Raw genomic sequence first — 286647 nt, forward strand, 5'->3', positions numbered from 1 at the left:
TACAATTTGACTTCATTAAGTGTTTGCATCAAAATCTTTTTCAGATTTTTCGTTTGGTTTTTTTCGTTTGATTTTTCACGTATCAAAATCAAACCCGGCTTATTCTCACACGCACATAAATGCACACATATGAATTTACACACACACACACACACACACACACACACACACACACACACACACACACACACACTTATGCTCATTCACATCTTGACTCATTGCATTTTTTCCCCCTTTGTTTTCTTGTTGTTTATAATGTATTGTTATTATAAATCATATCTTGTAAAATTGCTTTTTCAACAGTATTTCATGTCATATGTATTTTCTTTTTGTATTCGTTATAGTATTGTGATTTTTTGTTTAAATATTATATAGGTGGAGGCTTCAAATAAGCCCAGTGGGCTTTCTGCCTCTTCCTGCACTGTAATATCATTTATCAATTATTATTATTATATTCCTTTATTGATCCCCAAGTGTTGCAGCAGCTCAACTACACAGACACAGACAATAAATACACATACTATACAACTACACAGACAATAAATACACATACTATACAACTACACAGACAATAAATACACATACTATACAACTACACAGACAATAAATACACATACTATACAACTACACAGACAATAAATACACATACTATACAACTACACAGACAATAAATACACATACTATACAACTACACAGACAATAAATACACATACTATACAACTACACAGACAATAAATACACATACTATACAACTACACAGACACAGACAATAAATACACATACTATACAACAAAATAAAGATAGAGATAGATCAATGTTATGGTTTTTATATTTTTCAATTGTGCAAATAAACTAAACTAAACTAAAGTACTCATTTTGCACAGTAGCCCATTTCAGAATAATGCACATTTTAAATGGATCGTGATTATTGATGCATTGATGTTTATGCTACACTACTTTAATATTACAGCAGGTACATGTAATGCATAGTAAGGATTCACGAGCAAAGAAATAGTTTTAAATAGTGTGTGCATTGACAACTAGACAACTCTCGTGTTGTAATGTTTGGGTATATACTTTGTTAGGTGGCTCATGAATATATATTTTTTAATCTATTCAGATCTTGTATTGGCCCTGCGTCAACATGTAGTTACATGTTTCAGTTTATATTACATGGTGCATCTGTTTTTTCAGATGTGTGTTTCATTGAAGCATCCACCACTGCTTGATATTCAGCAAACTTGTGCATTAATAGTATTCCAGCACATGTATGCTGTTGTGTGACTGTTGGGAGATGGGAGGGAGGTAATAGCGCCCCTAGCCAATTAATCTGCCACTGGTCTTTCAAAACTGTCAACACTTGTCGTCAATTGAGAGGTTTTGCTTGACATGACTAATGTATTCGCATCAATCAAAGATGTGAAAATGTTATTTCATGTCCTGCTGTAGCGAAGTTTGTTAAGGGGAATTATAACAGTGTTGGGAAATGCATCAACATACCCAGACCATCTGAGATTCATTTCTTCCAAGGTTGTTCTCTGCTGACTGAATAACTTTGTTTCTGAGAGAGGCAAATTATTACATTGTTCACTATAAAAGTTTGACCTTCTACTTGATTTGCTGTACACAGAAACAGAATCTTTCAAATTAGATTATTTTTATTAACTTTCTTTTATAAAAAAAAAAAAGGAAGGTCACCAAAAATGCCTAACAAAAATGCTGAAAATGAGTTACATTTGTAAAGAAGTGTGTTATATGACAATATTTTATGAAACTTAATGCAGGTAACACTGGGGTGCAGTGAAGCCTTTTAAAAGAATAACATTATTACAGCAATTTATTTTCATCGTTGCAGAGATGAAATATTGTTGCTGCTTATCTATTGGTTGTTTTCAGGGGAATCAACTCTAAAGTACAAGTAGGGTGTAGATTTAATAATCAGCATTGATTGTTGAATTTATTTTGTTAAAACAATTGCTAAACAGCAAGGTCAGCGCCTATCTTCTTTTGACTCTTCACACATAATGTGCAGGAGTGGGCCTTTAACATTACTTTTGAAATAGAAAATGAGTCTTGTTACAAATCATTAATATACTTTAAATTAAATATGTCTGGGTTCATGAAGTCAGTTTTAACCCCCCCCCATGTGGATATACATGTACATTTTTATTCCTGTTCTATCTTTATTTTGTTGTATAGTATGTGTATTTATTGTCTGTGTAGTTGTATAGTATGTGTATTTATTGTCTGTGTAGTTGTATAGTATGTGTATTTATTGTCTGTGTAGTTGTATAGTATGTGTATTTATTGTCTGTGTAGTTGTATAGTATGTGTATTTATTGTCTGTGTAGTTGTATAGTATGTGTATTTATTGTCTGTGTAGTTGTATAGTATGTGTATTTATTGTCTGTGTAGTTGTATAGTATGTGTATTTATTGTCTGTGTAGTTGAATAGTATGTGTATTTATTGTCTGTGTAGTTGTATAGTATGTGTATTTATTGTCTGTGTAGTTGTATAGTATGTGTATTTATTGTCTGTGTAGTTGTATAGTATGTGTATTTATTGTCTGTGTAGTTGTATAGTATGTGTATTTATTGTCTGTGTAGTTGTATAGTATGTGTATTTATTGTCTGTGTAGTTGTATAGTATGTGTATTTATTGTCTGTGTAGTTGTATAGTATGTGTATTTATTGTCTGTGTAGTTGTATAGTATGTGTATTTATTGTCTGTGTCTGTGTAGTTGAGCTGCTGCAACACTTGAATTTCCCATGGGGATCAATAAAGGAATAATAATAATAATAATAATAATAATTAATATAACTTAAATTAGGATTTTTCCAGTAGACTAATCATGGAGATAGAGTGTGAACTAGTCTATATATGGTTTACCAGAGAGATATTTTATATTATTCTGTTAATTTAATGAAGTTTACTCCAAAAATCAAACAACTATTACTACAGTACAATCAGTCATCTTTTTACAACCAAGAGGAACATGTGAATGAACTATTCCCTCCTAATGCTAGGTTCATGTGATTGTGTTGTTTTTTTCTTTGAGGATAAATCCCTTCATGAAGTCGTGCTCTGGGTTTGAACATGCTTCTTTCAGTACCATGAAGTCTATTTCGTGCATTGGAGCTGTACCATCGGTGGACGCCGTCATAGGTCCACAGTAAAACCTGACATGGATCTCTCATTGAAGAGAGGACTGGATCCACTGCCTCGGTGGTTTATTCATTCATCCACGGTGTGCGAGGGGCGTCGCTACTCATTTTGGAGCAGGTCGGGTCTTGCATGCGGGTTTGTGATGTCTGTAATGCATGTGGAGACAATGAGGAAGTCAGTACCGGTATTTATTTTTATTTTGTTCATTTCAGATAACAACATGGTTGTGATTGTTAAGACTGAAAAATTGTGTCACCTTACTTTTTAAACTCAACAAAATGTACTGTGTGGAGTTTCCCTTATCGCTTTGCTTTATAATCCGTTTTTAATACTTAAAAGTGCTATTCTGAGCATGAGATAATGAGAATAAATATTCCAGCATTAAAATGAAATCACCTGGTGAATAGGGCTGTCATGATCTTCTCTATATCAAGAAAGATCAATTCATTTTAAAATATATAAAGAAATGTTTAAAATTTTAAAATCTTCCCCCCCAAAAAAAACCCGCATTTCAAAGCCGAGTTCTGCTATGTATTCATTTCAATATAGCACGTTTGAAGCTTAATTACTGGTAAATACTTTGTGCAAAGACCTAAGTAATGTGTGACAGGAACGAATATGCTCTATTTGAGGCATAATTTATGTCGTGAAATACATTTGTTTTATAAGGTCATAAAACTGAGATCCTGTGCTGTAAAGTATACTTGCATGTTGTTGTGGTAAGGTGAGTGGTTAAGCAAGTGTAAGAAACAAAATAAACCTCCCCTAGATGTAAAATGAACTAACTGTCTGTTTTTGTTTATCACTTAATTTATTGTAAAACTGCAGTTTTGGGGATTTTGGGGGGGTTAGCACCATCACTTTCACTCTGGTTAGGTCCTTTCAGTGTTTACGTGCTGCCCTCTGTTGCTACAAAGGTGGCATTGCAGCTGTATTACAGTTGGGAGCAAATGTCAAATACCACTGAAACATCAAGTCCAAGCTGTGCTATAGAGGCAACAAAGGCAAATACCTATTTCAGGTGACAAACGGTCAATTATCATTTAAAGGTGATGTAGCAAAAGTTGTGGCACTCTCTCATATGTACTTTAATTTATACAACTTAGAGCAAGTCATTTGTGATTTTGTTCCTTTTCTCTCTCTCAAACAAAAAATAAAAACAACACATGAAAAGACAAATATTCCATCTGATTCAGAGATTATAAACAGATGTGGTTTCATTTTTTTATGAACACTTGAAATCACAAAACATCTAAAAAATAGCAGTTAAAATTGTATATCTTGATGGTCCTTCAATAATAATCCCTTTAAAACATAACATAATGGTAAATACTTCAACAAGCAGGCACACAAACTTTTTTATTTGTGAGGAATACTTAAGGAATACCTAAGGCTCTCAAGTGTTGCTTCCCAGATGGGATTGCCTTTTCCCCTCAGTGCTCGATAAATGCAAAGAGACAAAAGTCCTTAGAAAGTAGGACAATGATTACAAAATTAAATAACACCACCTGGGTTGAGCTTAATTTACAGAAACGGTTTGAGTGGACGAAGCTTGATTACGAAACTACAAAAATGGTTGCGTCACCATTGATAAACAATTAAGGAGAGAGTTTCATTTGAAGAGGATTAGGACGATGTGGAAATAAATGACTTCTGACATTAAGATCAGAATCTTGAGGTCTTCACATGTGGCCTTAATCCTCTTCTTTTAAAAAAGAGACATCCAGCACGCATCAATGCCCCCCTGAATCACGCTCCACATACTGCTGGTCGGTTTGGTGCATATAAAGCACATGATTCAGTATTAAACACGTGTAAGATACAGTACATGTAAGAAGTGTGCAGAGAAGAAGGTTGGTAGGGATTTGCATAAAAAGAGGTTTGAGTATACTTTGGCTGTGGTTGTACTTAAGTTAAGCCTAGAGTTTTGTATTAAGGATACAGTTCTTTTCTGCACGGGGATCAGGTACTTGCTCCCTCTCTGCCTCTTTTTTCTCTTCAAACACCCCAAGTAAATCCCAGGACTGAGGAATTAGTTTGTGACAGAAGCCTCGATCCACCAGCCAGGACACTGAAATAATACATATCACACAGGAGAGCATGGCGAGGGTCCTGAAGGGGAAGTACTGTACGATAACTCCGTCCTCCACCCTCCAGCCGGGGTACAGGAGGAGAGGAGGGATCCCGAGCAGCTGCTCCCCGCTCAGCCCACGCAGCAGCAGTCCTACTACGTAGCCGCTGATTGCACCGTAGATATTAGCACAGCGTAAGTGCAGTACGCATACGAGCTGCGGGAGGACCACGCAGTAGAGGAGGTCCCCGCTTACCAGCCAGAGAGCGAACACGCTGTCACCACCAAAGGCCAGGCCTGATCCAGCCAGGCCCACCAGCAGCACGCTAACACGGATCACCCGCTGCAGCTCCAGCTCCGAGGCCTGAAAGGACAGAGAGGAAAGGAACAATAAAAATGCAGTTATTTGGCATTGTGCTCAACCAAACACACACACAAACATACTCGCACACACACACAGACACACACAAACACACACACACTCGCACACACCTGCTTCCTCAAAGTCGTCTTGTATATGTTTTGTGTAAACATGGATGCTGAGGACAGCAGCACAGAGTCCATGGAGGACATAACTGCTGCCGCCACAGCACCAATGCCTAACACTGACAACCAGGTGGGTGTGAGGTAGTGCAGGGCCAGCGGCAGGATCTTCCCTGCCTCCCCTCGTTCAAAAGGAGGGGGTAGACCATACGCTGTCTGGTTCCAGTCTTAGAGAACAGGAGAGGAAGAGAGAGGAGCAGACATAGAGGTAGAGAAAGAGACAGTCAGGGGTCGAGAGGAAAAGAATAATGGCAGGGGAAAAAGCTTTTAAGGTTATGGTGATGGCATCAAAATAAAAATAAGCACTGGGGAGAAGGAGGCAAAATATTTAAAAAGCAGCCAAAAGTCCCCACATAATTAGTAAGATGTGCTGATCATAACCAGGATTTTTCTGCACAAGTCATCCCATGCAGTTTACCATGGTGGTGGGGACCTAACTGAACATGTCATCTGATGTACTATATATATGAATGCTCTGTGTGTGTTCTGTGTGTGCTCAGCCGAGTGTTAACATTCATGTATACCTGCAGAGGCAGCCACTGCTCCAATGACAACTGAGGGGATTCCCATAATAAAAACTGTCCCAGCAGCAGCAAAGCAGGTGACCTGAGCCTGAGCAGAGGAGGCAGCAGAGAGGATCCTCTGGTACAGAGCTTGATAGGCCAGTCCCCCTAAAGCCTAAAACATGCATGCACAAAAACCACAAGCTTTGTTAGTGAACACATGGATGGATGGATGATTGTGGCCCTATATTGTATTTTGTTTATTTAGCACTACAGGATTTAATAGATAACAGTAAGAACAGAGGAGCCGCTACAATGGCTCAGTGTATCTTGAACAATTTCAATTGGCCTTTTATTACCTTGACATTTTGGCATGTCACAGTAGGAAAAGCGCTCACATTGTCTAAGACACTTCAAAATGTCTGGTGTTACCTTGTAATCTGATTAGAGCTGTAATTTATCAGCGAACACACAAACACATCAGACAAATGTGCTTGGGTCATGACAGGTCAAATAAATACCTGACAGAAAACATTGATATTCTGAGACATTTGGGTAAATTCAGAACAAATTATTGGGAACATCTCCAGTTATGAATTACAGGGTTTCAGGGATGTTTTGGAAGCCAATAATAGAGATACAGTTGGATTGGGACACAGCTATAGACTGTGTGAAATATTGACGTAGTCTCCATGTCGTCACCCGTAGCTTTCTGAAGAGCAGTTGTGAAGCTGAAAGTGCTACGCTCCGGCCTTCAACATCTTGCCAGCGACGACACCTTCTAACACTTAAAAATGGGCAAAGAGGTGGATTCAGCAAAGCAGACAGCACCTTGTATAGCACCCAACTGTCACTCAAAGTAGCCATACTCTCAATAATGCCTAAACTATTAAGAGGTCGCCAGAGGTCGGCAGCCTGTCGCAGCAGCTCTCTACCAACTTTGCTACTTTTGTATTTTTTCTACTATTTTTATTCGTTGTTTTTTTGGTAATTGTATGTTCCCGCTTCAGCGTTTTAGTTGTAGCGTTTTTTCCCCTTTCTCTGCACACAATTGGAACTTTTTATCATGTTTTTTTCCCTCGCTAACAAAGTGGATGAACTGTCAGCATTGGTGAGCAACCAGCGGGCCTACAGGGAGTGTAGTCTGCTCGGCTTCACAGAGACATGGCTGCACGGGAAGATACCGGACAGTCTGCTCGAACTAGCCGGCTTCTCGCTAGTTCGGGCGGACAGAGGGAAACAGAGCGGTAAGAAGAGAGGAGGAGGTCTTGCTGTCTTTGTTAACTCTAAATGGTGTAATCCCGGCCATGTCACTGTGAAGGAGTGTATCTGCACTCCCGACATTGAGCTCCTGGCGGTGGGTTTGAGACCCTACTATCTACCGCGGGAGTACTCTCACGCCATTGTTGTTATTGTTTACATCCCACCATCAGCTGCAGCGAGGAGCACGAGTGACGTCATCCACTCTGTTACAGCGGGGCTTCAGACTAAACATCCCACTTTAACCACGTCTCCCTCTCTCCTGCCCTGACCAACTTCAAACAATATGTCAATGTTGCAACGAGAGAGAACAAGATCCTGGACCTCTTTTACGTGAATGTAAAGGGGGCCTACAGCTCCTCTGCCCCCTCCCCCCCCTTGGTGAATCTGACCATAACCTGATTCAACTTGTGGCCACCTACAAGCCACTGGCTATGCAACAGGCGGCCAGCACAAGGACTGTGAAGGTTTGGTCGGAGGACGCCGAGGAGACCCTCCAGGAGTGTTTTCTGGTCACAAACTGGGAACTGTTCCAGGAGGACTACGGGGAGGACATCGAGGGCCTCTCTCGTTGCATCACAGACTACATACACTTCTGTGAGGACACCATTGTGCCAACAAAGAAGGTCCGCTGCTACCAAAACAACAAGCCGTGGATCAACAAAGAGATGAAGGACCTTCTCAACAGGAAGAAGAGGGCCTTCATGGCTAAGGACAGAGGGGAACTTCGGGCTGTTCAGAAGGAGCTGAAGAGAAAGCTGAGAGAGGCTAAGAACAGCTACAGGGAGAAGATCGAGGCTAAGATGGGACAGAACAACACTAAAGAGGTGTGGAATGGGATGAAAATGATGACAGGCTGCAGTCTGCCTTCATCTGGAGTACAGGGTGACCTAGCACTCGCATCGGAGCTCAACCTATTCTTCAATAGGTTCGACACTACCCCCACCCCGGTGTGCTCAGACAGTGAGGCTAGGTCTCCACCTAACACCTCTTCCCCCATTCACACCTCTGCCACCTCCCCCTCTCTCAGCAGACTGTTAGGACCAGAGGATGCCCCCCCCCTCACCCACTAGCCCTCTTCAGACCAACATCTCCAGACCAGTGGACCAGGACAGCCCATCACTCCCCCCATCCCCCCCTACAACTGTTCACCCACGGCCAGGAGCTCACAGCTCCCTTCAAACCCCCTCACCACCCAGCCCCACCTTCACCACCATCCAGGTACAGCATCAGCTCTCCAGGCTTCAGATAAGCAAAGCCAGTGGACCCGATGACATCAGCCCTAGGTTGCTGAAAGTGTGTGCTGGACAGCTGGCAGCTCCTCTCAGGCACCTCTTCAATCTCTCTCTGAGGTTGAAGAAGGTGCCCACAATCTGGAAGACGTCCTGCATTGTCCCGGTGCCGAAGAAGAGTCGTCCCAGCGGTCTTAATGACTACAGACCTGTGGCCCTGACATCACACGTCATGAAGACCCTGGAGAGACTGGAGAGGACCCAGCTTACAGCTTTCCTGGACCCACTACAGTTTGCCTATCTGCCACACATCGGGGTGGAGGACTCCATCATCTACCTGACACACAAGGCCCTCTCTCACCTGGAGAAGCAGGGAAGCACTGTGAGAGTCATGTTGCATGTTGCAATAATAGTTAAAATAGTTTTTTCTGTCTGTAAATATAATATTTCAGTTATATTTTTTTTTTCTTGTTTTTTTTTTTATCTTGTCTTTCTTCTACTATGTCTCTTGTGTGCACTTTGCTCTATGCTGCTGTAAGCCTGCAAATTTCCCCACTGCGGGACTAATAAAGGATTATCTTATCTTATCTTATGTTCTTTGACTTCTCCAGTGCTTTCAACACCATCCAGCCCTCCCTACTGAGAGAGAAGCTGCTGGAGATGAACCTGCACCCCGACACCACTTCCTGGATCACAGACTACCTCACAGGTCGGTCACAGTACGTCAGGGTGGATGGCTGTGTCTCTGAGTCTGTGATCAGCAACACCGGCGCACCCCAAGGAACTGTACTGGCACCGTTCCTCTTCACTCTTTTCCGATGACTCCTCCATCGTTGGATGTATCACCAGGGACAACGAGGAGGAGTACAGAGGACTGATTGAGAGCTTCATCGCATGGTGCAGCAACAACCACCTGAAGCTCAACATCAGCAAGACCAAGGAGCTTGTGGTGGACTACCAGAGGAACAGAAGCCCCCCTGTCCCTGTTTTCATTCAGGGAGGGGAAGTGGAGAGGGTTGAGTCCTACAAGTACCTTGGGGTGCAGATCAACAATAAACTGGACTGGACACACAACACTGACGCCCTCTACAGGAAAGGACAGAGCAGGCTGTTCTTCCTGAGGAGGCTGAGGTCCTTCAATGTGTGCAATAAACTGCTCAAGGCATTCTACCAGTCTGTGGTAGCCAGTGCCCTCTTCTTCTACCAGTCTGTGGTAGCCAGCGCCCTCTTCTTCGCTGTAGCGTGCTGGGGTGGTGGCATCAGGACTGGAGATGCCAACAAGCTCAACAAGCTGGTGAGGAAAGCCAGCTCTGTGGTGGGTCTGGAGCTGGACAGTCTGGAGTCAGTGGGTGAGAGGAGGATGAAGGCCAAACTCGGAGCCATCCTGGACAATCCCTCTCACCCTCTCCATGAGGAACTGTGGCAGCTGGGCAGCTCTTTCAGCCATCGGCGCTTCAGAAGCTCATTTGTGCCCACTGCCATCAGACTGTATAACAACAGCGGAGACCACAGTCTGTCAACATGCTGACCAGGCCCCCCCCCATGTGGATATACTGTACATTTTTATATTTATTTTTATTCTTATTTCTTGTTTTTATTTTTATTCTATTTTTATTTTATTGTATAATATGTGTATTTATTATCTGTTTCTATGTAGTTGAGCAGCTGCAACACCCCCATGGGGATCAATAAAGGAAATAAAATAATAATAATAATAATAATAATAATAATAATAATAATAATAATAATAATAATAATAATAATAATAATAATAATTTAAGCCTTAATGTAATTTAAAGGGTAATTTATTCTTACAATTCACACCCCTACAGTTGGGAACAAAACCTTTTTGGTACTGGGCTGTAAACATATTTATTTCTGCTGTAAAGTTGAGTCATTTTAACATGGGGGTCTATGGGGATTGAGTCACCTTTTAAAGAATATTCTGTTGTTGCATGTGTGCACTGATACATCTATAGATTAGTTATTTCAATCCTTTGACTCCATTGCAATCACATGCAGTGAAACAATATAAAATTCCAAATCTAACCAATAACAGCATCTCATCCGCCCATTTTCCTGCATCTTCCAGCTTCAACTCGCCGAGCCACGAGTTTCCAATTGTTTGGTTGAGGTGGATTGTATGGGAGATGTCAGTAACTGCAGGACTGAGTATCAAAAAAGGGATACAGAGCCACTGAAACAGAAAGAAACAGCTGTTATAGATAACTGGTGACAAGTCAGCTTTTGAATTACCTACATTTCTTAACATTCATCATCTTAAATGCATTCCCTCTGAACCCTAAAACCTGGCGTCAACTTCCCAAACTACACCATTTATCAAAGCCGGAAGCTGTAAAGACAGACATGAATGTCAGATTTTTATCATTATGTGTGAAGAAAGGTACTGAACACGGAGAGGAGAGGACCAGAGGTTGTAAAAAAGTAAATAGTTCAATATGCATAGCACAAGGAGCCCCTTTCTTTCCAGCGTTGTTAAAATGTGTGGGCGGTGTAGATTCCACTGTTTTTCAATTTTTGTAAAATAAATTATCAAAGAAATTCAACTTCTTTTTTGTTTTTTTAAATGATTGTCATGTACTGCTAAAAAGACACATTTCTGTATCTCTACTTCTAGCAATGATTGTGCTGTTTCCATAGACTTATGTAAACTGCTTGGGGTTCGGAGGGTTGAGTCCCATTATTTCTGTTGCCTTCCTTCCATCCTCCTCGCACTCTCTTCTTAGTCATTTCTGTCTCTCGCTTATTTATGGCATTCCTTCTGTATTTCTCAGTTTCTCACCAGGCTGACAAAGAGGAAGGAAAGCTGGATGATATCTGTATATGCCACAGAGTAGAGACCACCTAATAATGTGTAGATGATGGAGACAGCTGCCGAGATAACAATGGAGATGGCAGACGACAGCCCAAGAATTATGCTCATCGTTCCGCCTGGAAGTAATACAGAACATTAAATCAGAGATGGTATACGAATATGCACTGTGATGGAATCTGCCAGAAACATAGCGTTAAGTTTGCACAAAGTGTTACTTACCCAGAGCAGCAAGGATGCAGGCAACCCACAAAATATCACTGATCAAAGCAGGAATCAGTAGTGTTACAGTAAACATGTTGCCATAGCGATGCTGAAAGGGATCCAACATGGTCACGTAGCGCTTTGACCTCATAGGTTTTGCAAAAAACAATCCTCCTTAAGAAGTAGAGAGTCAACAAAACAAAAACAAAAAACGTTGAAGTTAAATATAACTTGAAATCCTTTTTTTTTCATTAAAAATATTAATATCAATTAGTCAATTGGTCATTTGAAATAAACAATAGAGAAACATCAGCAACAAATGATTAATCATTTAAGACCTCTTTTCAGCTAGACCTGCCAAAAATCCTTAAAATGTGAATATTTTCTAGTTTTCTCACTCTTTCTAATTTTAGATGTCGTCATGGCCTCTGAAAACTCTCTTTTTTCACTACTTGCTGACATTTTATAGTCAATAAAGAAAGAAATTCCCCTTTTCTTTTTGCCAATAAGGTATGGGCTGAAATGTCTTCAGATCCTTCAATGCTGCATGGACAACACAGTGGCTCAGTTGTTTGTGCACCTCACAGCAAGAAAGTCGTGGGTTTGGATCTAACTGGATGTAAAATGCCTCTGTACAAATCCTCCCTTTGTTGGGGGGGGGTGTTCCTCCCACAGTCCACGAACAAGCAGGTTAGATGAAGTGGACATTTTTTAAATTGTCTGTTGGTGTGAATATGTCCGTGTGAATGTCTGCCTGTCGGCCCAGATAGACCAGCAATCTGCTGTAGGGTGTATGGAAGAGCCTTGGTGGGAAAAATAATGCTGTTGCATAATATAATCTGCTAGGTGCATTTGGGCTGTTAGCACCATATGAGTATCGATAAGTACAACGTGTGCCCTTGGCTAGAACAACTTAAAGTCTGTGTCCATGATTTATGAAGTTATATTATCTGCTGCTTCACAGTTTCAGTAGCAAACCCAAACAAATACAAACCCTTGCACATGTACCATAGCATGTATCTCTTTTACATGGCTAATAATGACAATGTAAGGAAAGTAATTCAATAAAAGAACACTTTGGCGCAATTCATACAGCCATTGTTTGACGTAAAACCTTTTGTTTATTTGAGTGCAACAACAGCCAGAAAAATCTGCATGTCCTTAAGCAATGAAAGGATTGTCATGGATTATCACTTATTTGCTTGGCAGACTCCGGGTCTACCCTGAGTTTAGTCCATAACAAAGAAATGAAGATGAGCAGGTTCAGAGTTTAAAAAGATTGATTACATTATCTGATACTTGAGTGTGTGAGGTGAAAAGAAATACAACCTTTGGGTGCTGCTACTTAGCCAAAACAAGATAACAACCTTGTTAAAATGTTTTGGGGACAATAAGTTAGTACAATGGCCATAACTTCTTCTTCTGCTGTGTGTTATCATACAGAGGCTTCATTTGTTTCGGCTACTTACCCAAAACAAAATTGATAAAATATGCAGGAGGCCCGAAAGCCCAGATGAGACCTCGAGAAGGAGAATAAACAGCCTCAGCAGTTCCCATAATGTAACCTCCTCCAACCCATGTTGCTGAAATAAAAGCAAACAAAATAGTCAAGTTAAGACTGTAGCACAGTGAAAGGGGCATAGAGCACACACAATAAGTACATCAAGTACTAATAATTAAAAGGTCTACCTGTCATGGTGAAAACCCCGACCAGGACATTGATGTTGCGGCCACCAACAATGGCCACTTCGCTCTTAGCGCCAGCACATGTCTTCTCCACTTTCTTGGATTTCCGAGATGCCCAGATCCCAATTCCCAGGATGACAATATAAAAAACCATCAGGGCCACGAGTCCAGGGACATTCACTGCCATGATTGTCTTGAACATATAAAACAAAATAAGAACACGTAAGTAAACAGCAATGTTGTTAGTTTAACTACGGTCAACAATGTGTCAACTGTCAGTGAATTTAGATACATTTTGAACTGAATGTTGTACTGCTGATTTAAGTAATTAAACAAGCCCATCATTAAGCCCAGCATGACAAGACTGATGAAAGCGTAATGTGACTCATTTTCAAAACGCATGTACAGTCGCATAGCTGCTACCTGGGAGTGACTGAGAACCATGGCATTACCTAAATAACCACATCTGAACAAGTCATATCAAGGCTGTGAAAAAGGCTCACAAAGGGTTGCAGGGTGGCCCAAGAGAAAGTAGTGCACACATCCTCTGCTGCGATGCATTGTAACAATGCCTAGGAATATCTGAAAGCAGAAAGTGCACCTGTCTTTAACTAATTTAAAAGGATAAACTCTGCCATTTTTTCCCCACAAACCATACAGTATAAGACCACAACAAGCAAATAGCTGATTAAAAGAGGGTATCACCCAGCTCCACATAGATAAAACAAGCATGTGCCTGGGGCGAGGCTATCATTGAGGACCTTTATGTTGTGTTCCTTTCCTGGAAAAATGATCCAGTATTTTTCCACTGGGATTCAGTTGTTCTCCACCAGAATTGTTTTCCCAGCAGGGCTTTGAGATAGTATGTAGACCTTCGTGTTTGGCAGAGAGTTATTTCAAGGGCTTTCCTTTTAAATTCCGGTCCGCAATTTTCAAGTAAATTCACACTGAAAGCTTTCTGGAGAGAGCTATGTAATTTAGGAGGAGTTATTTCAGTTTCATTTTTAGTTGTTTCCTTGAAATCATTTCCTGTTAAAGAACTTCCACAGTTAAATAGAGCTGGCAGAGAATATAGTTGAGCAATTAACCAAGATAGCTGGTTCTTACCCCCACACAGCATCCCCCACTGTTTAATGGATAAGCAAAGTAGTGTAGTTTGGCAGTAATGTCTTCTCTGCATTTGAGTTTTTTTAATTACAGACGATTTTTTTTTACAGACATTGTTCTTCCTGGTTGCCAGAAGCAGGTCATCTCGACTCTGATAATAAACTGTATGCACGTGTCAACGTAGACTGACTGATAACGTCAGTTGCATAATGTTATTGTATGTAGGTATTGGTTTGTCATTGTAAAATGTGCTTCAGATATACTGTAGTAGCAAAATCAATACCAATCTTCCTCATGAAATCAGTGTAATCATTTATTAATTTAAGTTAATAGATAATAGAAGATAAACCTTTATTAGTCCAATAGCGGGGATACAAATTATTATCCAGATTTTTTTACTAAGTCACTTGGTGAGTTGTATTTTCTCAAATGTTGACCATAAGCTGCATCAAGTGAATCTAAATATTGTAAAACTACTCGTAAAAAAAAAAAGAAGCACATCAGTGGGCTGTATTTTAAAAGTATAATTTAATTAAGTAAAATAGCAATACCACAATGAAAACAATACAAGTAAAAGTCCACACACCATTATGCAGGCATACTTGTCTCTTCGAGGTGGTTCAAATGTTGAATAATACTGTTGTATTTCTATGTAAGCAGCAGAGGAGGAGCTGTTTTACCAAATTGAGGTAGTTTCATTTACAGCGACATATTATAGTCTATAAGCTAATCATGTGTTTTTGTCAGTAACAATTGCAATGCAACTATATTTGTCAAATACATTGTATGTGATTGGAGATAAAAGTACAGAATGTCCCTGTGAAATGTAACATTGTAGGTATAAGGTATGATACCATCCACCGTTACTTTAGGAAACACTGATAACGTCCAGATACCTCTATAGCCGACACATGAAGCCTTTACTGATCATCTGCATTTATAACAACTATCATACATGGGGTTGGGTTTTTTTCTGGATGTAATATATGTGTTACATTAACGTTAGCATGATAAATCGTTTTTATCTCATAAATAAATGCCTTTGTATTACATTACCGATTTTAAAGGACAGATCAGACGCCACGGAGATGTACATCATCATCATCACCATCATCATCATCATGTAGTGATTCATTATCATGAGTATATGAATGAATATTGGTTGTATCAAACATAAACAGGTGCATATATATATATATATATATGCGTTTATTCTCATTCTCAGGCTTAGAATAAGAACGCATACTGGATACTAGGTCCCGGTAACGTTAGTACACATTTACCATCCACTAGCTTTGCTAATACCGTTTCACCTCACAGAAATTGCAAATGAATGTTTGAATGAATCAAACATTGAAATTATAAAAATGAATGTGTTTTTTTTTTTTTTTTTTTTTTTTTATATATATAAATAATGAATGCATATAGCCCTTCATTCCCATGCGGTGACTACATTGTAACGTTACCTGTGCGTGGTGCCGGTGTCCTATCTGCTGCCTGGAGTGAGGAGAGCCTCGGCCGGTCAGTGTTGCAACGCCGTCTCCATCTGAAACGTGATACCTGCGGTGCGACGCGTTCAGCGCTCACAGGACGTCAAATGACGTTTGGAATTTGATTGTAGCGGTGTATTGGATGTGTTATATCACACTGTTACCGGTTGCAACGGGGTCTCCTTTTAAATACTGTTTAAATGACATCCACATCGAAAGGGTAAACGTGACAGAATAGGTCTGAGGCTGTCGTGAAAGGTTGCGGTCGAGCGAAACAGCTGGTTCGAAATCGTTGCAGATCCGTATGGACAAAACGTGTTTGTCTTGAACGCACCCCCGGATGATAGGCCGTAATAAACGAGAGCGTTATCTATGGTTGAGAATGCCTCCTGATTTTTCTAATTATTTGTTAACCTGTGAAAGACCAAACGTGGTTTTTTCATCACCACATGATGTATTTTGTCTGGCTTTAACCCCACACCGCTGATCAGAAACCTGATGCCAGAAAGGTGACACTCTCTGCACAGCTCTTATTGTGCAGGTGAATGGAGTAAAGATTACAGTTGCTCCACTGTAATGTGAGGTCAAGTGCAATGGGATCATAAGCAGGACAAATCAAATATGTTTTTGGTCGTGATGTGCAGGGTGTTTCTTTCCTATTTTACTTTTGTGATCAAACCCCAAAATTGTGTTCATGTGACATGAACTGCAGCACAATTAGAGAACTTAACTATATTATGACCCTTTTTAGAGTGCTTTTAACACACTAAAAAGGTTGAAAGGGCTGCATTAAGTCAGCTGATGAGTAATGTTTAAAACCCTTTTTTAATTGCTCTTTTCATCCTGACAGAGCCAGTACTCCATCCCCTAATCTCATCTATATCCGCAATAAAATCCATTCCATGGAAATTACAAATGCAAGTGAAATTGAACCAAATCATATCACAGTCTGTTTCTTATGCTCCTGTCCAACCAAAACAGTAGAAGTGTTGTTTGAAGAAACATATCAAGTGATTCTTTCTACAAAGCCTCCCGTCGGCTTGACTGGCTAATGTGTATCGCATGACCTTAATGTGCTGGTTGGAGTTCATCTTGGAATGTCTTTGTACACGAAGAAAAAAATAAATCAGTGACCCAAAGATAACAAAACAACCTTTATTTATTTAGGGTCAGGGTTTATAAACCCTAAGTTTTTACGCGTAGTTTATGATGTGGTATCTATCTGCCGTATTTCTACTTGTTACTGCATTTGAGTGAATTGTGTTACTGTCGATTTAGACATCAGGGTTTGCCTGCGTGAGCTCCTTGTTGTTGGCCGCTGACTGTGGGTGGTTGAGAATGACGGACCCTTTCCCTAAAGAGTCAGAGGTGCACAGGATCCAGTGGTTGTTGTCCTGCTCGGCTTTGTGTGAGTCCAGGAAAGTGTGAGCCGTCAGCTCATACTCTTTGTCATATGTGGTCCTGCAGAGACACAACTGTTACATACAGAACAACAGCTGGCATGCAGGCATTGTGACATGACCTTTAGCTGCCATATTGAAGGTCCTCATCTTTTGAGTAGCTGTGAAAAGCCGACTGCAGCTTGACCTAATCTACATTGTGTATTTCTGGACAGGACTGATTATTTTTATTAATATATATCACATATTTTGTTTGGGTTAAGAAAGCTGATTCGTCTCGAGCTACAACTGACTGGGACACAGTGAGAGTTTTCATGTCACTGTAAAAACAAAAGTCCTATCAGGCTGTTTGCTTATGCCTACAGTTAGCTGACTTGCATCAACATTGCAGTTTTCTTGCTCTGGTATCTCCTTTTTCAATCTCACATATTTGGATATTTTTTGGACCAATTCTTCAGTGGACCTCCAAATTGACATCAGACATCAAATTGAAAGCCTTTCTATTGCCTTTAATACGGCAACATAAGGTTTAAGGGTTACTTTTAGAATGAAAATAGAAAATACCAAAGGACATGATGACCCAGAACCGCAAGAGCCTGGTTTGTCTTGCAGTGTATTATCAGCACGCTCACATCAGCCTGTAAAGAAAATAAACATTCTCATTGCTACAGAGGGGCAGAAAAGGTACAGTTCAGCTACATATTTAACAGAACACCAAGCACTGATGTTCCAACAGGTGTAATAGTTAACCATGAAGAAATCATTAAATACTTACTGGGACAGGCTGACCTTCATATTCAAGCCTCTCCTGGGGGTCAAAGTGGACAATCTTCCACCATGATAGAAAGGAACCGCCGTCATCCAAGTTTACTTCTTGTAGCCGGGACATCTTGGCACACTTTAAATGACGTCATAATAATAATAATAATAATAATAATAATAATAATAATATGTGACTGACTATAGCAGAAAACCCAGTGAAAATTACAAACATAACTCTGAGCTTTATGCATGTGAGATTTTCGCAGCTCAGCATTGTTAAACTTTTTAACACAGATGGTTGATTGTCTTCAATTAATAATTCATGTTAAAAATTGACTTACCTTTTGAAAACTTTGCAGGTCACTTGTCAGGTAAAGCTGTTGAGAGAAAGGAAGAGAAATGTGGAAACAAAGACAGTTAGTTAGTCTGGTTTCTTTTTCTAGACAGACAGACAGACATGCGTACTTTGAAGTATTGATAGGCACAATTTGTCGTCACATTTGTTGTCCAAAAATCACTATGTAATAGAATTGAACTGAATTTAAATGACCACTCTACAGTAGCAAAAAAAAGAGAACACATGTTCAATAAACTTAATCATTAAAACATAGCCTCCAAGCCCGACAGAGATAACCTTGATCCACAATAACAGGGTTCATAATCAGGGTTATTTTCTTAAACTTTAAAAAGCTCCCTTCAGGGCGACAGAGGATGTTACACAACTGTTTTCACTGGCTGCAAAATCACTGGGATGCCTCTTTAATATAGCAGCCAGTCTTTGTGTAAAATACTTAATTACATATGTGTGTGTGCGTGTGTTAGATCACTTACACCCCCGGCAAAGCCACTTGTTGTTTTAAGAGCAAAACTTTGCTCATAACGCAGAGTCGACCCTTCCGGACTGCCATCGACACTGTAGTCACACAAACAGCATTACAGGTTTACATCTGGGAGTGTTATTGCCATGCGTGTTGAGGTGTTTGTTACTTTTAAGTGTGTCTGTGCGTTTACCTGGTAATGATGAAGGCGGTGCGCAGGCAGGCCTGAATACCTCTTCCTGCACTGACTCCACATGGGGCTTGAATACAAGGCGAAGGAATCTTCTTCAAACCGTTAATGTCTGCGTTAATGCTCACTGCACTGCACTCCCTCTTTTCTCCTCCCATGTTCACCAGCATCACGACATTCCCAAAGTGCAAGTTTCCATCTGTTGTCACAGTGAGATTCACCTACACACACACACACACATGAACAAAGAGCATTGTTATTGTCATCTCCATCATCATAGTGATAATATGGTTATTTATTGTGTTCTTAATTAACTTAAATTCTTTTTACCGGGCTTAAAATGTTCTGTTTGAGGAAGTCTACTTTCTGGGCAAAAAGCTCACCCCTCTCTTTTTTCTCCAGATATTCTTTCTTTGCATCCTGGAAAAACATCAACATATACAATGTTTAATTTTTCCATATGTTCCCACGACCCCGTCCCTGCTGGTTTTACACTGGGAGCAAAAACATCACATATCTTCATTTACTAACGTGGAGCACAAACATCCAGACTCCCTGCTCATATACTTTAACAAGACAAACCTCAGCAAAGAACTTCCAAAATACAGACTGCATATCAAGTGTCCCACCAGGGATAAAAACACTCTGGACCACTGCTACACTACATTTAAGGACACATATCGCTCTGTTCCCTGAGCAGCTTTGGCACTCCATGATCACTGACCGGTTCATCTTCTCCTGACTTACAGTCAGGAACTAAAATCTGCTAAGCCCCTGGGAAAGCCCGTGAAGAGATGGACAAACGTGGAAAAGCTAGAGTTACAGGCCTGCCTTGACTGCAAAGATTGCAGTGTTTTTGAAGCTGCAGCTACAGAACTGGATGAATTCACTGTGATATTTTACATCAGTTTTGTGAGGACATGTATGTGGCCTGACTAAAACCTTCTGCACATACAATAACAATAAACGCTGGTTTACGGTTAAACCCAGAGAGCGTCGTCAGTCCAAGGAAGAGGCCTACAGTAGTGGAGACAGACTACTGTACAGCCAGGCCAAGAACACACTGACAAAGGCCATCAGTGTGGAAAAGAGTAGCTACTCCAAAAAGTTTCAAAAACTGGTTTTCAGCAAACGACCCTACTTTGGTGTGGAAAAGCCTGAAAGGACTAACTACAAAAGACCATCCCCCCACACTCTAGAATCCCATCAACTGGCCAATTAACTGGCGGTGTTACATTACATTACATTACAGTCATTTAGCAGACGCTTTTATCCAAAGCGACTTACAGGAAGTGTATTCAACATAGGTATTCAAGAGAACTACTAGTCACCAGAAGTCATAAGTGCATCTCCTTTCTTAAACAAGCATCTTAAAGCATAAGCCAGAGCAAAAGTATAGTGCAGAGGCAAATTACTACGAAAACAATAATTGCAACAGACTAATACGGATATAATAAGTGCTACAAACTACTACGAATAGGATAAGTGCAGTAAACGAATACGAATTCAATAAGTGCAGCGAACTGATACGAATACAGTAAGTGCTACGAGGAAGGCTCAGGGTAGTACTTCTTGAAGAGGTGAGTTTTCAGCCTGCGCCTAAAGATGGGCAGCGACTCTGCTGTTCTGACGTCGGTGGGGAGTTCATTCCACCACTGAGGGGCCAGGACAGAAAAAAGCTGTGACCGGGTGGATCGGCCGCAGGGACTGGTGTTATATTGCAGCCCTTCGGCCGCTCTGACTACAACATCGAACAACCCTCTCACCCCTCTCCACTGACCTCCCACCAGCATTCAGGATCTGTGACGAGGATGTGTCAGCTCTTTCACAGACAAAAAGATAAGAAAAGCACAAGACCAAGACGGCTTATCTCCCTCCTGTTTTATAGTCTGTGCTGACCAGCAGGCCCCTAATCTTCAGAAAGATCTACACCAGATCACTGGAAGCTATGTGAAGTCCCCTCCTGCTTCAAATGCTCCACAATCATCCAGGTCCTTAAGAAAAACCTCCATCACAGGATTAAAGAACTACATGTCCAGAAAGCCTTTGAGAGACTGGTGTTGACCAACCTAAAGGACATCACAGGACCCCTGCTGGACCCCCTGCAGTTTGCCTACCAAGCAGATGATGCATTTAAACGAGACTGCACTACATCCTGCAGCACATTGACTTCACGCAGGGATCCTGTTTGTGGATCCTTTAACACTATCTGCTTCAAACTCACCCAGCTCACTGTCCCATCCTATTCACCTATCAGTGGATCACAAACTCGCCAACGGACCGGCAGCAGTTGAGGCAGGAGAAAAATTACATCCATCAACTGGAGCATCAGCACTGTGCTCGCCTTACTGCTCTTCTCCCTCTACACCAAAGATTTCATGTCAGGAGACTTGACTTTTAAACTCCTGAAATTTGCAGACAACGCGTTCAACGGTCATGGGCCATCAGCCTGCAAGCAGATGGTGACGAGTCTGCATGGTTTGCATATAAATGGTAGGTGGAACAGCTGGCCCTATGGTGTGGTCAGAACAACCTGGAGCTGGACGCCCGTAACACTGTGGGGATGACAGCGGACTTCATTGTAGGAGACCCCCTACAATGCCCCCCCCCCATCATCATTCTGAACAACATTGTTTGGCCACAAGGGACCCAACCAACAGCCTACGGGGGACCAACAGTGGGTGAATGATGCTGCAACTCCCATTGTCTGCACCCCCTGTAGATTGCCCCTCCTCCTCCACCCCCTTTCCCACAACACTCAGCTCCCTTCCACCCTCCTCATACACTGCACTCCAATGACCAGCACCCCACCCCTCTCCTACAACCTACAGCACACAGCCCCCACCCTCCAACTTCCGTCCTTCACAACAAACAAAGTGATAAAACAATTGAAGAAAATCAAGGCGAGAAAGGCCTTGGGTCCAGATAGCAACAGCTTCCACAGCTGTGGAAAACATCCTGCGTGGTACCAGTGCCAAAGACCCCGCGACCCAAGGACCTCAACAGCTACAGGCCGGTGTCGCTAACATCCCACCTGATGAAGACGCTGGAGAGGCTGGTCCTTGTACATCTCGGCCCCCTGGTGAGCTCATCTATGGACCTGCTACACAGATGCTTTTCTCACCTGTAAAAGGCTGGAAGCACTGTGAGAATCATGTTCTTCGATTTCTCACTGCATGGATCCTGGACTACCTCATACGGGAGTGTGAGTCCGACCTGGTGTCCTACAGCACGGGGGCCCCACAAGGAACCGTTCTGGCTCCATTCCTCTTACACCTCGGACTTCAAATACAACTCTGCTTACTGCCACCTGCAAAAGTTCCCTGACGACTCTGCAATCGTCGGCCTCATTTTGGCCGGTGATGACAGGGAATAGAGAGAACTGAACCAGGACTTTATAGTGGGGTGCCAGCGGAGCCGTCTCCAGATCAACTCAGGGAAAACAAAAGAGCTGGTGGTGGACTTTGTTTGCACCATCCTCTCTGCTGCTGTAATCCTGCAAAAATGTCCCCACTGTGGGACTAATAAAAGGATAGTCTTATCTTATCTTCTCTCTTAAAGCCTTAACGTTTCTGGGTTACACCAACCTCCAGGATCTCAAGTGGACTTCCAACATAGACACCAGCAGGAAGAAGGCAGAGAGTGCACTTCATGCGCCAGCTCAGGAAGTTTAACATTAAATTAAATTAAATTACAGCCACTTAGCAGACACTTTTATCCAAAGTGACTTACAATCAGTAGCTCAAAGCTTATATTACATATCATTACATATCATTCACCCATTGATGACAGGGCTACCATGCAAGGTGCCACCTGCCCATCAGACTCTAACTAACATCCATACAACATCCAACCCCAACTTGGGGTTAAGTGTCTTGCCCAAGGACACAGTGACATGGACTGCCGAAGCCGGGTATCGAACCACCGATGCTCTGATTGGAGAACTACCCTGCTCTCCACTGCGCCACGGCCGCCCCAGCATGCATCCATAGGTTGATGTACGTTGATGGACATGACTCAACCGTGGGATGCACATCCATCCCTGTGTGGTTTGGATCAGCCACCTTCAGGAACAGACAGTCACGACTGCAGAGAAAATCATTGGTACCAGCCTGCCCTCCATTCAGCACTTGTGCTCCTCCAGAATCAGGAAACAGACAGGAATCACCACGGACCCATCTCACTGTGGACACAACCTGTTTCAACTTCTCACCTCAGGAGGGCGCTACAGACCCTGTACGCCGAAAACAACCAGACACAAGAACATTTCACTCCTGCAGGCCCTCACTCTGATGAACACCTGATATCAGACATACACTGGCAAAAACCCTCTAACAGCAAAATATACACTGCCACTATTTTAGATTTTAATTTACCAGGTTCAATACATAATCAGTTTTTGTAATATGTACATTTCATCCGTCACTGTCAATATAAATACAGTATATAGTCACCTTTACATGTACATTCTGTACAAAATCATCCAGTCTATGTATGTCCATTCAGTATTTATTTATTTTCTGTAATGTCTACAAGTAACATTACACTTGACTTGCAGATGTTTTATTTAATCTGTTACTGTTGGTCATTGGTCCTTTTGCATACATTGACATAGTATTTATATTTATACCTATTATTTCACTACATCTGTACATAAAAGCTCTGTCTATTATATACATTTATCAGCCCGGCTTTATTGTCTTAGATTATCAATGAAGAGTTGTAACAAGCCAATACAAATGTATATGATACTGTCAGGCAATTATGAATGATAATATGAAAAGGGGGAAGTGGATCGTTAAAGGGATATTTATATTATTATTGTATCATTATTAGGTCAAGTCAAACCCCTTATAATGGCAATATATATATATATATATATATGTCTGTCCTCCTCTTATATATATATATATATATATATATATATATATATATATATATATATATATATATATATAATATATATATATATATATATGTCCTCCTCTTATATATATATATATATATATATCTGTCCTCCTCTTATATATATATATATATATATATATATATATATATATATATATATATATATATATATATATATGTCCTCTTATATATATATATATATATATATATATATATATATATATATATATATATATATATATATATATATATCTGTCCTCCTCTTATATATATATATATATATATATATATATATATATATATATATATATATATATATATATATATATATATATATATATATATATATATATATATATATATATATATATTATATTATAATCAAGCCCCCAAATAGTATACAAACCTCTTCTAAGCGCAGGTCCTCATTCCAGTTTCCGATCCTCACATTGGTGCGATACGTTCTCATATGAGCCATTCTGGAAATAATCCTGATTACTATGTGTGTAATAATAATAATAATATATTATTATTATAACACGTTAACCTGCTTTTGCTGTTCGTCCTGATAAACGCAGCATGGTTTGTATGGTGGTTTCTATGGTTACTGAGGACGCGTTATCTTCAACCAGTTCTCGTTTATTATCGCGAGAGGGCGTGCTGGTTCAGCATATCCGGTTTTCAGGGGAAAAATACTGAAATGTAAAGATTTGAAACATTACACAAACAGTAACTCACAGTTTTTTGAAAAAACAACAACATTTCCTTCAAACATGTGGGATTAAATGTCATCATCATAGTTTTTTTTTTTTTTTTTGTAAATATTATATTTCAGTTATTGTGTTTTTCTACTGTTTTTATTGCTTATTTATAATACTTTTTTTTTTTTATCTTGTCTTTCTTTACTATGTCTCTTGTGTGCACTTTAACTCTATGCTGGGATTAACTAATAAAGGATTATCTTATCTTATCTTATCATTGTCCCTATAATCATGCCTATCCTCAACAACATACAAAAATACAAACATTAAAGGAGGCTTCCTCTATTTAATAAGGAGTAGAAATAAGTTGTTAAATATTCTGAATTCAATATATTCCCAAACCATGCAGCAAATCAGTTTATGTATGTATAATCTTTCACAGTTCCTTTGGAAATAACATATTCTGCTAAAGTAAATACTCTTTTTTGTATATGCAATTAGATTCAAACAGCTGCAACCTGGACTGAATGAGTTCCAATCAGTCTTGCTGTCCATTTTCCTCTTTTCTCTGTTTCTGTCTGTCTGTACACATCAGTGGCCGTTGGCCCTGCCTCTGGCTCCAGAGCCATTTATGTGACTCAATTTGTGGTTTCTTTCCTTCGGTGAGTCACTGTCATCCTCCTCTTCATCACTCCTGTCGTCACCTTCCAGCTACATGATGAAGATGAGCCAGAGACAAAGGTTTAAAGGCCTATAGATTCATAAATTCCCTTCAGATAAATGAATATATTCATAGAAACACCGGTAAACACACCTTGCTGAAGATAAACTTGTAAGCCATTCGTGATATGAGAACAGCCCAGTAGAGGTGGAGTATCTGAAGAACCAACAACATCACATTGAAGAAGTAGTAGCCAAAGAAGGGAGCAAATTCCTCCAGTGGGTACACCCATGTACAGTGGATCAGCCTGTAGAAGTTGTGCAGCATAATGATTTCAACACATCACTCCAAGTTCGTCATCATGTATCATCCTTCCATTTCCCACACTTACCAGAACGGAAAAATGACAAGTCTTGTCAGTATAAAGAGAACTGTAAACACCACAAACATGGCATTAGCAGTCTGGTGCCACTTGGCATAGTTGAATACCTTTGCACCCTGTGAGATAAAAAGAGGGAAGTCATGTTCACTTTTTGGTTTAAAAGGAACAGTTTATAGTCTGTCATAAAGTTGCTACAAGCATGTTTGATAGTGATTTTTTTTTGCAAAAACTGCAAAACATTATTTAAAGTCATGTAGTATTGCTTTTACAGCTATTAATAGTGACGGCGCCTTGAAATTTCCCGTTTAAAATACAAATTAAACAGTTATAAGCACACGTCTGTCAACCTCAACCCGCTTTAGTCATCTCAATTGTGATACATATTGTTACCTGTTGAACTGATTGGTTTTTTTTTACTTTTGAGCTGCTAGCACGAAAAAAAGATGATGTCAAGAAATGTATGGTGGGGCACGGCAACCGCCTTCCAGATAACTGCTGTACAAAGTCTAATCAATGTTCATGCAGCATGGAGGGGCAGTATTTTCAATGATGATGTTTAAAACAGCACTGACCTCAAGCAGTATGTCAGCAGAGTCATGAACTGCCATCACAAGGGTTCCAATACGAATGTAGTTTGAAATCCAAGAGAAACTCAGAAGAGTCAGTGTTGCTATGTGATGAATCACCTGCTCTTTAAAGTCCTACACAAACACAGCAGTGTGCATGTGACACATGGACATCCAGAATGTATTGCATCTTTAAAACATTAAATGGAAATACAGGTTTGGTTTGTGTGCAGTGCTTCACTTTGATTTTAAACACACATCAGCATACTCACCTTCCGTTTCACATCAAATGTGAGGCTGAGGAGCAGAGAAAGGTAGAAGCCCATTTCCAAGAGGTAATAAAAGTACTGAGATGGCAGCATGGACTGCATGGACACACAGCACACACACTTAGATGTTTGCATACTGTAATATTGAACAAGCCATCCTGATAGCGTTGGCAAAAAACACCTACCTGTTTAGGGAAGCCTGCCCAAACCTCCTTCAGATTATAAAGCCAAGGTTTCTACAGCCAACAAAGATAAGATAAGATAAAATAAGATAATCCTTTATTAGTCCCGCAGCGGGGAAATTTGCAGGCTTACAACAGCATAGAGTAAAGTGCACACAAGAGACATAGTAGAAGAAGACAAGCTAAAAAAAATAAAAAATAAAAAAATAAAAAAAAATAAAAAATAAAACAAGTATTATAAATAAGCAATAAAAAAAAACAGTAGAAAAAACAACAATAACTGAAATATTATATTTACAGACAGAGAAAAAAAACAACAACTATTTCAACTATTTTTAACTTTTTTAACTATTATTGAACTATTAAAAATACAGAGATAAATAAATGTGAGGTAGGGGATAGCCTTGAAAAAGGGTAAACGTTATCTAACGAGCTCATGCATGTTTGTCTGCCATGTCAACTTCCAGTGTGTGAGAATAACCCTGAAGCGCGAAGAGAGATGAGATAAGAAGAGAGACAAGGTTACCAGACTGCAAATTAAAATGAAATCAGAGTGGTACACCCACATAGATAGACAGAAAGGCAAAATAAAGAGAGAGAACTGTCCCAAAGCAGGAAAGCAAACAATTTTTGCAATGGAAAAAATTTACTGACAAAAGAGACAAATCCTGTAATAGAAAAAATAGTTATAAAACATACACACAAGCCAAAGCTACTTACATCATAGAGAGCTAGGACTCCGTAGACAAATGCAAACAAATAAAACACACATCTCCAACTGTTGACAGACAAGAACGATACGATATGTTACATATTTACACATAGACACTTGTTCTCACGTCAGTGCACAATCAAACACAAACCTGGCCTCGCAGAACCTCTTGCGAAGCCCTGGGCGCTCCTGGTTTCTCCTTCTTTTGAACCAGACTTGAACTCTCCTCTCCGACCAGCTGGTCTTTTTACACAGAGACCTCACATCAACCTGAGACACAAGGGAGACAGTCCAGTTTTTTGCAGTCTTTTCCACCCTAGGATGCACATTCATTTAAGTTATACACCAGCATTAAATTTGACTCTCTGATGACGTTTGTTTCCTCACCAAGAGAACAACTTTGTTCTTGTTAATACCACACAAAATCATGAACCAAAAATCTTATATACAATATGTGTGACTGTTGATTATGATTGCTGCTTGTGAACAACAAAGCACCTATGCTTTTAAGTGAAACGCCCCTTTTAATATACCTGCGATGGAGCCCGTGCTTGTCTGCAGAAGTAGTTTTCTAGGATGGAGTTTGGCTCTGGTGTCAGACGTACACTGTCCCTGACTCCCCAAACATTAGCCAGTGGTTTTGCCAGGTACCTGCAACAGCACACAAGCAACATCACAGTAAATGTGTGTCTGTGTATCATCCTGTATCGTCTGGCCTTTAGAGATCCATATGTAGCATTGCTTCACTCAGCTTGTGCAACATAATCCCAGTATTCTGAAACCAGAGGATTGCACATTCTCGCCTTTCAAACAGGTATCTGACGAGGAGCAGGCCGAGGGCGCAGGGCAGAGCAGCGTGAAGTTGAGAGGCTTTAGCGTAGACACGACCTTCACTGTCCTCCAGATCAGACCAGGAGACGTTAGCTGGCAGCCACAGACGCTCCCACCACAGCCAATCACTGACAGTCTGCAACATGCTGCTGGAAAACACAGAATACAGTCTATAAATACTTTACATTTTACAACCATGATCAATATATTGTTCAGGTTTTAAAATCACATTTTCTTAAATGTGATATAATGAAAATAAGCGCTGTCCACTTGTTTCTAAGAGAGAATATGAGTTCACTGAAATTTCACACAAACACGTGAAGCTGTCATACCTTGTGTACACTTTTTTCATCTGCCTTCAAAAATGACTGATTTGCCGACAAGAAAGACTGGATTATATAAAGCATAAAAACAATGTCAGCTGGCCAAAACAGTGTGTGTTCATGTTAACTCTGTAGCAGCCAAATCAGTCATAAAAAAAAAAGAAGAGGCTGGTTAGCAGAGTAAGCTACTGTAGGTATCTGCTCCCAAGGATTCACAGCTATATATGCACCACTTTTTATGTCTTGAATCTACAGTCCAATTTTCAGCTGTGGCCACCACTGGTTTATTTCAGTATACTTACTCTGAGTACATGCAGTCACAAAGGAAGTGAGTAATGTGGAGATGCAGTACAATAGATATCAAAGGGCAAGGAAGATAAAGAAGGGTGAGGAGCAATTCAAAGGAGGTTAGATGATTAGATTAGATGATAAGTAAAGTCCTTTCTCTGGACTCTGCCCATTACAAAGTGTAGATAAAAACACATTATTTGAACAGTTAGAAAACTACCTTCAAAATGTGAAATTAAGGTCATAAGTAATTCTATTTAAATCCTGTGATGCCCTGACTTACTCACTGGGATGCAGTATTACTCATATAAATGTGTCCCTGAACCTCAATGTTAGTTAATAGGTCAGCATCAGAAAATGAGCACACATACCTGCAGGCAGTTTTGTCTTGACAAGTACCAACCGAAGAGAGGGAAGCTGAGGAAGATGGTGGACACAGAGTGTGTGTGACAAAGTCCATTTAAGTAAAATATAGTGTGAACTCCAAACCTAAACTGAAAATCTCCAGTTTAATACTCACAAAGTGATTGAATATTCAGTCCTTTTGTAGCATGTTTACATAATACATCCATTAATGTATGCACATGCCCATGTACACACACTGAAACACACACTCACCTTCAGTATGCCCACTGTGAGACGTACAGGGACCCGCCTGTGTGAAGCCAGTTACTTATACAGTTCATGTACTGCACTTCATGTAATCCACCTCAGATAACAGCCCTAAATAGATCCTATATGTTCACTCTTTCAGCTGGTGTGGAGCCATTCTTCAAAGAAGGCAAATATTAACTCATGAGCTAGTGCTTCCTTTAATCTGTACAATGCACCTCATGGTGTGAGAGGCGACAGGCTCTCACACATGCGTGTGGTCGCTCACCTGGATAGAAACAATGGGATCTTCCCTCCCACTCTGTCTGCTCTTGTGATCACACCCTTGAAGTTGCAGCAAGTCCTTCAAAGTGAAGTTGGCTCATTGCTGGAATCCCCTTACTTGCCCTTGTAGCATTTGAGTGTTTTTAGTTGTTAAATGTTAAGCTGCAGCAGTCTTTTAAGTGTGGGATGGTTTTCGTACCCTCACCAGCAAGGATTCTCTTGGAATGCTGGAAAAGCCCCCACAAAGGCCCCATTCAGTGGTAGGTTAGGGGAGGAGGAGCCAGTGCAGGTTAGGAGAGAGGAGAAAAGGGTACTTTCACACACAAAGAGAGAGAGTGAAACACCACTCTGTATAAATAGCTGCCTGGGACAAACATATCCATGAAAAACTATTTCCCTGTTCCGATTTTATGGGGAAATAATTCTGATTAATTACAATTTGTTATTGTTTTTCATATATTTTGCAAGAGAACACTGAAAATGAAAGAGGGATACAAAAGTAAAGCAACCCATCACTGAATATCCATATCAAAATACAGCACACTGAATCATTTTCTCAAAGTTTCACTTTACACCAGTGGGGGGCAACAGAGACAAAATAATAGACTAGTCATCATCTCCACATTAATATTTACTAGCGGCGTTGTGAATGGTGTGTTGCTGTTAGTCTTGTATTAACACCTTTGTTCAGCTTGCCATCTCTAAAAAATAAATTATGTCAATTGGCATCTCTTATATTCTCTGAATATGGGTCAATTCTTCACATAAACTCCAAAAAATATAATACTTCCAATTTCCACTTTGCTGATAGTAGTCAAAGCCGATTTGGTTAATAATTAATTAATAATTCTATAATGCAACATGAAAATCCATGACCTTGAGATTTGAGAGAGTAAAGCAGATATCAAAAATATGTTTGTATTTTATTATAGTTTTACATTTTTTATATATCAAAACATCTAATAATAAACAGTAGATCTACAAGCATAAGTGTTGATACTAGCTGTGCTGTATATATTTCCTTTTTCCTCTGGTCTACAAGGCAGCACTGCTGCATGTGTCAGTCTGATTAACAGAGGAGCAGTGGCTATTAAGCTGTGAGAAACAAACCATAAAAAAAATAATAACAGCCAAACAAAAACAAAACTGGATAAGTGGTTGTAGTTCAAGTGGTATTGTTTTCCGATCATTGCAGGGAGAGTTTCAGAGCAGTCTTTCTCTGAATTGTCAAGTAGTCACCTTGTCAGGGTCAGCCCTAAACCACTGAGAGGTGTAAACATCTCCATTAAGATTAAGAGGATAAAAAGGACTTTCAGTGTGACAAAGGGGGATGGTCCCTCTTCAGACCCCAGGTATTACGTATGCAAGTACGGAGGACAGACGGAGTTCTCCAGGCACAGACGGGAGAAGCTAATCTGGATAGTCCTCCCCCTCCCTCTGCCAACCTTTGTCCCTTTCCCTTGTCTTCCAGCCCTCCTCGTACTGCGTGTTGCGTTTCAGTTCACTGGGGGAAGGGGGGATGACGTCCCCCAGCTTTGTAAAGCTGGTGGAGTGGCTGGGCTTGGTGGAGTGCTCCTCAGGACCAGGGGCTCTGTGTCGGGGAGGCAGGGTGGAGCACCGGGCTTTGCCCCCGGAGCGTGGCTGCTGAGGCGGAGGGCCTTTCAGCGCGAATAGTTCACTGGGGGATTTCGGCTGTAGGGCTGTTGGGTCCTGTGTGGGATGTGGAGATGAAGGTGACACAGGTGTGTGTGGGGGAGATAACGGGGTGGATGAGGCTGACGATGAAGAGCCCAGAGGAACCAGGGGAATAAGTGTGGCCTCCTGCTGGAACCATGTGAGGCTGGTGGAGTGGCTGGGCCTGGTGGAGTGCTCCTCAGAATCAGGGGCTCTGTGTCGGGGAGGAAGGGTGGAGCACCGGGTTTTGCCCCTGGAGCGTGGCTGCTGAGGCGGAGGGCCTTTCAGCGCGAATAGTTCACTAGTGGCTTTGGGCTGTTGGGCTGATGGGGACTGTGTGGGATGCAGAGATGATGGTGAAACAGGTGTGTGTGGGGACGAGAACGAGCGGGATGAGGCTGACAATGAAGAGCCCAGAGGAACCAGGGGAGTAAGTGTGGCCACCTGCTGGAACCTCGTGAGGCTGGTGGAGTGGCTGGGCCGCGGCAGGCTGTAGCAAGCCTCCGCCCCTTTGTGGCGGGAAGGCAGGGTGGAACAGCGGGCCTTTCCCCTTGAGCCTTGCTCTCTGGGAGGAGGAGCAATTAGTGAGAAGAGCCTAGTGTTACGATCAGATGTCATCTCTGCCCTGGAGCCCTTCAGACTCTGGGATGAGCCTGTTTTAGATGATGGATGTGAAAGAGGCTCCTGGTCTTTCTGGTATTCCCGTTTGGACTCTGAGCGGGGAAACTCTGTGGCTGTATCTGTGGGTGTGCTCGATGGGTGTTCTTCATCTACGGGAGAAGAAAGGGAAGAAGAAGAAAAGTGAATCACAAGACACAAACAAGACAAAAAAAAAGTAGACGACATATAAGGTTTTCTCCTCTCACCTAACAGGCCCATCTCCATCATGAAGTAATCCAGATCGACAGTAAAATCCTCCTCCTCATCGGCTTTATCACAAACTTCCTTTTCTTCTTCTTCCCTTTGATTTACTTCCTCTTTTTCTTCTCCTCCCTCTTGCTCATTATCTCCCTTTCCATCCTCTTTATTTACTTCTCCATCTTGTCCCTTTTCTCTGCCTTCTACCTCTCCACCCTTATCTTCTCCCTCTCCTCCTCGCTCTTCTTGTCTATTTTCTTCAACTTCTTCGAATGACTTCCCCGCCTCTGGATCAATGTCACTGCTCCTCATCGGTTCCTCCAGATCGACCTCAACCCTTTCCTCCTCCACTTCTTGCTCCTCAACTTCTTCGGCTGGTGCCTCCACCACAATGTCTATGTTGGCGTCGAAGCAGCGGATTGAGCGTTTTGGGGAGTTAGATTTGGCACGTGCTTCTTGGTCTTGATTTAGCAGAAACTCCATCAGCATCATGTTCTCTTTCTTCAGCTGTTCCCGCAGAGATCGCGGTACGTCTGGTATCATCCAGGCCACCAACATGCTGAGGAACATGGCGAGGTTCTGAAGGGAAAAGAAACATTTTTCTTGCAACGTACAAGTACAACCTTCCTGTAAGTCGCTTTGGATAAAAGCGTCTGCTAAATGACTGTAATGTAATGTAATGTAATGTAAAGTACAATGAAAGAGTATGCTTGGAGTGAATGCTGGTCTTGTTACATACTAAGCCCTCTTTTTTATTATAGGAAGCTTTTTTCTAGGTTTAATAGGTTTAATTAGCTACTGAGTCAACAGTCTTTACGATCTGCCAATCTACAGGGATGTTGCGTGCTGCTGGCACTTGGTATCAGGGTGTGAATGACCTTATTAAGTTGATCGGATAGACTAATTCAGTCATGGCATGCTTCAGGCTAGTGCTTTAGCAATCCCTTACCTCCTGTTACCTAACATAAAAATAATGTCGCTGAGTTGCACACATTGAGCTATACTGATTTTGAATTTGGGAAAAAAAAATGTTTATAATATTATGTCTGTGCCAGCAATAAAGACAAGGCAATGGTGAAAAATGAGTGAATATAGAAAAAAGGCCTTTGCTATAGGGTGCACACATATCTAATGGGTGCAATGGTGTGCATGGATTTTAGAGGGAAAGACTTGGAGATCATAGACCACTTTTGAGAAAGACATTGACATAAACACAATTGTAAATGTTATATTCATACCTGGAAGAATATGACAAAGGCCAATTTTGCAGCCAGGACTGACCAGTACTGTTTAGAGAAGGTGTAGGCATATGGGTCCCAAGGTGGGTCTCTGTAGTCCTTATACCTGAAAAACAATTTGCAAGGAGAATTCTAGCCTTACATGAATTAACAAGAGAAAAATATCATAATTCCTAGAGAGAATTGCCTCTTTAAAATCCCTGCATAAACACTTAATTTTACACTTTCAGAAAATTCCAGCAAGTTAAGGATTTAGGTAAAGTAAGAGTTAAGTCACCGGGCTCAGGTATTTAAAGGAAAAATCCAAGGAATGTCAGGGTTAAAAGAGTCACACTGACCTGCACATAGAGACTCCGGTGATGAGGGTGGTGGTGGGCGCACTGCCCGGTGAGAAGTTGCTGACATTAAAGTAGGACAGTGAGTGCTCTGTGTAGCCATTCATGGTGCCATTCACACTGTACATGTACTGGTAAACCATGCGTGGAACAAACTCTGACGTGAAGGAGATGACAAACGCCTGAGAAGACAAACAGGGAGTGGAAATGACAACACTGTATTATGATACATCATCTTGTGCCAGTAACTGCTGGCACATTAACTAGTCATCAGCTATTTACTACTTCTACTTTAGAGGCTAAAACTCCATTCATATCAATATGTTTTAATCAATAGTATTATCTAACTACAACAACTACATTTTTGAATTATCTCCACAGTAAAAACAGTTTTACACAACAGGAAACAGCTCACAGCATCAGCCAGACGACATTGTACCCAGAATTATTGAGGCAGACAGAGACATAGACTTAAAGGTACCCTGTGAGATATTTGACCACTAGTAGCGCTACAGTAATGCGCCGGTATTGTTTTCATCTTGTGATTATGTGTGTTTGTAATCATGGTGTAATGTGGTCCTGGAGAGCCAGTGAATGCATCACACCTACAAGATGCAGTCACGTATCTGAGCAGATGTGCAGATAAATTCTAAATGAATGTTGAGTTTAAATTTAGGCTTGGTGCCCATTGCAAGTGCACTGGAAGTAAGGGGGTGGAAAGTCAGGAAGGGGCCATAGACCTTTTTCACAGCAGACATTTTGTGTCATAGTGTCATTAATGTTATTAAATACACCTGTGCCATTCCTCCTATGACAAGTCAAAATGTCTGCTCTATAAGGGTATATATCCCTCCACCTTACGCCCCTGGCGCGATCCCATCGCAAGTTGGTTCTAGTAATGAGTAGTCCCCTTTTTGTGATGTGATTCACATTCCTGACACTGGTTTTCTGCTACTGCAGTGATAGACAGGTGGCCCAGGTAATGTGTAAAGTAGTGTAGCAATGCACCAACAAAGACAGAGGAGAAGAACACTGCAAGGTAGAAAACATGAATGTATATTCATTTTAGCAAAGTATTAAAAAAATTGCTTTGGAAAGGTTTTAAGTGGAAGGAAATGCATTTAAGGTGGTTGTTAGACCTCAATGATACACATAATGTGGGTTTGTGAGAAACAGAGAATGTATACATAATTACATTTGTTTACACGAAAACACATAATGAGGGTCTACTGCCAGCTTAAAAAGTAACTGTGTCGCAAAGAAAATAAATTTAAAAAAAAACATATTGATGTTAAACAATAATAAAAGTACTTTTGTTCCAGGTCTCACAAAGATATGGCAACAGAAAACACTTTTCTCTTTTAACATTGAACTCACAGAGATGATTCAAGGAGTAAATTTAGTAGGACACTCTCTGCCAGAGGTCAAAGGTTAGGGGCACAGTAAACATATACTCACTAACTCACACACACACACACACACACACTTACATTGGTAATGACAGAGAACTTGCTGATTCCACAGAGAATGTTGTACCAAATTCCTGGAGAAAGCCAGTGCATGAAAAGAGACAGAGAGGGAAAGGAAGGTGTTTGTGTGTGTATTTGTGTAGAAGTGAAAGTGACAAACAGACATGGAGACAAAAAGAGACAAAAACGGAGGAGCAGAGTGGAGTAAAGGAAGAGAAAGTGATTAAAAGTTCCAGGATGACTTGATTCACATTCACACAGAGACTGTCAGAGTGGAGGAGCTCTCATGTGTCATCTGTACCTATGTCTTTACACCTCACAGCATCAGGCCGTCGGATCTCAGTCACAAATTTTGCAGCATCGAGTCGAATCTCAATGACGTTGTTGAGCAGAGCGAACGCTGGCGCCAGCGGGAAGGAGGCAACGAACAGGGACACGAACCCATACTGGATAACTGTAAATGTTAATTCACACACATAGTTAAATAATCATATCATGTGATTGCAGCAGTGGGTGACTCAGTGAATAAAAGACTGAGCAAAAGACAAAAAGGGACTCACTCATCTCCATGTACTCTGGGGTCACGCCTTCAAAGGGTTCAAGAGCCAAATCTTTGTCAAATTGTTGCTTTGGTCTCTTCTCTTCTCTATCATTCTCCTCATTTTCTGCGGCTCTTTTCTTTACTTTTTCTTCCTGTATTGTTCTGTACATCTTTTTCAGCTTACTGCAAAACAATAAAAAATAAACAGAGGATGGAGTCAGAACAAAGGCTGGAAATCTGGTAAATGTTTTGTGAGAAGTGTTTGTTTGTAGAAGTAAACAATATCCTTATGTATATACATACGGTATGAGAACCTCAAACACATTGTTTTGGATGAGCTGCTTCCCGAGCATGATCATGCTGAGCTGGATGCACAACTCAATGAGGCAGCCTGGCGGAGCGCACTGTGGAGAAAAAACACACATACTCAAGTCATGGGTGCAAATTTTCCAAGCATACACATAAAACAATAACCACTAATATTCGTTACTGAGCACACCTCTTCCATGCGGTAGTCTCCAAAGACGTAAACATAATCGCCAGGCCGTCCACTAAACCTGAATGAAGAGAAAGGAACAAGTCACATCTTAAAGAGTAAAGAAAGACAATGGAGATAAGTGAGACTTCAAAAAAGAGACACACACCTGCCCTTGAAGAAGGCCACATAGAAAATGGGTGCAAAGGCGTTCATGGACTTGAGGAAGAACGATTTAAAGATCAACTTCTCTTCAAACTCTTCCTTTGTCTTTGGAAGTTCTATCGGGAAGCAAACACAACAAACGTAAACACATAATGTTAAGCAGGTCTGCTCATAATAGTAAGTTACAATCACAGTGAGTGACTTTCAATCAAACTTGTGCTTCTTAAATCAGTAAAATGACCTTTCATGCTACTGAACTCCACCAAGATGTTGCCACATTCTGCCTAAAATAAATTCTATATACCCAGTTCAGTCAGCCACACAGCGATCGCTCCATAGACCTCCTCCAACACCAGAACCACCAGCATGTTAAGGATGATGCCTGTGGTGGTGACAGTCATCCTCACGCTGGCCTTGGCTTCAGGATCAGGGTTCATGGACCAAACGCTTAACATGCAGATGCGGTAAACTGCCACCCCAACCACCGCTGAGAAGGTTACGAAGATCTGAACACACAAGATTAAAAAGTAAGATGAAGATTATTTGCTTTTCTTTAATGACAATTCTCTATGATGATAGTGTGTTTTTATTAATTAGTTTGTATAAATATTGTATAATATATTTTTTTCTTCTATGTATCTATTTTATCATGATAAATGTTATATCTTTTAGTATTTTTTTCCTCAATTTTATGTGTTTTATTGGTTTTTAATGTCTAGAATAAAGTTAATTGTTTCCCACAATAAAATAAATGTTGCTAGTTGTAATTTAGTGTCACTACTGTTGACACTAGATTTATTAGAAATTAATGAATACATTATGGGAAACAGTGTGGAAATTATGCAGATAAATAGACAATTATGAAGGCAACAGAAGGGACTTGTATCTTCATAAAACATGACAGAATGTAGTGGGATGTGAAAGCATTACAAGAGTTTAAATGCATTACCAGGAGTAGTAAGGTGGACACATTGATGAGATAACCTGACAGGTGATCCTCAATGTCCAGGGACTCTGGTTCTGGCTGTCAGGAAAAACATGCATATTACTTGTGCACACAGAAAAAATCACACACACACAATGGCATATTACTTAATGCATGTGTAGTATGTGATGTGCAGTGATGCTGAGCACATGTTCTGCACACATGTTATATTTTCTGTCAGGCAGGTGCATGTTTGCCATCGGAAAGGAGAGAAATTCCCTCCCCTTCTTCCTCTCCCTCCATCAGTAATCTAGGCTAATCTCAGGAAGGTAAGCAGCTTTGGACTCAACCACCCAATGCAGGTGTAGGGGTTTATTTTTTGTGCAACAACATAAACTCATAAAGACAGAGGTAGTATGCAATAACTCGTAATAAAATGTAGACGGGCTGTAAAATTGGAAATATAGATTGAGTTGTTTATCTTCACTGAGTGTAATATAATTGAAAATTTGAGATCTGCAATTGCATTCACTAGCAAATGTAAATCACTTCAGAGTAACAGCCCCTCTCAAACTAGTAACTCTGTCCACATAATGTCCTATCCCAGCTGCAGTAATACCTGCGAGGCCAGCATCTGGTCTCTTTCTCCATCCACACCATCCTCAGTTTGATTCAACTGCAACAGAGTGAGAAACAATTGTCAGTAAAAACCTGTCAATTTCAACCATTTTTGGGTCACAAGTCATACAATTGTATCTGAAACACAGAAAAACACACACTCAGATAAAATACCTTCTTCTTAGACTTTGCCTTTATTTTAGCTTTCTTTTCCTGCAGAACTTCTTCATATTCAGGCCTCAGCTCCTCCTGTAGCACACACATGCACATGTTAAAAACAAATGCACATGTTAAGCGATCACATCCAGCACAAAAGAAATCCTTTATATCACAACCTCACAGTATGGTGGCTCCAGTCACCAGTTAAAGCTACACATTTTACTGCAAAAACATCAATCTATAGTTAAAAACTCGCTCAACACAGCTATATTCTCTGACATTTTTTATGGCCATTGCATGACATTTGCAGTTTTAGGTTCGGGATGGATTCAAGTTTTTTTCAGGGACTTTAACTTGAAGACTGAGCAGACTGAGTTTGATTGCTTTTTCTGTCCAAACTCATAAAAAGTTATTGTTTACAGTTTCCTCATTAGAGGACACTATTCACAACAGTTAAGAGTGAACAGGGTCTCCTCATGGACAGCTCAGGATATGCCTTTCAAATAAAAGCTTGAACCCCACCAAATCAATTTGCAGTATAAAGATACATGTAAACTGTGAAACTACATAATAGTTGCACGCAAACTGTATTTTTATTTTTAAAAAATACAGATTTGTTTGAAAAAGAAAAATAGCCAATACATTCTGGGAATTTCTAAAATAAATGCAAATATAATACAGCTTCTTAAACCAGATTGTGGGTACTTTAATAGGTATAGAAACTTGCGCACCTGGACTCGCTCCTTCATGCAGCAGAGACAGAAAAACATAAAACAGAGACACACAGAGAGAGAGAGAGAGTTTATGTTGTGACCCTGCCGTGTCATCAGCTAGTGTACTGCTTTAAGACCAATCCCATTACAGCCCCTTACAGGGAAATGAGTTAATGCATTGGTGGCCATGCGTATTTGTGTATGTGTGGGTAAGGGGGAGGGCACTGTTCTGACACTAATGATAATCTGCAAGGCAAAACAAAACTGTTGTCACGATTGACCCGGGCCTTGAGGTTAACACTCTTAGCCTGACTGACTTGGCACTTTAACAAGTAGAAAGGTAGACACAAAGATTCATACTCATAATGACAAAGCAAGTGAAGGCTCTGACTGCGTCTGGTCCAAATGAATCTGTGTTTATTGCTCATTAAAGTATTCTTGAATCTATTTTGGTACCTCCTCATCCTCCAAGCTTGTCAGGTCCCACATATGTTTCAGACACATCTGTCTCCTTTTCCAGTGTTCAAGGAAACAGGCAGCTACAAGACGACACAGAAAAGGAATATTAACATATTCAGAAAATCATAAAACAAGAGAATGCAGAAATATACTAGAATTCATACAAACATGAGCCACCTCAAAGTTGACCTTAAGTAAATGTACATGCAGGATAGCAGCATGATGTTGATATTTAAATACCTTTAAATACAGCGATTAGACCCAATGATTCTCATAGTGTCCAATCAACACTAATACTCTCACTGTCCCTCCTCCCGTCAGTGTCTAGGAGCTTGTTTACTCAATTAAACCTGCCGCAACATGATCAGGAGCGTGTATTAGGACGTTTAGTTACCCCACAGGGACATGAAAATGGCGAAGAGGACAGTGACTCCATTGTCGAAGAGGTATGACGCTCGGGCCAGTGAGCACACCGTACTTAGACGCCAGTAGTCACACACTCCATCACAAAGTGGACACATGGTGATGTTCAGGTTCTCGTTACACGTCTCCTGGCTGAACAACACAAAGAAGATAATATAAAAATATGTGTATTGACAATACAATGTACTTTTGATAAGCATACACAAGTATGAAGAGTGTTTTATCTGCTTACCTTGGCACATTGTCATCCACAGTGAATATGCCGTACAGGAAGACGATGATGCCCAGTACAGACGGAGGGATGAGTAGCTGAGTGTAAACACCCAGCCAGGCAAAATACAACCCAATCTGCTCTCCAAAGTACTTCCTGTTAAAATAAAGTCTTTGTATCAACAAGCTGTCTGGGTTTTCAGGTTTACAGATGTATATTTTTGCCCCTCTAGCCACAGGGCAGACGGCCTAATTCTGGTCCACAGCGGTAAACGGTGTCTTCACGGCTATAGGCCAGATTATCCCAGTGAAGTCTAATGCCAACAGGATGTTAAAACGTTCCCATTATAAAACCTCGCCAAAATAGTGGCTAATATGTAGATCATTATCTCAGGCCAAAGTGTCAACTTTACACATGAGAAATTATGATGGGGATAACTACTTTTCATTTTAATAACCATATAGCCTTTTCTCGATCACTATCATTGGGATGGTCTTTTTGTTATTTAATTTAAATAAGAATAAACACATAATTAAAAAAAAAATAAACACCACAGGCAAAAAATGCACAGCATCATCTCTGCAGTGTTCATAACATTATTCAACCAAAATCAGCACAATCTTTATATGTTTAGCCCCACTCAATCGTCAGTATATATGCTAACTGCAACACTTTTTAGGAGCTTTAATGAACATTGCAGTCTGAAGCTCTAGCTAGACTTTTATTCACATGTTTGCTTGGTACCTGATCAGGTCCACAGGCTGGTATTTATGCATGACTCCATAGTTAGCCCACTCTTCATGAAGGAGCTGAAGGACATCAGAGCCCATGACACGAGAGAAAAACCCAGATTAATGACAGTTAATAATCAAACATGTCTGATGTTTTTGTGAGGGAGGTCTGAAGCTCAACAGTGATGCCAGAGATTTGAATCTGAAACCACCACATACTAATGAGATAATGTGTGCCGAATGTTGATGGCCTTTTATGCAAGATCAAAACAAGCTCATCATCAGTTGTCATGGCCAAATCAGGACAAAAATCTGGCTTTTAATAGTGTCGACTGTTAAAAGTGACCAGCATCATCTACAATGATTCCACTAATATTAACAGCAGGGTAGTTTGAAAACACTTTGTCAAAGACCCATTAGAGGCCACTCATCTCACCTGTCTGTCATTTCGCTGATCTCTCCGTCCTCTCCTTGTGAACGACCCCTAAAGAAAAAAAAAAGTTACCACCTATTTATAAAGAGATACATAGTATGCCTTTTTTTTTTATCATAATCAAAATTGCAGCCGGTTGGGAACAGTATTTTTCTTTTAAGATTGTCCAGATTCTCTCCTTTTTTCCCCATTTGTATAAACGTCCAAACTGCATATATATTGACTAACCTGTCCTGTATGACACAACAAAGTCCTCTATGAACCATGGATGTAGCACACACAAATATATGTTCACATTGCCCAGTGAAGGTGTTACTTCTGTTATACTCACATCATGCAGAGGGAAGGCAGAGTCGTAGACACCCCGAGCCAATAATGAGTTGATGCCTTATGACACAAAGGGGAAATGCCACACAGTGTCATGGACACGATCAGTTTTGTAACTCATAGCATATGAAAACAAGCAGCATGAAATCTGACTGACATAATCACAGCACAGTAAAAGTTAGACCTCACCAGTGGTTTGGCATGTTTGTCTGCAGGAAATACGTGAAATAATCTCAGCGACCTAGACACAAACAAAGCAACAAATTGTGGGTGAGCTCAAATACATACAGAAAATATTCCTCTTAATGTAAAATTAAAAGATATTTGTTTCTTGACTCACTATTCTGCTGCGTGTTGCATTATCAAATACAGATTCTGTTGACTTGATGTCGTACCTGCAATAAAATGACAATAACCGTTCAACATTAACAATACTTCTTTTCACCATATTTATGGATTGTGGTGGAATCACTGTAAAATCTTTTACATTTGCCAATTAAAATTGATTTTTGTTTGTGTGTTTATTAATTAAAATAGTTTGTTCAACCTAAATAAGCTACTACTACTACAGTAAGAATTCAATTTACGAGAAAGCTCCACCATGTTATGATGAACGCACACGGCCTGCAGGTGATTTAGATATCAGGGTGTTAACTAAATCACTGAGCATGACTGAGCTGAAAGGCGCGTGTGTGTCCCAAGCCAATGGCGACTCCTAAAGTGGGTTATTTTTTTGATACCATTCCACTACATCTGTGCATGTGAGCATGATCATCCAGGAACTCACAGGTGGAGTTTGTCTCTGATAAAAGGATGTTTGAGGGTTTTGAAGTGGACGTGTGTCTGTGAGTCTCTGTGGATGTCAAAGTCGGGGACGTCTGGTTGAAACGGTATGTTGACTTTGCCCATTATGGAATCCCATATTCCAGCAATGCCCATCCGTTTCCGCAATTCACACTTCTGCTCAATGAAAACAAACACAGATTAATTATCTGTTCTATCAATATTCATGTAATGTTCTACAGCTTTCTGACATACAATTTGTCTTTAAATTGGATTGTGATATGCACCCAAATTAATCTAATGTGAATATTGAAAAATATTGTATTAAAAAAAATATTAAAGACCAGGGTGTGTAAATGACTGTTTACCTTTTTCACAGCAACTTTGATCTTCTGCAGCTCTGCTTCTCGGCTGAGTATTGGCCATGGGATGTGCAGCCGAATAAACCCTAGGCCAGTTGCCTTCTGCAAATAAACACACACATTAATTTGATATTAATATGATATTTGAACATCAACCACTGTGTACATGTCAAAATAAATTTGTAATACAGGCCGATATGGACAGATAAACTGTGTATCTGTCTTCTTCACTGCCTTTGCATGTAATTGCTCACGCTATTTTCCTGAGGCAGCCAGATGAGCCTTTCCTGAACCTGTAAGTATTTTACTTTGTGTTGTAATGAACCTGTTTGGTATGGCATCCCATTATTTCAAGCCCAGCAGCTCCCAATCCTCAAGAGAATTGAAAATGACCTCAGATAATGTAGGGATAAATACCTGAAAGCCTCCATAATGTAGCCAGTTATCAATTTTGACCATGTGAACAGTAACTAGCTTCTTTTTGACCACTGCATTACAAGCCTCCCATTGCAATTACTGTAATAACCTTAGTGCAAGGCAGATACAATTGCACAGGTTAAAAGAAATCCTGCTACAACTCTAATGTCTAGTGTCTAATATGGTGGTAGCATTCAAATCTTAATCTGCACTTCTGTCAAACTACTCTAATTCTGATCAGAAATGATCAAGATTATTATTTTAAATATGAGGAATATTATTTCCACAGTTTCGATGTAAAGTGAGACAATACAAAATAAACTGCACCTTTATGAGGAAATCTTGGTTAAACTCCCTCATATTTTAGCCCACACAAACGACACAACTATGCATTTACATATCAACCGCACTAAATATTCTAATGTTTCCTTCAATGTTTGGTTCCCAAAACATTTGACCATTCGCAGACACACATACTGATACAGTACACGGTGCACAGTGAGTGCCCCCTTCGACCCATTCAATCAAAACCAAACCTACCAATCTCCCCTAATGTGCATTCGTGTGTCAGCACACACACTTCTGAGTATTGGATCACTCTCTAATAAGGCCGAATAATCTCACCTTTGGCTTCACACTTACGGTCAGAGTTCTTAATCCTCAAACAAAGCAGCAGCTGATTTAACGCACAACCAGATACACACATATGCAAACACACACACACACACACACACACACACACAAACATGCATGTATGCACTCATTTAGAATACAATAAAACAAACACACACCTGCACATGACAGAAGACGTGCAACTCATTAATATCTTTTGAGCAATTACTACTGTATCATCCAATAATATACCACTGATAATAAATAAGTTCTCCCTTTAATTAGGGTCAAGGCATGTCCCCCAAGGGAGAGTTTTGGCAGCCGTTCAATCACAGGATTTGTGGTCACAAAACTTAAGGACGGCTCTGTCCCATAACTGTCTATAGGAGTGTAAAGCAGATGAAAAAGTAATCATGGTGAAAGCAGATATTCACCTCTTTATCACGCTCTAGCTGTAGTCCAGCATCCAGTAAACCCGCCTCAAACTCCTCCCTCATTATAGCCTTTTCCTCCTCCGACAGCTTTGATTCCTCCACATCTCCTGCAGGTGCACCTGCCTCCCCAGACTCTGCTTCCGTGTCCAATCGGCCCAACATCGGAAATGGTATACTCCCATTGGATGCAATGGAAAGGCGTGCCTTGGACGCCCCCCTTTTTTTGTATTTGTAGCAAAGGACGTAGTCCACTTTTCTCTTGCCGTCAGCAAAAAAGAGCCCAGGGCCTAGATCGATGCCAGACTCCTACACAAAGACACAAAAGCAGACACAGGTAATTCATTCGGTCAGTGATGTGGGTTACAAGTAGAGAATTTAGGGAGTAATGTAAAAGCAATGCGATTAGATAATGTAGATAATGTGTGTCAGCTCAGGGAGGGGAAACCTGAGCGGACATATTGCAGCAGGATGTTAAAGCTTCAGGATGTGAGGAGACCGTACCGGAGGAGGGGGCTCGTCATTGTCAGGGGGGGTGATAAGGCCTCCGTTGGCAGCATCCAGCCCAAGCCCGGACAGCGATCGGGCCAATGACACAAGCTTCACTGAGTGAAAGGAGGACGACTCACTCATTTCTGTGGTGACAGGCATAAGCTCTTTTCCGTTTCATCACTGTTGGTGAACGAAAAGAAAAACAAAGAGTTCAGTCTTCAGAAGTTGAGATGACCTGGCAGTTTTGGCTGCTAAAGGGGATACAAGTTCCATTAACTGAAAAAACATTTCTCCCAGTAATATCATAATATTAGAGCACATTGGTCCTCAATGTTTTTTCTGAGCCTTTAAAATGAAGCCATGTCTTAGTGCATCCATCATCACTGATTGTATATCTACCAATTGTAAGAAGGGTGAATTCCTTCATTCGTTTAAAAATGCCAAATGTAAAATTATCCAAAAAGTCGCAAGGAATAAAGCAAAAGTCTGGAAAAATAAACAGAATTCCTGAATTTCTTGTTAATATGGAAGCCCATAAATGCCAGTTGGTAAACAACTGTTCAATTCATTCCCCTTTTTTTCTTATTACTAAGCCTTTTTTCTTCCCACAACTATGAGCTATTGGCTCATAAATAGGTTTTCTAGTGGCAGAAATGTTCTTCCATTTGTTTGAACCACAATTTTATCCGATACGATGCAAACGTTTTTTGAATGAACAGATTTTCTTTCATTTTGAAGCGTTGATAATGGCCTGTGGCAGTTATTTATCTCTAGATATGTGAAGCCAGCAAAACACATTACACCTCGATCAATTTTACGTATTTTTCTTTCAAATTTGTGTTTGAAATATCCCACACAGTAGTGGTTGTTTTAGACTGACAGAGCGAGCCAAAGTTAAGCTGTCTCATCTCTTTTTCACCCAATTGATGATGTAGGCTTAGATTAAGCTCACAGTTCAATCCAAGCGGCACAGTTTACAATCTGTTGGGGTAATTTGGTCACTGGGCTCATTCTTTGGAGATAAAGGAGGAAGTGTTTTGAGGAATCCGAGCAGATAAGTCTCACACTAACAGAAGCACAAGCAGATCCAAAGGCTTCATTATACCGATATAAAATGTGGAACAAGTGTTTTAAGTGCAAATAACATAGCTAATATTCCTAAAATGTGCAATCAATTTTCTCAATTGTTCCTAAAGCTCAGAAAACCCCCAAAATGATAAGAATATTGTTACCAGTATTCATAGTTTTGATGATTTTAAGTAAATAACAATGAACCCTGATGGGTTGATGCCCCTACCTGTGTCTTTTCTGCCCATGCATGTGACAACAAAACTTAAACATGTTTCTAAAGCCATTTAATTAATGTGAGAGAGCATTATGAATTTTTTGATAAATCTTAAGCCTTTTGAAGTCCTTCAAAGGATGCGTCTGTTGCTTAACTCCACGTCAAAATTGCTTACTTACAAATTAGACAGAACTTTTACATTTTTGTGTTCATCTCATGTTTGTCACAAGATGAATGTATCAGTGACACTGACATTGTTACTATTGTTTCAGATTTCAAACCTCTCACCTGTGACTGTTAATGCTCTTTGAAATTAAAATCATGGATTTATAACAAGTAATGGAAATGTATCCTGCCATGTTTGAATTACCATATTAATGTACATAGTGGGGTCATTCTTATCACACACTTTGTCACTTAAGTTTTCAGGCAGTAAGAAGTGAGAGCTGCACATTTAGTATTTGAAAGAAGAAAAATAAGATACCTAAATCTTATTTTGACACATGTACCAGATACGTTTTTAACCCTGAGGTAAACGAGCTTTACAGATTTGATCATTTTGTGTTATTGTGGGTAGAAGAAAAAGGGGATTGCATGCAAAAGTGGGCCCACAACTGTTTCAAACTACATGTTCTAGCCGCCGGAGACAGCAGGGAAAGCAATGAGATAATGCACGAACAGTTAACCACATAAGCATATAGAGAGCTTCAACCGTCAATCCCCTTATATGCACACAGATACACACAAATAATCCCAGTTTACGTGTTGTGTTGTTGATGTTGTGCTTGTTGATGTTATGTGTTGACAACACAGAGCTGAGATGGAAATGGAGAATATGTCTCTCAGAGTTCAGCCGGTCAAACTTTTGGCTTGTAACCTTCATAAAACAAATGTATGTCGTCTTGCGATCCATCATCACATGTCATTGTGGATATCATTTGTGAGCAATTAAACCAAATATTGATATTTCCTCATTAGACCGATTGATTTGACTGATTACAGGCCTGTGGAGGTGAAAGTATTAATTATTTCACAAAAACACCTGAGAAAATGAACTAAAATGTCACATTCTGTTCACAGACAATTATATTAATTTTTTATTTTATTTATTATCATCATTATTATTCATTATACTGATACGGGAAGTGTGTAAATGCTGCTGTGGTTGTTTTTTGGAGAAACATAGAGGAGTCTGAGTTTGTTTATGTCACAGGCTGTTCTGCTGTCAGCCACATGCTCCATGTGTGGTGCGTCACTTACCTTATTAGTCATGATACCTTTTCCCCAATGGCTGATTATTTTCTTGCAGCTTCTAAGAATGTGTACACTGCTCATGCTAATCAATATGCATGCACACTTTGCAGGCACATTAACTTAGCATCTCTACCAGAACATAAGTGATAGATTGCATTTCTTATTCTTACTATTCACTCTTCTCATTTGCATTTTTTTGCGTTTTTTTGAGTTTGCATGGAAAGATAGTTTGTAATTTAACTCTGCCAAAATGTCTCTTTTGCAAAGGTCCAATATAACAAAGATCATATTGTTTTTTTGTTTTTTTTTTAAACTTAGATTTCTTACCTAATACTATTTGTATTTATTTCATGGCCCAACATGTTTTTGTTATTTTTCCATATGTCCTTCCTCTGGAGAAGGCACAGGGAGGAATGCACAAATGCATCCGAGTTTGCGTCTCCGGCTTAAAGGCCTAAAGCCCTCTGACAGCTCAGCAGCGGAGGGTGTCAGCTGCACCCTCACACCAACCCTAACGGGGCAGAGGGCACCAGGGGAGCGGTCTAATACCCCCTGTCCTGGAATACAGCCGATTACACGGTGCTAATTTTAACAGCTGCTTGCTTTCTAATGCCTTAACAGGAAACATAGACATCAAACAAAGGCCAAACCAAATGGGCTTTGCTGCAAACTTTCACTTTACTTCAGTCTGTAAATTTCATTTTTTATACAAAACATCACAATAACACAGCGTGCATTTGACTAATTCATTTCCATTTTGACTAACTCATCCTCCAGCAGTTGTTGGGATCAATATGCATCTAATTAAAACGCTCAATGACGCAACAGTTGTCTGCAAAGATGGTCAGATGACAAAACAACCTCAGCACCCCTGCAGTGAGACTTACATTCTTAAAGCAGCAGTTCAGGTGAAGCTTTGTTCATTGAGTAAGCCTACTGTACACACAAATCAAATGAACTGTGCAAAGAAAACGCGCTCAGGAGTGACTCTGTAAAAGTGATGAGTGTCACTGTTTTACATCACACCTCACATGGAAGGAAAGTGGGAAAAAGTGAACTCACCAGTGCTCAGTGGAGGATCAGTGCTTCGCAATGGAGATGGATAATAAGACGAAGTGCACAGCCTGGCTGAGATGGTGGACAATCCGGGCGCGCTCCCGATACCCATGGCTTAACAGGCGCGCACACAGCTCGGCTAATTCCCTGATCGTTTCATACGGGAGGGAAAGAGGAGGTGATGCATGTTATCGTTGATTAGACGACAGTTACAGACTGTGCTGGTGAACTTTTTTATTTTTGTTGTCACCTGAAAGATTAAAACTTTATCATGGTTATTAGTATATTGTGTAATTTGCAACACAGCTCCACCCAACAGCAACCTGAGGAGATGTCTAATGAAATAACCTCAGAGCACGATGTTGAAAAGTGGTGCCAGGATTGGATAAGCATATATTTGGACACACAATACTGTCTTTGTCTTTTGGCAAGATGCTAGGGGAAGTTTGCATCTGAGAGTGTTGATTCGTAAACATTCCCAGTGTGTGTGTGTGTGTGTGTGTGTGTGTGTGTGTGTGTGTGTGTGTGTGTGTAAGCCAGAGAGGAAGAAAGCTTACTAGTGGCCAGACTTGAAAGTAAACCTCGCCTACCAGTTGCCAATCTCAGAGGACCCAAAACAATATATAAATGCAAAAATAGGCTTGTTATCTCACATAGAGGCAACATTCATTACTTCATTGATTGATTGTTTGATATATATATATAAAACAATGGATGTTCTCAAAGCATTTAAGAATCAAAATCACTAAAAGAAAAGACAGACACAAAATGAGTGCTTACAGAAACTGTCAGGTTTGTTTTATTGTTATTTGTGTATAAGGGTACATTTTACTTGGATACACACATACCCTCTGGATTTATAATCTGTCTCTCTCTCTCTCTCCCTTACTCTAGGTGCAGTGTTTGGACAGACAGTCGCATGCGGTGACAGACAGGACAGTCTGCTGGCTACGGGTGCCGTTGGCACACAGGATGGGAACACTGAGCGGCTCCGTCTCCACGGCAGCACAGCACACACACTCCTGCTCCACAGCAGCACTCTCCAGGGAGAACATGGACTTACTGCGACATTTGCCCTGATAGACAGATGGAAAGATGGACGGATGGACAGCACCACAGGGAGGGACAGAGAGGGTGGGATGGAGAAGGACACTGTTACAGTAGGATTTCATTGAACTTAACGGGCTAATCCTGGGGGGTTGGTGTATGTGTGTGTGTGTGTGTGTGTGTGTGTGTGTGTGTGTGTGTGTGTGTGTGTGTGTGTGTGTGTGTGTGTGTGTGTGTGTGTGTAATCTGTTACCTCACAATAGTGCAATTCTATCTGGTGCTCTGATTGGCAGTCATCCACTTTGATGTAGTTAAGCGTTCCTACTGTCCTCCGACACTCTGGCTCCGTACCTTCATACATGCACACACACATATTAAAATCAGAACGTCCTGATTTTTTCAAAATAGCTTACCAGTCCTGCAGAAGCCACAGCTCTACTTACACATCTCACAGCAGGTTTTTTCAATCTTGCTGATTTTCCCCTAAAAACAAACAGGAGAGAAAAAATGTAATACAATTAGAGATGTTCAGGAGTGGAAACACTGGGAGATGGAGATGCAGGTAAGTTATTGAGGCAGTCGTACCCCCTGGTTCAGGCAAGTTTGACGGTCAAAAGGAGGGCAGGTGGTCACTCGGGTTTGAAGGACAAGATCCCCTTTACCGTTTACACCACAGGTATAAAGGTTGCAACCGTCCTCCTTAGTGGTGTTCACCTGGAGGGAGAGAGGCACACACGCATCAGCATTCATGTATGCTGCTGAGAAGCTGGTCCTTTTTAAAATTGACTTAAGTAAACAAATAAAATCAAAATTATATATTTGTGATATAGACGAACTTTGTTGATCCAAGGAACAAGTATAGTACAGCATGGAACAACATAGTACAGTAGTTGTATAAAATAGTAGACTACAGTACAGTACAGTCTGGTGCTATCTGGAAAAAGTCTGTATAAAAATATATAAATATCAAAAGCATCATCATTATTTTCAAGTTTCTCTTCAACAGCAAATTAGTCTGTAAGGGCATTGATGTGTCTGCATAAGAAAGGCCTCGTTTTTTCTGCTAAGAACCCACCTGCACACTGATCAGTTCCCCGTCTGGCCTTTGCATGAAACAGGCAGTGGGAACACATCGGCCACAGCAAGCATCTTCCTCCTTCTGCAGAGTGTATCCCTGAAAACATTGTGGTTAGTATTGCCTGTTAGCTCATATGGGAAGACATCAGAAGGACATTGATTTAAATACAAAGACAAATGTGTCTGGACCCTTTTGTGAAAATAAGTAACTCACTATTTACCTCTGTAAGCAGAGTGAATCATGAAAAACGATGTGGCACCAAGTTAATGATGAGTAGGGAGGGAATGTAGTCAGAAGATTAGGAAATCTTTGATGAAAATGAGGAACGTTTGGATCTGTTGGTTAGTCATGATGATGATTATGATGATGATGATGACAAATGATATTGGTGATGGTAAAATATAATGATTGGGATGATGGTTACCATCGGGCAGGTGGGACAGCTGAATCTCCTGCAGGACAGTCTGTATTTCTTCACGGCACCGTCTTCCACGATACAGTCACAGTTTGTGCACACGTCCACCATCAGCCTCTCGCCTGCCTGCACAAACACACACAGGTTGAGCATTGAAGGATCTATTCAAAATGTTCTCATACAAAAGAAGAGTGTTTCCTGTCTGCACAACTCACTCCTATCACAGTGTTGTTGAGGACACAGACATCCATAGGAGCTGAGGAGAGAAAAGTACAAATAATTATAATGCTTTTTAGTAAGCACAGCATTAGACCCCCGGCTTTGTTAGGTCAGGTGAGGATAAGTAGCTCCAGGATGACACTAATGCGAGAGAGTCATCTGCTGGACAGACACTGCGACTGCATCTCAGTAGTTTATGATATGGTGCCTGCTAGTTCAAGGACACTCTCCTAACTCATAACGCCGCCCTGCTGGGAAACAAATGGTGGGTCTGCTTATTTTGTCGTGTATAATTGTGTATGGATGTGTGTTTACCGCAGTGGCAGCTGGGGCAGCAATCCCGGGTGTCGCAGCGTAGCTCTGTTCCCAGCGGGCAGGATGGGGTGTCCATAACAGAGCAGCTGACGTTTGTTTCAGAGATGAACACCTCGTCTTTCACTTTCATACACTGATGTAACACACATTTTTGACGAGGAGACTGCCACACCTCTCCCACCTATTAAAAGAAACACAGGGATTAGATTAAAATCCAATAAGAGAAAGGAGAAAGCGCTTCACTGATATAAATACACAGCCAGAAATATATTGCCTAAGCTGAGTGATTGTTATTGTTATTTAAACATGACATTAAGCTTTATATGGAGGATTTGTTGCATATATTATTCAGGCATGTATTATTTCTCTGCACATACGCGTCTGAGGTTTTGCCCAAACAGTGAGTCCCCTCTCATCTCTCCCTTTGACTCCACACAGCTGGTCACTGTGCACTTCCCACAGCACTCTCCTTCTGATGGAGTGTACATGGAGCCCTGAAATATATCATAAATATATATGGATTGACAGGTAATATAAGCATAATGCAAATGTGTGCATTTGGTGTGTGTGTCTCACCTGAGGGCAGGTTCGATCACACACAGGCGGCGTACACTGAGCGATGTGCAGTGATGTGTCTTTGTCCTGCAGCTGGGTGCATCTGCACTTCTGGCATGCTTCCTCCCATTGACTCCCCACTGGGTGAACCACGCCACCAACCACACACACCTGGAAAGAAATATAAATAATGACAGCAGGATTGTTTAAACAGTAAAAGCCCTTAAATGAAAACAGATGCATTTAAACAAACACACACTCCTCACACACCTTGTCTGGCAGGCAGGTGGTTTCTGTGCAGCCGCAGTCGTTGGTAGATGAGGATGTGATGAACCCAGCCGGGCAGGTGTGACTGGAGTTATGGCAGTTGCACACACATTCAAACACGTCGCAGCACTTTGTGTTTTTAACTGACAGTTGGCGGTGTGCGGCACAAACGGGGGGAGCTTTTTGAGCGCACTCTCCCTTTTTGCAGACTGAGAGGGGGAAAAAGAGATGAAGAGAAACACGTAAAAGAGATCACATAGATGAGTGCTCTGTTTCATGTCTGTATGTGTGCCAGAGAAAAGCAGAGCTCAAACATCACAGAGAATGCGTTAATGGCGTACCGCACTCGTGTATAGGTTGACATTCCCCAGGGTTTTTCAGAACCACAGCCTGCCCGTCCTCACAGCGGGGCACTTCCGGCAAGTCACAAGTCACCAGATCACACACTGAAAAGTCACAAAGTGAGACAGTCTGTTGAATTTGGGTGAGATATAAACTGTAATTGCCTGATAAATATGGAACACATTACATCAGTTTATTTTGTTGAATTGTTGATGTGTGAGCCATTTATTCTCGGGTTCAGCAGCAACCTTCCAATATCTCTTAGTGATGAGAGTACTTTAATACTGAGCTGTAAATAGAAACGTTGTAATTATGCCACATAGTGTTTTTTTTTTACATACCACACTCGTACTCTGGGCAGCACTTAGACTCTCTCTTCTCTCTCAGGATCTCACAGGGTCCACATACTGGAGCTGCACACACAAAAAGACAATTCATTATTAAAAGTGTTATATCGAAACACACAATGCAACACTAATATATCGTTTTTTTTTATGTATGAGCATAAGCAGCAGTAGCAGAGTGGGTGCTTGCCTTTGACGTCATTGCAGGGCCGGGCAGTGCAGTTGATGCGTTGTTGGTCCAAACACATGCAAATCAAACATTGGTTCTCATCTGGTACCCAGCTCTGCGTGTACTGTTCGAACAAATCAAAGCATGTTCAATTTGATTGATGTCCTACAAACAAACACTAGAGGGCGCTCACAGCACACTTTACTAGTGAACACCTCAACGGTTGCCCCATCCAGTTCTATCAGCATGTGTTTCTGTAACTGGGAAGATGATTTACATTTTGCATCCCTCCCTCACACATTCAGTTATATTTGTCTTCTCATGCGTCTCACCATATATGTACGTCCATGATGGTCCACACACTGACTGCATGCTTCTGGTGATACACACTGTCCGTGGTGCAAAACTGTCCCTCCAGTACAGAAACAGCCCTCTGTAGGTGTGTCCATACAGGATGATTCTTTACCCTTGGCAACCGACCAGTCGCCTGGCAACGTCTGTATGTTACCACAGTCCTCTACACAACCTGTCCGACATGCATCATACACCATGGAGCTGGGGCATTGTAATGCTGTAACACACAGATCAGGCTAAAGTGAAGATTCATGCTCAGACTGGGTGTTAAACTGCATCTGCTGAATTGATACATACACACATATTAAAAAACTAACTTACGGCAGAGGTGGGGGCTCCTCCAGTCCACACACACATCTCTCTGTCTACAGAGGCGGGCGTAGGCAGAAATCAGCTCGCAAACATCTGACTCCTCACATGCCTGTTCCTCACACTTTGCAAGGAACACCTGGACGGGAATATGAGCATGGCACTGCTCAAACACCTCCGAACGTAGGGCCTGACATCCCATCGCTGCTCCAGACACACACTGTGCTCTCCGCTTTGGCAGACACACACCGTCATCCACAGCCACGGTCCAGTCTGAGATGAAGCCTGTCTGGTCAGCGGTTGAGCTGCCATTGCGTAAAGATAGGACGTTCAACTTCTCCTCCCCACAGGCACCTGGAAGAAAGATACAAAGAGAGAGAACTGTGGTCTGAATAAGGAGTTACAGTCGCGATAGAAGCAAATAAATAAAGCAAAACAGGGCTGACTTATTTTACACTTGAATAAATGGATTTTTAGATTTTGTTACCACAGAGTCCGGCGGTGTCTCCAGTGGTGGCGGAGCTGAGCAGTGTGATGGTAAACTCGTTGCTCTGGGGAGTGAAAGTCAGGACGTAGCCTTGGTCCGACTTGAGCTGCAGCATCACTCCTCCATAACGTACCAGCTCTAGGCCAGCAAACCGCCACGGCAGAGAAAGTTCCTCCCTGTCAATCACTGCCTGCTCAAACAAACACATGGCCAGTAAATAACCATTCATAGACCCACGTATAATGATCAATTTTAGTATGACGGCATTCTGACCACAGCTTACCGTCATATCATCCTTCAGCATCAGTTTATGCCCTCCATGGATCACCTCCATGGCTTTCATGCAGACCTGGTTGTAATTCGCTGAGTCCTGACAAGGCCCGCTGTGGAGTTTGACCTCTGACCCTTCACTGATGCCTCTGCTGACAGTGAGAAGTGTATAGGAGCACGCACCCTCCCCATCCAGCCTAAGTGCCAAGCCATCAAACCTCACCACGTGATTGGTGGAGCTGCCCATACACATGCCTGTCAACACACACACACCAGGCAGGAGGAAGAGAGTGATTGTACAGGAGTCACGTGATCCGTTAACAGTCAGTATAAATAGACTGGAATGCAAGTCTCCAGCACTCATTGTTAACAGCCCACGTGGGAAATGATGTGCACTTTATATAGACGGGTTAAATGCAATGCTAGAAACTTCAGAAAGCTATTTTGATCCTTTAGATGTACGTACAAGGGCATTCCCAGTGGCAGCCACAGGTCTCCTGGACTCTGACAGGTGGCATGTTGTTGCTGCAGGCCGGCGGCTCCAGTCTGTCACAGCTGACTTTGTGGTTTTGTACTGTCACTGCCCCACTGGGGTGGCACAGGAGAGAGTGGCAGCCGTCCTCCAGCAGCCATGACTCACCAGGCTGAATCACAAGAACAGACAATTCATAACAAGAAATGCTGTAAAAGGTCGCTGCACGGCTCTAATTTGTATTCAACCTTTGCAGACATTACTCACCTTCCTCTCATTTCCATCATCATCAACACACAGTCCTGGTGGACCAGCTGAGAACCAAAGTAAATAACCAATTACCCTTATTATGATAAATTATCACCTGCATTATAATGCATTACTATTAAAACTATACAAAAGAACAGGTTTATTAATTAATTATTTTTACTATGAGAAAAGAGTAACTGTATGTGTGTGTGTGTGTGTGTGTGTGTGTGTGTGTGTGTGTGTGTGTGTGTGTGTGTGTGTGTGTGTGTGTGTGTGTGTGTGTGTGTGTCTTTAAGCACCTCTGCAGATTCTCTCTGTGTAACCGTGGTCTAGAGTCAGCAACATCAGCAATTGATCCATGCTGTCCAAGTGCAGAGTGTTGTCTTGGTTGCCATGGTGACCGATTATGCCAATCTCACTCCTGTCATAGCCTGGCCCCACCCCGATGGGGAACACTGACACACCTGAGCAAAGAGACTGTTATCAGTGAAACTACACCAAATCTGTGACAAAGGAAGTGTGACGATGGAAACATGCCAACTGAATTTTGAACTGAGGTATCGCATGTTAATTTTGTCAATGGTGACTTGATCACCTGCTGCCAGTGCCTCGCTAGCTGCTTCTTTGACATCATCAGCAGATTTGTCCGTCACCAGCATCACCACGGCCTTAGCTACACCGACTCTTCCACCGCTGGCTGGCGAGATGGCCGTCTGCACAGCGAATCGCAGTGCTGAGCCTGCAGAGAGACGAAGAGCAGTGAGCTTGTGTGTGTCTGCTTTAATATGTGTGTGCACATACTAGTTGACGTATCCACTACCTAGCGCTGGGGCAGCGGCGGTCCTGCTTGGTATTCTCCCCACCAGGTTCAGGAGGTTGGATTTGCTCTGTTCATCCTTCCAGGTGAGCTCTGCTGTGTTGGTGTCTCCATACTGAACCACACTCACCTGAGTGCCGTTCAGCCCTGCACACATGAACAACTTAAATTACTGAAGCCATGCAGGGAAGGGAGATCTAGAATCTGGTTACTCCAATAAGCATTAGTATATATGTACCAGCCACGTTATACACTTGATAGCCCCAATTCTGTGTCTTGGTGCACAACTAACTTAATTAATGACTAGAAATCTCTTATTCAAAACAATTATCCAAATTGCTGTTAAACCACTTATGATCTGACTAATAATAGTGGCAAAAATTACAGCTCCCCCTTCTTATTATTATTATTTTGAAATATAATTGTACAAGACCCATAACAATACTACACATCAGTGAGTTGCCGTTCACAACAGGACATTTATGGGCTGGGTCACACTTACCCATGTCGGCATTATTGATGAAAGCTTTCACAAATGTCTTCATGTCCTCAAACTGCCGTCCAGCCTTCAACAGGAACAGCACATCCACAGGCTTCTTACACGGCACTGTGCAGAGATATAATCACAAATGAGTACAGACTTAGGACTCCTTGTGGACTGAGTGAGTATTATATGAGTGTGTCGTTTGTACCTGAGGGTGGCAGGGTGGCGAGTGTTGGGACGACCAGGGGTGGCAGCGTAGGAGAGCGGGGCCTGACTGTGATTTGTGTGATATTCACTACACGGTGTACCAGGGTTGTCAGACTGTTGTAGTCGTCAACCATCAGTGGCCGTTGAGGTGAGCTGAATGGTAGTAAGTCAAACTCTCGTATTTTTGATCCGACACCAATGGGGTACACTTGTGTGTGGGTGCTCGTAGACGGTGGGCGGGTCACTATGTCAGTTGGTGGATTTTCTGTCACAAGGAAGACCAGCTGAGGAGGGGTCGGGCCAGGTGAAGGCTGGACTGTAACCATTTCTTGAAAAGTTGTAGTGATAGCTGCTCCTGTGTTCGTCTTACTTCCACCCCTCCAGCGAATCTCCCTCAGTCGCTGCATCAGCAGGGTCTTCTGCCGCCTCAACTCCCACCGACGGATCTCCACAGTGACCGTTTCCGAGTACTGTATCACATTGATTCGTATGAACTCCTCCTCCTCCGTCAGCTTTGAGATAACTTCCTCCAGAAAGAGGAGCGACTTATTGAAGTTTGCCTCACCAACTGCATCGGAGCCTTCCAGGATGAACGTCACATCTGTGACAGGAGAGATGGAAGGCGGCGATGTGGTGATGGGAGACAGGTCAGAGGGGGCGGCGGGCGTAGGAGCGTTGGGGAGGTATTGTGTGGGGTTGGGCTCCAGACGAGGAGCCAGGGTTGTAGTGGTCGTGGTTTGCCGAGCTTTACCCGCAGTGGGCATTGGAGGTTTGGCCACCTCAGGCTCCAGCCCCAAGGTGCAGAGGTAATCTGTCAGCCCTAACAGATGTTCAGGCAGCTCACCTGTGCTGCTAAGCACATAGGCCCTGTTTTCTGGGTTGACCTTGGTGATGTCATTAATCTGCCCCATGTTTACCCCGGGACCCAGTGCCACTGTCAGGGTGGTGATGGCTTTCCTGCGGAGCATCTTGACCATTCCACGGACGGGGCGAGGGTTGGCACTAGCAGTTAAGATGATGGCAACACGGCCAGCATGGTCACGCTTGTTCTTGTCGTAGATGTTGATAACCAGGTACTTGACAGCCTCATCCAAGAAGGCCGCATCTCCTCCCGTGTAATGCAGCTCACGCACAGTCTTCTTAAACAGCCACTTCTGAACCTGCATGCATAAAGGAGAGAGAAAAACAGGTAGATCAAGCAAATAATTAAGTATTTTTCCACAGAATTCTTAGTGTAGCATTGCATGTTTTTGTGTAAGAATATAGACTTTTGCTGTGTCACACATGTACAACCAATGTTAATCTACCTGCAGGTCATAAGTTTTGACTCCAGAGTGGTAGAGCAGCACCGTGGCTCGAGTGTGAGCTGAGCCCATGCGGAATCGCTCAACCACTCCCAGAATAAACTCTTTGGTTGCCTGGAATTCATCTTCACTCAGGGCTTCTGAACCATCCAGTAGGAATGCCAGATCCATAGCGCGGTCACACGTTCCCTCGGGCATCAAGGTGGTGAAGGGCAGGGTTGTGAAGGTGGCATAGGCAGGTGTTGGTGTGGGAGTGGTGAACAAGGCGGAGGAGGCACAAGCTTCACAGCTCAGTGTGTTGTTGTAACAGTGACTACAGAAAAGAAAAATAAAGCATCTTATAATGTGCAAAGCATTATTGACCAATCCAAAATATGCAGACTTGTTACTGAGTGCAGAATTACCATATCTTGCAGTGCTCTGGGTTTTCGTGGTTCAGGATGACCTTGTTGCCATGGGAAATTCTCTGACCATCGTGGATACACACCTGACACTGGGAGGGATCTACACAACGCATGGCCACCTCATCCAGTAGCTGGCCTAAAAAAAACAAAAGCTGAGGTTTAAACTGGCCTTTATTATTTGCATATTGTACATTCATACATACATATATATACCGCATTTGGATTTTGCATGCTCAAATGTCCAGTGAGTATTATAGGCACCTGGGGGGCAGTAGGCATGGCAACCTTCCACACAGGAGAGCGAACAATGGAGGGGATCTGGGTGCTGGCAGGTGATCGGACAGGCAGGACCACAAGCGTTATATCTCCACTGGCATAGCTCCTCCCCTATACCTGGGATCCTCGGGTTCAGTTCCTCACAGCTCATGGCTAAGGAAACCAAAGTTAAATAATAGACTGTTTTATTTACCACGCGACAAAACCTTGCCTCTGTTTTTTACCAATCCTAACTACATAAAACGCTTCCTTCAAGATAAACAGGATATGTGACCTGCATAATAAAGTATTCAGAAATGCAGAAAAACAAGTTAATTTTCTCAACTATACCATAAAGAGTAGATTTTTTTATAACATAACTTCTGATATGAGAGTATAGATATAGTTTATCAAGTGAAAAACAAGAACATGATGTAAGAACTAAAAACCTAAAAGAAAGTCAGGGTAGCTTTAAAAGTGTTAAGTCTTGTTGATAACACTAAAGGTGTCATGTGGGAGAAGTGGCGGTTCAGTGATTGTGGTATATTATTCAATGTTTTAAAAAAAGGAGAAGAGCTGCATGGTAGATGACTTGTGTTTCAGACAGAATACTTATTATCATTATTATCTTACTTTATTTATTTATTTCTAGCCACTTGATTTTGAAAGCTTGAAATACATTGTTAACTTGGTCGAGTAGCTATGAAGTATTTTCCTGACAAGAAAGTATATTTCTGCCAGAAAATGACATAATGAATTTCTAAATGTTGATGGGGAAACAGAGAAATTCTTCACACTCACGGCAAAGCTCATTGGATCTCCAGCTGATGGATACGCCCCTCTCTGAACAGGCCTGAGCGTAGGCCGCGATGACATCACAGAAACACGCACAGTCGCCCACCGATGGACAAGAGCATGCTGCCTCCACACACATCTCTACATATGGCTCTGCATCCACCTGGAGACACACAGGAAAATGTTAAGAGAGGACCAAGCACATGAACCTAACAATGCATGTGGTGTCAAGGGATATCTGTTGTGTCTGTAATTACACTCACCTGGTTGTTGCATTCTCTAAAGAGAGGACCAGTGATCACACGACACGACTGTTCCACTGTTACCAGCTTGACAATGTTTTCGCTGCAAGGAGCAGGTATCTATACACAAAAGAACACACACAAATATAGTGTGACAGTATCCACATATTATTCTATACTAGAAATTCAATAGTTAGTAATATAAGAATCAAACTACAGTTTTTGTATATATTGGAAGTTCAAATACAAAGCTATTTTCAAGAGTGAAATTTACATTTTAAGGTTGATTTCAAATCTTCCAGGCAGCTATTGGCTTTTAGTCACTATGTTACTAGACCAAACATGTTCCTAAATGCTCCAGATCTGGACCATGTATGGAACATTATTGTATACAGCCAAGTCTACTTATTACAGTTTAAGAGTTTGCCCTAACTTTTACTGAAACCAAAGCTAGAGAGGAAAGGTGCTACTTTGTAATTTGAGCGAACCGACCCTTTAATCTAAGACCAGACTTTACCTCTGTTACATCTGCACAGCTGGGAATAACCTTCCAGGAGTTCCCAAAGTGTGAAGAGTCCACCTCGAGCTGGTTGTTACTGCTCACCAAGTCGTTGTTGACGTTCCCATCAAAGTTACCACACAGACCGCACACCCGGCCCTACACACAATAAAATGTATGCAACAAAAATAATATGTTTAAAATAAAATAATAATAAATAAAACAAACAAGGTGCAGCCAGTCAAAAGTGATGTTATAATACATAAGTACCCTGTATGAGGCTGAGATGTGAACCAGGAGGCGAGTTCCTTTGTCCCAGCTGAGGGAAATGTGTTTCCCCAGCAGCACGGTGTAAAGCTGACTAGATTTAACAATCTCCACCTGTGAGCTCTGCAGAACCGGCCTCTTCATCTTCACCTATGAGAGAGAAAGATGCCAACCATGGATGTATATACTCACAGGTCAAGTCTGTCAAGTTTGGTTGCAAGACTCAGATTGAGTGAGTAAAGCAGAATATGATGTAATGAATGTGTCAGACCTCTGGCATCTGAACGTTGGTAGTGTCTGATCAAGTTTGCTGATTTACAAATAGCAATTATTATATGGTTTATATTCAAATGTTATGCAAACAGCACCATGCTATTTTTGTTCTTGCATTAGAGTGATAAAAAATATTCCACATTAACACTTACCAATTTTTTTAATGAATATGCTTATTGCTCACAAGTGACTAATTATATAGCTAGTTCCAGTTGTGCACATGCTCATACTATGCATGTACAGTACATACTCATACTTAAATCATATACATAGCGTTTCATGAAATACTACTACAGAGCTATAAAAACAGGCAGGTTTAATAGTCTCACTGTTGAGAAAATACTTTGTTATTTATCTGAGATTAAAGACAAAGTCCATTTTGTGCTTTATTGTTTACTATATAGTGATTTAAGGGCTACATTTTTTTCCTGGTGATTCCTTTTGGTTGTATGATAATAAAAAAAACTTGAGTTTAGTTTTAGGAAGGAAACCTTTATTGTTGGCAGTGTTATGTTATATGTAAGAAGTTATGCTCAACGTTTTTTTTGTTCATATGGACTGGCCATTTTTTATGCATGACACACTGAATAACATAACCAACTGCTTGTTTGTGTTTGTGTTGTGTGTGTGTGTGTGTGTGTGTGTGTGTGTGTGTGTGTGTGTGTGTGTGTGTGTGTGTGTGTGTGTGTGTGTGTGTGTGTGTGTGTGTGTGTGTGTGTGTTACCTCTCCATGTTGCATTACAATCAACCCTCCCTCGAAGAAGACTGTGATCGCTTTTGCACAGTGATGTCCCACAATTCCACAGGCCTCATTCTCCACCAGCACTCTGAATGAACCCTCTTCTCCATTACACATATCCTATTGAAAGTAAAGGTAGAAAAAACGTAGGGAAAAGATAGAGAGATGAAATTAAAGCGATGCATGTTGTGTGTTTCTGTTTGACACCAGTGTGCTGTGCAATCCACCCTCTGTCTCTTACCTGGACCAGGACATATTGGCAGAGGCCGGGGAACGAGTATTTGAAGCCGTCGAAAGTGATGTAATGCCCCTCCCCCACAGTGCGGCACACACCATCGCACGCCTTTTCTGTGCAGTGCCACTTCCTGTTCTCACACATACTGTAAACGAGAAAGAAAGTTTAGCAGACATATTGCAGGTATTCCCCTTCATAACCAAGTATGCAAACAATACTTTTACCAGGTGTTGCAGTCCACAGAGATCGTTTGTCCTGATGCATATGGCCTGTTGTTATGGTAACAGGGACACTGTTCCGGTGCAATGCAGTCTCTCCGGTGACGTACCTGAAATCAATCCGCTTATCAATCAGCAAATTCTATTTTATATGTTTGGTGCTTTATCTACAGCAAACACACACACACACACACACACACACACACACACACACACACACACACACACACACACACACACACACACACACACACACACACACACACACACACACACACACACACAAAGATAAGAAACCACCTACTGTGCCAGGTGGACAGAGGCAGCCCGGGATGCAGGTGAGGCTGACACAGGGCAGATCCAGATTCTGGCAGGTTCTAGCACATTCAAGCCCTTTTTCTCCTCCATCACACTCTGTACGGACGAGTGGAGGAGGGCACTGTGCTGACCGACGGTCTGCATTCACAAAAACAAACACACCAATATGTAGATGGCTTTCATGAAGTTGGTGATCAGTTCTTAAAATGCAAAATGTATTAGAAACTCAGAAAAGATAATAAAGGTGTTTATCTTTAATTGCCGCGTAAAACCACCTGATCTTTAGGGTGATCAGACCACAGATATGCTCTACTGACACAGCTGTTTACTGCATACATGTCAGAAAAGTCTCAGGTTCAAGATAAATGGTCAAATGAAAGATACCATATGGATAATGGATTATGCAAATTACGAAACACAAGGACATTCAATAGAGTGTCTGTAAAATATTTAAACTGTACCTCTGGATGGTGCCAGGTCATCATCATAGAAGAGGTCAGACAGTAAAGTACTCATCTCCGGGGAGCTACAGCGCATGGAGCCATTCTCACAGTAGCTACACACAAGCACATAAGCGAAACACACAAAAAGTGAAGGTGTATCTATGAAACACAATATCAATTAGCATAGTGTCTGAATACACACATGCACGGTCACTGACCAGATGCTGTTGTGATCCGCGTAGACATCACTAGGCTGGTAAAGCTGTCCATCGTGCAGGCAGGTGCACAGATCCGCTGTCACACACTCTCCGGAGTCGCTCAGGTACTTTCCAGCAGGACAGAAACAGCCCTCCTCACACACTCTCTCCCCCTGACATCCGTCCTCACCGCCGGACAGAGCACGGCACGTCCGGTCACACACACTCCCACAGGCCTCATACACTTGGCCTCCAGTGCACTCAAGTTCTGACAAAAACAAATCAGGGTTAGGGATCTAGTCTCGTCTTTTTTTTTCATCTGTCAGAAATAGTGTACCAACTTTTTCCATCCCTGGAATTATGATGGATATTTGTTGTTTGTAATGACTGTTGTTGTACTCTTGATGATACAAATATTCAAGTAGACATATTCAGATGTTGCTCAACAATGCTGCTTTCCGTCTGAAAATGTAATGAAATGTTTGTATGTTGAAATGTGTAATGTTTATATGTTTACTAGTATGTGCATGTGAATGATCAGCAGTACATTAATCAAAGAGTTACCACAGAGTGAGGGAGACCTCCAGTTGAGCAGCACTCCTCTGGCAGTGCAGGCAGCCGCGTAGGCAGACAGAGCCAAGCAGAGGCACTCCTCACCGTCCACACACGCACACACATCGTAACGGCAAAACCGCTGGAACGGACCCGGGTTCACCAGATAGTGGCACGCACTGAACACGTCTGACATCATCACCGCACAGGCCTCTTCTGCAAAACGCACTGAACGGTGCAGGAGGGAGTATATATTTATTTATATATATATATATATATATATTGTTTTTTTTTTTGTCTTGTGGGGATGTGTGAATCTATAGGGGTGAGTATACCTCTTTTGGGGTTTATGGCACACGGATCACTCTCATGTTTGTGGGTTATTTCACATTGTGGGTCTCCGTTGATCCTCCATGCTTGGCCGAACGCCTGAGGACCCGCCTCAACCAGACCAGATCCAGACAAGAAGTCGTCTCCTTGGTTACCATTAAAGTTACCACAGAGACCGCACGTCTGCCCTGCCCATCGTGGTCCCAGCTGGGGATGTGGACACAATTCAGTAAAGTTGTTGGCTTAATTTTCACAGAAGTCTCATTACCCCCATAAAAGTCTTTATCCATTAGAATTTTTTCTACCTTTAAAAGCACACGGCCTCGCCCATCCCAGTCCAGACGAAAGTCATCTCCAAACTTCACATGCACATTAGACTGCACAGATCTCTGGATATGCAGACGACCTGTAAAATTATACAAACAATCAAGATTGTGTTGATTTAAACAATTTAAATAATAAACAGTCATACCAATATGTAATATTTGTGTGCTTATAATAATGATCACAAAATTCTTAATAAATCAGATTGACAAAGATGGATTCATCTTTACTTGATGTTTATATGCTGGTGTTGACTGGATGGCTTCAGGATGATTTTTTTGTATATTTGAGCTTATGTTCTGTCCTCTTCAGAATATAATAGATTGAAGTACAATATTTCCAGTACTTTCTCTTATATACTTCAGGCTTTATTTTAAATATAATATCATATAGAGTAAAATATGCTTTAACGGATTATAAAAAATGTTGATCTTATCCACTATTCTGCCAAAGTGGCATACCATGATGCATTGGGGTCTGGATGTCCATGCTGTTGACAGAGACAACTCCTCCGTGCTTCAGCTTCACTGTCATGTCCTCCAGAGCGGACAGGCTGAGCGTCACTGAGCGTGTGCACACAGCATCCTGATCATCTCCACACTGAAACACAAAACCAACAGCCAATATGCTGTAGATGACTCAGAAGCTAGAGGCAGGAAAATGTTTTAAAAAAAGAAATCCCCCAAAAAACCATTACCTGTACGTTCTCAATAATGACAGAAAACTCATTATCTGTGCAGTCCTTTGCCAGCAGATACTGACAGTGACCAGTGAAAGTGAAGAACTTGTTGTCGAAGGTCTTGAAGTGAGACTGGCCAACCACCAAGCAGTCACCTTTATACAGAAAACAAATACATCACACAAGAAATTAGCAACCAGGGACTTTATTTGAAGTTGGATGTGTAAGTCAGTGCACTGACTTCTACTGTACGTCTCTCTCACCAGGGCAGCCTTGATTGGTGCATTCCCAGGAACCGTGACGGCAAACACTGCAGCAAAGAGGCAGTTTAGTGGAGAAGTGTTGTACTATTTTCATATAGCAGTATTTCTGTGTATTTCTACATGTTTCTGCATGCACATAGCTCCCTCACCAGGTGTTGCAGTCCTGAGAGATGGTGGATCCTGGAGGGAAATGTCGTCCCATGTGCACGCAGGAACACTGAGATACCTCTACACAGCGGTTACCGTCCAACACCTTACCCACTGAGAAACAAACACACACCGTGTTACAACTGACTATCAGAGAGACAGACAGTGAAAGAGGGAGGTATAGTGAGTGGGAGGTTACCAGGGCATGTACAGCCATCCACACACTCTTCCTTGCAGACCTCCTGGATGTTGAGACTGTGGCAGGTTGTAGAGCAGGACTTGGTGCATTCACTGTACTGCATCCCAATTGGACACTTGGGGACTGAACACACAAACACACCATGTAGCTTATTAATGGGACTTGATAGCTTGCAATTACCTTCTTTGTGAGTGACAAACTTACAGCACTGGCTCTCCTCCAACCAGCCATGAAGGAGTATCCCGTGGGCGTGGCACGTGCGAGCGTACTCCAACAGGAATGGACAGTAACAGTCCTCTCCCTCCCTCTGGTCACAGTGGCACGCCTCCTCCTGACACATCAATTGGAACGCTTCGGGAGAGACCAGGTGGGCACAGTGCAGGAACACACTAGATGTCTGCAACACACTGCAGCTCGACAAAATCTACAAAAACACACGCAAAGTTAGTATCGAGGGAAAGATGTGGTTAAACAAAGGGGAAAACGGTTCTTTATTCTTTAAAAGTTGTTTGTGACTGAAAAGATTAGTATTCTCATCTTGTCATGCACGAGCTGTCATGTCTTGTCAGCTCATGTAAATAAGGGTAATGGGTTCTAGAAATTACATGTGATGAGTAGGTTTTAAGATGGCTACTTGTATCATCATGATGGAAACAAGATTTTGATAATTTAAAGAACATAAAATAAGGTTAAAAGAAAGTTTAAAGTCAGTAAGTACCAGTTGAAAATTATAGAAGAACATACTCTGATATATCAATGAAGATATCTTCATATTGATAACCGACAGAGAACCATTTTCCTTCAGTGATGGGACCTTTACTGGTTTCATCACACGTGGGTGTTCCTGATGTACAAAATGTTCTTGCTAAAACTGGCTGTTTTTTTCATTTTTCATATCAGACCACCCACAACGACAACAGTATACATGTTACAGAACTGCTCTCATACCTGTCAGATCAGCTAGCTAACCAGCTGTTCCTTTCTAATGAAACTTGTTTATACTGTAAATGGAAGTCTATTTGAACCACACACAAGTTGTGAATGATACAAATAAAGCTTCAAATAGTAAATCAATATTGTAAGACACAAGACTTGCATAGTCGCAATCAGAGATTCTAAGTCAAAACTCTGTAACAAATTATGAGATTTTGGGGGGAATTTTATGCCTTTATAAGATAGAAGAAAGAGGAGAGATAACGGGAAAGAGATGGGTAATGAGATGAAACAGAGGAGCAAACCAAGGTCATTGTGGTCCGAAGTTGGCATCTTTAACCCAGGGTGCCACATGAGATTTTGATAGGTCAAAATGTACCTTTTCTAAGTTAAAATTAGCCAACAACAGCACAATTTCAATAACTCCTCCATAATACCAGATCATTTTTACACACTACAGTACTGTAAAAAGTCAAAATAATTGTACAGCTGATGGTTTTTAACACAGAAAAAATAACACCCTTTGAATGCCAAATGCTTTTACATCAAAGGTTCATATGCCTTAATGTGTCTCAAAATGTATTTGTGCTGCCTCTTTGAATACAAGGTTTTATTTTCTGAAGAGGTATTTCTGTTCATTTTTAGGTTGTTTGCAGACACGTAAAATGTAATCACATATTTACAGGTGTCCTAACTCATGTATGTATGCACATGTTTATGTGTGTGAATTGTCCTCTCACCGCTGAACTCTTTCTTGTGCTGTTACAGGACTGGCTGGGACTTGAGACACGTCGACATGACTGATCAGCTCCCTTCACTTCCCACGAATTTGCAAAATCATAACTGTTCTCTGTTAGGAATCCTGAAAACACACACATACATAAAGGAGTTGACATATTTCTCCTTAATCTCATCCTACCACTACTGTTCCTCCTGCTTTCCTTTAACTTGTTATCTTTTCCTGTACTGAGCTGATAGTCTTCCTGTTGCTGAGTGCTGGTGACTCAAATCATTTCCTTGATTCCAGTAATAATGAACTTTCCTCACATATCCTACATACGCACGCAGTTACAAACCTTTGATGTTACCCGACTTGCTCGCATTATCTTACCCTCTTGAGCGGTATATTCATCAGCTGACACAGAGTTGAAGTTGCCACAGAGGCCACAGGTTAGGTTGGTATGGTGTTTGGTCAGTGTCAAGGCGATGTTGCCTGCATTATCAATGATAACACTGAAGCCAAACTCCTCACTCCACATCTTATAAAAGCCGAGCTCCGAGCCAACGAACACAGCATGAGAGGCAAAGGGCACAGATAGTCTGCAAAAAAAAGAGACACACCACAAGCTTTTCCATTATCAAATGATGGGATGATTTTCTACTGCAATAATTCAATACCATAACACACAATTTATGATTTTTTTTAAATAATCTGTTACTCAACATTTTTTCTCCTTGTGAGAGACGTCCGTCGAGGGATAGGTGCAGTTCAAAGGCATCTCCCAGAAACAGAGTGACTCCAGTTCTTTTGCCATTGACAAAGTCACCTGCGGATTGAAAACACATTTATTTTATTATCATAAAAATTATGATTTTCAGATATTTGACAAAGCAATTTCAAATGTCAGTACAAGTATATACACTGTTTTAGTATACACATTCCAGTGAGAATCAAACTAATAGCAGAGGCACTGCACAAGCCACTGAGCTGCACTGGATGCATATCAGATGCCATTTGAGGTCGATTCTGTTTGTTTCTTTATTGAGTGTCTGAGTGTTACTCACCCAGCAGTGTGAAGGAGCGATGGCGGCAGTCTCCTGCCAGCAGGTAGCTGCAGTCTCCAGGAAACTCATATAAAACCCCATCAAAAGTGTGAATGTGTTGACGTCCAAACAGACTGCATCTCCCTGTCATACCTGCCACGCAAGCTGAACACACAGAAAAAAAACTTATATGCAGCCGACTGTAGAAGTAGGGCAAGAGGGGATCTTCACATATTAATATTCTATAAGATATTTGATTGCAAAGACAGAAAAAAATGTGGACATCTTCTGACGTCTGCTCACCTGTCAGATGCAGAAGAACCCAAATTTCTCGCAAATACCTCCTCATACACACCTGAAACACATAAATATGCTCCCCATTATCATTACTGCCACCTGTACCAGCATCATCATATCACTAAATATCACATATTCTGTGTCTTATGCATGAATGCAAAAAAAAAGTTTCTTTAGTTGGCTATACTCCAGTTAGTCCTACCTCCATGGCTCTAGTTAATCCACACAGTTGCAGAGGAAAACCAAACACAATGCCAAATCAGAGAATCCAAATGTGCACTTTTGGAACCAACACAGTCAAGACATACTGATGCAGTTTGACGTACTAAACTGAGAAGTTGGTCAGAAGCTCAACAACCCTGGAATCTATTTTATAGCAAAGAACTTGACCCCGCCCAGCTGCTATTGGCTTTCCTTTAAGACCCATCCCCTTAGCCAGGTTATGTCAAAAAGAGCAGACTATCACTCTGTCCAGAGCTCAGTGCCTGCAGACTGACACCATCAAACACACTCAGCAGGACAATACCAGGATATGCCCACTGATCGTCTGGCTGAGTGATTAGGTCACACATACGCATCTGTGTCGGCGCCAACCCAAACAATTCTGGTGGAAAACACACTCACTGGAGATATCGCACGCAATAACACTGCTGTGGCGGTGCACAAACACATGACTAAGCTGCGACAAAATAAAAAACACGTTAACACACACACACACACACACACACACACACACACACACACACACACACACACACACACTGGGAACACACACACTGGGAATGTTTACGAATCAACACTCTCAGATGCAAACTTCCCCTAGCATCTTGCCAAAAGACAAAGACAGTATTGTGTGTCCAAATATATGCTTATCCAATCCTGGCACCACTTTTCAATATCGTGCTCTGAGGTTATTTCATTAGACATCTCCTCAGGTTGCTGTTGGGTGGAGCTGTGTTGCAAATCACACAACTCAATATACTAATAACCATGATAAAGTTTTAATCTTTCAGGTGACAACAAAAATAAAAAGTTCACCAGCACAGTCTGTAACTGTCCACTTAGTCCTGAAGGTCTAATCAGGCTCCAGTGAAAACAACTGTGGGGTTGGGCCTTTGGTTTGTATGTGCTTTAGGAAAAAAAGCACAGGTGTTACTAAAAAACATTAACACTGGCTCTGTTTTATTCTAGTGTCCCAATAATCCATGCCAGTTTGACAGTGAGTCAACATGCACAGTACCAGAACCCTAAAAACTAAAGAGGCTACGTGGAATTCAACTGCATTTATTATCCTACTGTGACATGTCACAGTATCTTCCATGATTGATCTGATAATTGTTATGTTCCCCAAATCTATGTGCTTTATTGTTAATTGTTGAACCTCTGTGTTGCTGCTGTTCTTGACCAGGTCTTCCTTGTAAAATAGATATTTGTTCTCAGTGGGACAAACCTGGTTAGATAAAGGCTAACAAAAAATAAAAAAGCCCTGTAGACCTTTGAAACTGATGAAACTAATTCGGTTAACAGTGGGTCCGTACCATTAATTGTCTCAGTATGCCATGCCATTGAAGCAGCAGGCACAATACCAGAACCCTGGAACTAGCTGACTTATTGAAATACAGTTGTTTTTATTGTTATTATCAATTACACCTGTGTTTTTCCTGCTATGACATGCTTAACCACCCATCCTCAACCTGTGCACAGGATTAATCATCCAGAATAACAAAAAACACCTGTGTGCGCAGAAATGTTAAAAATAATAATCAATGGTTGTGATCCAGTAATTAATACTTATGGGTTTCTTACTTTCTAAATAGTCTGCAGTTACAAGTGTTAGCAATTCAATATATTAATAAAGGGTCCTTACTTTTTCTAGGCGTTAAGTGGTGAAAGGATGGTTCATTCTCGTGAAAGTCTTATTAATTACTGAGTATTGATAACTAATCTATAAACCATTAGTAGAGCATTTAGACCTATTATTAAGCATTAATAAAGCCATTAGTTACAATTTATAAATATTGTATGAATTAATGGTAGTGCCTAATGTCTTTGAACTGTCTGTGGATGTGAAATGTGAAGCAGCAGGAATAGTTAGAAGGATTGAAGCAGACAACAAAACAAACATGCACACAATACAAATACCATGAAGATGATACTGCAAAAAAGTCAAACTGATGACTTGAATAATAGTTAGGTTGATCACTTTGTGTTTGTTTGTGGTCAACAACGTGTTCAAGAAATTTAGAAAAGCCTCTGTAACATTGACATATGTAGACTGTAGTTTGTAATATACATGGTATTTGTATTTATATTTGTAATATCTATATATATAGTAACTTATAATATACATGTATAGGTATTTATAATGTAATATAAATTGTTTTTATAATGTAATATAAATTATTTATATATATATATATATATATATATATATAATTGTATACAATTATATATATAATTGTTTACAATATTTGTGTGTGATTATATTGACTATTTATAAATATACGTAGATATATATGCGTAGATATATATATATACACACAATTATTCTGTATTCTGTATTCATATTTGTATGCATTATTATAGCTTGCATTATACTGACATGTTGGTGACATCTATCCAAGCTAAATTGATCTATTAAGGGGTAGGACTAGATAAGTTTTTTTACTTCCTCCTACCCCCTTTCGAGCATGTAGAAAGTTTTTTTTTAAATTTTACTTCTTTTGTGTGTTCTTTTGTTGTCTCTTTTATTTTTTATTTCATCTATTAATAATCAATTGATAATCATTAATTGATTAATAATCATGTTTTTTATTGCTTGCATGTTCGAAATAAAGACAATCAATCAATTCATTCATGTACATTCAATCCATGAACGCATCTTTCTTATTCTGGGAGAATTACGTCATCGCACAGCCATGGCTGCTGCAGGAATGTGTGGTCAAACAGCCACCGCAGGATGCTGCTCGGGGTATTGTTGTGTGCAGGAAGGGAACACACTGAGCACAGACTATAGGTTCCCCATCAGAGCCTCAGGCTACCATTTTAAAATGAAGTAATATGTACATTTCATTTGGAAGATAGTACTAGTGTAATAAGTATACAGCTTGTTTATTCCAATTTAGTGTAGCAGATGTTATTACAAGCCCCTCTATTCGAATATGATGGATATTACAGTGAGACAAATACCATAAAAATGCTATAATATGTCAACATTGTTACATCACTGAAAAGTCCCACACAAAGATCCTGCAGGAATACTACAGGTAAAACGAAATTTTTTTTTTTTTTTTTAATTTAGCAAACGGAGGACAAACTGTTCAACAAATACATTTATATATATATATATAAAAAAAAAAAAAAGATATAAAAAGCTACAGCAGGCTTTGGCTTTGCTGTGTGTGTGTGTGTGTGTGTGTGTGTGTGTGTGTGTGTGTGTGTGTGTGGGCGGACCACTACAGGCGCGCACGGCACGGCACGGCACGGCGCGCGTCTGCAAATAACCTCGTTCTGCATACTGACTGTTATTTAGAAGGTCTTCTATTCTAACGCAGGTCTGAATCAGGCGACACCAGCAGAAGTGAGATCCACAGCACAGGCACCACCATGGCTGCACTGTCGGGAGGAGAGATGTGCATCAAATACCTGATGTTTGCCTTCAACCTGGTATTCTGGGTGAGTTTAAAGCGAGGAAATGTAGTGTTCTCATAGAAACATGTGCATTCTGCCTGTATTTCATGCTTGTGTGTGTGTGTGTGTGTGTAAGCAGGTTACTATATAATGAATGAAATGGTATGGCGTCCCAGATGCAGAATCCTAAGTGTCCTGGTTTGCTTATCACAGTTGGAGATATTATGGGGTGCCCTAAGCATTCATTTTTTCCACCAAACACCAAAGTGTCCCAATCCGCAAGGAGACCGACCGAGCCGGCTGGAGGAATAATCCCCGGTGGCCAAGTGACCCAGTTCGGCCGAGCAGACTTCACTTTGCATTTTAATAATTGCAATGCAAGGGGGGGAGGGGGGTGCTTTATTGTGGTGGAGAATGTGACTGTTATAATTATAATTAAGACTGTGTGTGTGTGTGTGTGTGTGTGTGTGTGTGTGTGTGTGTGTGTGTGTGTGTGTGTGTGTGTGTGTGTGTGTGTGAATGAATCCTGGATGTCCCGTACAGGCTATTTGTGTCCTTCTAAGCCTGCAGGGTGTGTCTTGCTGTGACCGTTTGTTTGTGATCTCTGTATGTGTGTGTGTGTGTGTGTGTGTGTGTGGTTTCAGATGGATGCTTTGGCCTTTAATGAACGTTTATCATTTTTGCAGCTATAGATAGAGCCAAGGATAACTATTCATTACAGGCCAGACAGGGATTTCCCAATAGAAAGAGAGAGAGAGAGAGAGAGAGAGAGAGAGAGAGAGAGAGAGAGAGAGAGAATTATCCAGGCAACACAACCAGAAAGATTAAAAAATGATAGAAACTGACAATTTGTAAAATAATAATACATTACATTACATTACATTACAGTCATTTAGCAGACGCTTTTATCCAAAGCGACTTACAGGAAGTGTATTCAACATAGGTATTCAAGAGAACTACTAGTCACCAGAAGTCATAAGTGCATCTCCTTTCTTAAACAAGCATCTTAAAGCATAAACCAGAGCAAAAGTATAGTGCAGAGGCAATTACTACGAAAACAATAATTGCAACAGACTAATCCGAATATAGTAAGTGCTACAAACTACTACGAATAGGATAAGTGCAGTAAACAAATACAAATTCAATAAGTGCAGCAACTAATACGAGTAATAACAATAGTAAACTGCAGTGTCAGTGTAGTGTACTTCTTGTCCGTCATTGACAGTCCATGAAAAGCCTGCTCAAACATCACTCCCACATACATAAATGCAAATGTTTCACATCTGTGGAAGATATTGAGCAGGAAGTGAAGCTGTGACACTGTTCATTACCCTGCTCATTGAGCCACAAATCACTTAACACAGATATCTGATCTCATCTCTGTCAGGACACTTCTGTTGTGTCCAGGCACAGCTTTGTGTCAGTGCATCAAGAGCTGGGTTCAAATACCTCGCTTTCAATAAAAGCAGCTTCTGGGAGTAGGTGTGGGAAGTAGTTATATTTCCGAGCAGTCTATTAGCCACACGCAGCTCAGACACCAGAGCAGTAAATATGCTGCTAGGCCGGTACTTAAAAAAGGTTTTATGTCAACGTGCCTCAACAGAGCCCTCTGTGCTGCTACCTCCCAGATCATGAAAACCTGTATGCCCGCACAACCTGCACAAATGCAGTAGTTAAAGACACAAACTGTACATGGACATGTCACAAAAGAGGGGAAGAAAAACTGGCAATAGCTCATATCACATGCAACTCTCTTGACACTCCTAGCTTTTGAAGGCGTGGTAATGAAAAATGCTTTCTCTGTCCACCACCTTTTTCAGCTGACATCTTTATGCTTCACTTCCTCTCTGGGAAGAAGTTACTTATTACCTACTCGTAGTGGTGCATTGTCTAGACGGAATCAGCATGACTTTCGCTGGGGGAATAAAGTGTGTGAAATATCTCATGTTTGCCTTCAACTTTGTCTTCTGGGTAGGTGTGCTTTTCTTTTTATTATTGTGTCTTAATGTGCTGTGTGCCAGTGCGTGTGAGAGAACGAGGGAGAGAGAGAGGCGGAGAAGCTTCCAATTGTACACTCGCCCTTTTGTGGTTTGCTCTAATCTGCCATTTTGTTCATACAATGGAACATAAAAAAGATTATACAAAAGAAAGTATAAACTGTGAAAAAGCTCAAAAGACCAGTAGAATATACACATAAACATGCACAGCTACTGAATAAAACAGACTGTCATCTTTCAGGTGGGCTTTCACAGTTAAATATTCACTGACTGTCTGTGCTGACGAGCCCTGTAAGTAAGTGCCTGTGTATGAACATAACACAATGTGGCACCAGAGTAAAACACAGACTCGTATGCATTTCTGTTGATAAATTCACATGTGACTATGTGTCAATATTAAATACATATGCTGATGAATAAGGGAACCTGTGAACATTAAAAAGGCAAAAGGACTTTGTTTTTTTTGTGATACTGGTGTTGTTTTCGAGGTAAACACATGCTACAGCATTCCATGAACCCCATCAATGTGTTTTAATACCACTAATCAATGTCTGATGGTGAGGAGTTACAAATGTCTGTCTCCTGACCTTTCCATATGATATCCATGAGATGCAACATTTCAATCTTAACAAATTTTTACGTCTGTACATGATTACCAATGTATGTTCTATTGATATACAGTCGTATATAAGTATGTAAGTATAGAAAGAGTCTTTGGTGATTGGGCGTTGTCTTTAAACGATCACTTTCATCTGATGTGTAGCATCATGAAGCCAGAATAAGAATTCACCTCAGTGGACACAACCTTCTGGTGGTGGTGAAGAGTTATATATGACACGAGGACGGCAGAAACCTCTTCCTGGACTGAAAACCGAAACTGAAAAAAAGCGTGAGACCTGGAGAAGATTTTTCAGATCGGGCATGTCAGTGCAAATATAAAATGAAATCTGGGAGCAGCTAATGAAAAAAACGTTTTAAAATTCATACAGCAACAAGATAATTGTTATACGGTGTGGGAAAATCATAATTTTTCAAAACATACATAAACATGGAGAGGGCTTACTTCCTGTCCGAACATGTATTGATCTTTAGTCTCACTGTTACACTGTTAGTACGATTAATCCTGCTTCTGGTAGTACATTGCACAGTGCATTTAGTGAGCTTAGAACTACAGTTCCGTATGATAAAATCTAAATGTTTTTCTGTTTCAGCTTGCAGGCACTGCGGTCTTTGCTATAGGCCTGTGGCTAAGATTAGACCCAAAGACCAAAGGCCTGTTTGAAGGAGAAGACTCTCCATATGTGTTTTACACAGGTAAGCTGCTCTCAGTCCTTGAGCTGGAACATTACGCATTATCATTTAAGCAAATGTAAAAGCACAGCTTGGGATTATTTGAGCTCTGCAAAACACACAATGTGCATTTATGTATCTTTTATATTCTATTTGTTTGTGTAGGTGTATATATCCTGATTGGAGCTGGAGCACTGATGATGGTGGTGGGCTTTCTGGGATGTTGTGGGGCCATCCAGGAGTCCCCCTGTATGCTGGGACTGGTTCGTACCGCTTTTTTATTCTCCACTTAATTTTTGACTTCACTAACGTTTTTCTCCCTTTCTTAGTTTTCTTTTTGTAGTTATCTCACTCCGCTGCACATAAACTTGTTATCTAACTTAAGCAAGTGTGGACTGTGGACTGTGGACTGTGGCTTGCTAAGAAATATGAGCTACATTCATCAGTTTACTCAACGGTATCAAGGCCAGAGAAGAGTCTCTGGATTTCTTACATTTGTTCCCTTCCTCCCTCCCGTCTTGTCTGGCCCTAATCTTCTTGCACTAAATCTCTCAGGAGGAGGAGCCTATGTAAATTGCGTTCAGCTACACTCAAATGGCCTTACTTGTTCAGACATGCACGCAAAAGACATGCACACTGGTATGCATGGAAGCACACATTCACACAATCAGCTGAGTTTAATTCTCTCTGTCCGTTTTGCAGTTCTTCTTCTTCCTTCTCATCATATTTGCCATTGAGGTTGCGGCTGGAATCTGGGGATTTTCCAACCAAAGCAAGGTAACGTACATGTTTAAACTACATTACATATTTAAAGAAGTACATTTGAGGCAGTACAATAAGAAAAAAAGCCCCATGTAGGCAAAAAGAAAACAAGCCACAAACTAAAATAACTCACAAAATGAAGGGTACAGCAATGCAAAACAAAGTGAGTTATTTAAATAAAATGATTGTTCCCTTCTTGCTGCTGTGTTGCAGGTGGTGAATGACATCACAACGTTCTACATGCAGACCTACAATAACTTCAAAACGACAGGAGATGAGCGATTTAAAGAAACTCTGCGGGTGATTCAAACCGGGGTGAGCATCGTCCGCTTCGTTATAATTCAGATCAGGCCTACCAGTACCTCTAAGGCTCACTAATGAACATGTTCAATCTTACTTGTTTAATTTGTGCACAATCAGTTAGGTAAAAAAAATATTTGGTGTGAGCTGTAACTGGTACAGCAACCTCAATGTGACAACAACACTTTGGAATATTCCTTTAAAACACCAAGCATTAGAGATTTGTGTTTTTCTTTTTGCTTTCTTGTTCTGATGATATGACTTTGTGTATTTTTACAGCTGAACTGTTGCGGGCCAACTGGTACTATAGTAGATGCTGCCAAAGACACCTGTCCCCGGGGAGAGCCACTTGAGGTGCTCATTACTAAGGTACAACCACCCTCAATGTCTGTATAGATCGGATGCAAACACAGCCAAGTACTTCCGTCATGAGCTAAAGAAATAAAAACAATCAAAACGCAAGATCATCTAACAGATGTCACACATGCTTTAGCTGAGAGCTGGAGATATAACCGTTTGTCAAATTCATAGTGATGGTCTGACGTGTGTCAGTAGTTTATTTGTCTTTCTTTTACAGACTAATTCCCTCAATTTCCTTGCAGTGTTACTATGGCAACAGTGTTTAACTGGAGCCTTTATGCTCTCAAGCTGTATGTGCCATACCACAAGTCGTGTTTCAGCATAGGTTTAGAGAAAGCTGAAATGAATTGTGCTTGTGTCTTGCAGAGCTGCCCTGACGCCATTGATGAGGTGTTTGACTCCAAACTACACATCATAGGAGGAGTGGGCATCACCATCGGTGTTGTTATGGTAAGTGTGTGATTAATTGTAACTCATCTGATGTCAGTGTCTGCTACCCCGGAGATTGAACACAAATAATCAAACACAAATGCAAGTAATGTACGTCTCCCTCTCTTTTATAGGTGTTTGGGATGATCTTTAGCATGCTCCTGTGCTGCGCCATCAGGAAGTCTCGGGAGGTGGTGTGACTCCCACCATCGGATCCCAGAGTCTTTATTAATGTTGCATGATGTCATTCGAGTCACATGACTCCCCACTGCCAATAGAAACACTGCTTGTTCAAAGGAACTAGGCTGGGTGCAGATATTTAAGATTATTACATAATCCATCAGTTATATCTGTGCTGCTGACACTTAAGCCCACCGTGTGATGTGGTTATTAGGCCCAACTATAGAATGGGTGTCATCTGTTCTTCAGTGGCAATGTAGTGCAGAAATGTGTCATTTTGTGGTCATTTGACTGAAATTAGTGTTTGTGAACTGCTAATTATCTAAACAAAGATCATATTATTGTATACTGATCACACTTATATTGCTATCACTTGGGGTCACCTACTGGACTGGAGAGTCATGGATCAGGGCCCTGATGAAGGCACCCACTACCACTTCAGCACAATACAGCAGCAGCCAATGAAATTATTTTTCTTACAACATCAAAGTCAAACCATGGTGACTAGTAGCCAATTCAAAGCCGAGCTGTGAACTGCGGTGACCGAGTACCATCATAGTTCCTTCATTGTTACATTTCATTTGTTCCCTTTTTTACTCTTTACCCTTTTACTAAAACGCCTTTAATTTTTGTCATGTTTTGTAAATGTCTTCTTTTTTCATTTGTAAAAGATTCATACACTTAGGTGGTTGTATAGTACGTGTGGTTTGATATGTGGTTTGTATTTTATAATGTTCTTTTTATTTTACAGAGATTGGGTTGATTTATACCATATGCACTATGTTTCACAGAGACAAATAAACCAAAATTTACTGAGGCGGCTCTGAGGGTATTATATTATGGCAAGGAAAATCACTCACTTGCACGCACACACACACACTCACAGTGAAAGACCCAAATTACCTGTCATAATACATTAACAAATTTTCTCTGATCGGCATTTAGCTTTGTAGGTTATAGCGGGCATGTAAGGGACAGAAGGGCGTAGTGGCCTTGATAAGACTGAAAACAACATCCAGGTCCTTTTCTTGTGTGCACAGTGGGAAAAAAAACATTCTGAAAACTCACCCAAGCTTTCCCCTCTTTGATATTTGCGACCATCAAGTGTGACTCATTTAGTTTGATCTAAATCACAAACCAAGCCAAGAACAGTCTTTGTGTCTGACTCATGCCACGATTAAATTGCTGGAAATCTGTGTTCAAAACTACGTGCACACTGATTACAGTAAACAGTGCATTATTATGTATGATAGTTAATCTAGCCATTTTTAATGACTCACTATTTCACCAAAAAAGAGGTGAGAATAGAGTTAGAGTTCCTCTGATTATAGCACAAGGAAGTACACTTTGATTTGGTTGTTGACAGCCGGGTGTTTCCCTTTCAGACACCCCACCCCCACTACAGAGATAACGCTGATTATAGAAAGGAGTGTGTATATACACGTGAGACGATGCCTCCACGTTGTTCTGTGTGTATGCCTTTTATGTAACCGTATGTGTAGGCCAGCGGAAGAGGGCAGGAATCTGAGATAAGAAAGAGAGATGTGGTGAATAAAAAGGAACACTAATGAGAACTCAAGAGGAAAGAGGCCAACATCCATATTTACTCACTCACACTACTTCACATTAACACAGTAGATAAAAACTAAATTATTTGAAAACAACGGCACATTCTGTCCTGTACAAAGATCAACATTAATTTGTTTGATGTTTTCTTTTTTACTGTTAGTTTGCTGATAGCCAAACCTATCCTTGATTCAGGACACGTTGGTACAGAAGCACCATGAAATTTGATTAGCCAAGTGCTGCCATGAAATACAGTTTACTATCTCAGTGGAAGTATAAACTTGCATTACAAATATATTGTAGTAAGGCAAAAAAAAAAAACACGGTGGCCATACAAAAATACAGCTGTTGCAATATGTTCAAAGTTTTTCCTCATACTTTAGAATGATACCTGAGTATTGAGAGAAAATATGTTTATAGCTTTCAACTTTGGACATAATACAATCTCAGTCTTCAGCCTCATCCTCTGTGCCCTCCCAGGAAATGTTTTGAAGTCTGTGTGACTGAGTGTGTGTGTGCAGCACAGTGTCCACACGGAGAATACTTGAGACACACTGCAGCACGGCCAAAAGTACCTGGTATTTACAGGAGACAGATTCAAGGCCTGAGTCCGACATAAAAACCTTTGGTGACACCTGATCTTCTCCACAACAGAGCTTAGTTAGTTTACCCTCTTTCGGAGGACATTCACTTTCACCCCCAACCTGTACGAGGACTGAGTTGTGTTCTTGTTTGTATGAGAGGTTGGAAGGGTGCGAATGATTTTGAATGAAACTCAGAAGTCTGGTTTGAGTCTGTAGGAACCGTCGTGGACTGTGGGAGTAAATCTGTCGGGGCACTGTCAGTAAAGCTTTTGCCAATAGCTGGGAAACAGCAGGGACACCCATAATTGTGTCATCAGAAATTGAGCAATTGCTGCCATGTTGAAGGAGGGCATGGTTTAAGAGAAACTCAAATGTCCCACCAGCAGGTATAACACAGCCTGGCTCCAACACACACTGCTTGAAGGGAGTTGCATTGGGGAACTGATTGTCTGTATGTAAAGAAGTGCTATTGTTTGATTGCAAGGTCCTCTTTGATGCGGTAGTTGCAGTGATACCCATGGGCTCCCACGTTGAAAGTAGCATGCGGATAGCATCTCGAAGTGCACAAGCATACTGGTCAGTTTGCCCTTCCCCAAGGCCACAAATGACCAGACTACAGGGTTTGACCGTGACCCTTTCCTCTGCATCATGGAAAGCTAAATGGACATACCTGTGGAAGAGATAAAAAAAAACAAAGAGTTAAATTTTAACTTCCATAAATCAAAGCCCTATACAAGCATGTGTAATCCATAATATTCATTGTATCAAATGTGTGACTTTGCTTATACACACTGGATGAGAGAGAAAGAGAGACATGTTTTCATACCTATGGGCTCCCAGCAGTATTGGTCTGCAAAAGGTCAGTGTAGCAACATGCTCTGGTTCAATCATCCAGCAGTCTCTGACAGGTGTGGCCCCACTTAGCCTAGCAAAGAGAGACAGCTCATCTTCACTGACACACTCCACAATGGACATCTCTGCCTGTGCAGCTAAAGCCAGGACAGCAGCAGACTGTTTCGCTGCAGACAGGAGCACAGAGACACCCAAACTCTGCAGGCTCGCAATGACACTCTCCAGTGACCTTTCAGCCCAGGCGCTAAACTGCACAATATTTCTCTGCTTCCCTTGCTCTCCACAGCCCAGCTCCAGCACTTCTCCTGCACTGAGCAATTTTGGCTGCAGGTACCCAGTGAAAACGACAGCTTTAATTGGTTGCTGGTCAGTCTGAGGGCAGAGCACGGCAAAGTCCCTGTGAATGACTTGCCCCTTTATCAAACGTGAACAACTAATAGGGAAGCCTGACACAGGTGTATGCAAGGCGGCAAAGTTGTCGTTTACAAAGTGAAGTGATGAGGAAGGTGAGTCATTTTCAGACTTCCAGTGAGTGAGCAGTTCACATGTGAGGCTGCTCATTAAGTCACAGTGGGTGCGACCCAGACGTGAATGAAAGAAGGATGCCAGCAGATTTTGAACAGAGTGATTGTTTGAGTGCGCTGGTGATTGTGTTTTTGCAGTAAAATCTTCCCATGAAAGACAGCTTCCATACGGGACCACTCTTATGGCAATGAGATCATCCAGCTCCTCCAATGCAAATGCCAGCATTTTGTCAGCCAAGTGCCTGGCAGTGGCAGCCTCTGCAGCTGCCTTGGAGTTATAGGTGTGAGAGACAGTAGGCTCCTTGCAGGCTGTTGTATAAATGATCCGTAGTAATGAAGCCATCAGTAGGATAAAGGTCTTGGACCCATCACCTGTTACAGTGCTGTGTTTCAAAACACACTCCACCACCATCCTGAAATGAAAAACACACACAATTACATCACTAGACAAAATGACCCTCGACAAAGACTTTAAAAGTGAAAGAGTAGTGTGTGTTACCTGGCCAGTGGATGCTCCAGTCGAAGTGCAGTGAGAATGCGAGTCCCACTGCGGCTCAACATTGCCTGTCCCGTGTCTCTTGTGAACAGCACTTGTCCTCCTTCTGGGCCAAAACTGCGGCGGACAACAGACTCCAACACACACACAGTCTGCAGAACATGTTCCAGCTGAAGACGCTCCACCCGCTGCATCCCCACACCCTGGAAGGCACACATGCTGAGGATAGGTTTCAACTGTCAATTGCAAAATAGACATTACATTACAGTCATTTTCAACGCTTTTTGCGACTTAAATCAGTAGTATATTACATATCATTCACCCATTCACACACTGAAAGGCTACCAGCAAGGTGCCACCATCAGACTTTAACATTCAGCAACATCCAGTCCACAGTGGCAAGCCTTCGGGAGCAACTTGGGGTTAAGTATCTTGCCCAAGGACACATCGCGACCCTCTGATTGGAGAACTACCTTGCTCTCCACTCGCCAATTATTTTAACCCAGTATTTTTAATCTAAAAAAAAGAACACTTTTCTTTTAATTTAGCATCAGAGGCAGTATTCAGATAGAACATTTTGGCTCATTTTTAAAATCCATTGAGGGGAACATACCAGAGGTATACAAATATTATTGGGTCAAAATGCTTCTAGTGGGCACTAAAGGATAAACACAAACATGTATAGCACAGTTGTACTCTTTTCTTACATCACATGTTCTCTGATAATGAATGTCCAACTTTGTTAAGACAGCCTGGCTTTAAACTGCAGTTCACATAATAAGTATGCATTACTCATAATAAATTATGAATTACAAAAAAAAACTATTTCTACTGATATCTGTTCACAATATAACATACAGCCACTGTACACAACCTAAACAGTGATTTATCATTTTATCATAATGTCATATATTATTCAGTGAAAAACTTTATGTACACTGTAACCACACATACAATACAAGCCTTAAGTCACCTAGATAACGATAGCATGTTAGCTGTACAGAGACGGTGAACGGTCTTATGTTATCACACAACCCTAAACGTGACTTAAAAGCACAACTTTATATCTACCAGACGAACAAAAACAACAATGTTCTTCTGCAGAAGGTGGTGCTTTAGTCTGAGAGAACCTACCGTCAGCCACGAAGGAACGCTTTGGTTGTATCCTAGAGACGAGACTTCTTCTGTGGTTTCTTAAGTAGATCAAACATGACTATTGCCACCTAGCGTTCGGAGGTATGACTTGTTTTAGCAAGCAAGATCAGTGTTGCAAACTGATTTAAACAATACATAACAGTGTTCATATTACATACAGTATCAGTCAAAAGCTTGGACACAGCTTCTCATTCAAGTACTTTGTAGAATCTAAAATATAAAACATATTCTGGTTTGTTGAGCATTTGTTTGTTTACCACATAATTCCATATGTGTTCCTTCATAGTTTGGATGTCTTCAATATTAATCTACAATGTAGAAAAAAAAAAAATAAAAATAAAGAAAATGAATGAGAAGGTGTGTCCAAACTTTTGACTGGTACTGTACACTATGTAATATGTACAATATTGAAGACATCCAAACTATGAAGGAACACATATGGAATTATGTGGTAAATAAACAAATGCTCAACAAACCAGAATATGTTTTATATTTTAGATTCTTCAGAGTAGTTGAATGAGAAGGTGTGTCCAAACTTTTGACTGGTACTGTACACTATGTACATTTTACACTTATTTTACACTTTATATACCATTTTGAATGTTTACTTGAACAAGTTGTCTGTTTACATCATAAGGCCTTTCAATATCTGATATCATGGCTTTATAGGGCTGATTATGGTGGTGCTATGTGTAGACAAACATGTAAGAACATTTGCAGCATGACAAGAGAGCATATCACATGAAGGAGACACCTAAACTATAGAATGACTGATGGCGAATTCCATTTGGCCGGTAACGTTTTTTCGGATTCTATTTAGTAAATTAGGAACTCTTGTTTGCAGACATCTTTACTTTAATACTATAACTATAATTATTCTGTCTGTATTCAGATTTTTTGGATTTTTCTTTTTCTTACTTACTTATTTAAAATACTTGTTTGTTTTTTCTACTATGTACCTTGTTTGCACTATATCTATGCTGCTGTAATCCTGTAAATTTCCCCGCTGCGGGACTAATAAAGGATTATTTTATCTTATCTTATCTTTAGTTGTGTTCAAAGCTAATAACCAAGACACCATATATTTAATCACATCTATAAATGTTTCAAATTGTGTGTCTGTATATGTGATTACCGTTTTGACTGACTGAACTGACTTGTTTGATGATGTTTATACGTAATTTGCTCAGGCCTCCCTTGTAAAAGAGATCCTATTTCTTAATGGGACTTTCTTAAAAATAAACTGAGCTTCATTTTCTTCAAACATAAATGTGCTGCGCCCAAAACGTCAACTCTTCATGTCAAATAGATTCGAACATGAGCTTGAGTTAGCTGGCCTCCAGACTGTGTCGCAAGACAAAATAGCACACTTTAAGGACTGATAAACAAAATTTAGCGAAAATGTTTGTCATAAGCAAATAAATACAGTGTACATTTTAAAAGTCACGACAGAGGTTATGGCGAGCTCCCACTCCCCTGCCCATCCCCCTTCCCCCTCTCTTTCCATCTGTCTCATCCCTCCTTCTGTACAGTATTTCTGTGCATCCCTTGTACCTCAAGGTGAACGGGGTGGGGTCGGAACTTGATCTCTGTGTTGTTGCAGAAACCACATCCTTACTTTCTAAATCAGGCAACATCATCTATACATAGACAATATGAGACAGTTCTGCAGCTACTGCCAGATGTACAGATGCACACAGAGCTGTCCGCTCTGAATGTAAATGTCCTCTATTGCTGAACTCTCACTATGCTAACGAGCTTTTAAAAAGCCATGTCACTACATTAATGAATATGCATCAGTGGCCCAGTGGGGGTGACCTGTAGGGATGGGACGGAGGTCACAAGAGGTGGGGAGTCAGAAATAAGCACCCATACTCCCATGAGACCTTAATTGACAGAAAAAATCACATTCACAAGGAACACATAACACAAATACACCGAGGGAAGCAACACAAGATGACCGAGCTGCTGCTGCTCCACCTATCCCAACCCTGTCTTGTCCCATCCTCCCTCTCTCTTGCTCCACCTTCCGTACACCTGCACTCTTCTTCTTGATTCCTAAGGATTGGTGATAGAAAACTCTTCCCTACCTCTCTGTTTTCCACCGCCTCTCCTGCCCTCTCTGGTCCTGTCATCTTTTATCCTCCTCCTCCACCTCTCTGTAGAGAAAAGGAGTACCTGTGAGTCTGGACTGCGTGGACGACTAAATACAGGTATGTCTCTGGGTTCTTTTGTTCTTTCTCTTTGTTTCATCAATGCAAAGTGCTTAAGATTTATTTCTCTCTCGATTGTGCTGAGTCAAATAACTGTGAATAAACCCATGAACGCAGAGAAATAATATTTATCAGGTCTGTGCAGGTCATAATGATGTTTACGGGATATAACAACAAAATCATCATTGGGTAATTTATTAGTGTTTAACTCAAATATTTGTTATTTTCTTTCGCTACTACTGAAAGATTCACTTCTTTTGAAGGTTGACAAAATGTCCAATGTCAAGCTAAAAACAGGACACTCTAAATTTGTATTATTTAAGGTAAAGAGCTGCAATGTTGAAGTGACACTATACGTCATATACTGTATTGAATTTGCAACCTTTTTAGATCAGGTGTAGAAAGAGTTTAAGCTGCATTAACAACTGACCATTAGGGGACCATATGGTGCGGATGAGTCATTCATTATATGGTGCGGATAAGCAAACATGAGAGAAAGACGCACATTTTGACAATTTAAATATTTCTGTTTCATACTGGCACATGGAAATATTAAAACTGAATTATTCATTATAATTACACTTTCACGTTCAAGTTTTGTTGGATGTACCTTGAATTTTCTACCGAAGTTATTAATGAATCAGTGGTGGCTTCTGTCTTATCAGAGAAAAAGCAGACATAAACTGAGATCAGTGTCCGATCACAACTGCTGACTCAACCCCAGATACTCAATACCTGTGAAGTCTGCAGAATAGGAAATAACATATCAAAACATTTTCACTTCAAGTCATGTCTTGGCAGTGGGACTTTTCTTTCATATTCTGAGCATGACCTTGGGCCATGATTCTCACCCCTGGCAGCTCACTGTGGAACAGCAGCAGTCCACGCGTGACGCTTCCACCTTACTTGTCCCCTTTCTCGCCTCCGTCACTCTCCCCGCCATGTCAGCAGGTTTGGTGGAGACAGCTGCTTGCATATCCTGTGTTCAAGTGCCAGGGCAGCAGAAACAGGAGAAGTCATTTGACACTGATGTTCATACAGTGTGTATAAGCAGATTATTCCTACAAATATGGCCGATCAATAGCATTTATGGAAACTCTGCTCGCTCTGGTGTGTGTGTGTGTGTGTGTGTGTGTGTGTGTGTGTGTGTGTGTGTGTGTGTGTGTGTGTGTGTGTGTGTGTGTGTGTGTGTGTGTGTGTGTGTTTGTGTATTTATGTGGTCTGTTTGAATGGATAAGTAAATCTATCTTTTTGCACATCTGGTGGGGATTCACAGGTTTTCCTATTTCTGCTTTGTTGAAGTGTAATGTGTACATGTATTGCACAAGTTGCTATTTCAAAGCTGAGACAATATTTTTCTGTTTCTCCATTTCTCCACCAGTTTAATTCCAGATCTGTTGTCACTCCTCAAATAATGACTGGGAACCGTAGAGCTGCCCCGGCCTCACCAGGCACCCCAGCTATCCCAACCCACTTGCCAAATACAACAACAACCACTCCAGGCCAAACCCAATCTGGCGGCCACAGTCACAACAAGTTCATGAATGAACTGCCCAGCAAACACAGTGAGTTAGACATCTAATTCATTATCAAGTCAGGTATAACATAATATATATAATCATGTCAGTGAACTGTTAGGATACGGCTATGAAACATTGCAATTTGAAATATATTTGTGTCAAATATCCATCACCTAAGTCAGATGTAATACTGGAGTTTTTTGGTAAAGCATGTGAGGCATAAAAGTGTTATTTCATACTACGTGGAAATTTGGTCTTTTTTAAAGAATATAGATAAAATCATTATCTGCGTTCCTGTTACCATTGGAGGATTGAGCTCAGACAGCTAAAATAATTGGATGGCAAATTATCCTCAGGAAGTAAAAGGTGCAGATAGTGTCTTGTGTTCAGGAATGTGTGACTGAATAAGGAAGGGTCACACTAGATATTAAAGGTCAGACAGGCATTTACTCAAATGACACAGATATACATGTTGATTGAAGTGCATTATCTGTTTCTCTTGTCTGGAAGTTATTCCTTTTCATAAGTTCAGACGTGCCGGAGTTGTATATGCATACTGCTGGTAATGCTATGTGCATGTATAACGGAGAAAAAAAACTGCAAGTCATCAAAAATGTCATCTTGTATTTTATGTCAGTCTATATTACAGTCATATATTGCTTCAGTAATGCTTAAGAACACCACGGCAAAAAATATGACTTCAAAAGTACAAGAATATTGGTGTTTCTGATTATCTTCTACTCTCTTTATGTTTTATTATCCTGTCTGTGTTTTCAGACTGTGTGAGAAAAGCAGTTTTATCTTGAGGTGACACTTAAGAGTAACATTTTAAACACCTTATTCAAGTAGCTGTCTAAAATAGTATGTAAATCAGGTATGTATCATCATCTATGTGTGTGTGTTTTATGTGGATTTGCAGTGCCATCATGGGCCGTTGCTGCCTTATGCATCGTGAGTTTGTGCGTGGTGCTGTCGTGTGCTGTGTGTGTGTGGAAGAAGTGCTTGAAAAAGAAGGACAAGGACAAAGAAAAGGACAAGAAAAAGGGGAAAGACAAGAGCAATGGAGGCTTTGACACTGAAATGGATGGAGGTTACAGCGAGGTAAGATACACGCACACACAGAGACACAATGTCTCCCCCTGCAGATGTATTGTCCTTGCAATGTATCACAGTCCCGACACCTGGGTCACCTAGGACTAGTAAAACTGTCAGTGTGTGTTAGGACTAATGGATGTTTTGCACATTGCTCATATTGTAGTAAAGGTTGATGTCTGGGGAGAATTATTATTGGTGTCTTCAAGGATGCAGGTCACATTTAAACACACATTTGAACACAAAATTGGCCTGTTCACTTCAAACAATAAATTTACTTTATATGGTACCTTTATCTTTGTTTAATTGCCTCTAGCTGTGTAATGCTATACTGCAAGCTGTGAGACAGAAGGTCTTCATTGATTACCTGTAAAGCTATATTTTTTACCTGCATGTGAGTGTCTCTGTGTGTGTGCAGCCGCTGAAAGATGAAGATAACAAAAAAACAGAGTTGTCAGAAAATGAGCCCAAGGATGAGGAGAAGCTGGGCAGGCTACATTTCACATTAGACTACAACTTTACAGATAATATGGTGAGATGCTGCTTTTCACTATGATGTGTTCTTGCCCACAATATGTCAACTCTAAAATGTTACCATTCTAATACTTCTTCCGTCTCTGTCGATTAGCCAGATTCTCATCTCTTGTCAATAATTTCCTTTGCTTTCACATTCCAGCTGATGGTCGGCATCTTGCAGGCTGCTGAACTTCCTGCAATGGATGTGGGCGGTAGTTCTGACCCCTACGTTAAAGTCTATTTGCTCCCGGACAAAAAGAAAAAGTTTGAAACCAAAGTTCATAGGAAGACTCTTGAACCAAACTTCAATGAGACTTTCACATTTAAGGTAAATTGATAAATAAAAAGTTAATTATTAATCCTTACTGATTGGGTTCACAATCAGCACATAGTACATATGTTTCAAGTTGTTGTCTTTGACGTGTGTTCTGTAGGTACCATACACTGAGCTGGGCGGGAAGACACTGGTGATGACTGTGTACGACTTTGACCGTTTCTCAAAACACGATGCCATTGGAGATGTGAAGATACCGATGAACGGTGTGGACTTCAGCCAGTCTCTGCAGGAGTGGAGGGATCTGCAGAAGGCAGAGAAGGAGGAGGTGGGATCACGCAGTGAGAGAGGGAGGGTTGAACTTGAAACAAGGATGAACAAAGTTGCATACGATAAAAGAATCTTGCTTTTAGATTTTACGAAATTGTTATTCAGTGAGAAACATTCTTTTTTAAACCGGGTCTCCTTTGATACAATTATGTATTTCTTTGTGTTTGAGAAAAAGGTTTTTGATGTTTTGTCTCCTTGGCTTGAGTAATATCACATGCTTTCCCCATTTGTTATTTATACTTACTTATGATTCTAAGCAATTCTAAACAAAATACTCAATTATTTTTCCTCTGTATTAGAGTGAGCGGCTTGGAGACATATGTTTGTCCTTGAGGTATGTGCCTACTGCAGGGAAGCTGACGGTGGTGATTTTAGAAGCCAAAAACCTGAAGAAAATGGATGTGGGTGGATTATCAGGTGAGTCAAGCAGCAAAAAAAGTATTTACATTTGATTTAAGTTTAAGCTCCATGTCAGGCAATTAATGTGCTGGAGTTTTTTAGTAAAGACAGGTTCAGTGCCACAGTAAAGTAAAGTTTTTTAAAAATCATTTAAAACTCTCCAAGTAATAGGAAATATACACAATATGTCTTTGTTATTTTTTATAATATGACTATATGCTATTCTAGATAAATAGATTTGTTATCTCTGGTTGAGCATTTAGGCCTTAGAACTGCTTTTCAGTGGTGTGCCAAGAAGCAGTTTCTTATTCATGGAAACTGTCAGGAGCTACTACCGTTGTGTTTCACTGATGGAGTTACAGCAACAGTTCCAGGCTGAGAATCTGTTGCTCTGACGTGAAACCTCTCTGTTCTCTCCGTCAGACCCTTATGCGAAGATCCACTTAATGCAGAATGGGAAGAGACTCAAGAAAAAGAAAACAACGATTAAGAAGAACACTTTAAATCCTTACTACAACGAGTCGTTCAGCTTTGAAGTGGCATGTGAACAGATAGAGGTACGTTTATTTCTACATACACCCAAATGCAATTCATCACGAATGTCATTAATTTTCTTTGTGTGTGTGTATCTGTATTTTTGTTTATAGAAGGTACAAATAGCAGTGACTGTGTTGGACTATGATAAGATTGGGAAGAATGATGCCATCGGGAAAGTGCTGCTGGGCATTAACGGCACTGGGACTGAGCAGCGCCATTGGGAAGACATGCTGGCAAACCCTCGTAGGCCAATAGCCCAATGGCATGGCCTCAAACCAGAGGATGAAATCAATGCTCTTATTTCTAAGAAATGAAGCTGTGAACCTGGTTTGGTGGGCTATGAAATTGCAGCATTTACCTCAACTACTTCCAAATGATGTTCCTTACTCTCCCTTAATTCCCCTAGAAACCCTTTAAGCTTCTTAACTCAGTAATCTAACCAATAATACCCTGTTTCACCCTTGAGACTATGCAAGTCACTCTTAAGGAATTGAAACCTTCTTCCTTCAGTAACCTCCTTGTCCTGCTTAAACCTAAACTGCTACAAAGTGTTTTAAACTAAGATGTATAACTATGTACAGTGCTATTAAAACTAAATGCGATTTTTTACATTTTGAGTGTCTTTCTTCTGTTCTGTGCTGACATCAGCCACACCTGATTTGCAACATAATTAAATAACTGTTGACTTTTGCTAGTTAAATAAGGGGTTGTTATCAGTTCCCTTGATATCAATGTATGTAGTTTAGATTTTCATTTTATCCCCTAGCAACATCTCAAAAACAATGGGTTCAGATTTTGTCTCCAGCCCTGTATAGGCTGGACAATATAAGAGGCATAAGAGAGTCAATAAGCATTATAAGCCTCACAATAATATTATTTTTGAGCTATTCTATTTTGAATTGAACTGTGTTATGTTGTGCCAATGCTGCTTGTATTGTGTCTGCACCAGGTTACTAGGGTTAACATCATGTATATGCTTTGACAACAATCAGCAATCCTATTTCCAAATGTGGCAATTATTTAAGAATACTCATATACTGCGTTAGTTAATAGTTCACCACAGCACAGAAACTCATAACTGCATAGTAACTGAGCTCCAGGGCATGTGGCAAGATGTGTTTTATTTTTAATTTTTAACACTAAAAGTCAATATAATTTAAATACAACCTTCTGCCTTTCGCCAAATACATAAACATGAATTCAATACATTAAGAATAGACAAGACTTTTGCATTAATATGTTTTATCATAAAACATAAAAGGGGGCGGGGCTGCACAATATTCCTTTTTTTTTTGCACATTATTATTTGGCAAAGTGTGAATTAAACAGCAGGGCTTGGTTAAACTAAACTAAACAGACCTAGATAGCTTTGTTTTATCTAAATCTAACTGTACAATTCATCACGAATATCATTAATTTTCTTTGTGTGTGTGTATCTGTATTTTTGTTTATAGAAGGTGCAAATAGCAGTGACTGTGTTGGACTATGATAAGATTGGGAAGAATGATGCCATCGGGAAAGTGCTGCAATATTCCTTTTTTTTGCACATTATTATTTGGCAAAGTGTGAATTAAACAGCAGGGCTTGGTTAAACTAAACTAAACAGACCTAGATAGCTTTGTTTTATCTAAATCTAACTGTACTTAATATTTAGTCAGATAAGTTCCAAAATTTGAGTTGGCAAAAGTAAACAAAAACAAAAAGATAAACTGGCGTTGAGTACCTAAACAGTTACTTTGGTTATTACATTACATTACATTACATTACATTACAGTCATTTAGCAGACGCTTTTATCCAAAGCTTACAGGAAGTGTATTCAACATAGGTATTCAAGAGAACTACTAGTCACCAGAAGTCATAAGTGCATCTCCTTTCTTAAACAAGCATCTTAAAGCATAAACCAGAGCAAAAGTATAGTGCAGAGGCAAATTACTACGAAAACAATAATTGCAACAAACTAATACGAATATAGTAAGTGCTACAAACTACTACGAATAGGATATTCCGTTCTATAAGGAAATTCCCTGCCATATCATGTGGTCAGACAGATATCTAACCGTACATTTGGAGGAGAAGCCCTCAAACACTGACATTCACAGGTGAATAACCCGTCTGTCTGCAGGCTGAGGGGAGGGTGACAGGGAGCGGTGCTTACCTGCCCACATGGGTGCTCCTCGTCATCTGCTCAGGGGGGGCTGTCACCACCAGGTAGGTTTCACAGGTACAACCGAGCATCGTCCCGGTGCTACCAAACATCTTAAACCCTTTCCTCCCGGGACCAGTGAGATGCACCGTTAACGTTTCTACGGATCTTCCTTTCGGACTCTGAAATGAACTTAAAGTGGACAGTGAAACGATTTCTTCTTATGTCGTTTTCAATCTCCCACTTGCTTTTACTTGAGGGTGAGTGTGACAGTTTTACTTTTTGGCAAAATGTTATAAAAGTTTGCAACACAGAAGAGATTTAGATTTAACACTTAGAGATATTAATAGGTCCACCAAAAGTAGTAACTATTCTTTATATTATTAGTTCAGATACCTTTGTATTACAAGATATTTTTAGATATAATTGGTGTAACCTTTCTTTCCCTTTATGTTATGTGTCAGTGGTCATTTGCTTTTATAACAGCGGAGACCACAGTCCAGGCGCCCCTGTGGATATACTGTACATTTTTATTCCTGTTCTATCTTTCTATCTTTATTTTGTTGTATAGTATGTGTATTTATTGTCTGTGTCTGTGTAGTTGTATAGTATGTGTATTTATTGTCTGTGTAGTTGTATAGTATGTGTATTTATTGTCTGTGTAGTTGTATAGTATGTGTATTTATTGTCTGTGTAGTTGTATAGTATGTGTATTTATTGTCTGTGTAGTTGTATAGTATGTGTATTTATTGTCTGTGTAGTTGTATAGTATGTGTATTTATTGTCTGTGTAGTTGTATAGTATGTGTATTTATTGTCTGTGTAGTTGTATAGTATGTGTATTTATTGTCTGTGTCTGTGTAGTTGAGCTGCTGCAACACTTGAATTTCCCCCATGGGGATCAATAAAGGAATATAAAATATAAAAACATATCATAAAGCATATATTGTATGAAACTGGTCTCCCTTCATATTGTTGTGTCCTAACATGGCATCTGACTGCTAAATCATGTGAATTACTATTACTATTACTATTTTTCTGATAGGACTCCTCTGGATCTACATTTAGCTAAAATGCAACTATTCTTTTATGATAGATAAATAACGGATGCATATTTTTGAAAATGTATTGTTAATTGTATAACTTTGTGTTTAGGAGCTCAGAGCCGACTTTCAGTGGCAGAAGGAAGAATACAGAGGTAATTTAAAGAAAAATATGAAAAAAAAATACTTCCCTGATATTAATAGTGTGGCCAAAATATAAGTAATATTGTGTTAAAAAATGTATCTGTATGATATTCCACTGGTCATTCTCACCATATGAGAGCAGACAGTGATTAATGCATTTGCACTTTCTGTTTCTGTCACTAGAGTGTGTGGCAGAGATGGCATATGAGTGTGTTTGCAGGTGCACTTGTGCGTGTGAGAGTTCAGTTAAGAATAGTGTGGAGTCCGAATTCAAGTGGTGTAAAGTGCACTTAAGTCTCCCCTCTGACTGTTTCTTCCCACTAATGTGCATGTTTGTGTGTGTGCAGGAGGGCTAATGCACTTCGGAGGAAACGGGATCTCCTCGGGGAGGAGGTTGGTACACTACACCTAAGAGAACCAGAGGAGGTCAGGGCACCCACAAGTGCACAACACCCTAACCGGCACAAAGCTGTCTTTGTAAAGAATGAGACACACATACACTTTCTCCCGCTCTACCTGACGCAACTTTTAACTTACAGCAGCAAGTTACCAACGGTACAGCACCGTGTCACTGATGCTGTTAAAACTAAAGACTTGTTTAAGGAACTACTCTAAGTGTTTATTGTTCATTGTTTTCCAAGACATACAGACCGCTGCTGTCGGAGGGTTCTCTGTCACGCAGCATTTTACACAACTACACAGCCAGAGATTCCTCTTCAGGTAAATATGCTACTTATCAAGCGACCCATTCATAGACGCTTAACACCCTCATTGCCCAGATAAACTGGGATAAATGAACTCGGGTTTGTTCGTTTCTTTCCCAGAATATTGCGGCTGCCTCAATGGTGGCTGGTGTCAGGAGGGCGGTGTGTGTGACTGTGCTCAGTTCCAGGCACTGGGAGACCGCTGCCAGATCAGTGAGTAAGACACACAAACACACACACACACACCTAAATATCTTCCTTTCGTATCAGATCAGATTTGTCAGAATATCATCTTAACGACCACGTTTTTTGTGGATTTACAAGCATCATTCCTGCTATGCAACAGACTGGTCGGTTAGCTGGCTTACACATTTTTAATATCAGCAAACAGTATACAGTTACACACTCATTTATTCAGGAATGTGTATGAGAATGTTTGTGTGTGTGCGCATCAGACTCACCAATCATTCAACAAAGGTTAATTACGTGCACACACACTCTAGTATTAATTATCAGATTTCCCCACATCTCTCTCTCTTACTCTTTGTTGATACAACAGCCTCCGATCAATCCACACACACACACACACACACACACACACACACACACACACACACACACACACACACACACACACACACACACACACACACACACACACACACACACACACACACACACACACACACACACATGCACATATACTTTACTTCCTACAGCAGATATAAAATCAGTTGCACTAAGGTAATAGAGTAAGGGCTGAGTGATGAAGGTTCTGGTTTCTATATTTTGAACAGACTCCTTATACAGACCCATGAGATCTGAGGTCACAATTATTGTAAAGACAATTTTCTTTTCAGCAATCTAATTCAGTGGTTGCACACATGTTGGAAACAATGTAGTTCCTTAGGGACCTGTAACTGAGCTGGGGCTGGAAATGAAATCCTAAAATATACTATTAACAAGAAGATAAATAATGTACATATTTAGGACCTTCAAGTCAAACATAGTAGCATTAAGAACAAGGTTCCTCTAAAAAAAAAAAAACATAAATGCCTCATTTAAGAAAATTAATCAAGCTTCCCCCACATTTTTGAAGATCAGGGATCAGAGCTGATGCCACAGAATACATCTTCCAAAAAAGTTAAATAGGATTGGGACATTTTGTTAATGGAAAAATGGGTATCTAGTAATTGACATATGTAAAGAACGACTTGACAAATGTACAATTTTAGATTTCCATAGGGATGAAAAGCCACTCACTGCTAAGATTAGATGATGTGACTCACTGTCACCAGCCTCCCACTTGCTAAGATTTTTGGGAGGGTTTTAGGCAGCATCTTGGCATCACCAGCTATGGGGATTTCCTTTAACAAAGAGCTTTTTTAGAAAAATCGGATATTCATTTCCACTGATAAGTTTATTGAAACAACAGCTGATGAAAGATATAAAGATGATTAAAAAAAGATAGGATGTCTGACAAAAAACGTAATTTGATTCACCACATGAAACTGAATGTCTTTTCTGAGTGAATTGTCAATTTTCCTCTCAGTACCTAACCAGGGCCAGGATAGAGATGGGATCTGCAGGTCGTGGGGTCAACACCACTACGAAACATTTGATGGGATATACTTCTACTTCCCTGGAACCTGCTCTTATATTCTGGCCCAGGACTGCCACTCAACTGCACCACAGTACACGGTGTGGGTAAGAGCATACAGATTGAAATTACATACCGAAATATTTAACCAGGATTTAATCCTGTATGTATACAGGTTGGTTTGGCTTATTTATAGTAAAACCATGTTTACAGTCAATCTTAAATAATCCAGAAGTCAAATTATGAAGATAAAATTCTGTGGTATTTAACTACTTAAACCAACCAAAATCCTTTGACAAACAGGAGTTCCATAAGGGTTAAATAACAGGAAGCGGCATGCCAATTAGAAGTTATTGTCAACCCTGTAAAATATCTAATTATCATATTCCTTTGGTTAGTCTTAAATCGTCTGTGTTGGATAACAGCATGTTCCTCTTGGTTTATTACATAATTTTGCAGTTTAAATTTGGGAACAGAAGACTATATCATGTTGCATTTCATTTTATATTAAAGGGACAGTTATGTTTTTTTTAAATGGGATGTATGAAGTGCTTATCTAGAGTCAGTGTGTTACCTACTGAAGATGGTGTGCATTATGCCCCCAGTTTGTAGATATATGAGAGCAAAGCAAAATACTGCTGTGGACAGGGGCAGCAACAAAAATTTCAAGACTTTGCAACCACTTAAAAAAATCAATATCCGTTGAAGTGTTCACTATGTTAAGGATATCTTCTTCTTTTAGGTGTTTAAATTACATTTTGCTGCTGCCTCCATCCACAGCAGTACATTTATTTGCTCCCGTCCTCACACTCCTGTCTGCTTCTTTAAGCTGACGTTGTGCGGACTGCGGATCTACTGTGGGTAACAACTTCAAAACACCCGAACTAGCCCTTTAAAAGCTGACTTTTCCAGACCTCGTTTAAAGGATAAGTCTAGTGATATTTTCTGTTTTTGTTGCCTATAAATCCCATGAAAAGACAAAAACTATCAATAAATCTGTCCTACTAACAAGCATTGTTTAGTCAAAGCTTAATATAGATCAGTCCATTGTTTTCCAAAAACACATTAGTAAGCCACACTGTTGGACTGGGTGTCATTAATCTTTACTAACATAGAAATGGGCACTGTTGTTTATTTTGAGTCCCCAACAAATGCACTATTTCCTCCAGTTTTAGTAATATTTGCTAGTAAATACAATGCCAAGCTCCTCTTTCATACATTATTTGATAATAATAGTATAAGTAAATTAAGTTGTTGCAGCAATTCAGAGGGTCCATCACAGCAGCCATCTGTGGCAGTTTGTCGCAGCATAATTAACAGACAGGTAACTGTTTTTAGAAATCTAGCTGAGGTTACAGGTTGGGGCTTATCCTTGGTGCGGTAATACATTTCCATTATTTTCCTCTTGTGACCCTTTCTTTTATTCTCTTTCCTCTTTTTCTTATCTTCTCAGGTCCACAACAGCAGAGTGTGTGACGGAAGTGTGCATTCATGCCCGAGAGCTCTCAGTCTGTTCTTCCCAAATGAGGAGGAGATCCACATCTCTGGATATCAGGTCCACCAGGGAGGCCGCAGGTGTGTGTGTGTGTGTGTGTGTGTGTGTGTGTGTGTGTGTGTGTGTGTGTGTGTGTGTGTGTGTGTGTGTGTGTGTGTGTGTGTGTGTGTGTGTGTGTGTGTGTGTGTGTGTGTGTTGCTTCTGCTCCAGAAAGAAAAAGACAAAGATAGATTGTGTGAGCCTTTAAATGAAAAACATCTTGCTAGAAAACTGTAAGAACAGAAATGGAAAAACGAAAAGAAGAAATCTCATCCAAAACAAAACTAATATGTCTCATTAAAATAGACAATAACTTTAAGATAGTGATTGTTGTGCACGTGATATGTGTCAGTTTAACGTCAATGCATTTCCATATAAAAATATATCTTTAAAAAGAGAAACCATGAGCCACCTTGTCTTAGTAATTGCTCAGCATTAAACAAACCCCTGTGTTCAGAGGACCTCTACAGAAACTCATTGTGTAATGGGCCAACACCCATCATTATGAGCCTGATTTTCAAAAAAAGACATGCATAATCTGTCACTTTCTTGACGTGTCTATCTCTGAAATGTCAGGTTAAGTCTGCCTCAGACTCTAGGCGGTGTGTTTATTGAGCGACTGGCCGATTACCTGCTGGTGAAGAGTGTGTTTGGCTTCTCTTTGGCCTGGGATGGAGGCTCGGGCGTCTACCTGAAGATGAGTGAGGAGCACCAGGGGGCCCCTGTGGCCTATGTGGGAACTTCAACCATCTTGCTGGCGATGACCTCACCACTCCCCGTGGTAAGACCGGCCTGACCAGCCCCCCATCTGCTTATTCCTCCTCTCAGCACCCACTCACCTCAATTATTGTTATTATACACTCAACACTGATTGTGGCCAATTATAGGAGCAGTGGGAGCTGGAGAACAGAGTTGAAGGATAGGGGAGAACTGATAGTTTGGGTTTGAAAGGCTGGAAGGAGCAAGAATTCTTCCTCAGATGACAAGTAATATGAACTGCACCCCCCTACTTGTTTGAGCAGAGAGCTGTCCAGTAGAGTGAGGATGAGCTCAGAGAAAAAGAGTAAACAAGTTTAGAGTCTCTGACTGTAAAGTTACAATAGACATGGCACATTTACCAACACAATTTTATCACATTTCCTCCTAATGCTCAATAACATTTTTGTTTTATTGGATTATATTGAATAAATACGATTTTATCTTAAATATATATGTGTTTGATGACAATATAGAGAAATGATTGTGTTCATGATTGAATTGTGCATCAACTGGACGGTATCTTTACCCCTTTTATATGCTTAACACTGAATTTATCTGTTTCTTGTGGCTTGTGTGCCGAATGTGCATACATACATGTGTGTTGTCTGTGTGTTTTAGGCATTCGGACAGATGAACCTGTAGTGTTTGCTAACAGCTGGGCAGTGGACCTGCCTCACGAGAGAGCCTGTCCCTCAGTAGACCTTGACTTCGATGGGCCCTGTCACTCCGAGTCAGACATGGATGTAGGAACCACAGACACTTTCTCTCTACTCAGTATTACTATTGGCATACACTCAATTGTATGTCAGCACAGCGTACCATATGAATAATTTTACTGCTTGGCAGAAAATAGAACTAATAAAGTTAACTTTCTCATGATTCAAAGACAAATCAACTAACATCTCTGTTGATGTTTTAAGAGGATGGTCTGTGTGAGTTCAAAGACTGCAGCAGTGTTCATTTTGCTGTACCTCTCTGTATATTATAGTATGTGCATTAAATTCATACCATATTGTGAATGTGTGCAGGATGCCATAGAGAAATGCAGTGCACTTCTCTTCTTCCCATTCCTGTCCTGTCATGAAAACATTGACCCAAATCCCTTTGTGGCCAGCTGTGTGTCTGACCTTTGTGTGTAAGTCAAAACACATTGATTGATATATTCAACTGTCTCTTCAGCCTGTCTTTCCTTTTTGTTATCAGTGGAAGCAGAAGTTACAGAATAAACCTTCCATCATTAGCTATAGTACAGGCTTCAGACTTTTCAAATCAAATTAATGCAGTTCCCCAAAAACAATACATATGTAGTTTTTTCTTCTTTTTCTTTTAGATCTGATGACGAGGAAACGTTTTGTCGAGCCTTGGTTGAGTACACCAGGGCCTGCTCACATGTTGGATATCCAGTAAGAGAGTGGAGAGACAGCTTCCCTTCTTGCAGTAAGTTATGACTGCAGCTTCACATACATTGATATTTGGTCAACATTTATTCCATTCTTAAGTTCTGTTATCTGCCCTTGTCTGAAACTCAGGTGTTTGTGTTTGTATGTAGATGACGGCTGTGAGGAGAGTTTTGTCTATAGAGACTGCATCAGTTGTTGTCCACCCACCTGTACATTTGAGAAAGAGTGTCTAGGAACCAACTTGCATTGTCTGGATGGCTGCTACTGCCCTGATGGTATCTTATTATTTACCAATTACTGTTAAATAATGTTAGTTGATTGACCTCTAAACTTACTCTAAACTTTTCAATCCTGTTTCCCACAGGTCTTATCCTACAAAATGGAACATGTATTGCAGTTTCTCAATGTCCATGTGTCTACCATGGTACTTCATATGCACAAGGACATGTGCTTCAACAAGGATGTAGTGTTTGGTAAGTGTGGTCATGTAATCACTCGTCGGCATACATCAGACCATAATAGCGTCGTTGCCAAGGTCGCGCTCCCTTTTACAGGAAATAAACACACAGGACAAAAAAAGGTAAAATGACAAAAGCTGTTGTGTAGCTGGTTATCCCAGGCTACTTAATATATGTTAATATTGGCTTGCTTGTGTGGGAAACTGTTGCAGTACAGCCATACAGTATAGCTGCGTCATGCCCGGGCCACACTGCCTGCGTCATCAGCGTGTGACGGCTGACTTGCTAACTGCTTGGTCATGTGGTGTCCACACAGACGTTAGTGCTTCTGCCAGCCCTTTTTTCAACATGAAGTTTGTATTTCATAATGGCATTGATTCATTTAATTTCATTATAAATGGTATTTATTATTTTATTATATTATTAAATTATAATAATTAAAAGCTCTATTAATTTATGGAGTTGTGTAAGTCGATGCATTTCACACAACACTGTACTGCAAATTTTTCTGTATAACATCCTTGTGTCAGCATAGCCTAGATCAAACAGTTGGCTATTAAAAGGTTGGTTACTTACAGAAAACACTGACATGTAGCCTAACAACACCTGGTGATTATATAAAATATATATAGATGTCTAGATAAGCAATATCCGGCCACTGTGTAGGGGGGAAAACTGAAGGGGCATGACTTTCCATTTATCAACTTTCCATTTATTAAGGTATTGCGCATGCTCAGGTTGAGGCAAGGTTGCAAAAGGATTATTGGGCTAGTTTAACGAGAAATAAATGCATACAAATAAAAATTACAATCCAAACACACAGCAAATTACATTGGAATCTATCTTTGGTTTTCTGTCCCCTAAAAAGTGGCGCGACCTTGAGTTTTGTTTAAGTACCCATATATGCCGGTCTGATGTAAATACTATAGCTTTGACAATGTGCTGTTAACCTACTGTATGTTCTTTGTTAGTGTGTGCATGGGAGGAGTGTGGAACTGCACCGAGAACAACTGCACAGGTGAGTTTACGCTTTCAGAAAAGGTCAGTTTCTGAAGCTGAAACTGTGAATTCAGATAAATTACTGAACCTCTTCTCCCTTCTTAGCCGAGTGTTTGGTGGTAGGTGACGTGTTTGTGACCACATTTGACGGTAGGATGTTTCTCCAGCCGGGGTCGTGTCAGTACGTCCTGGCGAAGAGCCGCAGCAGCAGCAGATTTACGGTCACGCTGCAATATACTACCTGTGCAGAGGTAGCGTGCATGATTACTTGCATACACACACACACACACTCACCAACCATGCAGTTTATTTCTAAATAGATATAACCGGCCGTCTGTGTGGTGTGTGTGTCTACAGCAGCAGGTGTGTATTCAGTCAGTGACGGTGGTGTTGGATGAAGATGTGAGTCGACAGATCACTTTGACAAGAGAGGGGGAGGTGATAATTGGTGTTAACCCGGTGCCTGTCCTGCCCTATGTTGATGGTAGGAATCACAAAAGCCCTTTGATAAACCACAGGTTTATGTTACATTTAAAATGCAGTCAGATTACACTGAAATAATTCCTCTTTGTACTGTAATAAGATGATTTGCCTGCCTTCTTTTACAGTGATTTAATCTTTGATCGTGGGTTTCGATGTTTGTTTCTGGGTACATAGATGCGTTGGAAGTGCGGAAGCTGACGTCTATGTTTACACAGTTGAAGGCAGGGATTGGTCTGAAGCTGCATTATGACGGGCAAGGGGGGCGGGTCTATCTGCAGCTGGACAGCCAGTGGCGTGGACAGACGCTGGGCCTCTGTGGAACCTTCAATGGAAATCTACGAGATGACTTCCTGTGAGCAACTACTTCTCATTAAAAGATCAGTTTTTTTAAATATTACTCTAACTGACTGTGTGTGTGTGTTTGTCTTTAGGTCCCCCGCAGGAATGATAGAAGGCACACCTCAGCTTCATGCCAATGCTTGGAAGGTTTCCTCTGCTTGTGTTGCTCCAGTCAACCTGCCCATCATAGACCCATGTGAGATGAACCAAAACAATGGTAATAATGACATCATCGTTTTTCCATTATTTTTGGTGTGCTTGCTGTTGATTTGATATTAAGAAAATGGAAAAGGTGAAGGGTGGCCCGACATTAAGGAGGCTATAGAATACCTCACATGAGGAGAATAAATTTCATGGGCTTAAATGCCAGCAGCTCTACAGACTGCACTGTAAATCCTAAATATGATTGTGATAGGGCTGCCAAAATCAGCGAATAATGATAGGTTCGAACTATTGGAATATCAATTTTATATCAGTTTGTGGTAGCATATCCTAACTGTCTGTAAGAAATGCAGCATTTTGAACTTTTGTTTTGTTGAGTAACAGTTGACTCTTGAAATTGAAATGAGAATTACCTGTATGACACCTCTGTTCATATCACTATGAAAACTTTTTCAAGGTCTCAGCTTGCTGGAGGTAGATCACCAGGGTGCTGACAGTTTCCTACTTGCTGTTGTCTATATTGTGTGTAATTTCCTGTTAATATCACAATAGAAAACATGTATTTTCTGATTAAAAAGGACAAACATTGGAAGATAGCAAGTACTACTCACCCATATTTTAAATGTCTCTTTGTTAACATGACGCAGCGTAGCGCTTGCCGTTAGGACACGGTGTCACTCTTCGTTCGAGTTCTCTGTCATTATTTCAGATGCTGTAGAATTATTCCTTGTTCAACTTGACCTAACGTTACATTTCATTTTCAGTTCATAAAGGTGAGGTTGTGTGACTCCCGTCATGCTGTGCATTTAGTGCACACAAGGAAGGGTATCGATGTTTGTTCAGACTGGAGTTTTAAATGTGTTTCACGCGTTTGTGTGTGTATATGTTCTAGTATTCTATGCATCCCAGTGTGAGGTGCTGCTGGGGACTGTGTTTGCACCGTGTCATGGCTACATCAGTCCAAACATCTACCAGCAGCAGTGCCGCTACCAGGCCTGTCGCTGCGGAAGCAGCTGTTTGTGCACAGCACTGGCTCACTACGCTTACCTCTGCTCCAAACACGGAGTCAACGTTGATTTCAGATCACATGTCTCTGAATGTGGTGAGTATTTCTCTGGGTTTCTTTTATCCATACTGTGTTGTTTTTAAGAATACTTTTAAATGTATAGCCTAAAAGGTCACAGATTAAAATGGTGCATTATGTGTGGATGGAGTATTTGGCTTTGTTTCAGAATCAGAAAAACTTTATTGTCCATCAGGGTAATTAAAAACTTTTAAATGACTCACGGAGTACACATAGAGTGAAAACATAAATGCATTAGGGGTACAGTATATGAAATATGTGTGTGTGTGTGTGTGTGTGTTTTTACACAGGAGTGGTGTGTCCTGGAGGCATGCTGTTCCACTCTTGTGTCTCGTCTTGTGGGCGTTTCTGTCGTGCTCTGTCTAGCACAGAGACATGTAACCCTGACGACTGTGCCGAGGGGTGTGGCTGTCCGAACGGCAGTTACCATGACGATATGCGCCAGCGCTGTGTGCAACTGTAAGACTTCACCACCTCATATATCATCCTAATAACGGTCATCAATTGCTGTTTTTGGCTGGAACACACACACGTGCAAACACCAACACAGAAAGCATCGTCCTCAGTTAATGTAATTAGAATAAAGTCACGAGTTTCTCCTCAGGTCTCAGTGTCACTGTTACTCCATGGGTGGTGTGTCACAGCCAGGGGAGGTGACCTTCAGCGCCTCTGGCCCCTGGTGAGTCACAACTGGCCTAAAAAGTGAAAACTCACTTTGGCTGCTCTGCTGACTGAACACAGTGTAACATCCTCTCACACACTAATACATCTGAGAAAGCAATGAAAGCTTAAGTGATTGTCAAATGAGACGTGGAGCTCTTAAACTAACCTTGTGTTTGATAACATTACTCTCTTTCCCAAACACTCACCTTTTTTTCTCTCCCTTCCTGTCTCCTCCATCAGCCTGTGCAGGAATGGGAAGATGGAGTGTGTGCCAGAGGAAAAAGGTAACCCCTCTGCACTCCCCCCTCCCTTCAGTTCCTGCTCTCGTTCTTTCCAACAACAAAGTACCGTTTCAGGCTGTGTCCCTCTTGCTGAAATCAAGAGCCTTATGTCTATGGTTGTAGCTTGTTTCCCATGACTGGCTGTTGTGTTTGATGTTTAAGGCGACTGAGGCATTGATTTTCTTATATGTGTGTGTGTGTGTGTGTGTGTGTGTGTGTGTGTGTGTGTGTGTGTGTGTGTGTGTGTGTGTGTGTGTGTGTGTGTGTGTGTGTGTGTGTGTGTGTGTGTGTGTGTGTGTGTGTGTGTGTGTGTGTGTTTTCTTGCGTGCGCATAGAGCCAGATAGTGTGGAGGTCGGGGAGTGTCCAGAGGGTAAAGTGTACCACAGCTGCACCGAGCAGAGAGGAGGCGTAGCCTGTGCACCAACCTGCCGCAACTTGATGTTGAACCTCACCTGCCCTCCCAGCACACCATGCATCCCAGGCTGTGTCTGCCCTCCTGGGTAAATACACATCTGCTGCCTTCCAATATTGTTGTCTACTACAAAGACCATAAAAGTTATTATTCCAGGCCCACTTTGTAAAACGTACTAATTGTTTCGAGTTATGACCTTTCAGGGAATTGTCTTTTTTCTGTTTATTTCAGAATAGACATCTACTTCCAGATTGTGTAAAAAATGCTTGAGACCAGTGCTTTATTAGAGTGAACATTTATTTGCTGTTGTCCCTGCTTGCAGCTGAGTTGTCATGCACAGATGATGTACCTTTTTGGCCCAAAAAATCAACAACTTAAGGAAGCTAAATGTTAATTGTAAGGGATTACAAAACACAAAATCAAGTCTCTGCAAGTGGATTTTCATGCTCTCAAGAAAGCATCTGAACAGAACTGGGAAATTAACTTAACTTCAGAATGGGTTCTAAATTTGGTGTTTGCATATTCTTTACCTCCTACTTGTTGTGTTTTGTCTATGAAGGCTGGTGCTGCACCATAGCAAGTGTTACTACCCAGAGAACTGCCCTTGTGCCTGGCTGGGCCTTGAATACCTGCCTGGAGAAACTGTGGAAACAGCATGTTACAAATGGTACACACCTTTACTGCACTCCCCATATGTATTTTCCCATAGATGGAGAAACACCAGACTGAGCAAATTCATGTTTTACTGCATTTAGTATGTGTAATTCTGCATGTATAAAGTCATTTCTAACAAACTATACCCCAGAACATAAAATTGTTTAATTCATAGTATGATGAGTTTCTCTTTTATCTTCTCCTGTGCATCTGCCTGTCCGTCTCCTCAGTGTGTGTCACCGTGGCTATTTTAACTGCAGCTACTCACCATGTCCAGCTGTGTGTACTGTCTACAGCGACAGACACTACCACACCTTCGATGGCCTCGAGTATGACTACTACTCTGACTGTCAGGTCTACTTGCTTAAAGTGAGTAGATTCATTGTGTGTGTGGATCTCTATAAGAATGGTGTTATTTTTGCAAATAAAAGTGTAAAATGACATAATTGACCTGACAAATTCATAGATTCAGTTTGGGCACTGGAATGCTAATCAGGTGGTCTAAGAGTGTTTGTTCTAGCCTGTGTCAGATAAGTGTGTGTGTGTGTGTGTGTGTGTGTGTGTGTGTGTGTGTGTGTGTGTGTGTGTGTGTGTGTGTGTGTGTGTGTGTGTGAGAGAGATGGTATGTGTTTAAGTGCAAAGAAGGAGCTTCCTCCATGTTTCCTGACCAAGACTGGTTTGGATTAGGGAAAGAAGAGCCAAGCTTATTACCTTGGAAGAGAGAGGGGTTTTTAATTAGAGCAGATTAAGGTGTGTGTGTGTGTGTGTGTGTGTGTGTGTGTGTGTGTGTGTGTGTGTGTGTGTGTGTGTGTGTGTGTGTGTGTGTGTGTGTGTGTGTTCGTTGCTGGGTTAGCACCGTGGTAATGCTAGCAGACGATGCTCAAAGCTGTAGCGACACAAAGAGACCAGTGTTCACTTCAAACCCCAGGACTCCGGCGCTCCCAGGGATATAGAATTAAAATTAGCAGAACAGACATCCCAATTCAGACCCAGCAGGCTGCCAGCCACCGTGCAGACCTGAACAGAATAGGGGAGCAGGTCAGAGCTGTGTCTTAATTGCCTAGAGGTGCATCCTCTTTTTGTCACCCCTCATGTATCCAGAATGACACTGTTTCCTGAACTGGTGGAATCAAATTTCAAGTTTGAATCTATCATGTGGTATTCAGATTTTGCATTTCTGGCTGCTGAGGAGCGAAATGGTGAACAAACATACAAAAACATTGTGTTGTGTTCTCAGACTTTTCCTCCCTCGTGAAATACATTTTTTGTCTTTCCCTCTCACCAGAGTGCAGGGGAAACCGAGGTGTCCATTGTTGCCCAAAACAAGGACTGCTATGAGAGCGGCATTGTGTGCATGAAAATACTGGTCATTCACGTGGGACTTACCAAGATCTACTTCACCGACAACTCTGGCAGCCCAGTAAGGACTATACCAACACAGTCAAGCTCTCTTTTTACCAATCGATTTACATACCTGTGTCTCCTTTCCTCTCAAAAATATGTAAATGAAATATATCAATACAAATCAAGTGAATTCTGCTATTCTAATATCGATATCCTTTTTTTTCGTCTTGCCTTAGAATCCGTCCACTGTTGTAGGTCGAGGATCAGAGTTTGAGCTTTTGAAAGCCGGCTACTACACTGTGGTTCACTTCTCAAATCAGGACCTGACCATCCTCTGGGACCGCAAGACTACTGTTCACATAAGAGCTGGACCTCAGTGGAAGGTCTGGACCAGGAGTGGATTTTGCAAAATAATTATATATACATATTATAGACCATTATTGTAAAAGGAATCTGAACACATGGCTCAGTGTCTTTTCTTTGTCATTTAGGGCCTTCTCAGTGGGCTGTGTGGAAATTTTGACAGTGTGACAGTGAACGATATGACCACCTCCAGCCACATGGAAGTCAATAACGCACAGACCTTTGGAGATAGCTGGGCCCTGGGACAGGTATGACTCAGCACCGCTCCTCCTCTCCATTGATTCTCCCCTTACCCTTTTTCCTCTCTCGGTCTTTGTGAATCTCCCACCACTCCCTCTTTCACTCCTCTCTAGCTCTCAGTTGCTCCTGTAATTTATGTGTTTCCCTCGAGTCCACTGTGATATTTAAGAGTAATCAGACACTCAATCACCTTCCGTGTGTGCGTTTGTGTGTTTTAGTGTGAAAGTGACTATGTAGTTGAGCGACCGTGTGAAGGCGACTTAGGCAGACAGCCGTACGCCAAAAGGGAGTGTGCTCTTCTCTACAGCGATGTCTTTGCACCCTGTTTCAACGTGGTGAGTGCCATTGAACTGACGCACACACACACACACACACACACACACAAACATAGAAAGGTTATATTGCTTTCAGCTGGTGAGTAAGGGTTGGTGAGGGGTTATGGGAAAAACTCCTAACTGATCCCAGTGAATACGCTTTTTGTGGTGGAAGTTGACCGAATAAGGGAGACCAACAAAGAGAAATTTATCTTTGTATATTTATAAGCTTTTGCACAAAAGGACCGAAAGTCAGCGACTGCCGAGGAATCGGTCCTGAGTGCATCTTCACCAGGGTTTTTATATGCATAAGAACAAAGAGTCAATAGTTACATTCAATAAAAGGGATAGACATACTTAATATAGAACAAAGAGACATCACTTACTGAAGAACAGGGAATTTCCCAAATGAAGGCACACTCTTGTCTCAGACAAACAAGAAAAGGTTAATGCGCAGGCTATATTTCAACCTTCCATCATTTAGCACGTCAGTGTGGTATACAGATCAGGCATTGTATTAAGAAAGACAGTTCATATATAAATCTGAGTCTGAGCATAGTTCAAGCGGAAAGGGAGCCGGTCATGCTTTCACGCAGGCCACAAAAACAGTATAACACAGAGAGTCACACTTTATACAAAGGTTATACATTAAATGATAATTTTTTCCCTCTACACTTTTCCAAAATACCACACCAGATCCAATGCTACACACACAGACAGTCACACGCACACACTTAAATGTTTTACTACAGTACTGTATTTCTCTATGTGGCCAGCAGATGGAGCTATGTATATACTTTATGTAAAGGGAACACCTCATTTAAAACGGTAGCCAAAGATCACACTGGGACACCTAAATAATATGTTTATCATGACAGACATGTTAGAACTCCCCATGCATATTTCTTTTACAATTATTTTGTTCTCATGTGTGATGCATTTTATGTGTTTTCTACATAATATGGTTATTGATTGTTAATTGTTCATACTTCCCATTGTAAGTAAATATTGTCATGGCACTGGTTTGAGCCTTAGGCCCTCAGACACATTGCACATAAAAAGACATTGTTTATTTGCACCTTGTTAATAAAGTAACATGGCTTTGCATTCAGTTTTTATCAATTAGCCCAGAGACCAATATCTGCTTTTTGTCATGTTCTGCACTGACTTATATATGCTTTTTAGTTGGCACTGTAACCTAGCATTAAAATATTAACAAATGTGTTTATAGTACAGTGACAAACATGGCTTTGTTCTTTACTTATCATTCTGAGTGGCAGAGAAGCATCGGCACTGATCTGGCACTTTACCAGGCACAACTGCCATGACACTGCATTTTATAAGTTTATGGTTAGATGACACATTGAGAGTTTTCCTTTTGCATTCATTACATTACATTACATTACAGTCATTTAGCAGACGCTTTTATCCAAAGCGACTTACAAGAAGTGTATTCAACATAGGTATTCAAGAGAACTACTAGTCACCAGAAGTCATAAGTGCATCTCCTTTCTTAAACAAGCATCTAAAAGTTCAGACAAGAGAAGTTACTGTCACATTCCCTCAAGCTGTTGGGATTTCTTTTCAAACAGAAGTAAGGGATGTAGTATTTAAATATGCCAATGAAGTTATCCGAAAAGCACCAATCCAAGGAAGTCACTTATAAAGCTTGCTTTCTTGGGAAGAAATAACCTTTTTTTCAGAAGGTAAGTGCTCTGCAAAGACACATTCAGTTTGTCTGGTTTGTATAATATGCATGACAGGACATCTTTGGTAGCCAATGTTTTTACTCAAGTTCAGGGACAGGGAAGATTCACGGTCTGACAGAAAGAATGTAAGAAAAGAACAATTCAATTTTATTGACAGCTGACACATGCTGTTGTAAAAGATGATACACTGACAGTAACTATTGTTAAAATACATTTAGTATTGATGGTAAGATAGGGTTAAAATAAATTGTATGATACTGCCCACATTTCACAGATCGTATTGATACAGAATGTTTTTTTGGATTGTTCATAACTGATATAGAAAATAACAAAGTGTCTGAATTACTCCAGAGAACCTTTTTAATAACATGACTGAATAAAATTCCAAGCCTGATGCTCAGGCTGCAGCACCCTACCTAATCAATAGTTGTACTTCTCACATCAAAAAGGGAAGGTAATAATACATATCAAAGTTTTGATGGACTAAAGTGTGCAGTTTTTGTGCATTGCAGTAGCCCGTGTCAAAAACACAGAGGGACAGTTAACTTGGCTTTGGACAGACCAACTCACTGCTGATGCATTTTGTCTGTGTGTCATAGAGCTCATCTGATCCCCTCTGCACCAGAGGTTGACCCACATTCCTTTGTCCTGATATCTCATCACTTCTTCCCTGTCTGAATAATTTAAAACTACTCACCCCCTTAACAGTGTCCCCTAGAGAGATTCGCCTGGTTTAATGTTATGATTGTGTGTTTGTTTGTTTGTCTGTGGCTGTTTGTGTTTCTGTATGACCGTGAAAATATGTTATGCGTTCCCTCCAGGTGGATGTGGCCTGGTTCTATAGGAACTGCCTGACAGACACTTGCAATTGTAACCGTGGGGGAGACTGCGAGTGTCTCTGTACGTCCATTGCTGCATATGCACACAAATGCTGTCAACAGGGCGTCACAATACACTGGAGATCGCCCTCTGTCTGTCGTGAGTACACACACACACACACATACACACATGCTTATTGTACACTGGTCAGAGATGTGACCCCTGTTTACCTCTTTGACCCACTTTAGCCAGTCCCTCTTTACAAACACCAATATTCTGCTATTTTTCATCTGATTCACATATTACCTCAAGCTGTTGAAACGTTTTATAACTTCTGAACTTTCTTGCTCTCTTTCAGCCTATGATTGTGAATACTATAATCAAGGTACTTATGAGTGAGGGTTAGTTGTTTTCAGAGAGCTATTTTGTTGATTGTCATTTCCAAACCATACATACTCTGATTTCCTGCTAGAATGTAACTACACCTTTTTCCTCCCTCTTTCTCTCGCTTCCACGTAGAGCTAGGTGATGGCCCATTTTCCTTGTTCAGTGCTGTTTATAATGACACCATGTTGGGAGTGAATCGTACCAGCAGCTCAGTGTTTCCTCTGGTGAGAGAGAGACCAGGGCAGTTGCCTGCCCCAGGCTTACTGTTCAACTTCATGATCACGGCAGGCTTGCAGAAGGACAGAACATCTCGTGAGCATCCGCATTCCCACAATTACACACTACTACTCTTTGTTTTTCGGGTGAATTAACCTCCATCTTCTTATTTTCACAGGTGTCCCTGTGGTGTCACTGGAGTCTGCAGAGAGACCAAACTATTTCCTTGTTGTGTCAGGACGCAGCCGTCTTCAGTTGGAGCGCTGGAGTCGAGGGCCGGAGTTTAGTCACAGGGCAACCTTTATCCAGCACCAGGGGCTGTTTCTGCCAGGACACACCTCGTTCGAGCTTGTCGACCAACCTGGAATCTTTCTGACACTGACACGTACTGCTGCACGACCTCGGAGATACGACACCTCAGAGGGTTTCAAAGCCAGCAGCAGCTTCACACTGGAGGGTCAGGAAATGCATGCATGTACCCAAAACACATACCCATGTGTGTTTACATAAACACAAAAGACTAATCAGGTGTTTTTGCTCTCCTCTGACAGAGAGCAGTTTTGTGATACCTTACCGTATGATGTGTGAGTGGCGCTACCAGGCCTGTGCTAGCCCTTGTGTCCACACCTGCAGTGACCCAGATGCCACCCGCTGCCAGTTACTGCCTCCGTAAATGGCTCTGTTTATTAGAAGCACACATTATATAACCAAAATTATTAGGTCTTAGCTCAGGTACTGAAATAGTTTGTGTATGTTGCAGTGTTGAGGGCTGCTTCCCACGTTGTCCCAAGAACATGGTCCTTGATGAAGTCACCAGAAGATGTGTCTATGCAGAAGACTGTGAGTACAGCAGATGAGTGTTTTGCCAGAGAACAGTTATGGTTTTCTGATGCAATACATTTATTATCTATTCTTTTAAACAATTCAAAATATTTACTTCAATATTAATCCCCTCTACCAGGTGTGACCCTTCCCCCAACTCCGACACCCTTTTCATATGTGACGCGGTCCAACATAACTACTGCAGCACCATCGACAACTACAACCACTGCGACTACTACTACTACTACTACTACTACTACCACAAGGCCTAGAACCACAACCACCACTATGACCACTACCACAACCACCACTGCCACAACCAGAGCAACAACTACCTCCTCCACTACTGTCAGGCCCACAACAACCACCACAACTCCCACTACTTCCATTACGACATCAGCCACTGTGCGTGTCACCACTCCGCTATCCCCGTCTCCATTGACAACTCCTCCTGCTCCTCCCACCACTATTGTTTCTACCACTCTCACTCCCTCAACCCGACCAGAGACAACCACCCTCAGCACGACTGAGATGACCCCCACTCAAACTACGGTAACCACAGGTGTGACCACAACCAGCACCCCAGCAACTCCCTCCATTGTTCCCATTGAGGCTACTACAGTCACCACGACTGCTTCTCCTCCACCCCCTACTTCTCTTTCTTCCACCACCTTGCCCTCCACTACTACCTCAACCAGCGTTACCACACCGTCGACACCATCGCCAACATCCCCAGTAATTTCCACCTTACCTCCTCTAACGTCCCCCTCCACACAGCCACCACCCATCACAGCAGTCACAACTGCTGCCACTTCTGTCCCTGAAACCACCACCGAAACCTCTGCCACTCTTGAGTCTACACCTGTGGACACCACCATCACGATTGAGTCCACCACCCCAACAGACGCCTCAACAGTTATTGTGACAACCATTGCACCATTTCCTACAACCATGGAGTCCACCACTGAGCCGACATCCACAGAAATAATCGCAAGTCCTGAAACCTCTCCTGTAACAGAGGAAGCATCAACCACACATCCTCTCCTCTTGCCCACTACTCCCTGCACTGTAAGTGTTGCACACAAACACCTTGAAGATGCATTTGTGTATTGGAGATGATTGGACATGATGACTGACATTAATTGTTTTACTTAAGTTAGTGGTTTCGAGTGATTATTTCGGTATCTATAGGCGTTTTTCACAGCAGACATTTTGACTTGTCATAGTAGGAACAGGTGCACAGGTGTCACAAATAACATTAACCGTGGCTCCGTTCTGTTTAATGTTAAGTGTCCCAGTAATTCATGTGTGAAGCTGAGCCAGCATGAACAATATCAGGACCTTGAAACTGAAGAAGCTATATAAAATTCAGACAATCATTTTATTGACGACTATTCCGTTCTTAGAAATATAGTTCAATTTATAAAAGGCTTTATGTGTTACTTTTAGAGGTTTTTGTATTAACATTACACATTGCACTTCCTAGATTATCTCCTTACATTATCAATATGCACATTATTACTCTATTAACATGTATGAATCCAAAACCTTTCTGTACGTACAGGTCGGCACTACTGTATAATATTGGGTGGATGGAAAAAGTCTGCAGATGTTTATGAAGGAGTGCTGAGACATGTGAACATGTTTTGTTAAACAGAATGTGTGTTGTTGTTCCCACAGCCTCCGTACTCTTACCGCATCGATGAGTGTGCAGAGTTTATCTGTTTCAATGGGGAGCTGCTGCTTCACAACTCCTCTCTAAACTGTCGCTACAACACCACCCAGCCCCAGTGCAGTCTGCTGGGTCTGCCCATCCTCATCAACACAGACGCCTGCTGTCCACTGTGGCAGTGCCCCTGTAAATCTGGTTTATGTTAAAAAAACAGATTTTCCCTGTGATTAATAATAGGCAGTCGTCGTGATTACAATCCATTGTTTACTGCAGTGAGCTGTGTTTGATTGTACTGATGCACTTTGCTTTTGCCAGGTCGCTGCACTGTGATGTCAGACCTGCGTGTCATCACATTTGATGGCAACAACGTGGCCTTGTATGATAACGGCTCCTACATCCTGGTTAACCTTCCCATAGAGACTATTATTGGCACCGTGGAGAAATGTCCTACCAGCCAGGTAACGCTCAGAATAAATTATGAATTACATCATCAGACATCTTAGAACTATATTGTGAAATGTTTTGTTTTCTTTGTAGAGTGTAAACTCCATCAGACGAACTGTGAGTACAGTCTCTTCTCCCCCTATCATTCCATACAATCATGTTTGCATGTAAATCAAAAGCTGTTATTCAATTAATAGATATTATCTTGTATATTACATTTTCTTATTTCACTCCCCTACAGAGTCCTACAGGTGGAACATCTGGTCTGTGTTTTAAGAAGCTGAACATTACTACCTCCTCCTACAGAATCATTATCAACCGACTGGATCGCAAGGTCAGTCTCTTAGCTTAATTTACTGCCGAGAGTTCAACTTATCCCACGCAAATAATGTGGTTCTTATGTGCCTGTCTGTCTCTAGGTGACAGTGAACTACAGACCTGTGAGACTTCCATTCTCCCGTCACTCTCTTTATGTGGAAGACACAGGCAGTATGTACCTGATCCACACACCTGGCGGGGTCAGCATACAATGGTATCACAGCACTGGCATCATGGTGCTGCAGTACATCGCTCCTTTTAATGCATCTGTGCCCACCCGAGGCCTTTGTGGTGAGTCCACACAAACACACCAGCTTTGACTGCAGCAGCCTCATTTATCTAAGTGCCTGCCATCAGCACCTAAAGGCTTAATGTCCAAACAGCAGCATCACTTTGACTTGAGTCATTATTGGATATGACAATTTGAGATGTTGAGAGCCATTTGGTTTAATTAACCACACACACATTATCTCATCCCACATATATATTGCTCACTGACAAAACAGCAATATATCACACACACACTCACTTAAACCAATCATCTGTCTGCCCGTGTTGTCAGGTTGTTGTGATGGGAATCCAGAAGATGATCTGAAGCTGCCCAATGGTACAGTGGTCAGAGAGGTGGGAGACATGATGCTCTTCCTTCAGGCCTGGAGAGTCCCCACTACCGATGAAACAGAACACACACGCAGAGTCGGAGACAACTGCACCATCGGGGACTGCTCCACCTGTCTCTCCATGCTCCGCCAGAGAGCCTTCATGCCATGCCACAGCAAGGTAGCTACAGTATTCACACAGCATTTTACAAGCTTGATGGTGTTTAGTTAATTTGCAATGACTCCAGTACCGAAAAGATAAGTGGATTGATTGACGAGTCAATGAAGCGAAAATGAATCTGCCAAACGTTCTCTTATTCCAGCCCTATTTCATATCATTGGGAATTTAATGTATTTTGGTTTTGAATTGTTGGGTGGATAAAACAAGCTATATGACAACTTCAGTGTGTACAATTTTGATTGCCCTTTCATAACCTTTTTCAAGACAAATTGTGTAATCTAAAAAACAGATGACCGATAATGAAAATAATAGTTTTTTTGAGGCCCTTCATGACTTTGGCCTGGTTGTGTGTTTTCAGGTTCCTCCAGAGCAGTTCTGTGACATCATGTGGGCGGGGGACCTGCACTACAAGGATCACCAGTGTGACTTTCTGGCGGCGTACGTGGCGGTTTGCTACACGCATCAAGTCTGCATCAGCTGGAGACGACACAACTTCTGCCGTAAGGAGACACAGGCAAAACAATGAACACACACGTAAGCAGATGAACTCATTCCTGTCTCTCATTTGCTCATGCATTGCTAAGTGCCTGTCATCCTGTAGCATTGCGGTGCCCCCCTGGTAAGGAGTATCAGCCTTGTGTGAGCACCTGCGCCAGCCGCACCTGTCTTAACAGAGAGTATTACGAGGAGACCACCTGCTCCTTCATCAGAGAGGAGTGTGTGTGCCGCAGTGGAACCATTCTGCACCGTGCTGATTCCCCTTACTGTGTAACCGAGGATCGCTGTGGTGAGTGACAGAGTAATTACATGCCTTAGTGATGAAAATGTCACTGTCAGAGAGTCTGAATTAATTTGGGACTTTATATTACTCCTAGACTCACATACAGTGGTTATTCACTTGGTTTTGGTTTATCCAGTGTGCACCGATAATGAGGGTAACCCCCGGGCCCCGGGCGAGGTGTGGAACGGCTCTGCCCGCGGCTGCTGTTTGTACCAGTGTATGGAGAATGGCTCTGTGGTGGCTGTCGAGCCGAACTGCAACTCTGTCCCTACACCGCTGTGTGAAAGGGAGGGAGAGTATGTACTGGATGTGTTGGAAGAAGAAGCCTGCTGCCCAAAAAAGATCTGTGGTGAGTTTAAAGATTAAGTTCTTCTTTGCCAAGCAAAGCTTCTGATCCAAATACAAACTCTGGAGACTTCATTTGAAGGATGGTGGTTTAATCTTTTCCCTTGGTTCTGCCCTAAAGTCTCACCATTTATAGTAATATGATATTGCTGATGACAGTTCACCTATTCTCAAGCTAACCAGTATCCCCAAATATATTTAATTTCAGAGACCATAAATCACAATGTTTTAGTGAACATAAATGACACATTCAATTATTGTTTTCTCCTCGCCTTTTTTTGCCCCTTCACAACTTGTCAGAGTGCAACATGACCATCTGTGACAGCGAAGCGCCACCTTGTGATAATGGGAACAGGCTAGTGATTGGTTACAGCGCTCTGTCCTGCTGCCCCGAGTACAGATGTGGTGAAAAAAAACTTTAATTGCTCCACTTTTTCCTGCAACGTTTTTAGACTTTTTGTTTAATGGGATATTTGGCCTGAACTTTTGCTTCTACTAAACACTCTGTTGTGACTGGTCATTCTCAGAGTGTGACCCCATGGCATGCCCTCCTGTGTCTGCCCCCAACTGCAGGGAAGATCAGTTCCTAGTGGAGGTCAGGGGGGCAAAATCCTGCTGCTACTCTTACCTGTGTGGTAAGTTTTAATTGTGGTTCACAGGTCAGTCTAAAACTGAAATCGGAAATCTTTGGCAGGAGGTTGGCCATCTGCTTTGTCTCCATCTTTGGCACCTCCATCAATTACAGCAACAAAACTGAATTTGTTGTTTGTGTTTTCTGTCTGAGCAGTGTGTGAGTCATGTATTGAAGCCATTCCAAGTTGTTCACATGGAGAAATTCTGGCTGTGGATCTAAACACAACCAACAGCTGCTGTCCACAGTACCATTGTGGTAGGTGTGTGAGTGTGTTTGTATATGTTGGGTTTTGTGTCTGTGTCTTCAAAGTCATGCTTGTACTTTCTCCCGTGTGTTTCAGTTTGTGATGTCAACCTGTGCCCTGAATCATCTGTGACCTGTGCACCTGGTCTCTCTTTGGTTCAAACTGCTGTCCCTGGGCTTTGCTGCCTGCAGCACCACTGCGGTACACACTCAAGAACACTCATATATATGTATACATCCTATTTGTTGCTGGTGGGCAGATGAGGTGATCATTGGATGAATCTCAAAAGTTGTTATGCCTGTCACGTATTTGCATAAACCACCTTTCTCTTTAACTTTCTCTCTGTAACTCCCAGAATGCCAATGTGAGGACAGCTCTCTCCCCATCTGTCAGGTGGTAAGTCAGCAAAAAGCTGCATCACAAGTCAATGTCTAATCAGGTCTTTGCTTGAAGGAAGAAAAAGTGAGCAATTTCAGTCAAGTCAGCACTCTGACTGTTTTTCTCTCAGGGGGAAGTGCTAATCGAGGTTCCAGACAGCAGCACCAACTGTGGCTGTCTTCAGCATACATGCCGTATGTGTAACACTATTGTGAAAGCACGCACACACACACACACACACACACACACACACACACACACACACACACACACACACACACACACACACACACACACACACACACACACACACACACACACACACACACACACACACACACACTGGTATGATGATTGACATGCTTTAGACATAGTTTCATTTCCTGCCTCACACTGCTCAATTTCCAGGCTCCCTTTATTTTAACGATAGAAATGTTTTTTTCTTATGGTATGGTATGGTTATTTATCCTATGTTCTTGTGTGTGTGTACAGAGAAAGCAGAGGTGTGTCTTTTCCAAGGGGTAACAGTGCTGGGACCAGGCCAGTCTCTGGTTCAGTACTTTGAAGGAGAGATGTGTTACGCTGTTCACTGCCTGCATCACAAAGATCCAGATTCTGGCTTCTACGCCATGGAAATAACCTCCGTCAACTGCTCCCAAAAATGTGGGCCTGTATGTATCCACATTTACAACATTTAGGAAATACCTGATCTACTTGTCTTCACTTCTGCATCTTCTACTCATCCTTTTATTTCTGCATTTGGCTCATCTTTTTAGCACCAGGTGTACGTAACGTCTACCGACCCTCAGGTGTGCTGCGGCTCCTGTAAAAATGTCTCCTGTACCTACAACAATGAAAATGGGACAGCAGAGCTTTTTGCTGTAAGAACAAATACATCCACATGTACTCAATGCTACACTTTCTGAGCAGTGCTGACTTTGATTGTGTGTGCAGGCAGGGAGTTCCTGGGTGGAGAACTGTACACGTTACGACTGCATGGAAACAGCAGTGGGAGCGGTGATTCTCGCCTCTGGGGTGGTTTGTCCGCCTTTCAATGAAACAGAGTGTATTCAGGTCAGGATCTCTAAATGTACTATATAACTGAGTTTAAGGTTAAACTCTTGAAGGCACTTCTTTTTTCAGGTAGATCCGGTCTCATGCACAATTATAGTTGTTAAAATGGATGCAGTATAATACAGATTCAACACGGTGTCAAAAATAAACAGCATGGCTTAGTTCTAATGTTCCATTCCCTGCTCACAGTTTCTCTAGACTGAACAGTTGGCAAATATTTATATATCAACTTGGAACTTTTATCTCTCACGCTGATTGGTGCACCTGTATTATCTATTAAAATGATTCTTTTTTATTATTTAAATTGGGTTTCCCATCATTAACTCTGGTTTCTCATCTTACTCTCTTATGCAGAATGGCGGTGTGGTTCAGAGCTATGTGGACGGTTGCTGCAGGACATGTGAGTCTCCAAATTTATTCAATGCTTCTGGTAATGCTTTGAGCTGTCAAAGTGGTGAGCGCTTTGTTGCCTGGCAGTGGATGGGCTTATTGGCTGAGTGGTTGGGGGTGGCCTGTAGTAGAGGGTGGAGATAAAGACATTTGTTGGCCTTTCACTCCATTTCCCACAATCCCCCGCTTTCCCAGTTTGTCCCTAAATCTTCTGTTGACATATTCAAGAGCCAGCACAGCTTAGTAAGAAAGAATATTTGGTGGAAATGATTAATAAATTAAATAAATAAATAATATTTAATATGATTACTAAGGTAATAAACACCTTCCTGAACTTGTGCTTTCAATATGATGATGCGAACTGTTCTTCATGTCTACTTTTCCAAATGATATTGAGTAACGAGACATTTTTAAATTTTGTGGATTACAGCTTTAATAAACATGCAGTGGTGACATTTTTCTCTCCTTTGTGGATTCGGCATTGCAGCCTCGCCCGCTTGCCTGCTTTTGCAGCGACCTTGCAGTTTGGCCAATCAGGGTGCTCCACAGTGAGTGTTTTACCAATGAGGATGTGAGGTGGTGCAGGGGTTAGAGTTTCCCCTGCTGAGCTGCTCTTTGAAGTACATTAAATGACTGAGTTCCTTGGCTGCCCGGAGTGGCCCAAAGAGAAGTGAACTCCATGTGCATGCCGGCTGCACTGATTCCCTCCTCTGTGTGTTTGTGTGTTACACTGAACTGTGTTTTCTGAACCAAACGTAACCTTGTGTGTGTTCTCATGACGTTCTTTGAACCCGGCGGCTGTGATCCTGACGATGCTCCCAGGTTCTGGAGTGGGTGTTTTACCGTTTACCGTTAATCCCGTAACTCCCACTGGTAGTACTAACTGTGACAAAGGTACCACCACTTTGCACTGTCCCACTGACAATGATTATATGGCATCCTGGCACTCAGTTACTCATTCACTTGCAATTGTTAAGCTTTGTGTGAATGTGAAACTATTGTCTAATATAATATCTTGAATATTCATTTTCTTCCTTTCACTGATTAACCCCCAAAACACACTAAAACACGAACTAAGGCTGCACGATTATGCCATAATGATAATCACTATTATTTTTTAACAATATTGGGATCACGATTATATAGCACGATTATTCATTGGTTTGAGTCTAAATGTTTTTATATCACTTTCACATTTTCATAAACTTATGCTTTTCTGCTAATGTACTAATCTTTGCATCAAATAAGGTTTTTCTTCTTTGACTGAATTCAGCATTTTTGTTTTGCCCATCTGCTCTCTGTTTTATAATAGAACAGAGTGCGGACAGGTAAAACATGTAATACACAGTATAATACAGTATATAAGACTGCAGAAGCAACATTTTTTTTTTTTCAGCAGTTTTTCACAGGTTGCTCTTTTTAGGGTGCGTGCGTAGCGGCATGACAGCTTTACAAAAGTCAAACTTCTCGATGTGAGTTAAGGAAGCACTTCATTTGATATGCAGCAGCTAGGAATAATACTCGATTAATTGTGCAGCCCTAATATGAACAGCATCGAACCTTGCATTTATCTAATTAAAAGTGCAAAACCATCCATCAGACAACATGCAGTGTTAAATATAAGAGAGAAGACTTAATCAAATCAAAGTGTTTATAAAAATAAAGCTCCAGTGTGACACATTCATCCATTAAGGAAAAGCTGGAGCTCATCTACTATTTTCCTATATTCCAGCCCTAGACAAAATCCTTTTGACCAGCTTTGATTGGCTTAAAAGTACGGTTAAATTTAGGTCAGTAGCCATTAAGAGATCGATCTCTGCTGCGAGAACTGTGCCCCTCCTGTCACCCAACTGTCAATCAAAGCAAGCTCCTACTGCTGGGCAACAAAAACACCAGTTGAATAGGCCTCTCGGGTTTGTGTGAGTGACAGATCTCTGCAGAAAAACATTCAAAGAGTATGTTTGTGCGTGAGCATATGTTCCCAATTGTTCGTATGTGTGCGTGCATTTATTTTTATTTATGTATGAACTTGCATCTTATTGTTTTCTGCTGTCAATGTTAATAATCTTTATTTCTGAGTGTTACTCTGTATATGCATCTTATTTCTGTGTGAACATGTGTGTAGGTAAAGAGGATGGTAAGACTTGCAAACGTGTGGCCATTCGAACCACCATCAGAAAAGATGACTGCAGGAGCAACGCACCGGTGAGAGACCAGAGACATGCTAATTAAATCATAATTATTACGCTATTCAAACAAACTCCTCCTGTCCTCATCCTGTCTCCCTCCTCTTACAGGTCACAGTCTATTCTTGTGATGGGAAATGCCCGTCTGCCACCATATTCAACTTTAACATCAACAGTCACGCCCGGTTCTGTAAGTGCTGCCGCGAGAGTGGACTGCAAACCCGCTCCGTCACACTTTACTGCTCTCGCAATGCCACAGTCGTGGAGTACAACTTTCAAGAGCCTCTGGACTGTTCCTGCCAGTGGAACTAAAACAACAGGGTCCAGGCAGAAAAAATGAATGAGAGCGTAACAAATGAAGAGAATGTATGAATAATGGGATAAATTTGATTTATACAGTACTGATGAACAAAACCAGCCATGTTTCATTGTATTTGGTACTGTAAGTACACTTTACAACTCTGAGTCCTAGTTGTAACTCAAAAGATATTGAATATAACTGATGTTAGTGTGAGATTGTTTTCAAGTAGTCTTGTCTGCACATTAGTCTTTATTCTCTGTAAGGGCTGCTGTGCCAACCCAGTCAGCTATCTAGTGCTTTCAGGTGGTGGTACGATGCCATTAGTCTCTTATCCTACTGTATATTAACAATTGATGTTATATTGACACAGAAGTTGCTGCATTTTTCATATCCGCTGTTGAGTTCAAATACTGTACAAGCTTTTTGGGTTTGTCTTGGGAGATAAATGTAGCCTTTTTACAAATGTGCGAAGCTTTTTATCCTAGAAAAGTTTAATGTGACCTTAGGGTTTTTGTTGTTTCTGTATTTTGAAGTAGGGGAATAAAATATTTACCAGTGTCTTTGTCTGAATTATTGCAAGACTGGCTGCCCTCATGACCTGCAATGTGTGCTTTTCAAACACACTAAAGAGATTCTCTTTCCTCAAACCTTATTAAACGCACACTCTCATCCTGATTCAGCGTTTGTAGTGCTGACATGTGTTTGTACTTCACCCCTCAGAGGTTATTGCTGTGTGGGAGTCTCCTCTTCATAACAAAACCCCTCAATAGACTCAGCTCCCTGTCTGTCAATCATTTCTCCCTCTCACATTCCTGTCATTCCACGAAGGCCAGCGCTCCTACCACACCCCACGTCCAAGCCAAACCATTCTCACCACTGCACTTTGTTATGAACGGTTTGGAGCCCATACTTATTTTAGAGGTTATGAAAACAAAATCCTAGACCTGTCTGGTGTGACTGACTGGTTGGTCATCCAGAGGCGTCGAGCTGGTGGCTTTGCCCCCATGAGCACATCTCAATTTACCACAAAGCGCCCACCACATCTCTCTTATTCCTTTCTTTTCCCTCACTTTGCCCCACATCCACTGCCTCTCCACCTCTCATCAGGAGCCCTGCTATGGAGTGGCCATGTGCCTGCGGTTGCCATGGTGAACTGCTCTTATCCCAACAAAGAGCCAGAACAAATTGGGTTGAACTCATACATCCTTTCTCTCTCTCTCTCTCTCTCTCTCTCTCTCTCTCTCTCTCTCTCTCTCTCTCTCTCTCTCTCTCTCTCTCTCTCTCTCTCTCTCTCTCTCTCTCTCCATCCATACACACCCAAGGACAGTCTCCTCCTTCACATAAGGGTTTGCTTCTCGGAGGAAAAAGCCATTGAACTCTCTCTGACTTTGAGTAGGCGCTAAATTCAAAGTCCAGGCTCTGCGTAAAACTGAAGTGAAAGCAATTCAGTATTTCCCCGTGATTTAAGATAGCTATGAATATGTAATCCAACACTTTTCAACTCTTAAAAAGTAACAGTTAACTTTTTTGGACGCTCAGCTGGTCGCCAGCAAGCCAAATAGTTTGGGACTTTCCACAGCTGATGTTTTGTGAAGGGTATGGTATATCTACAAGCTTACCAGTGGATGAAAGTAAGTGATCGTGACATTTCCAATGGGTGGAACAGAGCGGCTGTGGTTACTTGCTAGTTTATGCCAGGTAAGAGAATATCCATCATGCTTATGTATCTTCCCAGGTGTATTGTTATTATACTTAAAGGTGCTGAATTGACTGTACAATCCGGACCAATGGTGTCTTCACTGAATTTTAAGATTTTCGGCTCTTTCAGCACTGTTATTGGTGTTGCACTGTTAGCTGCTAGCCGTTGCCATGTTGAGGATTGAATCCCTCTTGAGGTACATCTGGATTGTTGGCTTCTGTGACACGTGTTACTTTCCTCCTCCTCAGGTTGTCTTGCTGACCTGTGAACAGCATTTAAACCCTGTTGAGGTTGAAGTTTTATTTCAGTCCTTCTCATCCACAAACGATTCAGATGCCTACACAGTCACCTGCAGGACTGCTAGTAACCAGCTGGTAAGAACGGTGTCATGCTTACTCTGGCTCAGTTTCATTAGTTTGAGTTTATATATTTTAGGAACTAATGTAATGGTCACATTTCTGCAGGTGTATGTGGAGCCCATTGATCATTCAGCATGCTCCCCTGACTGCAAAATGTCATTACGATTGGTTGAGGAGCCAAGAGGATATAACATCTCACTGACAACAAGCAGAAATGACACTACTCTTGAGGCAAAGACTTTTCCCTTCTGTGAGTGTCTGTGAACTCTGAATACCACTGTCCTGAAGTAGAAAAACAACATGCTTGATTAGTGTTTGGTATAATGCCTATCGACGTTAACATGTTTCATCTTGTCTTTACTCCTTCCCTTTTGTATTTGTGTTCAGTTCCAGTCTCCCTGTCCTCCCTTCAAGTATACAGCACGACCACTACTGCTCTCTTGATGTGGAAACTTCACAAACAACAAACCCTCTCCACCTTGAGTCTATTCAACACTCATACACAATCTGTCTCATACATCTTCGACATAAACTCATCAGAGGCAAACTCTCAGTACACAGTGAAAGGTCTCCAGCCTGGCACACGCTTCAAGGTCAAAGTTGTGGTCAGTACATTCCTCAAACACCTTCATATGACCTTGAAGCAGAGACTCAGCATTGACATTGAAACAGGTAGTTTTTTTTACCACAATGAATTCATCATATGAACACAATTTGACATTTGGCTTATAAATTTCTGTATTAGTTGATGATCATTTATTTTTCCAGCTCAGTGCCCCCCTGACTGGTTGGCCAATGGGAGAAGCTGCTACACTGTGAGAAGGAACGGTTTGACCTGGAGTGATGCCAAGCACAGCTGCAGAGGACTGGCAGCCGGAAGTCACCTGGCTGATCTGAAGACAGTGGAAGATCTGCTTTTCATATCTTCTCACCTGCTGAGCCATAACAATCTGCTGCTGCTATGGACCGGACTGAATGACCAGCAGGTAGCATTATTACATAACATACATTTCAAGTAATGAAGGCTTTCTTTCTTTTCATCCTGTCAGTAAGAGCCATAATAAATGATTAAAGGGTATTTTGACATACCATTTACATTGTCAGAATAGATAATGTTTCTTTGAGAATGTGCATATTTATGTCTTATTGAATAACCTTTTCTCACAAGGGATCACATTTAGGAAATGTTATGAATATCTTAGCATTTTGTAATTTTAAGAGGGATTTGTCAAGAAAACCTATTGAATAAATATTTACAAGTTCACTGATTGAGAAGGCAGGAGACAGTAGCTGTGCTTGAACTACTGTCCAAAAGCTATTTATTGATGTGGTTCAATGCTGCATATTCCTTCACCTTCAGAACCACACCCACCTATCCTTACACACCTTCAATAGATGGCAATTTCAGGAAACTGTTCTAGTGGAAATTATCAACTTTGTGATTCAAACCCTTAACTAAGAAACAGTGACTGTACTAGTTCTAATCAAACGACCTGGAGCAATTCAACTTTCTACATTAGCAGTAAGAAGTAACAGTGCATACTTTTTATACCCTGTAGGGTTCAGAAGTTATTCTAAGACTTCAAAATCATGCAGAATTTGGAGTCCAGGATATGGAGGAATATATGGAAAGAGAACAGGAGGAAAATGTACTGCAGTATAATTAAACTTCCCTGCCCAAAATTTTGTCAGCACTAAAGAATACTCCTGTAGTGAGCACACCGACATACTTTATGTGTAAAGAAATCTATACAAAGTAATTCATTATGATTAGTTTTAACAAAAAGGCTAAAAAAGTTTTGAATTTATAGTGAATATACTTAGGAAATGACTACTCTTTAATTAGTTGATTTGAGGAGAATAGTTTAAGTAAATACAGATATAACATTTTTAAACCAGCATTTCTAGAAAGTTGTCTCCTTAGCTGCCCTCCTTTTGTTTGTGATACTTTCACTTTAATGACAGTCAGCTGGTGGTATCTGTCATGTGTATACGGCAAAGTTCATAATGTCTTTCTTTTGTCGCCCCACAGGAAGAGGGCCATCCTCTCTGGTCTGATGGCTCGGCCTATAACTTGACGAACTCCATGATGTCATTACTGCCAGCCAATCAGACAGACTGTTTTGCCCTTCAGAGGAATGCCACAGGGCCAGGATACTTTCTCACTCCATTCTTTGCAACATCCCCTTACCCTTCATCTGCCATTCCCAGAGTAAATAACTGTGTAATATACCTTTATTCACCAAAGCATTTACTGTGCATACATTATTTCACGCAATTTTGAGTTATCCTTGAATCATCACTTGTTAAAATGGTCGACGAAGTTTTACAAAATCTTGCTTTTTTTCTAATTTTGCAACGTCATAAACCTCAACTCATGATATTGTTCAATCTCATGGTAAATAAGTAATGCAAAACACTTACAAATTAACAAATACCATATTAATTGTGAGCACTTCCCTAATTTCCTTCTCAACTTGTTTCTCTCTCTTTCACAGCCCTTCCTGTCCCTTCCCCATTCTCTTTTGACCTGGTTCAGGTGACAGAGCAACAAGTACAGCTTCGTTGGAGTGACCTCTCACCCTTGAACTCTCTCAATCTTTCCTCTTTTGAGATATTCCTCCAGTACCAAGAGGAGTCAGATGGAGAGTCGGGTCAAGGTAAAGAAGATAGAAGCAGGAGGTCAGAGGACAAAAAGGGGACACAAAGCTTGAGTGTTATTAAAAAGATTGCCAGGGTCCCCATATCCCTCTCCTCCAGAGAGGTAACAGTGACAGGCTTGTCTCCAGGGAGCGTCTACTCCTTCACACTTCGAGCTTCTCATCCTGCTGGCTCCACCTGGAGCTTGGGACAAACACGAACTGCGTACACAAGTGAGTCTTCTGACACACATAAAGTACACAAGCAACAACTTGTGGTAACAGATGTAACTACAAAGGTTTATGTTCTCTTTCTTCCAGGACCTCTTCCTCCTCAAAACATCACTTTTGGCTCCAGTACCGTCAGTCAGATTAGTGTCCACTGGATGATGACGGATGCACAGTTAAAGGTTGGATGGACCTTTGTTGTGCGCTATGTGGACATGTCCTCACGACAAGAGGGCATAGTTGGAATGACCAATATCTCCAGGTTGGCTGAGACTCATGGGCTGCAGGCATACACTGCTGTGATTGGAGGGCTGGAGTCTCACAGGAAATACAGGGTTGAAGTTTACACCGTCACCAAGCATGGCATAGAGAGCTGTGGACAAGAGCCTGTGACTGTACAGACTGGTAAGCATGTAAGAGGTTGATTTGCAGCAGATATTTGTGATGCCTCTGTTCTATTGTAGTGTTCACGTAAACCACGACACGCTCACATCAAGCCAACACCCACAATACCAGGACCCCAAAACGGGCAATTCAATGGTATTGATCTATTTCAAGATCAATTTTATTATTTACACCTGGGATTTCCCCCCTGATTAATTTTCTATGAAATCTAGAAAGATATAGTTAGAAAATAAGGCCAAAATGTATGAATGGAAACTTCCAAATCAAAAGGTTGCATTAATTCACTATTATTGAATGCCAAAAGTGAAGTGGCATCCTTAGAAGATAAATGCTGTGGATGTATTGTAACTGTAATTAAGATCAGAAGCTAAACATCTGCACAACAGAGGTCCAGTCAGATAAGATAAGATAAGATAAGATAAGATAAGATAAGATAATCCTTTATTAGTAGAAGGCTTACAGCAGCATAGAGTAAAGTCAGTGGTTTTAGTAGAATAGTCTTTGACTGTCTTGCCATTTTTCAAGATACATTTGTGATCAAAAGCATTAATAAAACACTTGTTTGTCTCACTGTGAAGAGGATAACATTTCCCTTCTTTTCATTTTTTTTTCATTGTGTCTATTGTGAGTAGAGTTTGCATAAATGCAACTTTGCTGATCTATCTTGTCAACCAAAGTGGATACGTTTGTGATGTTTTAAAATGTAGTTTGTAATTATCCAAACAAAAACCATGCATAATTGTGTAATGCAGACTTTGATTTGACTCACGTCAGCAGACAAAAGAAATAACATCCTCCTATGTGCCTCTTAGCGGTAAGGGCCCCTAGTGGTCTGGTGGCGTTGAACACAACAGGAGATATGACAGTCTGCTGGACCAGTTCACCTGATGACCCACCAGATGGTTATTATGTCACATCCCACCCAACCATTTATCCCACTCCAACCTCACTGTGGATTAACCAGTCCAGTCTCGGTGCTCAGTGGGCACATCAGTCTGTGTGTGTTAATTTGGGCACATTTACTCCAGGTCAGACTTATGAAATAGGAGTGGTCTCTCTGAGGGGAAAGGACAGGAGCAACAGGACCAGAATCATACACACCACAGGTAAGTCGAAACACAAATACTGCCTTTAAATGAAGGGTTCAAGGATAGGTTTATTTGAAGCTCAAATAAGGCCTCAGTAGTCTGAGGTAGCCAGTTGGTATCGACCAAAGTTACAGCTTTTTTATAAGGCAGTGGAAGGATAGTGATTAAAAAGAGGGGGAAAGCTACACAGACAGAATGAGTATTGTGGATTTAGTCCCACATGGCCAGTATGAACAAAAGGAATGATTACAGAAAGCAAAACATGTTTCAATGATCATATGGGCACCTGACTTTAAAAATAATGAACCTATCCTTTAACAATTTAGACAGTAATTTCCACTACTCTCTCTTGTTTCTATTTCTGTTTGTCTAGATCCAATGCCAGTTCGGGTAGCAGTCCCCCTTTCGGTGGGCACAAACTCTGCACAAATGTACATCCAGCATCCAGAGCTGGGTCTGATTGATGGGGTTAACGTGTGTGTATGTCCAGGATTGTGTGACAGTGTGTGTGAGGGATTGTGTGGGGACACATGTCACTGGTACTCCCTCCCTGCTGGTGTTCATAGCATAACCCTGGACAACCTCAGTCCAGGATCAGAGCACCGGCTCAAGATTTACAGCACAAGCCGAGCGCAGATTGGACCGCCGTACTACACCCACCCCGTTAGAACAAGTGAGTTTCCTCTGCTAGTAATAGTACATAGTGGCAGCAGACACATTTGAGTTGCTTCAAAGTTGAAGGTGTCGGCATAAACATTTGGGCTCATAATGACTTTAATGATCTCAAAACATAGTGGATCATATCTGTTATTGTATTATAACCTGAAAAACGCCTCTCATCACTTTTTCTATTTCAGGATAGCACAACTGTATTTAGTCTCATTTGGCTTCAATTCAAAGTACTTTTTCATCTAAAGTATTGCATATTGCAGCAATTCGATTTAATTAATCCACTAATATTGGCACCACCTCACTGGTTAACTGTTTGGTTTTCTTTTGAAGATATTTGTTCTCAACATGTACTGATCGCATTAATCAATACCATTTGGGTCAGGCCTCAAGCTATATGGCAGATGTTATATTGTATGGTATATTTTATATGTTTTGGGACAGTGTGCCTCTTAAGGTAAACAGATCCCTTTGTGACGAATCCCAAAATCAAATCTTTGTTCCTAAATTAAAATAAGACAGTGGCATCATCTTTAAATGCTTTAAAAACATTTTTTATATAGAATGTACATTATGTGGTGTCTTCATCAAGTTGTTGCCAACTTTTTATTTCTTTATTACAGCCATAATAAATATATATTAATAATATGATCCCCAGATTTTCAAAAAATATGTTTTTTTGAATGCAGATCTGGCTCCTCCTGGCAGAGTGAGGGAAGGTGTGGTGACAGATTCGTCCATAGAGCTTCTTTGGGATCCAGCACAAGGACAGGCTCGCAGCTACGAGGTCATCTGCCTTAACTGTGACCACACACACATGGTAAACCAATAAAAGGAGGCTTCTCTTTGAGATTCATGGTGACCAGTAGTTGGGATGATTTTATGTTGTCTGCTTTAAAAAGAATTCTATATATTTTGTATGCTAAAGGTGCAGAAGGTGTTCACTCAGAGTGCAACGTTTTCTAGCCTGACACCAGGCAGACTCTACCAGTTTGCGGTACGAACAGAGAAGGAGTCCTTCACAGACAGTTCCCCCATCACCATCAACATCACTGCAGGTAAGCCCACACAAACACGCACTGCTCAATCTTTCTGTTTTAAGATCTTAAAAATAAGAACTTGAAAATTTAAATATATACATATATATATAAATATATTGTGTTTTATATGTATGAACAAATGTCTCAATAAAGTTAGTGAATTTAAAAATAAAAAAAATCTACCCGGCATGCAATGCGCGGTGATCGCCGGAACCTATTTCCCGGTCACCGGGATTCTACCGGGACGCCTCCTCTAGCTCCCAGACGGCTCAACCTCCTCTAGCTATGCTAGCTATAGGAGGTTGAGCCGGTCGGTCCACCGGTACCGGTACCGTGAAAAACGCCGGTAATCCGGCACACCGGTATACAGGAGGATGAGCCGTCCAGATAAACATCCGTGAAAACATCATGACGTGACGTCACTGCACCGCGACTGTGACAAACGATAATAAAACATTAAATAAAGATAATAGATGATATTGCAGCCTTCGTGGCATCAACTTAAGATCTTAAAAATAAGAACTTGAAAATTTAAATATATACATATATATATAAATATATTGTGTTTTATATGTATGAACAAATGTCTCAATAAAGTTAGTGAATTTAAAAAAAAAAAAAAAAAAAAAAAAAATCTACCCGGCATGCAATGCGCGGTGATCGCCGGAACCTATTTCCCGGTCACCGGGATTCTACCGGGACGCCTCCTCTAGCTCCCAGACGGCTCAACCTCCTCTAGCTATGCTAGCTAGAGGAGGTTGAGCCGGTCGGTCCACCGGTACCGGTACCGTGAAAAACGCCGGTAATCCGGCACACCGGTATACAGGAGGATGAGCCGTCCAGATAAACATCCGTGAAAACATCATGACGTGACGTCACTGCACCGCGACTGTGACAAACGCGAAACATTAAATAAAGATAATAAAACATTAAATAAAGATAATAGATGATATTGCAGCCTTCGTGGCATCAACTTAAGATCTTAAAAATAAGAACTTGAAAATTTAAATATATACATATATATATAAATATATTGTGTTTTATATGTATGAACAAATGTCTCAATAAAGTTAGTGAATTTAAAAAAAAAAATAAAAAAAAAAAAAAAAAAAAATCTACCCGGCATGCAATGTCTCGCGGTGATCGCGGAACCTATTTCCCGGTCACCGGGATTCTACCGGGACGCCTCCTCTAGCTCAGACGGCTCAACCTCCTCTAGCTATGCTAGCTATAGGAGGTTGAGCCGGTCGGTCCACCGGTACCGGTACCGTGAAAAACGCCGGTAATCCGGCACACCGGTATACAGGAGGATGAGCCGTCCAGATAAACATCCGTGAAAACATCATGACGTGACGTCACTGCACCGCGACTGTGAAACATTAAATAAAGATAATAAAACATTAAATGAAGATAATAGATGATATTGCAGCCTTCGTGGCATCAACTTAAGATCTTAAAAATAAGAACTTGAAAATTTAAATATATACATATATATATAAATATATTGTGTTTTATATGTATGAACAAATGTCTCAATAAAGTTAGTGAATTTAAAAAAAAAAAAAAAAAAAAAAAAATCTACCCGGCATGCAATGCGCGGTGATCGCCGGAACCTATTTCCCGGTCACCGGGATTCTACCGGGACGCCTCCTCTAGCTCCCAGACGGCTCAACCTCCTCTAGCTATGCTAGCTAGAGGAGGTTGAGCCGGTCGGTCCACCGGTACCGGTACCGTGAAAAACGCCGGTAATCCGGCACACCGGTATACAGGAGGATGAGCCGTCCAGATAAACATCCGTGAAAACATCATGACGTGACGTCACTGCACCGCGACTGTGACAAACGCGAAACATTAAATAAAGATAATAAAACATTAAATAAAGATAATAGATGATATTGCAGCCTTCGTGGCATCAACTTAAGATCTTAAAAATAAGAACTTGAAAATTTAAATATATACATATATATATAAATATATTGTGTTTTATATGTATGAACAAATGTCTCAATAAAGTTAGTGAATTTAAAAAAAAAAAAAAAAAAAAAAAAAAATCTACCCGGCATGCAATGCGCGGTGATCGCCGGAACCTATTTCCCGGTCACCGGGATTCTACCGGGACGCCTCCTCTAGCTCCCAGACGGCTCAACCTCCTCTAGCTATGCTAGCTATAGGAGGTTGAGCCGGTCGGTCCACCGGTACCGGTACCGTGAAAAACGCCGGTAATCCGGCACACCGGTATACAGGAGGATGAGCCGTCCAGATAAACATCCGTGAAAACATCATGACGTGACGTCACTGCACCGCGACTGTGACAAACGAAACATTAAATAAAGAAACATTAAATAAAGATAATAGATGATATTGCAGCCTTCGTGGCATCAACTTAAGATCTTAAAAATAAGAACTTGAAAATTTAAATATATACATATATATATAAATATATTGTGTTTTATATGTATGAACAAATGTCTCAATAAAGTTAGTGAATTTAAAAAAAAAAAAAAAAAAAAAAAAAAAAAAATCTACCCGGCATGCAATGCGCGGTGATCGCCGGAACCTATTTCCCGGTCACCGGGATTCTACCGGGACGCCTCCTCTAGCTCCCAGACGGCTCAACCTCCTCTAGCTATGCTAGCTATAGGAGGTTGAGCCGGTCGGTCCACCGGTACCGGTACCGTGAAAAACGCCGGTAATCCGGCACACCGGTATACAGGAGGATGAGCCGTCCAGATAAACATCCGTGAAAACATCATGACGTGACGTCACTGCACCGCGACTGTGACAAACGGAAACATTAAATAAAGATAATAAAACATTAAATAAAGATAATAGATGATATTGCAGCCTTCGTGGCATCAACTTAAGATCTTAAAAATAAGAACTTGAAAATTTAAATATATACATATATATATAAATATATTGTGTTTTATATGTATGAACAAATGTCTCAATAAAGTTAGTGAATTTAAAAAAAAAAAAAAAAAAAATCTACCCGGCATGCAATGCGCGGTGATCGCGGAACCTATTTCCCGGTCACCGGGATTCTACCGGGACGCCTCCTCTAGCTCCCAGACGGCTCAACCTCCTCTAGCTATGCTAGCTAGGAGGAGGTTGAGCCGGTCGGTCCACCGGTACCGGTACCGTGAAAAACGCCGGTAATCCGGCACACCGGTATACAGGAGGATGAGCCGTCCAGATAAACATCCGTGAAAAGGATGAGCCGTCCAGATAAACATCCGTGAAAACATCATGACGTGACGTCACTGCACCGCGACTGTGACAAACGCGAAACATTAAATAAAGATAATAAAACATTAAATGAAGATAATAGATGATATTGCAGCCTTCGTGGCATCAACTTAAGATCTTAAAAATAAGAACTTGAAAATTTAAATATATACATATATATATAAATATATTGTGTTTTATATGTATGAACAAATGTCTCAATAAAGTTAGTGAATTTAAAAAAAAAAAAAAAAAAAAATCTACCCGGCATGCAATGCGCGGTGATCGCGGAACCTATTTCCCGGTCACCGGGATTCTACCGGGACGCCTCCTCTAGCTCCCAGACGGCTCAACCTCCTCTAGCTATGCTAGCTATAGGAGGTTGAGCCGGTCGGTCCACCGGTACCGGTACCGTGAAAAACGCCGGTAATCCGGCACACCGGTATACAGGAGGATGAGCCGTCCAGATAAACATCCGTGAAAACATCATGACGTGACGTCACTGCACCGCGACTGTGACAAACGGAAACATTAAATAAAGATAATAAAACATTAAATGAAGATAATAGATGATATTGCAGCCTTCGTGGCATCAACTTAAGATCTTAAAAATAAGAACTTGAAAATTTAAATATATACATATATATATAAATATATTGTGTTTTATATGTATGAACAAATGTCTCAATAAAGTTAGTGAATTTAAAAAAAAAAAAAAAAAAAAAAAAAAAAAAAAAAAAAATCTACCCGGCATGCAATGCGCGGTGATCGCGGAACCTATTTCCCGGTCACCGGGATTCTACCGGGACGCCTCCTCTAGCTCCCAGACGGCTCAACCTCCTCTAGCTATGCTAGCTATAGGAGGTTGAGCCGGTCGGTCCACCGGTACCGGTACCGTGAAAAACGCCGGTAATCCGGCACACCGGTATACAGGAGGATGAGCCGTCCAGATAAACATCCGTGAAAACATCATGACGTGACGTCACTGCACCGCGACTGTGACAAACGGAAACATTAAATAAAGATAATAAAACATTAAATAAAGATAATAGATGATATTGCAGCCTTCGTGGCATCAACTTAAGATCTTAAAAATAAGAACTTGAAAATTTAAATATATACATATATATATAAATATATTGTGTTTTATATGTATGAACAAATGTCTCAATAAAGTTAGTGAATTTAAAAAAAATAAAAAATAAATCTACCCGGCATGCAATGCGCGGTGATCGCCGGAACCTATTTCCCGGTCACCGGGATTCTACCGGGACGCCTCCTCTAGCTCCCAGACGGCTCAACCTCCTCTAGCTATGCTAGCTATAGGAGGTTGAGCCGGTCGGTCCACCGGTACCGGTACCGTGAAAAACGCCGGTAATCCGGCACACCGGTATACAGGAGGATGAGCCGTCCAGATAAACATCCGTGAAAACATCATGACGTGACGTCACTGCACCGCGACTGTGACAAACGCGAAACATTAAATAAAGATAATAAAACATTAAATAAAGATAATAGATGATATTGCAGCCTTCGTGGCATCAACTTAAGATCTTAAAAATAAGAACTTGAAAATTTAAATATATACATATATATATAAATATATTGTGTTTTATATGTATGAACAAATGTCTCAATAAAGTTAGTGAATTTAAAAAAAAAAAAAAAAAAAAAAAAAAAAATCTACCCGGCATGCAATGCGCGGTGATCGCCGGAACCTATTTCCCGGTCACCGGGATTCTACCGGGACGCCTCCTCTAGCTCCCAGACGGCTCAACCTCCTCTAGCTATGCTAGCTATAGGAGGTTGAGCCGGTCGGTCCACCGGTACCGGTACCGTGAAAAACGCCGGTAATCCGGCACACCGGTATACAGGAGGATGAGCCGTCCAGATAAACATCCGTGAAAACATCATGACGTGACGTCACTGCACCGCGACTGTGACAAACGAAACATTAAATAAAGATAATAAAACATTAAATAAAGATAATAGATGATATTGCAGCCTTCGTGGCATCAACTTAAGATCTTAAAAATAAGAACTTGAAAATTTAAATATATACATATATATATAAATATATTGTGTTTTATATGTATGAACAAATGTCTCAATAAAGTTAGTGAATTTAAAAAAATAAATAATAATAATCTACCCGGCATGCAATGCGCGGTGATCGCCGGAACCTATTTCCCGGTCACCGGGATTCTACCGGGACGCCTCCTCTAGCTCCCAGACGGCTCAACCTCCTCTAGCTATGCTAGCTATAGGAGGTTGAGCCGGTCGGTCCACCGGTACCGGTACCGTGAAAAACGCCGGTAATCCGGCACACCGGTATACAGGAGGATGAGCCGTCCAGATAAACATCCGTGAAAACATCATGACGTGACGTCACTGCACCGCGACTGTGACAAACGCGAAACATTAAATAAAGATAATAAAACATTAAATAAAGATAATAGATGATATTGCAGCCTTCGTGGCATCAACTTAACTAACTAAGTTTTATGTTTTTTATACTGCAGCTCCCAGCCAAGTGGAGATGTCTCTTGTGAATAGAACCACATCATCCATATGCATACGTTGGAGTGTGGTCAGGGGAGTGTCGAGTGGACTAATCATGTCAATCAAAAACAGAACATTCAGTCAAGAGCTGATCATTTCTCATCAGGAGGCCAGGTCAGTCTCACTCCGGTCAGCCAGTGCACAAGTTATTATAGTTTTAGAAGACCGGAATAACAATGACCAGATCAAAACTTTCTTTTATAACAACTGAGTGCAACATGGATATTCAACGTGTATGCTTACAATCAATGACTGCTAGAGCTGTTTGTTCACAGATCCTACTGCTTTGAAGGCCTCGCTCATGGAAGTCAATATACAATTGAAGTGATAAGCACCAGTGGGGAAAGAAGGAGTACACCTGCTACTATGATCCTCAATACTAGTAAGTTTATGAGTTTTAGACATATGCAACATCAGGACCAAATATTGGTTGTGAGTGCCCACATTTGCATGTGAATGGGTGGGAGGGAGAGAGAGAGAGAGAGAGAGAGAGAGAGAGAGGGAAAAGGGGAGAAAGAGACAAAGAATTATTTAGAACACAAATTAAATGTAGCAGGAAATGTCTAGTCAGAAGAGAGACAAAATATGCAAATATAACTTAAAATACATATTAGATTAAGAATGTAATATTATTAACCAGAATATAGATTTCTGTAAGGAGTACAGGTTTATATGTAAACCATAACAGACATTTTTTTTTTTTAATCTCTGCTGTGTTTCCGCCTTAGTTCAATTCACTGATGTAATTTTATTACAATTTTGTGTCAGAGCAGGATCGTCGTTTGAAATAAATCATTGTCAAAACAGAACCTGTGAGGCAATATCTTCTCATGCTTGTTCAAAGGGAACCTACAAAGTTTTCAAAGAGTTTGTATTCACTCGTGTATTACCTATAGTGACAGATGAGCATGATTCTGAGTCGGTTCATGGTGTCTTATGCTAATGTAATTCTTGTCTCCAGTCCCAGAGGTGCCACAGGATGTTGCTCTTTCAGAGCAGGCAGTGACGTCTGTGTTTGTAACCTGGAGACCTTCACTAGGACAGGTGGAGGAGTACAAGGTAAGACATGTATAATACTTCACCTGTTCAGTTCCAAGTAATCAAAGAAGGAGAGACAGACATTATAGGTTGGTATGCCATAGTGACTTCCGGACAGACGTTCCTGGTCATTTGTTTTGAAAACACATTCCTCAAAATGTTTCTTCTTCAAAATACCAAAGAAGGCCACATGCATCAGGTTCTGCACTCACCTGTTGGTTACTTAGAAACCGTTGTTGGCACACCACAGATATGGTTACCAACCCTTTAAAGATGTATGACCTCCGAAGAGCCACTACCAGGCAGAATGACAAAGCACATTACATGCACACACAATACACACCCATATTAACAAACAAAAGAAAGATGTTAAGATGTAAAGATGTTAGTACATATACAGGATTGGTAAAGCAAAAACGTTGCATGTTTGTTTTGCAGCCATTAATTAAAACTTGAATTTGGTTTTGTAAGGCCCTGAAAAGGACAGTGAAGACTTTTTTTTTGTTTTTTCTCAGCTTGTTTTTGGTTTGCGGTCTGTGGGCAGGAAATCATGGATTGAGGTTCTTGTCCAGAACACACGTTATGAGATCAGGGATTTGATCCCAGGGTCAGACTACGGTGTCAGCATTCAGAGTGTGCTGGGCTCAGACACCAGTAAGGCGGTCCACAGAGAGTTCAGCACACGTAAGAGATTCTCATGCACACACACACACACACACACACACACACACACACACACACACACACACACACACACACACACACACACACACACACACACACAGAAACAGACAGGTCTATAATTTGTACAGCATTTCAGAAAGTGTTGGCCTGCCAAAATAGAAAAAGCTGTTTTTGATTCCTCAATGCATAATGCCCTCGCAACACATAAAATAATTGAATAGTGGCTTAAGAGATGAAAACCAAAAGTGTAAAATTGCAAAAACTGTGTTCCAGGCCCAGCAGGATTATGCGCTCTTCATTTAGGCAACATGAACTCTTCCTCTGTCTCTGTGAGCTGGGACAGTGCGTTTGGAGAGTTCGACTTTCACAGAGTCACTGTGGCCAACAGCTCGGGCACAAGCACGCACACCGTACCCAAGGAGGAACGGGTTGCCATGGTTACAGGGCTGGTGGACGGCTGCAGTTACAACGTGAGCGCTCAGAGAGTCAGAGGAGTGACAGCAGGGAGTGCTGCCTTTCTGACTGTAACAACAGGTAGACCATATTACAGAGGCTACAACACTACATTAATATCACCTACTGTGATTGCCCTTTCATTTTATTTTTATATTTTTTTCACTTTCTTCACATCTCTGACTCCATTTCTCCCTTTCTTGTCCTTTTATGAGTGCCAGCACGTGTGCGAGGAGTGCGTGTCGTGAATGTGTCTGCACGTGCATTCTCGCTGCTTTGGGAGAAAGCGGTTGGGTGTGTGGATCACTATCAAGTCAACCTGCTGCCAAACCAGGGAAATGTCACAGTGCACCCTGCATGTGACGGATACATTCAGGTACACACACACAAACTCAATGAAACCCCCACACACACACTGCTGAGATATAACAACAATGGCATTTCTGAATTTACACTTTCACCTAATTTTAGTGGCTTGGACACTTAATACATTCCATACAGTTTTATGAGGAGAAGTCGAAGAAAGAAGTCAGGTATTGTAGAGATCTAGACTTGCAGCTGAGTTATGATACTGAATGTACAATCTACACACACACACACACACACACACACACAAACATGCATGCTTCTCTATCTCTCCTCCCATTCAACCAAATCCCACCCCATACCATCTCTACCCGACTGCCAGGTGTCAGATACCCCCAAAATGTAACCTTACACACCACACACACACACACACACACACACACACACACACACACACACACACACACACACACACACACACACACACACACACACACACACACACAGAGCACAGGGTTGAGTAATAGATCTCATTATTTATTAAGTTGGCCTCATGAGCTAAACCCTGAATCATTCATTTGCTTAAGCAGCTCTCCCTTGAGAGAGAGAGAGACCAGAGGGAGAATGTTAGCCTCGTGCTAATGAGAGGATTTCACTGTGCTCCTTAGTTAGCCACACAAATTTTGGAATACCTCAAGACCAAGAGCCGTTAATATTCAATGCCCGGACAACTAACCCTTTGACCTTTACTCATGCCGCTAACCAGCTCCTAGACCTGGAGTTATTCCTCTTCACCTCAGTGGGTTACCTGTAGACCACTGCTAACCATTGTGAACTAACACTGGATGCAGCTCCACCGGCGAAGCCTCTAACCTGCTGTGTCTAAACTAATGCTAACTCTGCTAACCAGCATGGCCTTCTTCTCGCTCATCCTGCTGCTCACACTCTGCTTGGGACATGAACACTCGCAGGTGAGGATTCAGCACTAAATGTCTGGCATTGATGTGCACATGTATGTTTATATACTCAGATTTACAGAAAATGACTATAACACTTACAGACTGTTTGTCATATTTCTGGGAGGTAACATAAGGTATTAGTGTGAATTATAGGCATCCAAACATACTAATGTCACAGGTCTAAATGTTTAAAAAGCAAAAAGACTGCAACACAGATATTCTGTCTCAAAAATATATTCGATGCAAATAAGTGCAACCACAAGCTGTCAAATCGAGTTGTGGTGATTCTTTAGTGGGCCACATAAGAAATACAACAGAATGCTGAGTGCCCTAAGGGTTATTGCAGAATTTTTACAAAGTCATTTAGTTTTATTCCTGGTTCTATTTGGTGTGATTGCCAACAAGGATTATGTGTACATGGAATACGTGTGCAATTGTCAGCGAGCACTTGGAAGAATTGTAGAGTAGCCAATTTTGAAGAAAAAGATAATTCGATTTAAAAAAAACAAAAAACATCTGCATTTATTTCTGTTTAGAAGGAAAACAAAAACTTGAAAATATTAGTTTATTTGTTGATTGACAAAAAAACAACTTTTTATTAAAGGACTGAAACAAGAATCACCTAAAATTATCCAATTCCAGGTTCACAATTATGGAGATTTGCTGCTTTTTCTTGTCTTACCGATAGTAAACATAATATCTGGAATTGGACTGTTGCCAAAATCTGCAATAACAAATGGCAATTGACTGATCAACTAATGACCAAAAAAATATCAAATATCACCTTGGCCTTTAGGAAATAATGAACATTCTTCTCATTCACTTATATTTGTATAGAGCTGTATACAGTTGAATCGACAGTTAAGTCACATCCAGTTCAAAATCAATTCAACAAAAACGAAATTTGAACATGACAGGTAGTTATGATAAAGAGATACAACAGTATACACTGATTCTGTGTTTTTTTTTTTTTTTTTTGCAGGCTGATGTTGTGAATGTCAGTCCAGGGACACAATACAGTGTAACGGTCTCAGCAGTCTCCTCCTCCAATATCAGCCCCGGAATCAGCCGCATGATCAATACTAATGAGAGTGGTGAGTCCTGCACACGCCATTTACTGTTGTTTGGATGGGTTTTGTTGTTGGGTGTTAAACTGCCATCAGGTTCTCGTCTGCCCTCTGCTGTTTAATTCAGTTCCTTAGAGCAAACACACACACACACATCGAGGGAAATGAATTGGTACAGTAGGTGTGTGTGTGTTTAATTCCTCTTAGGTAACTTAAGCCTGGGCTTTTGAACCGCAGGATGAATGGGTCTCCAGTGAATGTCATGGAAATGCCACTGCTGTGTGAGGCCTTATTCATCAGAGTTCGGCCTGAATCACACTGAAACCACACACACACACACACACACACACACACACACACACACACACACACACACACACACACACACACACACACACACACACACTAAGAGGATCAGTCCCCACAGACAACAACACTATTCTTCAAATGACTGTGGTACTGTGCAATGCTAAGTTCTGATATACAGAAGTTATTTACCAAAATATCTCTGTGTTGTATGTTTGCTGTATTTATGGTGTTGAACACAGTAGACAATGTGGAAAGACACTCTGTTCTTTTCTCTTCTTCACACACTTCTTTCCTTCTCCTCCAGTTCCTGGCCCACCTTCAGGCCTAGAAGGAGAAGCTGTGGGCTCCAATGGTATTCTTCTCTCCTGGACAATGCCACATGATGCCAACAATATTGACGGATACGTCATCAGGTAACTACTCGTTGTCGTCTTGGAAATCTGTGATTTATTTTGGTCTATTGGTGGGGGTCTCAACTTCACAATCGACGAGAGCTTTGTTGTCAAGGAAATTTCCGTTGCAACTGCTAATCAGGTGCTAACTCATCATGACAATGTCAATTAAGGAAAATAAGTATAAAAGATTATATATTTTATATTATATAATTATAATTATCTATTTACATTTAGTAATATCAGCAAAAGTATACTTAAAGTTACTTTGAGAAACTTTTAACTGGTTATGAAACAGTCTCAATTGAATACGGACCTACATAAGTAAACAAGGCCATTAGCAAAATATTTTCTACTGCTATATGCTCATTCTTAATTCAACACATTATAAAAAAAATTTGATTTGCAATGAAAACATGTTGAAATATTCTTGCAGCACTGGCAGATTTTTACAATCTTTTTTATAAGAAAATGATCCTCAATTCTAGACTCAATTCTAGTCTAAAATAACCAGAAAGGACAGAATTCTTTCACTTATGCATGTTAAGGAGATAAGAAAAAAGTTGTAAAAAGTTTCCTTCAAAAATTCAATGGAGTAAAGGTAGCATAAAATGGAAATACTACATTTAAGTACCTTAAATCTATGCTTATATACAGTTGTTGAGTAAATTATCTGGCAGCGTTACAACTGAATTGAAGAGAATGTAAATATTTTACTGATGAGTCCTTCATCCAGCCCCATACTGTACATAAATGAATAATGTGAGTCGAAAGATAATGAACTTGAAAATGGATTTCTGCCCGTAGGTACAAGGAGGTGTGTCCCTACCCCGACCCCACCTTCACACAGGTGACCAAGTACCTGGACGTCCCTGAGACCCTGATCACTGACTTCACCTCAGGTTCTACATACCACATTGAGGTAAGATATGCAATTCAAGATTCATTCATTATGGCCATTAAGTTGTAGCTGATAGGAATTCACTTCGGTGAACTCACATCACATAACCAGACTGAGACATAAAACCAGTTGAAAAAAAACATTTTACCGTAGCAAAAACATAAAACCTTTTTTTATGCATAAAAATTTGCCTAAACATACAGGACCAATCTCATGGATATTGCTGTTGGTGCATGGGTGTGTGCCTACTAAATATTAATATTTAACTTAATATAGACTCCCATATCAAACAATCTTAGTGTATCTCATAACAAACATATTCCTGGAACCTGCCCTCCTGTGCTCTCATGTGGACAGATCCCACTGGACCGGACTATTCTCTTGATCTGGCTGAATACTGGTAATTGATCCTTCCTGATTTCATTATTAATCAGGTAAACAGATCTATGGATCAGCCGTGGCTCTTTCCACTGTCTGTTGTCACTGAGCTTGAATGTGATCGTGCTTATTAGTTTTCAGAATTCATTAACCCACAATGACCTTCATACAAATGGACTCTGACGGACTGTCACACAGCATGATACCTTCTGTATTTGTGTGTGCATGTGTCATATTACTACATCTCACCTTTGAGTGTGTTGGCCCACACACTTAGCCGTGCAAAAAGCTGAGCTGACCGACCTAAGAAAGTTTTATTCATGTTAATATTACCTGTGCGATATAAATTTAAGATACTGTAAAGTATAAGATTTTGTCTTTTATAAAAGTATTGCCTTTTTTTTGTAATTGTTGTAGAAACATTTTTTCAAACTCAGTTATTTATTTTTTTCAGGCAATAGAGACAATGAACACTATATTTCATTACAGAGGTAATGAATAAGAGTTAATATAATATGTCCATAAAATGTCCAATTCACAGAGTCATTGATTCGACTCTTTGGTAGTTTTAGCAGTTTTTGATGAGGTTGTTGTGCATTAGACTGTACAATGCTGGTGATGTGCTCGCTCTCTAGTCATGATCCTCTGAAGGTTGATTTTCTAGAAGTACTGGCTTTAAGAAAGATTTTTAAAGCCAATAAAAAAAGAAAATAAAACACCCTGTGCCAAAACATTGACATTGATATATTTGGTAAATATGCAGCGTCTATAGTTGTTCAGTATAAATAAACATATATATATATATTCAGATAGCTGAAGATGGATGTTCCAAGATATTTTTGGATGAGGCATTCATTATTGTCCATTTAGATGAATCCCCCATTTGCTTGATTATCAGAATTAAATTGCCGTTTAATTTTTACGTCATTATTAATTTATTTTTCAACCATTTCGATTTATACAGTTTTAATCTTTGAGAAGATCAAAGATGTAGGCAGCAATTCAGAGGCTTACGGTCTGTTTACATACTGTTGACATACCTGGTGTATAATGTTGTATCACTGTTGTTCATGTTTTACTAGGATCACTGAATCACTTCTAACAAAGTGTTGTTCCAGTTGTGATCATTGCCTGAGATAAGCACCTAATCTGGATCTAATGACAGGAACATGAATTAATCATCATTAAGTAAGACCTACTCTCTCTCTCTCTCTCTCTCTCTCTCTCTCTCTCTCTCTCTCTCTCTCTCTCTCTCCCTCTCTCTCTCTATCTCCCTCTACACCCCCTCCCTCCCCTTAGGTGGCAGCCATATCTCCAGCTGGAATAGGAGTCTTCAGCAAATCTTTATACATAAAGACCGCCGAGTCCCGTGGGTGTTCATGCACATGCACAAACTCGCATAATGATTTCAAACACTAAAACAGTAATTATCTACAAGAGTATTGTATGTCTATGTGTGTGTGTGTGTACATACATTTTTGTCTGCATTTCCTGCAGCCCCTGGCCTGGTGACCAACTTGACAGCGTTTGCTCAAAACCACACCTTCGTCATGGTTACCTGGTTCCTGCCGCACCGCATCAACGGCCTCATCACAAAGTTTGCTGTCAAGGCTAAACACGCTCGTACTGGGCAGACGGTCCGCATACTGGAGGTCAATGCAGAGGACATCATGACCGGCACACTGCCTCACTGCAATGTACTGCACTATACTGTCACCTTCCGTCCATGTTCTGTTTCTGTCAGGATTATAGATGCTACCAAAGCATAAGGCTGACCAGGTGTACAACATAACACTAGAAATAAAAAAAAAAATCATATACTTTCCCTCTGTGTATTTTGTATGTGTAGGATGCAGCAGATATCCTGTCCCGAGCGACTCCCAGTCCCTTGGGGATTACAGCATCTTCTTCACCCATCACCCTCTCCGCCGTACCCCCTGCATCCTCCTGGAGTGTGCCCATATCAGTAGGAGTGGATCAATTACGACCTTACACTGCCTATCTATTCGAAGTGTCTGCCTTCACCTCTGATGGAGAAGGACAGATAGCCTCTACTATGGTCCGCATGCCAGAATCAGGTGTGGAAAAAGAGAGGCAAATGAGGCTGTAGCTTTTGTTTGATTTGTGACTCTTAGTAGGATATACAATATGTACTGCATGTATGAAAATCTTTATTTCTTTGTGTTTGTGTATGGCAGCCCCAGAGGACCCGCCAGAAAACTTCTTCATATTGAATATGACGTCTAGATCAATCTCCGTGTCCTGGGGCTCCCCGAGCATTATCACAGGAAAATACACCTACGTGCTCTACCTTTATGGGCCTACAGGTTATTCAATATTAATTCTTTAACACACGCATAGACAAACTCAAACTCTAAATTGATAAAAATCCATAAAATTTTCTTTTTCCTATTCACTGCAGGATATTTGTATGAGAACAGCACAATAGACACACGGTTTGCTCTGACTGGTTTGAGCCCCTACACAAGGTACACTGTGGCCGTCCGAGCCAAGGCTGCTGGAGAGGTTGGTCCAGCAGCGCAGGATGACGTAATCACATCTGCCGAAGGTGAGACCACTAGTAAACTGATGTACTGATGAATTTTATATTTGCATTTAGATGAATCCCCATAAATTCCCTTAGTAAAAATTAAAGACATGCTTTTTTTAAACACATGTTGCATATAAGAATGTTTTTCTGAACACATTTTTGGAAGGGAAAAATGGACATTGAATCGCACACTACTACAGAACTGTCAAGGACAATAAAGTCCTATACAAGTCCTATACATACTTGCATGTGTCTGATTCTCTCTGGCTCTATGTGTGTGTTTGTGTGAGTAGCACCCAGTGCCGTGCAGGACTTGATGGCAGAAGCTGAAGATTCAGTTTCAATCCGTGTGAGTTGGAGAATCCCAGCCCAGCCTAATGGTCCCATCACCCAATACAAAGTGCAGGTTCTTGTTGGCGACATGTTGCTGCAGGACATCACCCTCTCTGCAGAAATGGTAGGCCAGATGTGACAGCTATCTAAGCCACCATACATGTATCTGATCACAGCTCAGTACTGTTGAAAGTTCAGGTTTACAACCTGAGCCTTTTCAGTTAAAAGGTTGGATGAAATTGTCAATCTTTGCATAAACTATGAATACACATTGTTTTGGGGGTTTTCTTTTGGTGTAAAAACTCATGATGGTTCTCAGGGGCAGGACCTAATATAAACACCTTTTACAGGTGTTTATATTAGGTCCCATTAGATCTGCATTAGATCTGCCAATTGGATCTGCCAATTGGGACCATTTATAAAAACATACTAAATCGCAACCTGTGAGACATGTCCACTGTCTACTGGTTGAAGTAGACATTGCTTTAAGGGCCAATGAGCCGAAATGATAGGAATCTATTTTTTTTACACTGAACCCACCCAGAAGAAATCAGAAACTAAAGTCAGGCAATAAAATTATTTTTTTCTTCCTTCAGAATACAACTGGTTTAAATGAAGATGTGACCCCTCCCCCTGATGTCCAAAACGATCCAGGGCGGCGTAAGAGATCTGCTGAGCTCAGTCTGATTACATCACCGCCGACTTTTACGGCCACCATTTCTGATCGCACGCTGCCCTCTGCGACTGCTTCCAGTGTCACACACGCTGTTTTCATCACTAACACCGATGCTCAACCAACTGCTGACTCCATGGTCACTGAGAAGCCCAGTCCCAGCTATGTTTCTGCTTCACTCTCTAACAGCACAAATATTCAATCCACTGACTCTGCAGTCTCTTGGACCTCCATATTCCCTTTTACCTCTATGCCACCTGCTACGCTTCCACCCTGGCTGACAAAGCAATCACATGCTGGGGATATGACCTCAGATTCTTCTGCCTTGGCCCTGACCCCACGCCAGCTCCGCTTGTCCACAAATGATGCCTCAATTACGGGACACTTTGCAACCCGCAGTGCAGCAGTTTCTGGTACGACAGGTGGGAAAGCACTCACCAAAAACACTGCTTGTCTTAACTTGTTGAAGCCCTTGTGTTCCTGTGCTTATAAGTCTTGTGTGTGCATGTCGTCTTTTGTTTCCATCTGTTTTTTTGTATACATGATGCAGGTGTAACAGTGAGAGAGGAGGTGATGGACGTTTTGTCTGAGGAGCTGTCTTACCTGGTGTTAGATCTGAATCCCTTCACCGAGTACACATTCAGGGTCACTGCTTCCACAACAGTGGGAGAGGGTCCTGCAACAAATATTACTGAGAAGACAAGGGAGCAGGGTGAGTAGTCACATTACATTTATTTAGCTGACTGCTTTTTATCCAAAGCGTCTCACAATAAGTCCAATCAACCATGTTGTTACATCCCCAAAATGTGCAAGAATCATGTAACTATGTACATGAAGTTCATCAAATATGCTGATCTTCTTCCAGTGCTGCATTTAGAGACAGAAGGAAATCGAGAGAGGGTTTGGGGGTTGTTTTTACATGATAAGGTCTGCAAAGCCTGAAACATTCTTTGTCCCTAACAATGTCTGTATGTGTTTAGTCCCTAGCTCAGTGCTCGAAGTGTCCTACCAAAACATCAGCTCCACCTCCATACTGGTGAACTGGGTCCCACCACTCAACCCCAATGGGCGGATCACACATTACACGGTCTATGGCCTCAAACTGCACAGTAATCAAGCCCTTAACTGGTTTACTAATAGTACCAGCATATTGATAACAGGTAGAGTAACCAACTTTCTGCAGAGCTCTATGCAGTAATTATAATCCTTATAATCATGATACAGATCTGATGGTAAATATCTGTTCAAATATATAGATTTGGACAAGTATACTGGCTATAAGCTACGTGTAGCTGCATCTACAGCTGTGGGAGAGAGCTCTCTGTCTGAAGAAGATGACATCTTTGTTCTCACCTTAGAGGACGGTATGTACTTGACACACACTATACATAAACAAGTATTCAAGTGTTCAAAACATTTGTTTGAATATGAGCGGAAGAAACAAAATTAGTTTATGAATGTTTGTCCAAAGGAAATACCAATAAATCTGTCATTGATTTAAAAATAATGGAATTAAAGCTGTTCAGTCAAACTTAAGAAAAAGTGACAGTATCTGTATTCTATTAAACCGTGTAGAATTATTGCTGGTGCCCAGTTTTGCATGCACCTTGCATTAACAGTTTAATGTCAGTGAATGAATGTCAGTGTTAAATTTGATAGATAAACTCAATTATTTTATATGTAGTTGTACCAATATTTAATGTGATGCTAGGTCAGTTATTTCATTTGGTCAATGATTTTTCTATTGCTTCATCAGAGCCTGACTCCCCCCCTGTGAACCTGACTGTGGTTGACACCAGCCCCTCCACCGCCACATTGGCCTGGTCTGCACCAGAACAAGCCAACGGGGTGATCCAACATTACGAGGTCCTGTATGAGAATGAGTCCTTTTCTGCGTTGATGAACACGTCCTCTAACACAGTAACTCTGATGAACCTGAAGCCATTCTCCTACTACAACGTGTCTGTGAAGGCGTACACGCATTACGGCCACGGCAACCAAACTTCAGATACTTTATACCTGGTGTCCGGAGAGGATGGTGTGTTGATGGCTGCACCCACACATGCAAACAAATACACATATATGAAAGCCTTTAGTAACAACTAAAGAACTAAAAACAACTGTTCAGATTTTAATAAAGGTGTGTTCTCTCTTCAGTCCCTGGCAGTCCTCCGTATGGCGTTATGTATGAGTCGGTCAGTCCCAGCGAAGTGAACGTGACCTGGCTGCCTCCTCTGCTGCCTAACGGGGTCCTTACCCACTACAGTCTTCAGCTGTGGAATTCCAGTCACTACCTGAACCTCACCTCCCCAACCAACTACCTCCACATCACGCATCTGAGGAAGTATGCACAGTACCGCATCATGGTGCAAGCACACACACGAGTCGGGCCGGGAAACTACAGCAGCGAGCCGCTCAACATCACCACACTGGAGGATGGTGAGAGGGATGGGTGGGGGAGAAGCGGAGAGGGTTTTTTCTCAATTCCAGGACACTGCACGATTACATCATGACTGGGTTCGAAGGGCGTCTGATTAAATCTGACTTTCCTCTCATCTTTTCCTCCTCGGTCACATCTCTCTGTCTCAGCTCATGTTAATGATGTTACATCACAGGTATTTGATGCCACGTGCCTTTCGTCAGGACTGAGAAACACAAACTAACCAGTTTTTTTATATTACAGGGCAACATTATGTTTCTCTCTGTCACACTCCTGAGGGGCCATACAAGGTTTATTTTTGCCCAGCGCAAATAAATCTTTATCACTCGTCAGTTTTCTGTTTTGATAAGCCTTACTACTGTTTGTATTATGTTACTGGAAAGTGTTTCTACTGCATCTCAGCTCCAGACACACCTCCTCAGTTCCTCCACACCAGGAAGTTGTCAGACTATGAGGTAGAGTTGTCATGGAAACCACCACTTGAAGCCAATTCAGATATACTCTACTACATTGTCAGAGTTTGGTGAGTTTTTTTAATCTACTTGTCTCTTTGTGTTTGACTCTGTTGGAAAAAAAGAGGTTTAAAAAGAACATGGAGCACATTGCAACATAAATGGTTGCTCTCTTTGTCAGGAATGAAACGACTGAGCTGTGGCATAATGTGACAGAGACATCAGTGGTTATTAATGTGGACTCAGAGAGTCGCTACAATGCCTCTGTCTCCAGCTGGAACAGACTGGGAGATGGAGGAGTGCTGATCTTCATCAGCTTTACCACCACCGATGCAGGTGCTGGACAATTGTTAAAGAATATTTGACAGATTTTTTCTCACTCACATACAGAATATTTCTTTACTGTGCAGTTTCTCCCACTAACTGAATGTGTGTCTGTGTATCCTTTTTGTGCTTCCTGGCTCTCAGAACCATTTGACCCCCCCCAGAATGTGACTTTTGCAAATGTGACTGCCTCCTCCGTCACCTTGCTGTGGCATCCGCCTACTGAACCTAATGGAATCATTGTGCACTATACTATTTATTACTCTAATAACAACACTGTGGCTGAGCAGGTGAGACGCATAAACTGTATATAGAATATACAGACAAGTGACAGATTCAAGCTGCACTAATCGATATTAAAATTTTACAAAAATGGGTCAAATAACTAGGACTGCCCCTTTTTGTTGATTTGCCAACTAATTTTAAAGCTCTGTCATTTAAATCAACTCATCGATTATTTGACAAAATCTTATTAGACTTATAATTTCTTTGCTTGAGGGACAGCCCAACAAATAACTATATGTAATGTGAAAGGTGTCGCTCATGGTCACGAACGTACAGAGAATTATCACCCAACCCAGAAGTTCCTGTCAGCCATACTGTGCAAAGCTTTTTAGCATCTTTTAGCTCATTATTTTGGTTTCCGGCCTGAAACTTAACAAGTTTGGTTTCCTTGCACTGATATGATTAACCTTGTTTCAGCATCAGATTGTTATTTTTAGTTTAACCTACTGTATGCTACCTGCACAGCACCAAACAGCAAAGTTAGTGACTAGATGGTGAACATAGGGAAGCTGTTAGCAGCTAAAGAGACCAATAATAGTCTCAGGAGTTGGTGGAGAGGACACAAACCACTCCAGATGAATGCTTATGTTGCTTCATGTCTGCTGGATTTTTGAAATGGCTAACTAATACTAACACATAGCTTAATACTATGGCATGCATCATATCAACTTTATAACCATATCACTATTGCATTTACAACCCGTTCTGCTGCCTCCTGGGGGCACAGAAAACAATGCAAAGAAAATCTGAATAAATGAGAGTTGAAACATAATAATTGTGGATGTTTCCTGATAGATTGTGGAGGACCTGACCAAGACACCTATTGTTGGGGGTCTCTTTTCATTTGTCACCCATCTGTATATAGTTCACATTTTGTTCCTGATTCAATTTCTGTTTAAATTTCTGTCTGAAAATAACCCTAATGCTTCTTTTTTCTCCACAGAGGGTTTTGCTTTCAGACTTACCTGCTCCTGTCTCTCCTGAAGCAGCCCTCTCCTACACTCTGACCCGGCTGGTTGGGGGCACAAACTACACCTTGTGGATGACCTCCAGCACAGTGCAGGGGGACGGAGGGGTCCAGAGTGAGCCACTGTCCCTGTTCTTACCGGAGGATGGTCAGTCAGACACACACACACACACTAACACGATTCCATATACACAATTCTAAATATGTTTAAAAATAAATACTACACATACTTCCAGATAATGATTACATGCAATAATTCAAAGTCTCCCCGGAGGGTGAGTCTGCACACTTTTTTCAAAACTCTTCAATTTCCAAAATGAAAATTACATAAAAACTCTGCGATTGAAGATGTGACTTTCAGCCTGTTAGTGAAAGGGGATAACAGTCAGTCTGGCAAACTGGCTATATTTTTTTTGTCCGCCTGTGACACTGTCTTGAAGATAGCAAGTTTGTGTGTCCTTTCGCTAAGCATGACGAAAGTTGTGAGGGATTAAAAAACAGAGAGAAAAGAGAGTCAAGAAGCTTTACATTATGATGACAGAAAAAACAAAAGCCTGATCTGCTTTGAGAAAGTTTGTGCTTTACATTGTTTCCACAGAAACCAAAATTTGCATGTAATATATAGTTGTTTGTAGTCTTTTTGATATCGTTAATGTAAAAAATAATGTGTACATGAAGCTGATCTCTTTGTTTTTATGTTATTTTGGGAAAAATGGTGCAGACAGCCGCCGCAGACTTTGTCACACAGAGTTCATACTTGTACGTTGTTAGTTTCTTGTTAACATAGTATTCACTGTCTCTGATGATAACTGTTCATACTGACTCTGTATCTCTGCCTGTGCTCTAGCTGCTCCACTCTCAGCCAATCACCGGATCTTCAGGGCATCTTGTCTCTCCCGCACAGCCAAGCCCCCTGCTAGGCTCAGACCCCCACACACACCTGGCCCCTCACATCCACTCACCCATCTTATGGATCTCTCAATTTGTATCCCCCGTTTCCCCTTCATCTCCCCCTTTTTTTTATCTCTCTGTGTACCATGTGTTATTTTCGGAGGGGCTGAGACGATGAACAGGATGAGTATTTTCTCCTCAACCCCTTTACTTCCCAAGGTTTTCAGTGTGCTAGTTACTCTCCTCAATGCCTCTGTTGGTCTTTTTATTTTGTAGGATATTGTTTCTGTTTACTGTACTGATTGACTTTGCTGTGTTTCTGTGTTGTTAAAGTAATGTCATGCCGTATTGTTCTATGTGATGTGCTGTTGTTGATTTTGTGAATTACAACAATGCTGCCAATGATGATGACTTCTGCTTGTGACAAATGATGATAATGACTGCTGCGCTGTTCTTTTTCCCTCAAATGTCACTGTGTATTGTTGATTGATGCCATCATTTACTGCCTTGTGGTAAAATAAACCTGCATCAAAAGGCTCACAGTCTTAAACCAGTGTTGTCACTTCTAGTTAATAATAGTAACACAATTATTCTTGTTTAATCCTTCAGTGCCAAGTGACTCGGTCCGAAACCTGACTGCTCAGATCTTCAGCTCCACGGTCATCATCGTCAGCTGGGACCCTCCCATGGAGCCGAATGGCCGTCCCAGCTATCTGCTCACTTTACAGGAGGCCAGCATCCCCCCAGACGTATCCAACCAAGGGGCTTCAGCTGCCAACAAGACCATCAAGCATACCACAACTGACAATATCATCCTGTTCACCAAACTCAAGAAGTATTTTCCTTATGTGTTCACTGTTACCCCGGCAACTGGTGCTGGCGCTGCCTACAACCACACCAGCACAATGTATCTGAGAACGGATGATGATAGTGAGTTTATCTACAGAAACATTCACTTATCCAGTATGGTTCATGTATTTATTGTAAACCCTTTATTCTTAGTTCCTAGTTCGGCTCCATTGCTGGTGTCCACCAGGAATTTGTCGTCCTCCTCTATCGCGATGGTCTGGCAGCGCCCTCTGGAGGCCAATGGGGAAATAACAGAGTATACCCTGACTCTGTTTGGCCCAGGGGGCTCCAACACAACTCATACCCCCAACACCTCCTTCATCCACACCAACCTACTTCCATACACAGCTTACAACCTCACTATTACAGCTGCAACGCGTAAAGGCTCTGGGCCTTATCTGCTGCTGCATCTGCACACCGATGAAGGAGGTTAGTTTGAAAGCAGGTTTAAAATGTCTTTAAGATCCTAATTAGATGATGTTTACTTATGAAACTATGGGTGTATATCTGCTGTCTGTTTCAGTCTATCTTCTTCTCTATCTGCCTCACTTTGTGTTTCAGGGCCGATGTCCCCTCCCCGTAACCTGACTATATATAACCACACAGCAGTCTCTGTGTGGCTAAGCTGGGAGCCTCCTCTGGAGCCCAATGGAGTGGTGATACAGTACGGCTTCAGGATTCGAGACCTCATCACACACACCGTCACACACAAGGTACCGGTAATTTCACACACCGAAGGCTTCTCCACAATAACAACTCTCACACTTACACACACTCCAGAAACCCACTCTGTAAGAGTACACACAGTCCCACTTACCGTAGGTCTAATTTCACACTCCAGATACCACTCAGCGGTAACGTTATAAGTAGACGCACATGCACGTATGTGTGCTGATACAATAAGATATTATCCACTCCAGTGATCAGGATTGGATGATTTAATCTCCTATCTGTCCTTTTTTCTGTGTGTTTGTAGAATTCCTCCAGTCCGTCGACCACAGAGTATCTATCAGGCTTCAGGCCTCATAGCTCCTATGAGATCAGTGTTTACAGTTTCACAAGAGTGGGCCATGGGAATCAGTTCAGCAGCCCAGTGACCTTCACCACTAACGAGTCAGGTAAAGTACACATTGTCTACACACAGGGGATGTAAGACTGATGTAGGTCGGTGCTCACTTCAATATTCTACACTTTGGTAGCTGTGTTGTAATATCGATTTAACATTAGGCTCTCTTAGTCACTTTCACTGTGCTTTTAAACTGCTGTGTGGAAAACAATTTTCCGTCATAATTTATGGTTTGTTATTGGTTGAACAGTAAATTCAATTCGAAATACCTTTTATGTCCTTTAAAGGGAAATTAAAGAAAAGTTGCTTCGCTCACATAAAAACACACAAAAAATAACTCAAAAGTTGAATCCACATGCATCTAAAAATATAAACATGACAGAGTAAGAGAAAAAGAAGATTAAAGACTCCAGTGTGAGTGACCAGTCCAGTCCTCGCCAACAGTGTATGTTCGACACCACGAAGGCACGCAAGTGCAAATGCATTTATCAATCTTACCATCTTAATCTTGTACCATTGTCATTGCTTCTGAGATAATTCAGATTGTCTATTTGTTTTGAATACAGTCAATTTAAAACATATTACTGATGCCATTGGCTTAAAGAAGTCATGAAGTGCGTGTGTGGGATCACTGATAATTACACAGGCCGCCCCAAAGTTGTGCAAGGGATCTCTGTGTTTTGTCAGTAATTTCTGAGCTTAACGACACCTTACAATTAATAATCAGATCTTTTGACAAATAAATGTAAACCAATAAATACATTTAAAATGTCAAACACATTGAGGTATAAAACATTGGAAGTATTTTACAGTCTACTCCAAAGAGGTTTAGTTTTTGGCAGTGTGAAAAAGGCTCAGCAGCATTACATAGCACGAGACAAGCCAAATGTGATTCCCCCAAAGGACAGCAGGTCATTACTTCAGAGGAGCTGGCTGTGCAACCAATGATAAATACATACATGAAAGGTGGTAATGATTGTGAGTTAAAAAATTGAATAAAGAAAAAAATGTATGTTCCAAATAAATTATATCACAGGACTTCTGTTGTGAAATCAGTACATTTTGTCTGCAGAATGCACATTTTTAGTTTCCAGTTATTCGGGGTCCTGTGAAAAGGGTGTGTGTAGCATCTTTTTTTCAGCATGTACAACAGGCCAGTACTAGCGTAACGTTTGGTTCTTGCCTCTTGACAGTTGACAGTGAATAATGCTAACTAAAGCTGATGCTAGTATAATAATTTCACTGCCTTACCTCTCTGTCTGCAGTGTCTGATGCGGTGGGGAACCTGTCTTGCTCAGGAGTGAGCTGGGATTCAATACAGCTGTTTTGGGAACTTCCAGCCAACCCTAATGGGCAGATAATTTTTTATGAGATTCTAGTGGAGGCAGACTCACAGTCCTACACACACCAGGCTCACACACCAGAGTACACATTGACTGGGCTCTCTCCAGACCAGAGGTATGCACTCACTGTGGCCGCAGTCAACTCTGCAGGACCTGGAGACAGTCTGAATTGTACTGCTTCCACTCTTCCTGAATCAGGTAGTCAGTTTTATTGTATTGTGTAACATTTGGGCTTTTATTAGCTTATATAAAGGTATACTGAATTGATATCTAAATCAATCTTCTTTGCCTACCTTAACAGCCCCAGCTGCCCCTCGCTTCCTCACCATCTCTCAGGTCACACCTAACAATCTGACACTTCAGTGGGCTCCACCGTTTTCAGTTCCAGGCCTCCTGAAAGAGTACCACATCATTGCACAGCTGCTCTCAACTGTTTGTGAACCAAACACACTAACTACTGCGCAGCCGGCCCCAGAGGACGAACTAACCTCAGACTGCGTGGAGTCTAATGCCACACTGTCAGTGAATGCTTCGGATGGCATTGAAGAGAACCACAGTGTCACACTCCACTCGCTGGCTAAGTACAGATACTACCGCTTCAAAGTGGCTGCTGTGACCAACGCTGGAGTTGGGGAATATACACTCTGGAATTACGCACGTACCCTGGCTGGAAGTAAGAGCGTCACAGTGATGATATCTTTTTGTGTTGCCAGGGGAGCATTGGCAGTTATTTGATAAAAGTCATTTTTTTGTATTCGGTAAGAATTATACAGATTGAATAAATGTAATCCTATCTAGATTGATGTCTGGTTTTTCCTAAGTAACTTGGGCATCCCCTTGACAAGACTTTAACCAATTTAAATAGAATTTAGCTATCAAGGAAAGGATTTCTCTTCACATATATATTAAAGCAAGATTGAACTCTTCAGAGATTCTGCATTCATCAGTAGCAAAAAAAACACTGTCCACTTCCTCCTTTTCTTGTTTTATCAGTTGTTCACATTCTCATAGCACTGTGTGGCAACCCTGCACTTACTGTTATGTGGCATATGTGGCTGGTTAAGCCCTGCTATTATACTTATCAATAATAGTAGTAGTAGTAGTATTTTTACAATAGAATTTAGTATTTGATAGTAGATCAAAAAAGCCACTTTAGAGGCCACATGACCACGTATAATAGAGAAAACACTGCAAAGAGCCAATGGCATGGAAGCATCAATCGACATTGACATGATAACGAAGCGAAATTTAACAGGTTTTTTTTTAATTTGATAGCACATATTAAGCATTCTGTGTTTCTCTTATCTCCTCCATCAGACCCTGATGACCCTCCCCGAGACCTGAACGTGATGCCCACCTCCAACGGCCTTCGCATTTCATGGGACGCTCCAGCTGTTCTCTCTGGGCCGACTTCTTATCTTGTGCAGGTCAGTTCTTTGAGTTTTGGTTTTACACACACACACATATATGAACGTGTCACCAATAAATGAAAAACACACTTCTTTGACCAAATAACTCTCTTATCTGTTCTGAGTTATTAACATATGATGTGGTAAAATGCAAATCATATGCAAATTAATCCAACTCTGCTCATCCACATACAAGTATTAAATCTTTCCATGAACTCTCCTGTCACACCAGGTGGATGGTCCTGGTTTGAACATCTCAACAGTCAGAGCTCCAGGAGAGTTGACGACTGTTGTTGTGACTAACTTGACTGCTTTCACTCGTTACTTGGTGACTATCACTGCTTTCACTGGTCCATTGGAGCACGCTGCCAGCGATGGGAAATCCATCGGGCCTATTGAATTTCAGACAATGGAGGAGGGTATGTGGAAATGTACATCTTGGGTGCAACTAGCCGCTGCCCTCCTGTAAATACAACAAAATATATTTTTTTTCTCGTATTTTTTCTACTCCGTCCCCAGAGCCCAAAGACCCTCCCAAGAACGTGACTGTATCAGTTATCCCAGAGGAAGTGAACCGTGTGAAGGTGACTTTTACCCCTCCGGAGGAGCCCAACGGAAACATAATTGCCTACTTTGTGTACATCTACGAAAAAGACAAGCTGGTCAAGAACGTCAGCCTTAATATCACAGAAAGAGACCAAAACAAGCTAAGTGCTGTCATAGAGGGCTTAAAAGGAGGACACAGCTACAGCATACAGGTGAAGCACACACACATTACACACACACATATACACAGCCCAAATCCCTACAAGTTTAAACTTGTTGTCAAATTGTTGTTTTCTTTAACTCCTTTTTGTGCTTGCCCCCATTTTCTTCCTGTCTTCTATTTATCTGTTTGTAGATATCAGCAAAGAACGGTGCCGGTAGGAGCCCACCCAGCCCACATGTCCTGATAACTACAGGGATCACAGGTACAAGTCCATCTTTATTGTCTGTGCTTTCATCGCTCCACAGTGTTTCTCCCTTTCTTGATGCAGCATTTTCGGAAACAGAAAATTGCAACTCCACAGTAACACTGCAGGCCTGTTCCGACACAACAAATGTAACGCAGCGATATTGTCAGATGTGTGTTGATGATATAGAGGACTGAGCAGTGGCCTGTTTGTCATGACTTATATGTAAATGCAACAGACTTATTCCACATCTTCACACACACTGTATTCACTCTGTGTGTGTGTGTGTGTGTGTCTGTGTGTGCGTGTGTCTGTGTTCACACGTGCATGTGTTCCAGCCCCGGCCAAGCCAACCCAAAGACCTGAAGCAGTGCTGGGCCATGGAGGGGTTGCCATGGTAACCCACAGGAGTATCACGATCCGCATGCCTGCCTGTTTCTATAGGGATGACAACGGACCAATCACAAAAATTCAGGTCATCACGGCCGAGTCAGGGGGTATGACTCTTCAAAAACATTGACAGCCGTCATTTTTAGTTGAATACATTTGGGTATCGGTCTTGCTTTGGGCTTTAAGCTTCAAGTAGAATCTTGTTTTACAGTACGTCACTCTGTCCTAAGCTCACAAAAGTCAAAATGTATGCAAAAGCCAAAGGGCTTAACGTCAGCAGAAATTTGACTCATTCCCCATGCGGTTCCTTTCCTCTCTAACTGACTTACTCATCCTGTCACAGTGAAGGACATCCAGAACCTGACCAACTGGAAGAATGCGTTTTTTGATCAACCTGCCCCTTACCTGACCGACATGGGGTTCCCCAACCCGTCATGTGCTTTGGGGGACGGGGCATTGCGCACAGACGCACATGTCAGAGTTGGTCGCAGTGGGTCTGCAGGCGGCCGGCCTGCAGTGAGACAAAATCACACTACAACAGGAACGTACGTTATCGGAGGGAACAATGACTGTATAAAGGAAAACAACACTGACAATTTCTGCAATGGACCTCTGAAGCCAAACACGGTCTATGTGTGAGTGCAGCACACACACACACACACACACACACACACACACACACACACACCCAGCCACACAACAACTTAAAATTCATTGTATGTACATGTGTTATAATAATATAAGGCTGACACTGGACTGTTCCATATTTACCAGGTTCAAGTTCAGAGCCACGAACATCAATGGCCAATACACAGACTCTGAGTACTCGGATCATGTCAAAACTGCAGGTATTTATATTCATCTCTGTATTTCTCTAGATCAAACATTTTTAATAGAAAACCTCTATAGTCCTGTGTGATGTTTTCACCTCTATCTCCTCTCCCTTTCTCGTTAGCGGATGGGCTTTTGACCAGAGAAGAGCAGATCATTCTGGGTGTTCTGCTGTCCTTCTTTTTGGCTGTGTTGCTCATCATCATCATCTGTGGTTCTGTCAAGTAAGATGGCAACAGGCATTTAATCATTTGCCAACATTTATATGCAACATTGATAGCAATTGAGTGTTAATGCACAAATATTACAATCTGCAACGTAATGTGAAAAAACTGTTGATTTTGCATTGCATGATTTGCAATAAATCTGTTTTCTTTTGTATAATTTTTATTCTGTATTTACCCTGTTAGTAACTAAATGTGTTTGATTGACATGTCAGGATCCATCAGCGCAAGAAGGAGGGCGGGACTTATTCACCCAGAGAAGCAGAGATCATAGAGACCAAGTGTAAATTGGATCAGCTGATTGCTGTAGCAGATCTGGAGCTGAAACAAGAAAAGCTCAACCGGTTAGTGTCTGTGTTCAGTTTTAATCTAAGAGTGCCACTTTACTGAGTATTACACACACATTTTTGGCAGCTGAGACTGGCTGCAAACTACACGAGTTCAGGCTTGATTTAGCTGCTCCAGACAAGATTTAAAATCTAAGTCAACAAGACAAAAATGTCCTGTCAGCACAAAACCTTCTAGTGTTGTAGAGTTTGTGCAGAAAATAGAAGCAGCAGCTCTATGAAATAACACAGCATCATTGTGGCTTTAAAGTTTATATTCAGTTCCCTGCAGAACAGACCAGTCATCCTGACTGCATCTCTTCAACCATCCTCTCATACAAATCCAGCGTCAAGCCCTTCTGTTTTTCTGCTTTGGCACTAACAAGTGTGCAGACAATATGTGCTGCAAGCTGGTGAGAAACAAAGTCAAACTCAGTGTTAGTTTTGGTTTATTAAGGTTGCTGATGGATGAGAGGAGGTGAGAAACTACAAGATAGAAAAGCTTTTAACATGAGTAGTACAAATAAAATTGTTTTTATTTTTTTATTTTCCAATATAGAAAGACTTCAGCATTCGAACAACCGATGAGCATAAACTTTCTGAACACCCTCCATCCCCAACATCTAAAGAACACCTACTTAATGACAAAATACAAAAATCAACCAAAAATAGAGGAGTTTGTGAAGGACGGTGTAACATATGGTTTGTCTTCAAGAGGAAATGAATGAACAGGAACATTAAAAAATGTAAAACCCACTTGAGAGAAGATGGATAAATAAAAGTGCTTCCTCCCCTTATCTCTTATGTGTAAAGTCATATAACGGCCCTACTAGAGCAAATATTTGCCTTCCTTATTAAACTTCCAATACAATATTTTTGCAGTGACTCTCCATATTCCTGAAAGAGGAGGCAGTTCCTGAGGAGGACATTTTTTCAGAGTTGCATGTTGTGGTCTCCACTAACCTGCAACAGCCGCCTTAATTGGCGTTATTAGCGTTGTGTGTCTTTCTGTTTTGTTGTAGCTGAGATCTGTATTAAATCCACATTTTTAAACTCAGTTTATGATGTAATAACACACTTGTTTCTTGTTTCTTGTCACGTGAATGGCACAAATAACTTTACTTGCACACATTTGCATCAACTCACCTTGTCTTTGTCTTCTCAAACTGAGCACTGTTCTCTCACCAGGTATTCTTCCTTCTTCTTTAGACGGAAAGAGATTTATGTGATCCAGTAAGTTGGGCTTTTTAACATGTGTGTGTGACATTTTGGTGTGTATATGCTTTGTTTGCATGTTGCTTTCCACCTTTCATTCATCACTATATGTGGGTGTCATTGTGTTGTTACCCATTAAGGTTTCAATCATCCATCTGTGTTGCTTATTAAACCTTTGGTGGATGTTGCCATTTGAGTTAACAAGTGACATCAGCGTTTCAGCCTCTTTCCTTTTCCTTCATCACTGGCAGGGGTTACAGAGCTGTGCAGACACTCCTCTGCTTGAGACCATTTTAATTTGTTTACCCACTCACTATCTCGAAATTGCTTGGAAGGCTTGGTGGCCTTAGAGGGCACAAGTGGAAAGCGAAGGAAGTCTTCAGTAATGCAAAGAAACAATATCCATAAGGGAAAGGACCACGTTTCATTTTAAAGAAATGTGAACAACAGAGTATCAAAGTCAGTGTTTAATCAAAGTGGATTTGATTAGAAATGGTTAAACCGCCTTTGCTTTAACATACAATGCCATGTACTCTCTGCAATGAGGAGCAGTGCAGTTGTCATGGACAGAAATACCACAGTGTGGGTTGGGAATATTTAGTTAATTTGTTTATTTTGGGTTGATGTTTGCTGTCTATTTTTGTCCAGGCTGCTCAGCTACAGGAAATCACTAAAGTAAGTCTTCCTGCATTAATAATGTGAATATACACGCAATAGTTGCAACATAGATCAGCATGCTCTGTTTTGCTCCATATAAAGTAGTATCATGTATTATCCTAGAATAAACTATATATATATATATATATATATATATATATATATATATATATATATATATAATATAAAAATAGCATGTTGTTGCCGAGTTTTTGTACATTTCTCTCTGTTCTTAACATTCTGTGCATTTCTCTCCTTATCCCTCTGTCAGGCCCGTGAACAAGAAGTCTTTTCTGCAACACGTAGAGGATCTGTGTGCCAATGACAATTCCAAGTTCCAAGAGGAGTTTGCTGTAAGTGTTTGCCTACAACCTGGACGAGTGTTTATCACACTTGTGTAGAGTGTAGAAATACAGTATATGGAATGGGATGAAAAAATAGAAAATCAACTGGAATTGACTAAATAATTGGGGCATGAAGAAAACATCTGCTGTTGGAAGACAAGGTACATCACAGAAAGCAGATGATAATAAGAATCCTTTAGTGCAGACAGTGAAGACGCATGGAAAGTGATTGCAAACAAAATCAATACCAGCTTTTTCCTTGCTTATTTTGCACCTCTCACAAAAAGCTTTTGGAGCTACTTATTATGGATAATTTGCTGAAGTTCAAAATGTTTATTTTAAATAGCATGCCCTGACATTTTAACTCATATTTGTGTGTCTATTTAAAATACTGATGTGTTACATATTATCTCCCCAGGAGCTTCCAAAACTGCTGCAGGACTTGGCCACTACAGATGCTGACCTGCCCTGGAACAAATCAAAGAACCGCTTCCCCAACATCAAACCTTGTAAGTGGTCAGGCTTAAAAATCAATTTTCCAGAGTTATGATACTTACAGCATACCCAAATTATGTGCGTTAGCTCTACCGTTAGCTGTATATGGTTTTCACCTCTGCTTGCAAAACAGCATTTCATTTGTTTCTACCTGACTCTTCTCACTAAACTGTGTCCAGACAATAACAACAGAGTGAAACTGCTGTCTGAACCGGGCACTGCAGGCTCTGACTACATCAACGCCAGCTTTGTCTCAGTGAGTACCAGTTATCAGCTGCTAAAAGCCCATTGATTAAATTCTCCAAATGATTGGACTTTGGTCTAGATATTACCCTGTCCTTTTGTGATTCTGTCGGATAAAAAACCTTTTCAAGCTAATTCATTTGTGAGTGAATAATGCTTTCATAATTTCAGTAGGTCTTTATGTTGCTGGAGTGATTTTTTGAGACTACGAATATAGTCACACGCCTCTCTTTTTCTGTTTTTTAGGGCTACCTTTGTCCCAATGAGTTCATAGCCACCCAGGGTCCTCTGCCCGGCACAGTTGCTGACTTTTGGAGAATGATCTGGGAAACGGGAACCCACACCATCGCCATGCTTACGCAGTGTTACGAGAAAGGCAGAGTGCGTAATAAGAGATTTGCCACTTTTAAGAAATAGTATTTACTCTGTCACCAGGAGGGTTATATCTGCTGCGAAGATCTCATGTGTGTTTGTGTGTGTGACATTTCAGATTCGGTGCCACAAGTACTGGCCAGAGGACAATAAGCCAATGTCAGTATTTAGTGACATTCTCATCTCAAAAGTGTCAGAGGAAGTCCATCCTGACTGGACTGTCAGAACCCTGAAAGTAGAAAAGGTAACTAAGCTGACAACCCCTCACGCACACAGATAAAGTTGTCTTGAGTATTTGTGCTAAGCTGAGCTTACAGTCTCCTGGCTCCTGCTTCATAATGAACTGACAGATTTGAGAGTAGTATTGCTCTTCTCATCCATTTAACTGCAAATATACTCTCCCAAATGTCCTAGTCTTTTAAGAACCTTAGTGTAGAGGTATATGTTACACTTCTACATAAAACCTTTCCCTAAGTACATTTTATCTACACTTTATGTTAATTTCACCTGTCTTTTTCTCGTATAAATTCCTCTGTGCAGCACGGGCACTATATTTTGGTTCGCCACTTCAACTACACCTCGTGGCCTGAGCACGGAGTCCCAGAGTCCTGCAGCACTCTCATTAAGTTTGTGAAAGCTGTCCGAGCCCACAGACACGACAACACCACCATAGTGGTCCACTGCAGGTATCGTGACACATCAGTGGTTTACTGAAGCTGCATAAATTATAGCAAGGTCCTTAAAGTTTCATCAACAAAGTCCATCTCTCATTGTTCCTCAGTGCTGGTGTGGGCAGAACAGGTGTGTTTATCGCTCTCGACCACCTCATTCAGCACGTCAGAGATCACGACTTTGTGGATATTTATGGCCTGGTGGCTGAACTCCGCAGCGAGAGGATGTGCATGGTACAGAATCTGGTGAGTTCAATTCAAATATTATTATGTATTTTGTTATTATTATTGTGGTAGAATTTTACAACCCAGAGAGAATAAACAAAAGATAAAAATGGGTATTATACAGTATGTTGTCTTAAGTTGTCCAGTACACTTAAGCATCATCAAAGACTCACAAGTCTGGTCCAGTTGTCCTACTTGTGATCCCATCCCCATGAGGAAACATTTGGTAAATTCTTGTATTGACAAATGAAAGGATCTGGCAGTGGATTAAAGGCATATGCTGAGCAGGATTCCCTCCCTTGAAACAGCATGAACCTATCCTAAAATTACCCTATTCAGGCATTACTTGGAGAGCATCGTTGTGTGTCTGTGTCTGCAGGGACCCTCTGCCTAGTGCCTGTGCTTTTCTTCAGTGTTATGGTTTCATTATTTCTAGATGTTCTGTACATTTCTTTTGGCTGTGAAGTATGTCTGCAGATACAAGAGATACAAGAGATACTTGATTCTTTGAGACAGCCGCGTTCAGTGTGCCAGACAGCTTGCTATTAGCATGGAGGTCCAGTCATATACGAAAAAGAGCTTCGACTTCAAGAGGCCACTATTCAGATGAGTTATTATTATATAACGGTATTAGAGACGTTGCAGACAGCTTTTAACAAGCCCACATTTTAACACTATCTAAAACACTTGTTGTCGAAGTGAAAAAAAAAGCAAATGTTAAAGTTATTATAAATTTGAATCAGATCTTGCAAAGGTACTTCACACTTCCAGGATCCTACTCCTGCTTTCCATTTTTGGGCTCCTTCATCTTTTTTTACAATAAAATCACAAATGTTTGTACATTTTTAACAGCTGCTTCATACGTCTCCACATCCACCAGATCACAGAAATACACGGATATGAACAAATATATATTGAATAAAGCTATGAAGTCAAGTGGCAGATTGTCTAAACACATTTACTTTAAATTCAGCTTTAGTAGGTAAATTGTGTTACAGCACAGGTAGACTAATAAATACATTTTTGTTAGGTCAAGGGCAATTAATTACTTTATGTATATACAAGCTTCTAACAGGCCATGCGTATGATAAATGCAGGCCTTTGCTGAACCACAGTAACTTTCTGCCATGGCTCCACTCATTCCCTGCAGTGGTTGGGCCAGCTCAGTCAGGACTGCTCAGGTCCTCTCCACGAGTCAACAGCAACTGATCTCGGTTGGTTTCAGTTCATTGAGGTTGACAAATAGACTCAGATAGAAAGTAAGCCAAATTCCTTCAGGAGTGAAGGTCATCATTCATTGTCCATCACGGTCCAAACAAAAGAGTTGCTCTGTGCATTCATCTGAAGCATGCCAGTCTCAAGCGTCCATCTCTCTCCACTCAGCCAGAGAGGCTCTCTAATGAGTTTGCATTATGGGCCAAAAAACAGGAGGAAGCCTGAAAACCCTTCAGCAGTGAGACATTTTTATTTGAATGGGAAGCTATCTTGAAATATGATATCCAGTAATCATTTTTAACTCCTTTAGTTAAGGTTTGAGTGTTGTGTGTTGTCTGTCATCTGCTTAAGTAAAATGGAGCTAAATCTGTAAATTAGTTTTATAGGTTTGTGTTCTGAAAGAGAAAAAAAAGCCTTGAATCAAGTGACATAATATTGATTTACATTTAAGCAATACAATACAAAATAATTTGTTCCTTTAAGTATTTTCGTAAAGAGAACAGTTTTGATATTATTATTTTTTCTGCCTTTATCAGACAGAAGACAGTTGGAATGAAATCAGGGTTGTTGCATAAGCCAGTAGGACACCCGACTTAATTCTACACCAAATTCGTTTTAAGGACATCTGCTTAGTGTCTGTCAATGTGTATTTGTGTGTTCGTGTCAGGCCCAGTACATCTTCCTGCACCAAAGTACGCTGGAACTTCTAAACAACAAAGGCAACAGCCAATCCATCTGGTTCGTCAGCTATTCAGCTCTGGAGAAGATGGACTCCCTGGATGCCATGGAAGGTAAACAACATATAAACACACTCACATGCACCCACACACTTGATTAAACACACGCTCCCCACAGCACAGTGCTCATTCCGCACATTTGTACTGGTCTTCAGGTGATGTTGAGCTGGAATGGGAAGAAACCACTATGTAAAGACTGACTGAGGGGGCAGCTTTGACCGGGGGTGAGTGAGGCCTGATGGGAGGCAACCTGTGCACAGACTCTGGACCGGCCGCCTCCACCACACAGGGGGGAGGAGGAGGGGAAACAGGAAGCGAACAGCACTGTTTGAACTGAACGATCTGTCAGTCAACTAGGACTTTGTTGCTCCACTTCAACCCACTTCTCAGTACAGTCCTCCATTTAATGAAACTCTTGTCTACTTGTTCTCAAAACAAGAGGGAGAGAGACGAAAGGGAGACAGTGACAAAGAATGGGGAGGAAAGAGCGAAGCGGTGAGCTGAATCACATTTGTAAGCCTACAGATACTTTGCACTGACTGAACTTGATTTCACTGAGTATTGTAAGTATTATGTGATATTATCTATGTTTTTGTAAGCTAATTTATTCAGCCAAAACGGTGTTTTAGTTTCAATCTCATTTTAATACTGACTATATTGAAGTGTTGGCAGCATTTCTGTTTTGTTTATCCTTTCTCAAGAGTGATTTGCAAAAATAAAAGTAACTTGTATTTTTTCACTGGCTACTTAAAGCTAAAACACTTGAGAACTTCCCTGCGAGACTCTTTTGCTTCAAATGTAGCCGTTTTTATCAATGCCATATGAAATTACAAATGACCAACTTGCTCGTCCTATTGGAGGACAGACTCAGCATCCATGGAGAATTAAGTACTCAAAATACATATACACACACATATACACACACACACACACACACACACACACACACACACACACACACACACACACACACACACACACACACACACACACACACACACACACACACACATGCAGACTCACTACAACACACAAGTACAAGTCAGATCCAATATTGCTTTCTCATCTGTTAATGAATGAGTTCAGACCCACTGTGCTGGGAGGACACTGGAACACCTGTGCAGACTGATTTCCCATAAGCGCCTTCATTCCATCGTCCTCCCTGCACACCTGGAGCACATTCATTCATTAGAGAGGGCAGGGAGTGATACAGACATTGTGGAAACGATTCGGGCATCAACACAGACAGACAGACAGTTCAGGACCGAGAGTAAAAACTACTTTATTCTTTCATTCTCTTTGAACAGAAAAAAAATTAGAAATATTCCATTAGTAAACATGTTGATCTTTAAGAAATCTTCCTTTTAGAAATATTGTGAGGGTGCAAAGATTAATGACAGTGCTCCACAGTGAGGATGCAGATTGGTGCGTCTCCATGACAACCATGGAGAAGGCGTGGGGTAAGGGGTCGGGCAGAAAGGAAGTAGAGAAAGGGGAGAAAATGACATCAATCAGCCCAACATGCCCTGACAATAATGATACAACATATAATCAAACTGCCCCTGTTTACTGTAAATGAGTAAAACAAAAAAAACAATATCATGCTGTATAGTACAAGTCAGTCAGAGTTTACAGTAAACAAAGTGGGGTTGCTGACTTGATAAATCAGTCTCTAAGGTGAATATAAATTGGATTTGCTGTTGCTTTAGCAGCTATGTGCATGTTAGTGTATGTCAGTGTGTGTGTGTGGTTGTGTATGCACGTGTGTGCATTAACTGTGATTCACTGCACATATTCACCAATACACCATAGCCCTTTACACACCTTAACAGGTGAACCAGCCATCTCTTAATAATGCTATAATAATATGACACTATAATTTCATGACGAATGTAGATCTGTATTAATATCACTGTGTGTTACCATGGTAACTGGAGTATGTTCTATAAAAGCTGCCTGTTTCCTGTCTCTCGACGCAGTAGGATTAAGGACGCCCCCTGATATTAAATGTGAATAATAATTATAATAGCTATAATAACTATAATATCCTTTTTTTAAACTAGATTCTTCTCTGTACAAATACATACGTAGATACACACTGGGCAAACCAATCCTTTTTTCAGAATAAATCTATATTATCTATTTACAATATATCCAATATATTCTGTGGTGCAAAAGGTACAAGATATGTTCGGTGTGTCTCAGTTGGATGATTTGCAATCTAATGTACAAACTGGCTCAAGCTCGAACCATTGACACTGGACAGCGAACCGGAGGATGAAATCAATAAATATTCCATGTTATACCATCTTCAGTTTCCCCCCTAATTAACATTCAGCATAAGAATGCAACTCTGCTTATATAACTTTCAGTGTGCAAGGAAAAATATAATTTGTGAGAGGGGGGTGATGTTTTTGTAAGGGGACTTTTGTCTACCCTTTGTGGAGCAAATCATATCAATTTTTAAACTAAAGCTAGGAGTTTTCTGTGCACAAATATTGCCTAAATTCAAAGGTAACAACATTATTCACACTAGGTAACCCATTAGAAGTAAATATACAGCAGGAGAAAGGCTTCATCTGGCTATTAAAGCCTGGTTTTGGATTGATTACCAGCCCTACTCCCAGCTGCCCATGAGTAAGCAGACTGAACACGATACACAAGCACGCTGCTCTCAGTAGAACTCAGAGATTTCATGTTACAGTCAGGCAAATCATTTCCTGAGCTCTGTGAGAGCAAAATGCCACAGAATCAGGGCAGTCACACACTATTGTGAAGATATCTGCTCACACAAGTTTAGCAAAACACACAACAATGAAGCACAGAAAAATATGATTGTCATCAGGATGTGGTTTTAGGATAGTTTAGTGAGTAGCAACATCCTTGCTTACTGCACTTTACTGCACATGACAGGGTAGAGATGCTAGAGCAATATACCTTTTTCTTGGCCTTCTGCCTCACAAACTGATTATCTGTTCCCTAGAAGATGAAGGAAACAAATAAGCTGGTACTCTCGTTTCTTCACATTATGCAGAGATGAGGGGAAAAAAAGATTGCAGTGAGAGAAGCTAGAATAGCTCTGCTGAAATGATTTTTTACCGAGAGACTGTCTAATACTGGAAACCTGGACCAAACAAAGAGGTGCAAACTTAATATCAATATCCTGAAAGAGAACAAAACAAAAAACTGAGTTTTGTTCTTCATATTTGAAGCGATCCGTTGTCCTTTTAGGACTGCCATAGTTTGCTTTTTCTGACAATGCCCCTTGGTTTCACAGTCATAGCTCACAGACACATTTGTTGGAAAGGTGACATTTAAAAAGCAAAGTCACAAGATCTCTTAAGAGTGTGAAATCTAGACAGACGACACCATCAGCTACCGGTTGACATGTTGGAGACAAAAGAAAGAAGAGAAGTTGTCTTTCGGAAATGGCATCAAGACTGCTCCAAGTTCAAAAACAACACCACTCAAGACTATGAATAGATTCTTGTTGGTTTCCTTTTCCTTTGTCCTTTTATTCGCCTCATGCAGTATATTCCGCAGTTTTTTTTTTTTAGCAAGCCTTTAATCTTACCATTGAAAGTGAGTCGACTAGTGCTCCAGCATGTGTGTGTTGCTGAATGTGAGTGTGAGGCTCGTGTCTGGCCCCCAAGGTTTGGAGAGTAGCCGTCGACTCAGACGATGCTGCGGGATCCGCTGGAGTTGCGCCTACGGGTGAGAGGCAGGGTGTGGTGGAAGGGCATGGGTGAGTCAGGGGGACAGAACTGGTGGGGGTGGTTGTAAGGTGGAGGGGGAGGCGGCAGAGGAGGCTGAGGGCCATCCCCCTCTCTGACGTGCACAGGTGTGGACATGGCCGACTGGATGAGCTGATGGGTAGCCGGACCTTGGCTGAGGAAGGCCTCCATCCGCCCTCGCCCGCTCTGGTCCACGACAATCACCTTGACGATCTGCTGGCATTGGATTAGTGTTTCTGGGCGAAGCTCTCCGGGCTGGATGGAGCTGAGCAGGGCGGGTGGGGCAGCCAGGGCCAGAGGCGTGGACTCAATGCTGGGCTGGCTCAGTTGATAGGTCTGCAGCCTGTTGTGAATTGACACCTAGTTTAGGAACAGTCAGAGAACGCATGAGGAGTTACCAGCCTGAACGCAGCCTCTACGCAGCCCTCTGGTGTGTTACGCACATGGGCATGCAGGCATGCAGGTAGGTAGTGTGCAGAGCGAGCACATGCAATACACACACACACACTCTCACTCTTTCTCTCTCAATCATGTTTTTACACACACCAGCCCAGAAAGAGAAAAGGTAGCAGGGTAAGAAGAGTATTGGTTAAGAGATCATGGTGGAAACGTTTTGGATAAAGAGTGTGTGTGTGTGTGTGTGTGTGTGTGTGTGTGTGTGTGTGTGTGTGTGTGTGTGTGTGTGTGTGTGTGTGTGTGCAAATATGGTCAATGAGTGGCAGAATGAGAGGCTTAAGGTCAAAAGGAGTGTCAGGAGAGGAGAGAGGTGACACCGAGGGCGGGGTGTCTCCCTAACACACTCACTTACAACTCTGAAGGACTGACTGAGAGGCAGGAGAGAGAGGAAAGAATGGGCAACGGAATAGAAACAGAAAGGAAACAGCGAAAGAGGAAAACAGCCTCTATCACTATGCTTAGTTAAAGGAAGGGGCTGTTTCTTACGGACACACACCCACCCACACATATTCCACAGACTGATAACAGTATCAAGCTTATCTGGCTTTGTAGATGGTATTCTAGGAGCCAGCCAGGCTTATGGTGGCTCGCAAAGGCTTATACAGTAAGACTGGCAAACAGCAGCTGATGAAAGACGGGATGCTGAACAGCAAGCAGAGTGGCTGCTGATCCACTCATGAGGCACAGAAAGAGACTGTTTGTAGCGCCACTACAGCACACTCCTCTCAGCGGCCTTTGTATCATTGGCTGCATAGTGGGGCTGTGCCTCAGGCGGAGCTCTTTTAAAAGCGAAGCATAAAGCGAACTTTCTTTTCTGGATGAGGCGCAGTCCTTATTTAACCGCACGCACGCACGCAAACACACACACACACACACACACACACACACACACACACACACACACACACACACACACACTCAAATACAAAACCACACCCACAGAGCAGGGGAAGCAGGCACTTACCTGAGGGAGGCAGGAGTGGTTTTTGCACTTACCTCTACTGTGTTGTTGTTGCCGGTTTTATCATAAGGATCCTGTTGGCCTGTGGGAGTAACAGGTCTATTTGTAAGTCAACAGGCAGATTTGCGCTTCATATACAGAATGTTATAAACAGAGAAATAGTTCTTCACGTACGGGGAATCATTTGTTTATCAGGGCAGTTCAACATTTCAAAGATATGCTTATTCGCTTTATTTCTGAGAGTGAGATGATAAGATGGACACCGCTCTCATTGTAGAAGAAACATCTCTAAAGCTAAAGGTTTTGGTTAAAGAAAGAGTTTGGGAAATACACTCATTTGCTTTTTTTGGGGTGAGTGAAACAAGAAGATCAATACCTCTCTCATGTTTGTCCAGTAAATATAGAACTGGAGCCAGCATCTTAGCTTAGCATAAAGAGAAAAAAAAGGGGAAACAGCTAGCCTGGCTCTGTCAAAGACTACAAAATCTACCTGCCAGCACCTTTAAAGCTCATAAATGTAGCTTGTGAGTTTAATCCATACAAAAATCTGTGCACAAAGAGAAATGCAAAAAATCTACGATTGAAGGTTTAAGGGGAAGTTATTTTCTGGAACTAAGTAGCCTTTTATTAATAGAAATGTGACAATTACATAAACTTCCGTCTTCCATGAATTTGTCCTATTTTCTACATTGCCTTGAGTAATATATGCATTGCTATGAGTAATGTATGCAGTGTTGTGCATTTTATGCCGCACGAGCAAAACTAGCACCTGAGGGGGAGCCGTGTCCTGTGTGTGTGTCCACTTGCCCGCCATTGGTGTGTATGCCGTGCGGCAGGATGCCTTGTTGCCTCTCCAATTCCCCTACAACACAAAAAAAAGATTGAAACCAGCTATATACAGTAGTGTGTCTTTGTTTGCATTTGCATATGTTGAGGTGTGTGTGCTTCACTTACACTGGATGTGTATCTGCTCCATCTCGTTGACCTCTGTTATAGCCTCTCTGAGCTCCTCTGCAAACTTCCTGAGTTCATCTCCACTCGGGGAGCAGAAACTCACCAGCTGCTTCTTCTCTGAGGTAAACGGGCTCAGCATCGTGATGCCATGGGCATAGTCTGATGAGAAACCCCATCAATGTGTCAAAGAGAAAAAGAAAGCGCTTTCACCATTACTTTGATCGTGAAAATGGATGCAGGATTTTCAAAACACTTCAGTTTCTATTCCACAAAATGATGTAAATTACCTGATGTGTTTCTGTTGGCAGCAATGGCTTTTTGAAGATTGCAACTAAGGGTTTGAAGAAATATAAGGAAGCTCCTTCGTACTGGAGATCAGTAGTTTTATGTTTTACTTTGTACAGAATTATTTAATTAGCCCTACCTTTCATGTTCTGCCATCATCAGGTCTATTTTTTTTTTATGTGTCCAATTACTGAATTAGGAAGAAATTATTGCAAAACTACTGCCATTCACATCAGCCTCAGCTTTACTTATTACCAAATAATAAGCATGCTAACATGGTTAATAGACGCTAAACATCAACATGTTACTGTATCGTTATTATGCTCATGGTACTGTAGCACTTTAATGTTAACATTTAGATAAAAAAAAATACTTTGCCTGAATACAGTCTGACAGAGCCACCTCTATTCAGTTACCTACATCATAAACCTGGACAGGGAAGTGAAAAGACCATTTGTTTCCATACAGCTTACCAACTTGTATATAGAGATATAGAGGGTTCTCCACATTTGTGGTACCCATTACAGATTCAGTTATATTAAAACATTATTTAACCATAAGCACTGATAACGCTGTCATGACCCCATGCACTATTAGCAACATAAGCTGCTAGCCACCGGCTCAGTTGTCCCCATGTTGAGAGCTGTGTGGAGGCAATCCTTCAATTAATATGTATAGTAAATATATGCAAAGATTAACAATTTCATTCAACCTTTTCTACTGAACAGGCTCTGGTTTATAACTGTAATGAGCTGTGATGGACTACATGGTTATCACTACATACAAATTCTGCATTCACATGCATACTTTTATTGGTTTAAAATTAGCTTTTAAACTGGCTTCTTGTTAAACAAATATTGTTGCACACGTCGTTTCTCAACTCCAACTCCAGTCTCGCATCTCAAGTTGCTAATCGGACTCTAAACAATGAGCTGCGCACAGAAAGGAAGTCTTGGCCCGGAGATCCGCCGGCTGAGCTCAGCATTTTCCAGCACTAAGGTCGAACTATACTAAAAAAAAATGCAGCAGAGTAAAAAAGCTTCTTACATTCATTGCTGAAGAGGTGAAACTGCATTCCCAGAAGACCCATCGCTTTACAGAAGGTGTATGAGGCTGAGCTTTTCTTCTTGGGACACAGCTTCAGGATCTACAGTAGGGACACAGGGCACACAGCATGGTGGAATTCACATTATTTCTGATTATGTATGAACTATCAATAAAATGTGGTTTCAGTTATTGTAGCGAGTCACTGAATAAAGGTTCCTCACCAGCAGCAGGTCATTGAAGAGGAAGACCTCTCTCTGGAGCTGGGACAGTTTCTGTTTATGAGGCTTGTTGGCGTCGGGTACCTCAAACAAACGACAGCAGCACACCAGACGTCTGTGCGGCACAGCGAGGATCTACAGAGGCCAAGTTAAAGAGACGGAGATGACAGATAGTACAAAGGACAGGCTGCTGTGAAATAATACATGACACGAGAAAAAGCGACAGAACAAACAAGTACAGGCAGAACGTCGAAATGAGAAATACTAAAGGGATGACTTGCACACAAAGATGGATATCACTCACAGTTTTGAGGCCCAGGATGGACTGCTCCACACGGCTCACATAGGTGACATGGTCCTCGTTGGAGCGGAGCTCTCTTTGTTGGATCCTCTCATAAATGCCTGCGACCATCTCTCTGGGGATGTCTGCTCCATCATCCACACCTGAGGGAACAATGATCCAGAAAAAGTAGCAGTGGTCACTATCAAGGTAAGAAGTACTCTGTAAGCCTCCCACCGCCCTTAGTTACTGTTGCTACGCTGTCAAGCTTTCTATTTGCGCGCGGCACATGCAGTTTACAGTGATATCAGCAAAGATCTATAAAAACAACTGGTACTTGACCTCAGACAGCCACATTGATTTTATTAACCGAAGCTAGACAGTTAATTATGCAAACCTAACTTAAGTTAGCATAATTAACTTAACTGTTTTAAATTTCCCCGCTGTGGGACTATTAAAGGATTCTCTTATCTTAACATTAGCCCCATCATGAGTTGCTTGAAACAGCCATCTTTGGCTGACTTTTAAATATTTCCAGCTGCCATGTTTGACAACAATCGTGGATATTTGACAAACACTCCCTCCGGATCATGCAATGTCTTCTTCACCCACAGATGTATTCACCCAGTGTTGGCAGTAGGAGGATGGTTAGCTCACCTGCCCACCCTCGAGGTTAAAGGCTGGGAGTTGGTTTAGGGACCATCAATAAATTACTGTTTTCATGCTCACCTGCCTTCATGCTGTTTTGTCCATTTTAGTGAAAATTATGATTTATGTGGTCTCATGTAATCTTATTTGTTATTCATTTATTGTGCACAAATATTTTAATTCAAAACAATGGCCCTTTTTTCAAAAGCTCCCATATACACTATGACCAAATTTACTCCAAAGCAGCGCCAAAACTATTAAATTAAACATTCAATTAACATTTATTTTATGAATGATTTTATTATTCACAGATGTTGATAATAAAATTTCACTGTGCGGATAGGGAAGATTAGTAGCAGCCACAGTGGAAGTTGATAGGGATCAAAGTTATACACTTAATGAACATTGAATTTGAAACTGACTGTGTGGCCTCATATCATTTTTTAAAAAGATGTAATTAGTTGTTTAGCATTGAGGGTTTTGTAGCTTTTATCACAGTATGTGTGCTGTCATTGTGTCCCTGTAGTTGATATAATCGCTGTTGAGCAGCACAGACTCACTACAGATTGTCACTTAAGGAGAAACCTTTTCAGCTCACAAATTAAAACTGAGTTGCACGATATCATATGAAAAGAGATATTTTCATTTATTTATGGTGGGTTTTTTTATTTATTCTTTTTCATTTACTGAAGGTACAGATAAAAGTCCTACTTCTTGTCTTTAAGTTCTTATTGCCGTAAATGTATGTATCTGTTCAACCACTGAACAGAGAACTTGTTTAGAGCCTCAGGTGATGAGATGCCTCTTGAAACCCAAGCTCATATCGTGAAAATCTAAGGCTAAGTGAGCCTTAATTAAATGGGTCAATGCCACGGCCGCTGGAGCAGAGCTCTGAGTTAAGGATATCAGGAATCTCCTCCTGCACAGCTGATGGTTTTCTTGATGGTAGCGAGCGGAGGCAAGCACCCGCCGCCTCTTTGAGTAATTTACTTCACTTCAAGAGGCTGTCACTCAAAAGACTGATTGTAAGGTTGATAAGAGAGTGCTTGTAGTAAAACTTTGACTTTCCCTGCCCTCTGCTTTTTTTTTGTCCTCCTTTTCATTCTGGCATATTTCTCAGATGGATCTCAACATGATGTATAGTAAAAGGTTTGAAATGTGCATGTATGTTTACATGTGGTTACTATATATAACCCATGTCAAACTCTCTGCTCATAAAACCACCATGTCTGCAAGTCATTTTACCACCTCTGTCCACCGGGTCTGTGCACACTCCCTTCGATGACACACGCACACAGCCTCTATATAAAGAAACACTTTATCTCCGTCAAACATGGATTTGGAAACACTTACCTCTTAGGTTGCGTATGAAGTCATCAAGGCCCATTTTGCGCTGGGGTTTGATGTTCGGCGAGTACATGTCAGTGTTGAGGAGGACCACAGCAAAGGCCAGGATGAAAATGGTGTCTGGGTTGTGAAACTGCTGCACCACATCAGGATTACACATACAGTACCTCTGGCTGTGGAGGGGGAATAGGACAACAAAGTTACACTTACATCTTCAGTGTGACATTTCTCTATCACGTCTTGATCTGGATTCTAGGTCATTATACCACTATCATAGACCCCAAAAATTTGATTTTGTAGTTAAGACACAGCAAGTGCAACTCCCAGTTATTCATTCATATCCTGAAACGTTTATTCTTTTTACATGGATAACAACATGTACTAGCTGAAATTTCTTCTCGGGTGCAATACAAAGATATCAGTTATGGCACAAACTAAATAAGATTGTAAAGTATTTGCCAGCATACCACAAGTTTGGCGTATAATACAACCCTATTCAGTACATACATACAGACATGTATGGGGCAACTTTCCAGCAACACAAAGGTAAATAAACCACATCAACTAAGTGATTATGTTATTACACTGAGGACCATGTTTTAGGAAACTGTAGGATTTTACTAAAATCACAGACCCAGTTGGCACTCAAACTAATGCACTCTCATAAAGTCTTACAATAAATCACACCTTTGTGAAGCTTCTAACATTGATATGATCTAATATGCTGTTAAATTGTATTGCTTAATACTAAGAAGTGTTTCTAATAATTTTTCCACCTAATTTATAATCAATGACTTTGTTATCGTGCCCAACTGAATCCCCAAATCCCAAAATGTCCCCTCAACTCAAACTAACAGAATCAGGGATTGCATCGTTAAGGACGATCAGTGCAAATTGATCCGATTTTTTTTTTAATTGCTTATTCGTGCTGTGAGATGGACGTATTCAGACTGATTTTAAGGACGATACCTCACCATATAAGCTGCAGCCATTTTTTAATCTGACTGACTGACTGACTCAAAGACTGACTGACTGTTACTTCTATTCAGATGTGAGGAGCACTGTACCATGAGGCCATGAGACTGACAGGAGACAGGAGACATTTGACAAAATGGCCCTGCCCTAGGTGAGGTAACGCTGCCCAGTCTGCATTGGAGCCAGAGATGCCATATTTGGACTTCATTTGCTCCATCACTGCCCACAGGCTTCACAAACTCTCACTTGCAACCCCTCCTTCCCCCACAGCTCCCTCCCCTATCTTTCTTACTGTCACTTACACTTACACAGTGGGCCATTTCAGTGGTGGGAGGCTTTTATCTCTGCAGCCAGGCAGAATGCAGACATGGAGAGGGCTGCTCTGCTCCAGAGAACTATGTACTTGTCAAAGCATATGCAAGCGAGAGGCCACTTCTGAGACCTGCAACCAGAAAGCCTTTTCCCAGACCCAATACAAGATCTAAGACCAGAGTGATCATAGGGTATCAATTGACTGCAGCCCAGTTCAGAAGCAATGGCTGTGTGAGGGAGAATAGATCCTGCACAGCAAAAAACACTGCTACAGATATAATATGCACATACAGAGGCACAAACGAGCCTCCTGATCTGCCATCTTGATGTAATTCTGCAGCAAATTCATCAAAGACTGAAAGCAAGGCAGGATCTACTGTGTGAGTGTGTATGTGATAGCAAATAGACATGTGCATGGATGAGGAGTGCATATGTGAGCAAACAGTTTGAGTGAATAAATAAAGCTGTGGTTAGGCCTATGCATTTGTGTGTTTGTGCTTCATTCCCACATTTTCAAGCACGGATCTCCGTCTTATGTAACCGGTTAATTCAAACACTAGCTCCCGATCTCTTATCTTCATATCTGTATATGAATGTTGCATGCCAGCTGGCACAAACACCGCTTCATATAAAAGCACTACTCACGACAAGAGTACAACGGCTTCAAACAGATGACATAACAAGTGTTACGTAACAGACATGGCATCGGATGTCTGGCTGTCCCGATAAAAGCCCAATGTTTCTGACCCATACTCACAGTTCCCTGCTACAGAGAGTGTGGTCTCAGATCGCAGATGAATTTGTAATCTGCACCCAGAGGCTCAGCACGCATGATTGAGTGAGTTGTGATTAACTGATGACCTCGGTGGGTGTTCTGATTGGCCCTCAAATCAGAAGCAGAGAGGCGATGTGTCATGAATGCTCGTTTTCCTCTCTTCCTTCACCACTTTGTGCCTTTGGTAAGAACCCACTTTGCTTAATAGACAGGGCTGATGATCTATGTTTCACCGTAGATCAAAACCAAGAAATATTTCTAATAATTATTGCTTATGTATCTACAGCCTGCTATAGCTATTAAAACACATCAATTGGCCACACATTTGCACTGAGTAATGTGATCCCCCATTATGATGGACCTGGAGTTTATTTTGAGTCAATCCTACATAATCCGTCTTGCTGCTGTAAATACTCACTAGAGCACAAAATTAGTATTAATCCGCGGCTGAAAATAGTCCTCAAAATACATGCTTTTTATTCCTGACACAGTAATGTTTGATAAAAACTACAGTGCCCAGCTGTTTTATGACAGTCAAAAAAAAAACTATGAATTTGTGCCACGCTAGTTTGTGTATCTTGCAATGGCCATGTTGATCTGAGGGGCCAGTTCACCACTTTGGTCTAGGTTGAAATGTCTTTACTACTGGATTGGTCAGACATTCATGTCCCCCTCATGGTGAATTTAATAACTTTTGTCAACCTCTGACTTTTCATAGTACCATAATCAGATCAAAATTAAAATCTGTCCAAAAACTGTCCTGACTGTAGGCTCTTAGTCTTAAAGGTTTAAGTCTTTAGTAGGAACCAATGGGCTTGGGGCCAAGTGCCACAGACAGACAGTTGGGAAGCACTGAGAAAACGACTTATAAATGGTTAGCTTTGCATTTTTTCATGGGATTTGTTCATCAAAATGTTTTCAATAATAATAAAATAATGCCAACATAAAATCTAAGTCAGCAGACCACAAAAAGACAGACTCAAAGTCAGCAGTTCAGACGAACAAAGTCCACACACTGTGGATACAGAAATGTGTTGAAAGTCAGTTCAGTGCAGTGCATTTTCTATGGTAACATTGAATTATACAAGCAACTTAGTGCATTTTAGAAGGACATCTTGGTTAGTGAGTTTAAAGGGGCAGTGGCTCAACTCATGGTGGGGACATTGTGGATAATCCTCAGGCAAAGAGCAGCACATCAGCAAAGGTAGATTAAATGTATACGACATTGCAACCAATTACTCCAAAACAGAAAACAATGATGGTCATTTCTATTGCATTTTTAGTCCTGGGAGCAATCTTTGGATATTGCCAGGACATTTCAAGGGCAGTGTCAGCCTGAGGATAAGGAGACAATTTGCAGCTCCTATTTGTCTGGTCACTTCTGTCTGTTTTTACCTCAAAGAGCTTTCAGTCAGAAGTTAAAATTGCATCATAAAAACCTGTTTCTGTCCAGGAGTTTGTTAGAGGCAAAGCTGGACAGTCCACTTAAAGACACAAAGGGAGTGTGCGAGCTACAGTTAGTCTCTCAAGGTCCTCCTGGTATTAAAATTACTTTTTTTCAGATGGCTCATACATTTTAGTGACTGGAAGGCAAGACACATTGAGCAGAAAACCAGCTAAAACCCCATGAGTACCAAACATGCACTTTCACATATTCATGTTTGATTTTGGATGAAAATGGCCTCGCAACTGTCATGCACATACAAACAGTAGAGCCTGAAGTTTTGGATAGAAAGTGCCATCCAGGGGAGAAAGATGTGAAATGGAGCATGTATTTTTTCTTCAACTGATTGCCTGCAGCTCAGATCACAGCTATGATTGTCTTACAATCAAACAGTGCTGAGTTAAGTCAAAGGTTAAAGCCAATCAGTGTAATTTGTTAATGATACACATCTTTGGTTTAATCAGAGCCTGCCACAGTGAGCTGGCAGAACAAGTTAAACACTAAACAGTTGCCTTATTAGTATGCCTTTCTGGATACGTGTGTTACCCCAAGGCTGCGAGATGAGATTTTTTATTTTATTGCAAAATATGTGAGCTTGGTTACATGTGTTGCATAAGTGGCCAAAGGCAAAAGTTCTATTCATTTCAAAAGGTTCAGAGTGCCCTTACCGGCCTCGCTAAGTCATGTGATGGACCGTTGTTGTGTTGAACTGTGTTAAAAGATGAGTTAGTCAGCGAGGTCTGGTTGTAAGCGAGTTGACAGTCTCACCTAAAGGCTTCAATGAGTCTCTCCACTTTCTGTGCTTCTCCCTGGACACGAACGTGAGCCTGGAACTTTCTGAGGGCTTCGTCGAGCTCCATGCCTGAGAAATCCATCTCATCCACAACACAACTACAAAGGGACAGACAGAGATAGAGGAGAGAGAGATTGGGTTTAGTTGCAGTGTGTCACTTTAATGAGAAGGTGAGTGAGCGACTGTGTGCAAGTGTGTGCGTGTGCAGCAAACTATGGGTAACCAAGTGCTGATGGCAAATCTTCCTCTTACACTCATACCTCCATTACCGAACCACTGACCTGGAAGACGCACATAGAGGCAACATGTTTGCACACGCACACACTTTGTGCGAACATCAATAGGGAAGACAGGGTCTGATGACAGTGGGAGATAAGAGAGAAGGAAAGAGAGGGATGAGAGGGCGAAATAATGAAATGCAAAGAGCGAGGGGGCAAGAGAGAGGTACATGAAAGGCTGAGGGCAGGCTGAAGCAATGGAAGGAGTGCGTGTGCATTTATGTGCACATGCTTGTTTGTGTCTATTCATGTGTGTCTATGTATCTGAGTGAAAGAAAGCGAGGGTGTGTGCCTGAGTGTGTGTGTGTGTGTGTGTGTGTGTGTGTTCAGTGCAGTGACCTATTTCTACAGTCTCTGCAACAACCTAAGCAAAAAGCCTCTCTATCGTGGATCTCTGTCTACACTGGTTGGATGCAAAAAGGGTGAGTGTGAAGGCATTAAGTAAATGCGTGTTTTCATGGATGTGCTGCATTTATGCATGCAAGTGCTGGATGACAAGTGTGTGTGTGTGTGTGTGTGTGTGTGTGTGTGTGTGTGTGTGTGTGTGTGTGTGTGTGTGTGTGTGTGTGTGTGTGTGTGTGTGTGTGTGTGTGTATGTGTGTATGTGTGTTTTTTATCATATGTGAATGTCTGGTTTGGTTCCAATAGCTTGTTCTATTTTAGATATTTCGAAATACCTGAATCCATTAAAGTCAGAGTCAAACAAGTCTCTTATTTAATCTTTTATGTCCTCTCTTTTTTTTAGTGGTAAAGAGCAACATCCATTCAAAGTTCATTCATGATCCTGGTACTGTCTAGATACAATTGAAAGCCCCATAACCGCTAATAAATGGACCTTGGGGTGGGAGTTTTATGTTAACTGCTCCTTAAAGGTCCTGAAGGAAATTTGACCATTAACTTTGATCATCTCTAAAATAGTGGCAATGAGTCAAAGTCAACTTGCTGATAAGGACCATGTCATGTGGTGGAAAACCTTCAGAACAGCTATTAAAATTGACCTTGAGTTGTGATTGTTACTTCATTCTGAGGTCAAAATGACGCCCTGCTTCATTTAATTAAGAAGCAATTAAGGTTTTGAACTTCAAAACAAGTAATCAATTATACAATTACTATAACTAAAAAAACAAATAGATTCAATAGGGAATTCAAAGGAATTTGAATTTGATGAGGGATTCGTAACAGGAAACCCAACCAAGTATATGTCTGTGTGTGATGAGTACATGTATAAATAAGCAGGACTCACTCAAGGACATCTCTGTTGAATTGCAGTTTGCTGTTCCCCAAGAACTCTCCAATCATCTGTCTGCTCAGGCCCTTCCTCTGCAGCAGGAAATGAGCCACTCCAATGGCAGTGTCCGGGACGAAACCACGCGTGATCAGGAAGTGGATGCCTCTCTCTGGGTTCCTAAGTGCAGATAGCCAGCAGCAAAAAAGCAGATAGTGTTAAGAGTTAAACACTGTGTGTGTAATGTATTTGTGCGTTCAAGCAGATAGGTGTGTCGGCCTGAGTGAGAAAAAAAATTTGTAACACTGCATATTACAGAAAGGGTGCTTAATGTGTATGAAAGGAAGTGGATGTGTGTGGAGGAGGAAGCACAAAGAGAAAAGAAGAGGGCATTCAAGCGTAAAGGCTGTTAGCTCTGGACTTCTGGATCAGACCCACTGTCACTGATGCATATGAGTTCATTTACTTTAATTTGTATTAACTAATAATAAGTACAGGCCAAACGTGGGCTCTATTTATAGAAACTGAGAGGCTCTCACATTATTCATGACCTCCTTGACTGCCTCTCCTCTTCAACCGCATTTGCCCTATCTCTCTCTTTCTCTCTTCGTCCCTCGCCCTCACCATCCTCTCAATCTCATTTTTTGTGTTGACATCACAAGATGCCACTGAACACGCAGCTCCTCCAAACAATCACAAACACTAATGAGCAGCTGCTAAGAGCAGTTCTGCAGGGCTGTTGGAGATTTGTTAGACACAAACAGTAATAAGTGTACTTTGAACCCTTAGCCAGAGGGTGCAAAAATATTTCACTGAGTGTATCAGTGTGTATGTGTGTCGCCGGCCCACTCACACATTGAAGAGGTTGAGTCCTATGCGGTAGAGGCGTTTGCGGTGTGTGTCTGTGGATAGAGTTGGCGAGCGGCAGGAGGCTGGATCCTGGCAGCGGTCCCTGGGCAGAGAGACGACCAGGGCCTGCAGGGCCTCTGGGCTCGGACCCCCAGGGATCTGCTGAGGATGAGTGTAGTGGTACTGCTGGTACTGGGTATAAATTTGAGCGGGTTGCTGGTTAGAATGGGCTGAGGTGGAGATGGAGGTGGAGGTAGAAGTGGATGTGGACCCCAGTCTGTCTGAGCCGCTCTCCCCCTCCATTCCTCCTCCTCCCAGAGCTGTCCCTGCTGAGCCCCTCCTGGATCCTGGATCAGCCATTTCCAGCTCCTCAATGGGTGGAGGTGCAGGAAACTCTGGCTCCTCTGCTAACTGGCCGTCTCCGCTTCCAGCCATCCCACTCACAGAAGTCTTCCTGCTGCCCGGCTCTCCCCCGCCTGCATTGCCCAAGGTGGTGGTGGTTGTGGTGGTGGCGGAAGAGATGGTGTAGGAGCTATTGCTGTCGATATGAACAGTGACATCCCTGAAGGCCATGAGCAACGAGCTGGCACTGCGAGGCAGACAAGCACTCTCAGCAGCTGCACGAAGGGCCCCGGGGTCCATCAGTAGCCCCTTCCCATCTCCACCTTCCGACAAGCTCCAACCCCGAAGGGCGTCATCAATTGACTGGGCCAAGGAATGAAGCTGCAAATATGATCATAGAAAAAAAAGCACTTCAAAACCAATTTAATAATGTCAAGAGACTTGATTCATGTGTGTAAGTTTCTAATACCAGAGGTGTTGCTAAACACTAGTTAAGGTAGATAAACAGTTATATTTGGCTACTGAGCAGACCATGACATTCAGACAAAACTGCCTATAAATCAAATGGGTCCAGCCGGCGTAGTGCTGTCTAAGCAGATATAAGGCCGGGTCAAGCTGCTGAGTCTTTGCTTGGGTGACTCAGCAGCTTTTGACCTGACGATGGCACTAAACAACAAGTCAGGGGATCACCATAGATCGACCCTCTGGGCAACATGAACATTTGAACACAATTTCATGGCAATCCATTAAATAGTTGAAGGGTTTTCTGTGCATCTTCCGCCAGTGTGCAGCTGAATAAGATGTTTCTCGGTTCAAGGACAGCACATTTTTCTTCCTTTGGAAGTTGTTGAGATATTTCAGCCTCGACCATAATTGTGGGCCAAATGACTGACATTACCTTTCTAAGAGCATTCCTGCTAGCCGGCTTGGCTGAAAAACTATAATGAAATCTTATTTCTTGATTATTTTTGGGGGGCAATTCTGCATCCCTACCTAATTCATCTTATGAAAGCTGTATCATGAAATAAAAACACTCACCTGTTCAGAGAAGCAGTCTTCCAGCTGTGTGAGTGTTTGTCCAGGGGTTTGAGGTCCTGTGGCAGGAGGGGGACCAGCTGCTGGGGCAGACGCAGGAGAAGGTGGCAGAGAGGTGGAGCGGCACGGGGGAGGAGGAGGAGTTTTGGAGCGTAAGGGAATCTGTCCTCCTCCAGGATGCAGACTGTAACTGTGTCTCTGGGCTGCGTTCCTGTTTCGGCCCGAAGGGCTCGGTTGGCGCAAGGAAATCCGGCGGGGCAACTTGCTCTCCGACAGAGAGTTACGGATCTTCTGGAAGTTTTTGCTGAGCTGGTACTGACGGAAGGCTGTCTGGATACGACGGGCTGCCCGCCTTGCTATGAGATGGCCGCCATATTTCTGCTCCAACTCATCTATCTGGGGATAGGAGGGGGAGTGAGTTTAAATATCAAACATGTTTACATGAAACTCACTGAAGACACTGCAAGAGTCATTGCAAAGCACACAGCAGCCACTGAAAAATATTTATTCATCCACCAGCAGGCAAATATCATGATGCCATTTTGTGTCCATGTCTACAAAAGATCAAATGAATTAGTCATGAGTCAGCACGCTCACACCTCTCTTCTTAGAAGTATCCTTCTTACTGATCTGTCCACTCTTTTAAAACCTGTGAAGGTTTATGGCATTAGAGCCAAAGTAAACATCATCTATCATCATTCAACTTCTAATAATGGCTGAAGGGCCATGGGAAGCAGGATGGATGGGCTGTGACAAAGGTGATTTTGAGAAAATGAATAGAAAAGTAAACAACCGCACAAGCCTATTTCTGTTCCGTTTGTTGGCAGCGCAGCTCAGCCCAAGACTCATCTGCTTACAGAATTTTGCCCTCCTATATTTCCAGCAAAAGTGAGACGAAGGAGGGGGAGTGGGAGGCGAGGGAAGAAGAGACAGAGAGGGAGAAAAAGGAGGACAGCCACACATTTGCCTGTGTATGTGGGTTTGGGTATGTGTGTGACTGCTCACACACGCATGGCTACAAAAAGTGCATGTGCACCCATGCACATACAGAGAAAAAAAATCACACACACACACACACACACACACACACACACACACACACACACACACACACACACACCACTGGCACAGCAGCAGCAACTGGCACAGCAGCAGCAATAGCAGTAGCAACAGCAGACCCTTCAGCAATTTGGTATGAGAAATAAAGACATCTCCAGCCGCCAGAAGCAGTTATTAGCTGTTACCATGACAACCTAGCATCTTTTGCGTTGCTGTCGCTGTGACAGTGGAATTGCTGGTGTTCTTTTTCATGTCAACACAACAGACAGAAATAGATCTGAATGGGAATCTTTTTTGTCACACAATTTCAAATGATCATCCTTCACACACATCCTCATGTTAAAACAGGTGGAGGAGTCAGCATTCACTTATGCTTAAGGGCCACACACACTCAAACACACACCTACATACCTGTTTGTTCTTATTCTCAAGGCTGATCTCGTACTCGCTGGGTCCCTCTCTCTTCGTCCCCTCCACTTCCGGTCCACCACCAGAGGATGTTCCATCCTCCAGGCTCAGCATCCGTCCACTGCAACGGAAATTAGAACAGAAAGCTATTAGTCCTCCCTACTGACCTTCACAACTCTGCCGTCATCGCTGTGGCAGGTCATCAGCTAAGCAGTGTTTGAAGAGGTTCATAAGGGTGAAGCGTGTGCAGAGTGATGTGTGGCTGTACCGGCTCGGGGCGAAGGTGACTGAGTTTATGTGTCTGGTGCTGTTTGGTCAGATTTGTGGCTCCAATGCAGGTTGCAGGAGTGAAACTCTGGATATATGACCAGGAATAGAATAACTTTTTTATAAGTTGACTTGTGCTGTGACCAAAATCATTCCCTCCTTCACTCCTTTACTATTTTCTTCATACTAAAACTTACTAGTTTAGTTTATAGTGGGACTGCAAGTAACAATGTTTTCATTGCCAATTACTCTGTCAAAAATGTTTACCACAATTTCTCAGAGCCAAAGTTGACATGGTCAAACAACTAGTTTTGGCCAAACAACAGCCCATAACTCAAATATATAACACAGAAGAAAATACCCAAATTTTGAGAAAGGAGAAAAGAGTGAATATTTAGCTTTTTTCCATTAGTAAATTACCTGAACGATTAATCAGTTATCAAAATGTTTTTGATTAAAATTATTCATTTTGTATCAAACAACCTTTTGCTGCCTGTGACTCCTTAAAACAAAGCAATATCTCCTTGTGACCCTTCGTCACAGGTTGCATGTCAATAAATTATTAGCAGTACAGTCAAAGAGTGATTTTTTCTTCTCAGGTTATTTCACTTAAATAATGAAAAAAAAAATTTTTAGGCTTGCCTGAGGAGGTAAAACTGTGTAATATTTCCAAGAAAACAAAACAAATCTCGGAGAAAAGTCTAAAAAATAAACATGGTTATGCTGGGCTGAATTTTGTTTTTCTACTGGTGTGATCTACTTGGTTTAACATATACGTAGGTCCATCTTGAGACTGGACCACTCAAGGGAGATAATTTTTAAGGGCACTTTATAGTGCATTACACTTTCCCAACAAGCTTAATTTATAGAGCAATGCTTTGATTTCACAGAGATCTTCGTTAGGCATTCTCAGTTTCACAATGCCAAAATGGTGCACTGCTCTCTTGGCAGATCCAAATGTGTTCAGCGCACTAATAACGTTTTCCACGGAAATTAGAACGGATTTTGTGTAAGAGACTCCAGAAGCTGATGTGTTTCCATGGCAATTACATAATTTGGAAAAACATTTCAGTGGAAAAACATTTCAGTGGAAGTTGTGATGAAAAGTATAAGTCTCCTACAAAGACACAATATTACTTTTTTATAACATTTTCTATGTTCTGGTGAAAGGGTTACAGTATGGAAGCACAATCAAGTCAAGTTACAGCATGTTAGCGTTCAAAAACACTGGAAGAAATGCAAGACAACCATATCCTCAAAGTCAAACATGACTCTCAGAAAAAGGAGAATATATCAAACAAATTTAACTCATAAAACAGAGAAAACTGTAGAGTCTCTCAATGTGTCCAACCCTCTTTTTAATCTCAGGTCCTGTCCACAGATGGAACAATGTTCTTTTTCATGACAGCATTATCAAAATTCTGTGAAAGCCATTTAAGGCTTACCTAAGAAAATTACTTCCATGACATAGCAGAAAATGTCCCTTTTACCGAATGTTTGGTGTGGACAACGTATGCTTTGTTCATTTTGGTAAAATTTCGAGAAAAAAAGGTGTAATGTGGCCAACTCTGGCATCAAACCGCCTCTAAAAGATACAAAACACTGCCATTCAGCACCTTTTATATAGCCGGACTGGCCTGATGTAAGCATCGAGTATGATCACACCCTAAGAGGTTTTATAACGATGTGCAATTATGAGTGTGAGTGTGCATGATGTTGTGTGCTTGTACAATCTTTCTTCCACCCAGATATTGCTTACCGTCATAATTTTTACACAAAAGGGACTAGTGCAAAACACGACTGGGGAGACTAAAAAGCCTGCTCATGGTTAAATAATGAGCGCACCACTAAAGCTCCTCTTTGTTTTCTTTGATTGCCGTTAAAGCAAATATTCTGCGTTCCCCAGCCAAGAGTCTGAGACAGGGCCAAAGAAGCCTGGTCATATCTTTAAATGAGATAAAGTTAGTGAAATAAAATTGAGAAAAAAGGGGAAGACACTGGAACTAGTGGCTGAGATAGAAATGGAGAGAGAGGAAGATATAGACAGAGAGACTGTGTTGGTGTGTGCATGCTGGAGGCTGTCTCTATCAAAACCTCTATTAAAACGCTGCCATGCCCCTGTGCAGCATCAGAATACATTAGAGTACATTAGAATACATTAGAGGATTTAAAAGCAAGAGTTGAGCTATTAATGCATCTGGACAGCAAAAGCCTCCATAATGATATGGCAGCTATACTCCCTTTCTCTCTCTCTCTCTCTCTCTCTCTCTCTCTCTCTCTCTCTCTCTCTCTCTCTCTCTCTCTCTCTCTCTCTCTCTCTCTCTCTCTCTCTCTCTCTCTCTCTCTCTCTCTCTCTCTCTCTCTCTCTCTCTCTTACTCAGACACACATGCTCACATAGCAGCAACAAACAAACCGAGCACACACTCCTGCATGTGTGACATCATGGTGCAGGAGAAATGAACATCTGTCAAATCGCATCTCTCAAGGTCCTTCAGAGATTTATAGTACTGGACGGCCAGGCCAGAAACACACACACACACACACACACACACGCACACAGGAGAGAAAATGCCCGGCAGGTTAGACTAGATGCGGATCACCTGACATCTCTTGGGAGGTTTGCGTGCTCTGATAGATTCAGTGGATGACAGTTATTGTGTAGTGGTGGTGCGAGTTTGCAGCCACCAGGCACACACAACCTCATGTGATGATAATAATGAGCTAAGAGTGTTGCACGTCTCGTCTACATCTCATCATCTCAGGTGGGTGTCCGCTGCTGCTGTGCCATTAGCTGATCCAATCAGGAATATGTGGGTGTAGATGAGGATAGTTAAGTCATCAAAGCAGAGAAAAAAGAGGGATTCCAGACAGACAGATGGTGATATTAATAAAAACAGAATGAGAGAGACACTTGATAAGAAGGGATGAGGCAGAAATAAACAAACAGATAAATAATGAGTAGTGATGCATACAGAAACAAACAACACAAGGGGTGAGATATAACAGCAGATGAGACAGACTAAGTAGATATCACTGGGGAAGAGTGGATTTAAAAGTACATAGATCAAACGATGGGAGAAATTCCGCTCGTTTTTGGAGCGTTGTACATCTAATCTTGCTCATCCAACCACCATAGAGGGAGAAGGCATGCCTTCACACACAGCACGCAATACAAAAAGAGATGAAAAAACTCATACAACAAACAAACAAGCTGCCCACACAGCAACAGACGGCAAGGTGGCTACAGTAGATCTTCAAAGTCCTATTCTCTAGTTACTATGGTAGTGGTAACCGTTGCGTCATTACTGGGTTTCCATGGGCACTTTCATAGTGCCAATATCAGTTCACACCCCGCTCTCTCTCTCTCCCTCTTTCTCCCTATATGTGAATCACCCTTGAGGCTGTAAGGTCTATAAGCTTGTTACAGAACATTTAACTCTCTCACTGCAACTCCAAGCGCCGCACGTCCAGAAATACACCGATTCACTCTGGCATGCAGTTCTGTGCACGTACTAACGAGCATGATTAAAAGCCTGAGTGTGGACATTACTCAGTTGGATGACAAACATGTATATGCAGCGATTACGTATACAGAGACAGTACGTTTTCAATGGTTGAAAGAGCATACTGTTGGAGCCAAACTGCAGAGACAAATAGTGGCATAAAAGTGTTTGTTGTGTGACTCGGTCTTACCTGGAGGAGCCAGTGGTGTCGGCCTCTGGATGTTCAGGGGCTGGGCAACAGAACTGATGCAGCACGGTCTCGCTCCTGAAGGGCAGAAAAGAGAGGGGGATAGGTTAGTAAAGGGGGGAGGAAAGAGGAGAAGCAGACAAAATTGGAAGGACAGCATGTCATACAGTTATTATTGGCCGTTGCCCGATGTTTGCCTTGTTTCCATATTCATCCTTATGTTCATTCTTAGTCCAACTTCCCAAAAGACACTGAAAAGGCTCCCATTAGACTCTTCTGGATTATTTCCATGGGTTCTGTTTACAATTTGGCACTGATCCCATGGTAAATACTCTATGTAGGTCAATTCAAGGCTGAAGACGCTCAGATCGAGTGTGAGTAGATGTTTGTGTATCTGGATGTGCTTGTCTATGCCTCCTCCCTTCCAATTAATCAGATCTGTGGTGATTTAGCAGAATTCCCAATCTGGACAGATGGTTACTCTAGCTCTGTTTCCTGCTCTGTCTCTTCTTAAATTCGCCTCTCTATTTTCTTCCTCATACATTTTACATTTACATTCATATTTTAAGCATCTTGCTGGTGCTTTTATCTGGAGCAATTTAGAGTGAAAAGGAATAATAAAAAAACAAGGAAGGACAGAAAGCAAGACACATCATGTTTAAATTGTTGCATAGATTGACCCTTTGACCTTCTGTGCAGGACACCTTCCACCACCAGTGACGTGAAGATAAAAATAATCATGACTTTAAAAAATTTATTTTTATTATCATATCTTTTGTTTAGGAGGTGTGGGTGTGAGTGGAGGTCAGTTTAGGTCACTTCACAATGAGCTAAAAGTATTCAGTTGACAGTGAGATTTTCATGGCTACGCTACAGTAAGTCTTCTGACCTGAGCTCAGCTCAGCATATTGCTCGTGACACAGACCCACAGTGACAAGCAGTCAGAGTCTGTGCGAGGCTCGGAGTGACATTCAAAGCTAAAAAAAGCTACATTTTCACGGCAACTTCCACAGACTTAAAAGGACGCTGATGTTTTAAAAAAATGTACCTCTGATCAACACTCCTCACAGTTGGTTTCTATGAATAATACTGTTTCATCTGTGTAACGCCTCTCACACCTCACATACAGAGACACATGCAAACAAACTGTACATCCATGATTCATTTGTTCACCATTTAGCAGCACTGCTGCTGTGGTTCTTGATACTGGTCCTAGAACTTAGAGATCCTCCTTGTTCCCAGGTGAGGTCTTGAGGGTTTTTTTTTATTAATAAATATGGATTCATTATTCTTGAGAAATGTACAGTACTTCTCTATTGCCATCCTTTAACACCTCACAGGGGCTTTAAAAAAACTCCTAAAAGTTATGTTTTTCGGCATACCTTTTTCTATTGTTGTGCTTTCCTGTGTGAATGTCTAAAACACCAAAGAGCCAAAGAACAAATACAATTAAATACACCACCTGTAATCAATTAGGATAATCAACATCAATCAGTCAGAATCCTTATAAAACATGCTTGTCAATGTATATTAAATGTTTGCAAAGACAAAATGTACAACAAACAATGACAACACAAGGTTACCTGCAGGTTAATATAATTCCACATTTTATTAGTCAGTTAGTTTTTCAATTTTACTTTTTACTATTTTAAACTGTACTTAAAGATTTTTCTTGTATGAGATGAATACATTTTCGTAATTTAAACTATTTGTTGAGTTAATGCATCTCTTTAATAATATCTTCTTTTATAGGTGCAAACTAATTGAAACATAAAGAAATGCAGTATAAGTGTTCACCTTCTCTGTGTTGTAGGTTTTGGGAGTCAAACGGGGGTCAAAGTGTTGTCTGATGCCTACCTGGTTGACAGAGAAGTTAGATCAAACAATACCCTTTACATCAAAATGTAAAAGCAGTGAACTTGCAGAGCCAATTCTTGTTCACCGTCAGTATAAGAGCTGAATTATTTTGCCAGCCTGATGTAAAACAGTTCAGCCCTGAGGAGGAGGCCAGGCTGCTCGGGTCTCTGAGCGCGTGCACACACTTACACATAAATACACACAAGTACACACAGTCAACGGGTCCGTCCATCTGTCTGAACCAGACACACATATAACAGCCATCCTTCTCTAACAACGCTTACAAAGAGAACAGGTGAATATTTCAACAGTACATGCCTCCTGCTGTCAGGCCATGTTCTCTGTCTCTCTCTCTATCTATCTCTCTCTCACTCTCTGTGCGCCATCCTCCCTCACACCATCCCTCTCCTCTGTCCTGTTTTGTAAGACTACTTTAAACACAATGCTTTTTCATCAGCAAGTATCCAGTAGAGAGTGTAAGGAAGGAGGAGGGTTGACAAGAAATAAGATCGGCTCCTTTTGGACTCAAAATGTTGCCAGTACATTGTGTGCACCTTCCACTGCGCTACAGGACGCCACAGCGTGTCCCTCCATTGTCCAACCTATCTTATTGTCCGCCAGCAAGAGAGATAAACTGAGGAGACAGCTCCCCCAAATGCACCCATTATATCATCTCTGGTTTGGTCTCTTCCTGTACCTGTCTTGCCATCTGTGTACTGAAACCCCTCCCTGTCCTATTCTCTCATTTCCACTTTCTCTGTTCCCCCCTCGTCTCTTTCTCCCTCCTACCCTTTTCCATGGTCTACTCCAATGCCCGCCTCAAGCTCCTTCCTCTAGACACCTACAAGGACTCCATCAAATACAACGACTGAACATGCATCCCTGTCTCTTTCTAGCTCTCTGCCTTTCTCTCTCCTGAGAATGGCTGATTACCGTTCGCTCCATGGGCTAAGTGGGGCAGATAGGAGGCTCAGCTGGAGAGAGACAGAGAATGAGTGGAGGAGAGGATCACGTCTCTCAACCCATAGGACTCATACACGTGCACTGACAAAGATGACAGTATTACAAGCACACAAACACACTCAATAGCCAGTCATACACAGCCCACAAGTCATTTATCTGCAGGGCAAAGAAAACTGGGCTCTCTGTAGGGCTAGACAACGGTTCAGATTAATACATACAGTGAAATGTAAGATGGGTAAAAAAAAGCAAGGGTGCACCCACGGATGCATCTACACAGACATATTTCACCCCAATACACACACACACACACACACACACACACACACACACACACACACACACACACACACACACACACACACACACACACACACACACACACACACATAGTTTGTAGCATATAAATATGCTGACACACACAGCAACAGGAAAATAGGAGGCGATGACAGGAAGGTGAATCCTCTAAAAATGCAAGTGAGAGCCTGAGCTCCCCCACACTTTCAAGCAAAACTACAAATTAGGTGTTAAGCTACTGGTCTTATCCAGAGCGACTTAAAATCAATGGGCAGGTGAAGATGCAAGGTTGTATTCAAGGACACACAATCAGCAACTACAGGGAAAAAGAAGGCTATTTTATAAACCACTCGCCCACAATCCGGCCTAATCAACTGGTGGATGCTGTGTTCTCCCTCAAGCTTTTGTAATAACAATTAATTTATTGTAATTTCTTCTTCACCGGTTAAACTCATTTAAATTAAGAACCAGTGGTGTTACACTGACTCCTGTCAAATAATAGCAGCTTTGCCGCAGGGTATAAGCTCTCTAGAGGGAACAACTCAGGTTCCAGGCAAGGAGAGAGCAACAGGCACACACAAACACATGAAAACCCACACACCTCTAGAGCAGGAAAAGCAATGTGTGGCAGGTGAAACATTCACTGTAGGATCAATATCAACAACTATTTTTTTCTCATAATGCATGGATCCCCTTCTGCACTTGTCTGCTCCTCTCAACTCCTGCTCTGTTATGAGTTGCTCCCATCAGTGGGGGTGGAGTCCCAGAGAGACCAATCAGGACTCCTGCTGGGAAACAACTTATGAAGTGAACATGCGTGCGAGAAAAAGAGAGAAAGATGGATTTTTTTTCTCTCATTAGGTGATGTGCTGATGTACTATGTGGCTCTAGTGCCAAGCAGGGGGTGCTGTGTGTGTGTGTGTGTGTGTGTGCGTGTGTGTGTGTGTGTGTGCGTGTTTGTATTACTGTGTGCCTCATATAACACAGCAACATCAGAGGCCTAGAGGTCCCGTGAGAGTTCAAGGATCCCGTGCAGTAATTAATAGAGGAACCAGCAGCACCGTGGACAGCGACTCGCAGTGTTTCATCCTCCACAAGTGATGCTGCTCCCGTCCCAAGCTGACAGTGACCGCTGTCCAGAGACTATGTTTTCAGAACACATACACACTACTACAGCTGTTTGTTATGTAATGATCCAGTATTCGTGATCCAGCTACTCATTTAAATAATCCACCTCTTCCTCTTCTGGTAGAGTCCTCGTATGTGTCCTCTGACACTAAGAGCTGAAATTAGACATTTTGCAAGACCCTTCTTCGTTAGCCTAATTAAACGCCTCTGATTTAGCAGGACACGCAAATTATACAGTTTTAGAAGGATGCTACTCAAAAACTATGAGGGATTCTAGACAGGATAAGAAATTGATTTATGTTATAGGTCGATACTTGAGGAGATGCAATACCACAGGATGTTTAAAAAAAAGAATAGCTTTTATAAAAGGTTTTCTTAAATACCATAGAAAAAACCTTCTGAATAGCCTGCCAGAAAGCATATATTCTCAATTGGACTATTTTGGGACAGACAGACACACACAACTGCAAACAGCCATATTCCTGACTCACTCTGAATCCCTCGCTAGGGCCAGGGATCGACAAAGGGTTGTGGGGGTCATCGGAACCAAAGAGCGGCAGCTTTGGAAACTTCCACCGTTTTCTGGGTCACTGTCAACCGGGGAAACCGTGGACGGGTCGGCCGGGACCAGCTGCATGTCCCCCGGGTCCATAGGTTGGGAAGGCGGCGACGGCTGGACCCCCGGAGTCTCCTCGACTTGTGTTGGTGCCACGGCTTGGTCTGGCAGAGACCCGGCACTGGTCTTGAGCTGGGGCTCCTGAGGGTGGTGGTGCTGATGAAAGCAGCTGGAGTCAGGGTGATGGTGGTGGTGGTGGTGGTAGGGATGCTGCTGTTGTACCCTGACGTCCCGCAGGTGCCTGTTCTCGCCGATGAGCTCGTCCACCCGCCGGTCCAGCTCCTCTATCCGGGAGCGCTGGGTCTGGATGAGACTCTGCTGGTTCTGGACGATGGTGGTGAGCTCCCGCAGGTACAGAATCGCCTGCACAGGATTTTCCAGCAGACTGGAGCTCATCATCATACCCAAGACAGGAGGAGGGAGGAGAAGCAGAAGAAAAATGAAGCCGGACTGACGGATGGAGGACAGAGGAGATGCAAAATATCCGTGAATGCGGATGAGGAGGAGGTGAGATGTTCTTCTGCTTTCCTCTCCTTGCACCGACCGAGCTAGCCTCCGCTTCTCCGGTCGTTTCCCTCCCTCCCTCTCCCTCCCTCTCTCTCTCTCTCTCTCCCTCTCTCTCTCTCTCACTGCGCTGAGTGGTGCTGATGAGAGGAGCCAGATCCAGATGTGACAGGATGGAGGAGGGGAGGAGAGGCGCTGGCAGGCAGATGCGTCATTACGCACACATGCAAGAGAAAGCTATGGAGCAAGCATGCACCCTACAGGCTGTTCAAGGAGGTTCAACATCTGAGCCATTCCCCGGTTACATTACATTACATTACATTACATTACAGTCATTTAGCAGACGCTTTTATCCAAAGCGACTTACAATAAGTGTATTCAACATAGGTATTCAAGAGAACTACTAGTCACCAGAAGTCATAAGTGCATCTCCTTTCTTAAACAAGCATCTTAAAGCATAAACCAGAGCAAAAGTATAGTGCAGAGGCAAATTAATACGAAAACAATAATTGCAACAGACTAATACGAATATAATAAGTGCTACAGACTAATACGAATATAATAAGTGCTACAAACTACTACGAATACTACTACGGTTACTGGTGGACACCACAGAACATTCAATCTGAAAGTGCATATACCTACAATTATATTTTACATATTGGATATATCACCACTTAGCAGCTCTTTTGATGGCCTCTAATGTTTCTCTTTTAGCTTTGTTTACTGATGCAATTCATAGTTCTAAGACTAAAACATTATTGAAGAAAGATATGCATTTATTAGTAAATAAGAGTAAGCCTGTTTAGGGGTGTGGTAAGGTTTTTTTGACCTGCAGTTAAGCAACACAAAATTAACTTTTCTGATGATTTAATAAACAAAGATAAGACTCATCGTTCAGAAATACCATGTTTGGGAACACGATATCTGAAACCCAATGATATCGGGTATCATGTCAATAACTTGGCTCCTGTTAAACACAAGTAAACTCAAAAAACAACTGTACATATAGTACGTACCAATAGTCTTTTGATTCCACAGAAAGCAGATGGGCTTTGGATCATCCTCAACTGACAGTATTTCCTAGTTGCCAGATAATATTTGTGTATTACCCATATCCATATTCTCTTTCAACCGTTTCCATAATTTTCAAATCGTCAACTTCTGTTGTAACTTTTTGTACATGCATGAAGTAAGGCCACTTCTGCCAGTTCAAATCTGTAAACTCTTGACCACTGGGTGTGTTGTCAAAAAGATAGTTTACCATTTATTTTTTTGGTGTGGTAATATAAACAATACTACTACTAATACTACTTCTACCACTACTGCTAGATCTACTATTAGTAGTAGTAATAATATTATTATTATTATTATTATAATAATAATAATAATAATAATAAGGTCTAACTGACAATAATAATAAGATAATAATTATTATTATTATTATTATTAATATTATTATTAATTAATAATAATAATAATAATAATAATAATAATAATAATAATAATAATAATAATAATAATAATAAATAATAATCATACTTTTTTATTTTCTTGAGTCATACTATTTTAGTGTTATCGTTTTATCTTAATCTAAAAATGAAAGTGTGGTACCAAGTCTTACAGGCCTACCTTTAACGTTAGCCAATAACATTCAAGACGTTCAAATGTTTCAATTCAGAATTCCGACATTTCTGAGCGGACTTGAAGGCAACACTCCAGCGCGTCGTTGTGACGTGTTACGTGTATGCGGAAGTACAGAACAGTTTCTTCGCTCGTCTGTTTGCTGATCAGTAGTCTCGGATGCTAGCACAGATAGCCTAGCAAACGTTATTAATTAGTGTAACTGTTATCAAGACAACAACACCCATGGTCAGGTGAGACATCTTCATGCGACTGCTTGTTGTTCAGTCCGTCGTTAACCTGATTAAAATGATTTGTTCGGTTAAAGGCTCTCTCTCAGTATCTGTTTAGCATGGAAAGGCTTCCCTCTGACTGTCAGTCTATCGGTTCAGTCATAACGGTATTATGATTATTTATTTGGAATGTATTCAATGTAAAACAGCCTAAGAAGTGCGGGTTTATTTGACCATAAACAACTAGAGGGACCGACTTTATCCAATGTACACGTTGAAGTCGAAGAAATCTACATTCGTTTGTGTTTTCCAGGATTGTCATGTGAGAGTCAGATGAGTCAGATGAGTGAGAGGAGTGTGAGGAGTGAGAGGAGTGTGGGCTAGCTCACGTTACTGGGTCTAAATAAGGTGATGACAGTCTTGTGGTGTTGTATCTAACGACATGGACCAGTGTTCAAGAGTTGGCCCACCCTTTGTCTGTCAATATTACATTACATTACATTACATTACAGTCATTTAGCAGACGCTTTTATCCAAAGCGACTTACAGGAAGTGTATTCAACATAGGTATTCAAGAGAACTACTAGTCACCAGAAGTCATAAGTGCATCTCCTTTCTTAAACAAGCATCTTAAAGCATAAGCCAGAGCAAAAGTATAGTGCAGAGGCAAATTACTACGAAAACAATAATTGCAACAGACTAATACGGATATAATAAGTGCTACAAACTACTACGAATAGGATAAGTGCAGTAAACTAATACAAATTCAATAAGTGCAGCGAACTGATACGAATACAGTAAGTGCAACAACTAATACGAGTGCAATAAGTGCTACGAGGAAGGCTCAGGGTAGTACTTCTTGAAGAGGTGAGTTTTCAGCCTGCGCCTAAAGATGGGCAGCGACTCTGCTGCCCAACAAACACTTTCTCTTCCAGTTTCCTGTCATCATCACTGATAGATCGAAGTTTGAATTATTGGAATGGTCAATCCACAGTTTGACTGTGAAACACTTGTTCTTGATTATAAACTTTGTTTGGTATTGTTGAATTTTAGGATGACCCAGAAGCACTGCCTGGAGGGCCAGGTGTACTCCGTGCCTCTCATCCAGTCAGACCTGAGGAGGGAGGAGGCCGTCCATCAGATAGCAGATGCGTTACTCTACTTGGAGACCATCTCTACAGATATTTTCAGAAGGCAAGGCCAGACACACACACACACACACACACACACACACACACACACACACACACACACACACACACAGTCGAGTTTTCATGAATTTTAGGGTCATTACATTGACTTGCATTCATTTCTTGACAACTTACCCTAACCCTATAGACTATATATAAGAAGCATTGACTGCTACCAGCTTAACCCTAACCCTTACCGTAAACCAAGTCCTCACCCTGCAATATAATGTTTTACATTATGGAAACGTGCATTTTGTGGCATAAGGAAGACTAGTCCTTTAAACAGATTTATTTCCCCACAAAACAGCACACACACACACACACACACACACACACACACACACACACACACACACACACACACACACACACACAAGAGCTAGAGGTTGGGAGGGACATGGGAAAACCTATGACAGACTACTACTTGTGTAATATCATGTTTACATCATTTGAGTATCTTTTTTAAGTAGTGCAAAAACGATTAGCTGATTAATCAATTTGTCACTCGTAGGAAAGTTAAACAAATGGTCAGTTGAAGTGATACCAGTTAAATAGTTTTGTAAGTTAGGACATTGCATTGCTCTGTGTTTACGGTCATTTCTAATAGACTATATATTTACCATTATTTATTAGATTTTACTCAAATTAAATAAATAAATAACAAAATATGTAATAACTGAAATATGAATTGATTATGAAATGATTAGTGGAAGTACAACTATTGTAACAATAACATTTCCATTCATCCAGGGTGTTTTAATTACTGGTATATCTGTTTTAAAAAATGTTTTTTTTTATTTTGTAGTTAAGTAAAGTCAAAAATGCCACAAGCTACTGCATTGTGAGTATTGAAACTACCAGGGGGTAAAAAACAAAGCCAGTTAACAAAAAAAGTTTAAACACAAAACTACAGTCAACATGGTTGTTGATATCACAGCATCTGTTCTGAGTTTTAATTGCCATAAAATAATGTCATATTTAATAGATTGCACAGTCAGATCCATATTCTAAGCCACGTTTAATGCCACAGCACCTGTTACAGAACAGATGGTCCTGTCTGGCACCCTGAAAGCGAAGAAGCGTCTCCTGTAACTAAATTAAATGAGTGACATTTCATTTATTAACAGAATTGTTTTGCAATGTAATTCGAGGGATGATGTGTTAGTAATTAGATGACTGATATTGAATGATCTACACTTCATTGTCGTTGTTTTTTGTCGTTGTTTTTTGTGTTTTTATGTTCATATATGTACTTTTGCATTTTTATATTTCTGTGTACAAAATAGTTAATGTTTATCCTTTTTTTCTTCTTGGACCTCCTTGATTTATTTTGTTTATTTGTCTGTTTCTGTGTATTATTGAGCGTAAGTAACCGGAGTCAAATTCCATGTATGCGTATGCATACATGGACAATAAAGCTGTTTCTGATTCTAATTAATAGAGCTCAGAAACAGATGTGTAATACTTGCCCATCATCTTTATTAATTCATTCATGTGATTAAGCGCATGCAAGGTGCATATAAAGAATAAACCGTTGAATAGGGTGTCTCAAGTTACACACTCCTCTATATTGTGTTATATGGTCTCAGAAATGTCTTCCTCTGTGTGTGGATGTGTGTATGTCCATATTCATGTTGGTGTGTATGTGTTTGTTGCTCCCAGGGTGTCTGACAGTGTAGAGAAGAACCGCCGCCAGCTGCAGAGCGTGACTGACCGGATCAGACTAGCTCAGGCCCGTGTCGACAAGATCAAAGGCAGTAAGAAGGCCACCAAGGTAACACAGCACCTCCACTCTGGCGGGCAGCTTTATACTTTGCACCTATGATACACAATAAGGACACGCACAGGCGTCAAGATCATTGAAATAAATAATTAGCCCTGTGTCTGTCAGTTATATCGGCACTTCTCTGTGTGTAGGTTTTCTCCAGTGCTAAGTACCCAGCCCCAGATCGACTTCAGGATTACATATCTATCTTTACTGAGGCTACAGACCCCTCCTCACAAAATCGCCCCCGACACAGGATACAGAATAAACTTCGACCCTTTGATGAGAAGGCCTTGCAGGTGAGATAAATGCATTAAAATGTTGATGACAAAAGGAAATAATGCAACAATAAAAAAGTGGGACTTTGTATTCGAGCCATTGTCTCTCAAAGTGTTCTATGTCTCGAAGCCCATGAGCCATAGTGCTGTAACTGATATAAAAGACACAGAAAGAGTGTGCTAGCTTGATAGTGTCTCTTTAGAAAGCTGACACTGCTAAAACTGTGGGTTCAAAAAAGGGATAAATAGAGGCATGATTAATTTCCATTAACATGGCTTTTATCTTATGATGAGAATGACGACGCAGCGCTCACTCCGGTCATATGAGGACAGGAGTGCTCGGAGCTGAAGTCTCGACTCCTCTATATATATCTAGACTGAAGGGGAAACCTCCCATGACCCCCCTCAGTATCTATGCAGGACTGAAGAGCTTGTCCTCTGTCCCATGGCCAGGACGGAGTCCATGCTGCTCCTCTGGAATCCATGGTCTTCTTTTCTGCACCCTGGCATATCTTTCATATATTTCCCTGGTGGGGATGAGCAGTGTGATTCCTCACTAACTTAAATATACTCTCCAGTCCCCTTTTTTTTTTATTTAATAAATTGGCGTCATCACCTCTTTCTGCCAGTCCAAAACCTGGGCTCAACCTGAGGGGTGAGGTTAAAAGCTCAGATTTCCAGAAAGAGAGGTGTAAGTGCTTCTGAGTGGAGGTATTATAATATCTTATAAAACTGCCATATGAATGTGAATTAATATCTGCCTACCTCAAAACAGAACAGGTAAAGGCTCCCCATCGGATCTTCGGGTTGACAGAAACAAAAACTGATAAATATTAGAAATAAGTGGAACGTATATGACACAAACCCTTTTAAAGTATGCTTAATTATTATGTGCTTCAATCTGCATACATATGCTAACTAAAACTTACTAGTATAAACAGCTGTTTTCTCATGATTGACATCACCCTTATTAAAGAATAATCTATCACTGAACCAGCAATGATGAGCTTTCATCCATGTCAGTGTCAATTTTTCACACCTCGGATTAAAATAACCAACTGACATCCATTTAATGAAATGTTACATCGCTCTACAGAAATGGCAGAGGAGAGCACATCCTACCAATTTCATAAAAGCTCCTCATTTCTTTTGCGCCACAGGTGATGCTTGTATAGGAGGTAAAAAGGAGGTGAAAACAACATAGACCTGTAGAAAAGTGAAATTTGTGATAGTGTTTTCCTGAGTGGTTTTGTGTCTGTCTGTGTGTTTGTTTCCGTCTTTCTGCGTGCGTGTGTGTGTGCACAGCTCAGTGAAGGCTTCTGCATTATTCATAGTGAACACCACAGTTCTTCCATTACCATTTTAGGAAACTGCATATTTTCTACTGCATCTGCTTGGTCTTGCAAATGTGTTTTTTTTTTTTTTTTTTTTTTTAGTGTGGGTAGCTTTGTCAGCCAGGGATAACATGGTGATATGGGAAAAAAAAACTGCTACTACTTTATTTCTCTGGTGCAGAAATGCATTATTCACTATCCCCCAGAAGCAACGTCCCGTGCGTGCATCTGCATGCAGGAGCACTTTGGTGGCATTTGTGATTTGTGTTATTCAAGATTTAGTTGACGTTTTACAGATCTGCCTCTCACTCTGTCTGTTTGTCTCCCTTTCAGGAGAAGTTGATGTATTTTCCAGTCTGTGTGAGCAAGAAGAAGAGGTCTGAGGATGAGAAAGAGGAGGGGCTTGGCAGTCTGCCACGCAACATCTCATCTGTCAGCTCCCTCTTGCTCTTTAATACTACAGAGAACCTGTAAGTTCACAAACATACACACACACACACACACACACATAGACACAGATGCTAACTGTAAACACAAATTAGATCTAAATCTCTTCTTCATATCTGTGGATTTGTGTGCTTTTGAAGATATAAGAAGTATGTGTTCCTTGATCCTCTGGCGGGAGCAGTGACAAAAACTCACACAACACTAGAGACAGAAAAAGAAGAGAAGCCGTTTGATGCTCCGTTGTCCATCACGAAGAGGGAACAACTGGATAGACAGGTACCTCAAACGACCCTCTCCAACCAAAGACGCATTCTTAATGTGACTATTTTCGATGAAGGATTGTCAATGATGCATTAAATGATGCAGTGTTGTCTCTGATCTGATCTTTTTCTCTCCAACAGACGGCAGAGTCTTATTTCTATGTGCCAGACCTCGGTCAGGTGCCCGAAATAGATGTGCCGTCCTACCTGCCTGACCTGCCGGGCATCGCAGACGACCTCTCCTACAGCGCAGACCTCGGACCCGGCTTTGCCCCATCAGGACCCACACAAAACATCCCTGATCTGCCCCCTATTGCTGATGAGAGCGATGCACATGGTAAACACGCACACACACACACACACACACACACACACACACACACACACATACAATTTAGGTTATTACTGCGTTTGAAAAGCTGATGTTGACTTTTCATCTCTTTCTCTTTCAGGATTTCATCTCCAACCTAATGTTCCACCTCCTCCACCACCTCCCCCTCCTCCCCCTGAGCTTGCCCTCGCTCCTGCCATTCCTGCAGGAGCTCCCCCTCCACCGCCTCCTCCCCCCTCCTCCTCCTCTTGACGGCCCCACAGAAGTCTCTCGAGCGCCAAGCTCAGGTCTGTCGCATGTTCGCAACTCAAATTCTGGCTACACACTACAGACTTGGAGAAATATGATCGAGCTTGACATTGTATTAAAGTGGTGAAATTCTGCCACTTCCTCATACACGCACACATGCACACACACACACAGTGAGAAAATCTATTCACTGTCTTACACTACATTGTTCTTATTGACAGCAATGGGCTTAATAAAATACCCTGCCACCCCTGACTGTGTCCTCTTTTTGCAGGCCCTGTGTCTCGTGCTCCCAGCGCGGTGGTTGAGCCGTCAGACGGACGTGCCAATCTCCTGGAGTCCATCCGCAACGCCGGAGGTATCGGCAAAGCCCAGTTACGCAACGTTAAAGAGCGCAAGATGGAGAAGAAGAAACAGAAGGAGCAAGAGCAAGGTGTGTTTCTGCTCGTGTTTTATTAACTGCAACACAATGCAGCTTTAACAATGATGAGAAAGACATGCAATCAAAGCACAGCGTGACCAGTTCCTAGTTAGCATTCACCCATGAGTTTATACAGTGTGTTACATCGCATGTCAGTATGTTACCATTTCTGTATGTATCTCATATGGTTATCACCGCAGTCCATGTCTTTGTGACCTTCGCTTTATAAACGGCAACTTTATTAAAAGGTTATAGTTTATTTTAAATTGTCTTGAGTTTATAAATATCAGACAGCATATCTTAGCCTTCATTTCCGGTTGGCTAACATTTCATATTTCGAGCAAGCTGCTTATACCAACTAACTCGATAACAAGTCTTGTTGTCATTATGTGCTCAACTCGGCGGCACTGAGGAATGATTGAAACCATTTCATTGCTCCAATTACAAATTTGAAAAGAAAATACTGATTGTGTGATAATGAAGTTACTGCATTTCTTTGTCTCACAGCAGTGGGAGCAGCAGCTAGTGGTGGCGACTTTATGTCTGATCTCTTCAACAAACTCTCCATGCGAAGGAAAGGTGAGGATCCCTTCTACGTCAGTATTGAAAGTACTGATGCAAGTGGTTTGAACTTCAAACAGTAAATAATGTGTCATGTTTCCTCTGTAGGCATATCTGGTAAGGGACCAGCTGGTGGGGAGTCTGGTGAAACTCACGCTGGTACCGGCGGTGCATTTGCCAGGATGTCGGATGTCATCCCACCACTTCCTGCTCCACATGCGACAACAGACGATGATGACTGGGAAGCATAACACGATGGACGATGAACACTTTTAGGGCCAGTGTGTAGAATTTTGGCGGTTCTTAGCGTTGAGGTTGGAGATCTGTCCTCTGGTGTGCCAAGCGTTTTCGAGGCCTACGGTGGCCAAGCACTAAAAATGTGAACGGCCTCATCTAGAGCCAGTGTTTGGTTTGTCCATTCTGGGCAACTGCAGAAAGTACATGAGTCCAAAAGAGTGTAGTGAAGAGGATGTAGATATAAATGGCTCATTCTAAGGTAACGAAAACACAGTTCTTATTTTCAGGTGGTTACACAACAATGAAAACATAATCGAAAACATAATGTTACACACTGGTCCTTCAAAGCACTGATAATGAAGGCATTCAATAGTTTTGCATAATGTGTACAAAGGACATTTTCCTTCTATAACTTTACAATATTGTAAAACGTGATAAGTTCTCTTGCTAACAAAAACTCAGTGTAAAATGGCCAATAATTGGCTTCATAATGATAAGTGCATTAGTTTGTCTAACCAGTTTAATCAAAACATCACTAAAACTCCAATAATAAAACACTTTATTGATAATCATATTCATTGTAAAACATAATTTCATTAAATTAAACAAGCAAGTGTTTACAGAACATTCACTGAAATCATGTAACCATTTAACGAACATGTTTTATAAAGTAATTTTTGCATTAAATAACACTTAACATTAAATGCTTTAAATATTTAACATTCTTTTAGGCGAAATCAGTCACATGGATTCCTAATTTGACGCTGTGTGTCATATCTGTGTAGTAGCTGCTTCAGTAATTCATCTCAACATACTGAATTTAAAAATAACAAACATGTTCCAGACTAAATTCAAAGACATTGCAGGACTAATATACCTGAGTCACTCTGATAAATGCCCCTTTGTCTGCAGTATGACATCATATACTTCACTTCTCCTAACCAGAACACAAGAAGAAGGCAAGATATGAAAGATAGAATGTAGAATAAAAATAAAGCCAGCATGGTGTACTGAAAACAGACAAACTGCCTCCCTGGTTGACCCTTGAACTTCAGCCAGGAGCACTCGGAGGCCTGATAGCTTCAAAATGTTCAAGAAATGTAAACAAATAAAAGGGCTTAGGCAATCTTGTGATTATTATAACAGAGGCCATCTAATTATTTTAGTATTTTTTATGAGAACATATACATTTTTGGGGTACTAAATTTGCACATAACCGCTGTTACACTGGGTTTCCTCGAAGTGTTTCCAAACCTCGATCTTGGAAATGTCAGTCGGGCACAGTGTAAGTGACACTACATTTGCTTCTGCTTCTTCTCCAAGAAGAACTAGGAAAGAAGAATATACAGAAAAAATGAATAAGTTTTAGTCACGACACAGTAGTTTGATTGATGAGCGTATTTGCTTCTCACCTTCCGTAAGGCAGCAAAAGCAGGGCCAAAGGTTGTGTGTGTGCTTGTGCGAGTTTTGATCCACGTTGGAAGTTTAGAGAGAGTTGCGGGTCGAGAGTAGCGTCGGTCACACAGCACAATGGAGGAATAGTCGCCACGGTGACGGATAGCTCTTCCTTTGGGCAGAGGAAGTCAAATACATTTGAATACTGGTCATACTATCTTACCAACAATGGAATCACTAATCATTGTTCTTTTTATTTTATGAATATTGCATCGTTACCTATGGATTGATTGACGGCCTTCATGCAGAGGTTTTCTATGAGTGCTTGTCCCGGGCTCCTCCCTCCACCATGAGGCTAAAAAACAAACAACACAGTCCTGTGACCTTGTACTTGTTTTGCCAAGTTTGTGGTTACAGTGAAGGCTATAAGAAAAGTGAAAAAGTCTCACCAGGTGTTTGTCCAGATAGGACATCTTTTCCTGCAGCTCTGGGGATTTGATGTTGGGATATGGCATTCCCACCATCACCACACACCTGTCATCACACAAACACCGAAAAGAGCATTTAGTATCATGTGTTTTGTACAACATGCAACTGTCAGCTGCGATATGCTCATGAATCACACACACCTGCCCAGTTCATCAGAGAAATTAATGCCCTCGCTCATCTTGCCTCCGACGACAGAGAACAGCAACGCTCCTGTGAGCCCGCCGGCGTCCGCAGCACACCGCTAACAAAAGAAAAAAGAGACATGAAAATGGTAACAATCGTAGAGGCAAAACGCTCTTCATGAACCGTTCATAAATGTTGGTGATGAGGGCTGATGTTGGAGGCAGTGACGGTTTACCTGGATACAGCGGGAGAACTCGCTCAGCACCTGCTCAACCTGGTTGGCTTTCTTTGGCTCGTGGAAGATCTGAGAAAGTAATTGTGATAGCTTAGAGACAGTCTGGAGAATTCACTCCGTGATTCCCATAAAATAGCATGCCACCATCGAGTTAAGGCGTGATAAAGGTGGTTTTCTAGGGTGAAGTACCTTCTTCTTGTTAGCCAGACGAGTCAGTGCCCCGCTGGCCTCCCAGTGAGAAACGATGCGCCTCGAGTACTCGTAGGAAGGGAAGAAGCACACGACCCCGCCTGGCACCACGTTACAGATGTTGGAGAGAATGCGCCCTGTCTCGTCCATCTGTCACCAGGCACAAATTTGCAATATAGTTGTGTAAACAATGCAACTATACTCAAGAAAATTACAGCAACAACTTCATAAAATAGTATGTGTGTGACTGTTACCATGCGTGGAGAGTCTCTGTTTTGGAAAGTAAAATCCAGCTCCTGACCGGACGGACCGCTGCACAGGACGAGGGGGAGAATGTTCTCGGGAGGAATTACATGACCTACAGACGAGGTGAATTTAATATAACAACACAAACAATATAAAAATAAAACAATATTCCCTGTACAATACAGTTCTGACAGCACATAACAGCTCTATGCAACATAACTAAGACTTAGGACTTTGGGGGATTTGGCAAATACTCAAATATCATTTGAGTTGTGTTCAAATTTCATACAGATCTTGTGTGTTTGAGGCTCATAGTAAATCTCTCTCCTTTTGTGTGCCAGTGCCGAAGTAGGACAAGTGTTGTTCATTTGGCTTCTGATACCACAACCTTCCCAAAAAAATCAACCTGTGCAATGAGAGGCAGCAACTCATACTAATACAGAGTTAGTGTTTATACAGTAAAAGGACGTTTCAGGGTTTAGTTCATAAGTTGGCGCATTTTTATCATCTCTTCTTGGGTCAGTTTTGTTATAATCTGTCGCCTCCATCAGTCAAGCCAAGTGTGAGCTTATGACATGACCCTTAGTCAATTTGCATGCATAACCAAATAGGAAAATAAGCACTCATATCGTTTTTGTCAAGCATTATATTATTCATCAAAAATTCCCCAATGGAGAAATATTGATAAACACATCACTAAGAGAGAGTGAACTGTAAAAGAGAAACTCTACAAAGTACTGCAGTGTTTTAAAAATGGGCCACTCACCACAGGAAAACTCAGTGATGCGCTCCTCTCCCACTCCGGCAGAAAACAGTAGCTCTTGTTTGAAGTCTGAAACCTACATATCACATCTTTCAGAATGAATCAAAACTTACACAGCAAAGGCTTAGTTTAGTTTTAGCGGATTCAAAACGACTTACAGGCTGCATGGTTCCTCCTGCGATGATAACTGCTCTGCACTGCTTCAGCACCTGAGCGAAGTGGACTGCTGGATTCAACATCAGGAACTTAACACTGCTCTCTGACAAAGTACCTGGACATGAAGCAGTGAGGGGACTTTTATAACACTTTTACTTCACTACTGTCCTTTATTTGGAGTCGTTTTTGTGAAAACGGTACCTTGTCTGTGCACCACCACTCTGCCATCAGTGTTGCTGTTGGTGAGAGCCATGAAGAAACCCTCCACTTGCATCATGGGAGATGCAGACAGTACTTTCTCTGCCTCTGACCCCTGCTGGTCTGCTGAAGAAACTGCACACATGGGAAAAGGTGGAGTAGATAAATCATGTTTAACAACCAGAGGAATGCCACATTGTTCAGTGTCTGTTGATTGCAAAATGCCAGAGAGTGAGGGCTAAAACAACAATATCTGCAATTTCAACACATCTCACATTATACTTCTTTGACAGTCAACGTTTTCAGAAATGAGGCGTTTTAATGTTTTCTAATAACTGATTAGGATCCCAATTAATTTAGTAAATGATTTCACATTGCAACCGTATAATGCCACATGTTTGCAATGATGATGTTCATCATGGGTGACATAAAAATCATCCCTCTGACCTGGCGCATTGCTCTGGTTGCTCTGCAGTGTTTGAAGGTAGCGGTTTAGGCCCTCTGTGCGTCGGCTCTCCTTGTTTAAGCTGCTCTGAGTCTGCAAACTCACACCTGATCCTGCGTACTTCTCCACAAAGCCTACTAGCTGCAGAGAGAAGACACTTATAATGTTTTATTTGGATTTTATCTCTCAATATTTATATGAGGCATAAATTAAATACATACATATATATTAAACACTTACTTTTCTGCTGATCATGCTCTTCTCAAAGTATCTCTGTAACTGAAGTGAGTGACAGTGAAATAATCAGAGTTTGCAGGTTTTGATATGGTGTTTAAGAGCCATGATTTTGATTTTTAACAACGTTACAACACTTTCAACTACCTTAAACAAGTTGATATTGTCGATCTGAGCCTTGAAGAGGAAGTTGTTAATGGTGTGCAGTTCAGTGCCTAAAAGATAAAGAAACATGACTGGTTGGCATTTACTTATAATATGTGTATAGTGTGTTTATGTGTGTACTAACCGGTTTGTGTAGTCTGGCTCTGCGGATTCTGCCCCACCTTACCTGAAACGATCACATTTACATCATCATGTGAAATGCCCTGCAATTTCCCCACCTGCCCTTGTTGCATACTGGCAGTAATCAATAATCCAAAAACTAATAATTTTAACTTAAACACACTCACCTCCCAGCCCACGGACAAGCCCCTCAATCACATACAGAATCTGTTTAATGTACATCAGGTTCTTTGCCTTCAGTCTGCTCCTGGTGTTGTAGAAACAAAAACATCAAGAATCAGGAGGCCGATCTAATTATGTATGTACTTCTGTTCTTCGATTTCCAATCGACTTCACTCTTTTCGGGTGTATTGCTGAGGACCCAAGGAAGAGCAGTGTTGAGAGGAAGCTCTGGAGTTCTACGCGTTTATTAGTAGCGCCTTATGTGCACACTGTAGTGTATTTAGAGGACCGTCCATGTCCATGTCTGCTTTTTCACACAAATGATGCGTGTTATGGAAGGCAGGTATCAAGAAAGTCGCCAGCAGCAACACCGGAGACGAAGCTATCAGACCGACGCACTTTATGAACAGGAACTGCACTAGTACATTGTTGAATTGGTGGATTAGTGAGTTTTTGAGTCTGTGTGTGTAAACTCACTTGTAACGGTCGCCATACTGGGTGAGCTGCGAGTGGGCACGGCAGAGCTATAGAAGATTCACAAATTAGTATATTGCAAAGAACATGCGTAGTTTAAACCTACATTTTGTACATGAGGTGTATGATTGTGTTAACCTGCGCTCCAGTGAGCTCTGCGCTGTGTATACAGGAGAGTGTGTCACTAAGATTGTGAGCTTCATCTATGATCACCACCTGTAAAAAAAAAAAAAAATATATATATATATATATAAATATATAAACATTTCTGCTGTCAGTATTATGATTGATACTCATCTGAGTATGGCAGAATTATCAGGAACCCAAACAGTCTCAAATACCTCACAATAGTGAATAATAGTCGCATTGATGGGACAGCAAAATCTATGAAAGAATCAAAAATCACATCTAATCCTACCTGTCCCTTCAGCTGGACCCCTGCTGCCCTCCGTGTGGCTTCATGAAGCAACATCTGATAGGGCAACACCACCAACTATGGGGTCACGATAAACATATACCATAAAGATTAACAACAAAATGTAAATCTGTTAAACCAAAAGTTCATGAATAAATAAAAGTGCTTTAAGACATTTAGGAACAAGCTAGAGTGATGTAGGCAGCAAAGCAAGCAGGCAATCTGCAATGTCATGAGATAAGAGGACAGTGTTACCTGTGCAGGTGGGACAGCGAGGCGTGTGGCGTAGTAGGGACACGCGTGTGTCTCTCTGCCAAGCTTCAGCATCTGCTCAATATCGTGGACTGTCCCCAGAACGTTGTCCCTCATCTGCTGCAATGCTGAAGCTTTATTATAGGGACACACACTCTTTGCTGGGCCTCGCTTACGTTTTACACCCTCTTCATGTTGCGGCTTCTCTACAAAATGACAGAACGGGCAGCATTGTAAGCAAAACAAGTCTTATTTATGTTTTATGTTTTAAGACAGCTCTTAGGTTATGTATGCATAATTATTTAATGGCATTTCTGTTTAATTCTGAATTGTGGCATGTTGTGCTTTGTCTGTCTAAAGTTGTAGTTTGACTGTTACTCATTGTTATCGAGTCTCTCTTGGACCAGGACACTCTTGAAAAAGTACATTTTAATCTTAACAAAGCTTTTCTGGTTCAAATAAAGGTTATATGATTTTTTTTAATTACACATCTCTAGCTATTTGGAAATATTTGTCTCTAAGAGCAGTAGTTCTGGAGTTTCTGTGTGAGGGGCTCTCACCATGTTTGTTTTTCTGCATCTCCATGCAGCGGTCGTTAATGCGCTGGATGCTGCCCAGACGACGCACCTCTTCGTTGACACATAGATTCTGGAAAGTACACAGTTTTATGTTTACTAGGCAAATCCTGTCAGATGTCATGGTTAAAAAATCATGTTTTAATGATTAAATTCAAATAACTATTCCTGTTAAATGGCAAGCTTTGTGTGGGATGGATAGACATGTACTGTAGATGTAAGATTTTTGAACATCCTGGTTTGTTTTTTTAACATTTGACTCAAAATTTTAAGCCATGTAATAACATTTTTGTAATTATCCTTGAATTGGAAAACACAAGTAACAAATGTATAAATACGTTGAGAAATCCTGGAATTGGTTTTATTGGAAACTTCCACATGGAAACAGACTGACTGCTATAGATCATTCTGGGAGTTTGTAGCAGACAACACATACGTAAACACTTTACTATATCAGTGTTCACAATTGATAAGGTTAAATCAAATATACTTAAATCTGACCATTTCAATGCTAGTCTTGGTGTGTATAAATGTATGTTTGAACACATACCTGCCGCGAGCCCAGTGTGACCAGACTGATGTCCTTGCTGAAGGGGCTCTTTTGAACCTCATGGACAAACTGGGCCAGCTGGGAGTGAGTGCGACTGCAGTAGTAAATCTGAGAACATGCATATTTATTCAGGGTGATGTGTGACACTCATTATCATTATGTTGTATATCACTCATCTTCACAGTTATTAAAGTTACAATGTGACATGTCTCTCTCACACACCTTAGTGACATGTTCTTCAACCAGCTCGTCGTCTGTGTCATCGTCAGCCCCACAAAATCTGAGCATGAGAGCAAACACTACCTGCTGTCATTGTCTGTCGCAAAATTTGAAATGATTGGTAACCAAATCAATAATCAATGGCTGCGCTCACCTGCTCCTGGTCTTTGACTCGTCATCACTCTCATATTCTGCAATGATAAGCTCCTCGTCCTCTTGTTCGCCTTGTGGCTCGGTCTCTTCCTTTTTACTGAGCTGGAGCAACTCAAATGCCTCTTCGTCTTCACGGCTCTGCAGACGCATACATTTTAATATAAAGCTGCAGAGATTTGACTTACAGTGATAAGTGTAAACGACACTGTGCAGGATCACTTACTTTTCTTTTCATTGCATACTTAAGTTGAACATTGTTCCTGATCATTTCTAACCGTTCTTCCCTCTTCTTTCTTTTCAATTCTTCTTCCTGACACATAAAAAAACACATCACATAATATTCAAAAGCTTAGCAGGTGAGGTGTCGATAGTTCCCAGAGATCCACACCAAGGACACATCTTAAATACACGGATAGTCTTACCTTCAACTTTGACACCAAGTCACGTTCTGCCTTTTTTTGCACAAAATCAGTGATCCAGTCCGGCTCTGCTGAGGACGAGGACGGATCAGTAGAAGTGGAAAGAGCTGCTTCTCCTTCATTCAGCAGAGCAGCTGCCTCCTGTCTCCTTTTCTCCTCGTGGTCTGTGAGCCAGCTCAACGCTCCACATATTAGACTCAGAGACTTGCCCTGAGTTGAAGGACATACAGCACCAGTCAAAAGTTTGGACACACCTTATTTTTTATTTTATTCTATTTTTATTTTTATTTTATTGTATAATATGGTATTTATTATCTGTTTTTTATTTTTTTCTGCAACACTTGAATTTCCCCATGGGGATCAATAAAGATAATAATAACCTTCTCATTCAATGGTTTTTCTTTATTTTTATTTTTTTCTACATCCAGATTAATATTGAAGACATCCAAACTATGAAGGAACACATATGGAATTATGTGGTAAACAAACAAATGCTCAACAAACCAGAATATGTTTTATATTTTAGATTCTTCAAAGTAGTTGAATGAGAAGGTGTGTCCAAACTTTTGACTGGTACTGTATATGTTAAAAACACAAAATGAGCAATACAATCTAATGGCTCTTGCTGTGAATCTCTCTTATATACATGCAAACAAACATACACACCGTTCCAGTCGGACTCTCAAAGATCCCAACTTTGCCCTGGTCCAGTGCACTGTACAGAGCCTGCATGAACTGCTCCTGGATGTCATAGGGCTGGTAGGGGAATGGAAATTGGGCCCTGCCATTCTCCATGTCCGTGAACCTCCCTGGAAGATGACACAAGGGTTAACAAAAAGGAGTCCCTTAATCAAGTGAACAGCACACACAAATGTTTTGGCAGAAATGAGTGTTTATAACACAATGGCCTATAGATACGGACTGGAGAAGTGGATCATTTGAGGAATTTTGCTTCTTTTTACCTCACCACGGAAGCTTGCACCTACTGGATTGTATTTTAACTTTTAACTGCTAATAACAAACAACCACAGCATTAATCCATATCAGAAAAAAAACTGCTGTTGCGTTAAATTCTAAAATCTTAAATTCAAAACAAAGCCTATGCAGGTCTCAAATTTTACAGATTTGAACTTTATTCAACCAGCACTGATATTGATTAGCATTAAAATGACTAGATTGTGGGATTTCTTTACTGTTGATAAAGTTAGTTTTGCTGTAAAACATTTGCATTAACAAAGCAAAATATTTGGAGACTCCATTTTTATTACAAAACCTCTAACCCTAGCATTCTTTTCAACACCTTTCAGTAACTGTGGTGGGTACCTATGAGGGACTTGGCTTGCCAGTTATGGAGCTATGGAAGGAAGAGGAGGCCCTCTTCAATATTAAGCCTAAGTATGATCAGATAAACTAAATATGATCAGATAAACTGTGTTTGTAAGAGTGTTCCTTTATGTTTTCCTTTTTTCACATCAGTCATTTGTTTATCTACATCTCTCAAGCTTAATGTATAACAAGACCTGAACTTTGGCGAACAATCATTCAACCTACTCTAGAAAGTAGTATGTTAGGTAACACTGGTATAAATGAGACAATTAATTGTAAGTGTTTTTTGATTTTTCTTGGAGTGGAGAAAGCTATAATGGCTATGGAGCAGGAAGAGGAGGCCCTCTTCAATATTAAGCCTAAGTATGACACAAGGGTTAACAAAAAGGAGTCCCTTAATCAAGTGAACAGCACACACAGCGTGTTTAGACTGGCTTGTATTAGCCACAGGCTCTGAGTCCTGATAGCGATGTTGTGTCTGACACGATGCAGCCAGACAGGCGCTGCATTTTGTTTTTTGTTTTTGATTGTAAAGATTGTCACTGCGAGCAATCTGCATCTCTAGCTAACTTACAATCAATCCCCTTATTAGCTGAAGTCTTACGGCTTTCATAGAACAACTACTTACCCACAAATATCTCCCAGAAAAGACTTTTTACTTTGTGTGAATATGTGAAAATCCCGGACGTTCAACAAACGCGCCACCACACATCAGTGGGGACGCGATCTGACCAATCAGGAGCAAGTATCACCAAAGAGCGCTTGTTTTATAATTATGTCGTGCTTGCGTGTTCGGAGCTACGCACCCGTACGACCTATACGTGTCCTTTAACGCGGGGCTTTTTGAGTTATTACAGAATATTCAAACTAAACACACTACTAATTATCAACATGACGCTTTGCTATATCTGTATATTTTGTTTTTAACGCAGCCCTTTACAAGTGCACCGCCTTTTCGGGAGGTGCGAGTGTGAGAGAATAAACGCACCCAACGCGGGTTTAACCCCTAGTTCCTCCTAGAGTGTCTGGAAAATTCTCTGCCCTTCTTTAAGCGCTTGTCAGACGACACACAACGTGGACTGGAAGCAGCCCAGCAGAGAGCTCCTCACACTGTGTTTGGACAAGAACTGTGACCGGCTGCACGACGACAACACACAGGTCTCCTCACAGCTAGCTGGGAATCTGTACCGTGTGTTTAAGTTCGCTAGCATTCACGAGTAAGTAAGGCTAGCTCTTCTTCTTCTTCCCCACCCCCAAAAAAAGCTTTAGATTGCTAGCTAGCTTTGACGTGAGACTGGTTATCTCCTGCTGCAAACGTGGTGTCAGAAAGTATAGCTAGCTGTAGCCAAAAATGCATGTTCATTTGAATTGTGCTGCAGGAGGAACGAGAAGGAGGGCTGAGATCTGCTTCATGACGATGACTGCAGAGGAGCAGAGCAGTGAAGGACAACACACCATCCCGATGGAGGGAGACGACATCACACTGAAGAGGGACGGGGGGGTCTTAAAGGTGCGTGCTGGTGTTGTGGTTCTGTGTTGTGGTTCTGTGTTGTCATCCAGCTGGGGTTGGCAGGCTGCGTGTTGTTGACTCATTCGGATATGCTAATCTTAGCTGTTGTAAGAAAATCTAATGCACTGTCAATAAAAGCGGCCTATGGAAGCACACTGTTGACAGCACTATGTCTCCTGTTTCCTCCCATTGGTCAACTTCTGACCTGGTTGTCGAGAACAACCGTCTATGTTTCATAGGAAGTCTCTGGAGCCCTGGAGAGAGTCTAAATGCAAACACTATTCATGCTTATGGGGACATTTGATATTCACACACACACACATGCACACGTGGGGGGTTTTACAGCTCACGTTCATTCACAAAGGATTTGCAGCTTTACCTAATGCAAAGTACTAGACTGCAGTGTGGGTACACAGGACTCATCTGCATGTGCATCTGTTGCTGTGATGCAACAGATGCTGTTTTAAAAATCTGTTTTTAAAACTGTTTTAAAAAATCCTATACGTCTTTTTTTTTGAGAAAAATCATCTTGCTTTTCCAGCTGGTGAAAAGAGAAGGCACGGGCACAGAGCTGCCTATGACCGGTGACAAAGTGTTTGTGCATTACGTTGGCACACTTCTGGATGGTTCCCATTTCGACTCAAGCAGAGGCCGAGGAGAGAAGTTTTCCTTTGAGTTGGGCAAAGGTTGGTTTTTATATCTAACAGACGTTGTTCACCTGTAATAGCTGCACAGCAAGTCTTTAGAAATTCGTCTTCTCTTTGTTTAGGTCAAGTAATAAAGGCATGGGACGTCGGCGTAGCCACAATGAAAGTGGGGGAGCTGTGCCAGCTCATCTGTAAGCCAGAGTATGCTTATGGATCTGCAGGCAGTCCACCCAAGATACCCCCCAATGCAACACTTGTTTTTGAGGTAAGCCTCAGTGATATCAGGTAACAGATTATCGATTTTATGCTTTAAGCTGTATTCCCTGTTTTGTTTTTTTTGACAGATCGTACACCATGATCCTTTTATTGGTGTTAAAATATTAATTTACACATCTGCACACTTGCAGGTGGAACTGTTTGAATTTCGAGGCGAGGACATAACTGAAGAGGAGGATGGAGGAATCATCCGCCGCATTATCACTAAAGGGCAGGGATACTCCAAGCCTAATGAAGGCGCCACTGTTGACGGTAACACATCCAGACACAGCTATTTCTTGGCTAAAGTTTTGAATGTAGTGTTTATCAGTACATTTAATTTTAAGTTTGATTTATCCATATCCTTGCAAAGCCGAGTCAGTGTTTATTTTTAGGTTGGATCAGTTCTAGGTGGAGCCCAAATGTAAAAATGTAAATATCTTATAACTTATCCCCTTCTTAGCTGAAGACATATGGTTGCTACATAACAGCTACTTACCCGCGAATATCCTTCAAAAAAATGAGATTTTACTTTTTGCGATTATAATAATATTTATGTAATTTAATTTTTTACATTTCATTTTTAACAATAGAAATGGTAGTCTACTTTATTAACTTTCAACCAACACGTCAGACCAAAACTCTGTAAATATATGAGGATGTTTTTGCATATAGGTTTTTCTTCTTGTGATGATGGATTGCATTTTACGCCATTGATTGTCTTGCAAAAAGCGATTTGATAAGAAAAGGTAGGCTATTGTAGATAATGGTAGGCTGATAAAGAAATGCATAAAAGTTTGCACCTTTTTCAAATTTCACCTGTTATTTGATGCAATAATGATAAACCAAAAATGTAACTCCTGAGTATCTAACACTCACCCACTGTAGGCTTGGAACTTGTCTGTACAACATTTTTAGTTTCATCCTTCCTGGAGAGCAGGGGCTGGAATCGCCATGAATTTATATTGATTACAATAGATTAAACAAAACCAAAAAGTTTTTTTTAGTATGCACGATGTAGCATTGTGTCAGTTCTACTGTTCATCTCACAAGCACTGTGACGGAAGAGCATATTGTACTGCACACTTTCATTTTCATGAGTTATAAAATCCTTACTCAAATTAGCACAAACTGTTGTAGTGCCTTCAAACTGGACTTGTAGTTCATCTCCTCCATCCATCACTGCGGTTTGTGCAGCAACACGTAAAACAATGCATGTTCCTACTCCCAAACCTGGCAGGGTTGTATGTTAGGATTAAGACAGAGATAGTACATGAGTAATGTTTTGGCAGAAATGAGTGTTTATAACACAATGGCCTATAGATACGGACTGGAGAAGTGGATCATTTGAGGAATTTTGCTTCTTTTTACCTCACCACGGAAGCTTGCACCTACTGGATTGTATTTTAACTGTTGTGAATCAAACCTGCTAATAACAAACAACCACAGCATTAATCCATATCAGAAAAAAACTGCTGTTGCGTTAAATTCTAAAATCTTAAGTTCAAAACAAAGCCTATGCAGGTCTCAAATTTTACAGATTTGAACTTTATTCAACCAGCACTGATATTGATTAGCATTAAAATGACTAGATTGTGGGATTTCTTTACTGTTGATAAAGTTAGTTTTGCTGTAAAACATTTGCATTAACAAAGCAAAATATTTGGAGACTCCATTTTTATTACAAAACCTCTAACCCTAGCATTCTTTTCAACACCTTTCAGTAACTGTGGTGGGTACCTATGAGGGACTTGTTTTCGACGAGAGAGAATTGAAGTATGAAGTCGGAGATGGAGAGGGTCTTGGCTTGCCAGTTGGAGTGGAGAAAGCTATAATGGCTATGGAGCAGGAAGAGGAGGCCCTCTTCAATATTAAGCCTAAGTATGATCAGATAAACTAAATATGATCAGATAAACTGTGTTTGTAAGAGTGTTCCTTTATGTTTTCCTTTTTTCACATCAGTCATTTGTTTATCTACATCTCTCAAGCTTAATGTATAACAAGACCTGAACTTTGGCGAACAATCATTCAACCTACTCTAGAAAGTAGTATGTTTCTTTTGCAATGCTGTTTTAAACAGGTAACACTGGTATAAATGAGACAATTAATTGTAAGTGTTTTTTGATTTGTAGATATGGGTTTGGTAATGCAGGCAATGCCAAGTATAACATTCCTGGCGGAGCAACACTGCAATACAAAATCAAGCTGACAGCCTTTGAGAAGGTAAACCGATCTTATGAACACAACTTTGCTTTAGCGGACCCATTACATGTCATTTGTGTACAGCAACATTTTCCCCTCTAGGAAGTGATTCATGTGTTTTGTTTTATTTAGGCTAAGGACTCATGGGAGATGAACACGGTAGAGAAGCTGGAACAGAGCAACATTGTCAAAGACAAGGGAACTCAGTATTTTAAGGTGAACAGGAGGGTTTTACAATCGACACAGCTATAAAGATCATTTTTTAAGACAAACACTTTTTCATGTTTTCTAATGACTTTATTCCATATGCTTCAGGAGGGGAAATACAAGCAGGCGTCAGTGCAGTACAAAAGGATCGTGTCATGGCTGGAAAACGAATCTGGTTTGTCAGAGGAGGACGAGAAGAATGCGAAAGCTTTGCGGCTGGCAGCACAACTGAATTTGGCCATGTGCTTCCTTAAACTACAGGAGGCCAGTCAAGCCCTAGAGAGTTGTAACAAGGTATTTATTAGCTGTTGTTGACGCATTTTAACAATTTGTGGACAATTAATTCAGTATTTAGCAGACTTGTTGGAGTTTATTATTTTATGTCGAGTATAGTATGTAAACTTTTTTTTTTTTTTTTTTTTTTTTTTTTTTTGGTAGACTGCTTTATGTTAAGTACTGTAACATTTCTCTGTTCATAATTATAGGCTCTGGAGTTGGATGCATGTAATGAGAAGGCTTTGTTCCGAAGGGGAGAGGCACTGTTTGGTATGAAGGAGTTTGACAGGGCAAGAGATGACTTCCAGCAGGTTGTTCAACTGTATCCTGCCAACAAGGCTGCCAAGACCCAGGTATAACGCAGTGTGTCCTAAAGGATGACTCCTTTCAAACTGGGCCTTATTTTCCTAGATTTTCCCATCATGACGAGTTTGTTTCGAATCCCGGAGCATGTTGTTCTCGTAGAAGTACTTAATTATATCAGGTGTCTGCTCAATTTGTAGGTCAACTGTTGCTGCTGCGTTAATTTGCTCATTGTGTAACTACCGGTCTTAATTACTTCCTTGTTGGATGCTCCTTTTGCTTTGTATTGCGACGCCTATGTTAACAGGTTAGAGCAGCCACGGCTCGGCTGCGGCACCTCCAGAGATTCAGGGTGCTGCTTATTGTTTACGACTTGACGTCCGTGGTTCTCAGGAATAATAAGAAGCAGAAATGATCTTTTGAGAGTCCTATTGATACATTTTCAATTACATTTTTTTTACAGTGTCTTTGTCTAGAGAATATGTAACACACATTTCTTTTTTTATTTTGCAACTGAACACTTTTCTTAACCTTTTTCTGTCAAAAATAAATATAACTGTAGATTGCAGTGAAATAAAACATTTTATTATTGATGGCCGTTACCAAAGGCAAACTCACTGAAAAAGCAAAAGTTTAGCAAACTAGCAGTCACACTCAGGTAGAGGTAGGCAGTGTGGCCTACCTCTACCTGTGTGTGGCATAACAGTCCAAGATTAAAATATTTATATTATCCTTTAGTGCATGTCTAATTGATCATAAAATAGTGATATATCTGGCTGAAGTCCAGTAAAAATCTAAAAACATTCATTATATTGCATCTTTTGACTGTGCCATCAATGAATATATAGTTGTCTGACCTCTTTTTCATTATATTCTGCTAGGTGAGCCATTGTCAGAAACGTATCAAGGAGCAGCATGAGAAGGACAAACGCATCTACGCCAACATGTTCCAGAAATTTGCAGATAGGGATTCAAAGGTGAGGGATTGTGTTTTCTCAAACAGCCACAAGGGGGAGGGATAAGCACATGTTTAGATTTTCAGCGAGTTTGACAGAAAAGTGAAAGAAAATAACGCATCCTTTTTTTTTTTTTCCTCTTCATGAACAGAAAGAAGCAGAGAATGTGAAGAGTGAGGGCAAGGCGAGTGGAGAAGATGGGATGGAAGTTGAGAACGGAGAAAAGGAAGTTGCGAGCGAAGAAAAGGCGTAGATGAAGAAGTGACTGTTATGGTTCATCTGTGCTTCAGACTTTTGTAACTTCAGCCATTTGTGTTTCAGGTGTGACTGTTTGTGTGTGTGTGTGTGTGTGTGTGTACGAGTGTGTGAGATTGAGCATGTCAATGGGAGCACTGACTTTAGGAGCGTCCTTGCCTGCTTTCTTTGTCCCCGGGGTTTTAGCTGTGGCGGCCACCCAAGCTGATGGCACCATGGGACGTGGACTTAATAAGTCAATCGTGTGCAACAACAACCCCACCCCTAAACCCTCTCCACCCACAGCTTTGAACTGTGCATGTGTTTTCACAGCGTTTCGGGTAGGATAAAAGTGCATCCTAGTGTTAAGTGCAGAATTTCACCCGTCAAGGGCTAGACCATTCACCTTGCACTACCCCTGTCGTCTACCCCTCATGTTTTAATGCTATCCATCCGACACTCCTCATGGGCCTACTGATCAATTCCTGGAGTCGTGATTGTTGTATGCATAGATATGTGTCTGAATGTTGGAGTGACTGAGTCCCAAAGTACGTATGTAGCAGCACTGTGGATAGGTGGAGTAATAAGACTTTAGCCTGGAATAGCTGTCAAACTTCGAGCTTCTTTCTCAATCTAAAGATGACGCTCCTCTATAACCCCTAGGTTACAGGACTGTTTTCCTTTACTTTGGAAATATTGACTTTGTACTTTTCTTATTATTTTTTTTTCCAGTGTTGTGCTTGTGACTTCTTTTGTTGTTCTCAAAATGATGAATACAACCAATTACTTAACTGGAATACGTGCATTTTAAAGCAGCTACAAGGTAGATGAATTAGCCTCTCCTGGACAAACTTAAGTAATAAAACAGTTAGTCTTAGTCTTAATTTACTGTAAAAAAAAGTACATGTATGAACGTTTGCTTGTACAGACCATCGGAATCAGGCTGTTGAAGACGGTACGCCAGAATAAGAATATGTGAGCCCTGCTCATTATCAGTCAACAGCACCTGTAGAGTGCACCAGAAGCTGAATTGGGGGCTAATTTATAACTGGTCTGTGGGTCGTGTGTTGAGGTTATCGTTGTCTTTTGGAAGGGTCACTGCTTCGTCTGCCCTGACAGAAGGAAATAATAAACAATAGCTACAATTTGATAGTGTGTGATATTCTTGACTTCACATTTGTTTTTACAAAGTTTCCATGCTTTCTTTTTTTTTTTTTTTTCATGTCCTGTCTTGAACTTGTTAAATATAATAAGGAATCTGCTCACAGTTGGTATTTCACAGGAGCAATTAATTCAGACTAATCTTTACACCATAATATGGAACATATAATATATATTGATTTTAAGCACTTAGATAATGAGAACACAGTTTTTATTTAAATTGACATTTGAAAGCCCAGTTTTAGCTTTAGATGTGAATTCATTGCATAAGCTCTGACTGAAATTGAAAATGACTCATACTTAGCTTTAAAAATAATTTGTACTCGTCATTTAAGACATTTTGGTTAGATTGAAAGCTTAAGCAATTAGTTGATTGATTTGTTGACCAACAAAAAGTTAATCAGTAAAAATTGCAATTAAACTATTTAAAGCAGAACTTCAAGGTGAAAAAAATTGAATATCCTTGATTGTTGCACTGTTCAGACAAAGTAAAGGCATTGAACAAACAAATTGAGAAAATGTGAAAATCATTGTTAGAGACCGAACTAAATAGCTGTTCTTTCAAGCTGCATAAGATAAACTAAAAATTATTTCCACTGTCCATAAAATTTGATTAAATTGCATCAGCATGTAAGCATCTCTATTTTGAGGCTTTTGTCTATTTTGAAAAAGTCCCTAGTGTAAAATGTGTTTTTGCATTGTATTAATAATTGACCCAGTGTGTTCCTGCAGCAGTCAGGAGGTTAGAGTCTTCTTTCCGAGGACAGACTGATCTGATATGATCTGATCCTCCAGCCTTTCACACGGACATCGGTGTCAGTTTACGGATGTGCTCTCTCAGCATCCTTGTTCTTTACAGGTGGATGTATCTGAAGGCTGGATGTTTGATTTATTATGAGAGTATTTTATTTTGGTGCGTCTTTGTTATGTGAAAATTCATGCTGTTCCTATGGTCTTGGACAGTCCAGAAATCCTATTAAACATTGACATCTGTCAATGTGCTAAAAATAAAATTTGTAATTTCATCAAGTATAAAGTCTGGATCTGCTCCAAAGACGATGAATGGGAGAGATTTTATAGATGACAGTGAGAGTATGCAGGGGAAATATCTTTATTATATGGGTATATTTTTTTATTTCAAATCTGAGAAAACTGCAATAGAATAAAGCTAATTTAGGTAAAAAGAAAAAAAACTAAACAAACATCTGTGGGTCCCCAAAATCAGTCTCAGACATCAAAAGTTTGAGACTTACTTCTCTAATTTCTAGCTTTGAATGAGAATTGCTCATGTGGATTAAACTTTCAAAGGCCATGGAAATTACATATAAGAATTATTAATTTGGGTGGCGTTCCCCTTTATTGGTTGGTAAATCTTAGAGCGAGTGCTGTCAAACTAGCTACAAAAAGAGTGAGTGAGGATGGGGAGCTCAGTTTACCATCTGTTGCATTGCACACACACACACACACACACACACACACACACACACACACACACACACACACACACACACACACACAGTATAACATCAGGGTGTCACCATGGATGGAGACGGAAACAGTGAGAATAGTCAGGTTGGTGTCTGCCTACGAGAGAGAAGTAAAAACTCATGAAAACTCTCCGGGCTTCTAACCTTTTACTCAAGTTTTCAAAAATTTTTAGCTACCTAGCAGAATTTCAGGAGCAGGACAACACCTAAATCGTGTCACTTCCTGCATATCAATAAATACCCACCTAACCCACTTCTTCTGTTCCGCCTGCATATTCAGCGCCAAAACCCAGTTCACGCCACAGCGCCTCGAGCTACCTAACTTAACAATATATGAGCAATATGATCCATTCATCTCACTATCACCATTGAAAGGCAATCTATTCGGACGAATTCAAGACGACCACATCCATAGTTTCAGCTAATCCATGGCCAAAAAGACAGCCAGAAGAGTAAGTCTAGCAAGCCTTAACATCTCATGCTCACCTCCTTCAACATAAAAAAAAGGACAAGGCAATTGATGGACGGACCATCAACGTCGCCTCACTTCTTCTACTCCATTGCCTCCGAAAATAATTCCAATCTCCTGCCATCAACCTGACCATACTGGTCTCCCTAACATTACACTGTCACAGCATCACCCTGCTCCAGCAAGGTCTGCAGACGGCCGTAGCCACCTTTAAAGACGCTAAAAGATAAAGGAATTCCTTTTTATCAGATCAGAAAACAAATCACCAGTTCTCCTCCGGGTGACGTCATCACTCAGACCCCAAAAACATGGCGCGACATCAGCACACCTGTTAAAGGGACAATTCCCCCCATGTCCTCGAGCTCTGAAGACAGTAGTGATTGGCCTTCTGATTCTTTCACAGAACACGTTCCTTGGAGTTGATACATGTTAAACTGGCAGCAACCTCATGGTCTGTAAAGTGCAGCCAATGCAAAAGTGCTTTAAAACTGCTTTATCTCTACTGGCCACCTCTGGTTGCAAAAGATGTCAGATTAAGAAAATGACCCTTCTTCTCATTTGATCTATTACCTCAGTAAACATCATAAACTCAAGTTTACGGTCTTAATCGCTGGTTTCACAACTTCTCCTATTCAGCATGATGTTCATTTAGTAGATTAGGAGCCCATTTAGAGTACAATAAACTATATAGCAGGATATGCTTCAGGGTGTGGTTACCTTGCGGTTGACAGGTCACTAGCAGGGCCTTCAAATCTGCAATCCACTAACCAAAGGACTACACCCACTTCTTATACACAGTCTGATGTTAATGCAACAAACCTTTCAAGTTTTGTTACTCTTAGCAAATATGGCCACAGCATCTCTATGACGCTTGATACAATACATCCATCCATCCATCTTCCATAACCGCTTATCCAGTTAAGGGTCGCGGGGGTGCTGGAGCCGATCCCAGCTGTCAATGGGCGAAGGCAGGGTACACCCTGGACAGGTCGCCAGTCTGTCACAGGGCAGACATATATAGACAGACAACCACTCACGCTCACATTCACACCTACGGGCAATTTCAGAGTCATCAATGAACCTAAGCTGCATGTCTTTGGACTGTGGGAGGAAGCCGGAGAACCCGGAGAGAACCCACGCTGACACGGGGAGAACATGCAAACTCCACACAGAAGGTTGTCTGGCCCGGGAATTGAACCCGGGCCCCTCTTGCTGTGAGGCGACAGTGCTAACCACTACACCACCGTGCAGCCCTGATACAATACAATCGACAGCTATTGCTACCAGCCCCACTCAGATAATATCTCATGGTTCAGCTTATTATTTTAGTTCCCTTTACTTTTCATTGTCACGCATTCTCTAACACTCTAATGCTATTGCTTTCTAGTTTCTCAATTCAGAAGTTCAGAAAATCGTTCCTATTGCGGACACCCACCCAACATTGTTTTTTCAATATTCAACGCTGTCGTTCGACTTGTGAATGCTGCCCAAATTTCGCGGAACATCAATAAACAGAACTCCATTGTCGATAACCTATCTATCTTTTTTTCAACTGGCCAGCTTTGAAGAGTTCCAGTACTTATTTGACGCAAACAGTACATCATAACCTTCCCATCGTTCCATCTCATCCCATGACCTGAGAAATACTTGGCATTAAGCATTACTTAATTAAGTGAATCTTCGTTAAACCGTCACCACTTGTCTAACTAGTTACTAAATGTTAAGCTTGTGGTTCTTCTGTAGCTTGTGCCCACAGCAGTATCCTACAATCCACCTGTGTGAACAATTTCAATGAGAATGAAAGTAAGTTCATCCGTCCATGTCATCATAGAACTACAGAATTGGACCCCTCAGAGTATCTAAAAAGAATAAAGTTAACATGCTTTATTAAATACTTATTGGGATAACTGTATCCAAACTAAAAACCCAGAAGCATCCTTGCTGCAAATGTTTATTTTTCTGGTTTCCTTCTGTGCAGCAGAACAGGCATATGTCCATCACCTACAAACTGAAAAGTTACCTGTGGTAACCTGTGGTAAGGGAGGTAAGTCTTAGGCTTGGCTCTGCAGATTTTTTAATTAACAGTTTGATGAACAATCCTTTTGTATCTCACACCGACTCGTCAATCAGGTCGGTGAGGTTCAGCATCAGTTTTGCATCCTATACTGTGTGCAACCCTGTGTTCATGAGGTCTGTTGTGATGTACTCTAATTGGGAATAGACAATAAAAAGAATAACTTTAGTCTTCAGAAACACTACTGTTTGGTAGTAACAGTAGTTAGATAATATGTAAGTTGGTACTAACAAACAGTAACTACTGTTGCAGGCAAGAAATGCAGAAATGTGTTTTTTCACAGGAAATGTGGCTAACACCTGCAACAGGTAGACCGCAAGGTAAATGATGGGTACCGCCCCTTTTCACTCCCGTTTCAATCTCAGAGCGAGTAGTGTCAATCTCGCTGCAAACAACAAGACGTTTGCAGTATCAGATTTCAAAATAAAGTATCCATGTCTGCGTATTCACATTTACTGTACATATACAACAATACTAACTAAACTATACATGAAATAAAACGTTTTATCGGTAATATACAGTGATCTTTAGAACGCATGCACTCATCAACGATTTATTTTTCACTACTAAATCTGATCACGCTTTTAATTTGAAGGCAAAAGGAGGTGCAGTCCCTGTCTGTTAAAGGCACCTACTGTGTGTCTGCTGCTTGTCCCTGTAAGTGGTGTCCCGACCGGTAAATAACTTCAGAGGAGCTTTCGCCTCAGTGACAGGATGTTCACGGTATTCTTCCCGGTGAGGATTTTGATTCGCAATCGCAAACATCTGCTGTTAGCTGCTATTCTGACGCTCGGAGTTGCGGCCGTCTACCATGAGATGATTGCTGCAAAAGCATGGAGCAGTGATACCAGTGAGTTTGATCTTTAAACATGTGTCCATGTACTGCATCATTTACACTGCGCTTAGACCTATGAATCAACCTGTAACAGCTGAATAATGAAAGGAAGTGTCATGCAAAAAAAAAAAAGAAACTGCATTCAAAATTAAGGCGATTATATTTGATTATATTTATATTTGATTACATTTTATTATGGTGTTGAAGAAGAGTATATATTTTTTTCCACTCTTATTTCTAAATATTGAGTAGCACCAATCTTAAAAAAAACATCTTACAAAAAACAAAGTTAATTGCCACACAACAAAGTGCAGTTTAATAAATGACCACAGTGCTTAATCATTCAGCATTTTCTAATGCTGTGTGGTGACTGACAATTTAGCATGATGTCCATATATATAAATCTTTATTTGTCCTGTAATAAAAAAAAAACGTTTACCTTTCACCAATGAGCATCATTGATGCATTTTGGAAAAGATACAAGCCTACTGTTACATCCACACTAATAAGTTTTCGTTTAAAAAAACAGGGTTTTATAACAAAACTGTTTCCGAAATGATTTCCGTCCATACCAACACGACTGAAAATGAATATCAAATCAATACTACGTACATTGGGCATGTAAACATGGTAGGTTGGGTGCTTAGTTACAGAAAATACAACAGAGTATTATTGTACTCTTTAATAATAATAGGTCAGGCTTGATACTAAATTTCGTGGACAAAAAAAACAGTTTTATTTTTCAAACTTAGTTACAAGGCTGCAGGTCTTGCTCTATCTCTCTCACACACACATCAAATGTACTTTAAATTGGACAGTTTTCCTAGATTATGGTTCAAAAATTTGGTCAACATACGTCTCAATTATTTAACCTTGGTTTCGTTGTTTTCTGTTCTTACATTTGTAGGTCTGCCAGTTGATTGTAAGCCCCTGTCGCACTGGAGAGCATTTATGCTTTTGTTTTTTTACAGTTTCATTGTGAACTTAACAATAGTTGTGCAGAACAAAATAAGCATTGATAAGAAAAAGAAAGTTGATTGCCCTCATATAAGGCCACCAAACCTTGTGTTTAAAGGAACAGTGTGTAACATTAAGAATCGTATTGTTTTAGTTAGCTTAGAAAAAGCCTTTTATATCTTCCTTGGGAGAGGACAGAGAACAGCAGGAGGAATGACTGATACAGACGGATGTCTTTGTTCTTCATTCTCTATAAACTTCACTCAGGAATGTTACGTTATTTATTTTATAAACATGTTAGATTTGTTTCCAGTGAGATATTTATTACTTTATATAGTGATTTTGTTGTTCTACACAGTGATAACGTTGCTGGACAAGCCACTCGCTAATCGCTCCAATAATCTTGCTTGCTCTGCATGTAGGCAGGAGCAGGTATGTGTTCATCACCTACAAACTGCAGAGGAGAAACTGAAAGATAAAAACTGTCGGCGTTACCGCAGGAGTGCTCTTAGGCTTGTCTCTGCAGATATGGGTCTTTAATTGACTGGTTATTTTTCCCACATGAAGGTCACATGGTCCCTCAAGAACATAGTTAACGTATGAATTACCTCAGTTAATATATGGAGGAATGGCTTTAGTTCAGTTAATAATAAGCAGTTTACACCAGTCTGTGTCTGATACTTACTTGGATAAACATCTTGGCATTACACTGTCTGCATAACTGGGAAATAACATATGATATGTTTAACAACATTTTGACTGTTAAACAAAGCCTCTCACCTGAAATGTACTTGTGCAACAGAATTTGTCTAAATCCTTCTAACTCTTAAAAAAAAGTCCAGTAGAAACAACCAATTGGCTGCATCAGGAGAGTAGCTGTGCCAAACCTGGAGTATCGTCTCCGACAACGACAGAACAGACCAAAACTTCACATTATTACAATAGCCACATGAAAAATGTCCAGCCCCTTTGTTGTTTAGATGTAATAGTTGTCTTGTATGGAGGCTGGACGCTTGTAAAGCCCTGCAGACATTTGAATTTCACCAAACAAAGCACTGACAGTCCTCTTTAATTGATCGAATTTGATGATGCAATGAATAAAAAAAATAAACAAACAAACACATTGTCAGTGCTGTGGGGAATATTGTGACAAAAATGAAATAGTAGAAGGCAAGTAGAAAGACTGGACGAGTGCAGATGGAGATAAAAATATTCCTCTTTTGCTTTTCTTAACCCCCACTCTAGAATTACGTGTGTTGCCAAAATTGGCCCACATGTCTCAAGACTGTGTGTTTGGAGATCTCCACCCTGGTGATAATGACAGACTCAGAGTCCACTGCGCTGTAATCCCTATTCACTCACTGACACCACAAGCTCACAGAAAAACAAACGCAGAGTACCTCCTTTTAAAATGCACCCTATAATTTGAAAGGTGAGGTTAGAAGGAATAATATTCCTGCATCTGCTCTGCTAGAGTGCCAGAGATTTCTGCCGAAACAAGGTGCCATAAAATAGCAGCTTATTGAAGGCTGTGTGTAAGAGGAGATCCATTCAGTGGTCATATGCGTTGAATTGGAACAGCCAGTGGGTGGGACTCTGTTGGGACACTGGGCCCCATTGTTCGTACAACACAAGTCCACAAGAAATAAAATATGTATTATAATAATAATAAAATACATAAGAAATCTGGTCACACCTGAAGTGACGTGACCTGCTACCAAGCATCAAGTGAGTTAGATTTATAGCACTGGATGTGATGATAGTCTATAGTTTCAATTCATTTGAAGAAGTGGTTGTTTTTCTCTCATTGCAGCAGGACGTTGCCTGTGACATGTTTTCAGGAGCACTGTTTGAGATTGGACTTAACTATTACAAGAGTTTGTCTTTCATACATGTACATGCGCTCTTCCTCTAACAAACCCATCGCATATTTGCAGATTTGCCTGATTGTTTTCACCCACTTCCTCAGGTATGAATCTTGAAGATGACAACGGCAACTGGAGGAGCGCTATATTTTCCAGAACGGTGAGGACTGTGCATGGAAAAGGAAGTGGTGATAGAAAATGTGGTGATGCAAGGGTTTTTGTAGGAGAAGGTGGAAGAAACCAAGCAAACACTTGAATATGTGAGTTTTTTCAGGTTAGAAAGGACCATCAACCAGACTCTGTGGAGGATTCAGCTGTTTGGAGGTCCAGCTACACTCCACAAGACTGGAAACCAGAGGTGTGTGTGTGTTTGTGTGCAGTGCCTGCATGCAAATACTCTCTCACCTCTTTTGAACTCTGAATTACCTGCCCAGGCCTGCCCAATTCCTCCCACCTCAGTGCATTTGTCTCTGTATACAGTGTGTTTCCTGCAGCAGAGTCGGCTTCAGTAGCCTCCATTGCTCTGTCATCATGTTTCCACTATATTAAGCAGCGCTGTGCTTTGGCCAGTTGCTTGCACCTCATGTTTCAGTTTTTGAGGAAGCTGTTGCTGTGTCTGGCTCTGCAGACCAGTGTAAGCGATCTTGCATTATAATAGTTCTACAAAGTGTACATCCAAAAGGGTTTGGCGGTATGACAATATATACAATTAGTCAACCATCAGTGATTTAAAACTGCCACTGTGGTGCTGGTATAGTTCTCACCTTGTGATTCTATATGTGTGTCATGATGGCAACATGTGGTCCTGGTGTTTATATTTCTATCTGTCTCTGAAGAGAGTTTGACACCGCGGTAGCGTCACAACTGTCACAAAACTTTACAGGTGTGAAGTTGAAAACAAAATGAGGGCAGAGTTCAAAGATGGGTGTTGTAAGAACAATCACTGGAAGTAGGGGGGAGGAAGTCGGGAAAGGGTTATTGATCACAGGCACGACAACAAAGAAAAAAAAAAAGAGGCTTGTTAAATGATTACAAGCAGCACTGAGCCTGTGAAGCGCTTTGAGTCATTATTTTACAGCCTAACCTCAGAAAAGGTCACGCTAACATTTAACTGAGTGTGCTGATGACAGCAGAGCATTTAGCCTGACCACTAATGAAATTTGATGATCTACTGGACTGTTAATACTGAGGCTTTGGCTCTTACCTGCATCATTTTGCCCCTGTGCAGCAGTCATCACACAAAGATCAGATATCATGGCCTATTTGGCAGATGTCACAGAGATGTGTACAGGACATCTGGGCCTCTTGTGAAACTTGACTTCTTTCTTTATTTAACTGCGTGTGTATCAGTGTTTCCCACAGACTTTTGTTAAATCAATTAAAAAGAAATTTGACAGCGGTTTCCATTGTCACACATTTCCTGCGATCCACCCCTCTACCTGTGTATAAATATATTTAGTTTAGTTTATTAGAATCCCCATTAGCTTCAGCAGTCGAGCAGCTATTCTTCCTGGAGTTCACAAAACAGACTTGCATAGTGAGATTGCAAGGATAAACATGGCAGCACAAAAACAGAGGGAAAGAAAAGCTCCTGATTCAGATAGTCAAAAAGATTTGAAGTAGTCCGTTACACCCCAGTGTGCCCATCATCAAACCTTGCTTAAAGGATCAGTTTACCTAAATTACAAATTAAATAGTGGTTTCCAGCTATGCAAATAGTAATGTTTTTATAATTTGCATAGATTGCTAAATATTTGAGGGTTTAGCCTCCAACCCTAATTTAAATGATGGTGTCAAAACACTGAAAGATTACATTTAACAAAATCTGTGGATTATTCCAAATGAATTGGTTTCTGTGAAGATAATAATTTTTTTATGTATTTTCATTAGTTTTTTTAGCACCACATACAAAATTCTATTCACCTCTATAGAAGTATGGAGCCATCCATTTAAAAAAATCCTGAGCAAATAAATAAAACCAAAACTATGTGCATCCCACTAGATGTAATGTTTTAGAATTTGACTGAACTGACTCTTTAAATAAAAGTAGGGTTGATGGTGAGAATCGGGTGTCAGAAATCAGTAGTCCTGTCATTGTAAATTAAATGGTATCTAAGGAAGTCTGTATTTGTTGGTTTTATTTAGCAAAGTACTGAGGCCAGATGGTTATTTGTCCCACTGCAGACCTACTGCAGCACAAACAGCAGTGTGTTCCCAGCAGCATCCTCACTCTCTGTTTACTTCCTGCAGTATAAGGGACGGGCTAATCTGCACGTCTTTGAAGACTGGTGTGGCAGTTCTACAGCTGACCTCCGCAAGAACCTGCACTACCCGCTGTATCCTCATGTGAGTCAAATCCTTATCTTTCGAGTTCACTCAGTTGCGATTTATTATATTTAATTGATAATTTACACTTTTAGCAAGGCTAGCACCATGGCTCTAGGGATGGAAATGTTGGGTGGTCTACCACTTGGTTCCAGACTAAAATATCTCAGCAACTATAGGAAGCATTTCCACTGAAATTTTGTGAAGGCATTCATAGTGCAAAGACATCGCTGCACACTCTGACACAAGTGTAGTCAAACACACATGGTTGTTTTCACTCAGAGTTGCATTCTACACCCACATGCTAGATCCTCATGTCCCTGGACTCAAGATGTAGTCTCCCTTTTGAGTAAATATCATGGCGGATTTTCGAAGTTTCCCTTTACTCGCTCTTTCAGTCCAGGACTACAGTGCAGAAGCTGGCCATCTCTCCTCAGTGGACCAACTACGGACTCAGGATATTTGGTTATCTACATCCATATGCTGATGGTACAACATGTACTTTTTGATCTAGTTCCTGTCTGAAACCACATACATGATAAATATCTGTCTCTATATTTCCCTCAATCTGTCTCTTTTTATCTCCTTTTTTTCTTCTCGTTTCTCAGGAGAGTTTGCGTTTGCTTTGAGCTCTGATGATAACTCTGAGTTGTGGCTCAGCACAGATTACTGTCCCCTTAACTTGCAGTTGTTGGCATGGGTTGGGGAGGTACGTATGACTGTGGTCTTCTCAATTGGCAAAGAGTGATTTCTTCATACCTAACACTGAGGTATGAAGAAATAATATATATGTTTAATATATGTGGGCTGTCTTCTTCTAGACAGGCACAGAATGGACAGCCCCGGGTGAGTTTGAGAAGTATGCCAGTCAGACCTCCAAACCAGTTTGGTAAGTTTACAGCATACTGGATAATAATTATACAGTTAATGTCAACAATGCGAGTAGATGCTCACACATCAAAGACAACAAAGAGGGTAGCGATACTATTGGACCTGGATTAACTGACAGTGGTATCTGCCTCACAGAACATGAACAATAGAATATTGTTGTACTTTTGACATATGATATGTCACTTTTGTCCTTGTCACCCTTTTACTTCAAACCCCTGAGAAGGGCACATTTGAAACAACACAGACCTAAATTCCTAAGTAAATTTTTTTTAGCAATTTAAATTTGTCGGAACTTGATCCACTAAATCTGTCTCTTACAAGTTCCCTTCTTTTTTATGCAAGTGCAAAAACTAAATTGCAGGAGTAACCCCTGAATCACAATAAACCAATGTCTCAATGACTCAATGTCTCAACCTCTTATCTAAACCCAAAGCATTTCTATTTAAAATAGGAATCGAATTTACAGCTGTTGATACAGTAAAAACTCAACATTACGCTTACACAAGGGTGCAGTATTTCTAAACATTACATACTGGAAAGTTATGTCACATTGTGTGGGTGTTGATTACCGTAACTGGGCAGGAAACTGAAGATTGAGAAATCGAAATATCAGCAGTTATGATCAACATTTTGTTTATGTGTAGCCTAGTGGCCTTGTTTGTACAGATTATTTAGATTAAATTTGTTTGAAAAGCAAGGCATATTACATTATTTCCACAAGGTGGTCATTTTTTTTCTTTAGTTTTGAGAGTGTCTCATCGAAGTTTCTCAAGTAAGACAAACCTGTAAGGGGAAGATCACTTGATCTAGAAGTTTAAAGTTGATTAATCCTTTCTCTGTAAAGCTTTTATTCACTGAATCTAGTAAGGGAGCAGAGCCACACTGACACCCACACAAACACAAATACACATAAGGTCAGGTGACTGCATCTGCAAAAGCAATAAAAACCTATTGTTTCTACACAGAAACAATACATTTTTTTACCCAAAAGCAATAAAAAGTATTGCTTTTGGGTAATAAGGCTAAGGCTATACTGTTTAGAGGTTATATACATATGTTGCCAATATTTTCGGTTTCATTGAGACAAGCCAAAATTTGCAGAAATGTATTCTGATAAAACACAGAGTAAAGTATTAACAATTATCCTAATTAAAACAAAGATGGAATATCTGCTTCAGTAGCCTCATGAGGACCCAGAGAAAAGAGACTGATACACAGATTTTTATCTGACCAATGTTGGTGCTGAAGCCTTTTATCTAGTCTAGTTCAGTCAGGTGTATTTACATAACCCAATTATTTGATTTGAATAAAGAAAAACTCCCCCAAAAACTTTAAGTGGGTAAAAAATGAAAGAGCAGCAAGGTAAACCTGGATCACCACAGATCCTGCACTTTGAGCAACATTGTTGTATTTCTGTGTCGAAACAGTTTAGGTTGCGTCAGAGGTGACTATATTGTTGTACTGAATATGAACTTTCACTGTCTGACAGGCTGTCGGCTCAGAAGAAGTACTTTTTTGAAGTTATCCACAAGCAAAACAACAAAGGGACTGATCATGTGGAGGTGGCAGTAAGTAGTTCGACTCTGCAGTCAGAAAATGCCTCTCCTTCTTTCTTTGTCTCATTTCATTGGATCCAACTCTCATGTCATGTATGTGCTCATTTCATGTGCAATGTGAGGAATAAAGTAGAAGAGACCTGCAGTTATTTGTGTTTCTTCTCCCACAGTGGCAGCTCCTGGACCAAGGATTTAAATTCAAGGTTATTGAATCCAGTCACATCTCCCTCTATGTTGGTAAGCACAAAAAAACCCACTTCATTCCTGCTACTTAAAAATACAGCATTCAGTTAATTCAGTGAGCTCAGGGTTGAATCTCTATCACACAGTTGCCATAATCCCAAACTGTTTGCCTTTATTAATCTGCAGTGATGCTCAAACCTGCATATCAAGTGAGTGGTTTTGTTCTACAATAGCACTTGTCTTATTCTAATACCCTGTGTTGTCGTCCCACAGATGAGTCTGCCTTGTTAGTGAGTGACGTAGCACACATACCACAGACGGCTGCAAGCCACCAGCAAACCCCCACAAAACAGCAGACCGGTGCAGCAGACATGCTGAGGGAAGACCCAAGAGACACTCTGTACCAAGGTGAGAGACGTCTCTTTGTTGCCCTATTTTTTTCGCCCCGCAGCAGATAAATGGCCTCATTTCCATTTCCCACTGTCAATTGCAATTGTTTTGCATCTTATTTCCTCCTTTTGAATGCACAAAGTGATCGTATCTCAAATCTGTGTGTTGTGTTTGTCTGCAGTGCCTTTGATACACAGCAAGTTCCTACAAGATGTCCTGCCTGACTGCTCTTACAAACCCAGCTACACAATCAAAAACTTTTCTCTCTATCGTTACCAAGGACTGGAGTTTGTATGTATTTATGTAGTTTGTTTATTTAACTAACATTTGTACTTGTTGAACTCCAGGCAACATTATTCTCATTATCTCACATGAATATAGATCTCACACAGTGTTGGGTTTGCAATGAGAAAGCAATTGTTCTTGTTAATGTTGCTCCAGAGTGTTATAGGAAGCTTTTTCCATCTTTCATGGCCCCCTCTTTTGTTTTGTAAATTATTTCCTGTTTTGCTGAGCAGTGTTGCCTATTTGAGGAATCAAAATGATGCCAGCGTACCTAATGTCCTCAGAGGACAGGCTGCACCGATCACTTTGTGCTGACTTCCTGAAGTCTCTGCTTTTTGCCTAGCAACCTCCTAGTGATAACAAGACTCCAGGGTATCACTCTGCCCAGCTAAGAAATAACTTTAATGATGATGAAAATATAAATCATTATTTATATAGCACTTATCAAAACAAAATTAAAAAGTGCCTCACATAAAAAAAGACAAAAACTAAAACGGCAACATACAACCCATAAAACAGAAAAAAACAAGAATCGGATTACATTAGGGAAGGCAGTGCGATAAAAGTATGTTTTGACTTTTTATTGAAAAGAAACCACCGACTCACACTGCCTTATTTCGTCAGGTTGAGTGTTTCAGAGCAGTGGGACTCTTAAAGCTCTTTGTCTTCAGCTAAGAGACTGGAATAGAAAGAGGGCCCCTTCGCGAGCATCTCAAAGTACAAGTAGGGTCGTACTACGGGGATAAAAGATCTGAGTGATATTAAGGAGTCTGACCGTGTAGAGCCTTGTAAGTTATCTATTCTAAAAATTGTTGTAAGCCACTACTTTGAGGCTAAAATATAGGCGATGTGTTCAAACCTGTTTAAAAACCTGGCCTCTGAGTTCTGTGTTATCTGTAGCCTGTCAACAGTCTTTTTCTATTTGGACATGTAAAATCACTATAATCCAGGTGTATCCTATTAGACCACATGTTGTTTATACACAGAAGATCATTTGAATATTTTTTAACCTTTTGGCGCAGCCATACTAGAAATTTCACCCTGTTTCAAATCTTTATGTTAACTATGCTAGTTAGCTGTAGCTTCATATGTATCAGACAGATATGAGAGTGGTGTTGATCTTCTCAACTCTACAAGAAAACTAAATAAGCTCAAATCCCCCCAAATACTGAACTAGATAAGTTGTTTAGTTTGGAAATGATTTGAATATTCATCTTACTTTGCATCAATTCGGAAATCTGGTATGCATCCAAAAGAAGATATGATGCAGTATGTTCAAAATACAAGATCTCATCAGCAATCTTTCGTAGCTTTAACAGCATGTCATTTAAATTCATCTCCCCAGGTCCACATGTCCTACGTCTACCCCAATGACTACACCCGCCTTACACACATTGAGACAGAGGACAGCTGCTTCTACCCCAAAAGCCTGCAGTACACGAAGAGGTAAAACACCACAGGATGAATTACAGATCCAGATGTAGTCACGTTTATCTTAACGTTCTAAATATTCAAATGCATACAGTAGGACAGTGTATTTAGAAGTAGGTTAACAGTAACACCAACAGAGGGTGCCGTACCCTTCATACCGAAAATGTTTTAACAGCAGTAGATGAAATGTTTTGTTTTTTGTTTTTGAGAGAGAAACTCCCAACTGAAAACTGATTATTTTATTTATGTATTTAACAGGGACAGTGCACAGCTTTTTAGCTTTAGTGCCTGGGCAGGAAACAGAGAATAACATCTCTGTTAAGAAAATGAACACTGTATTATGAAAACACAATTATGAGACAGTACATATTAATTAGACAAAAACTACATCAGTAACAACATAACAACAACATTAAGGCAACACAACACCAACAACAAATCTGTGATCTTAACGTAACAGCAGGCTAATTAACTTCTTCTAAATCTTGACATAATTGTGTGTTTTGTCCTCTCGTCTTCAGGTCCCGTTTCGCTAGATACATGAGACTAGACCGTTCTAATATGCAGGACATAGGAAACACAGGAAAAAAAGTAAAGAATAAAGTAAAAAAAGTGGACAGAAAGCAGCTTAAAGCAAAAAAAACACCAGCATTCCGGTCCGAGCAGCTCAATAAACAACATCATATGCAGATGCCCCTTAAAATGAACCTTACCCAAATCCAGAGACTCAAAGACTCAAAGCTTCAACCCACAGAGTGGGATTATCCTCTGCCTGAAAACCCCCAAGTGGCCAAGCAGGGGAGGATTGTAATTGGAGAAATGGAGCTCCAGCCAACAACCACCAAGAGTTTTCACATTTCAAAGAGAGACATTGGCCGCCCTGTAATGAGGCTGCATCAGAGTGACAAATATAAGACTAGACTCCTCATGGATACGGAGATAGGGATGAAAATGCCACTACCAGTTGAAGAACGGAGCATCCACAGAACGGGCAGTGATATCAACTGGAGCCAGACCTTCCAGATCAGCCACCTGAACCTTCAGGCACATCGATCAGATCGGATCGACCTGGGCTGCAACATCTCAGGCAACCTGCCTCTCCACTCCAGTGGCGCTCTACCCATTGTCAAAGCTTTCATGGACCAGCTAAACAAAAAGCACCACGGGTATGTACCGTATTTGAACATGCACTGTGCTTCAAGAATCTGCCTCATTTTAATGAGATTTTTTGTGATCTAAAATGGGTGAAAAGTATCAGCAAGATATGTCTGCGAGTTGTGAGCTGGCCTTCTCACATTTTTGAATTTGAATAATTTTACTGACATAAAGAGAGAAACTATCCAGTATTTCAGCAGAAAAGACCCCCAAAATAAACAGTGTTGTGTAGCAGCAATACTACATGTTTACCACTTATTCCTTTTCTGTTTCCTGATTATCTTGCAACCGGTCAGATTTATCATGGGATTGCTTGACGGCCCATAGGTTGGGAACCACTGACCTAACTGACCAATGAATGTTGGCATGTCGGTCGAGAATGTTGAAAAGCCATTAAAAAATAAAATGCTAGGTTAAAAGATCCTTTTTTTTTTTTTGCTTTATTATTTTGAATGAGTATGTTACATCTTGGAATCAATTACACTTCCAATATAATGAAATAGCGACCACAATGATGTATATGGATTGCACAATTGTTTGTCAGCAATCATGTTTTTTTGATTCGCTCTGTTTCTCCAGGGAATTCACGTTGGTGCGCGTCGTTAACATGGTGAAGCGCATTGACGTGGTCAGGGGCCGCCGCTACCTTCTGGAGCTGGAGCTGAAAGATGTGAACGGCCAGCTGCTGCGCCTGTCGCACTACATCTTTGCTCCGATTGGCCACAGAAGGCAACGTGGCAAGGACTTACCTTTCCAACGACAGGAACCTCAGCTGAAGCTTTGTAACCCAGTGGGCTTCAAATGGAATCCTGACGCCACCGTCCACTTCATAATACCTGGTACATCCACCTTTAACCACGCTCACTATTGCTTATACAATCACCAACTCCTTTGGTTCCTTTTTCCTTTCCAATGCTCCTTTTTGTGTGTTAGTTTCTGTTTTGACTTCGATATTTACAAAAACTTTCATCATCAAGGTACTCAGCTGTTAAAGTTCAGACACATTCACCATAATTGATGACAGACCATCTCAATATGTCAGCTATTACTTCTTCTACTTCTACACGATCTCCAGTAGAAGAATAGGCCTCCAATATATGTTTTTTGTTCCATTATTTAGCTATCGGCGTAAGATTCAAAGTTTTATAATTACTCAGATCTTAGTGGACCTTTTGAAAATCATTTTTTTGGACGGATTCATAGCAGCCAGTCTCCTAGGACGAGATCTTAAAAGGGAAAAGTCAAAACAACAAGGCCTTCTGGTTTGCACCATTCAGAATCCATCATCTGATGGCAGGACTGCTGGATTCAATAACATACAATGAAAATGGGAATCTGACACTGATGCTTCAATAATAGTACACAAAGGTCTTTATTTACATCAGTTATGTAAATATTGATCTCTTCATGGCACTTTGTCCTTTTCACTGAATTTTAAGAGCCGAGGAAGTCAACATTAAAATACTGATGAAAGAAGGATGTGTGCTTTGAGATAAATGTATTCTGTTTAAAATCATTTTCTGTTTCTGCAAAAGAAGATTGAGTACAACAATTAGTTTCTACATCATTTTTAATACTCCTCTATTTAAATACAAGATAAGATAATCCTTTATTAGTCCCACAGCGGGGAGATTTGTTGGATTACATCAGCAAAGTCAACAAGAGACATCATTCGAAAACAGAACAAAAAACAAAACAAGTTCAATAAATGATCAAACAGTAAAGTTGAAATAAATAAATAAACCGTCAAAACAGCAAGAGCTAAAAATACAATATAATCGCCTTCATCAGTTATATTATTTGATCATAGCTGATGAAAACATGACGTCTAAATGTCATAGTTCTGCTCAGTAAATCTTTTCTTGGTCGGGGAGCATAAATAAAGGGTGACTTCTTTTTTTCTTCATATTTTTTCCCTTTATGTCTATTTGACATGACCTGAACAACTTGATTTGTCTGTACCATTCTCAGTGAAAAACCAGGCTCGCTGGGTGCAGCAGCTGATTGCAGACATGGAGCAGCTGTTCAGAGAAACCGGAGACACCAACTTCAATGTCATCATCACTGATTACAGCAGCACAGACATGGACGTGAGGAAGGCTCTACAGGAATCCTCACTCCCCAGGTGTGTGATTTTGAGTTTATGGTCGGTTTGCTTGAATTTTCCAACTCCAAACTTTTTAAAGCTCATCATATACATACATGTATGTGCTAATATTATCAGGTACCAGTATGTGAAGCTAAGGGGAAACTTTGAGCGTGCGGCTGGTCTGCAAGCAGGTGTCAACCTTATAAATGTGAGAATTGCAACATCACTTGTCATTAAAGGTTTAAGATGTAGTGATAGATCTGTGAATAGACAGTCATAATAAATCCCTTTTATATCTCTCCCTCCTCATTATCCCTCAGGATGATCACAGCATCGTGTTTCTTTGTGACCTGCACATCAACTTCCCTCCCTTCATCATCGACAGCATCAGGAAACACTGTGTGAAGGGATACATGGCCTTTGCTCCAATAGTCATGAGACTGGGCTGTGGTGTTACGCGTTTAGAAGCCAAAGGTAGACGCAGATACACCTTATATATCATGATTATATTTTCATGTGACAATGGTTCCTTTTGAAGGTTGGAATATAATTAAAAATCAATTTGAAAGTTCTTTCTTTAGTCAAATATAATACTAAAACACATTTTTGTTGTTGCTCTTATGCCTTACCACTAGAGTCATATTTATCAGAAGTCTTTTAATGGAGTGCTCATATAGCAGTCATTTTAAGCTTAGAACAGTGCCATCATTTCCACAATTTCCACAAAATACTGCATTTGAGAACTATTTAACATGACTAAGAAGATGTTAAATATGTGTCCATGTCTAAAGCCACATCGCAGTGAGTGTAGGAACCCTGTTAGATGTACAACAAAGTAGGAGACAGACAGTGAAGACAAAGGAGAGAAGACGGCTCTGGGATTTAGTCTAGTTTCCACTGACCTGTTTAAGGAAGCCCACTCTACCACTGTTCCTTCGTTGATTTGGGAATTCAGTCTTAAGACAAGCAATGTGTGTGACTCCAGAGATGGAGAGGAACCTGTTGTGTGGATGCAAGCGACATTTAAGTTAAATTAAAATGTGCACATCTGTGTTGCAGGTTTCTGGGAGGTCAATGGCTTTGGCCTGCTGGGGATCTATAAGTCAGATCTTGACGCAGTGGGAGGAATGAACACTGTTGAATTCGGAGACAGCTGGGGAGGAGAAGACTGGGAGCTAATCGACAGGTCCATTCTCACTTTTTAAATTTCACTTTATGTTTTTCACTGATAATATTTACCTCTATTTGCTATATTTGTTTTCTTCAACTTTTTAAATAACCTTTTAAATAGCTGTTGCTACTCACTGTGTTGCTGTTTACTGACAGTGATAATGGGCTCTTGACTCGCATTCACCAAGCTGATTGTAACAAGTTCATGCAAGTTCCTGATTAAAATTTGTTAAGAATAAATCTGCTATGACAATAACTGACTGTAGCAGGTGGAGACATTACAAAGAGTAACTGCTGGCAGGCATTGAACATGACAGACCGATTATTCAGAACAGTTTGAGAGTATACTTGGGTTGATTTTTACTTCCCTAGAGCAGTGTCTTTCTAAGTAGGCACCTTAGGATCCGAAGTATGATGCCGCGAGATTTATGAGCATACCTTTTCTTTTACAGTACATTTAGGCGACTACCAATTTTTAACAATGTTTCACTACATGAAAAAACAGGCCACATTTACATCAACTGCATTATTATATTGCACTTGCACCTATGTTCCTACTTGGATAAATGTATTTCCCCTATTCTCTTCAAAATTAAACAAGTAGCGTACTTACTTTTGTAGTTAATTCATTTAGGTTCAATATTAATCTGTGAATCTGGACAGCAATATAAAACAAACCTGTTTTGGTTGAGACTAAGCCCATTGTTTCACTTAATATATCGATATTTTGCCTTAAAAAGCTAGTTACCACAACGATATGAATTGTAACTAAACAACTCTACTATCTGCTCTCTGCTCCAGGATAATCCAGGGAGGGCTGGAAGTGGAGAGGTTGTACTTGAGGAACTTCTTCCACCACTTTCACTCCAAACGTGGCATGTGGACGCAAGTATCACCCAGCCACAGTTGACCGTGTCACCTGCTCGCTGCACCATGACCACGGACGCCAAGGTTACGATCACAGCAACCAGGGAACTTTAAGGCCGGAACCTGATTCCTGTTCCATAATCGTAAGACCTGCTGACCGACAGGATGGGATTGGTTACTGTCTTCATTCACTTCACCTCTGTGACAAAAGCAACTTACTAGTGGCAGCGGTGATGATCGTTCATAAGGAGATACTACTGATATGCACAGAGTTTATTTCACTGGATGTACTGTTGACTTCTACCAGGGTACTTGGTGATGAATGCCATTGACGTTGTTAATTCACAAATGAAGAAACGGCTGTGCACCATGTCGCTGACGGACACCATGGTGATCTGCATTTCTGGCTGTGAGGAACTGACCTGATCCAAAGACAAATGAAGTGACGCTCCAAGGATTTATTCACACAAGTGTCCGATATCCTAAAGATTACGAGTCTTAACTGGAGAAAAAAATATTTCTATTGTTTGTGACAAAATAAAATCCACTGCAGATTGTGTATATGGTACACAGCCTTATTTTTCATGTTGTTAACTATGGGGAAACTTGATATTTATTGTATTGTTTGTAGGATTTTGTTTTCATTTGAGTTTAATGTTTTTTCTACGAGCGCACACATGTCAGAAAAGTGTATCTGTTGAGTGTCCTCCCCTTATTGTTCTATTAAATATGAACTGTGCCTTCTCTTGTCATGGTTATCCAGGTACTGGGGCTACAAAGTGCTGTTTTTACAGAGTCAGGAATACCCTTAAACTGGAAAAAAATTATTAGATATTTAAGTGATTTTCGTTATTGTATAATTTAATTTTATCTCAGACGGACAGTCAATCATATTTAGACAGTTATGTTTGTGTTGCCCAATGCATCACAGAGAGTTTTGACATATGAATCAAATGTCAAAGACTGAAAAATGCATTATTGTGAGAATTTCTGCCTGTTCTACCCACACTGCCACCTACCAAAGATAATAGTTGAAAGTGGAATGACCTGAAGGGGCATTTTAGTCAATAGCTAGTTTTACTGATATTCAGGTCTGTGCAGCCAGCTCATATTACTTTTATTGATCTATCCGCTGAATTTAATAGTTGTTTTTCAAAAAAACAATTGTTTTGATAAATATCAAAATGTTTTTTCAGCTTCCCATTCTAACTGTGGGAAATATTGTTTTCACTGTAAAACAGTAAATATACCGCTATTGTAGGACATATAGGGAGTGCAAGATGATTTGTGTATTTGTCATATATATTATTGTTATTTAGGACAAGACTAATGGCAGCATTTGTCTGATTGTTCACATTCCGGTTTAACAAACTTGTACCTTTCTTAGTCCTTTGAATCTGTTTTCAACTGGTATTTATAGCAATAAAAACACAATTCTGGTCTGATGCCAGACTTTGTTGGTGGTTTTGGTTTGTAACACTGCCAGGAATTGTGTGATGGTTTTATTCTCTTATTGGTTTTTTTGTGTACCAAAGCATTGAAGCTTTTGAAAAGTGGTTTCTGGTTTGGCCAGAATGTTTGATGCTTTCTTATTTTACTACTCCCTGATGTCTTACTTACAAAACTGTTGTTTTTAGATATACCTCACCTGTCTTTCTGTGCTGACAGTTAACCTCTGCCTTATTGTACGGTTCTGTAAAAGTCTCTTCTCTCAGGTACAGTGTTTTTGTTACGTTTTACACTGCCTTGACAAATCTGAGGAATAAATCACTTTTAAATCGCTTTTATTTCCATTACATTATTTGTGCTTTTTAATAGTTAATATGCTGTGTAAATAGAAAACTGAGACAGAATTCCAACTGATATTACAGCCGTATGTCTAAAGACTTTAAATATCCAAACAAAAAATATAATGAATTATATAAGATCATCATGACTTGTGAAACAAGCTTTTCAGGTGCGTTGTGCTGTTGCAATGCATCCTTGGCCTCTTCTATACTTGCATATAACAAGTGTTGGGTTTAAACTAAATTAGCATGTTTATTTTATTTGATTGATCACAACCTGCCAACTTACTTGCTGTGTCCTTGATCCGACCACACCCATCTTCAAACTCTGCACTCATTTTGATCTCAACTTCTCACCTTTTAAGTTTTGTGATTGCACCTTGCACGATTGCGACGCTATTGTGTGGACAGAATCTGTCCACACATAGACAAACATACAAACACTTCTCATAGTACATTTCTGTGGTAGTTCCGGCTACAGTGGATGTCTCCAGGACCATATTTTGCACACACATTCACAAGTTGAGAACAATGCCAGCCAAATGCTGTCTAACTATTAAAACACAACATCCCAGAACATATCAATATAATAGTTAAATATAGGTTGTTGCTGTTGTTGTGTTCTTCAATTTGGGTATTAACTGAATGTCTATTGTCTAATGTCTATACGTTATCAATGTTAAAGAAAGGTCTGGTATTGTTATTTGACATATGGTAGACATTCTGCTCCTCTAAAGGTATGTTAGGAATGAATACCCTAACACACCTTTAGCCCACAAGAACTACAGCACACACACAGCCAACAGCAGAAAAATTGACATTTACATTACCTCACTCTAAAGAAGGCCATTTAAGCAAAACACAAGTCGGCACAGCCGTGGTGCATGAGGACCATCTTTAGCTTTTACAATGGTAATGAAAATGCTCTACACAGTAGGAATAACAGTCTGACCGTATGCTTGCCTCCACACAGGCACATATTTTAACAGATGCTCATGAGCACTCTTAAATTCCTCGGAGGGTGCCGACTGCATCCCGTCACCCCTCAATTTTTCAACCTTCATCTTACTGACTGTCAGTCCAAGGACAGCTACTAGCATATGTGACAGTGTTTATTATCGGAGAGGAATTCATTCCAGTCAAGGGGAAAGGCTAAGTATATCCCGTCTCAGACAGAAAACATCTCCGGTGCTTTGTCACTGTAAGTCAATGGCATAGCTTAGCGGAGACAGTGTACTTATAAAAAAAGACAAGTCTGTTGCATTTACTAATAAAATCCAATATTGTACCTGAATTCTTTCTATGCAGCAGCATTAGACCAGAGGCTATAATTATTTACATATTTGCTTCAATGTTGTTAATATATGTAGGTGAATCAAAAGAAGAGGCAATATGTACAAATGTATTGTATTCTTTTTACATAACAGCATTGTCAGGCTTTAATAAACTGTGTATTCACATCACTATTTTACCAATGCTCTACCTAAGAACTGAATAAAATCTACAGTGACTTGAAAGTCATGTGTATGATTTGACTTCTGCCAAAACAGTGGTAGCATTTGTTACATTATGTATTAGTTTATTTATTCATTTATTTATTATAACAATTTCCAATCAGTTCTTAATCCCTAATATTATGCATCAAACATCTTCTTCCTGCCCTCCATACCAGACATGGCCTCCACGTTCTTACGCCAGTCACCCACCTCCATGGTCAGCTCCTGGTATTAAAACACACACACAGATCATTGTTTTTTTGCAGTTTCTTTCTTCCTCTCTCAAAGATTTTAGATATCTCTGTGTCTGCTTGAGTAGCTGTACCTTCTCTTGTTTGATGTCCTCTTTCTTTACAGATTTGAGGTTTGCTCTTAGGTCCATGGAGCCCTTGTTTTTGGATCCAAACAGAGCTTTCAGCATCTCATCTGCTGACACTCTCACCTTCCTCAGAGCTGGCTTCTTGAACTTCCCTCCGAGGTCCTGAATCTTTAGATTCAATTCGTTGATCTAGAGATGGTGAAAAGCTTGGCTGGTGACTATTTGATATTTAAAAAAAAAAAACCTTCTCTTGATGTACTTTTATTTCATTGTTTTAATGTAAATCTGTTGTGTCACGGTGATCGACATACATCTCTGTTGTTCTTGTAGACTTTGGCCTCACAGTCGTACCGCTCCTCATCCACCTTATCTATGTTTTCATGAATCTGCTTACAGAGTGTCTAAAATCAACAGCAAACAAATATCAACACTGCATTTAAGTACACAAACGAGACACATGATTATTGTTTGTACATAGTCAATCTTGTACAGGTAATCTCAGGGCCATAACCCCTCTCACCTGCAGGTCATTCATGTTTAAACCCATGAACTGCAGCGGTGGAAGCTTCTCTCCCAGGTAGCGGACCTTCTCTTCCTCTCGTGCAATCTTCTCTTCCTCTAGCGCTTCTGTTGCACGAGTCAGCAAGAGGATCTGGATGAGTCACAGTCAACATGGAGAGAATTATATGAAATTATAATTTTCCTTTTGGTTGTTACATGAGAAAAAAATGGTCTCTCAAAATAATTGATTGGTGTTAAGTTAACACATGCGTAGTTTACCTTCAGTGATAGCCTGCGGGAGGCTGAAATCTTGCTTTTAGGCTGGAAATAATAATAAAGAATCATGATATGTTACACTTGATCCTTGAGCTATGATCTGAAGTTCACCTTTTGTCAGATAAAGTGTAAATCACTTAATGCAGTTTTAAATCGGTTCCTAGTTTGGTACCTCTTTTTAATATCGCTGCTTAATGTGAGTTTGACTTACAATGTACATTTCAATCATTCATGAAAAGGACAAAGTTTCATTGTTAGTATCATTGTTTCTTTGTATAAAGGATCTTTGTAACTAGAGGAATTGCATGAGTCTGTGTCAGTATGATCCAGTACATATCCTTATAGTTAACATGATAATATACAATTGGACATTTGTATTTAAACTATGCATCCTATCTTATTGTGATATGACCTATTTGCTTTGTAATATTGTTTTCTTCTTTCTTCCAGGGAAGCTGTTAAACTGAGAGAAAAGAGTCAGTCCTTCAAACAGGTTAGCACAGTGGAATTATTATTAATGAATATATTTTCAGTTTAAATAAGTTTTTTTTTACCTTTGCAACTGCCTTTGGGGCCATGGAGGTAGGCGGGTACTGAGGAGAAAGGAATAAAGACAAGAAATTTAAACCACATAAAACATCAAATTCGAACTAGTTCCCCCAATTATTGAGGTTAGAAAGAATAGTGAGACATGCAGTCTGTCACTTACATCACTGTGATGGCCATGGGAAATGTGTTGGACCAGAGAGATCAGAGATACACAAGCAAAAAAGAGACAATTTTACCATTCTGAGACAAACCTGCTTCATCATATGCCAATAAACACAAAAAAGTTAAAATTGTGAGATGACAGAACTTACTCATCCAACATTGTCGAAAAAAATTAGGATACTGGTAGGTTTGTAAAAGACAAAAAAACAAAAAAAAACAGTCCAGTGAAAATCAGGAAACAAACCCCTCAGTATCACAACGTGCATTAAAGTGTGAGGATGCTTTTTGACAGCAGTCGATTTATACATTGGATTTGTGCACCAAAGATCCTCTCTAAAAAGATGCATCACTCCACTAAATCGTCTGGTTCCAAAAAAAGTTAAAGAAAGACGACCTATTCCTTTTTGTGTAGCAGGTTTCTATAGTAAATCACTGACATCCAGCTACTTCATGTCTCTTTGCAGCTGCGTGTGTAAACACAACATTGATTTTCAGATCTCTCTCCCACGTTTTCCTCAGATTAGGCCTGCAAAGTCAACACTTCTGCATTAGCCATTTCACTACCATAATGAGAGTAACAGCAGAATCCTGCTTACACAAGCATCTGTTCATCACAAATTTGAAACTTGTTGGTCTGAATGTATTGTTTTATTACTACACAGATTTTTATCCAGACACATCTTATATTTATACTGGTGTGGGTCAGCAGCGGTTAACCGGTCAGGAAACATTTGTGGTACCTTGAAGTAAGGACGTAGTGAGAAGTCTCCTCATTTTCTAACTTCTCAAATATCTGGCCTTGTGACACCTCCCACCTGTCGGTCACAAATGATTGATCGGTCATCAGGATTAACGAGAAATCTTCGCTTGTTAACTCAACAACTCTAAACTGACTGACAGGATTATCACCTGTGTTGGAAAGGATGATGAGTCTTTAGGATTTCCCTACTGGTCACTCAAATCCTGGACTGTGTCATCTGGGAGCAATAACAGAAAATAAGCTACTTATTAGGCAAATATACATTTTGTACAACACATAAAATATTTTTGAAGGCATATTTTATGTCTGCAGGGAAAAACCAGAACAACAGACATGATTTTTCCGTTTGTTTGTTTGTTTTGCTCCACAGAAGAGGTCATGTTGCCATATTCAATAACCTTTCTGGTGCTCTGTCTGTCATGCACACAATGTGGAGCACCCACTCAGTCACCATTAAACACATGGTGGCATAGGATTAACCTGTTAGGGTCCCCGGGTGCAAAAAAGTTCCCATCCCAGGTCACACAGCAAAAAATACACCTTACATTAACGTTCTTAAATCAAGCAGGTGTATAATGTTTACCATGTACACTTGGTTTAGCATGCAAACATTTGCTAATTAGTGCAAAGCATAGTGGAAGCTGATGGGAATGTCATTAGTTTTACAGGCATTTGGTCATAATTTACAAAGTCTAAATGTTGACATGATGATGGCGCTAAAGAAACAGTCAGGGAAATCATAAAAGTTATTATAATTCATTCTGAAGAGTGACTTGAATGTGTCTCGACTAACAAATTAAATGAAAATTCATCTAACTGTGGTTGGTACATTTCAGTAAAAACACAAATGTCCTCCTCATGTTGGCACTAAGAACAAAAGTCAGAGGATCACAAAGTCTGTAGGATTCATCATCTGGGAACCATGAATTTCTATACCAAATGTTGTGTCAATCCATCCAGTAGATGTTAGATCGTGGACTATCATCCATAAATAAAACATGAACATTAATCAAAAATATGAAAATATGTGTGTATCTGACATCTAGTACGCTGAAATTCCAGCCAAGAAGAGCAAGAGACAACAAGTGACTGCTGTGAAGAGCCCTGTTTCAGTTTTTTCTTAATTAATTATTACTAAGACAAGTGCACAAGCTCTGTGTAGTATGACCACTGCGATGACTTGAACAACAACATCAAAAGTTCAACCAGTAACATTCAGTCATTTTTCACACCTGTATATTGTTTTTCAGGGTCAAAGACAGGTTGGGGTCCCAGCATGCACTGAGGGCAGGCAGGCTATGCCCCATTTCACCCGACATATGTTTGTCTTTGGACTCTGTGAACAAACACAAACAACACAGCTGAGGACCAAACCAAGGACATTTCTTTGATGTAAGATGACAGTGCTGACCACAAAACCAATATTTCTCTTATTTATAACAGGATGTTTACAGGTTTATGTGAGATGACCAGGAAAGCATGTTATGAACACCTGCGCTGTCATCACTTTCAAAGACGGACACATTTTGTAACCTATTTTCTTGGGTTTGTATTAGTACAGAATAAATTCTCATTGGTCTTGATGACTCAGGTTATAGCATGTGTTTGCATTGTGACATGATAAAAAAAAATTATAATGCACAAAGCACATATTGGTTCCATATTCATGGTATCTTTTTTTATTTCTTGGCACATAGCTGTTACCATCCTTTAAAGGTTGGAAAGTGTCGACCCTGATGGTGTCACCCTCCTCTGGTATGCTTCATCTCTGTGGGGGTGATGATATGTTTTATGGGCCTATGTGAACAAAAGCATGTTGTGTTTTAAATAGAGGCAGGTTCAGTTTAGTCCTATACTGCCCGAGACAGAATGCAACACATATACACTATATCTATTTTGAGATAAACAACCCCCTCATCATCCTCCTGTCCTTCTTAATACTTTATTGTATCGTAATCAACAAGGGGCTAGTTATGGTAAACAGCTATTTAGGGATACTTGTAACCTTTAAAATGGGTACAGATAAAAAAATATATGTTAAAAGTCATATAGATGGTCATACATGTATAAACTTATCTTGAGTGATGACTCCATCTTCATAGCTCGAGGGATGGCACAGACATTTTTCTTCATAGATGCATATGGACCAAAAATACCAACCTGTGGTCAGACTTCCCCCACTGGACAGAGGTGACAAGCTGTAAGCTTTGTGTTTTCATTCAGACAAAACCACCAGGCACACAGCTCATAATTGGAGTATTTTATGGGGAATAGACCTCAGCTGGCACCTCTTCAGAAAGCACCGAAACACTATAGCAAGTGCATTGTGTTATTCCTTGACAATAAGAAAATCCAAAGACTTAGCCTCTCCATTTCTGGTACAGTGCAAATAAATAAATGATAAATATAAAAATGACAAAAAAATCTTAACAACAACATGGCTTAACAATAAAATCACACATTACATAATATTTATAACAATAGTACCTGCTTCACCAAAATGTAGATGTTGTTATTATCACTGCCCATGCACAAGACAATGCTGCCTTTAAGTGATTTAAATACTGTATTTTAGTCGAAAGATATTTAAAGAACGCCAAAATCGAATCTAAGTCCGTATTATATTCATATGTATACATTATATTTTCAGAGAGAGACATTTTTAAAAGGTTTTATTTGAGCCCGAGCACCAACATTGTTTGTTTTTTTTCTGACCGGAGTGACAGAAATGTAGCGTTTTCAGACTGAAGCACAAATTTACGAGGTGTCCTGAAGCTAGCACGCTCCAAGCCGTGGACGCTCATTCATCATGCGCTCTCTCCTTATCAAGCTAGCCGTTAGCTTGACATGCTAACCAGTGAAACGCGTTGGCTATGAATTGATACGTCGGTCGTAACAGCGCCCGTGTAGCCTATATATCTATTTAGTGGTAATACTAGCTGATGCACGTTTCTAACTAGAAAGAGCCTTTCTTCCCTGGTGTACTGGGAGCTGACGTATCGTGTTATGGGAGACACTCGGAGGTCAGACGAGCGGCCGATGTCAACAGTGATGTCCGAGAAACGAGCCTCTGACAGCCGTGTGTTGATATCACAGCTCCGGTAAGGACAGCACTGTTTGCACCGGTGGTAAAGCTAACAGTGTGGTGTGGTTGGTTGGTAAGTGTGTGCAGTGTGATTGTAAAAACATGGCCGATCAGGTCGAGCTAAGGATTGACTGCAATGCAGTTAACCTGAAGGGCTTTCCTCGCTAGCCTAGCCATGCTAACATAATCTAGCTAGCCTGTCAGTGTCTGTCGTGTTCACAGACACATGCTGATAAACCAAGTCTATATGAGCTATTTAGAGTGGAGCTAGACGTGTTAAAGGCTGGTTTAGTGGACGGAAGCTGTCTTGTTAGCTCAGTGACATGAGAGAGTGGGCTCTCCACACTGTCATCAACACATGTCACGTTGGCTCAGTGGCTCACTCTGCAGTCAGCACTGTCGTTAGTGACAGCTTAGTTGATTAACGCAGTTGAAAAGATATTTATAAGATAAGATAAGATAAGATAATCCTTTATTAGTCCCGCAGCGGGGACATTTGCAGACTTACAACAGCGTAGAGTAAAGTGCACACAAGAGACATAGTAGAAGAAGACAAGCTAAAAATAAAAAATAATGTATTATAAATAAGCAATAAAAAAAAAAACAGTAGAAAAAACAACAATAACTGAATATTATATTTACAGACAGAGAAAAAAACAACAACTATTTTAACTATTTTTAACTATTATTGCACAGTGTAATGTGTAATGTATTGCACAGGTTTTTATTGTCATGTTATGTCATTTACATTACATTACATTACATTACAGTCATTTAGCAGACGCTTTTATCCAAAGCGACTTACAATCAGTAGTATATTACATATCATTCACCCATTCACACACTGATGACAGGCTACCATGCAAGGTGCCACCATCAGACTCTAACTAACATTCATGCAACCGATGGCAAGCCTTCGGGAGCAACTTGGGGTTAAGCGTCTTGCCCAAGGACACATCGACTGCCGAGGCTGGGTATCGAACCACCGATCCTCTGATTGGAGAACTACCTTGCTCTCCACTACGCCACAGCCGCCCCATTTATACATGTATTATCGTTATTCTTGTGATTTGTTCACAGATAAACTTGGGTTTAAATCATGCCTGGGAAACTAAAGGCCAAAATTGTGGCTGGGCGCCACTTGCCTGTGATGGACAGAGCCAGTGACCTCACTGATGCTTTTGTAGAGGTGAGTGAATCTGGAAAAGCAATACTTGCTTGTTTTCTTTTAATGAAACAAACCACTCACGTCTGTAACAACATATATTTTACATTTTGTTCTCAGTACGGTTGTTACATAAGTTATCACACAAAATAGTAAATGTAGAATTTAAAAGCGGTGTGTTGTGCTTTTTTAATTCCCAGGTTAAGTTTGGAAACACAACTTTCAAAACCGATGTCTGTCCCAAATCCCTCAATCCGCAATGGAATTCCGAATGGTTCAAATTTGAGGTAAAAGGCCAGTGAGCTACTCTTTAAACCTGGCAGGCAGTGGTGGTATTATTTTACTGCATCATACAATGTGTATTAATTCAATTTCAGCATTCCTAGTCTCTCTTACTCTCTTATCTCTGCTCCCTTTTTCTTGTCTTCCCCCCTCCTCTTGCTGTGCAGGTTGATGATGAGGACTTGCAGGATGAGCCACTGCAGGTCACAGTTTTGGACCACGATACTTACAGTGCTAATGATGCCATAGGGAAAGTTTACATTGACATTGACCCGCTGCTGTGCAATGAGGCTGCCTCTGTCATCTCTGGCTGGTTTCCCATCTATGATACAATCCATGGTACAAGAATGAACTAATCTGACCATGATAAACGCACTTTTCCCCTTATGTCCTTTACCATTAATATAATTGTTTCTCGCTATTATTTGTTATTAGGTATCCGAGGGGAGATCAATGTCCTTGTCAAAGTGGAGCTTTTCAACGATTTGAACCGCTTCAGACAGTCCTCCTGCGGGGTCAAATTCTTCTGCAGTATGTCTGACTTGACTTTTGTTTCACAATTGTTTGTTTGCATAAAATACAGATTGACAGTATGTAGCGCACTTTTTAGGCACAACGTTGTTTCATCTTACAATGAGTGCACCAACAGAAAAAGTGTCATTTTCAAGATCAACAAAATAACAAGCTGCAAATACCTGTGACAGGTTAGGAGCAATTTAGGAGGAAACATTCCCATTTAATCTAAAATCCTTTCACTCTGTGATTTTTGTCTAATTGTACATGGTAGCCACATCCATTCCACGGTGCTACAGGGCAGTGATGGTGCATGGGTTTGTGGAGGAGCTTGTGGTGAATGAAGATCCAGAGTACCAGTGGATCGACCGTATAAGAACTCCTCGGGCCTCCAATGAGGCCCGGCAGAGGCTCATCTCTCTTATGTCTGGTAAGAAAATGTACAGTGATCCTCTTTTAATGTTGTCGTGGAGGAAGAAGAATTTGGTCCTCTATGTTCTTACCCTATCTTGTTAATGCGATTGTGTGTTACCCCTATTTAGGAGAGCTGCAGAGAAAAATAGGGCTCAAGGTATTGGAGATGGGCGGGAATGCAGTCGTGGGCTACTTACAGTGTTTTGACCTGGAGGGAGAGTCTGGTCTGGTGGTCCGGGCCATAGGTACTGCCTGCACACTGGACAAACTCAGCTCCGGAAGCGCCCCCAACACCAACACACATATCCACCCAAACACAGCCCCTGCTTCCAATGCCTGCAATTCCCCTTCCAAGGATGGAAAGGAGTGAGTATGAACCGACAACACAAGCATGGACCCTGCCTCTTTTTAATGTGCAAGTTTCACTGCAAATCTAGTTTTTGAGAATGGGGAAATATGATCGCCGTGTGCATGAGAGGGAGTGTGTGTGTGTGTGTGTGTGCGCAATGTACTGAATGTAAGTCTTTGTATAGTGAAGCAGTAACTCCTGTGTGTGTCTCAGAATCTTTGATTCTCTTTTGTAGTTTGTGTCTATTGGGTCACGTGTATTGCATTATGAAACTAACAGCACACATGTCCTGAGACACACACGTACAGTACACACACAGCCATCCTCAACCCCCCTCCTCCCTTTGTCTGCTCTTTTAGACTGCATGGCTTTCTGCTCAGCCTCTGCATGTTCTAGTGCTGCGTCTTTTAGTGAGTATCTAGCACACGTGTTCTGCTCAGCTTCTAACAATGTGCTCCTTTACTATGTTCTCTTGTCCTCACCCTAGCTATTGAGTGGTTAGCTTGTGATTTCATCCAATTACTCTAAGCATATCTAAAGTTGAGTGCATCACTGCCTCTTTTTTGCATTTATACAGTGTATCTGTGCATGAGTCTGTGTGTATCTGGGATGTACATCTGTTGGATATTCTGCGATGGATCCACCTCCTCCACATCTTTTAGTCGATGGTTATTGTTTCAGCTGTAGTGGGGACTTTAAAAAAAAAAAAATCTGTACAAATTAGATTATCTGTGTGTCAGTTTGGGACTTTTTTTCTGTGGTGTTTGCATCCCTTCTGTGCATGTTTGTGTGATTCTCAGATTTTTAGCTGAGAAATGCATAGCTCTCAGCTAAAAATCTGAGTTTCCTGTTGCTTTCACATGGCTTTAAATGCAATTACAGGGGCTTAGAGAGGGAGTAAAAACAAACTTATTTTCCTTTTTTGTCTCTTTTTACACTCTATTGCAATGTTGTGGTGTTGGTTCTTGTGTGAGTCTCTTTCTCCCTCTTTGGCTCTCTGGCTACATTTGGATTGTTTCTCACTGCTTGTGTCCAAATTGGTCCTCTTTCTTCCTCCCTCTGCGCGCTGATTGGCCCAGGTCTCCCCTTGCCCACGGATGCCGCTCCACCCACAACAGCCCAGTGCATTCGGCCTGCAGCTCCCAGAGACTGTCCCAGAACTTCTCTGTCTCTGTTCCCACACTCATCTTCACTGGTACGCAGAGGCAGGCAAGGAAGTAGATACAAAAGAAAGAGAAGACATTTGAAATACGAAGAGAAGTAGACAGTGATGTTTTTTATTAGGGAGACTGAGGCATCAAGACAAAGACGGAAGGCAGACCCATAAACCTTTGTCGGACAAAGACCAAACACTGATAGTAGACTCATAATCCCTCCACCTGTCCTGTTTTTTCAAAAGATAGAGGGTGGGCAGTCAGATTCCCAGTTGATTCCATCTACAAGGGCCTGTGCTATCTCGACAGTCACCCAACCTTTTGCTTCACTCTTCTGGGACACATGCTTCAGCTTGTCATCCTCTGTTGAATCTGTTGACCTTCTTGTGTTTTGCCATGTTGCTTTCGTTAGTTTAATTTGTGTGTATGTGTGTGTTTGCTTTTAATTCGTGTTAAACTATTATTTGCTTTCCATGCTTGCTTTTTTGTTTGCCAGCCATCCATAGCACCTCAAACACACCTCACCCAAAGCAAACGAATCACAAATGAAAACAGATACCTTTCCATTTAATGGCAATGCTGACCCATGCCCATATACACACACACAAACACACACGCAAAGAGTGCGGTGGTGACTGATGTGGGTGTGTGTGTGTTTGTGTGTGTGTGTCATGTTCTCCTGGCAGGCCGGTTTTTGGTGAGGACCTGACCTCGTCCTCCGGCCCGCCCACCCCTTTCAGAGCCCTCCCCACCACCTCCTCCTCTCCTCCCCCTTCTCTCCCTCCAAGCCATGCAGCCGCCAGTCCTCATCATCAGACACAGACCTCAGTTTGACGCCCAAGACGGGTAAGAACACTTGGCCCCGCCCCCTTCACCCATTCCCATCCCTCTCCTCTCCCTCACCTCATTGTGGTGCTACTCTGGTGGTGGTTTTTTAATTTATTTTATTTTATTTCATTTTTTAACATTTCTTTTTCATGTTGAGTTTAACATTACTTTATTGTAAACAGTGTTGACATTATTTCTTTATTTAGCTGTGTCCCATCCTAACCATTGTCCTCAGTGGCCTAGCGTGTCTTCTTTTTTCACACAAATTATTTTCAAGACAGCCTTTAGTTTGTATAAAATGGGATTAATTGTGTGGAGAGACTCACCAGAGACCCCCCCCCCTGTTGTTTGGTCTTTAATAGAAGCACTGTGTCTCATGAGGGGCTGTTGTTAATCTAAGGTCACTTATTCATCACCAGCCATTATGGTTAATCATTGTGGAAAAGGTAACTTTAGTCAAACTTTGCCCCAAGGACAACCTGAGCACATTTTAACTCAGCTATAAACAGTGTATAGCCTAAAGGACCTTCATACCAGAGCTGCTCACCTGACTCCTGGGGAGGGGACCAGTTGTCCCCCAAGCCTACCTCACTCGTCCTTGTTCCCACTCCTCTTCCTTTTTCTCATATTTCCTCCTCTTTCCTCTGTTTATCATATTCTCTCCCTCTCCTTCCTCTTTTTGCTCCCAACACTCTCCTTTTTCTTCTCTTACTTATTTATGTTAGATTGTCTATCCTTATCCTTTAAATACAACTTCCTTTCTGTAGATTGATTTCAGACCTCTGATATACCACCCACATCTCAATTTGGTGGTGACAAACCTTAAAGAAGCAAGGATTCTTAACTCTAAAACATCCTACTTTTACCTGAAAAACATTGAGTTTACTGCTCTTAGCAGCCTCAACCACAGCTTCCATGCTGATAAAAAATGTTGTCGGTGGGCTGGATACATCACTTGCTGTAGAGCCATTAGAGCTGATTAGATGAGTGAGTGGTTAGGGCAAAATAAAACACAAACACCAACAAGCAAAATGCTAACATGAACACAGTCTCATGCTCAATCAATTAAGTGAAAAAAAGGCAATTTGATCTGATAATCCGGTTATTCTCTCTCTGCGCTACTGTCCACTTTCTCCCTCTCACATCCTTCTCCCCCTCCTCATTTGTTGTGCTTCTGACCACTCTCCTCATTGATCTGCCTGTCCATTCTCAATATATCTTTGTTTCTCTGTGAACCCTCCATCTGTTTTTTCTGCTGGATAGTGGAGCCAGTGAGACGCAGGCCGGGGATCTTCCTCTGCCCCAGCTCCCCCACCCTCTCCACAGACACTCTGTCCCTTCCTGGTTCTGGCTTAGTGGGCTGTGGTCACAGCTCTGCTCCCAGAGCCACCACCCCGCCCCCTCCCTCCACCATCCACTCAGACTCTGTCTTGCTGAGAAAGAGCGTGTCCTTCACTGAGGACCTGCTGCTGGCAGCCTCCGGTATAGTAGGACTGCTGTGTGTCATCAAGTAACAGAACCATGCAACAGTGTAGTGTTGGCACCTCTCCTGTATATTGGGTCAACAGCAGGACTGCTCAGATTGACTTGACTGGTGTTAACTGAAACAAATAACTCTGCATGCATGGTGCAAATGTCCATAGCTCATTGTGAAACTACACCACTGACTGATAGTCCTGAGTCCTATTCAGGAATCTCCTACCCAAGCATGTGGTTAGAAGGGTTAATCAAGCGATGCCCAAACTACTAGGTCCATTATTTATGCCTGAATGAGAGAAAATGCTATGAGTAGGTTAGTCTTAGCATGAGGAAGAAGCAGGTTTATTGACTGTTCTCAATCTTTGGTTTTGTGTGCACTTCCAGATGTGTCTTCCACTTGGTTTGTCTTAACAACATTAATTCTGCAATGTATTGGTGAACTTTTTGAAGACAGATTGACTGGCTCTTTCGTCCGTTGACCTGTGTGTTAAAAGTGACGAAACTAAAGCCAGACTCTCCTCTGTGATCAGGAATGGGCAGTGGGGGCAGCGTCGGGAAGGAGGCAGGGCCTCTGAAGACCCTGCTCAGACAGCAGACACAGACGGCTCTAGAGCAGAGGGTACGATGACTCAATGCTCACATTGCTTATTAGTGTATATACATTCTATATATAGACATTTGAGACTGACATGCACAGCAATACACATGCTTTTTTTTTTCAGGCTTTGTCTTGATCAACTAACTGCTAATTACAATATTTTTTCTCAAGCGGCAACACAAGTCAAAGCAGCTAGTTAGGCGTGGCATTTTTGCCAGTTAATGCTTTGACAACCAGTTTGTGTTGCGTATCAGCCTCAGATGTCTGCACGTTGGACAAACATTTACTTGCACACTGTGTGTCGCTCACTAATTTTCACAGCGCTAAATTCTTTGTGAAATATCACTAATTTGCACTTGAGTGTTTAATGGGGAGTGGGTCTCTGTAAGAACAAGTAATGTTCCCTTTTCTCTGTCCTCTTAACCATTTGTGCTATCAGGGAGCGTCCTCCTCTGGGTTATTGTTAAACGCCAGGGTATGTCCCATCAGTGTGACACTCTCTCTCTATCGCCACCTTTCCCCTAACACCAGCTGATGGCCACCACAAAGTCTGAATCACCTCCTAACCAGACCCTCCTCTGCTGTGTGTAGATCGCAAAGGTTCAGGTTGGGCTGAGCAAAATGGCCTTGGGTCCTTGTGTGACCCCGGCTTGTGTGTTTGCTTGGCACCTACCGGACTCTAAAAGATCCACAGACATGTTTGGCGGAGAGATCTACGCTAGGAGTTGTGTTCCCTTCCAGTTTGAAGGGGTTTGTGACTGCGTGTGTGTGCCTACTCCTGTTAAGCACCTCCCTCCTTTCTGACATCCTCTCCTGAGTCTGATTTGGTTTCCCTGTGCCCACAATGGGAATGAGCACGCTCACCTCATCACCTCATTCTCGCCTCCTTGCTCAGAGTGGGAGGAGCTGTCAGTCAAATTAGTAGCTATCTTCCTTGCTGGAGTACTGGACAAGAAAGAAACCTATTGATAGTCCCACCTGTTTATTTCCCATGAAAGCCATTCATCACATAAACCTGCATGGTTGGAAATCATAACGTCCCTCAGATTTCCTATAAAAATGGTCATAACTTCAGTTTAGAATGAGTGCTAAGATGCTAAAAGGGCACTCCAATTATTTCCAACTTCACTTGTGAGTGACTGCATGGATTTGCATCCACATTATTTGAGGACAAGCTATCACGTTGGAGGGCAGAAAAGCAGGTAAAACAGAGTCCTGATCCTCAGCCAGTACCTTCTGTGTGTGTTTGTGTTGTTCACTTTCAATTCCAAACCTAATTAATGCATTTATATAGATCTGTAACGATTGAATTAATCACTAAATCAGTGATACAATATATGTAGGCTTTATTGGAAAATACATTTTCTCAATCACTTCCAGATCTATTTGAAATGCTCTCAAGTTTGTGTCTACACGTGTAGGCTTGAATGGAGTGAGTGAGGACTCCTCTGGGGTAAACATTGCATGGGGGACACCATCACACATAATCTTTGCTGCATGTTGGCACTTTTCCTAGTATAACGGTAACAATATTATCACTCAAGTCAATACTCATCAGTAAAAGATACCGCACATAGAAAACAGGTGTCTTTAATCAACATTTTGTTTCAATACACCCAGAGAAACAACTACATCTAAGGTGACCAGTTGATAGATATTAATTATATTAAGGTGCCTGTAGCAACTGTTGAAATATTAGATTTCTATGTTTGTACATACAAATACAGTTTTTTATTAGGAATATGTTGTTGTGGAAGCATGTGAAAAAGATAGTTAAGTATTACAACAAAAGTGCTTAAATGCAGTCTTAAAGATGTTTTATTCCACCCAGCCAAAACAACATAGGACACTAGAAAAAGTAAACAAAAAGGCACTCTGTAATATAGACCTCAAGTCATGAGAAATATAAAATCTATAAAATGTTACAATCACGGAGCACTCATTTCATATGATTAGCAAAAACGAATTGGAAAGAAGTCCATGATGCGTTTTCCATTACTGTAAATGACTCAGCTTTTTCTCCATCTGCAGGAGTTCCCCTTCTTCACCTTGACATCTTTCCCACCTGGTTTTCTGGTTCATGTCGGTGGAGTGGTCAGCGCTCGCTCTGTCAAACTACTGGACCGTATACACAACCCTGGTGAGTGCAGCACATGCAAACACATGTTGTCCTAATGTAGCTGGTCCACTGTCCTGTGAAACAATATGTTTGAGCTCCTCCAGTGAACTACAGTATCGTGTGAGTGTCCAGTCTTGTTGCAACTGGCTGTTAGTTAATGCGGTCCATTATCCTCTTGTGTTGAACAGTTATCCCTTGAACGGTCCAAGTCCCAATCTCTTTGACTGTTTGGAGAAATTATGTTTAAATCGTCAGTTATGTCCTTAAGTCTCAATGCAGGTGAAAGCTGTTCCTGCTCACATTTATAGGCAGTAGCTTTGTAGCATTTTGAAGGAAATAACGTTAGCTTAGGCTATCATCAGATGTAGCAAAGAGTTTCATGGATAGGGGATACTTTCACCTTGTGATTTGACTGACTGGCTTTGTGTAATGTATAGCTTGTGCAGGTTATGTGATGGCTGTGTGTGTGTGTGTGTGAGTGTGTGTGTGTGTGTGTGTGTGCTCGCTGTGTAATTGTTTGCTGTGGTGCTGCCCCCTGGAGGTTAGGTGCAATAGATGTGCATGGCTCCAATCTGTTGCCTGCTGCTTCTGTTGTCTGGTGTTGTGGCTGCAGGATGCGCAGTGGTGAGGTACTGTTGTGTCTTGTATGCTCTTGAGTTAGCAAATAGGCTTATTTTATCCGTGTCGAAATCCTTAGGTTTTCTTGTATTTAGAACACTTTTCTTAATGAGATTTATATTGATGACAGGAAGACATTTGCTCAGTAGGCAAGTACCTGCCCGTTGAAGGTGTTGAACTATTTGAGTCAACTCTGCAGCCTCAGTAATTTTGCCCTTTGCTCGGTTTAATTGTCTTTGATCACTCTAGGATGTCTGAGAAATTAGGCAGAGCTGAGAGCTGATGAATGTTGGCTGGTTTAGGGTGAACAGGGTTCTTTTCAGAGATAGACAGGGAAACCAAAATGAGCTTCCCTAATAGGATTTTATTAATGATTTTCACAAAGGTCTAGGCATTCATGCAATGATTAAACCTACAGTATTAGTGTTACCAGAATAATTTTCACATAATTATCCCTGATAAAAATACAGTTATAACTTGGAAACCATTCTGAAAAGAGCCCTGTTCACTGTTGCTATGCCTCGACTATATCAACTACAGAGCAAAAGGTTCCCTGTGGAGTTTCTGACCATGAGTAGCTCTATGGAGATATGTTTTACAAGTGGGTCACTGTTTTGTTTGTATTGGAGGTATTTTCACGAGCATGAGGATGATGCAGTATATAAAATGGTGCGGTTGCAATAGTTTAAAATGTTAAAACATCAACTTTTATTTTGAAGGTTTGTTAGGCCTTAAAGACACACACAATGCTCTGGGTGAGAAACTCTGGATGTAAACAAAACTCTTGTTTACGAGAAATCTCCACAGGTCACCTTTTTTTATTAAACGGTATACTAGAGTTGGACTGCTACTGTATGCTCCTTTTTGTATTCTATCGTCTTCACCTTAAAATCTTTTTTTTTTTTAAATTAGCTAGACCTTTTGCTTTTATACTCTTCTCTATTTTCCTCTTTTCCCTGTCAGTCTTCTTCTTGCGAGATTGTGTTTGTAGGCTTGAGTCTAGTTTGTCTTTTCATAGTGATTGTGAAGTCCTGTCTGTCTTTGAATAGTGGCAGTGGAGTGCTGCTGTTTTGCTGTGCTTGTTTGTTAGACTGTCTCTTCTTTTCTTTTTCTCTCTTTTCTGTACTAACGGTGTGTTCTGGCCCAGCCTTGGGTAACACGCGCTCATACAAACTGCTAGACTGGAATAGTGTCACTGCAGGTATTTCCCCCCTTTTACTGCTCTCACGCACAGGAACTATGGCAGCTCAGTGAAGTTAAACTTGTGCCCCCTTAGCATGCACCCACCTAACCCTGACATTAAACCAACGTAGACCAGCTAGCCTAAATATCCACAAACAAATTCAAAATTAGCTGGATAGTGAAATATAGATGAATATTGATTAATTCAGTGAGCTGCCATTCTCCTCCCTCTAATCTGTGTGAGTGTGTGCTGAGCTGAGTTGAGCATGCGCTGTGTCCCCACCCCACCCCATCCAGCCTGGCCTGGCCCCCCCCTACCCAGCTCATCCCGCTGAACAGAAGAGCTTCCCTAACGTTGTCCCAGCGCTGTTCTAACGCTTCCTGAATCAGCATCGTGGTCAAACCTGTCTAGACCAGAGAAGGTTTAGGAGGTTTACTCTGCAACAAAAAGCCACTGACCGGGCATGTGCATCCCTAACTCACTGGGCCGTATTCATACTGAGAGAGAGAGAGAGAGAGAGAGAGAGAGAGAGAAGGAGGGATGGATGGATGGATGCATGGAAGACAGATTGATTTGATGGATGGCAGTTGAGGAAAATTCAAAAATGGATTTGGGATGGAAGGAAAGATATGAGCTTTGGGAATGGAGGAAATATGGTATCACTCTCTAACTTAAAAACTAGATATGATGGACTCTGGTGAATGAATATGGCCCTTCTCTGCCCATGAGCGTGCACATGGTCATGAGCGTGCACGTTGGTGAGCCTGTGCCTGTGTGACATGCTGGCTCTGGTTTAAAGGAACCCACCTTGTGGGCCTGTTGCCTGGCCATCAGTCATTATTCTTCATCACTTCAGTTGATCTCCCATTCTTTTCCCCTCATTCATTCATCACCCCTGTGTCACCCAGAAGCTGAGTTTCTCTCTCTTTTTTGGGGGGGGCTCCGTCAGCATGTGGCCCTCTCAGGGAGTCATTGGGTGCGGCTCAATACTCTAATATAGCTTCCTTCATGTGTTGTTTGTTCAGAGATCCAGAAATGAGTGAGATTAAACTCCAAACTGGCAACGATTATGCTCTCAAGGATAATGTTAATAAAACAGAGGTGGTATTGGTGCAAAGCCTCATGAGACCATTGAAACACACCCAGTGTTTGGCCTAAGTATGATGAAGGCTCAATACCTTTGAACTTAAACCTTTGTCGCCAGGGTAGGAAACACTTCAAACATATCAGGCACAGGGTCTTTTAAGTTATAACTCTTTTACCAGCCAGTTAGATTTTTATTCCATTGTCAGACCACCACAGCCAAAATATCGGCTGGTGACTGTATCTCTCACCTGTGTCCTTTCTGTGAGTGCGGCTGACTGAGAGGAGACATTGAAAAGAGAGAGACAATATGTTGTTAGATAATGTTCATTCAAGGAATGCCAGTAAGAACACGCACAAGTAACATTGACTTTGCCTTCGTCATCACTCCCAAACTCTCATTTCATTATTCTCATTGTCACTTTGTTTCACAAACTGACAGTTGGTTTTGGCTTGCTTTGATACACCATTTAAATCATGTATCATCAGAAAATACAAAGTGAACTGTTTGATGTCTGTTTATTTCTGGTAAACAGAAGACTTGTTAGATTTCCTGTCAAGAGTGTTTGTAATTTCATTTTTTGGTATCTTACTACGTTGACAACAGTTAGTTAGGTTTAACGTTAACTCATCATTACCTAGACTTCAGTGTTCAGTGAGGCTTTGATAGATAATTCAGCCAGTCATATTTTTTTGCTGTCTGATTCAGAATTTTGTGTTTTGCAGATGAGCCCGAGACTCGTGATGCCTGGTGGGAGGAGATTCGCCAGGAGATCAAATCTCATGCCAAAGCTCTTGGTTGCCATGCTGTTGTGGGGTACAGCGAGAGCACTAGCATCTGGTATGTTGTAGTAGCAAACATGGAAAATGGTTAGCTTTTTAATTTTTATGCCTAATGTAGTTATAAACAATTTTTTATTTGTCTTAAACAAATAAAGTTTCTTGTCCTTTTCCATTGTTCTTGATCTCTCCATCTCCCTTCGTCACAGTGAGGAGGTGTGTATCCTGTCAGCATCAGGCACAGCAACCATCCTGAATCCTCGGTACATGCGTGAAGGCTGCCTAGACATCGTAGTTGCCGACCACAGGTTGTTATGATTCAACGAACTAACTGATTGTAAATCCTTGAATGTTAACAGTTTATGTCAGCACAGCTTGAATTGACCTATGGAGTCTGAAACCAGATGGTGTGTGTTGTTCTTCAGGTTTGAGGAGCCGTCTCCCCCGAGTTGTGGCTTCTGCCACATCCCGTATGATGAGCTCAACATGCCCTTTCCTGCCCAGCTCACCTACTGTTACCTCTGCAGGCGACAAAAGGTCTCGTATATATTGTTTTTGCCCAAATCATAGACTCCTACATGTTACACATATATTTGGTTGTATAGTGCATGAATATTGTTTGTAGGGGGTAAAAAGGTATGATTTAATTATAATAATTGTTTTTTTAAGGTTCCTGATGTGCTGTTCACAACAATCGACCTGCCACCAGACGCGGCTGTTACAGGGAAGGGCTGCCTTATCCAGGCCAGGTAAAACACCTTTGCAGTTAAATGTCTCCTCATGGTGGAGCCTCACATCAAAGATATTGAACAAAGTGAGTTAATACCAGTGTTTATTGTCTTCTAGACTCTGCCGTCTAAAAAAGAAGGCTCAGGGTGAAGTGAATGCGACGGCCATCTCCAACCTGCTGCCTTTCATGGAGTACGAGCTGCACACTCAGCTGATGAACAAGCTGAAGTTGCGAAGCATGAACTCTTTGTTTGGCTTACACATACAGATCAGTGTCGGAGAGAACATGCTTCTGGGTCTGGCTGTAGGTTGACATTTTAGGTTCCTAGCTTGATCAGCAGTACAAGCGTTTGCTGCAACTCCTTAAAATGTGTGTGTGTTCAGTCTGCTACAGGAGTTTACCTGACAGCCCTGCCGGCACCAGGAGGCATCCAGATTGCGGGGAAGACTCCTGGTGACCTAAGCAATGAGCACCACATCCTCACCATCCAGAAAAGGATCAATGATACCATAGCCAAGAACAAAGAGCTCTATCAAATAAACCCTCCGGTGAGAGACACAACACATGCATGGACAGTAATTAATCCAAGGAAGACCAGCTTTGTGATTAAGTCTGCAAAGTCTCCACTAGTATGCCAGGTTTTCACTGCTTATTATTTTTCTGCACTCTTTTATTCAACACTACAATAGCCAGGGTCTCATGTGGGTGTTTACAGCCCATACTGTAAATAGAACATTTTGGGATACTGTTTCAACCCAAACATTTAAAATGGCATTAAGATGTGTTGGAGAGTTAGCATGTGCCCTGATAAATCTTGGAATATTATTATTTTTCTTTTATCTTTGGTCAATTTTATGTGGTCATGTGTTTTTTGGGCTAATATCTGCAGTTCATGTCCTTTAAATACTTAAGAATGTTGGCTGTCACATACCGTGTTAAATCAAATTAATAAGGTTTTATTTTACACAATTAGTGTAGTCATTCTTTTACAAACAGGTAAATTTCATGTTGAACTGTTTCCTTTATTTTCAGTTAAAAATGATCTCTTCTCTAGTGTTAAAATCATGTCCGTTATCATACATTATAAATAGTCTGTACTTTGTGAATCATGAAAAACTTACCCCTCTTGTCTCTCTCTGGTCATTAAAGAAATTATTTGCCCTGGACCCTGAGGTATTCTGCGGCATAAACATGGTACTGAGCACGGCAACTTTTAGCTGTGTGACACAGCAAAGCATGACAAATGTTTCACTATATTAATCTCAATACTACACCACTTTTACTATAACTGTGTGACCGTTCTAAACTGGGGACGTTTGGCAGCAGATGGATGTGTAACCCACTCCAGTGTCACCTGTTGAGGGCAACCCACTGTAGACTCATTTATCTGTGTTGATGTACTTTTATTATGACCATCTACCCTGCCCATTCACACTCTCACCTGTGTGGTGTGTGTGTGTGTGTGTGTGTGTGTGTGTGTGTGTGTGTGTGTGTGTGTGTGTGTGTGTGTGTGTGTGTGTGTGTGTGTGTGTGTGTGTGTGTGTGTGTGTGTGTGTGTGTGTGTGTGTGTGTGTGTGTGTGTGCGTTTCGCCACTCCTTACTCTTTCAGATCCATATTCAAATTAACATCAGCCGTGTGTGTATGTTTACATGTGTGTTAGTGTGTGTAATGGTGAAGCTTATTTGGGTACTTGAGTGAGTGCGAGCATGTGGTGTGTTATTAACATAGACTTCCTACTACCTGTACAGTCTGGGCACTAGTGAAATGCAGATGTGCTGCTGCTGTGGTGTTCTGGTGTTCACTTTGAAGTCCCGTCCACTCAGGTTTTGTGTCCCTTTGCTTGCAGGAGCTGGCGGAGGAAGTGGTTGGTTCTCCGATTCCTGAGCCGAGGCAACGATCGAGACTTTTCCGCTCCCACTCAGAAAGCTCAGATGAACTGTCAGAACTGGACCTCTCACATGGAAAGAAGGATGCCTTTGTCCTGGAGGTGAGTTTCTATAAAACTAAATACATTTATATGCAGCTATTTCCACGGACATGTGTAACCATTTACTGTGATTTTCGTAGATTGATGACACTGATGCTGTGGAGGACATCCACTCCCTCCTCACTGATGCCCCTACTCCTGCAGGTGTGCGCCATCTACACACTTCACAGCAATCATGCTCAGTCGGTTATCTCCCAGTTGGGTTGAGGCTCTAGCAAATGTCATAATGCTTCATCATCTGTGTTGCCATTTCTACTTTGATATCTTCAGGTTTCTACAGCTGCAACACTGAGATCATGCCTGGGATTTTCAACTGGACTTCAGGAGTTCAGGTTACTCTACATAATATAGTGTCATCTTCTTCACATATTACAGCAAATCTTCACCAAACACAATTTTTCATGCATGTAGATTTAGACAATGTGCACATTTTGTATTTTTTAACCAGTGAAGGCATCTACATTTCCAGCCAACTGCAATTTGCACATATTAATAGCAAACTGACCGTAATGCAGAGTACACATTAACTGTAATTTATGAAATAATGCCCCTTGGTCTTTTTTTTTTAGTTAATGCTATGTGTTTCTGTTACTGTCTTGTAGATGTTTACATCTGTGAGGGTCTTTAGGTTGAGTAATGCCAATCTTACCAACCAAGGCTTGAACAAGATCTTCACTGACCTATGTGAGAATCTGCTAAAGGTAAGAAGCCATTATTGATCAGTTGGTAATTACACCATATGTAGTGCCATGTTTATCCTTTGTGATGGACGTGTTATACACTGTTTATAATTATACTTGCGGTGGTTGTGGTAATAAGAGTTAAAAGTCAATTCTTTGTGTTCGTTTCAGAGCTTTTACTTCAAGTTGCGCTCTATGATCCCCTGCTGTCTGTGTCAGCTCAACTTCACCGTAGCAGTGCCAGAAGAAGAACTCATACAGGTGGGAGGTTTCAAGACATCTCTGATTTGTGAAATTGCAACAAAACCGTATTGATAAGTAGAAACTTACATTTTCTTATATCAACTGTACCTCCGTCTGCCTCCCACCCAGGTTGCAGTGACGGCGGTTGCCATGACATTTGACAAAGACCATACTCAGGAGAAGACAGCAGACAAGCCACTCACCAAAGGTTTGTCTGGTTAAAGGAGAGTAATTATGTTTTTGGGGAAGTTGTTTTTGCTTACCCAAAGTCAGATAGTCTTTAATACCTTCACCATAGCTTGGCTCAATGTCTAGTGGCTTCAGTTACAGCTGGAGGGAATTTTTTTTTACAGCACTGAAGTTTAATACATAACACTTGTTACTTTAAAGGGACAGTTCACCCAAAAATCAAAAATACACATTTTTCCTTTAATGTAGGAAAATGAAACGGCTCACAACAAGGTCTGTAGATTAGCCGTTTTGGGGTGAAAGGACCCTTTAAGACACATTCAAGAAACATCACTTCTGTTGTGTATGAAATAAAGCTAAAGCACCTGTGATTTTACGTACTTTGTTTCAGGAGGAAGTGAGACTGAAGATCAGCTGCAGTTTTCCATGGAGTTATGTGCAGACTCGTCATCCGCCAACTGTCAGGCAACATCCAAAATCTCAGGTAGTCTTAAACTATTGTTTTTTAATTGCCCCCTGACCTCCTCGCCTATCTTACTTTGCTAACAGGCGTTGCCCATCTACTCCACTAACAACTTTAGGTACAGTCTCTTTACTCACCCCAGCCGCAAAACTCTGCCAAAATCAGCTGGTGATGGTTCGTTCACCAGGTAAACAAACAGTGTTGTGCCATAGCCCAGCGTGTTCTCTTTGGTGTCCACTTAGATGACCTTGTGTTGTTGAGCTCCTAAAAAAGCATGACTTACTTGTCAAATACTGACTCTAGGTGGAGCAATTTGATTGGAGGTCAAGGCTAAGTAAAACATGCTTTTTAGGCCTTGTGGTAAGGTCAAGGAGTTGACCCTGAACCCTTTTCGCTCCCTGCCAAGTGCACAGGTAGACTTTGATGTTTATGTGTGTGACAGGTGTCCCAGAGAGTTCCAACGTCTCATCCAGAGGTGAGCTCCCTTCCCCTCAACCATCTCTCCCTGCTACCAAAACTACTACACCCCCCTGATTTGACTTTCATCCTTTTATCTCGGACAGAGTTATCCTGCACCACCTCCAAACCTCATCCACCTCGTTCTTTTCTGTTCAGTTTTCGTGTCCTGTTTTTATTTTTTTTTCTCTCTTGTTGTCGTTGTTGTTGCGTTTGTGTATGTTTGGGTGTGGGCTGTGTGTGTGTGTGTGTGTGTGTATTTGTGTGTGTGTGTGTGTGTGTGTGTGTATTTGTGTGTGTTCTCTCCAGCTGCCTCCGTTGATTACGGTTCCTTTGCAGACAGATGCAGCACCTGGCTAGAGCTGCTTAGGCTGAAAGCTCACACCATAAGACGTGGATCAGTTAAGACAAGTAGGAGGACACAGTCTCTAGCACACTCTGGTGATCATACCCACAAATACAGAACACAGTTTCACAAGCAATTCAACACACACACACACACACACACACACACACACACACATACACATACAAGTGCTCGCATACACTCACACACCCCTCCATGCATGCCGCTGGGGGGCGGAGCGTCGTAAATCAAGCACCAGCTTTTTAGCTAGAGTGTGAACGTTGGAGCCCCGCCCCTCAGAGGGATCCACAATCAGAAGCTTGGCTTTTAAATTCCTGCAGTCGTGGCAGCCATGATGACAACTTGATAGTCTTTTATTTATTTTATTTTTTTTGCAGCGTGCTTGTTTAGAGGTGTAAGGGTTGGATGGGTTGTAGAAAATTGATGATTGTATGAGTAAAATAATTCCTTTTGATTTTTCTCTGCATTTGCATGAGTGAATGTACTTAAGCTGAGAAGACATCACATGATTTGTGGATATACTGTTCACATACAAATTGAACAAGGTGGGGAGGGCGTTGGAGGGGGGGCAATGCTTTTTTGCAAGATCAGTCAGGTACAAAGTAAGTGAACTACAATCTAATGTGTGGCTCTGAAGGTTCCTGGTGTGATGGATGTAAGCCACATCAGGTAAATTTGCAGTAAGACGATGGAGCATCTTTCACACTCTGGCTCGTCTACGTGTGCCCAGCTCAGCTCACAGCTGTCTTTGTCCGTCTCCATTCCTCCAGCCTCTTTCACAAATTAAAAAATATAAATATTCTCTCATGTACTTCCCTGTACTGCAAATACTGTATTCACACTTGTAAACATACACAGCTGTGCCCAGGTCTGTCTGTCTGTCTGCAGACACTGTTTAACTGTCTTGTCCGTTTGCTTCAACTGCATGATATGCATGGCAGCTTTCCAAGTGATTGTTTTGGCACCACACATCCACACAGACATACTTGCAGATAAGTGCACAAGTGTCACTCCTGCTGTGTAAATGCTCACAGGGTTGCCTTTTTTGCACGTACATTCCACATTCACATTTCTTTCTGCTTTAGAGTTCATATCTGCTTTTATTTTTCCCCTATTTTTGAGTGTTTTTTTGGTATCTCCATTCTCTTTCGCTCCCCCCCTTCCCCTACTCTTGTTTTCTTTTCACGTCTCCTTTGGACCTCTACATACTCTCTCTAAACCTGCAGTCTCATCTTTGGAGCGCTCCAGTCCACTGCCTGAGGGACGGTCCCGCTCACTTCGATCCAACCGCTCATTCGGGGGAAGTTCAGTCACTGTGGTGAAGATGACGCCGGTCTCCTTCCTCCCTGGGACACGCATCATCAAATACCTCGGGATCATCAACATGTTTTTCATCAGAGAGACAACATCGTTACGGGAGGTACGAATGCAAAAAAACAGGCTACACATGCATCGGCCCCATTACATTGTGCAAATTGTAAACATGACTGACTCAATTACACATGAATTGTGTTTTTGTACTCTGCAGGAAGGTGGCGTCAGTGGCTTCCTCAATACATTCATAGCAGAGGTGTTTTCGATGGTTCGAGCCCATGTAGCAGCCCTGGGTGGCAATGCAGTGGTGTCTTACAGCATGAAAGAGTGTATGTTAATGGAAAATCCAAACAAAAACCAGGTAATCATACACACACCCACACTTTAAGTATATACCTGTTAGTCCCATTTATACATGAAAGCACAATGAACTATTGTCTGCATCCTCAGACTTCAGTTATTAGTGTTCTTATGGTTCATCTTCCTGTCTTTTTTCCTCCTCAAGGCTCAGTGTCTCATTAATGTGAGTGGTGATGCCGTCATCTGTGTCAGGGAAACGGACCAGGAGCCCACTCCCTCGACGACAAATATTGGACAGACCTGCGCTAGTGCCACAGATGAGGCTACATGACAGCGAAACACAGAGCCTCACTTTTTGTCTGCAGGACACACAATCTGAGTGAACATGCTCTCTGAGTCTAGCCGTCCAAATATGAGTAATTTATGCCTGCCTTAAAACTCTGTAACAGATCCAAAGATTTGGACCCAGGTAATAAAGAACAAGTACTCATACACACTGAGATATATGCAGTCTCGATTAATATGGGATTGCATGATGTTTTGGGGGTTTAAAGCAAGCATTTATGCAGAAGATACTGATGTAGCTCCTTGGGAATTATTACAACAGCCAAAAGACTGCATCTGCATCTAACTTTTGTGAATGTATTACATCCGTCCATATAAGGGTCACCCAACGTTACAGTATGTTCGCCATTTCTTTGCGGTGGGCACAAGTGAGGCAGCTATGACTAATTTGTCCATCTACAGCTCACAGGAGGAGTCGTTAAATGGCCATGCCAAAAGGGACATAGTTGTATGCCACCAGATAATTTAAAAGTTGCCACATAATTAATATGCTGAGCAAGGCAAGTATTTAAATTTCAACATAGCTGGTGCTCTTCCACAAAATAGAAAATTTTGAATCAAAACAACTCATTTTGTTGTAGTTATCTATTTGTTAATTTGGTGTCGAGTTTAATGTTTAAATTAGATTTTATGTTGATTTTGTTCTTCCTAATTATTTTCACAGTATTGCCCACAGGCAGTATCCTACAGGGGACCAAATGTCTCCAGAGAGGGTCAAATAATTATGTCAACTATACTAATAATAATGAAAGCAAAAATGGCAAGGGTTACTGGCACATGCATGTTATTTTTGTAGGGCAAGAATTTTTCCAATCAAACTATAGCCATAACTGTTTATTCAAGTGATTATTTAATTAATTCAAAATATTAGAATTTTATATTGCTTTATGGTCAGATCAAAAGACGTGTATGCCTTCCATTCACTGACAAAGGAGTGAGGGCAAATGGTGATGGGTATATTGGGTAAAATGTGGCCCTTTGGGGTCCAGTACCAGGTTGGTTTCCTAGGATAAGGTATAGGAGATTGTTTCGACTGAAATAAACATTAAGCAGTTTGAACTGAGGCAACTTTTGCTTCACTTGCAGCTCTAGGTTTCTGTTCCTCTTGATGCTTCCTGCTGTCGGTGTCTTTTTGCAGACCTTTGTCAAGCTTCATCACTGTTGTGTTTGCACTCATGCTCTGTATAATAATCTGAATAATCTAATGCTACTGATCTATCCGTCTTTGACATTCATGGCCAATGCTGGAAAAAAAGCATATTCTGGTGAAGGTGCAACCTGAAAATAAACTGTAAATGAACTGTAAATGTTCTCTAAAGTCAGATTTTTAGTATTTTTGTACCATAACGTGTAAAACCTACAGCTCAATTTGCCTGTGCAATGAAAATAAGTGGTACTCTAGTTTGTTTGTCTGATCAGCAACGTGTGATCAGTTTCATATATCTGTGTTTTTAACTTGAATGTACATACTTGGATGCTTTTGCTTTCTGACTAGCAGCATGGAGACCCACTTTTTGTTGCCATGAATCTGTATGCTCGCCCTGCAAATCTTGTATAATAAACTCAGTCAAACCTAGATGCATCTGTTGACCATGGTCTTTGATAAAACTTTGAACACAATCTTTTTTCTTTCAGGAATACAGTAAAAGGTTACATGGTACTGTGGGCACACTTTTATTCAAAGCCACATTTAGATTTTTTTTTTTTTTAAGATTCTCAGCTTAATCTAAAATTAACCCAATATATCTGACAGTAGGACTGCAAAAAAAAAAAAAATATATATATTATTATTTTTAAATAAAAAAGGCCAGAGGCGGTCAGCATTCAAGTCTGCACTTGTTTCTTCCGATGCCACGTGAACGCAGCATAAGGGTCAAATACCTGAAGCGACCACTGCAGGCCGTTCAGTGAACTTCTCCCTGTGACCTCTCATCGCTACGTGTCTCCGGGCTCTGGCTGCTTCAGGAGCAGGCAGAGAACAGCAGCGGCTCTCCCACCCCAGCAGCTCGGCCCAGGCATGGGGGAAATCATCCTGCCACGGCGCATGTTCCTCTGGTGCATGGCCGTCATCTACCTCGCTGCCTTCGTGTCTCTCTATGTGCAGATACCAGGTGAGGCTGTGCAGGAGCTACCTCACTTTATTTACTCCACTGCTATCTGTTAGCTTCTTAGCTCTTAGTCTCTCTGGGCTGCACTCAGTAAAGTTTCCCTGGATAACTTCACGAGAAAACAGCCGCTGAGGGAGACCCAACCTGTTAGAAAGATGTACGCATGATAGTAATATTTTGTACTACAATACCCACAACCCCTCTGTTTTTATGGCTTTATTGTAGTAGCCCAGCAGAAGTCCCAAATACCTCGACCACGCCCATGTGTTTTAAGGAGTTTTTTGGGCACAATGTCAACACACATTTCCAAAATGCACTTTCTTGTGTATGTTTAACATGCATGAAATAGTCAGACTTTATAGTCCCAGGTGTTGTATCCATAAAACATGTAGAAATGCATTACATTTACAATATATGTCAAACTTTTTATCTGTTTTTGTAGCTGCTTTTTACATGCATTTCCTGATGGTCTGTGCAAGGTAGGAACTGATCCTGATGTAGTCTATAGTGCTGATCAACTGAGAGATAAAGGCAGATAAAGATAAACAAAAAGCTGAAGAAATAAATGGGAAAACATAACAAACGCCAGGTAATCACAAATGATGTGAATCGATCAAATACTGTTCATATTGATTGACGATGTTCTTCCCATGTTTATGTCTATCACTAGGTCTCTATGGTAATGATGGGCTGTTGCCTGCTCGCTATCAACTGCGATACAGTGGGAAGTCTCTCAAGGAACTGCTGCTGTCCTCTCCCACCCTGCTGTGGCTGGGACCTCAGCTCGGCGTGGACACACACACTGCCATGGAGCTGCTGTGTCTCGTAGGCGCCGCACTGAGCCTCGCCGCCACGCTGGTGGAGTCTCTCCGAGACAGCGTGGTGTTTTTCTTCCTTTGGGCCTTGTACCTGTCCATGTACCAGGTGCGTTTACAGTTCTGACTGTGCCCAGTTTTCTGTCACCCGGTTGCTGTAGTTGCTGTCTTGGTGTCCATTGTCTCACTGGTAATTTTTGTTTTTCATTTCAGGTGGGCCAGGTTTTCCTCTACTTCCAATGGTGAGTGATGACTTTGTGGATCTTTATATTTATTTATTTATTTTAATTAACACAATAGTGTTATGAATAGCAGCTGGTTATCGGCTCCCAAGATAGTTTTGGCGGTTTGCCGAACGGTTTATGTCATCCTTAGTCCACTGTTTATAGTAACATCTTAGTATTGTTTGTCTCTGCTGCTGTGCAACAACACTGTAGACACCAATAAACTAGTATGACAACCCTGGTTCCCTTGTCCTCTCTGTCCCTCCCTTACTTGCCTCTTCCTCTATTCATTCTTTGTTTTCTGTTGCTCTTTCTTCTCATCACCATCCAGGGACAACTTGCTTCTGGAGGTGGGGTTCCTCTGTATCCTTGTTGCCCCACTGACATTGATCAGAGGGTCACGAGGGGTAAGAGAACATGATCGTGTGACTTTCTGGCTGCTCCGCTGGTTGCTCTTCAGGCTCATGTTTGCCTCCGGTGTGGTGAAACTCACGTCTCGTTGTCCCACGTGGTGGGGCCTTACAGGTATGTATGAGAGTCTGTATGCATGAAGGGTGCTTTTATTGTAGTGTCTATGTGTTGAAGTAGGACAGCCCTGATGTCAGGACATTACTAGACTTTAAAAACTTCAATTTGACTTTTGTGACATCTCAGCCATCCTGACATCAGCACATTCAAATGTTAAGTTTATTTTTTCCTTTTGTGAGTGAGCTATAGGGCTCTTGTCTAATTTACAACATTTGTTTTTCACTGTGTTTTGAACAGCTCTGACGTATCACTATGAGACCCAGTGTATCCCAACCCAGCTGGCCTGGTTTGCTCACCAGCTGCCGGTGTGGTGGCAGAAGCTGAGTGTGGTGGGGACCTTCAGTATTGAGATCGCTGCTCCCCTGCTTTTCTTCAGCCCACTGCGCAGACTCCGACTTGGGGCTTTTTACCTGCAGGTGGGAATAAATTCAAGCGCTGCCCGCAAACTGGCTCTGAAATCTACAATTAGCAAATATAATAGCAAGGGTTGCATGTAAAGCGTTGTGCTTTAATAAAAAAAAAAATTTATCACCCTCCTCAAATAGCTGCCTGGTTGTGTGCAGCAGAAGGAATTATTGGTTCATTTGTTTGTTTGTTTTTCTTCTGTAGGTGCTGCTTCAAGTGCTCATCATTTTGACTGGAAACTACAATTTCTTCAACCTGCTGACTTTGGCCCTCTGTCTGTCGCTTCTGGACGACCAGCATGTACACTTCTGGCTACGCAAGGCAGACAAGATCAGCAACAATGGTGTGATAAATATTTTCTGGATACATTTAGAGGCTGTACTTTTGTAAAGTCTAAAAAGTTAGGATATAGTGTCACTCTTCCCGTGTCTTAGAGATTTGCTTAAATAATAAAGTCTGCATGTAATCGTCAAGATAAACATTTGACAAGTAATTTTGCGGACGTCAACATATCAAACACCCATCTTTACCATCAGTAAACCCACTGTGATTAATCAAAAAATATAAGAAACATCTGAATCCTGCCTGGAGAAGAACACGCATTGAAAGCTTCACTTTGTACCTGAGTTGTATGTCCATTCTGCCAAAGTTTACTTACCAGAGCTTCATCACGCTCTCTCTTTGATCTGCTCAGACTCCAAGCTGGGGTCGTGGCTGTGTTACCTGCTGGAGCTTTCAGTCTGGTCTCTCATGATCTTCGGCTCAATTTTATGCTTTGACCTAAAGCTGGATACAACGAAGAACGCCATCTCCTCCAGAACAGGTAGGTGTTTGTGTGTAGATCTATTTCCATAGGAACAATAGCGTTTTGCAGTTCATTGTTTTTAATTTTTGTCCTTTCAGAATTCACATTCCACCAATTTAACCAGTTTCTGAAGACTGTCACTGTCCCCTCTATCTGGATTGCTGTTCTCTCTCTCACCTGGGAGATGGTCACAGCCATGTTCAGGTAGGACCTCCTTGTGTGGGTGCTTGATAATGTTGCATTCTCTGTATTCCATCTTGTTTTTCAAACGTAGGTTACGTAATGTGTTTTTTCTAGGTGTGCGTGTGTCTCCGGTTTCCTGAAGAGGTTCTGGGGGACTATCCAGTGGACTGTGTTTGCTACTGCCGCCGCTGCTATGTTCACTATAAGTCTGGTGGGTGTTGTAGTAAATACAGTATTGATTTGAACTTCATATCATAAAGCTAACGAGTCATGCAGTTGAACCTCTTAATTGATCAGAAATGTTTCTTCAAACCTAGTTGTTGCTATCTGCTTCTGTTCCCAGGTGCCATTCACCTACGTAGAGTATGACTCCAATGCCAGGTTGTGGCCGGGAGTGCGTCGGGCCTATGATCTGGTGGGCCGCTACCAGCTGGTCAACTCATACGGCCTGTTCAGAAGGATGACCGGGGTCGGTGGACGGCCAGAGGTCGTCATCGAGGGAAGCCAGGATGGAGTCTCGTGGACGGTGAGAGGAAAAAAAAGTTATCATGGACGATATCAATATGCCTGTTAAAGATGACAGGACTGCGATGCTGAATTTATTCAAACATGCTGCACAAGGTGCTCCCTGTTTTCACAATTCATCAGTATGTTCCCATCAGTATGTTTCTTTTTTCTTCTTTTAGGAAATTGAGTTTATGTATAAGCCAGGCAACCTAAGTGCACCTCTTGCTCTAGTGACACCTCACCAGCCCAGGTTGGACTGGCAGATGTGGTTTGCTGCCCTCGGGCCTCATACACAGGCTCCATGGTTCACCAGCCTCATGTACAAACTGCTGCAGGGCAAAAGAGATGGTACGCAGCCTCAGAGTGCTACAATTTGTTTTCTTACCGTATTTTCTGTCACTTTTTTTATCTACCTAAATGACAATTCAACACAGAATCAAATGGGGCAGAAAATGTAACATGTTCGCAATATCACAAGATCACGTGAGAGTCATGGAATCACATATCACATGTAAATCTGACAAAATCTGAAAATAGACAACAAGTTATTTGTTTGTGTCCTGTAAGCCAGACGACAGACCATATCAGCATCCTGTGAGGAGCTACTGGCAGCTTAAGGCATAGCTTAGGTTTGCAAGGTGTCACAGAGAGGCGACTGTTTCTTCAGAACAATAATGTCTCCTTAACAGGGTTAGCGTAGATGCTGCAATAGCTTCAGTTATATCAGAACTGAGAGTATTTATTCATTTAAAAAAAAAAAAAAAAATAACGGCACTGAAGGCCATTCTCATTGGGAAAGATGTTGTCTTTCTTTTCCGGACTCGCTTCGGAAAGAGTGACCAATGATTCATCCAATCACCGGGCAAATATGTTTTTAAAGTGCCTGTTTCCAATGATGGCTTCTCAGACCGTTCTGTGTAACAAACCATCTAGTGTGTCAGGTTTTGAAGAAAACTACCACTGCTCTGCTTCTTATTGGTTTTAAACTTTATAGGATGCTGCACTTCTCACTAAACTTAAAATAGTGATATCACACAAGGTGTTTTACCATTGTCCGCTTATTAAAAAAGGCCCTCTGTGTTGTCACTAACTGAGATGTAGTAAGAAGTGAATCCAACCCCCAGATAGCTGGGTGCAGCTGTGCTCGCACTAATGTCTGCTAAGTAACGGGTTAAATAGCTGTTACTCACTGTTTGCGTTAAAAGCCAAATGTGGAAAAACTTGTCTTTAGTGACCTCTAGTGGTACTATCAGGAAAGATTGCAGACGCCTATGCCCACTCACTTTGATGAAAACAAAATAAAAGTTAATATGAATTATTGTTGATACATGTTTTAAGTATCACTGATTGGATGTAAGTGTGGGACACAGCACAACATTGATACAATCTTGGACCAGGGCTTCAGGTACTTAACTGTTTTAAATTACCATTGAAAAGAAGGCAGTGTTTGTTTTTAAGTACAACCAGATCTCTGAATGCTTTGCTTTATGTTCTGCAGTGATAGAGTTGATCCAGACAGATGTATCACAGTATCCGTTCCACGAGCAGCCTCCTGCCTACCTCCGGGCCCACCGCTACAGATACTGGTTTACTGAACCAAAGGCTGACGGGTCAGTAGTCTCTCTCCCTCCCTCCCTCCCTCTCTCTCTCTGTCTGTTTTGTTTCCAGGCACTGAAGAAATCTGACTATTCTTGGTTGTGTGCACCTAAAGATGTCACTCAGCACATGTTACGACATTACCACCAAATTCCAACTAAATAAACAGCGACTAACAATATTTTATTTCAGCAGTTTTATCACTATTTCCATGTGATTCTTAGCTAAGCAAGTTTAGAAAGGAGTTTCACTTAATTTGTTCCTGTGCAAACATATGTCCTTAAAACATCAGGATATTTACTGTTTGGTTGGTCTTTGTTGGCAGATCCTACCCACAGCGTTGGTGGAGGAGGGTTTATGATGAAGAATTCTATCCCACAGTGCACCTTGGCAACAACTTCCTGGAGAGCATGCTCAACCAGTACGGCCTCAAGGTAAATTCATCTTAAGAACATATAATTAGTAATTATTATTATTATTATTATGTCCCTTTTTCATTCTTTGATCTTTAGAATATCGATTACATTTTGTCTTTATTTGTCTGTAGGACAAATCGCCTCCACGTCGTATGTCCAACACCACCGTTGCCAAGGCGGTGAGGTGGGTGCGCTCTCAGGCCAGAGGTGTTCCCACCCACATACTTATCTGGACCCTCATTGCCTGCAGCGCCACCCTCTGTCTGCTCCAGGGATTGCAAAACAGGAACAAACACCCAGAAAGGACCCCACTCACTCATGAGGCCGCTGTGAACAATCACACAGAAGATGTACCTGACGGCTCTTCAGACCATTGTGGGAAGTCAGATGAACAGCAGAAAACAAAAGGAGGAGGAGGAGGAGGAGGAAGATGTGGTGGAGGAAGATGTGGTGGAGGATGGAGACGGCAGTGAAGATGAGGTGGAGGAGGGCAAAGCGGAGGAGAAAGACACTGTTGCTGACGACGAAGAGGACTGCGCACAGGAGGAAGTGGAGGATGAGGAGGAAGACGGGAAATCAAGATGAAAGAGGAAGTTTTAAAAAGATGCAGGTAATCCTGTAGTTATCACCAACTGCCTTCATGAAATATTACCAACATGACCAAAGAATCTGTTCTGTATATACTTGTAATTCCTGATCATCCAATTATGGAAAAATAAGTTTATTTGCCTTCTCCCACCTACAAACCTTTCTGCATTACATTTTACAGTTATCAGTTGTCCTCATCAGAAACCAGTCGCTCAATTCAGTAGATCTTTGCCAGATGCTTAGAAATTTTAAAACCTCCCTGGTTTGTTCTGACTTATGTTGAACATTCAATCTAGTCAGCAGATCGAATCATGTTGAAAGAAAAGAGAAATATGGAATTTAAAATATAAGGCAGTTTCTGTTTTGCCTATTCAGAGTTAATGTGTGATGTTCATGTTATTCTTTGTCTCCTATTTGTGTTGCGACCAGTCAAACTGTGTATTTGTGTTTTTTTTCATTACTGTGGTCCCTTGCCTCTTGTTGTATGTACTGAACTAAAACAACTCGGCACATTTTTTCTTTTTTTCCACGAATGTGTCTTTTGGTATTGTTAATGTTAGAAATGAAACGTATCACAAATTGATGTAGTATTTTTTTTTATCACATATTAAAGTACAATATAATATTAATGCTTTTCTGTAATTTTTTTATCTGAAATGTGTAACAATCATATCTATTTTAAGAACTTTATTTGTATGTATAAGTATTAGTAATAGGTTTATACAGGAGACACAAAATCCAGTTTTGTTATTACTGTACTACAACATGACAAATTATTGAGTTACATATAGCATATGTTATCACCCCATTATTTTCGTTATAATGAGGCTGCTGAATTCAGTCTTGTCTGTTTCACCACTTCAGTATTCCAGGACAGTACTTGTCGATCAGAGACTGGTAATACGGCTTCAGCTTGTCGACGTCCGGCAGCTCGGTGGTCTTAGTGTACAAGTCAAATTTGCTGTTGAAATGATGGCAGATGCAGCTTCAGGTCAAAGCAGAGAGCAGTGATAATGTGTACATGAGAAAGGAAGGGAAACCTCACTTGAACTGTTGGACCCAAGGCAGCATGAGCAGGTCTTTCTCATTGCACAGGTGCATGTAGTCTCCGTGGGAGTGCCAGGGGTAGAATGAATGGAATCGAATCATGTACAACCCCTGAAGAATGAAAGAAAGAGATTAGATCCAAAACTAATTTTGTTATTGCCCAAAACATAGTGTTTATAATGTAATTATTCACTTACCTGCTCTGGGATGGAGCAGTTGTTATACTTCAAAACTCTGTAGAGATATTCTGAAGACAACAATGCAAGAGTTCAGGTACAGTATCGTAGATTAACACACTTCAATGGCATTATTCTTATTTTAAAAGTTGTAGTAGATGTTTGTGTGTGGCTAAATGTGAGTACGTCTCTTACCGTCATGGCCCCAGGACAGGAAGACTTTGTCGAGCCCACAGTTTGTTTCATAGATCCCGTATTCAGTGCTAAAGAGCGAAAAAAATAAAATAATTATGTAACAGGAAGAATTCCCAGGACTACACAACTAGCCTGTAGGCTTTGTTGACAATTGAAGTATTGAATAAACAGGAATAGTAGAGCAGAGTACTGTTAATGGTTATCGCCTACAAATGCAGAACATTGTATTACTGGACGACACATACAGAGGACAATTAAATGTTTTAAAAGCCAAACAGTTCAGGGTTCTATTCACATTGTAGAAGGAAAATAACCTGACAATTTTTTTTGCCAAAATGTAAAACTACGGAATTATTCATTCACAGACTTTGAAAATGTAACATGAAAATACTAACTTGTAGCTGGGATTTTTCTCATCTGGGTTATCCAGGAAGGTATTGCCTCTGAACACGATGGAGTTCTGAAACTTGCAGCCCACTGGGAAGGTGTCGCCTACTACAGCCCACTGCAGAGCACACATACCCAAAGTTTGCAGTAAGTTTTTAAAAAAAGTCAGGTGTCCTTCTAATAATGATCAAAACAGAGTTCAAGCATACCTTGGATTAAGAGACAGAAAGGATTGAAGAGGAGTCTTAGAAATAACAATGAGAGTATTGGGAAGACAAAGAAAATACTTAGAAGAAGACAAAACAAAAAAAAAACACCTTATGACATTAAAGTAGGAAATCATTTTCCTGAATGATGTTCAAAGGTCATGCACCCTAATGGAAATGCAACACCAGACCATGTGTCCCACCTGGGGTTCGCCCCAAAAAGCCATTGTCTTCCCAACATCATGGATCAGACCAACCAACTGGAACCAATCTGGGGAGGAATAGTGAATACAGATATTTGTTTATGTATGTACTTGTACACAATGTGTGAGTTTTTGTCTCTCTCCCTGTATGGTACCGTTGTCTGGGTGTGCCTGGCGGATGCCCTCGGCAGTCTGGAAGGCATGGAAGGAGTTTGGGAAGTCCACGTCAGGATCGGACTCGTCCACCAGCTTGTCCAGAGACATGATGGCGTCCATCATCTTCATCTGAGTGTGGTTGCAGCTGGCCCATACAGAGTGCTTCAAAAGGTAAGATTCACAGCATTACTGTGGAATTTTCCTTTCTCTAACATGCAAGGAAAGCTCCTGAACATTCCCAAAAATACTTTTTGAAGAATTGATTTCTGTTCAATATTCAGAGATAATGTGATCGGATTTGTCTGCCAATAATTAACAGTTCATGTGTTATGTAAAGCTGAAGCTCTGTCACAAATAAAAAGCAGAACAGTGTCCCTCTGTAACCTTTTAGAGAAGTGAAAATTAGGTTAATACGAGTCATCCAGACAGACCATCTATCGGCCTTTTGCCCCTGGCTTTCACTTCAGATTACTGGATGTCTTTTTTTGCCCAGTTTGTGACTTGTTTTTGCTCCTGATTTACTAACCTTTTGATTCACAAAGTCCAGTGTCTGATTTGTGTGCATAAGCTTGTATGTGTTGAACACACGGTCGATCAGACTTCCATTCTGAAAAACAAACACACATGCAACACAGTAAATCAGAAGATTTACAGCATCTCAGGTTTATAAAATGCTAGAGTAACTCCACATGAAATCTTTTATGGCCAAAATGTATTTTGTTAATGACCTATGGTTCAGTATAAAATTAATGATAGCACCCACCTTCACTCATACTTATGGCAAACACAACAATTATTTGAAGTGCACTTCTCAATTTTTTTGCATCACAGAGCACAAAAAAAGGTGAAAATTTCAGCTGCTACATAGCAACAAATGTAGATTTTGAATTCTAGTAGCAATTACACAGACCAACCAATAATTTAACCCAGCTTTGCAATGTTGTTTAAATTGTGGTTTTGAGCAGCAATATATCCCTCAAAGCTCCACTGTCAAATGTTTTAAATATATTTTATTACTACAAAATATCATAAGAATGAAGTAAAACAGGAAGTAAAAAACAATATGCACCACTGTAGAACACAGGATCAGTAAAAATGAAAGTGCTATGCTCAGCTACGAGTACTGGCTTAGCAAGTCTTCATTTAAAGAGACGCCGCAATGTTTTAGAAATGCTATACGATTTTGATACACTGTTCTTACAACATTTGTAAATAAACCCCTGGTCTCCAGGGAAAATAAGGGACAATACCCCTACCCTCATTATGATTAAGACAAGTGTGAGAAATAATCACGGATCCCCTCCTGAGATGCACTGTTTTTGAAAAACGTATTTATGTACTACATGTTATTGCAAGTCAGATTCCTTCCTTCCTTCTCTCCTTAGCAGAAAATACACAGTCAAGTTGCCCTAGTCACTAGTCCAGAGTTCAGGCAGTAAATAAGAGCTTTGAATGCTTACCTCAAAGTTTCTGTAGTCTTTCCTCTCTATAGTGTCATTCATCTCCAAGTTTGGCCGATATGCCAGAGAAGGGTCTGGACCCTGCGTTCCAAATAACAGACAACATTTTTAGGATTTACAAAGATAGATAACGTACATGCTTTCAAAATAAAATGAAGTAAGTATAAGTAGTTTTAAAAGCAGTTTAAATAGATGTTATTTAAAAGTAAAAAAATGATCAAAGTGAAAGCTTAGCCTTTTTTATGTGTTAAAGCCACACATACGATGTTGACGACACTCATGGCTGACAGATGAAGTCTGTGTTGTGTTGTTTTCTTTCCTCCTGTCTGTGTATATATCCTGCCCGTTATGCCTTTGACCTGCACTGCAAGCCTTCATGAAGTGCAGCTCAATGTCCAGTCACACTTTAACCAAACCTCACTAATGTACATCTGTGTGCGTGTGCGTGTATGTTTGTGTGTGGCAATCCTCGGAAGAGTTTTTCAATAGTCAGCAAGTTTGGACTGATGTAGGATGACTCAGTTGTTCTTTGTTTGTTCCACGGTTAAGTTGGTTTTTTTCAACCACATATTCGTGAGGATTAGTGAACACACTGGTTAAGGTTGGACAGATATGATATATTGAGCTCAATAGTGAGGTTCTGGAAATGTTTTATTCCCAAACATTTTCAAAATCGAGGATTTTGATTATTAGCCATAATGTCGTAACTATCAAAGGTAGATTTACCAAGAGCTATGAGATTGTGAAACAATGGTATATGATCATGTTGAGCCACAAGTCTGTATGATATCAACCTTGCTTTAAGATAAACATATTTTATTTGCGATGTCAACACATGTACTACACTAGCTGCAAACCTAAATATAACTGCGACATCTCTGATTGGTGGAGCTCGATTTTCCATAGAAATATTCACTGGCCAGCTAGTGAGAAATATTATCTGGCCAGCTAGTGAGGGGACCTCTACTGCAAGGTCTGCTCCTGGAATTTAAAACAGACCAGCAATTTTCTGAAAACATTTGATGCAAGAAATAAGGCATGCTGTTGCTGAATCTGTCTTAACTTAACGTCGACAACGGTTTGTTTAAAAGTTTTTCAGGAGTTTCCTGAGGCCACGAGCTGCCATTCGTAATGGTTAATGGGGTGAGTAGTTCCTTCACTCTTTAAATAATTATGTACACAGTTTTGTACCTTTGCCTTCTTTCCCTTTTTCCATTTTTTGTTGTTCCTCCAAATCAAATGTTTTATGGTCACAATTAATCTCTTCGTTGGCTGGCTGGGTTTCATGCTTAAAACTCTAGGAATGTCTGATACGCCAGTGGAGTGAATAAATGAATGGGACTTTTACTTATGGATGGGAGACAATCAAAAAGTGGCCGGGCACTGGTGAGATGGACAGCCCTGTTCAAAGAACCAAAGTTATCAACATAACCTAAACTGGCACTTACTTAGTGAGTGCATGGATGAACAAAAAGAGTGACTAAAGGCCAATAGTATTTTTCTATTCAATTTTGGAATATTGCATAAAATATCTATAGTTTCCTGTAAGTCATTGATGTTTAAACATGCGTCATACTATTTTCTAAGGAGGTGACATGAACTGAATTTCGCAACACTGCAGTTGTGTTCTTTGAGTGTTACCATACCACAGCCTTTTTCTCTGTTTTCTCTGATACTGTAGCAATATATTTGTGCCTTCCATAGCCAGCCAAGTTTTATGAAAAGACCATCTTAAATCGGTAAAATACTTACTTAACTTAATTTACTTACCAAGTTGGCGTTCTTTCCGCCAAAAAGGCTTAATCCAGCCACGTAGTTATCCATTTATGAAATGATAAGCCTCGGGTAAATGGTAAACAGTTCTTGTGAGAGTAATGTGTCTGCATCAGAAGTAGGCCAACTCCTGTCCAGTCAGAAGCCACGGAACAGCGAATCAACCATTGCAAATAAAAGTCACACTTCATTTAAGTACACTCTCTTACTTTTGGGCAAATTTGAATTGACAAAAAAATGGTTGGTTTAATAAAACGCAACATTATACGTCACCAACTGCGACTGATCGCGAGAACTGAAGGATAATTACTTTCACTTTCACTTTTCTCTATCAAAAAAACAAAACGGTCCGAACTCATGGTTAGATAGATGTTCAGTTCCATATTGATGTATCTGTTTAGGTATTCATTACTGTGAGTTTGATGTTCAGTAATCCAAATTTACAGGGGCGGTTCCAGGGATTTTAAACTTGGGGGCCCAGGGGTAGTGAATGGGTGGCTACAGGTGGCCACCCATTTACACAGGTTACATACCGTATTTTCCGCACTATAAGGCGCACTTAAAAGCCTTTAATTTTCTCCAAAAACGACAGTGCGCCTTATAATCCGGAGCGCTTTATATATGGATTAATTCTGGTTGTGCTTACTGACCTCGAAGCGGTTTTGTGTGGTACACGGCGCTCTGTCAACATGTTTTAGTAGACTTAGTAAACTACAAAGCCGCACCGCAGCAGCATCACGGCCACCGTAGTCAGGAGCGTCGCGGAGTAATACATACTGTGCTTCACCATAATATTACAGTGTGTGTGTATAAGGACCCAACATGGCTCCTGTCAAGAGACACGCTTACGACACGGACTTCAAACTCAAGGCTGTCAGTCACGCAGTAGAACATGGGAATAGAGCAGCTGCGAGATAATTCAACATTAATGAATCAATGGTACGGAAGTGGAGGAAGTTTGACTGACTGACTGTTTTGTTTTCGCTTAATGCGCCTTATAGTCCGGTGCGCCTTATATATGAAAAAAGATCGAAAATAGACCATTCATTGACAGTGCGCCTTATAATCCAGTGCGCCCTATAGTGCGGAAAATACGGTATTTAAGTAATGTTAAAGTCATGGACTTTGTTCTGCAGGACAAACTGCAGGGTGTTGGGCAATTCTTGTCATGGTTCACCAACGTGACAGACATTAACTTTTTCTTTTTACCTTAGGAGACTAGCATGAAGTGACTGGATATGTGACATTGATTATAATCAGGGGTGGAAGTCCGGTACAGTCCGATACTCCATACTAAAAGTTCCACTCCTTTGGTTTGACTTTTCACTTCCCTTATCCGTTACTCTCATGGGCCTCTTGTGTGTGTGTGTGTGTGTGTGTGTGTGTGTGTGTGTGTGTGTGTGTGTGTGTGTGTGTGTGTGTGTGTGTGTGTGTGTGTGTGTGTGTGTGTGTGTGTGTTGTTTGTTTGCATGTACAGTAGTAACCCATTTGTTATTTTCATTAACATGGTGGGAGACACATTTCGAATCTCAAACTATGTCGTCATTAACATTAAAAAAGGTCACACTCGCAGTGCTGTTAGACAGACAAAATACATGTGAAGGTTTGACTGGAATTTTATTTCCCAATGCTGCTATTGTAAAAACAAAGTATTAGATGCAAGTAACACAGATGTTTTACAGAAGGACACTTGTACATTGAAGGGGCGCTCACATGAAGATTTAGTGTAGTGGGAGATTTACAGCATAATGGTCTTATTAAGTTAAATAACACATTTTTAAAATTCAAGTCATACTGAATGTAAAGAAGAATAAAGTGCTTTCATGCATTCGTATTAACATTAAACTACTGATAATGTTATGCTGAGCTGACACACACAGAAAAGCAGAAGACTATAAAGCTTTAAATAACACTTTGATAGTCAACATTCACAGTGATTCTTAATTTGGATAGGTGAAAGGCAAAACATTACAAGGCCTTAGATATGATTAAAGCAATTAAGGCTGAAAAACCTACCAAACAGTGAGAAAACTCAAAGAGATGCGTCATACAATTACAGTTTACAGATTAAAAAAAAAAACTTGTTGAGTTGTCCTTGTTAAGAGACGTTAAGAAGCATCACGACAGATCATGGATTAGGGTTAGTGGTTATTTTGGCTAATTGTGTGCTCTGTGGGGTTTTGGGTGAAGGGTTAAAGTGGTTTCATTGGAGGTTATTCTGGGTCTCTGTTCGCACTGAAGTAAAGCTACTTGTTTGCAGACAGAGATGAAGGTACTTTTAAGAGACAGGGTGGATTAGCGTTGAGCTCAAGTAAATTCAGATCAGCAGGATCACCATTGATGACGATAGCAGACATTAGTCAGGTAGGCCAGCAATTCATTCACAGTTTTCCTTGTTAGCATACATAGAGTCTAAATGGTTCTTTTTGTATGAATGCCAAAACACCTAGCACTCTAGTTTCACTGCAGTAAATTGGCGGTGATGGCCAATAACGCTAAGTACCAACCCTGCGTTTGTATACAATATATTACTAACTGGAACAGCCAATGTGTTTTGGGATAAAATAAATGCTCCACGGTTTACTTTTTATATCAATATAATGAGACCATTTTGGTAGTTAACTATGTAGCAATTTTTAAAAAATGGAATGATACTGAATAAACCAATAGAATGTTCTCTGACAAGGTATTTTATTTGTTTGCTCCAAAATATTCAATCTTGCAAACAGATATTGTATACCTGCTTCATTTATTCAAAGAAACTTGCTGAACATAATCCAGCCAGCGATTACGTTTGTCATTACGATGCAATTGGGAAAACTATCTGGTACAAACTTTTTCTCTAGGAGAAAGGGTTATAAGGACCGACATCGCAGGCTTATTTTGGGCCCTAACTGTGTCATTGATGAAAAACCAAATGACCTGGCTAACCTTCCAGCGTTTGACGGTAAAAGCATCAGTAGATTTGTGGTTTAGCCATAGCTGTGAGGACTGCGAGGGTTAATGGGGGAGGAGTCTTCCCTCCCGCTCTGTCCAATCAGCTGGTAGAGACGGTGGCTGAGGTTCTGAACCTGACATGTGCCTAGGACACACCCCACCCTCATCATATGGCTGTGCACCCTCCCGCCACCACTGTTGGCGTGGCGACGACCTCGTGACCCCCGCTTCCAGACCGGCGCTTCCCATAGCACACTGTCTCTTTGGTCAAGCAATGCGTCGGACAACCTTGGCGGGGGCTCTTTGTGCAGCAGGGCCCTCCAGATGATATGTCTGTCTCCCTCGGTGATGAGGTTGTCAACGGCAGTAGAGAGATCAGAGGCAGTAGGCATGATGGTGGTGTTTATAGACTTTGGGTATTTAGAGGTTCTGGGTAAACTAGACCTGAGATAAAGAGAGAAAGAAAAACAGAGAAAAAAAGAGTAAATGTTTAGATGCAATGCAAAAGCAGTACAATACACACACACACACACACACACACACACACACACACACACACACACACACACACACACACACACACACACACACACACACACACACACACACACACACACACACACAGCCTGTTCCCATATGATACTGGGCAGTCATGCGTTTGTTGGCTGCAGTGAAACTGAATCGCTAAAACAAGATGAAATGCCTCACAAGAATTCAGGCTTGTACTGACGGAATGTCCAGTGTTCTCAACCTGTGGTCTCTCTTTTCTTTTTTTCAAGGAACAAAACAGAGAAAGAGTTGATTGAAAGAGAAAGTGAGAAGGAAAGATAGTAGGAGAGATAAACAGAGGGGGGTGAACAGGTAGGAGTCGTCTTCTATAGTTCGCTTATCAAGCCGCACTATCTCTATATCTGATTTCACTGATGGTCTTATTGCCTTTGGGTGATCTTTTACTTTATGCATCTTGGGATACATATCTACAGAAAGCCAATTTTGTATATATTTAAGACACTTCAAAAATAGCTGAAATTAAACATTTTCTTGAACATCTGATAGCCTTGTCTCTATTCAATTGTCAAGCAAATTTTAAGTGTCCTTATGTAGGGTCGCAAAAAAAGAAATGAAACAAGGCGCATTTCCATCACTTGGTTTGGAGCAAACTAGGTTACAGCGTAGTTTCATCAGCAGTTGACGCTAAAGGCTATGTATGACTGTAATCCGCAAGTAAACAGAGTAGAAGCAGTAGAGGTTGCGAACTGGAAACAAAATAAGTCGTCTTGGCCATCTAACCATGTCTATATATTCGGCAAAAGTGTTTTCATAAGCCATTTAGTTCATTGGTTTTTTTACATAGGCAAAAACAACCTCATCGTAATTGAGGAGGTTTTATTGCATTTTGCCGTTTCAATACAGCTTTTATATGCGATACTTCAAAATCCGCACAAAATATGTGAATGGGAACACGGTTATGGTCACACTGAGAGGGACCCTGCATGGGTTTCGAGTCTCATAAATGAATGCATCTCCAAGTCTGTATTGAACTCAATGAGATAAAATTGGTAAAATAGCAAACAAACACTTGAGACACCTAAGTATTGCTTACTCATCTTCACTTGCAAATACAGTTAAAGAGTGACAAGCTGTTTCTTTTACACGTCTCTTAGTCATTAATCATTTCAATTTTAGACAAACAGTCTAAAATGCCTGCTTAAAATATATGTTTCCAGTTAATCAACAACAGTATTTTAGCTGACAAATCTTTAAAAACTGCAGAGCACAATGTAGAAGGTGGTAAGAGGCTCCTACACCACCACTCCTCTTGAGTTTGTGTGAAGTAATGTTTTTCTCACCTCCCTGCTCTCTAAGCTTACTTTTTTCTCACATCATCACAATACCTTATTTTGTTTTTCATTCATGCCTCACTCTTTCTCAGACGTTCAGAGTTCAGCCACTAAAGAGAGCTGGTCTGTTTGGCCATGAAATTATGTAATACTTAGTATAGATCATGTAAAGTAGCAGGGGACAAAGAGCAATTGGTGCTTTACAGCTTTTACTAAGTGTAGGACTGTTAAACACACTCACAACAATAACACAGTACTTTAATCTGTTCACTCATTGCCCTTTTCACGGCTGACAGAAATAAGTGGCTGAATCAAGACACTGGAATTCGGGGCAAGCTAAGGACACATGTAACCATATCTTATTTAAACAACAACTTACCATAATTGCTGTTACTTGATATTACATTTTTGGTCATGTTAAAGAATGAATAAAACATATGGTGTGTATATATGTGTGTGAGCACACACACTTCCCCATTTACAAGTGTTGGCTATTCATGAGGTGAGAAACAAAGAATGAAGGGAGAGGGGCCGACGCAGCGAGATAATATTTGTGTTTGTTTGCTGTGAAAAGTGGGTCAGAATAACATACAATCTTTGTCCCGTAACTAATCCTAACTGGTATTCTGATCACTTTTTTGGCTGGACATCTTGAGCTCTCACTTCCAACTCACACATGCACACAGGCATACTGTTGGTGGTTGGTGGGACATTAGTGGGCACAAACATGTAAGTGACATGTAACTACCAAGATTAACCAATGTATAAAAATATGCTCACATATATACATACAAGCCTGCAGTATATGCTCTACATGTGCATGCTCAGGTGCACTTTTCCACCATCATTCTCTCTCCTACACACAAAAACATACACATACATGGTTTAAATGCCCCCTGTGGTGAGTTTTACAACAGTTGTCTCTAGAGGGAAAGTCACTTGGCGCCAAATTCCCTCCCAGTTCAAGGAAATGTAGGCCATTGAACTGCTTATCACTGTCACAAAACACAGTTTAAGATATATGCACCAACATACAGCAATGAACTAACAAAGGTGTGTGTCTGTGTCAAAGCCATTTATGTAACAGGAGAAAGAGTCTACTGCGTCGCTAGTGACTCTTTAAGGTTGTACTTTAACACAGCGGTGCTTTGAGCTAAATGTTAACCTGCTCACACTGACACGGCTTACATGCTAATGTTTAGCAGGTGTAATACTCACTGTGTTCACCGTCTTGATTGCCTGCTAACATTTGCTAATAACCACAAAGTGCTGATGATAATATTATTAGTTTACAGTTACAGTATGTATTTTTGCAGGTACTTGCTCATAAACAGAACTATTGGAAAAATTTTACTTTTTACCTGATTATGGCGATCAATGAAAAGTCAGGGTATCCCCGAAGTTACTCATATTCATCCTTTAGGTAATCTACCTTGAATATCTGTAGCAGACATCACAACAATCATACAATCGTTGTCGGAATATTTCATTCAAAAGCAAAATGTCAACCTCATTGTGACGCTAGATAAGAAGTCAGGGGATCGGCAAATTATGATTCATGTCTGTGCAAACTTTGTGCCCATTCATTCAATCATGATATTTCAGTAGGAACAAACGTGATGGACCGGCCGACAGACAGGCCAAGATTAATAGAGACATGGCTAGCATGGCTAAAAAAAATTGTTTGTAGGTTTGAGTTTGGACATTTGTCACAATACTGCAAGATAACGATACCGTGTGCGTTGAGGTGAACACAC

The 286647-nt window shown here is 41.0% G+C and overlaps 19 protein-coding genes across 23 annotated transcripts; 9 read left to right on the forward strand and 10 right to left on the reverse strand.

The window, feature by feature from the left end:
• Window positions 1-3047: 3047 nt before the first annotated feature.
• LOC129108222 (high-affinity choline transporter 1-like) lies at window positions 3048-16266 on the reverse strand. Of its 2 annotated transcripts, XM_054619934.1 has the most exons (10): window positions 16072-16266; window positions 13502-13691; window positions 13282-13395; window positions 11831-11986; window positions 11579-11727; window positions 10826-10972; window positions 6305-6458; window positions 5730-5947; window positions 5494-5601; window positions 3048-3312 (listed from the first exon to the last, which is right to left on the reverse strand). In XM_054619934.1, exons 2-10 carry the CDS (start codon window positions 13683-13685, stop codon window positions 3232-3234), a joined length of 1311 nt encoding a protein of 436 aa, XP_054475909.1. In that variant the 5' UTR covers window positions 13686-13691; window positions 16072-16266; the 3' UTR covers window positions 3048-3231. The 2 variants fall into 2 exon arrangements, with proteins under 2 accessions (XP_054475909.1, XP_054475908.1); XM_054619933.1 differs by lacking the exon at window positions 3048-3312 and having other exon boundaries at window positions 4460-5601.
• A 1033-nt stretch (window positions 16267-17299) lies between these two features.
• Window positions 17300-24737, reverse strand: cfap161 (cilia and flagella associated protein 161). The gene is made up of 8 exons (XM_054620745.1): window positions 24580-24737; window positions 19596-19685; window positions 19269-19486; window positions 19089-19170; window positions 18599-18634; window positions 18271-18393; window positions 18060-18133; window positions 17300-17556 (listed from the first exon to the last, which is right to left on the reverse strand). Exons 1-8 carry the CDS (start codon window positions 24649-24651, stop codon window positions 17370-17372), a joined length of 882 nt encoding a protein of 293 aa, XP_054476720.1. The 5' UTR covers window positions 24652-24737; the 3' UTR covers window positions 17300-17369.
• A 728-nt stretch (window positions 24738-25465) lies between these two features.
• On the reverse strand, window positions 25466-29470 carry cers3b (ceramide synthase 3b). Its single transcript, XM_054620488.1, has 11 exons — window positions 29460-29470; window positions 28450-28626; window positions 28180-28297; window positions 27798-27916; window positions 27655-27712; window positions 26938-26988; window positions 26756-26848; window positions 26490-26618; window positions 25927-26033; window positions 25689-25842; window positions 25466-25585 (listed from the first exon to the last, which is right to left on the reverse strand). Exons 2-11 carry the CDS (start codon window positions 28620-28622, stop codon window positions 25466-25468), a joined length of 1122 nt encoding a protein of 373 aa, XP_054476463.1. The 5' UTR covers window positions 28623-28626; window positions 29460-29470.
• A 1904-nt stretch (window positions 29471-31374) lies between these two features.
• LOC129107898 (anoctamin-2) lies at window positions 31375-44974 on the reverse strand. The gene is made up of 28 exons (XM_054619505.1): window positions 44828-44974; window positions 44327-44632; window positions 42870-42965; window positions 42506-42678; window positions 42059-42113; window positions 41908-41959; window positions 41723-41778; window positions 41395-41442; window positions 40972-41036; window positions 40249-40383; window positions 39988-40148; window positions 39591-39673; window positions 39153-39164; window positions 38422-38511; window positions 38264-38305; window positions 37669-37743; window positions 37024-37225; window positions 36724-36835; window positions 36579-36636; window positions 36383-36483; window positions 36099-36262; window positions 35840-35992; window positions 35560-35612; window positions 34073-34251; window positions 33735-33840; window positions 32505-33075; window positions 32083-32408; window positions 31375-31785 (listed from the first exon to the last, which is right to left on the reverse strand). Exons 1-28 carry the CDS (start codon window positions 44972-44974, stop codon window positions 31375-31377), a joined length of 4032 nt encoding a protein of 1343 aa, XP_054475480.1.
• A 4215-nt stretch (window positions 44975-49189) lies between these two features.
• vwf (von Willebrand factor) lies at window positions 49190-68760 on the reverse strand. Its single transcript, XM_054619634.1, has 53 exons — window positions 68690-68760; window positions 68494-68545; window positions 68212-68355; window positions 67871-67973; window positions 67538-67746; window positions 67167-67288; window positions 65698-65917; window positions 65494-65616; window positions 65297-65408; window positions 65148-65194; window positions 64903-65039; window positions 64667-64805; window positions 64187-64287; window positions 63887-64088; window positions 63564-63779; window positions 63021-63267; window positions 62821-62915; window positions 62346-62497; window positions 62048-62151; window positions 61830-61968; window positions 61574-61708; window positions 60580-60726; window positions 60328-60468; window positions 59832-59930; window positions 59575-59731; window positions 58780-58947; window positions 58519-58654; window positions 58118-58427; window positions 56812-57970; window positions 56622-56726; window positions 56123-56266; window positions 55898-56041; window positions 55602-55766; window positions 55321-55367; window positions 55048-55225; window positions 54595-54836; window positions 54312-54501; window positions 53837-54178; window positions 53494-53732; window positions 53183-53285; window positions 52990-53061; window positions 52648-52752; window positions 52310-52515; window positions 52061-52210; window positions 51862-51978; window positions 51485-51665; window positions 51166-51206; window positions 50960-51076; window positions 50533-50631; window positions 50043-50171; window positions 49901-49940; window positions 49711-49808; window positions 49190-49486 (listed from the first exon to the last, which is right to left on the reverse strand). The coding sequence occupies exons 1-53, from the start codon at window positions 68693-68695 to the stop codon at window positions 49301-49303; spliced, it is 8562 nt and encodes a 2853-aa protein (XP_054475609.1). The 5' UTR covers window positions 68696-68760; the 3' UTR covers window positions 49190-49300.
• A 3269-nt stretch (window positions 68761-72029) lies between these two features.
• Window positions 72030-78252, forward strand: cd9a (CD9 molecule a). 2 transcript variants are annotated; one of them, XM_054619752.1, is made up of 8 exons: window positions 72030-72162; window positions 75326-75428; window positions 75570-75667; window positions 76107-76181; window positions 76380-76481; window positions 76746-76835; window positions 77193-77276; window positions 77390-78252. In XM_054619752.1, the coding sequence occupies exons 1-8, from the start codon at window positions 72094-72096 to the stop codon at window positions 77453-77455; spliced, it is 687 nt and encodes a 228-aa protein (XP_054475727.1). In that variant the 5' UTR covers window positions 72030-72093; the 3' UTR covers window positions 77456-78252. The 2 variants fall into 2 exon arrangements, with proteins under 2 accessions (XP_054475727.1, XP_054475728.1); XM_054619753.1 differs by lacking the exon at window positions 72030-72162 and adding an exon at window positions 73953-74088.
• Window positions 78253-79116: 864 nt separating this feature from the next.
• On the reverse strand, window positions 79117-81651 carry bbs10 (Bardet-Biedl syndrome 10). The gene is made up of 3 exons (XM_054620748.1): window positions 81461-81651; window positions 80412-81374; window positions 79117-80255 (listed from the first exon to the last, which is right to left on the reverse strand). Exons 1-3 carry the CDS (start codon window positions 81649-81651, stop codon window positions 79448-79450), a joined length of 1962 nt encoding a protein of 653 aa, XP_054476723.1. The 3' UTR covers window positions 79117-79447.
• Window positions 81652-86239: 4588 nt separating this feature from the next.
• syt1b (synaptotagmin Ib) lies at window positions 86240-89807 on the forward strand. Its single transcript, XM_054619442.1, has 8 exons — window positions 86240-86390; window positions 87265-87446; window positions 87856-87969; window positions 88114-88281; window positions 88388-88555; window positions 88857-88974; window positions 89380-89513; window positions 89604-89807. Exons 1-8 carry the CDS (start codon window positions 86240-86242, stop codon window positions 89805-89807), a joined length of 1239 nt encoding a protein of 412 aa, XP_054475417.1.
• A 2017-nt stretch (window positions 89808-91824) lies between these two features.
• otogl (otogelin-like) lies at window positions 91825-120596 on the forward strand. The gene is given in 58 exon segments (XM_054619441.1): window positions 91825-91897; window positions 92792-92834; window positions 93171-93249; window positions 93465-93543; window positions 93648-93740; window positions 95080-95234; window positions 96581-96702; window positions 97238-97377; window positions 97380-97442; window positions 98039-98163; window positions 98449-98555; window positions 98751-98857; window positions 98970-99095; window positions 99185-99293; window positions 100250-100296; window positions 100383-100528; window positions 100635-100761; window positions 100935-101112; window positions 101192-101316; window positions 102154-102363; window positions 102636-102804; window positions 102950-103024; window positions 103249-103292; window positions 103625-103790; window positions 104262-104369; window positions 104587-104725; window positions 105642-105776; window positions 105937-106083; window positions 106192-106311; window positions 106522-106638; window positions 109148-109304; window positions 109504-109530; window positions 109665-109844; window positions 109927-110205; window positions 110300-110417; window positions 110509-110588; window positions 110710-111638; window positions 112251-112428; window positions 112558-112700; window positions 112780-112803; window positions 112928-113020; window positions 113106-113295; window positions 113567-113784; window positions 114143-114284; window positions 114386-114571; window positions 114702-114914; window positions 115211-115315; window positions 115438-115545; window positions 115698-115799; window positions 115885-115989; window positions 116144-116184; window positions 116297-116360; window positions 116659-116837; window positions 116943-117047; window positions 117121-117240; window positions 117595-117640; window positions 119756-119835; window positions 119928-120596. Coding segments are annotated over 58 exon segments (7887 nt in total). The 3' UTR covers window positions 120129-120596.
• A 1168-nt stretch (window positions 120597-121764) lies between these two features.
• ptprq (protein tyrosine phosphatase receptor type Q) lies at window positions 121765-163375 on the forward strand. The gene is given in 64 exon segments (XM_054619687.1): window positions 121765-121815; window positions 122065-122190; window positions 122281-122425; window positions 122563-122847; window positions 122944-123161; window positions 124208-124346; window positions 124349-124387; window positions 124674-125048; window positions 125136-125447; window positions 126260-126553; window positions 126909-127208; window positions 127894-128024; window positions 128133-128262; window positions 133995-134148; window positions 134310-134416; window positions 134996-135093; window positions 135588-135756; window positions 136030-136290; window positions 136425-136585; window positions 138457-138568; window positions 139155-139263; window positions 140050-140164; window positions 141821-141890; window positions 142019-142218; window positions 142371-142599; window positions 142720-142848; window positions 142944-143090; window positions 143366-143529; window positions 144002-144500; window positions 144629-144790; window positions 145059-145238; window positions 145335-145442; window positions 145835-146116; window positions 146236-146517; window positions 146921-147041; window positions 147152-147306; window positions 147439-147584; window positions 148523-148694; window positions 150047-150367; window positions 150440-150715; window positions 150848-150999; window positions 151263-151404; window positions 152618-152893; window positions 152997-153368; window positions 154013-154122; window positions 154337-154523; window positions 154624-154862; window positions 155006-155075; window positions 155396-155554; window positions 155791-156082; window positions 156222-156295; window positions 156403-156502; window positions 156718-156846; window positions 158017-158061; window positions 158692-158718; window positions 158972-159053; window positions 159463-159553; window positions 159719-159795; window positions 160029-160163; window positions 160273-160398; window positions 160695-160840; window positions 160936-161071; window positions 162933-163056; window positions 163158-163375. Coding segments are annotated over 64 exon segments (10797 nt in total). The 5' UTR covers window positions 121765-121770; the 3' UTR covers window positions 163196-163375.
• Window positions 163376-166676: 3301 nt separating this feature from the next.
• Window positions 166677-191642, reverse strand: iqsec3b (IQ motif and Sec7 domain ArfGEF 3b). The gene is made up of 15 exons (XM_054620658.1): window positions 191119-191642; window positions 186389-186460; window positions 182431-182548; window positions 180964-181356; window positions 179588-180306; window positions 178753-178914; window positions 177207-177329; window positions 172939-173105; window positions 170962-171101; window positions 170661-170792; window positions 170440-170539; window positions 169108-169266; window positions 168923-169015; window positions 168189-168235; window positions 166677-167096 (listed from the first exon to the last, which is right to left on the reverse strand). Exons 1-15 carry the CDS (start codon window positions 191640-191642, stop codon window positions 166677-166679), a joined length of 3369 nt encoding a protein of 1122 aa, XP_054476633.1.
• A 1863-nt stretch (window positions 191643-193505) lies between these two features.
• wash1 (WAS protein family homolog 1) lies at window positions 193506-201098 on the forward strand. The gene is given in 12 exon segments (XM_054620227.1): window positions 193506-193624; window positions 194657-194797; window positions 196456-196567; window positions 196711-196857; window positions 198504-198640; window positions 198758-198893; window positions 199019-199214; window positions 199330-199439; window positions 199441-199495; window positions 199732-199890; window positions 200389-200457; window positions 200548-201098. Coding segments are annotated over 12 exon segments (1413 nt in total). The 5' UTR covers window positions 193506-193616; the 3' UTR covers window positions 200691-201098.
• Window positions 201099-201911: 813 nt separating this feature from the next.
• Window positions 201912-210684, reverse strand: ddx11 (DEAD/H (Asp-Glu-Ala-Asp/His) box helicase 11). Of its 2 annotated transcripts, XM_054619295.1 has the most exons (28): window positions 210608-210684; window positions 209320-209462; window positions 208657-208863; window positions 208458-208544; window positions 208236-208372; window positions 208085-208142; window positions 207863-207970; window positions 207298-207385; window positions 206741-206943; window positions 206489-206563; window positions 206209-206286; window positions 206074-206120; window positions 205602-205681; window positions 205439-205480; window positions 205297-205364; window positions 205156-205194; window positions 204918-205056; window positions 204474-204605; window positions 204275-204387; window positions 204120-204192; window positions 203362-203465; window positions 203108-203257; window positions 202919-202987; window positions 202701-202801; window positions 202521-202605; window positions 202351-202426; window positions 202089-202243; window positions 201912-202004 (listed from the first exon to the last, which is right to left on the reverse strand). In XM_054619295.1, the coding sequence occupies exons 2-28, from the start codon at window positions 209446-209448 to the stop codon at window positions 201972-201974; spliced, it is 2676 nt and encodes an 891-aa protein (XP_054475270.1). In that variant the 5' UTR covers window positions 209449-209462; window positions 210608-210684; the 3' UTR covers window positions 201912-201971. The 2 variants fall into 2 exon arrangements, with proteins under 2 accessions (XP_054475270.1, XP_054475271.1); XM_054619296.1 differs by lacking the exon at window positions 202919-202987.
• A 328-nt stretch (window positions 210685-211012) lies between these two features.
• fkbp4 (FKBP prolyl isomerase 4) lies at window positions 211013-217706 on the forward strand. The gene is made up of 12 exons (XM_054619713.1): window positions 211013-211196; window positions 211359-211489; window positions 212031-212175; window positions 212259-212401; window positions 212544-212664; window positions 214116-214272; window positions 214524-214614; window positions 214726-214809; window positions 214909-215094; window positions 215286-215429; window positions 216261-216356; window positions 216487-217706. The coding sequence occupies exons 2-12, from the start codon at window positions 211391-211393 to the stop codon at window positions 216586-216588; spliced, it is 1368 nt and encodes a 455-aa protein (XP_054475688.1). The 5' UTR covers window positions 211013-211196; window positions 211359-211390; the 3' UTR covers window positions 216589-217706.
• Window positions 217707-222443: 4737 nt separating this feature from the next.
• On the forward strand, window positions 222444-238464 carry b4galnt3b (beta-1,4-N-acetyl-galactosaminyl transferase 3b). The gene is made up of 19 exons (XM_054620370.1): window positions 222444-222610; window positions 225522-225577; window positions 225692-225775; window positions 227668-227763; window positions 228141-228231; window positions 228351-228451; window positions 228564-228631; window positions 230123-230201; window positions 230360-230426; window positions 230646-230780; window positions 230944-231053; window positions 232393-232493; window positions 233000-233644; window positions 234213-234472; window positions 235605-235758; window positions 235858-235930; window positions 236043-236196; window positions 236782-236908; window positions 237694-238464. The coding sequence occupies exons 1-19, from the start codon at window positions 222475-222477 to the stop codon at window positions 237800-237802; spliced, it is 2646 nt and encodes an 881-aa protein (XP_054476345.1). The 5' UTR covers window positions 222444-222474; the 3' UTR covers window positions 237803-238464.
• Window positions 238465-241180: 2716 nt separating this feature from the next.
• tnni1c (troponin I, skeletal, slow c) lies at window positions 241181-242947 on the reverse strand. The gene is made up of 7 exons (XM_054619509.1): window positions 242939-242947; window positions 242693-242731; window positions 242142-242183; window positions 241882-242013; window positions 241673-241762; window positions 241368-241550; window positions 241181-241267 (listed from the first exon to the last, which is right to left on the reverse strand). The coding sequence occupies exons 1-7, from the start codon at window positions 242945-242947 to the stop codon at window positions 241181-241183; spliced, it is 582 nt and encodes a 193-aa protein (XP_054475484.1).
• Window positions 242948-246389: 3442 nt separating this feature from the next.
• c2cd5 (C2 calcium dependent domain containing 5) lies at window positions 246390-267902 on the forward strand. Its single transcript, XM_054620753.1, is given in 29 exon segments — window positions 246390-246710; window positions 247775-247883; window positions 248060-248146; window positions 248309-248480; window positions 248577-248672; window positions 248929-249084; window positions 249197-249434; window positions 251258-251343; window positions 251346-251417; window positions 253409-253497; window positions 255508-255616; window positions 259206-259320; window positions 259469-259567; window positions 259685-259796; window positions 259929-260008; window positions 260106-260292; window positions 260373-260537; window positions 261837-261977; window positions 262058-262121; window positions 262248-262309; window positions 262580-262678; window positions 262829-262918; window positions 263030-263108; window positions 263481-263573; window positions 263995-264027; window positions 264318-264449; window positions 265602-265795; window positions 265904-266050; window positions 266195-267902. Coding segments are annotated over 28 exon segments (3213 nt in total). The 5' UTR covers window positions 246390-246710; window positions 247775-247793; the 3' UTR covers window positions 266321-267902.
• Window positions 267903-268255: 353 nt separating this feature from the next.
• Window positions 268256-275089, forward strand: lmf2a (lipase maturation factor 2a). Its single transcript, XM_054619716.1, is given in 15 exon segments — window positions 268256-268445; window positions 269113-269366; window positions 269471-269499; window positions 269813-270006; window positions 270247-270425; window positions 270619-270757; window positions 271109-271237; window positions 271318-271423; window positions 271517-271613; window positions 271746-271928; window positions 272089-272257; window positions 273408-273519; window positions 273831-273939; window positions 274053-274325; window positions 274327-275089. Coding segments are annotated over 15 exon segments (2247 nt in total). The 5' UTR covers window positions 268256-268351; the 3' UTR covers window positions 274507-275089.
• Window positions 275090-275098: 9 nt separating this feature from the next.
• On the reverse strand, window positions 275099-280375 carry miox (myo-inositol oxygenase). Of its 2 annotated transcripts, none has more exons than XM_054619717.1 (10): window positions 280110-280375; window positions 278340-278420; window positions 277406-277486; window positions 276879-277041; window positions 276724-276791; window positions 276323-276432; window positions 275928-275995; window positions 275754-275803; window positions 275555-275667; window positions 275099-275470 (listed from the first exon to the last, which is right to left on the reverse strand). In XM_054619717.1, exons 1-10 carry the CDS (start codon window positions 280161-280163, stop codon window positions 275362-275364), a joined length of 897 nt encoding a protein of 298 aa, XP_054475692.1. In that variant the 5' UTR covers window positions 280164-280375; the 3' UTR covers window positions 275099-275361. The 2 variants fall into 2 exon arrangements, with proteins under 2 accessions (XP_054475692.1, XP_054475693.1); XM_054619718.1 differs by lacking the exon at window positions 280110-280375 and adding an exon at window positions 278603-278775.
• Between the last annotated feature and the right edge of the window lie 6272 nt (window positions 280376-286647).

This window comes from Anoplopoma fimbria, chromosome 19, assembly GCF_027596085.1.
Source record: "Anoplopoma fimbria isolate UVic2021 breed Golden Eagle Sablefish chromosome 19, Afim_UVic_2022, whole genome shotgun sequence".
NCBI classification, from domain to species: Eukaryota; Metazoa; Chordata; class Actinopteri; order Perciformes; family Anoplopomatidae; genus Anoplopoma; species Anoplopoma fimbria.

Excerpts from the sequence above, each read along its gene's own strand:
- LOC129108222 (XM_054619933.1), bottom strand. The coding sequence starts at position 13,685 with ATGGCAGTGAATGTCCCTGGACTCGTGGCCCTGATGGTTTTTTATATT. Across the intron at positions 6,459-10,825 it reads CGGATGAGATGCTGTTATTG|GCTTTAGGGGGACTGGCCTA; the intron begins GTTAGATTTGGA and ends TGCATGTTTTAG. Across the intron at positions 5,602-5,729 it reads AGACGACTTTGAGGAAGCAG|GCCTCGGAGCTGGAGCTGCA; the intron begins GTGTGTGCGAGT and ends CTGTCCTTTCAG.
- cfap161 (XM_054620745.1), bottom strand. The coding sequence starts at position 24,651 with ATGGCTCATATGAGAACGTATCGCACCAATGTGAGGATCGGAAACTGG. Across the intron at positions 19,686-24,579 it reads AGGACCTGCGCTTAGAAGAG|GATGCAAAGAAAGAATATCT; the intron begins GTTTGTATACTA and ends ATGTTTTTCCAG. Across the intron at positions 17,557-18,059 it reads CTGGGTCATCATGTCCTTTG|GACCACATATGACAAAGAGT; the intron begins GTATTTTCTATT and ends GTGTCTCTGCAG.
- cers3b (XM_054620488.1), bottom strand. The coding sequence starts at position 28,622 with ATGTTGCAGACTGTCAGTGATTGGCTGTGGTGGGAGCGTCTGTGGCTG. Across the intron at positions 26,849-26,937 it reads GGGCAGGCTTCCCTAAACAG|TCCATGCTGCCATCTCAGTA; the intron begins GTAGGTGTTTTT and ends GTGTCCATGCAG. Across the intron at positions 25,586-25,688 it reads ACAAGTTTATCTTCAGCAAG|CTGGAAGGTGACGACAGGAG; the intron begins GTGTGTTTACCG and ends TTCATCATGTAG.
- LOC129107898 (XM_054619505.1), bottom strand. The coding sequence starts at position 44,974 with ATGCCTGTCACCACAGAAATGAGTGAGTCGTCCTCCTTTCACTCAGTG. Across the intron at positions 41,779-41,907 it reads ACAAACATGCCAAACCACTG|GCATCAACTCATTATTGGCT; the intron begins GTGAGGTCTAAC and ends TTGTGTCATAAG. Across the intron at positions 38,306-38,421 it reads AGAAGGTATTTTATCTGAGT|GATGGTGTGGATGGAGAAAG; the intron begins GTGTGTTTTTCT and ends AATCAAACTGAG.
- vwf (XM_054619634.1), bottom strand. Across the intron at positions 62,152-62,345 it reads GCCTCTGTCCACCTGGCACA|GTACGTCACCGGAGAGACTG; the intron begins GTAGGTGGTTTC and ends GATTGATTTCAG. Across the intron at positions 56,042-56,122 it reads CGCCGCTGCCCCAGCGCTAG|GCTCAGCACTGCGATTCGCT; the intron begins GTAGTGGATACG and ends GTCTCTCTGCAG.
- cd9a (XM_054619752.1), top strand. The coding sequence starts at position 72,094 with ATGGCTGCACTGTCGGGAGGAGAGATGTGCATCAAATACCTGATGTTT. Across the intron at positions 76,182-76,379 it reads GATTTTCCAACCAAAGCAAG|GTGGTGAATGACATCACAAC; the intron begins GTAACGTACATG and ends GCTGTGTTGCAG. Across the intron at positions 76,482-76,745 it reads TGCGGGTGATTCAAACCGGG|CTGAACTGTTGCGGGCCAAC; the intron begins GTGAGCATCGTC and ends GTATTTTTACAG.
- bbs10 (XM_054620748.1), bottom strand. The coding sequence starts at position 81,651 with ATGCAGCGGGTGGAGCGTCTTCAGCTGGAACATGTTCTGCAGACTGTG. Across the intron at positions 81,375-81,460 it reads CTGGAGCATCCACTGGCCAG|GATGGTGGTGGAGTGTGTTT; the intron begins GTAACACACACT and ends TTTTCATTTCAG. Across the intron at positions 80,256-80,411 it reads ATACTGCTGGGAGCCCATAG|GTATGTCCATTTAGCTTTCC; the intron begins GTATGAAAACAT and ends TCTCTTCCACAG.
- syt1b (XM_054619442.1), top strand. The coding sequence starts at position 86,240 with ATGACTGGGAACCGTAGAGCTGCCCCGGCCTCACCAGGCACCCCAGCT. Across the intron at positions 87,970-88,113 it reads ACAACTTTACAGATAATATG|CTGATGGTCGGCATCTTGCA; the intron begins GTGAGATGCTGC and ends TTCACATTCCAG. Across the intron at positions 88,556-88,856 it reads AGAAGGCAGAGAAGGAGGAG|AGTGAGCGGCTTGGAGACAT; the intron begins GTGGGATCACGC and ends CCTCTGTATTAG.
- iqsec3b (XM_054620658.1), bottom strand. The coding sequence starts at position 191,642 with ATGATGAGCTCCAGTCTGCTGGAAAATCCTGTGCAGGCGATTCTGTAC. Across the intron at positions 177,330-178,752 it reads TTCAACAGAGATGTCCTTGA|TTGTGTTGTGGATGAGATGG; the intron begins GTGAGTCCTGCT and ends GTCCCTTTGTAG. Across the intron at positions 168,236-168,922 it reads AGGACACGGCTCCCCCTCAG|GCCAACAGGATCCTTATGAT; the intron begins GTGCTAGTTTTG and ends TTACTCCCACAG.
- ddx11 (XM_054619295.1), bottom strand. The coding sequence starts at position 209,448 with ATGGAGAATGGCAGGGCCCAATTTCCATTCCCCTACCAGCCCTATGAC. Across the intron at positions 206,287-206,488 it reads GGGTCCAGCTGAAGGGACAG|GTGGTGATCATAGATGAAGC; the intron begins GTAGGATTAGAT and ends TTTTTTTTACAG. Across the intron at positions 205,481-205,601 it reads GCTTGTCCGTGGGCTGGGAG|GTAAGGTGGGGCAGAATCCG; the intron begins GTGAGTGTGTTT and ends TGATCGTTTCAG.
- fkbp4 (XM_054619713.1), top strand. The coding sequence starts at position 211,391 with ATGACGATGACTGCAGAGGAGCAGAGCAGTGAAGGACAACACACCATC. Across the intron at positions 212,402-212,543 it reads ATGCAACACTTGTTTTTGAG|GTGGAACTGTTTGAATTTCG; the intron begins GTAAGCCTCAGT and ends GCACACTTGCAG. Across the intron at positions 214,810-214,908 it reads AGGGAACTCAGTATTTTAAG|GAGGGGAAATACAAGCAGGC; the intron begins GTGAACAGGAGG and ends CATATGCTTCAG.
- b4galnt3b (XM_054620370.1), top strand. The coding sequence starts at position 222,475 with ATGTTCACGGTATTCTTCCCGGTGAGGATTTTGATTCGCAATCGCAAA. Across the intron at positions 234,473-235,604 it reads CGTCCACTTCATAATACCTG|TGAAAAACCAGGCTCGCTGG; the intron begins GTACATCCACCT and ends TACCATTCTCAG. Across the intron at positions 236,197-236,781 it reads TACGCGTTTAGAAGCCAAAG|GTTTCTGGGAGGTCAATGGC; the intron begins GTAGACGCAGAT and ends TCTGTGTTGCAG.
- tnni1c (XM_054619509.1), bottom strand. Across the intron at positions 241,763-241,881 it reads TAAACATGAATGACCTGCAG|ACACTCTGTAAGCAGATTCA; the intron begins GTGAGAGGGGTT and ends TGTTGATTTTAG. Across the intron at positions 241,268-241,367 it reads AGGACATCAAACAAGAGAAG|GAGCTGACCATGGAGGTGGG; the intron begins GTACAGCTACTC and ends TTTTAATACCAG.
- miox (XM_054619717.1), bottom strand. The coding sequence starts at position 280,163 with ATGGATAACTACGTGGCTGGATTAAGCCTTTTTGGCGGAAAGAACGCC. Across the intron at positions 277,042-277,405 it reads TGGACTTTGTGAATCAAAAG|CACTCTGTATGGGCCAGCTG; the intron begins GTTAGTAAATCA and ends TACCTTTTGAAG. Across the intron at positions 276,792-276,878 it reads CCAGGCACACCCAGACAACG|ATTGGTTCCAGTTGGTTGGT; the intron begins GTACCATACAGG and ends ATTCCTCCCCAG.